The following is a 288358-nucleotide window of genomic DNA, read 5'->3' on the forward strand; positions in this document are numbered from 1 at the left end:
TTTATTAGGATGCTTGTTATACAGGTATGTTCCCTTTCTGAAAATTTGTAGACTGGACATTTATGATTTGTGTAATTTTTTGAATGCATGTTATACTTTGTGAATTCTACATTTAAAAAGGCTTGAATGGAAGTGCAGTTTAGTGTTCTTTACATTACAGGGATGATTTTTCTGCTAGACTGGAAAAGTTTTATACACCCACACACATGTTAATTTTATGATTTGTGGTATTACATAAAATAGTTGTTACTTAGGTAATAAGCCTAAGTATGCAATTATTAAGAGGTGGTGTATTTCATTTGAGTTAAACATACATATGTTCACTTAAAATATTGTCATTCTTAAAAAGGTAACTTGCTCTTTTGTTTACTCCTGAGTGTGTATCTACTGTGTTTGGTCTTGTATTTAAGGGCAATTGCTTATTACCTGTAGATGTCACCTTATAGACTCAATTTGCCCACAGGTGGAAAAAATTCTGTTAAGCGAATTATACAACTTGATTAGGTATTATTCTTTTTTAAAATTGAAGTGTAGTTGATTTACAATATTGTGTTAGTTTCAGGTATACAGCAAAGTGATTCAGTTGTACATATATGTATATATCTATATTCTTTTTTGATTTTATTCCATTATAGTTTATTACAAGATATAGTTCCCTGTGCTATACAGTTCCCTTGCTGTTTATTTTATATATGGTAGTATGCATCTGTTAATCCCCAATTTATCCCTTCCCCCCTTCCCCTTTGGTAACCATAAGTTAGTTTTCTGTGTCTGTGAGTCTATATCTGTGTTGTAGATAAGTTCATTTGTATCATTTTTCTAGATTCCACATTTAAGTGATATATTTGTCTTTGACTTACTTCACTTAGTATGATAATCTGTAGGTCCATCCATGTTGCTACAAATGGCATTATTTCATTCTTTCTTATGGCTAATGTTCCATTGTGTGTATGTATATTATGTATGTATGCGTGTGTGTGTGTGTGTATATACACACACACACACACACACACACATATATATATATATATATATATATATATATATATATATATATATATATATACACCACATCTTCTTTATCCATTCTTCTGCTGATGGATACTTAGGTTGATTCTATGTTTTGCTTATTATAAATACTACCACTATGAACATTGGGTGTATACATCTTTTCAAATGAGCTTTCATCTTCCAGATATATGCCCAGGAGTAGGATTGCTGGATCATGTGGTAATTCCATTTTCAGTTTCTTAAGAAACCTCCATACTGTTTTCCAGAGTGGCTGCATTAATTTACATTTCCACCAACATTGTAGGAGGGTTCCCTTTTCTCCACAACCCTCTCCAGCATTTATTACTTGTAGACTTTTTGATGATGGCCATTTTGACTGGTGTGCAGTGACACCTCATTGTAGTTTTGAGTTGCTTTTCTCTGATTAGGTATTATTCTGTTTAACATTTAAACTGCTTTTAGAGACATACAGGCCTTCTTATAGTGTTAATATAAATGAAGCATATTTTAACAATTTAAAAGAAGAATCTCTTATGTAGTTGAATGCAAAATCTTCAAAATATATTGTGAATTTTTAAAAAAGGCAACATAAACATTTGTATGTTATTCAATTATTTGAGTAAAAAATTATAGTGGGAAAGAAGACAGACTATATATTTTTTTCATATATGCTTAAAATATAGGTGAAAGAACACTTGAGACTAATATAAGTGACTTTTCTTGGTGGAATGAATGGAAACCAGGAAAATTGGGAAACTAATTGAAACAAGAAGACACTTTACAGTAAATATCTTTGATTTCAAGTTAATGAAAAAATATAGATTGCACACTGAAAATTAACCTATAAGCATACAATAACTGTCTTAAGATAGTAATTCTTTAGATTTTAGGGGTACTTATCCTCAAGACCCATATAAAATAAAGGGACACACACAGACAATACACTCCATCTGGAGGGATGATACGGTTAGCAAGAGGCTCTAGCACATCGGAAGAAAAGGCAGGAAGGGAAGAGATATGGGAACATATGTATATGTATAACTGATTCACTTTGTTATAAAGCAGAAACTAACACACCATTGTAAAGCAATTATACTTCAATAAAGATGTTTAAAAAAAAAAAAAGAAAAGGCAGGAAGAGAGGGGAGGGAGGAGGGATCTAAAAGAGATGTGGGACAGGAGCCAAAGGTAAACGCTGCTGCCTTGTAAGTATCTCTTTTAATGACTGTGAGGGCTGCCAACTTTGGGGAAAAACTGAGGTACATCATTTTCACAAGGGTTCTTCCCCTTCACACTTAGGAAATGAATTGCTTATTTCTCCCAGAGTTCCAAGGGATGGATTCATTATTTTAAGTTATAGATAAAATGAGTTGTGATTGAAAGAAAATATTTTGCATTTTCTGTCCTAGATAGAAGATACTCTTCCTGTCTCTTAGCAATACTCATTGAAGTGCTGCTATAATATCTTGCTTTTTATATAAATTGATTTTTTATTATACTCCTCTGGAACTTTTCATGTTTCCTGTCATTTATAATAAAATAAATATATAGATTCATATATTTAAAGTAGTTATTCAAAGTCTATTTTAAAGCAGTAAAAGTTGTTTTTAATTTTTTTTCTGGGGGCAGAGAGAGAGAGAGAAAAACAAATAATAGTTACATCCCAGAGAAAAGGTTCAGCCCTTGTAGCCTTAAAGCTTCTAAAATCTTAGGTTAGCCAATTTTAGTTTTCTGCATCTTCTAGCCAAACAGAATGTAAGGAAAATAATTGTCCTAAATAATATAAAAATTTCTAATGGTGGTAAGTGCCAAATAATTTTGCTATGAAATTAAGGTTCTTAATGTGAAAATTGTCAGGATTTCCCATGTCTATTTACATTTAAAAATATTGTTTAAAATTTTACAGCATACTTGTAGGTATGTAGTGGGTATTTAACTTTTGTCAATGCAATACTCATATGAAGAGGGAAAACATGTTAATTTAACTAGTAAATAGAAAACCCTGTTCACTTATTGGAGATTCAACTTGATTTGGATTTAGAAAATCTAGGTTCAAGTCTGAACTCTTCTAATTACCCGTTCTGTGATGGGGCAGGAGGACAGGGCCATGTCTCTCTCCCATGCTCATGAGTCTCATGGTTAAATGCAGATGATAGTAACTAACATACTGGGCGGTTAATGGAATCAAACAAACAAGCATACCTTGCTTTATTGTGCTTCACAGATACTGTGTTTTTAGAAATTGAGGGCTCATGGTAACACTGTTGAGCAAGTCTCTCAGCACCATATTTCCAACAGCATTTGCTCACTTCATGTCTCTGTGTCACATTTTGGTAGTTCTCACAATATTTCAAACTTTTTCATTATTGTGTTTGTTATGGTGATCTGTTGTCAGTGACCTTTGTTAATACTATGACTTGCTGAAAGCTCAGATGATGGTTAGCATTTTTTAATTTTAGCAACAAAGTATTTTCAAATTAGGGTATGTACATTGGTTTTTGAGACATAATGCTGTTGCACACTTAATAGACTACAGTGTAGTATAAATATAATTTTTATATGCACAGGGAAACCAAAAGATTAATGTGACTTGCTTTATTGTGATATTTGCTTTATTGTGGTGGTCTGGAAACAAACCTGCAATATCTCTGAGGTATGCCGGTAAAATTGTATAAAAACATTTTCTAAACCTTAATGATCCATAAAATGTTATTATTCACTTGCTTATAGCATAGATTAACTGGAAATTTACAAGTCTCCACAGTGCTTTTTTGGGTAGATACATTTGCAAAACAAAAGACAGTGAATGACAACATCTGAATTAAAATATTGCTTTCCAATAAAAAGTTCCAGCTTTCTAAAAAACCAAGACTTTCGTGTTGACGTCACTATTATGAGTATTACTACTATATAAGCACTCAGAATAATAAGTTGGCTATGGTTGGACTACTAATTTTTCAGTTTTGCGTCTTTTCATTTGATAGGAACAAACTTAGCCATTCTGTATGACAATGCCATTTGTTCACAATTTTTAAAAACTAGTAATATTAACCTGATTGACTTTTCTCAAGGCTTCTTACATCTTACATTTTATCTTCATAAATTAATTAATCTGACAGTTTACTGCAGCCAGTAGTTTAATTTTTCAACCTGCTATGGTCACATACATACTGTGTGGATGGTGCAACATAAGATAGTGCTGTAATAGACAGTTTCAAATTTAAGGATGTGTGTAGTCGTTAGGGCGTATCTACACACCAGAAACCTCCCCGTGTAAGTTGCTTTTCGTGCCATGTTTTTTTCTTAATGCTCATCTGTAGGGGCAAAATGATGGGTGAATAAACCAACAGATGGTTTTATCTCAATGGTTGAATCATGGAATGCATCATTAGTTTCATATCTGTGCTGCACAAGGAATGCTGGCTTTTCTGTGGGCATCTGGCTGGCAGTTCCTCGAGGGTTTGTCACACACATAATCTAAGCATCCCAGCTGTGTTTTCAGTTCCCTGGTGTCTACTTTGGCATGAGAAGGTGCTCATGAGCCAACCTAATCCTCTTGTTAATTCTGCGGGCAGCTAGAAGAGGACTCAAATCCTAAAACCCTAATATCTACCCTGGTGTACTTCTTTCGTTTGAATTGGCTGGTTTGTCAAAGATTTTTTTCTCTTTAGTTTTGATCAGTGAGATTTAGGATTATTATAAAACAGAAGATGCTTCATTTCAACTAAAAACATTGATATAATGAGATAAAACATGTGTAGGGTAGTAATTAATGAGGTTACCATTAGATGCGTCACAAAGGTTTTGTCGTGTTTTAGCCCACCAAATGAAAGTAGTGTCTAATGCAACACTTTCCTAATTTATCATAAAAAGACAAATCCTCTCAGATTAAGGGTCTATAAAGTTTATTTGGAGGAATGGCAAGGTTGACCTCATGAGCTTAACAATTTGTGAATCTCCTAAAGTCCCTTGGATGTTCTAGGGAAGTATGGGTTAAAACAACAAACACCTACAAAAGTGTGCTTTTGTATGACGATGAAACAGAACTACAAATAAAACTGTAAAAATTACACATATAAAATATATGAAAATTGGAGAAGGCAAGATCAGGTGAAATATCACTTTTGTTTTCTCATGTGTATAGATTACTGATCCATTATTGTGAAAGTGTATATTAGTCAGATTTTCTGTGATAATGTCACATAACACCAATACTTCCATGGTTTGTATCAAAAAACATTTATTCCTTGCTCATAGGTCTGCTAGATGGCTGAGGCATCTCTTCTCTAGGCTCCAGGCACATTTAGGTGTGTTCAATATATCTGTCATTCTGAGACGCAGGTTGAATAAACATTAGCTAACTAGGGCATATTCTTCTCATGGGAGAAAGGAAGAGATAAGAGGCCAAACCAAAACACATAAGCGCCTTTAAAGCCTCTGTCTGAGTAGGTTGTATGTCATATCCTATCATATTCCTTTGGTCAAGGCAAACTACGTAGTCAAGGCAAACATCAATAGCGTGGAAACACGTACTTCTTCAGCGATCGGGTAGGGAGAACAAATATTTGTGGTATAATTATTCAATCTACTCATAATTTGTTCTTTGGATGACAAATAATAACTTTCCTTTCTTCTAGCCACAAAAAATATTCACGCCTATGCCAGTAAAGACCCCTTCCTCCCCTCAAAGTTTTATGCTCTTATGGCATCAGACTTGAAGTTCAAAATCTTGTGATAATCTCTACAGCACAGCTGCCCCTACCCTGACCCCCCACCCAACATTCAGTGGTGGAACAGGACAGGATAATCTCTAAAAATGTGTAGTTTCCTGCCACCCACATCTGGCCCCAAAGCCAATGTCATTAATTTTGCGTTTTCCTTCAGGCATCCCGCTTCTGGTATCAATTTCTGTATTAGTTCGTTTTTGTTGTACTAATGGTACATAACAATGGATTGAAGCATGCCAGTAACTTACAACAACATACAATTAATTTCCAAAAATGGTCCTGTGGGTTCGCTGCGGAGGCTGCGCTCTAAGCTGTCACTGAGGATCGCCTTGGTGTCACATGTCCGTCATCCTGCAGCCCAGGCTGAAGGAGCAGTTGCCACCTGGGAGAGCTCTTTCCTTGTGGAAAGATCTAAAGTGCAAAAGAACAAGAGAAATCACCCATGCACATTTTAAGTGTTTGCTTGGATATGGCTTATGTCACATCCTTACGTTCTGTTGGCCAAAGTCAGTCACATGGCCAAAATCAATCAACTGAACAGGAATTTTACTCCTCCCGTAAAAGGTGTGAGTGGGGAGTAAATATTTGTGAAAGTAGTACAACCTATCTTAAATGATTAAGTGGGTTGTAGCCAAATAAAATATAGTTTTGGACTTTAGGGGGAAAAAGTTTCTAAACTTACCTTGAGAGGAAGCTATTACCTTTACAGTATCCTCCTTTGTTTCCTTGGGCAATTTTCTCAATGCCTTTCAGAGTCTTCACCGTTCTAGTTCCACACAAAACTCGCTTTGCTGGAACATTCCTTGTAGAGAAAAGAGCTGGGAAGAAGTAGAACCATACAAAAACAGCAAAACAAAAGTCACTCAAATTGTAGGCCACAGATGGTTTTTTCTTACCTTGGAAAGATTGTTTTCAATGAGGGAATCATGCATTTCAGGGTTACAAAATTGGCACTATTAGTTTCTTGTGAAATGTGACCTTTTAAATGAAATAGCTTTACATTGCTGTCATCACTAGAAAAGGAAAAGGGAAACAAAAACTAAATAGAATTTCAAGTATTTAGGCTTGAAATTACTTGAATTTCATTATCTCTAATGCTCATTGACTCCATATAATACGGCTTTATCATTTATTATAAAATATTAAAAGACAGACAAAGTGGGTTAAATACAAATGCAAAGTAATTAACATAATAGAAAGTTTATATCTGGTATCATTTTATAAATAAAATGTTTCATTAAAGAGGATTGTCTGGAGTTACAAGGTGGGTTAATATGCCTCTTAATAGCAGCATTATGCATTAAAATACCAATGAAAAAGGTAAAATAGGACTATGAATCATTGAGTAGCAAAGTTATAATTTTAGCATAATTTATGTCATAACTGACCAAAATTATTTTTATGATAATGACTTTCTCAAAAGATAGCTTTAAAAGAAGATAAATACAAACTGCTAGAGGTACAAATGCTTTTTTATTTTATGATTTTTCTTTCCCTTACACTTAGAGGAGCTTCATTTATTCCTGCACAGGTGTTTCAACTTTTATAATGTGTTGGATTCAATTCAACAAACCTTATGTCCCCAACCATGGGCATGACGCTGTGGGGATATAAAGACAAAAATGGCCCTTTAGTTGGTGATATTATAGTTCACTGGGGAGAATGTCTGTTGTAGTTTGTTTTTGCAGAAACAAATTTGCTCAGCTTTTAAAATTAAAAAAAAAGTACTAATCAATGTTACAATAAAGAAGCAGGACTTCTAATAAAGATTTCGATGAGGTAACTCTCAGCTCCTCTCCCTGCCAGTACACTGAAGTGCTCAGTATTTTTGGTTCCAATATCATGAAATGACACTGCTTGAAAAGTTCCACGCAGTTGCCTATTTATTTTATAACCTGTTTAGCAGAAATTGTTTCCATGGCTTCCGGCCATTGGGCGTATCCTAGCTCTGTGACTTGGCATAGCAGTGCTTCCTTCCATCTGACTTAATTTAAGCATCTTCTTCAGCTCTACCTTCCAGCCAGTACCCGAGCCTTTCCAAAAAGGGTGCTAGAAAGAGCACGGAACTGGCCATTTGAATATCCATGTTGTAGGTCTAGGTGCATGACCGTTTGTCTCTGCCTTACTTTAATTTTTAACCTATTAAAAAAAGAGGATTTGAAATATATCTTTTCAAGGTCTCTTTCAACTTCATTTCATCCTCTATGTATTCCTTCACTTCTTTGGTCTCTACTGCTCAGTACAGTAGAAGTCCTCCAGCTTCAGAATCAAAGAGCCTGGTGTACACTCTGCTTGCTTTGTGGGTTTTGGTGTCCTTATCTATAAAAGAGGGAAAACGATGTCTTCAGCTCAGTTATCTGGAAGAGTAAACTAGCTAGTCGGTACAGTGCTTAAGACACCACTCAGCACAGAGCAGGTGCTTTCCCTTTTTGGTCTCCCAAGTGTCACACAATTCCCTTTTCCTTTCCATCTCTTTTCATGTTTACCCTTGTTTGCTGCTTGGGCCTCTACAAAGGGCCTGGCTGGGTGTTCTGAGAATAAAAGAGACATGAGCCTTGCTGGGTTCTAAATAGGCTTCTCTTTGGAAAGACCAGAACTGAATAATGGGTATGACTGCCTTAGTGGCCCTGGGTGTTTGTGACAGGAGAAAGCTTCTAGTTGTATATAAGGAAATGGTGGCAGAGGAGACACAGCTACAATAATCCTGCCTGAGTTTAACTGAGATACTCCAGGACTGGTTTATCTGGAAATCGAGCTCTCAGAAAAAAGCACTGCTGAGGTTAATGGTCAGCAAATTTCCATTGGTCACATGCCATCTTCAATATTTCTGCCCCATTTGTCCTATTATTTGCTTAATATTTTTTCTTGAAAATGATCCAAATTAGTCACTCAGTCTAGTTCAAGCAGTAATATCTGTAAGATCATGTTTTTGATGTGCTAATTATGTTGATTTCTTAATACACATAAGAGTAAATATATAACTATTAACATTTTAAAAATATTTCACCTAAAACCCTCTAGATCACCTCTGGGAAACACTGACTTACTTTTGATTAGAATTGGCAAATGGCTGTGTGATGGTTGGAGGATTAGGTATGTGGAACGGGAAAAAGTCTGTCCTGGGAAACAGTGGCTAGTGGAGGCTCCAGTCTTTCCCTGTCTATTGCTCAGGAGGGCTTCCTCTTGAGAGGTGGTTTGATATTGTGTTAAGAGCACAGATTCTAGAGCCTGACTGCCTGGGTTCAAATCCCAACTATCATCTTTTAGCCATGTGTAGCCTTGGGCAAGTTACTTAGCGTCCTTGTGCTTCAGTTTATCTTTAGAAATGGGGATAACAGGAGTGTCATAAGAATTTTGTGAGGATGCAGTGGGTTAACATATGTAAATCTTTCAGAATAGTGCCTGTTCTGAATGTAACTATAAACTGATATTATTATTGCTATTCTTCTCCTAAGAAAGAAAGACTCATAGTCTCCAATAACATGATATGGTCTGAAGACCTGAATTTAGCTTTAACAGCCCAGCTAATATTTTACTAAAATACCAAACCAAATATTTTGGAATATACATATATATATTTTTTTTTTACTAAGATAATTTGGCCTTAGTTCATAATTGTTAGGCTACTTCTGGTAAGACTTTATGCATTCCCTTTTCTGCTCTTCTAAAGTGCCAATGAAAAGATTTCGTATTCAAAATTGTATTATTTATTAATTTACACTGTGACTTAAACTTTTAAACCTTGATAGATTATTTTAAGTCCATAAAATACTGTCTGTATTCTGACCACAACTTTCAAAAAACACATAATACAGAATGCATGATATTTTAATCCTTTAGTGATATATCAAGGAATGATATTCCAAATTGTATTATTCATACAATGAATCAATAAAGCTTAACTCTTAAAAATGCAAAGATAAAGAAATTTTCCATGCCCAAGGCTCTTGGTTAACTGTGCACATTAACATAAGTGTAAGAAAGCAAATCACATTTTATTATTTTTAACTTTGATGACAATAAATAAGCTACTTTGTGTGAAAACTAATATATCCTCTTTCAAATGCTCTACTTTTACTCTCTGATTGCTGTCAGAGTTGCCCTGTGAGTGGAAAGTGGGTGTTAGCCAGATGACTGTAGACTATTCTCCATGGGGGGATAGTTGCTTAGATGATCATGTTTCTGAAAGGATATCAGGTGACTTCCTTATGTGTGTAGGAAAAGGAAAGAAGAGTACAGAATATTTTATTTTTCCTGTCTTGTCATGAAACCTGGCTTAACTACCTGGCTGGTAGTTAAGCAGAAAAGAAACACCACTGTTTCTGATATTGTTTCCTAGCTCTTAACCTATTTTTACAGCTTTCCTTATGTATCGATACGTTTTGAGTGTATGCTAAGGTCCCCTTTGATAGGTAACTCATGAAGTAAGTGGTTGTTTGTAACAGTCATGCAATATCTGGGATAAAAGAAGATAATGCAATTAAAAGAAGAGAGAGGGAACAATACATCCCTTCACCTTTAATCCCCAACACTGTTCCCATATGTCTGATAATGTATGGGTGCAAAGTGAGTTATCAAAGTTCATCACCGGAAGGCAGGAAGGATCTGGAACACCACTTCTACTCTGAAGGCTCTTCTATTAAATAAAATAGACAACACTGTTGCTGGGTTGGAAAAAAGACACACCAAACATGATTTTGTTTCTGATCTAACTTACCTTCCATTTGAGAAGGTAAAATACATGCATGTAAGCAGCTAAGTAACTTGTGAAAATTGATAGTCCAAAACATTCTACAAGGTAGATTTTATTCAAGGACAAAATAAGTGTTCTATCCATTTGAGAAAGGTGAGTGATCTGACATGACTTTTTTTGAGAAAAGAGGAGCCAATGTTTATGATAGGCATAGTGAAAGAGACAGGCATGGAAAGGTGGGGAAAATTGTAGCAGTGTGCATCGTGGTGAGAAAACATGAAGAAAGACTGTCAGTCACCTGGTTGGTGGTGCTGGCTGATTTATGAAAGCAGGAAATGGAAATAAATCTAGAAAGGTAAAGAGGGTCAAATTTTGGAGGGCTTTGGATGCAGGACGAAGGAATTCAAATTTTAGTCTATCAGCCAGAATGCAATTGAAAGCTTTTGAGCAATAAAATACGTGAAAACCTTGTGTGTGTTTCAGTAGGAGCTTTTGGTGGTGGCATTATGCATAAATTTTCCTTCTAAAATATTTGTCTTATGTTTTCTACAAGTATATTTATGTTGACAGCAGGAGCAAATTAAGAAATTCAAATAATGAATATATGAGAAATCTGTATTTCAGGCAAACTACGTGTTGATGGTGTGTAGGATAATTGGATGTACTGGGGTTGGGGGAAGCTAAAACCTAAATCTCAGTCAACTCTTTGGAGTGACTACAGGTATGTATGCACTGAAGTTATTCCCATTATTGTCAATGAACTGTAAGAGTTATTTTATGTCATAAAAATTTAAGAAGCAGTAGTCATCAGGAATAATACGATCAAATAATTCTTTAAAAAAATTTAAAAATCTGTCATACATGCAACCGGATGAATATATTTCACTTATGCTAAATTAGGTGTGCTACACAGGTTTTCTACCAAAACTTGTTGAAAATAGCATTTTGTTGCTATGACAACCTAGAACAGCAATTGGAAACTAGAATATTAAAGGTGAGACAGAAAAGACAGACAAATAGTTCATATTTAGCTAAATGGTATTCCTTTTTGATTTTTATAAATCCAGGGAGAAATTTGAAATTCTCAAGTGTTCAAAAATGAATAGTTTCCCCCCTTAAAAGCGTATAGATTTAGAATGTCCAGTTATATTTGCATATTCTGCTGGTTATTAAATGACTCAACTATCCTTTATTTTTTTCTGAATCTCAAAAACATTTTTCATCTATTTGAGCTTTGATTGCTTTTGGTAGATTCTGAACATTTTGATCCTTAGCTCAGGATATGATAGCTATTTATTGATTGAAACTCTGGTTTTCAAAATGTGTTTTATGAATCCTAAGTGTTCCACAAAATATATCTAAGGTTTGTTTGGAAGGAAGCATGGTCATTATGGCCACTTGGTTTAGGTGCTTGCTGTTTCTTTTAGATTTTACCTCAGTGCCACACTAGGAATTGCAGTTGTGGGGCTCAGCAAAAGAGTAGGTAGTTTCATAATTCAAAATGTTTGCAGCAATCTGATAAAAATACAATATTTTGCATCCTAATAATTTTGGCATGAATTTCAGATAACCATTTGAACAATAAATGCACATTTTCTGTTTATAGTTATAAAATATCCTCAGTATCTTACATTCAGATAGCAAACATTATGTAAGAATACATACAGGTAGTGAAATTTTATATTAACGTTCAGATAGGTAAAACTTTATGTGTAATTTCTATTTGTAGGATTTTTTTTTTTAATGGGTTTATTTATTTATTTATTTATTTTTGGCTATGCTGGGTCTTCGTTTCTGTGCGAGGGCTTCCTCTAGTTGTGGCGAGCAGGGACCACTCTTCATCGCGGTGCGCGGGCCTCTCACTATCGTGGACTCTCTTGTTGCGGAGCACAGGCTCCAGACGCGCAGGCTCAGTAGTTGTGGCTCACGGGCCCAGTTGCTCCGCGGCATGTGGGATCTTCCCAGACCAGGGCTCGAACCCGTGTGCCCTGCATTGGCAGGCAGATTCTCAACCACTGCGTCACCAGGGAAGCCCCTATTTGTAGGATTTTGAAAACACTTAATTGAAGTCAACATTTATGAATTCCTAGGCACTGGGATACAGGATATTTATGACATGATATTATTTAATCTGCCCTAAAGGAAATTGATGTGTTTACATAAAGAGACATAATATACCTAACTATTGGAGAAGAAGTATAGTATACCATTTTAAAAAGAGCAGGAAAATATTTTTTTTCTGGAAATTAAAAAATAAGCTTCATATAGGAAGTAATAGTCCATCAAAAAGTTGCGGACAGGCATTGTTCTGCACAAAGTAGAACTTTGCCAGGCAAATCAGGATGTATGGTCACCATATTCATGGAAGACATTACTGATGCAAGTATGTAGCTTTGTGGAGATAGAAAAACAAGATTTAGAGTCTCTAACATTATCATCAAGGAATGCACATTGGAATCTTGGATTCATGTTCATTCTCTTTTACAAAAAATATCTTTAGCTAAAATGTGGGTGACTCTGCGATTTCTGCAGAATAGGAAGGAAAGGTTTAAACTAAGATTCTTGAATGCAAGTGATGTGAATTATTCTTGAAAACCTCTCCCTTTGCAAACTTAACATCTGTCAGTATCAGTAAAGAAAAGGAAGGTTTTGGAGGGTTCTTCAGACTTGTGGAAGCCTCCTTTCATCCCTGCCAGGGGATGGAGGAAATGTGGAGGAGAGGAGACTGCCCTTCCTGTGCTGAATGCTGTATCCAAGGTCCCTCCCACACACACACCCCCCCACCTCATTCCTGTAAGCAGAAAAGGAAAAGGGAGAAGTGCCAAAATCTGGCTTCAGGTGAAGGTGAAAAACTTAATTCAGAGACTCGTTCATTCTTACACTTATTTACTTGATAAATATTTATCAGGCACCTACTGGTGGAAAATAAAACCAGCTCAGAATTTATAATCTAAGGGGGAAAGACAAACGTTAAACAACCGAACAAGTACAATTTTAACAGAAAAAAAGTACAATATGTGCTCCTTCAATGTTTGTTGAATGAGTAACAGATGCAGTCATAGAAATAAACTGGGAGAGAGATAAGCAGGGGTGGACTTGGATTATGTGGTCAGGGAAGGTCTTTCTGCAGATCTAGGCAGAAAGAGAAGGACGGTGTCTTCATTTCCTTTATGAGCAATCGTAAAGTGAACTCTGAAGTTGGGTTAGAGAAATCAATGTACAGTCTGGGAGAAGACCCCAGCCTTCTAGTGGCCCTCAACATGTGAGAGTAAGCTGGGTGAAGTAATCTGTTTAGGAGGGGGTTGATGTAGATGGGTCGGGGAATGAGTTGGGGATGAAGATATCCAGGCCTACCTCTGTCCCACATTTTGTTCCCAATATGTATTATTTTTTCCAAAAATCATTAGGTTACATGCTAATGAGCCCCAGTGGAAATGAACCTGAAGCCACAATTATCATCCCAGTTTTGTATTAAGAACTTTATATCTTTTTGCAACTGTTGTATTATTAGACTTCACAAACATTTAAAAATCTAAACCATTCTTTTTGTTTAGCATCAGAGTAAATGACTCCTACCTGTTAGAAAAGATAGGAGGTACTTGGCTAATAGATTCATGATGATTTCTTGCCTCTCTGTTCTTGAAAGCTCTTGAAAATTAAGGCTGTCTTATGAATCTTATGTGTCCACTCTTTGGAGAGAAATATTATAGCATCAACTCCTTATGTAATATTGTCAGTTTATTTTTTCTGATATAAGAGATTTGACAATAGAAATGTACTAACTTTTGCTGTTTTTTTCCCCTTTGTGTTCAGGTTTATTTTAAAAGGGCTTCTTTACAATGCAGAATATTTAGACTTTATTACACATAAATGATAACTTGTATATTTTTTTTAAAAAGCATAGTCTAGAGGCTAGAGACTTGTATGGATGCCAGTAGCTACCAGTTACCTGACAGTTGTGTTCCTTGCTTTTTCTAAAATTTCCATTTTGCTGTGCTGCAGTGTACACACCCATTTGGCACATAAGCCTTTACCCTGAGAAATAGTGTATGAACAAATACTGAAGTGACAGATGTACCTCCAGAAGGATATTTAAATTGATTTTTTTGTCCTAAAACCTTTGTTTTTTTCCCCAAATTCTCTAACTTTAAATGTCATTCCACATAACCCATTTTATTGCTATTATGGCTGCTCTGACACCATTGTTTTCTAGTCACTTTGATATATTTGGAGAAACACTGAATATTTGTGCATACAACAAAGGCATATTTTATGTTTTCTAGGTCTTTAGCTATTCCTCTTCATATACAATTTCCTTCTGAATAAAATGGAGCACTTTTATAGGAGGAAATATGGGTTCATCAAATATTTATTTATAGGTTTATGGTCTCTTAGTTGTATTTTCTTTCACTCAACCTGGCACTCAGTTTTATTTTGCTTTGTTTGGATTTTACATTTATGTGGCATCTGCGATATATCGATCTGTTACTCAAAGGATGATAGGAAAATTTTCCAGGACGCCTATTTTCTGATTAACTTGGAAATCAAATAAGGGAGTGGACCCATTAGTTATAAATTGACACTGTCTGTTTTCAAAGGAAGAAGGAGAGAGAAGGAGGGAGGGAAGGAGAAAGAAAAGAAAAAAATGAAGGAAGGAAAAAAAGTGTTAGATTTTCCTAACTTTAGAGTGAGAGAATTATAAAGCTGAAAAGGACTTTAGAAATAATCTACTTTAGTGATTCCCTACCTCTTTGACTATGATGCTCTATTTTTAACAAACGTATTTTTCCATGACCCCACATAATAACGATTGTTCTTTCAGTAAATGTTGATAAAAAAATATGTGGAAAAAGTTTTATGAATTTATTGACATTTAAAAATTAAACTTGCATCTGTATACATCTGGAAAATTAGTGTATGTATTTATATTATATATACAATGACATCCTGGCTGGGGATGATTCTTAGTGCACATAAAGATTAAGATTTGAAAAATTTGTGAAATATTTCTGGGGCCGAATGCCATTCAGTCAGGAAGCACAGAACTTCTTCAACTCCTTCTTTTTTTATATTTTAAAAATGAAAATCAAAAGAAATGAAGAAACTTGCCCAAGATCATATTAACTAAAAATTTGGATTAATGATTCTGCTAGCCAAATAATTTTTCCATATTACAATACTCAATAAGTAATTTGTCAACTACATACCTAGGTAATTCAGGCCGGACACTTGAAGTAGGGATGACTTTAGCTTATAGTGTTTTTTTTTTGGTTTGATTGCCTCAATTTTGCTTGTTTGTATTAATGTATGTTAAGATCTGATTTAGTATTTCAGCCAAGATTAGAATAAAAAGTATTGGCCCATGGTAAATTGATAACAGTGGTACTGATTGCATTGCTTTCAGTTAATAAAGAAGCACTAAAAGGAAATTTTAATTTACTGATTTGATATTTAATTACACATTCACATAAATTCATATGATTCTTCAGATCCGATAACATACACTTCTAGTAATTGAGTTCCGCAAATATTTTTAACCCATCACCTGAATGGTCAAAACAGACTCAATAGTTCCTAAATTTAAACTTTTAAATGATAGGAAGGTAGGTTTTTGTAGTGTATATAATTCTTCATTAAATTTCAAACAGCATTATGAACAGTGACGCTCCCTAAGATAGCCCTATAAAGACTAAGGCTTCTCTTGGGATTATGAGGAAGAGTAGAACTGGCTCTTGAATGAGGCAGGTCATGTATTCCATAGCACAGACATGTTTTGAAAAGAACAAGTAAATCTGTGGGGAATTTGACCAACTGCTCATCCTTGCATTCAAGGCAGTCCCAGGACTGCACAAATGCCAAGGTGTCACCTCTGAAGAATTGGGAGGAGAAACCTTGGATTCAATGATCTCTTCCTGGAAGTGACAGCTAACCATTATTTAGAAAAAAAGAAACAGTTTTTGCCTACTGCTGAAGTGGTTATATGGTAATAGGTTTATTTTTCACTTTCAAATATTTATTATGTCTTGGCAGTGTTATTGATAGTGCTCAGGAGAATCATTTACCATCTTTAAAGTGTAATAGAATGAATAAACTACTTACTATTGGATTCCAATAACATTTCAAATATATTAATATAAAGTTGTAATAATTTTAAATATAACAAATACCCTTTGTAGCCCATTGCAATGGACTGAATGTTTGTATCCCCCTCCATACTCTCATGTCGAAATCCTACCGCCCAATGTGATAGCATTAGGAGGTGGGGCCTTTGGGCAGTAATTAGGTCATGAGAGTGGAGCTCTCATAAACGTGACTAGTGCCCTTATAAAAGAGACCCCAGAGAGCTCTTTAGCTGTCTTTCCTGCATGTGAAGACCTAACCAGAAGTTGGCAGTCTGAAACCCAGAAGAGTGCCCTCTTTAGAACCCAACCGTGCCAGTACCATGGCCTCCAATTTCCAGCCTCAAGAACTGTGAGAAACAAATTTCTGTTGTTTGTAGGCTACCCGTCTATGGTACTTTGTTACAGCAGCCCGAACTGAGTAAGACAACCACATTTGTCACTTTTTGCTCTGGAACACATATAAGTGAACCCAGCTGTGGCTGAGGCTGAAGACACTGTACAGAGTTGCCCAAGTGAGAAGCCCCTGAGTGCAAATCAGTACCTGTGATTCAGACTGTCTGTTCCTGAGGCTTATTAATGGACACACAAAACGGATGCTCACTGAGAATTGCAGACGTTTGAAAAGGAATAGGGAGAATGAAGGAGGAGGTTGTATATTTGGGGCATACAGATTCCATAGTGTTTTATTAAGGGCCCTGATGTCACTTTTCAAGACTTTGGATTCCAGATATTGTTGCCCAATTGATGTTTCAGAGATTCTGGAGATGCAGTGGTTGACTCTGCCTGAGATTTCTTTGGGATCACTCTTGTTGAGATCACCTTTCTATTCTGGGCCTTGAAGAGTAATGTTTTAGGTTGTTGAATCAATGTTGAACTCCTTATTAGCCTAATCAGTTTGAAGTTCTCATTTTAATTTTTTTTTTTTATTTTAAACTGGGCAAAGAATCTTGACTTGCAACAGACCTCTCTCCTGATTTGCCAGTCACCAGTCACATGGTCTTGTCGCACCTTGGTTTCATGGACTCTGAAAGCCCAGCTCTACACGTGCACAAACATTCTTCCAATAACTTCAGGTTCTCTTGGTTACTTCTGTGGGAGCCCTCATCTCCTGATTGATCCAAAAGCAGTTAAACTTCTGGGACTAAAATATGTTTGCTATGAGAAAGTCATTTGTCTCCTGTGATACCTTGTGCATATTCACAGGAAAAAACAAAGTCATTTGTTTAAAAATTAACATTTGTTGCTTTCCCCTAACTTTCCATAACTTTGTATTTTTGAAAAGGAATTTTGCTGACAATTTTAAGTTTGTCTCCTACTATATGCTATATTAAAAAAAAAATTAAGATAGACACCCTCTGCCCCATGCTCTTCAAAGAGAATAGCAAGTACCACTAATATTCTATATTTATGACTACCCAAAATGTGCTCTATGAATTTAATGATGATCCATCCAGATGTTTTGTAGTGATGGAGAGACAAATAAAGAACCTGGTCTTGTCAGCTGGTCTCCTTAAAAGCATCATATCTGAAAACAGCCTTTAATGATTTGTTGTTCCGATAAGTCATACAGCTACCAGAATAACTGCTGAGTAGCCCTAATTAAGGGGTGTGGCCACCCTGAACTGATAAATGAATCATAGCCTAAAGATAAGAAACTATACTAGGAAGCCTGTGCAACCATATTGAGGGTATAGTTATTAATATAATTTGGATTTTCTGAAGTATGAAAACCATGGGGCTCCCCCTTGCCAATAATGGCTTCAAGGACTTGCCGGCTTTTTAGGCATTAGAGACATTTGGGGGTTTATCCATATGTGGAAAATTACACCCAGTGCTTCTATTGTAATCCACTGGCATTCCTTCCCAAACAGGGACCTTTCCATGATAGCTCTGAGCCACATGATTATCTGGGAGTAGGATGGCATGAAAGGAGCTCCCATTCAGAACCCTACCTAGTTCTTCAGGCACCTGGAGCCGTCATTCAGGTCATCAGCCAATGAGGATCATCACACTCAACCTGAAGGTGGCTAGAGAATTCCTGCAAAAATCCCTAATTCCTCATTCCTCCAGGCTAACCACCATACTCATTCCCACTTCTTCCACTATGGCCTTTATACACACAGTCATTATTACATGTTCTTCCTCCACACTGGACTCTGAAGGCACCTGGAACAACTTTCTGACCAGTCATACCCAGTGACACTCTTTGACATGGTTTACAGGGCTGAGCTTACATATACCTCCAATTGCTTTGAGGACTTACGTTTTTCATTTACCATTCAAGATCCCAGCAATACCTGTTTCTTTTGGACCTTTAGCTAGTGGAGAAACTCACAAAATCCATATCCTGTACATGATTTACCAATTGCCCATGGCCCTGGAATAAATTACCTTTAATAGTTGTATAAGGAAAATAAAGTAATAGGCAATATTATAATTATTTTGGAATTCTGCTTTCTTGAGTAGGGTGGATTTAATAATCCTTAATATCTTTCCAAGTGTTAAAATTTCTTATTCTATATGACTTGTCTTTACTATAGAAAGATTGACTTTTTTTCCCTAAGAAAACAGTCCAACAAGTGTTGAGTGTACTTGTGGCTTATGAAAACAAAAGACAGGGAGGTGCTGTAAGAACCGAAGGATTTCAAAATCATTAAAACCAAAGGATTTCATTTAACAGATCCTGGTGCATTTAAAGCAACGTAATGGCAAAATACCAGTTCTACTGAAGCCCATTATGAGAGCATTCTCAGGGTTCCTATCATGGACTAGATATAGATAAAACTCTCAGGAACTGTTTTTCAATACTCCAGGAAAACGCAGCATCCTTGCGTGGACTGTTATTACAATAAAGACCAAGTCATGTTATGGAAAAGTGCCTTTGTAGGTTTTAGAATGGTTTACTTCTGATGTAGACCCCAGGTCACTGATAGATGATTACAAAGAAATACATACCTTTATGTCCAGGAAATGCCCAAGTATTCAGAAAATTTATTTTATGTTGATGGTTTTCCCTAGAGCTACAAAGACTGAGATTGAAATCAGTTGGGAAAACTGTTGCAAATATTCTCTTTAATTTACTCCTTGGCAACTTAGTCAAACAGCCTGTTGGAAGTAATCTACTTGCAGAACCTAGGTGGAGAAAAACCTGCCACACTGTATAATTCACGGAGCATGTTTTGGCTCCCACTCCACCAATCCATTTTAAATAGTGGCTAGTGCCCTGCATCTAGCAATACATATGAGCAAGCAATTTAGCACAGAAAAAAAAAAAAAAAGGCCCCACAACTTGGCATCCCCGTGGACATTAATCTTTGAGAAAATCAAATGGATCCAACTTTCGCCAGAGTTTAATAGCAAAGCTGTCACATTTTATACAAATGAGTATCCAGTCGGCTAGCGAATGGAAACAGGAAACCAGGACGAGCGGAGGACAGGAGGTGGGGCCGCTGACCGGACTGTTTGCAAAGTGGCTGCAGTTTTTAGGGGAGGGGCCAGGATGCTCAGCATGACAGGAGAGACGAAGTAGTTAAAAATTATTACTCGCGAGGGGCTGGAACCTTGGGATGTGGGTATATAAGACGGCGCCTCCAGCGCAGAGCTGCTGCTTTGCTGCTGCGGGAGCCGCGACCAGAGGGGCGCATGGGCCCAGCCCCTCACTTGCCAGAGGCCGAGGAGAGGAGCCAAGGGCGCGGTGGGGTCCAAATAGGGGCTCCTGCCTCACCTCTGGGATAGACACGGGACCCCCTAACTTCTGTTGCCTCTCCCGAGACGCGCACCCGCAGGGTCGTGCGCTCTAGCCCGGCACACTCGCGCGCGGCACCAGCGCGCCCGGCGCCAGGTCTGGCCAGAGGCGATGCGTGCAGGGGGCCGGGCAGCCGGGTTCGGGCGGCCGGAGTAGGGCCCCGCGGGGAGGCAGGGAGGCAGCGGGGTTAGAGCCCCGGCTGCGCGGCGGGCAGAGGTCCCTTCGCTCCACGCCACACCTGCCGCCGCCGCCGCCGCCGCGCCGCGATGAGCCGCGTGGTCTCGCTGTTGCTGGGCGCCGCACTGCTCTGCGGCCACGGCGCCTTCTGCCGCCGGGTGGTCAGCGGTGAGTCCGGGGCCGTCCGCCGAGCGCACGAGCCGGGAGAGGGGGCGGCGGGGCGCGAGGGCGGTGCGGGCCGGCCTGTCCTGGGGTGGAGGCTCTCCGAGGGGTTGGAAACCCGTGCGGGGTAGGTAGGGGGCCGGAGGAGGCAGGGGGAAATTGATTGTATTCTGCTTTCTCCCCAGCCTCCCTAAACACAGAGAAAAGTTTAATTGTTTTGGAAGCGCCAGGTTCAGTAGCTGCGAAGCGAGCCCCGCTTCATCCTGAGCAGTACAGCGTTGTCTAGGACTAATGTCGACTTTCTTTGTAAGAGAGTTGACCGCAGGGCAGGGCTGGTACCTGTAGAAGGGGTGGGGTACGGCGCAGGCAGAGGGAGCCCAGAGACAGAGGAACCGCTGCAGAAATGCCACCCCCTGTCGACCTGGCTCGACTTCAGTCCTCGCCCGCACGGGGTTCCCTCCGATGATTTCCGAGACCAGACCTGTTCGCTGTGTGGGGCTCACGGACCCAGGGGCATGCAGCCTTTGTTCTCAGGAGGGCTGACAAAGACCAGGGGACTGGTCGTTGTGTGAGGACGCCCTTACACACCTCATTCCAAGCTGGGGACTTCTCAGAACATGAAGTCTGCTCGAGTTGGGTTGAGGTGTACATGGTCATCGATGCAGGTTTGTGCACACAGTAGGTGCCCAATTAGGTCGGTCGAGTCAGTGCAAGGGAAATGGATCGGAATTGGCAAGCTTCCCGGAGTTGGCTTTGATCTTTCTTTTCCTTCCACTTTCATTGTCCTATTGTTGAGCAATTCATGTCGCATTCATTCTCCCTTACTTTTGGGGAAGGTCTCTTAAAAAACATAAAGATTCTCAAAAGCCTAGGATGAATGAATAGGGCCTTACAGGAAAATTGAGCATAGCTATCCTTATTGAAATCTCTTGTGATGCTAATTAAAGTGTTGCAATAAATATTTGTTGAATGTATGTGGGCATGTGTTTTAAGTGTGGGAAGTTTTTTAACGTAAAAAGCCCGAGTTCCTTTTCACATTCATGGCATCTGTGTAACAGGTGTCACTAGAGGTAGAGGTAGATGACAGTTAGCAGCAACTTAATCAGTTGTGAAACTAGACCTTTAGAAACTGGCATATTAAGCTTAATCGTTACTGATCTTCCCTCAGCAATGTGATGTTCTACTGAATATAATCCTTCAATGTCTGGTTATCAATCACTCTCCACTAACTTTTTGGCCCTCAGGAGACCCTGGAATTAAATACATTGTGAAATGTCACTTGGAAGTGCGTGTTGCTTACATTTTTTTCAGGCTGTTATTAATATTCACTTATAAAATGAAAATTTTACGGTATCAAACAAGGAGGTTACAAAAGCCATAGCATTAGATCCCATTCCCCCTATTTTAGCTTAAAAATAAGTTCCCCATAAAACTCATCTGAATGTGTAAATTACATATCTGACTGCCCTTGTCTCTGTCAGATTTATTCTTGCAAATGAATTAACAGCAGAGATCAGGCTTTGAGCATAAGGTGTTTCTTAAACACATAGAAACACTTCGTTGACTTAAATAGTATCCACTAGGTATATTCTTATTGTATGCCTTAAACTTTGCAAAGGGATAAAAAGAATACGTAAAGTTAAAAAAAAAAAGAACTTAAAAAAATTGTTGATGAAAAGTTTATTTTGTGTTCTATTATTGCATAAATTGCTGCAAACCTTTTGCTCTGTTTTCCTATTAAGTATTTGTAGGCATCTTGTAGGTGCCATCTGGAAAATTTCTAATTAACTGAACATGATCTATTTGATTTAACATAAATGATGATGTTTACTTGATATTAAAACAGTTATGTTTTTCTTACGAATAATTTAATTGTCTTTGGCCTTACAAACTCACATTGAAATCTAACCATTAGAGATTGATTTGTGATTTTATCCTTTGAAGACTAATTTTTTACAATATGTATTTCAGCCATAATGGCATGAGTACAGAGGAGTCTAAAGCCTGACATTTTGGAAAAAGTAGGTCTAATGTCTCCCTGATTGATGTTAAGCTTTGAGAAGTACATAAACTTTTTCATGCCGTTAGGGACCATTTACCAGAATTCTACTCAGCTGTCTGTCAAGTGAAAAGCTCTTTGTGGCCATTATTAGGAACATACTTACAATATATGGAATACATTTTCTAATTATTGAATATCAGCACAACCATTTATAATTTCTATTCCGTGTACCAAAATAATTACTGCAGAGAAAAAGACAGGAACTCACAAAATAATGCTTTATCGAAATTCTCATTTTAGTACTTTATTCAATAAGATACTTTCTGATACTTTTAAATACACCACCCTTTTAAAAGTCGAGAGCATTATTTATAAATGAAGTGAAAATATTTAAATGAGAAATAACATTTCAAAAATCATCATAATCTGCTCCATAAGATTTAATAGCAGCTAGCAGTAATAGAAAAGTGTTTGTGTAGATTACTGGCTATGCTTATTTTGATTCATGGATATGCAATAAAAATATAAACTATAAGGATAATGATCAAAGATTTTTTAGTGAATTTGCGATTCTAACTTGAGAACTACTTTTAAGGTCTTGGACCTGTACTGATTTGTTGTACACACAGATGTGTAGAGGATATCTCTGGGGTCTGCCATCATTTAAATCTGTGAAGTGACTGGTGGGTAATGACACCTTCTTTAGAACAAAGGTAAGAGGACTTTACTTTTGGGGATAAGGATACATATGAAAAAGAAGAGTTCAAAATTCAGGTCTCTGAGATGGGAGGATATGTTTGAAGAGCACATGCATATTCTTAAGCATTTGAAGTGTTTTGAAGTAATGTGTGCGTGTTTGTTTTTACTTTCTCTTTTTAGTGTACACAGCAGTGATCCATCAACCTGTTTATGCTGCAGAAAGCATTAAGTGTATTTCATGGTACCTCCGCATTTCTGCAGAACACTTTAATATGTATTAATTTGAACATATTTAAATTGGCAAACATTTTATTTAGAAGACTGGGAGATTTAGACACTTCCGTTTTGATCATGCAAATGCCACAGAATATTGCAAAATCATGGGTGGTGACGAGTAACCTATAGATCAATATAATAGCAAGGGAGATACAAAAACTTTTTAAAATTAAAAAGAAAAAACTGCTGAGCGTATCCCAGCCTATGGTACTGTTTTCCATGACATCATCAAAAGCATAAAGTGATGATAGTGCAGTTTTCAGAGATGCAATTACTTTAAGTATCTCTTGGGCAAGAAAGGAACAAATTAATCTTATTACCAGTCATGTAATAAACTACACATTCACCATAGCCATTAATCCTTAATGGCTGTTTTTCATCATTTTATGGTTTTGTTTTTGTAATTCTTTTTCTGGAAGATGGCAATATCTGTTACATTAACATTAGAAAGGTGTTGTATAAAGGTGTCCAAAGTGGAAATTCAGCTGATGGTCTCACTAGCAGTTTTACTTTCTCCAACCCTCTCTCTTCTGTTAAGTACTTTGCACACAGGTGGACGGATGGACGCAAGATTGTTTCTTTCACTGTTTTAACATATTACTGATAATGTAACACAGCCTGACAATTTGACTAAACTTACACTCCTTGTAATTGGGAAAAAGTTCAGTTTGGACCTTGTTTGTTTTACTTGGAAACTAGAAGGGCTAGATAAAAAAAATCATTAAGGACATAAAGGGTCTGAAAATCTGAGATAGATGTTCCAATATGGATCCTGTGTCTAAATGTTCAGTAAAAGAAAATCTACATTCTGCTTAGAAACAACCCTCAATGTTAGCGCTCCGGTATCAATAATGGACCAATGCTGAACATGGTAGCATAGGTCATAGTAATAATGTACATATTAATCAATCCCTTTATTCATGAAATTCTTCACCTTAGAAAAATATATCTGAGACCTCCACGGAGGCAGCATAGAAATCTGGGGACATGTATGAACTGTGGAGCCAGTCTGCCTGGTTCTAAACCCTTTACCATTTATGAGCCATGTGAGTTGGGCAAATTATTTAACTTTTCTATGCCTCCCTTGCCTCATTTTTAAAATGGGATGAAAGCACCTTCATCACAGAGTTGTTGCAGGGTTAAAGGGGTTCAAACACAGTAGTGCAGGTTGTTTCATGGACACAGCTGCCCGCCAAGAAGCTGTGAGAGGGCGCTCAACGCGGCAGTCCTCGTGCCTGCAGCTGAGGCAACCTGGAGGAGAGCATAACTTTTTCAAGCTGAGCAGCCTGTATCACCAGGAGAGATCATCTTTCCTAATTTCCCCAAAGGTGTGGATTGTGCTAGCAGTGAGGCCCTGCACACTAAACTATTGATAAATGGCAGGCTTTTTTTTTTTTTTTTTTGGCCGTGCCACATGGCATGTGGGACTTAGTTCCCTGACCAGGGATTGAACCCGTGCCCCCTGCAGTGGAAGCGCGGAGTCTTAACCACTGGACAGCCAGGGAAGTCCCCTGTCAGGCTATTATTATTGTCATTATTTCTTTAAAACTCCTAACCACTCTCACTTTTTAGATGAGAAAACTAAGGTCAGGAAAGTTTAAATAATGTCCCCAACGTCCCCACAGTTCCAGTACAGTTCTGGGATTCCAAGCCAGCTCTTAGTGATTGAATGCTTCAATTCTTCACTCACACAGTTTACAATTTATCTACTTCGTTTACAATTTATTATCTAGATCTTGATTTTAAATACTGGATTAAAAAAATAAATTTCATCCCCTTCTCAGAAAGTTTGTGATATTTCCCAGGTGGGGATGTAGGGCTTGCAGATGCCACCATCATGCAAACAATGACCAAGACTACAGTTTTGGTTGTTTATCAATATAGGAAAACGGATTCCAGCACAATCTTAATAGTGCACTATGCATTAATTGCATTATAAAAGCTCCTGCAAAAATAAAGTTTATTATAACAGAACATTTTTATAATGAAAAAGTCTTAAAAAGTAGGTGTAATATTGAACACTGAAAGCAGAATACTTATGATTGAGAGCATTCCCTTTTTTAGTTTGAAAGTTTTACTACTGGAGGTCATGTCACATTGTATGTTGTAGTTGCAGCATATTTATTCCTTTGATTTTGAGTAGAGTAAGAAAGAATTATGAAAAACAAATTATTCTGTGGGATTCTAGTAAAATGTCCAAAGTCTGGTCAGTCTGGTTTGGGGAAGATTTATCATGTAGGTCCTCTTTTGCACAACTTGTTTTTTTCTTTGCAACTAAAGGTAGATCATAACTGAACAACAGGAATTCATAATAAATCTTCCATGTTTTTACTGAAAAATATGATATAAATTCAATGCTTATTTAATGTTGACAATATTATGATTCTAGTGTGAGGTATAAGAAAAATGTTATTACTTTCATAACTAAGTGAAGACTCAACTTCCAGAAAATTGATAAATATAAGCAAAACAAAACCAAGTCATAGATCCTTTCTATTCAGGAAGAAAAAAGTAAACTGCCATGACTTTATGAGTTTGGCCCTGCTTTTACATTGTTGCTAAAAGCATTGAAAACTCTGCCAATATTTAGCTCTAAAGGAATTTTCATGACTAAGAAAAAGGACAGAATTATCTATGCGTGGAAATAGTAGCAGAATCTTAGCTGTGATAATGATAGGAATGTTTATTTTAGCAGGCGATACTGAAAATTATCTCTAAATTAAAGTGCATGTGTATGTATGTAGTTGTGCGTAAGTGTGCATGTGTGTGCATGTGTGTGTGTATGTATGAAACCAGGAGGTGTAGAATCCTGGGTGAAAGGTCTTTCTTGCACATAAGCCAACAATCAAGGGAGGTTTCCCACTACAGGTGTTAGGTAACATTTAGTAAATTATTGTTAGACAGTATCAAGGTAGCCTTAGTGTGATAAAAGCTACTCTACGGTTATCTGAATATTTATCTGAATATTTTATGGGTGCTAGAATAGTAGATGGAAGACTAGCTTCCTACTGGTCAGAATAGTCGATGGAGGATTTTATCTGAATATAATATTTAAAAGTAAGAGAAAAGGAAATTCTCCATGTGATCTCACAGAATGAGAAAGGAGCTAATTATAAGGGTTCCCTAAGAAGATTAGCCTTTACCGAAGTGGGAAAGTTGCTTCGAGAAGATCCGTATTAATGGGACTTTTCTGGGAATTAGGGCAACATTTGTTTCCCAGCTGTTGGGAGTTCCACTGCTATTACAGCCAAGTGTGATCAGCTGAAATGGTGGTGAGCCGTTCAGTAGCTGCTGCTTCTGCTGATTTTGCTGCAACTTGGACCAAATTTGCACAATAAGGTGGAAATCAGTAGTAAAAGAGAACTGGATATGAAGAAATTCCCAGTGTCAGCTTTAACTGATTTTATATATAGATACTATAAAAACTACAGTGTATCTATAATTTCCTTAAACCTGCTTTGCTAGATCTGAACTGCTAGTGACTTTTCAGTTTAAAATTTGTGGTCACAGCTGGTATTCAATGAATGCACTTTGGAGTTAATATCTGTCTGTAGCTGGTAATTGGCCGCTGTCCTGATCCTCTGAGATCCCCCCTGCTATGCAACCACCACAGTCTCCATCCCCTCATCTAAGACCCCTGGACCACTCCATCATCCACAGCCAAAGAGAAGATGCCCGGCATAGACAGTGCCAAGGCTGGCTATTATCCAGGGCTTGTGCAGTATTAGTTCTTAATTATTTTAAATATAATCCCTGTCTATAGATTTTTCTTTAATTATTATTGTTATTATTATTTCTCTACAGACTAACATTTATCTACAGATTGACATTCCTAGTACCGAATAGTGGTATTAGGAATTTCTACAAGACACTTAAAGCTCTCTTATGTATTTAATTAGAAGTGCTATTTTAATTTTATAAATAAGGTAATTTTCATCATCATTCTTGTATTCTCACCATAAATAGTAAATCTGTGCTGCGTTTGTTTTTTAGTACGTCAAAGATAATGAGAAGAGACTTTTAGCATATATGTCATACCTAGGCATTTTCTGAACTTGTGCTGGCTTTGTTACATAAATAATTTTTACTCATTAAAACTTCTGGCTAATCTGTTTTTGTTTTTTTTTTTAATTTGGCTTCTTTCTATTATCTTGCAAAACAGTCTCATTGGACAACTTAATATTTCACAAGTGCTGGAATCAAATTGAAGTCTGAGAGTTCTTGGAGTAAAAAACTGAACAAACTGAAAACTCAAGGGAATGTAGTCCAGATGTATTTTGAGACTTAGAAATATGAAAAAGATGTAGAAGATAAAAATGGAAACAGAGCTTGCTTTAAAAATACAGGCATAGAAATCACTAGGCTTAATGGCATTGCTAGAGTATTGCCAGGAACAACCATTTTAAACAATGAAGACATCACAAACCCTAATAATAAATTAGGAGAAATTAAAAAAAAAAAATAATTGTATTAGGATCAACCATTGGGACTTCCATGGTCATCTCTCCAGGATTATTTGTTTCAGGCTGATTTGTCCTCTTGACGTCTCTTTAATTCCAGTTTCCCCGTGGTCATTCATACAAGCCTGTTATTTTTCATTAACAATTAGTTGGGGCAGTCTCTTAATTTGTTCTTATTATTCAGTGTGTTGCTCCTGGGTCCAGATCACAGTTAATGAGACAAAGAGGACAACCGGCTGTCTTGCTTGCATTGCTGGAACTGCTATGTTATTAGTTGGCTGTTCTCAGCAGTGTCAACGTATTGAATGCCTATTACTCAAACACTGTTGTGAGGTTAACGGCCTTCCACTGGCTTCTGCTTCCTCCTGCCTCTAAGTGTCATCACAGGTCATTAATTGCTGATTCTGGGGGAGAATGGATGTGATACCGACGCTGGCTCAGCGTGATGTACTGTAATTAAGAGTACAAAGCTTGAATGCTTTACTTTTTTTGCCAATGTTTAAATATAATATACCCGCCAGCCCTCCACTACTGTCAAATTTTCTTGATCGGCTACAAAATTAAATACATAGTGAAAAAAGCCTTCAATCCCAACAAGAATTGTAAGCAGTGAACCTATGCCTTGATTTCTTAGCATGAATGAATTTGCCTTAATTTTACATAAAATACTAGATAGTCTATTTTCCAAGGTCAAACCTCAAGCTGAAATCAGAGAGGCTAAAAGGGTAGTGGAAGCTGTGGACAGCAGGCTGGGGTTAGTGACAGAGAGGGATCCATGGCAGGTTTTAAAGTTGACAGCAGAGATCAGAGGTGAACCAAGGAAGCTAATGAAAAACAAAACAAAACAGCGTGACTGTTCTGGAGATTGCGTCTATAATCTTGGCATACATATTTGGTGGTAAAAAGAGGCAGGTGTAAATGGTGGAACAATAGGAATTCCACTGCTAAATCCTGTACACTGTAATATCCCTGTTATATATATGGCTGTATTATGACCCAATATGATCATTCATATTTGTAGTTATGTCACTAAGTAATTAGGAATATTCATTGTGCTCAATTCCTAGAGGTATGTGAAATTCAATTTTAAGAGCTCTTTTAAGTCAAACTTTCATTGCCTATGTATTTAAGTCTTCACTGATGTAGACTGAGCAGAAGTATAGTGATGTCACAGCAATGAAGCTTGATAATAAAAGCTAATATTTCATTAAGAGGTCTCAAGAATTATTTTAAGCTTCACTTGTGGTTCCATTTAATATCTTGACACAAGTTTATATTCTCTATATAGTGACTTCTAAAATCATTAATAGATATCAGGATAGATGGTTAAACTGAGTCCTGTAACTTATAAAAACCTTTAAAATACCAGTGAAAATAAAAATTACATTTTCAATTTCACCTCCAAATTCTGAGTATTCTATAAGTACTCTAGAAGATTAACCTGTCACTTCTAATACAATATTATATTAATAAATTGGTTTTTAAAAATTTATTTATTTTTGGCTGTGTTGGGTCTTCGTTGCTGCGTGTGGGCTTTCTCTAGTTGCTGCGAGCGGGGACTACTTTTTGTTGCAGTGCACGGGCTTCTCATTGTGGTGGCTTCTCTTGTTGTGGAGCACGGGCTCTAGGCGTGTGGGCTTCAGTAGTTGTGGCACGTGGCCTCAGTAGTTGTGGCACACGGGCTTAGTTGCTCCACAGCACATGGGATCTTCCTGGACCAGGGCTCAAACCTGTGTCCCCAGCATTGACAGGCAGATTCTTAACTACTGCACCACCAGGGAAGTCCCCAATAAATTGTTTATTATTAACATTACCTTCATTCTGACTTCTATTAACTTTCAATTTTAATGTATTTGCTCTCAGATATATACAATAAAAACAAATATTTACACCTTAAATTTGCCACTTTATTTAAATTTCAATTATTTAAATGTATTCACTTCATGATACCTTATGTAAATTTGCTTTTTTTGCTTGTTTTTAATAATTCCTTTATGAATTATGATTCTTATTTCATAATTTTGACCTTTTAGCTTCCTTTACTGTGTATACCTGACATTTTTTTTTAGCTACTTTCACTCGCTATGGTGTCAGTTGACAAAATCTAAGCCAGGAGACTTATGACTTCTCTGTACAAAAATTTCCTTGATATACTGTGTTTAAAAGTTTATGTTACAAGTTTATTAGGGAATCAATTTGCTTTTGTAAATTGAAATAAGAATCTAGAAAATAAACTTTATGCAATGGTTCAGTGGAAGAAGCATTCTTGGCAGATTGTTTCTGTTTTGATTGGTTCTTTCATTTTAATTTGTAGTAAGTAGCATTATGAATATAGCTCAGATAATCAATACATGGGCATCTTTTTTGTTCAGGCCAAAAGGTATGTTTTGCTGATTTCAAACATCCCTGCTACAAGATGGCCTACTTCCACGAGCTATCCAGCCGAGTGAGCTTTCAGGAGGCACGCCTGGCTTGTGAGAGCGAAGGGGGAGTCCTTCTCAGCCTTGAGAATGAAGCAGAACAGAAGTTAATAGAAAGCATGTTGCAAAACCTGACAAAGCCAGGAACCGGGATTTCTGATGGTGATTTCTGGATAGGGCTTTGGAGAAATGGAGAGGGGCAAACATCTGGTGCCTGCCCAGATCTCTACCAGTGGTCCGATGGAAGCAGTTCCCAGTACCGGTGAGTAGGGCTCCTGAGGAGGCAAAGGGGGGTACTCAGAGGGCAAAGGACAAAGGGAGATTTCTGTTATCTGTAGAGGATATCAGAATGGAACAGGCGAAGTCACTGAGATGTGTTCCTGCTGCTCTGTGCTTGGCAGAAACTGGTATACTGATGAACCTTCCTGTGGAAGTGAAAAGTGTGTTGTGATGTATCATCAGCCAACAGCCAATCCTGGCCTTGGGGGTCCCTACCTTTACCAGTGGAATGACGACAGGTGCAACATGAAGCACAATTACATCTGCAAGTATGAACCAGGTAGGAAGCATTGTAAGTCCGTAGGAGCAGATTTTGTGCATATTTGCTTATATTAAGTGTTATCTTTAACCTTCACTACCTTTGGCTCATTTTGGTTTTCTGCTGTGAAACATGGAATTACTTTGCAGTTTGATGACAAAGTATTGAAGCACACTAGGCTATAAAGCAAACTGCCCTATGAGTTAAATAGAAGGGAGCAACTAGAAACATGCAGAGGGGTTTTTTAAGGGAAAATAATTATTTCTAATATTAAGGCCAAACTGTGTTTTTGTAAACAGATTTTATGAAGAATAAATATCTATTTAAAAATATTTCAAAATTTAGTATAGTGTGTGTGAAGTATATATAAGACAACAAAGCACCTGTAGGTTTACACATCTGATCAGTAGTTCTTTAGATTTTCTGGTGAATTTAAGGGAAGCAAGCAACATTCTCCTGGGGCATTAGCTTATCATTTCATGACGTGATACTCGGTTTGTGCTCCTCAGTGAAAGTCAGGAAGTCAGAGAACCGTGGCGCAGAAAAGTAGGGGCGTGTGTCGCGTTCTCCGCGTGATCCTAATTCTTTGGAACATGCCTCTGCAGTTCGCTTTTGTTTGAAGTCTCCAACTTCTTGCCTTATGGAGCACGTGGGAAGATCGCATTGACCTGAGCTACAGTAGTGTGGTTTCCTGCTGAAATAGTACATTTGAGTTACTTTGACTAGAACAACTCAACTGAATTGATATCTGACCAAAAGAGAGACTAATCAGGACGATGTAAACTCATCGTTTTGATCATCAAAGAAAGTCAAATTCGATATTTAGGCTATGAGGATTTTTTTTTTTTTTTTTTTTTTTGCTGTTTTCCTCTTCTCAGTGTTTGGAAGTTTCATTTGAACTCTTCCAAGGGCCGTCTGCTTGACCTCATAACATGTGTTCGTGGAAGGCAATTACAATCAAGTACTGCTATTTCCATTATTCTGTTGAAATTACGTGAGTCTTCTTTTTCTCGTGAGACTGTAAAGCACAAGGGATTATTTGGATTAGATTTACCCTTCTCTTATATTTATTCTGTTTTTGAGTGTATTAGCCTACTTTATTTATCCCTGGTGAGTTTAGTCTTTAAACCTCTTGGTTGCTAAATGCATCATTACCCTCCTAGAAGCTTTTGCAAAGCTATATCTGTTACACACTTAGGTTCTTTGCCTTAATTTTTTTCCTAGAAAAATATGAAGTTGAAATTCTTTGATATTTTAAATTTGTGACACTGTGTGCTTGAAACTATTAAATGAAACAAAGTATATTACAGCGTATTCTTAATACAATACTATCTTCATTCTTTGAGCTTTTAGGTGACCCTTTGTATTTTATTTTATTTTATATCATATTTACCACATTATTCAGGTCACTATTCCCCAGAATACTCTTGTTTTGTATTAGGTAGTCTAGGTTTATATTACTCATGGAAGAACATTTTAGACATAAAATTTTTAGTTTTTCATTTATCTTCTATAGTCTACCTAAATCTTCAAATACCTATAGTTTTTTAACAAGATTCTTTCATGTATTTTTTGTTTTTGAAGCACATGTACACTTCTACCGTGTAAAAGTACTTAGAATTATTAATATATAGAATTTTTCTACTTTGTTTTACTTTAAATATTTTCATTTTTATATATTTTCTATGTAGTTAACCTTCTTTCCTTGAGCTTAGTGTCTTATTTATGAAGGATGTTGGTTTGATTAAATTCCTTGCTTGTATAGTCAGTGCTTTTTTGATGGTAAGTAGTTAACTTTTTAGTGGTGAGGGGATTGGAGGATCAAGTAGTGAGACTAATTACAATTTACAAATTATAACACTGATTATTTTGAACTTTATTCTCCAACTATACCAACAGTACTATGTGAACTTAGTCTCCACCTTCTGTTCCTGCATACCGTCTAATAGCATGACTACTGATATCCAAAGTGGTAAAAAATTAACCTATCTATACAGAAACTGAATAATTCACTTCTGAGTTTTCTCACTTTCTTCTCCACCCTTTTTTTTTTTTTCGTTACTGTTCTGTGTGTTGAATATCTATTCTTTGGGTCTATCAATGTTATCCAAAGACATTTTAAGGGGATACTTCTGAATCTGATTTTTATATTTATTAAAGTTACATTAGGTACTCTTGCTCTTAGACATTAAAAATAGTATGTAGGAGATTATGTTTCTAAAAATTTTGTTACTTAATCAGCAGTTGCATTAAAGTTTGTTAAAATATTTTAAAGATAACCAGTTCTATGTTGATAAATTGCATAATATCTGTATTATTTGTTCAGCAAATACCAGTTGAGCACCTAGGGGCATAGAGTGCCTAAATTCTGTGTGGGATAGGACTGTGTCGGGCAAAGTATCAGGGTAATATACGTGTATAAGAATAACAAATATTATTATAGGATGGTGTATGATTACGCTTCTAATGAATAGAGACTATGTGGCCAAATTAGAGTAAACATGACATTAAAATGATTTAATATTCTAAAACTAATGTAAGATGCTGCATGTGTTTTTTTCTTTTCCATTAATTGACAAAAATGAACAGAGAATTATATTTTTGGAACAAATGAAAACAAATTTACAGGTTATTTTCTTAGTAATTCAATTTATTTTCTCTGAACTATTAATTTAATGAATAGTGCCCTAGGGGAAAAAAAATTAGGCAAGAGAGCAGTACCAGATCATTGTAAGAAATTTCAACAGTTTTCAAGTGTGTGGCAATTGAAGAAATCTTGCCTCATAAAACCAGGGAAAGAAACAAATTGCAAGCCTTAATTTATGATTATTTTTTAAAGAAGTAGACACTATTGGAAAGCAAATCTAAGGATGACATTGTTTGTAGGGGGCAGAAATGTGCTTTAGAACATTTTTACTTGAATCATCAATTCCAGGTGCAATCCATATGCAGTTATCTGCTGCTTATTATTGTGAGGAGAAATCTAAATTATACACCAGTAATAGTATAGAAATAATCCTGCTGGTCTTTGAATCGCAGTTAGTGTCTCATGTTATGGCCACCAATTCTTGCCTATCTTTTCCTACTTTTGTACCTCCTTTGTCATTATTACCTGTAGTAGGTTATCATCAGCATAGATGCTCTGGATTGCTAAATGCAGTTTGGGGTTACAGGGGTTCACCCAGTGGATCCAAGTTGCAGAGACTCACCAGATCTTTATTCAGAGATAATTAAATGTTGACTTTATAGTTAGATCATTTCATATAAATTTAAATTCAAAGTAGAATTAGCTGGAAGTTTTTCAGAAATCAATGTTTATTTTGTTTTATAATAAACTTCTATTTTCATCCGCATTTGCATTTGTCTTGTTTATCATTATGTATAACAACTGTACTTATTATTTACAGAGATTAATCCAACAGCTCCGGTAGAAAAGACTTATTTTACAAATCAACCTGGAGACACTCATGAAAACGTGGTTGTTACTGAGGCAGGTAATTAGTTCACATGTCTCTAACTCACCTATCAAGAGAAGAAAATATACTTTTACACTTTGCTTCGCGTTGGCCCCAACTTTTCTTGTTGCTTGGTGAAATAGTGCACTAAATATAGGCCTATGGAAATTTACTTTAGGACTAGGTTAGAACAAATGATGCTAAGCTAGTTTTGAATAGAAAAACCTATTTTGTTTTCTTTCTATTTTCACTTAAGTGGATGTCTCTAGTACTAAACTAAGTATATCCTACGCCAAAACCTGGATCCACAAGGATCTTCCCCAGTATGTAGGTGTTATGATGTAAATGGGTGTATTCAGTGGCCTGTAAACAGTTGGGTACTGTTAAATGTTTAGGGATTGGCTGGGGTAGGCTGGGCTTAAAAAAGCCTTATTTGTAGACTTTGAGTTTTCTGTGGTGTGGATACTCCCACCCTGGCCAGTTTCACACTACCAAGTGACATCACTGAAGAGCAGGTTGGGTAGTAGGCGTCCAATGAGCTTTCAACTCAGCGTCTCCAGCACACCACTGTCTGCAAAAGACACAAAATGCAATCCCAGTGCAAATCTCATGTTAGTCAAAAACTGCTCTTAGGATCCTTTAGGGTCTTGTTTTAGCACGGCCCTATGCCAGTTGGACAGGAATATTTATTTATACTAGTTACTTTGTAAAGATTGAGCCAAAGACCCAAAGTCTCAAAATCTTTCCACAGGTGATGCAAAATCCATGAAAGAGTAGGAAATACTTTCTTTTTTCTTTGCTCTTATATGTAAAGGATCATGATGGTCTTTTGAAAAGGAAAGGAAATGTGTCTTGAATCCTTAAAATGCTTGCAGTCACCTTGACAGGCTCAAGAGTGGATGAAAACATGGCAGATTATCCCCCAAATACTCCATCACTGGACCTCAGTTAATTTTTCTTCTCTTAACAAAGGAAATGATGTGCAGTTAAATGGAGAGTTTGATCTAAGTCCTGCCACTTTGACCAGAATTATTTAGATTAATTATGATGATGGCTTTCAATTTGCTGGCTCAATGCATAGTTTTCCAATTTGCTTTTCTTGTATGGACATGATATTAAACTTTAGCCCTTTTCACTTTCAGGTGTCTGATTTTAAAACCATTCAGAACATGTAAATCTAATTAAAGAGATCAGTAAATAATTACATTAGGAATATTTACCCTCCTATGACATTGAAAAATTGTTTAATAAAGTCATTTTAAGCTGTAGGGGACATCAGTGTGGCGCTTGTTTATTTTACCAAGAAAACCTAACATTATCAAATGTGATGGAACAGGATTAAAAGATGATTCATTTTAGAATTTAACGAAGATCAAGTGTTTATGCCTCTGTAGTCTTATGTCTCTAGGTTATGACTCTATCATCATTTAATATTTACATATTTTGGTTTAATCTCAGAGAGTCATGCATATCATCATGGCACTGGGCTTATTAGTTAGGATAATTACATATCCAATAAATCAACAATTATTTTAATCATGATTATTCTTTAATAATCAGTACTTGTTTCTCAAAGTAATAACTGAGAAGCATTAATGAAACGAGACAACTAAGATTATTAATATGTTGTGAAAACCAGTCCCTATCTTAATTGAAGATTTAATAATAGTTTTGGAAATATGGACATTTAAGTGGCGCATGGCAAACATGCAGTATATTTTGTTTTTAATTTCTAATAAAACATGAATATATTATTTCATTAGATTATTCAGTATTCTGGGAAGAATGTTACTTGGAATCTGATTGATAATAATTATACTTTGCCTTAACTTTTTGGAAAGTTTTTATACAACTCTAATGTCAGAATCCTGCCTCAACTATCTCTTTACGTTAAGACTGTTTTACTTTTGTAGGACTAATTCCCAATCTAATCTATGTTGTTATACCAACGATCCCATTGCTCTTACTGATACTGGTTGCTTTCGGAACCTGCTGTTTCCAGATGCTGCATAAAAGGTAAATAACTCATATATGCAGAGACAACTTGAAAAGCTTTAAATAGGTTTTCAGGACTCTTTAAAAATTTAGCATAAAATTGTATTTTTAAGTTGCCTTAAGAAAGTTCTGATTTTCATCTCTGTCAGTTCATATCCAGTATATATAATCTAATAAAATATACCTTGATTATAGGATTATGAATTGTCTCATTTAATCCTCACAAGCCATATGAAGTAGGTATCCTTCTGTTTCTGTTTTTCAGTTGAGAAGATGGTGGCTTAGATGAGTCTCACAGTTTGCCTTGGGTCTCATAGCTAATGTGTGTGATAGACCTGAAATATGAATGCTTATAAGCTCACAACATATGCAACTATATTACACTGTCTCTTTTTATTAACTATAAGCATTAATGCTAAACCTTTCAATCCTGACCTCAAGTTGTACGAAAGACTTGATTTTTGTAAGTGAACTTTGTAGTACCTTTTCAAAGTTTCAAGTCACAGCCTTCTGTTTTATTTCCAAAGGATCTTTTAAGTATAAGAACTATAGTATAATGGTAAAAATGGGTTACTTTTTAGTAGGCATCTTGAAATAAAGTGATATGTCTTAACAGCAAGATTCTTGAGAGTATTCTTTTATATCTGTTTACGCATACACTTGAGTTACAGGTGAAATTTTTTCATATGTGTCAGTTTGGCAATTAAACTAAAACATTAATGTATGAAATATAAATATGTATCAGAGGAAAAAGGAAAAGATGTGGATTTTAATTAGTGTGTGCTTGCTAGAATAAATTAGACATCTTTGTCAAAGTGTTTTAAATAAAAACTGGTTAAGAGAATGCTTCCTTCAGGGAAGGAACTGCAAATAAGTCATTTTTCTCTTTTGACTTTACTTCATCTTCTTCTTTTCCTGAAATGAACCCTAAAGAATTGCTAAGTAAAAAATCCCCAGAAAAAAGAATTAAATAGATATAAACTCTAAATGGTTCACATTAATTTTTTTTTTTCTTAAAATTTATTTATTTATTTTATTTATGGCTGTGTTGGGTCTTTGTTTCTGTGCGAGGGCTTTCTCTAGTTGCGGCAAGTGGGGGCCACTCTTCATCGCGGTGCGCGGGCCTCTCACTATCGCGGCCTCTCTTGTTGCGGAGCACAGGCTCCAGACGCGCAGGCTCAGTAATTGTGGTTCACGGGCCGAGTTGCTCCGCGGCATGTGGGATCTTCCCAGACCAGGGCTCGAACCCGTGTCCCCTGCATTGGCAGGCAGATTCTCAACCACTGCGCCACCAGGGAAGCCCCCACATAAATTTTTTAAAGAATCCAACCTGTTATTTACTGGCTGTTTAAAGAAGACATTTTGAATAATGATAAATAAAGCCTGGCAAATTAATATTACCTATTGTGACATATTTTGTCCTCTTGACTTTCATATATATGTATATATATATATATATATATCAAACACACTTAAAATTATTTTTCAATATTTTATGCAGAATAAAGACAATAGTAAATATCTAATTTCTACCCTTAATTCCTAAGACTATAGATGGAAAGAAAATTTATGATTATGAAAACAATGAAATAGAGCAAGGATTTGACATAAATCCCCCCATAACCCAGCCAAACTGTTACAGAAGAGCTGTAAATAACAAATCAGTGTGAAAAAAAGGATTTGAAAAAAATTATGTAGACCTTCTCATTTCTAAAATTAACATTACTGAAGTGCCAGTTTTTGGAGTTTTCTCTGAAGTTCGTTTTCCTTCTTCCAAATAGTGTGTTGTTGTGGAGATTCTGCTCATTCTCAAGTCTTCCAGGTTTTTATACTTTGAAGACCTGTGGAGTTTTCACTTGTTTGAAATTCTCAGAGTGAGAAAATAAATCAACATAGACTACCTCTGAAATTAAGCTGTTAGCGCTTAATTCATTCTCTCTTAGATCCTCCCCTTTTCCTTTCTTCCAGGAAAGCAAGGAGAAACTTCATCAAAGACTCAACTCCATTGTCATCTGAATGCCTTGCAGAAAGTTTAAATTCCAATCTGGTACACATGATGGCTTCTATCATTCCATGTCATGTTCAAAATAAGAAGTCTTGTTTCCTTAACTCATAATAACTCTTAAATAAAACAAATACTAATGCTACACAAAAGCCACATTAATAACTTAACCACCCTTTTGTTTTAACCATTTAGGAAACTTTCATGTTTTTCATAGACTTTGCTTGGCTTATTTTCCATTCATGTTAGATGACTTCATAGATAGAGATGTATTGATCTTACTTAACTGGGTACAAATCTCTAAAACATATCATTTAGATATAGTAATTTATTAGTAACAAATTCACAGTTAAATTGAAGTCAGTTAAGTAATATTATAAAATTGTATGGCTCAGGCTTGTTTAGGAAGACTTCATTTCTTTCTTTGAAGGAATTCTGCAATGTCTGATAGACAGACTGATTACCATCTTCACATACTGGATTAATCTAGAATTTTTTGTAGGAATGACAAAGTATGCTGGTGAGAGAAGAAAGACGCTTTCATAATAAGGGTCTGACATATCTCCAGTTGAACCAAGACATGCCTAGTTTGATAAGAAGTCTCAGACATTGAACTTATTACTTCTTCTGTTTTTCAGTAAAGGAAGAACAAAAACTAGCCCACACCAGTCCACACTGTGGATTTCAAAAAGCACCAGGAAAGAAAGTGGCATGGAAGTATAATAATTCATTGACTTGGCTCCAGAAAAGAAAATAGAGTTTTGTAATTCTGGATCTGTATAAGGAATGGCATCAGAACCTTAGCTTGGAATGGCTTGAAATCTCAAAGGATGTACAAAATGAACTGTAAGCTCCCCCTTGAGGCAAATATTAAAATAATTTTTATATGTTTATTATTTCATTTATAAAATAACGCTGTGCTAATAATGGAGTGAGACATGCTTATTTTGCTAAAGGATGCACTGAAACTTCAAGTAAATGGGATGGACCATGCAGATTAAATTGCTATGAACACATCAGAGAAGTATGTGCATTGGAAGCAGTTATTTTTGTCTCTTTACCTTTCATAAGTTGTAATCTAGTTAATGTAATGTAAATTGCATTGAAATTTACAGTGTGCAAAATATTTTTCCTTTACATAAGTGTTAGATAAAAATGGACTGTTCTTGTATTTATTTTTACAGTGTTTCATTTTTCAATACATGCTGTTTTGATTAAAGAAATGTATCACTCTTGTCAACTGAATTCACACACACATAAATATATTACCATAGAAAAAGTTCCTTTTCTAGAAATGGCTCATCTTCTTTTAGTTTCTCTGCTTTGGGTCAGAGTATGTTTAGGAAATCTCTTCAGAAATAAGAAGTTATTTCATTAACCATGGTATAAATCTAGTCAAATATTTTACTTGGAGGCAAGAATTGTCTAATTTCAGTTGTGCAAGACATGTGCCTTACAATTATTTTGCATTTAAAATTCAACAGGTTTTGTAATAACTTTGTTAATAGCTGTATAAACAGTAATATACTCAATCTAGAGCAACAAAAGTGGCATACACGATATAAATCATAGATCTTCACGTGTTGCCTATGTAACCACAAGTAGCTCTCTGAGGGTTCTGGAATCGATTTGGCCCCTACCTTGCCAACAAAGCAAAGATGGTTGTTTGGGGTCTGGGATTGACCCTGGAGGCCGATACCTACAGAGTTTGCCTAAGGTTTTTCCTAGCTCCGTTTAGCCTCTGTCAGCACATAAGGCGGTTTTACAGTTGGGACTAGTTGAGTGGTCACCACTAGTGTGCAGTTAAGCACAGCACACTGACATTTCCGCAAGGAAAGAAACTGAATTAGTATAAAAATGGGTTGGAGGGCATCAATGATCACGTGTTCATTGTCCATGTTTGGCTGAGAGAGTAAACTGGGGTGCCTCTGTCCTACCTTCTGGTTTCTTCAATGCTTGTGGCTCCTTCTTCTCTAGAGAGAGTTGTAACTATCTGGTCTTCAAATGTCTCTGTGCTCCTTTTAACCAAATAAAAAGTTCTTGTTTCTGAAGAATGATCATTGGTGTTGTCTCAATATCTTAAGTGAACAAAGTACAGATATGCTTGCAATAATATAGGGGAACAAATGACTGTTTAAGTGTGGTAAGAATGGAAGTTATGGTTGTAGACTGTTTTAAACCTCATCTTTTCAGTTAGATAATGAAGAGCTTTCACTAAGGCAATTCACAACTCCAGTTGGTTGGCAAAATAGAAATTAGTGGGCAGTGGTCCTTTTTCAGCTGCTCAGAGACTGAGGAAATAGGCAGCTGCGTTCTAAGCTTAGATCTGCCCACATTTAGCACTTCTTTTTCTTTTCTTGGCGACCCATCTTTCTGGGCAGAATAGGAGACCAGCTGCTGGGATCTACCTCTTCCCTCCAAGCTCCCACCATGCATTTCTTCCTCTAGTCAGGACTTGATGGAGGGAGACTAGGCTTTCCCCATCGTGTGTGCCACCCACAACTGCAACAGCTGCAGGGCAGGAGAGGCAAAGCAATGGGGAAGGGACTTGGTTTTGCCTTTTATCTTGATCCAGAGCTGGATTACTCTTCTGGTGTCAATTACTAAACGCCTAAGTTCCTAGAGTTGGGATAATGAACTTCTGTCTTATTGGAAGATGGTAGAGAGACGTGTCCTAAGGATTCCTTAAGCTGACCTTTGAAAAATAAAAAGGAATCGATGTTGTATTTGTATTTTCAGAGCATACTTCTAATAAGTGTTGTGAAAGGCAGGTGAATTGCAGAACAATATTCAGGAAATAAAACCAAACAGCACGCCCTACCCTTGCTGTTCCATCCTTCCTAACCACTCCATCCTTCCTATTAGGAACAGGTCATTGCAAAGGTTTTAAAAAGAATAGTGTGTTCAGGGACTCCCAATTTTTGTCCTAAGAATAAATCCCGTGATTGTTTACCAGGAATTTGTAGTCCTCAATCATCTGGCTACACCTTTTTTTTTTTTTTTTTTTAATTTTTACTGGAGTATAGTTGATGTACAATGTTGCATTAGTTTCAGGTGTACAGCAGAGTCAATCAGTTATACATATACATATATCCACTCTTTTTTAGATTCTTTTCCCATATAGATCATTACAGAGTATTGAGTAGAGTTCCCTGTGCTATACAGTAGGTCCTTGTTGGTTATCTGTTTTATATATAGCAGTGTGTACATGTCACCTTCTTTATATGGTATTGTTTTCCCTTTCTCTGACCATTGCCCAGAGAGAGAGAGTATTTTGCTAGGACAACTCATGATTATCTCCTGTCCCTTCTCCCTGAAATTTCAGGATCACTCCCACCTACACGGTGGTCCCCACTGCCTCTTCAGGACGTCAGTAACAACTATTCCTCTCAGATGTAGCCCAAGTCTCCTTTCTTCCATAAGGCCAATATAAACTGATTGATCCCTTCTTTCAACTGCTTGAAACCTTACTCTCTCTTCTATTACTTTGGACCATATAGACCCATGCAAGAATGTGTGTGTGTGTACATTTGTATTAATTTGCATGAATTTTGTCTTCCTGAATAAATCAGTAGATTTTGTGTGGTAAGCTAAATTGAAGTTTGCACTTACTCTGGAAATGATCCAAGAGATTAAAGCAGTGGAGCAAATTCATTTATCCCACATTTTTGGCCTTCCAGTGGGCAATTCAGCTGTGTCTAAATAAGTTTTGCACATGTTAGAAATATCCACTGTAACTCATCTATCAGAGAAAAACCACATTTGTAATAGTTGTATTTCTTTGATATGTCTGATCATTTTTGGAAACCTAAAAAACACTAGCTTGAAATAAATGGACCGTATGAATAATCCAGGTAAAAAATGATCCAATGAAAGTATGACAATATTAGTTAATTTAGCTTTAATTTTGATACAAGGGCGATATATGGACTTGTGCTATTTTGCTGTTTAATTAGCTTATTTGAGAGCATTGTGCAATCGATTTAGTTCAGGTCTGTGACATGAGCCTACAATAAATATTTTTGATAAGTGGGGAAAATATTAAGGATGTGCTCAAGTTGGATTGGAAATGCATTTGGATAGAAAAGCAGGAGAATGATTGAGATTCTTATAATAGTGATCTAAGCTGGAATTAGATAATTTACAACAGTCTATTTTAAACAATAACATACTTTGTGCAAATAGTTTATTTTGCTTCTCCTAATTTTGCTTAAACTTTAAGTGTATGCTTTAAAATCACATTCCTTTAAATAAGAGAATATGATAAAAATAATGATTAAGAACAAAGGAAATAATATCTGTGAAAGAATAACTGTTCACAATAAAATCAAAATTTATTATTTTAAAGTTACTTTGTATTGTAAAGATTAGTTTTTGTTTTTTCCCCCAGCATTTCGGTGGCTTAGGTAAAGAATCAAGGCTTTTAGAAACGACTTTTTCAAAACTCTCAATTTCCATGCTTCTTAAAGTGGAATGGGAAAACTGCCTGATTTTCATCTTAGCTTTAGGAAACACTCTAATGTAGAAAACTTTGTATCCATTCTGTGAACCTTGGGACCCGGGAGCACACCCCTGGGCGATTAGGCAGTGCACACTGGTATCCAAATGACGTCACACCAGCCAGGAACCATCTGTTGTTTTCTTGGCACATGAGTGGTCCTCCTGAATCCCCCTAAAGAGTAAATTGCAAAAGAAAATTGTAGATGTGTGATCAATTGATATAAATATATATAAAATATGGTTTAATTGCCATTGCAAGTCATCTGTAAATATTCTCACCATCACTCTAGGTCAAGAATTAGAAACTTTCGCTGCTCAGTAAGGGCACAGAGAAACTATGGCAACTAAAACAAAATTTATATGTAATTTTTTATGATTCACTCTTACAGCAAGCACGTCCTTGCTTTAAGTATGGCATTTTAATGGGTACCAAGAAATTTTCTAAGGCACAACTCGGAGAGCATCCCAACCAAAATATATGTTAAAAGCTAATCCTTTTATTAAAGGAGGTATGTCCTAAGTATTATGAGGGGCTTTGTGGAAAGACAATATTCCACATTATGTGCTTTAGGATAACTAATAACTCACACATAAAGTTGATGTTAGTTCTCTTGGGCAGCATTAATTTTTTGGCATTAGACAAGCACAGTCAGATTTGAAAAAAAACAATATTTCAACTGAAATAGGCACATTTATGATATAATTTCTAGTGATAGGCACACATTTTCATCTATCTTAATTGATGAAATGCTTTTAATTTTCATAAATGTTAATTATAGCAATTCCTAGTTGAGTTAATTACATAGATTTTATTTCCACAGGATTATTCCTGTGTAATGCAAATGAATATAATGCAAATGTATAGTACTGTTATTTAATGACAGAGAATTGACAAATATTTTCCCACATTAATTGTGAAAGCATTTTAAATTAATCCTTTCTTTTTTATATTTATGAAGGAACTTAAAGCCTTGTGTACTTTGGTAAATCACTGGTACAATAGAATATTTCAGCTAAGCTTATGTTAAAAAGTATCCTGAGAGATATTTTGCCTGATTCTTTATCACCTTTGGGACTTATATTTAAGGGAAAAAAATGTGGTCTAGAAAATCACCCTTTCTCTCCTGAGGAGAGGAGAATAAATCTCATTGGCAACCATGGGTTACTCCTTTTCTAGATGTAACAAATGTGTTCAAGCTGTTTGAAGGCGGGGATTGTGATTGTACTTCTGCATCCTAAGCCCTTAGTTCATAATATGGTTCAGAAATATTTATGGAACAGTGTCAATTCAAGGTAAGAATAAATACTTACTCAAAGTGATACGTGACTTAGAAGTTAGTAAAAATAAACCTCAAATGTTTGGGTATTTTAAAAAGGAGTCATTTGGTTTGCTTCATATTTTCAAAAATAATTTCATATTTTTTAAAAGACAGTAGAATCCAGACGTTGATTACTTGAACAAGGATTTTAAATTACCCAGCACATACTGGCTCAGTGGCTGTTATTCAAAGAATCCACCAGCAGGCCTGAGGCCAAACAGCTGAGTGGTCTGTCTGTTTGAGAGACCTACGTCTGGGTCTATCACTTCCCATCATCTAACTACACACACCATTTCAATTCTATTGTGTTACTTCTCTTCGCCTTCATTTTCTGATTTGTTCAATGAAGTTATTTCCTTGCATTATCTCAGAGATGTGTAAGTACTTCAAAAATATGAGTGAATGTCCAGACCATAAAGTATTAACCTAAAATTTGTTTCTACGGAGATGCTATATTTATAAAGAAAAACAAAAATCATTAACTTCTTTGACTGAACATCTGAGTATAAGGGTTGGAGACCATTTTTATTTAGGGTAGTGGTTCTTATTTATTTATTTATTTATTTATTTTTTGGCTGTGTTGGGTCTTCGGTTCGTGCGAGGGCTTTCTCTAGTTGCGGCAAGCGGGGGCCACTCTTCATCGCGGTGCGGGGACCGCTCTTCATCGCGGTGCGCGGGCCTTTCACTAGCGCGGCCCCTCCCGTTGCGGGGCACAGGCTGCAGATGCGCAGGCTCAGTAGTTGTGGCTCACGGGCCCAGCTGCTCCGTGGCATGTGGGATCTTCCCAGACCAGGGCTCGAACCCGTGTCCCCTGCATTAGCAGGCAGATTCTCAACCACTGCGCCACCAGGGAAGCCCAGGGTAGTGGTTCTTAAACCTTGGGTTGCATTAGAATCACCTGAGGGCTTGCTCACACAGACATTGCTGGGCCTCCACCTCTAGAGTTTCTGATTCAGTGACTCTCTGGCAGGGCCAAGAATTTGTGCCTGTAACAAGATTTCAGGTGATGCTGATCTCCTGGATTGGAGGCCACACTTTGAAAACCAGGAGTGTATAGAACAAGTCTGAGAATAGTCAGCAGAATGGGTTTGCTCTTTGTGTCATTCACTTAGTTTTATAAAGAGAGGACTTTCGACAGCCACTCATGGTGCCTTAAAATCCAAACAGCTGCCTAGCAAGCACAGGCCTTTGGGAAGCCAGAAGATACTCAAGAACATGTGAATGACTAATAAGGCAAATTCTTCACCACTATAGGGAAAAAATAATGCTTTGAAGAACTTATTCAAGTGATATGTCAATAGTAACATATGCATAATTTAAAATGATGTATCCTTATGTAACCAGTCCTCCTTTTTTTTTTTTTTTTTTTTAATGAGGATCTTGAATCAGATGCGTATGTTTGATTGATTGATTGATTGATTGATTTTGGCTGTGTTGGGTCTTCGTTTCTGTGCGAGGGCTTTCTCCAGTTGTGGCAAGCGGGGGCCACTCCTCATCGCGATGCGCGGGCCTCTCTCGTTGCGGAGCACAGGCTCCAGACGCGCAGGCTCAGCAGCCGTGGCTCACGGGCCCAGCCACTCTGCGGCATGTGGGATCCTCCCAGGCCAGGGCTCGAACCCGTGTCCCCTGCACCAGCAGGCAGACTCTCAACCACTGCGCCACCAGGGAAGCCCTTTAACACAATATTAAAGATGAACAAAGAAAATCATGTAAGTCTCTAGGCTATCAATTACTCAATCATGATAACATTATATTACACAAAGTATTGCCTTGTGTGGGAGCTTTCTTCTTTTTTTTTTTTTTTTTTTTAAAGGATTTTCTTATTTATTTATTTATTTATTTATTTATTTTTGGCTGTGTTGGGTCTTCGGTTCGTGCGAGGGCTTTCTCCAGTTGCGGCAAGCGGGGGCCACTCTTCATCGCGGTGCGGGGACCACTCTTCATCGCGGTGCGCGGGCCTTTCTCTATCGCGGCCCCTCCCGTCGCGGGGCACAGGCTCCAGACGCGCAGGCTCAGCAATTGTGGCTCACGGGCCCAGCTGCTCCGTGGCATGTGGGATCTTCCCAGACCAGGGCTCGAACCCGTGTCCCCTGCATTAGCAGGCAGATTCTCAACCACTGCGCCACCAGGGAAGCCCGGGAGCTTTCTTATTTGCTAATGAATAACATACTTAGACTCTCTAGAAATTGGAGCCAAATATGAGATTTCAGAGATCTGGCATGAGTTGCTGGCTTAATGTAACCCAAGCATCGATAACATCAGCAGTCATATTTTCTACCTAGTGCATGAGGTGTCTGCCACACAACCCCCATTAACTCTAATTGAAGTTGTACAGCTGATTTCCCTTCTGAGCAATAATTCTATAAATCTCCCTCTAAGTGGCAATATATCTTACCTTTAGTACACTTTTCATTTTAAAAGGAAAGTATAAGAGAAAAATTGTAAACAATAATGCTATCCTATTCGTCTTGAATATGCAAGTGTCATCAAAGCAGAATAAATGTAAAACTAAGCTGAACATTTAAGATGACATGAGACATTGGCTTCACTAGAGAACACATATTCGGATCCACCTGTTTAACTGTCTGTTAAAGTCTTGTATTCAGTCCAATTATTATGACATATGTATTAGTATGTGTTCATATAGATAACAAGTTGTTTACACTTTAACAAAGTGAAGCCATTTCCTCACAGTATAGATTGCTACATCTGCATTTGTAGATTATTCATTTGCTCAGTACTGCTATCAGTTTTAATCTAATCTAGTAGATGTTAGTGCGTTAATATTTTATTAATTTTCAAATATAGAAAATATGCTCCAAAATTTATTTACAAAATCTCATAATAAAAATTGTTAATATTTTTGTGCACGTACTTAATGCCTTACATGTGTTACCTCTTTTAAACCTCTCAATAATACCTAAGTGACTTGTGCAGACTCACTGGTAAGTGTTAAAGCAAGGGTCAAAAAAGTAGTTTGAGCACAGAATCCATGCTTTCATGGCTAGTCCATACTGCACCTAAAAATTAATTATAAATCTAAAATCTAGCAGAATTTACTTTTTATTTGTTGAATGTATATAGATTTCATGGAGCTGATAGATGGCTACATTATTTCTAGGTGGAAATAGAGACACAGATGTAGAGAACAAACGTATGGACACCAAGGGGGAAAGTGGCAGGGGTGGTGGTGGTGTGATGAATTGGGAGAGTGGGATTGACATATACACACTAATATGTATAAAATAGATAACTAATAAGAACCTGCTGTATAAAAAAATAAATAAGATTCAAAAATTCAAAAAAAAAAAAAAAGCAAAAGCAAAAAAAAAAAAAGATGTTTTTATCTTCCATGAGGGTTAGTGTGTGGGTAAGAGTTTTCTTCGAAAGTCACACAAGTCAAAAGAATGAGCAAAAAATCACACCTCTCTAAAAAGTTCCAGTTGAAAACCTCTTTAGGACACTGGATGCCAACTTATTAGTGCTTCTATTTACTTATTTTAATGTTATTCTCAAAGTATTTGTATTTTTAAATAAATCATTTTTTATTTTGTAAAAAAAAAAAAAAAAAAAAAAAAAGCTAGTGATACTTCAAACATATTGCAGGCTCTCCAGGTTGGTTTTCATCCAGAAATTATTCTGGGTCACTGGACACCTGGGCTAGACTCTAAATCAGGGTTGAGAATTAGAGGAGTTCAGGCCAATTTGGCCCACAGACCTGTTTTTGTTTGATTTGTTTGAATAGGGTTTTAAAGAATTTGAAATTTGAAAATAAATGATTCTAGCTAAGGTACATACTCTCCAGCTCACCCCCAGGCCCACTACTGCATATTTTTCCTGGCAGTCAGACACATCCACATGTTTTGCCTAGTCTCTAAAGACATCTGATTTGTAACCTTTGTTGATAAAAATTAGTTCTGTTTCTAATGCTCATGTCCACCCAGGGGTACTATGCAAATAAGCCACAAATAAAAGTGAAAAGTCACAGTTTTGTAAATGAGGAAATGAAATTAAGACCCTGATGATTTCTGCACTCCCTAATCATTGTTGAGTGATGAACTCATCATGTAGCAATGCTTTCTGGAAATACTGGGTGAGCGGTTTTACATATTTACCTGACAAGAATCTACACCTCCTTCTTCGTAGCCTGCACACACCATATTTTCTGTAATGTTATACTCTGGCATCTCTTGTTGGCATTTCTCATTCGATAGAAGGGGAACATCAGCTTCTTGCAGCACGTCTGCGGGAGGACCTGTGCAAAATGGATAATGCAGCCAGCCAGTCAGAAGTGATCAACATGCATCATTGAAGGAGCCGCCATCAGTCTTTTTTATTTCAACAGTTCACTCTCATTACCGAGTACTGTGTGTATACGTAATGGAACTAAATGCCAAAAGCACATAATAAAGCCCACCTGCAGATTTTGCCAAGTGGGTAACAGTAAAGCACTTCTTTAGTTCCCAAGGGCTAGCAGGGATGGTGGATTGGACTAGACGGTCTTTAGGTATTTTTAGTAATTTCAACTGGTTACAGCATTGCTTCTGGGGGGAAAAAAGCCCGCCAGCACAAAAAGTTTCATTCACGGAAATCAGCAAAGTCTCAGAAATCCAGCAGTGCTTTTCATTTGGCACCTGAAGAGGTGCTCCCTTATAATGGCATTCAGCTCCTTCGTGGGGCTGAATGAGCAAACAGGTGCGTACTGAACAGGAGACGAAGCTCAGAGGAACTGTGCCCCTGGTCTCAGGGCAATCAGCTTGTCATCCACGTGCAGGGGAAGAGAAAGGAGGCATTTAGTAGCAGAGTATACTTCCATGCTTTTCACAAAATGACTCATCTACTGGAAGCATGAATCTCTGTTTACCGAAATACTAATCCCAAGAGGGATGTGAAAAAAGCAGGTGTCTAGGGCGCCCAGAAAAGGTACATGATAAGCACTTTCTAATAATTAGCAATTCTATTTGCTTTCTCAAGGAAGGCAGAAAGTTGTAAATAACCTAGTACATCTGACAGCCAGTGTTGTTGCAAAAATGTATGTGCCCTCATTTCTAGCTAAGTTTCATCACCACACTAAAAAGACAAGAAACAAACGCGCACGTGCACATAGGTGCAAAGCAATGTATGTGTAATCAGCGGTGTGTTGGTAAATGTTTAATAACTGATTTTTCAAGAAATAAAAACAAAGCCCCACTGTGTATTGTCTGCCAATTTGCCTGTTGTAAACACTCCAAACGTGGTCAATTTCAAAGTACCAGTATGACAGCGAGCATGAAGTTGGGAGCTGATACCAACTGGTGCCAGTGACTTCAGAGGCTGGATGACTTTTAAAGTTTGACAATGAACTTTAATTTTAAAAAGTGATTTAGCGAGGTTAAGATGGGGGAGAACTTTCAGCATCTCACTGTCATTTGTTCTATGAAGATTGAGGATGGGCTGGTAGAATTAGTTTTATAATAAAAATCAAAGAAAATTTTGCTGCCTGTCAAGGAAGAAAAAATTGTTTGGATATATGATAAAACTTCTTGGTAGAAAAAAATTTGAGCAGTGTTCTTACATTTGATATTTGTCAACATGAGTTACCATGAGGATAATTGAAAATATACATATTCATACCAAAAAAACCACATAAAAATGTCAGTAAAGTTATTTAAGTTTACTAGTTGCCTTAATTTAATCAAATAATACTTCTTTCTCTCTTAGTAAGCAACATGTTCATGATCTTAAAAAATTAATTAGTGTAGGATACTCAAAGGGGAAAAACTGGGGTTTTAGAAGTAGTTGGAAACCCTAAGAAAAAGTTCATAAAATTTGTTAAAATTGCCACACCCAGGAAGTATTTAAAAGTGATCTGTTTATTCCTAAATGAAATTGATCTCAGATGCAGATTGTTTTCTTGGCTCCATACCACTCCTAGAGACTTTTCCTAAGTCAATTAAATGCATATCTTTAGTAACAATAAGCAAATGTGAGCAAGTTTACTCAACTCGTAAAAAAATAATAATTTCCTATGGAATAAAGAGTCTTAAATTTTGTTAGTAGATAATTTGCTTTTGAAGAGTACATTGTGGTCATAAATGTCTTTTAGCTTGAAGTCTGATAGAGAAAATATCTATCTAAGAATCATTTTTACTCTTTAGATTTCAAATTTAATAAGTCATGACATTTTTCAAGTGGAGGAAATACAATAATATACAGACTTTGACTTCAATATACTTTATGGGCAGCAGAAATGAAGCATTTCAACAACATAACGTAATTGCAGTGGAGAACCTTTGTCAGAATCATCAGGCAAGGGTTTGACTTAGATCTTATGCTCTCTTTTACAAGAAGTAAGAGGATGTTTTAGCTGTGAATCCTTTGCTTCTGGGACATGCACCTCTCCATAAGATTTTGTGCCTTTTCATCTTAAATGCAATTAGGATTTTTAAATATCATGGATATGACCTGTTGTAACTCTAGAGACCAGGTTTTTCCACCCAACAATAGTGCTTGTTCCTTTTTGCTTAACTATTAGTGAGTGGTCAAACTCTAGCCTAGATGGAGTAACTCCCATTAGGAATTTTGAAACCAATGAACCTTGCAGTTACGTTTAGAGGGTTTGAAGTACTAGAATGCTTTTTTAAAAAAAAAAAAAAGTTTGGTTATTTCTTTTCCATTGTAAGACATGCTTTATTTGCCATGAAGAAAGAAAGTAAATTTCCCTATTTAACTGTGGCATTTTTTTATTTTACATAGTTTAATGTGAAAAAATATATATCTTAGAGCTGATGAAATATTGCAAGGACATTGAAAAAAATTTTATCGAGGTATCATTGACATACAACATTATATTATTTTCAGGTGTACAACATAATTCGATATTCTTTGTTTGGAAAGCATGCTACGAAATAATGCTGGTGAGTCAATGGTTTATTAATTTATAGTCTTCAATGTAAGATTCATGCCATATCTGAGTCTTCTTGTCAGTAGGCAGAACTAGCATGTTGAAACTGATTCCCTTCTCATCTTAGGGAATGTGAGTGTGAAACATTTATATGATAAATACAAATAGTTTTATTGATTTGGAAAATGTAACAGTTAATAATTTGGCTTTTGATGAGACTTTATCCATATGCTTTATAAAAATACATTTTTGTAGCCTTTGGTTATATTCATTTCAATAGGTATATATTTTCATCAGAGAGTTTATAATACTAAAATTAGATATTGAGTTTAGGGAATGCTTGAATTTCCCTCTAATAAGAATTATAGTTTTATAATATGCTCCATGCAATTTGGAAAAAAATTTAACTATACAAATATACAACATATGAATATAAGCCAGACTGTTTTTAAGAGATATTGCAGAAAATTGTTATAGTATAAGAGTTTTTTTAAATGTTGAAAATATTCACAGGATAGAGTAATAGCATGCTTTTTACTAGTAGGTGTTTTCTATTGAGTCTGATAATTTACCTTGATATACAAGTGTCCCCCAGCCAGCAATAGAACAAATTCTTCCAGGAGGAAAAACTTGATTTTCTTCGGGTAAACAAATAGGTTGTATATAATCTGGAAACATGAAAGAAAACAAAAACAAGAACAGACACACATTCATTTCCAAAAGTTTTAAAAATCAATCATTTTCAATATTTCATCTAAAAAAACAACTTGTATTTTCATTTTATCCTGCCTGGACATTTTTTAGACATCAATCTTAGGGGAAAGAAGCATTTCAGAGAAGCACTTCTTTGACAGTGGATTAGGTACCACGGGTGGCCTTTTAGGATCCTCTCCATTGTCTCTATGACTCTATTATTACGTACACAACATCCTAGTTCTGGAATTAGTCATTTACATTTGATTTTTAAATAATCACAGTACTTAATAGAATGTGGTTCCAGTTCTATGAAAATCTTGGTAAGGCTGTTTTTTTCAGGGTCAGTTAAGAGAAACTTGGGCAAATGTTCTGAGGTTTTTTAAAAAATTTCCCCAATTATCTCCACATTCAAAAAGCTTTTAGGCAATTGTTTTATAGGGTACTTATGGAGGCATTAGCATTGGTGGCTGACTTTTTCAGCCTTTCTCCAACAGTTTGCAAGCCTCCTAACATTTATTCAACATCCATGACAAGTAAAACCCAAGGCAGACACAAAAGTGAATAAAAGGATAGGGCTAATACAACGAACTGCAGCAATCATCTGCCTTTGTTAAGTGCTCTCATGCATGCGGAGACAGAATGCCAGAGGAGCACAGAGATGCACTCTTTCCTGAGTGGGCACTGGGAAAGTCTTCAGAGTAAAGGCTGGAGCTGAGCAGAGCCCTTCAGGATAAAGTTCACTCCCTCAGGTGATTTCTTGCACCTTATTTAGGTATTTGGAGGAAGTCCTCCATCTGCCATTTTATTAATATTATTGAATCTCCTTTATGAATGACCATTCTTACTCACTTCGCTCTTTGAACATATGCTTGTCTCTCACTTTGTCCTACTCTGGCCTTTGTGGCAGATGGACCTATCTTTCTTTCCCATGAGAAACAGCGTGCAATAGAGCATGGCCTATTATCTCTGGGCTGCTCCTTGGAGTTTACTGATATAGACGGCTCTGAGAGTTGTATTTTACTGTTCAATTTTCTAGAAAGTTGGATTTAAGCACCGTGATGAAGGTAATTTAATGTGTTTCTCTACATTCCCCAATTCCATTTAAATTATAGTGATTTCTATAACAAATTATCCAACTTTTATGGACTATTAATGCACTGGTACTGATATTTCAAATCTAATTTTGAATTAATTTGGGCAGATAAGATGACTAAAACCGATTTCTCTTACCTGTGTAATTCACTTTCGATTCAAGATGCATCATGGCGATGTCACTGTCCTTTCTCCGTTTATTGTAGTGTGGATTTATGACAATTTGGTCTATCAACCGAGTTTCTATTTGAGGAGAAGTCAGATTCGATGTCATATGCAGGCCTAGGACTGCTTTCCACTTAGATGGCTCTAAATTTCTCCTAAAGTTTATGAAAAAGAAGACTAAGAAACTCTCCATCCACCACAGTTACTTTCTAGAGATCTTCACAGTAGGTATTTCAGAATTATGTGTTCCCATCCTCAAATATTCTTGAATTTCTTTGAAGAATTCTTCTTTAAAAATATTTCTTTAATTTCAATTTTTTCTGATTGGATCATAGAGGAAGCCTTAATTTGTGCTAATCTGTATAACTTCTCTTAAATCATCTCTTAATCTCTGGTTCTAGATTGTGGTTCTCAACTTCCGTTTCCCATTAGAATCACCTGGAATGCTTTTAAATAACACTGTTACCTGCTCCCCCTTCTCCATCTCTGGTTTAATGAGTCTGGGATGGAGAGGGGCATTTTAAAAATTCATTTTTCAGTTAAATCTCCATGTTGATGGTAATGCATAGCCAGGTTTGAGAAACGCTGCTTTAGATCATATTCCAGTGTGGAGGCTGCATCTTTGTCCAGGGTTTCCCTCAGCAACCACAGTAGCTATGGTAACAATGGAAGGAGGTTCAGCAGCATCTCCTGTTTAGGGGGTCACTGAATTCACACAGAGTTCACATAAGCAATAAAACCTATTATGATGTTTATAAGCTAATACATGAGCTTGAGTAATTTCCACACATAATGAACTCGAATAATTTTTCATACACAGTGTTGACCATTGATAATGTACTGGTAAAAGATAACATTTGTGTTATAGGCAGATTAAATTGGAGAGTATATTAGAATCTGAAAGTGTACAGGGACTCCTAAATGTGCTATTGTCCTGCAACATCTTCATGCCAAGAAATTACCAGTGAACAGCTGGAATTAAGCCAACTGAGCCATATTCACAATGAAGTCAAAATTCAATAACTGCAATTAGAGCAGAGCTAGTGATTTAATTCTCAGTAGTTGCAAATGCCTAGTTTAACATGGTATTTCAAATGTTAAAATACAAGTCACCTACAATATATAAATATATAAAGAGCATGAAGTTATTTCAAGTCCATCTGTTTATCTTTTTATCTATCTATTCATTACATTGTTATATTTCCTAAAGGATTATGTTTGATCAAGTAGCAGTCTTCAGTAAAGCCGACGAATGCCCAAGCATCCAGTAAGCATCCGCTGATAACCTCACTGCCTTAAAATCTGAGGAAACTTACTAAGTGCTTTATAGCAATAAAACAACTCCCATTTATGGAGAAGCTATTTTGTGCCAAGTGTAGTGCCAAACACTTTGCATCATCTCATTTCACCTTTAACACAGTTCTATGGATTTTACAATTAGAACAAACTGCATGTTAACAGTTTAAAATGGTAGGGTAGAGAGGATCGGTGCCGACCAGCACTCACCAGCCTGAGACGCTCGTCTGCTCACCCACTGGTGCGGGTACGGGCTGGGAGCTGAGGCTCAGGCTTTGGAGGTCAGACCCCAGGGAGAGGACTGGGGTTGGCTGTGTGAAGACAGCCTAAAAGGGGCTAGTGCACCACAGCTAGCCAGGAGGGAGCCTGGGAAAATGTCTGGACCTGCTGGAGAGGCAGGAGACGGTTGTTTCAGGGTGCACAAGGAGAGGGAATTTCTGTTCTGTGTGCCCACAGAAGGCAGAGCACCACCTAAGCAAGCTCCAGAGATGGGCGTGAGCTGCGGCTATCATCTTGGACCCCACAGACAGGCACAGACCACTAATGCTGCTGCTGCTGCCACCAAGAATCCTGTGTGCAAGCACAGGTCACTACCCCCACCACCCCGGGAGCCTGTGCAGCCCACCACTGCCAGCATCCCGTGATCCAGGGGCAACTTTCCCGGGACAACACATGGCACGCCTCAGGCTGGTGCAATGTCAGGACGGCCTCTGCCACCTCAGGCTCGCCCCGCATTCCAATTATGACTACTGTAACCCTCCCTCTCCCCGGCCTGAATGAGCAAGACCAACTATTCGGCTGCTGCTTTAACCCCCTCCTGTCTGGGCAGGGAACATAGGCCTGAGGGTGGCCTACATGCTGAGTTGGGGTCAAAACAAAAGCTGAACCCCAGGAGCTGTGTGAACAAAGAAGAGAAAGGGAAATTTCTCTGTGCAGCCTCAGGAGCAGCGGATTAAATCCCTGCAATCAACTTGATAAACTCTGTATCTGAGGAATACCTGAATAGACAACAAATGTTCCCAAAATTGAGGTGGTGGACTTTGGGAGCAACTGCAGACTTGGGGCTTGCTTTCTGCATCTGATTTGTTTTTGGTCTTATATTTACCTTAGTTTAGTTTTTAGTGCTTGTTATCATTGGTGGATTTGTTTATTGGTTTGGTTGCTCTCTTCCTTTATTTATTCTTTTTGTGAGTTTGTCTATGTTTCTTTGTGTGATTTTGTCTGTTTAGGTTTGCTTTTACCATTTGTCCTACCGTCCTGTCTGTTCGTATTTTTGTTTGTTTGTTTGTTTGTTTTTATCACTGCGTGTGTGTATGTTTCTTTGTGTGATTCTGTCTATTTAAGTTTGCTTTACCATTTGTCCTAGGGTTCTGTCTGTTTTTTTTGTTGTTGTTGTGTTTTATTTGTTTCTTTCTTTTTATGACTCTGTGTGTGTATGTTTCTTTGTGTGACTTCGTCTGTTTAGTTTTGCTTTTACCATTTGTTTTGCGGTTCTATCTGTTTGTTAGTTTTTTTGTTCTTCTTTTCCTTCTGAGCCATGCAGCTGGCAGGGTCTTGGTGCTCCGGCCTACTGTCAGGCCTGAGCCTCTGAGGTGGGAGAACCGAGGCCAGGATATTGGACCACAAGAGACCTCCCAGCCCCACATAATATTAATCAGTGAGAGCTCTCCCAGAGATCTCCATCTCAGCACTAAGACCCAGCTCCACACAACGGCCAGCAAGCTCCAGTGCTGGACGCCCTATGCCAAACAACTAGTAAGAGAGGAACACAACCCCACCCATTAGCAGAGAGGCTGCCTAAAGTCATACTAAGTCCATAGACACCCCAAAACACACCACCAGACACGGCCCTGCCCACCAGAAGGACAAAATCCAGACCCACCCCCCAGAACACAGGCACCAGTCCCTCCCCACCAGGAAGCCTACACAAGACACTGAACCAACCTCATCCACAGGGGGCAGACACCAAAAATAACAGGAACTACAAACCTGCAGCCTGTGAAAAGGAGATCCCAAACACAGTAAACAAAATGAGAAGACAGAGATATATGCAGCAGATGAAGGAGCAAGGTAAAAACCCTCCAGACGAAACAAGTGAAGAGGAAATAGACAGTCTACCTGATAAAGAATTCAGACTAGGGCTTCCCTGGTGGTGCAGTGGTTGGGAGTCTGCCTGCTAGTGCGGGGGACGCGGGTTCGGGCCCTGGTCTGGGAGGATCCCACATGCCGCGGAGCGGCTGGGCCCGTGAGCCACAACTGCTGAGCCTGCGCGTCTGGAGCCTGTGCCCCGCAACGGGAGGGGCCGCGATAGTGAAAGGCCCGCGCACCGCGATGAAGAGTGGCCCCCACTTGCCGCAACTAGAGAAAGCCCTCGCACGAACCGAAGACCCAACACAGCCAAAAATAAATAAATAAATAAATAAAGTAGCTATAAAATTAAAAAAAAAAAAAAGAGCCTAAAGCCTCCAACATTAGGAATTTGAGGCTATCAATATAAGGGCAGGAAATCTCTGGTTCATGACCCTTAGGCTAATTTCATCCAGCTCTGGACACTTAAAAAAAAAAAAAAAAAAAAAAGAATTCAGACTAATGATAGGAAAGATGATCCAAATCTTGGAAATAGAATGGAAAAAATACAAGAAACATTTAACAAGGACTTAGAAGAAATAAAGAGCAAACAAACAATGATGAACAACACAATAAATGAAATTAAAAATACTCTAGAAGGAATCAATAGCAGAATAACTGACGCAAAAGAACGGGTAAGTGACCTGGAAGATAGAATAGTGGAAATAACTGCCACAGAGCAGAATAAAGAAAAAAGAATGAAAAGAATTAAGGACAGTCTCAGAGACACACCAACTTTGAATTATAGGGGTCCCAGAAGGAGAAGAGAGAGAGAAAGGACCTGAGAAAATATTTGAAGAGATTATAGTTGAAAACTTCCCTAACATGGGAAATGAAATAGTCAATCAACTCTAGGGAGCACAGAAAGTCCCATACAGGATAAACCCAAGGAGAAACATGCCAAGACACATATTAATCAAACTATCAAAAATTAAATACAAAGAAAGAATATTAAAAGCAGCAAGGGAAAAGCAACAAATAACACGTAAGGGAATCCACATAAGGTTACCAGCTGATCTTTCAGCAGAAACTCTGCAAGCCAGAAGGGAGTGACAGGACATATTTAAAGTGATGAAAGAGAAAAACCTACAACTAAGATTACTCTACTCAGCAAGGATCTCATTCAGATTCGATGGAGAAACTAAAACCTTTATAGACAAGCAAAAGTTAAGAGAATTCAGCACCAAAAAACAGCTTTACAACAAATGCTAAAGGAACTTCTCTAGGCAGGAAAAACAAGAGAAGGAAACGACCCACAAAAACAAACCCAAAACAATTAAGAAAATGGTCATAGGAACATACATATAAATAATTAGCTTAAATGTGAATGGATTAAATGCTCCAAACAAAAGACACAGACTGGCTGAATGGATACAAAAACAAGACCCATATATATGCTGTCTACAAGAGACTCACTTCAGACCTAGGGACACATACAGGCTGAAAGTGAGGGGATGGAAAAAGATATTCCATGCAAATGGAAATCAAAAGAAAGCTGGAGTAACAATACTCATATCAGGCAAAATAAACTTTAAAATAAAGACTATTACAAGAGACAAAGAAGGACACTACATAATGATCAAGGGATCAATCCAAGAAGATAATAACAATTGTAAATATTTATGCACCCAACATAGGAGCCCCTAAATACATAAGGCAAATGCTAACAGCCATAAAAGGGGAAATCAACAGTAACACAATAACCACAGGGGACTTTAACACCCCACTTTCACCAATGGACAGATCATCCAAAATGAAAATAAATAAGGAAACACAAGCTTTAAATGATACATTAGACCAGACGGACTTAATTGATATTTATAGGACATTCTATCCAAAAACATCAGAATACACTTTCTTCTCAAGTGCTCATGGAACATTTTCTAGGATAGATCATATCTTGGGTCACAAATCAAGCCTCAGTAAATTTAAGACAACTGAAAATGTGTCAAGTGTCTTCTCTGACTACAACACAATGAGACTAGATATCAACTACAGGAAAAAAACTGTAAAAAATACAAACACATGGAGGCTAAACAATATGCAACTAAATAACTAAGAAATCACTGAAGAAATAAAAGAGGAAATCAAAAAATACCTAGAAACAAATGACAGTGAAAACACAACTACCCCAAACCTATGGGATGCAGCAAAAGCAGTTCTAAGAGGGAAGTTTATAGCAATACAATCTTACCTCAAGAAACAAGAAAAATCTCAATTAAAAAACTAACCTAACCCCTAAAGCAATTAGAGAAACAAAAAAAAAAAACCCCAAAGTTAGCAGAAGGGAAGAAATCATAAAGATCAGATCAGAAATAAATGAAAAAGAAATGAAGGAAACAATAGCAAACATCCATAAAACCAAAAGCTGGTTCTTTGAGAATATAAACAAAATTGATAAACCATTAGCCAGACAAGGGAGAAGACGCAAATCAACAGAATTAGAAATGAAAAAGGAGAAGTAACAACTGACACTGCAGAAATCCAAAGGATCATGAGATTACTACAAGCAACTATATGTCAATAAAATGGACAACCGAGAAGAAATGGACAAATTCTTAAGTACAGCCTTCCAAGACTGAACCAGGAAGAAATAGAAAATATAAGTAGACCATTCACAAGCACTGGGATTGAAACTGTGATTAAAAATCTTCCAACAAACAAAAGCCCAGGATCTGATGGCTTCACAGGCTAATTCTAACAAACATTTAGAGAAGAGCTAACACCTATCCTTCTCAAACTCTTCCAAAATATAGCAGAGGGAGGAACACTTCCAAACTCATTCTACGAGGCCACCAACACCCTGACACCAAAACCAGACAAAGATGTCACAAAAAAAGAAAACTACAGACTAATATCACCAATGAACATAGATGCAAAAATCCTCAACAAAATACTAGCAAACAGAATCCAACAGCACATTAAAAGGATCATACACCATGATCAAGTGGAGTTTATCCCAGGTATGCAAGGATTCTTCAATATATGCAAAGCCATATATGACAAACCCACAGCCAACATCGTTCTCAGTTGTGAAAAACTGAAACCATTTCCACTAAGATCAGGAACAAGACAAGGTTGCCCACTCTCACCACTATTATTCAACATAGTTTTGGAAGTTTTAGCCATGGCAATCATAGAAGAAAAAGAAATAAAAGGAATCCAAATCGGAAAAGAAGAAGTAAAGCTGTCATTGTTTGCAGATGACATGATACTATACATAGAGAATCCTAAAGATGCTACCAGAAAACTACTAGAGCTAATAAATGAATTTGGTAAAGTAACAGGATACAAAACTAATGCACAGAAATCTCTTGCATTCCTATACACTAACGATGAACAATCTGAAAGAGAAATTAAGGAAACACTCCCATTTACCACTGCAACAAAAAGAATAAAATACCTAGGAATAAACCTACCTAAGGAGACAAAAGACCTGTATTCAGAAAACTATAAGACACTGATGAAAGAAATTAAAGACAATACAAACAGATGGAGAAATATACCATGTTCTTGGATTGGAAGAATCAACATTGTGAAAATGACTATACTACCCAAAGCAATCTACAGATTCAATGCAATCCCTATCAAACTACCAATGGCAGTTTTCACAGAACTAGAACAAAAAATTTCACAATTTGCATGGAAACACAAAAGACCCTGAATAGCCAAAGCAATCTTGAGAAAGAAAAAAGGAGCTGGAGGAATCAGGCTCTCTGGCTTCAGAATATACTACAAAGCTACAGTAATCAAAACAGTATGGTACTGGCACAAAGACAGAAATATAGATCAATGGAACAGGATAGAAAGCCCAGAGATAAACTCACGCACATATGGTCACCTTATCTTTGATAAAGGAGGCAAGAATATACAATGGAGAAAAGACAGTCTCTTCAATAAGTGGTGCTGGGAAAACTGGACAGCTACACGTAAAAGAATGAAATTAGAACACTTTCTAACACCGTACACAAAAAAAAACTGAAAATGGATTAAAGAGCTAAATGTAAGTCCAGACACTATAAAACTCTTAGAAAAAAACATAGGCAGAACACTCTATGACATAAATCACAGCAAGATCCTTTTTGACCCACCCCCTAGAGAAACAGAGACAAAAACAAAAGTAAACAAATGGGACCTAATGAAACCTAAAAGTTTTTTCACAGCAAAGCAAACCATAAATAAGATGAAAAAACAACCCTCAGAATGGGAGAAAATATTTGCAAATGAAACAACTGACAAAGGATTAATCTCCAAGATTTACAAGCAGCTCATGCAGCTCAATAACAAAAAAACAAACAATCCAATCCAAAAATGGGCAGAAGACCTAAATAGACATTTCTCCAAAGAAGATATACAGATTGCCAACAAACATATGAAAGGATGCTCAACACCACTAATCATTAGAGAAATGCATATCAAAACCACAATGAGGTATCACATCACAACAGTCAGAATGGCCATCATCAAAAATTCTGCAAACAATAAATGCTGGAGAGGGTGTGGAGCAAAGGGAACCCTCTTGCATTGTTGGTGGGAATGTAAATTGATACAGCCACTATGGAGAACAGTATGGAGGTTCCTTCAAAAACTAAAAATAGAACTACCATATGACCCAGCAATCCCACTACTGGGCATATACCCTGAGAAAACCATAATTCAAAAAGAGACATGTACCACAGTGTTCATTGCAGCACTATTTACAATAGCCAGGACATGGAAGCAACCTAAATGTCTATTGACAGGTGAATGGATAAAGATGTGGCACATAAGTACAATGGAATACTACTCAGTCATAAAAAGAAACGACATTGAGTTATTTGTAGTGAGGTGGATCGACATAGAGTCTGTCATACAGAGTGAAGTAAGTCAGAAAGAGGAAAACAAATACTGTATGCTAACACATATATATGAAATCTAAAAAAAAAAAAAGGGGGTTCTGAAGAACCTAGAGGCAGGACAGAAATAAAGACACAGACGTAGAGAATGGACTTGAGGACACTGGGAGGGGGAAGGTAAGCTGGGATGAAGTGAGAGAGTGGCATGGACATATATACACTACCAAATGTAAAACTGATAGCTAGTGGGAAGCAGCTGCATAGCACAGGGAGATCAACTTGGTGCTTTGTGACCATGTAGAGGTGTGGGATAGAGAGGGTGGGAGGGACGTACAAGAGGGAGGGATATGGGGATATATGTATACATATAGCTGATACACTTTGTTATACAGCAGAAACTAACACAACATTGTAAAGCAATCATACTCCAGTAAAGATGTTTAAAAAAAAATAGAAGGAAAAGGAAAAACTATACAAAATCTTTTCCCCATCGATTATATTTATAAGGTTTCCTAAAATATAGTTTGTTTAGGAAAGCGAGAATAAACTTAATTCTTTCCCTTAATTTCCAACTTTCAAAGTAGAAATTTGGAGCACCAGCACTCCCAGTGGTGACAAATGAGTTGTGTGTATTTTATGGAGGGACAGAGAAAGCCTCTCTGTGTTTGAGCACGACTGATATTTGGTTAAGGTTATTCCATCAATTGTAGACATTTTCTTTAAATGCTCAGAGTGGCGTGTTTGGGGCCTGTAGGCTCTCTTCGGCCTGGGTCTGGGAGCTTCTGCCATACTCCACCAGTCTGGGAAAGCTTCCTCCCCTTCCAGGTGACAGAGCCCTGGGCCTTTGAATGGGGGATTGGAGATGGAAATCTGGCACTGGGGTGCTCACTCTTCCTGGGATGTCTTTGTATGTAAGCTTTATAGTCTATACTGGTACGAAATACACATTCAAAATAAAATAAAGTCATGATTCCAAAATAAATAAATAAATTAATTAAATAAAATGGTAAGGCAGAGACTTTATGTGGGACTGTCTGATTTTAGAGGCTTCCCTTGCACCAGGATACTGGGGAGCCTCACGTAGCTGTGGGCAGGTTCTGTGGGAGGGGCTGAGAACATGAGGGGCAGGTTGGGAGGCAGGAGAGGGAGACATTCCCGCTGCCGTCGGTTACCTGGGCTCAGGTAGGGGAGGATGTCTCAGCTCCTAGTGATTGGTGGCAGCTCCTTAACTCTCCAGGTGCTGGGCCAGGAGGGCATTATGTGCTGCAGAGGCCCTGTTTGATTATCAAAGGTCTTCTCACTTTCCCTTTTCCAGGTCAGAGGAATCAGTACTTTGGCCAAGTTGGACATAATGATAATTTCAGATGCTCTGGCAGCACCCACTTCCACTGTCCCTTGGGACTCCCCTGCCCACTTTGACCTGTTCAGGGAGAAGGGGTAGGGTGAAATCTCCTTCCCGGTGTCCTGTCTCTGAGCTTCTTTCTCTACCACATCTTTAAGTATGTTTCCTAATGCTCAGCTGGTCATGATTGTCACTTGATTAGCATACCTGTTAGGTAACAGTTACTCTTTTTTAAAGCATTGTATGTTTTTTACTCAGCATTTTATTTATATATTTACTTCATATTTACAAAAAATTAGTTTAAAATTGCCACACCATTTCTCCTACTTTGCATTTAATTATATTTATTTATACATATTATATTTTGATATTTTATATAACCAATGCATTATATTAGTATGTATATATTAAATTACAAATAATACTAACTATATTAATGGTATAACATTTAAATAATAACTATGAAAATGTGTTCAAAGGGAGTATGAATCCATTATATAGATTCTATTTTGAAGTTAATAGAGTACATTTATTTTAAAAAATGATAGGATTGTCTCCTTAAATCCTTTCTACATATTTTATTTTCAGAATAAATTACATAAAAGTTCAGACTGGTATATGCAGTTTATTTGCTATAGATTTAAATCAATGATAAAATAATGCAGTTCAGATATAATAATGCAGTTCAGTAGCTAAACTCCCAGATTATCTCTTGTGTAAGTATTGTACTCCATCTGAGAACTATAAAAATAATACTGATATGAGAAAGTTTGTAGGTAATGCAAAGTTTAATAATCACCATTTTCTCTCATTATTTTGGTGTTTTGAGTAGAAAATCAATACATGAACCACAAACTATGAAGATCAAACATGCATGTTTCAAGCTACTTGTCTAATGTGATTTACAGCAATGGTGTTCTGACACCTTCTTAATGATTTCTGAAATTGTTATTGTGCTATATGGAAAATAGCCTCTTTCCCATGTTTTTATTTTTCCTGCATCTGTAAGCAGCACTATGGAAAGGAAATATCTCTCCAACATGTGTCATTTGCACTTCTCTCCCAAGTCCTGCTCCACGTACCTTTCTGTGTCTATGTAATTCACTTTCCCACCACGAGCCCCACATTAGCACGAGCACCACTAGAATGACTACATCCTTCTCTCTGAGGACAAAGACTTGAGAGTACAGAAGTCATAGCCAATGGTACTTAAATTTTATGAATCAATTGAGAAATTTGCTAAAAATTCAGATTCCTAGTTTCTAGCTCTGGAGATTCTAATTTGGAAGGTTGGCATGGGACCCAAGAATCCATACTTTGTAATCGTTGTTGGAATACTGAGCAATATAAAATCCTTCTAGCTTTTCCATTCACCCAAAGCCAAGAAATGGGGTTAGAAAGCCTTCCGAGAAATCATTGCAGATGAAGAAAAGGGACTTAATTATATTTCAAAATATTCTTGTTTCAAAGCATCTACATTCCAAAAAAGCAAGGAGAAGCTATAAGACAGAAGACAGGTGGGGATAGGAACAGGACATAATCCCTTTGGATAGGCAGATCCCAATTCCACTGAGGCTAAAGATGGCAGAAATAGCTTACCTTTAGGTAGAGAAAATTGGCTGAATTTCTGCTACATTTCACCTTCGCCTGCTCTGTCCAGAGTGTTTTTCTCAGTAGCAAGGGAAAGAAAGGTACAGTTTGATAGGAAACAGAAAGACATGTTCCTGACTTCTGTAAGCTCAAAGCCTAGCATACTCCTTGGCACACAGTAGATGCTCCACAGATGTTGCACTGGATGGGATGAACTAGCGCTGCCCCGCTCTATGTTGCTCTGTGCTGGGTTGTAAATAACTTCACTACTCTGAGCATAAGACTGTCCATTTGTACATGGAATTTTCATTGTGGTGGGAAGTAAATGTGGTAAGATAATTATGATAGAGCAACATAATATGCTAAAAGTAAAAAAAAAGATCAATGGGACCCCATACTATAAATTGAAATTTGTTTATGTTCTACCATTACTAATGGTGGCATAAAGCAACCTTAGCAAGTTTGCTTACTGACAATCCCAATGTTTACCCACAGCACAGAGCTTTTGGTCTCTATTAATCATTCTCCAATGAATGGGAAAGGATTCCTGAGAGAATAGCCAACTCCTTTTTTTTAAAGGCAAGTAAAAATTAGAATGCCCCTGAAATGTGGTGGTATTGTCAGAGAGCAAGAAAATTTTCAAGAATATCAGAGGTAATTTTTACAGAATAAAGGAGCCACCTTAAATGGGATAACACTAGCTAGCTTTAACAATTTGGGCATCATATAATAATCATAATAATTATCCTAGTTAATAAAATACACTGTTAATGAAGGCCCATGAGTCCATAAAGAAACTCAAAAGAAAAACAGCATAGTGTGTAAAAGGCAGTTGTATTGTGAAAGGACGGTGGGCAGGGAGGATGTGTTCAATTATTAGTCTTTATTATGAGTCGGGACAAGATTGTCATACATGTGAGTATTTTTATTTCATTAAGTAGAAGCATGTTTTTAAAATAAAGGTATGGGGCTTCCCTGGTGACGCAGTGGTTAAGAATCCGCCTGCCAATGCAGGGGACACGGGTTCGAGCCCTGGTGCGGGAAGATCCCACATGCCGCGGAGCAACTAAGCCCGTGTGCCACAACTACAGAGCCTGCGCTCTAGAGCCTGAGAGCCACTACTACTGAGCCTGCGTGCCGCAACTACTGAAGCCTGCGTGCCTAGAGCCCGTGCTCCACAACAAGAGAAGCCACAGCAATGAGAAGCCCACACACCACAACGAAGAGTAGCCCCTGCTTGCCACAACTAAAGAAAGCCCGCGTGCAGCAACGAAAACCCAACGCGGCCAAAAATATAAAATAAATAAAATAATTTAAAAAAATACAATGTTAAAATAAAATAAAATAAAATAAAGGTATACATTTATTTGTTTAAGTGTAAAAAAAGAGAAGTAAGTACAGGGAACCAGGAGTAAGCCAAATAATCCTCATCATTATTTGACCTGGTGGATTATTTCTAGAAATTTAAGGAATCACCTCTGAGCTCCTTTCTTCACTTGACTCCCAGGACTATCCACGCCCTTGTGATTGTCCTTTCATTTCACTCTTTGCTTTTCTTCAGTTTTTCTTTCCCAGCTCTTTTCTTCTCAAAAATCGAAATATTGAGAATACTCTAGAATTCTGCCTTCCGCCTTCTTCTCTTCTTCATTAACAGTAATTCCATAGATGATCTCATCCAATGCCATGACTTTAAATACCAGAAATATGCTGAAAACTTCCAAATTTGTGTTTTAATTCTTGACTTCTCCTCTAAACTTTAGATTCACGTACCTATGTGCCAATTGGCCAAGTAAATACCACTTGGACTCTGGTAGGAAGTCTCAAGTTTAATATATAGAAATCAGAACTTTTATTCCCCTTCCAGTCCTGTTTCTTCCCATTTTCCTCATCTCAATAAATGATATCAACACTCATCCTGTTGCTCAAACCCAAATCCTTGGTTCTTCTCCTTATCTATCTGTGATCACTAGTAAGTTTAGGTAGCTCTAAGCATCTGAACTTACTAATGAGATCCAGACATTTGTCCAGCTTCCTCAGCCATAATCTTAGGGCCACCATTGTTTCTTTCTGACTGGTCCCCCCAATTTTATCCTTGCTCCTCTCAGCAGTCTAATCACCACACAGATGCCTAATTAGATAATGTCACTCTTCTGCCTTCCAAATTGTCTCACTTCCCTTGGCCAACTGAGTCCTCACCAGGGCTTAGGATCTGGTCTTGCCTACATCTCCAATCTTGTTCCTACCCCACTGCCAGTCACTTTCTGATCAACTGTGGTAGCTGGGCTTCTCAAAGTTTCTGTTTTTCTGCCCTAGCCTGTAATATAAGCATTATTAGGGCAAAGACTTTGTTCGTCCATAGAGCACTATTATCCCCAAAACTTAGAACAATGCTTGGCACAAGATAAGTGCTCAATGACTGAATAGATATATGAAAAACAAGAAGCAATCCAGGAGCCAGAAAGATTGAGCACAACCAGGGGTCACACATAACAGCCAGGTAAAGAGAGGGGAGTTGTAAATAAAGCCATAACAGCACAAGTGGTTACACAAAATAAATAAGGAAAAAGAGGGCACAGTAATGTGATCCAAGATGATGAATTAGTTCTCAAAGTAGAACTAGCTTCAGAGATCTGATACTGGAACATCTAGGAAATAAAACTTCTGGGTAGACTAATAATTATAATAAGATACCTGCTAATAAGAAATGTGTTATTAAAAATAGTGTTAACAGAATAATGTCAAGGAAATGGGTTATATAATATGGGCCGAGGGTGACTTGAAGAATGCATAATTTTAAGGAGATGACGCCAGGTTGGAAATTGGTAAAACCTATGAGAAAGGCAAAAATCTAAAAGGTTCTAGTGAAGCAGTAAGAAATTTTTAACTATCAAAAATATGAATAGCAACTCAAGCTTGAAATCCGTTAGAAAAGGAGTCAAGATCTATGCCATTACCAAAAACCCATAAGTCACTAATCTAATCTTGAAATCTCTACTCACCTAGGAAAATGTTCTTCCTTTTTTGATCTGTAAAAATTACTATAATCTTGAAAAAGTATTATAGTATTTCTGCAACCTGAAGAAGATAATTTATTATTAGCTGATCTACTAAAGCCGTAAAAATAGGTAGATAAATAGAGAAATTAACTAAACCTATGATGTTTATTTTTTAGAGGAGGTTTAAGTAGAAATGAAATAATTTTTAAAATATTATATTTGGGTAGATTCTGTATCCTAGACCTATTTAGTATGTTTGAGACATTAAAAAGAATCCATATTTTAAATTGTAATTGCACTATCAATTAATTAAGCGATGTTATTTTATAGTCAATACTGTTTAAAAAGTTGGCTTTCAGAGTTTTAGTAGTGCAGTTAAATTAATTTAGCACTAAATAAAGTATAAATAGTAGTCTGTATTTCTTGCCATACCCCAAAATACCTCATTATGAAATCATCTACTTCAGAAATGTTAACACCTATTTCAAGAAATCATTTTAATAAGAAATGAGGTAATCCATATAGTGCATTTGGTCTTCTCTGAAGAGCAAGTTAAAGAATGGAAGATTGGCAAGAAGCTTCTCTATGGGTAGTTTCATCACTGATATATGTCTATTCAATAGATGTGATCCAGACTGTAAATCTATAAATGACCAGCCCACCCACCATGGAGACTGAATAGTGGTCCCTTCTGGGGTCCACTTCAGGGATGGTGATGACTGGGAAGAGATATGAGAGGAATTTCCAGGTGATAGAAATGTTTTATGTCTTGATAGGAGTGTGGGTTATACAGGCTGATGCATTTTCAAAACTCATCAAATTATATCCTTAAGATTATGCATTTTGCTATATATCAGTGGGAAAAAATGAAAACAAATATTAAACTCCAGTTGGTAAGTTTGCTTTACACAGTAGTATGGGTTCACAATTTTCAAACTACTTTTCCATTCTAAGCTTGAGCAAATCCATAGATATTTTGTGGAGAGCACAAATAAGAGCTACAAATACGGAAAGAAAAAAGACTAGGATGTACCTTATGGTATATTATTTGAATTAGAGCTATCCTTATGAGTTCATATTTGTATGTACAGAACTATGTCCATTGAGAGGGTCTAGAAGCAGGACACACCAGCAGCTGCAAAGGGCATGGAATATCTTGTTTTTTAAAATGTAGAAGGAACTAAAATAGCTAAATGGATTTGGGGTTTCTTATAGAAAGCTTGATTTGAGGGCAAAGGCAGGGAAAGCACAAGATGAACCTGGAACATCTTATTTTGCCAGAAAGTTAAAAAGTTCTCAAAGAATGGGGATATATCAAGACCAACAAGGGAGAAAGCTTGAAGGGTTTCCCCAAATATAAGGACTTTCTATAAAATAACTTGCTTGTATTAAGAAAAATAACAAAGACAAGAAAGAAAGGCTGAGAAAGGCAAAGATAGTAAGGCTGATGGAAAGGCTATTCTAGATTAAAGATGAAAGAGGCATAGCAACTAAATGCAGTGCATTATCCTAAATTGGTTCTTGGGTGGAAAACATACAAACAAACTACAAATGTTATAAAGGGTATATTTGGGACAATTGACAAAAGTGAATACATACTGTATTAGATAATTAGACTAGATAATTGTATTGCCTTAATGTTAAATTTCCATGATTTTCTGTGATTATGTAGGAAAATATCCTTGTTCTTAGTAAAAAAAAAAAAAAAAAAAAAAAAAAAAAAAAAAACAGGGTAAAGAGGCACAATGTCTAACCTACTATCAAATGATTCAGAAAATAAATATTTCTCCAAATTGGAAGGAATTAAAGAATGATAAGAAAGTTTTCATAGCATAAAATGTAAACAACTGGTGAATCTCGGTGAAGGTACACAGGAGTTCTCTGTACTGTTATTTGCAACTTCTGTGCATGTTTGAAATTACATCAATATAAAAAGTTTAGAAAATAAATGTGCTGAATGTCTCGTGGGTAAGACTTAGAGTCTTCTTTCACAGACCTTTCCTGAGCAGGAAACAATAAAAATTTTATTGCACATTTCTATAATTCACAGTATGCAAAAGCACTGCAGCATCTTAATTTTGTCCTGACAATCACCCTAGGAGGTAGATATCCTGTGGACACCCTACAGATGAGGATCTTGAAACCCACAGATACTAAGTCACACAAAGTAAGTAGCATAAGTTGGATCAAAATATTCTCTGGTTTGAAGTCAACCTTGTCTTTAAATCACAGCAAATATCTCTTAAAACTTCACAAATATCTCTTTTAAGGTTGGAAAAGAAGACAAGTCAGTAGTAGAGAAACAGAACAGGCACAGGGAAGTTTAGTGACATCCAGGAATACTGAGGCTGAGGGGTGGGAAAGAGAGTGTGGACAATACAAATGCAGACAGAGAACTGTCCGATTAGACCATTTAACTACCCACAGGTGAAAACTCCTAGAGCAGATTTACATTGGGGTCAGGTCATTTGTGTAGTATGGTTTCAATAAGTTTCTTGATCTGGGTTCTTCTTTTTATTAGGAAATTAAGCTTTTTACTGTATAAGTAGAGTTTTAAAAAGACAAATAAGACTCAGTATTAGCATACAGGTAAGAATATTTTTTGGATAAAACTATTTGAAATAATATCAGAAACTTTCTTGGTGAGAGACATAAAGAAAAAAGCAAGAAAACTCCTGGTAACTGGAGAAATAAGAAATAATACCACTGAGTGGCTAAGGAGAGTAAAATGCAAGGTTGGTGAACAAAAGTTTTCATCACAATTCTATTACAGCTTATGTTTGTTTGCTTTTGTTCAAATTGAAACTGTGTGAAAAGACATTTTATGTCCTATATGACTGAACATGTGTTTATATTAGATGAAACTGCTTTTCTATTTCCCTCATATATTCACGGTTTGAAAAGATGTTATTGGTATAATTGACCTATAGTAAGTACATCTGTAAGGTAGCTATTTGAAAGATGTCACTAATATCACTGCAAGCGTGGTTGACATTTAGAAAGCATATGTTCTGCAAGAACGTCAAATGGACGAATTTACAAAATCTGAGGTTAATACAGGAGGTGGCTGTCTTACTAAGACCTACCTATGATGCAGCAGGAAACACTGAATTTCTAGCTAAAGATACCTTTTACTTGTAACACAGTTAGGATATATTACCCATCTGTGACATGCCTAAGGCATAGAGTATATATAGGTAAAGGTTGAAGTCATGTTTAACAGGGGGTGGGAAAGTTGGCTGCTATAGACATTTGTTATGATATGGCTGTAAACAGATTAAAATATAATTATCAAGAGGCAGCAAAGTTAAGAAGGTGTAGTTTAGATATGGAAGAGGCTATAGTTTAGTCACCCAGATATGGGGTGTAATGCACAGGCTCAGACAGCTTTAGATGTAGGTGGGCAGTGCCTTGGACAGTCCTTCTGGAGCGCAGGTAATTGGCCAAGCTGGGATGTAGCTGAGGGTCTTCATTTCCAGGTTCCCAGCCTTATGAGTTTGAGTTTACTCTCACTCTGGTATGGTGGGTATTTCTGCGTAGGCTCAATCCTTTAATACTCCTTCTCCCTGGCCCTCCGTATCTCCTGAATAATTTTGACAGCCTCCTGTAGCTGATAGTTTGTCTCCATCCATCCAAGAACTTTCAATGCCTGTGTTTGTACGTAGTGAGTCTTTTATCCTGATTAACTAAGGCTGCATCTTCCATTCTGAGCACACACACTTCTCTCAGAGATTCTGGATGCTAGAGGCTCATTCTAATCCTCACAGGTAAGGTCATTCCCTGGAGGCCTCTTGGGGCAGGAAATCACCCTTGTCAGGGCTTATGAATCTTTACTACGAGGAAGCTACGTTTTTTTCTAACTTAATTCAGAAGTGTTGGAGTACAATTACCTAAAGAGGTGCTGTCTTTCAGGCAGAAGAAGAAATTAACATTTCTTGGGCCCAGGAATATTGATGTTTATTTCCAGGCCCTTCCACCCACTCTCATTTCTCCTGTGGCACTGCTTTAAGAATGACTGCTCTAGAGGGAGAAGACAGATTCTAAAATTCAGCATGTATTTTGTCATATCAAAAAAAGAATTCGACAGGGTTGATGTTAGTTCTAAGTTTCAGTTACAGTTAACATCAAAACAGATCTGACTTGAGAACTAAGGAAACATTTTTACGCTAATTCAGAGCAAAGTGCTTACACATGAATTTCAAAGGGCACACTTTTTAATTTGTAACTTGAAGGCTATCTATACATGCTTTTTTTGACATTGACACTTTGCTGACAATAAATATTGTACTGCTGATAACCAGCACAATTTACATAGTGAAAACTAATTTTATACCTTAAAAAATGCTTACCTTGTAAATAGGTGGAAATTTCAATTTTTATGTGTGTATGAAACATAATACTTGATCCAAGGGTCTAATGAAGAATGAATTTTAATTATACTTTCTCTATTTTTATACATGATTTTAATGGGAAAATGACTGGAAAGTTTATAATGTTATAAACAGCAGGAACATTTCCCTGCTGGGAGGGTTTGGGGAGGCTACCTGAAATGGGATGCACAGTGTCTGCTGGGGTCACCTCGTTGGGGAAGGGCCAGCTGTGATGTCGCACTCACCCATACACGCAGTGGGCGGCCGACACCAGCCAGTCCCTGCTGACCAGAGAAGCCCCACAGAGCAGCTGGTCGTTATAATACACAGCAACGATCCAAGGCCAGGCTCCTTCTCGGGAATCGTTTCCTCCAACGATCCTTGGGTTAACATCTTGAGCCACCAGTTTTTTTCCACATGCTGTTAAGATAATTGAAGAAAGAGCTTCTAGTTAATTTTGGTGGATTTCCTCTGGTCGTGAAAATTGAGTGGATCACTGCAAAATAACTTTAGGTGACATAGTGACTCTAAACAGAATGATTGTGATGACTGAATAGGAAAAACTGATGCCATTGCTTCTGCCACCATCTTCAGTAAAACCAAAAGACAGTCTTCATAATGTATGGAGATTCCTCATTGATGTGTTGCAATAGACACTCCCTGTAGATCACAACAACAGGCTGAGAAGACTCAGGTTTCAAAGTGACCTACAGGGTGATATTGGAGAGAACTGTATCCAGGCATGTTGACTCTTTTCATTGTTGCCATTGGAGTAGATCTCAGGAGCTTGGATGATGGAGGTATTATTACACAGAGAGGCTCAGGATGGTGTAATTTCAAGCCTTCATTACAGTACTCCCATACGTATTAAGTGCACATTTTTAAAATTTTCACTTATCACAGGGAAATTTAAAATTGACTCATAAAAAAATCATCTTTTTCAAGATTTCAAAGGACATGGAAATTTGTGAAGTATAATATCTTACTTCTTAAATGCCTTTTTAAAATTCTGCCACCTCTGTCTGTGTTATCTACTATTAATGAAATTTTGTGCACATCCTTTTGGGTGTATTGATAAATTTAAAAAAAGAAACAAACAGACTTTTAAACTGAAGGCTTGAAGGAAAACAGGAGGAAATATTTACTTACATTTATGGTTACATTGTAACAGAATCAGTGAATCCTCTAAGCATTGTTTACTGTAATAGAAGAACAACTGTATTTCAAAAATGGTGCACACAACATTTTAAAGCAAAACATAGTGTAACTTGTCCTATTTTTTCTCTTTAGTAAAATGAACTTTTAAATGTGTCATACATAAAATGCACAGCAGAAAATCCTCAAAGTCAAATAAAGTTGAGTTCGTATCTTTAACTCTACCGTTTACTCTTCATGTGATTTTGGATAAGTTGCTCAATATCCCCAAGACTCAGTTTTAACATCCATAAAACAGGGGCAATAGTACTTTATTGGAGTTTTGTGAGAAGTAAAGAAATATTTGCAATGCAATTATTATTGTGCGTTATACACAATGAATACTTGATGAACGGTAGCTACTGTTAGTTTCTGTGAACCAACCTTGGATTTCACCGTTCTATAATACAGAATATGCCTCAGTATTGCTAACGAGACAACTATTCAGGGCCCAAAACTGTGTGTGAGGCTGTGTACTTTATTCAGGGAATTCAATGAATTGAATGAATGAATCCCTGCTTTCAAGGGAGGCAGACATGTAAATATAAAATAAAGTGTAGGCATAAATAATTAAAAACTCACTACCTGTTTAAATATTTGGATACCAACTTTTTTCAAAGCCAAGAATTCTAAAGAAAAATTAAAACAAAGAAAAAATTTTAAGTGTGTTATACTTACTAACCACTAGAGATCAGTACAACACAAGGAATTAAAGTACTTGCCCACACTTTTTCCTGATGGCAGCTACCGTAGCTATCGTTTGCATTAAACCACACACATACACACATATAATTTTAATGGTTTCTATTTACATATTTAACAACACCTATTGTGCATGCTTTTTAGGTGCTTGAAATTTTAGGGAAGAACAAGTGAAAAAACACAAAACATGACCCAAGATGCATATGAGATTGTAAGTACAATAAAACAATTCAGTGTGTCTGGAACATACATGATAAGGGTTACTTGAAATTACATGCATTCATGTTGTCTGACAAATCTCCGAGAGCAGACATAGCCAATTGAAATATAAGTAAATATACATTTTATTAATAAGCAACGTGCATGTAGGTATATGTATCTAGATACAGATATATCAATATGCATTCGTAATTCCCCAAAGAAGAAGCTTCAGTTAACGCTTCTTCTGTTATCCACCCATGGTTAGGAGAGAAGTCGTTTTTAGGATGTGCCCCAGCATACTGTCAAGTTTCATTCAAACTTTCTACATCTACAATATCCATCAATGAAAACTCATATTCAAAATGGTTCATCATTTTTAGGTGTTAAACAATGTTTAAGACTCTGCGGTCTGTAAAAAATGGATGAATTTCTTTTCAGCAAGCACAGAAAAGGTTTTGGTTAACTTAATGGTTACCAGAGAATTAAACTGGGCTTAACACCTCATTCTTCAAGTGTTTTGGTTAACCAAAATTTTCATACACAAACACACGTGTAGGGTCTCAGTATATAGCAGTAAGTTGCTTCACTTCTGGTCAGAGTGAGCAGTGAGTACATTTGTCCAGGTACATTATAGAGATTAGAGAAAAATAGAATAACTGTCCTGGCCTTCGGTCCTGGAGTCAGAATTAGGTCAGCCCTCTGTATGGGAAAAAAGTCAATGCCATGATCCTGTGTCTTGCTCTCAGCCCAGTGGGACAATATTGGGATACAAATGGATGAGTTTGTATCTACTGTGTCGACAAAATGAACTGATTTCTCTCCCTATATATGCCCAACAAGTGGCCTTTTTTCTTTCTTTTTCCTTTCCAGAACTGTTATTTAAAGTGATATGCTGCCTTGGAGAGTTCAGAGGTAGCACAGTAGAATGGAAAGTGGAGGGCTTTGAAGCCAGATAAACCTGGGTTAGAATCTCATGTTGCCTCCAGCTTTGTGAACGAGTCCAAGTCACTTATCAACACCAGGCTTTTCTCCTCATCCTTACAGTGGAGCCATGCTGCTTAAGTCAAAGAGCTTTTTCATGGACTAGAAATAACCTTTGTATCATTGCAATGTTTCTACCACAGCATCTGTCACAGGACAGGCATTCAATAAACTGTTGATAAGCACTCTATATCCTGTCCCTAGCACCATGCTTAGAACACATTGTCAATCAATATATACTAAGCCAAAATTTTTTTTGTTATCTAGGACTACTAGACAAAGAATTGGAAGAAAGGGAAACCCAATACTGGCAGCAGCATGAATTGTACATTTCCAGTTATATCAGGTCAGATTGCTGGTACCATGTTGAGTGGCCTTTTCTCAGTGGTGGGAAATAGTAGTCTAGTCATGCATATGCCTCATAATAGGAGAAAAAAATGGGGATCTAAGTCGATCTTCATAGTTGGAAGAATCATCTTCTTTGATATCCTCTTCTTTTCCTATTTTTTTTATTATGACCACTAGTGAAAGGGTGTTTTCAAAAACACCAGATTTCATGGGGCAATAAATGTATTTCTGCAATAAATAAATAAATAAATACATACATACATAAATACTAACTAAGTACATATATGTCTGATTTCCTGCCAACCCAGTATAAGGTGGCTAATTAAGGAAGAGATTAAGAACGTTCTGGATTATTGATGTGATGAAAGTTTCAAGTATCTTTGTGTGTAAATGGTGTCTCTTTCAAATAACATGAACATACATACAACAAAGACCTCAATGTATAATGATACTGGCATTTTGTTGATAAGCATGGAATAAACTAGTTCTTATTTTAAATATGCATATAATTAATATAAAATATTCTTTACTTTTTCCTTTTTTTCTAACTGATTCTTAAATGTCTATAAAATATAAATAAGAGACATTCTCAGCATACACACTGTTCAAGATCTATAATGGTAATGCAAATTTAGACATGCTTTATAGAAAGAAAATCTAGTAGGCCACTTTCTCACTTGCAGATGCTTTGCTTAACCCTTGATGAGACTAATAAAATCAGTCAAGGCCCTGCAAATATTCATATAAAATATTCAACTGCAAAGTACTTTGGTACTAAAAATGCTCCTTTAACAATCTGTTTTACTGGTTGAGCTCACAGAAATGGCAACTTTTCATGAATAGCTGAGTAATTATATAATTTCACTTTTCACCCTTAAGTGTATTAAACAAAGAACTTCAAGCTAATGCAACAGCAATGATATCCTAAATCCTTGTCTGTTGTTACAGCTTCTTCTTGAAGTTACTTTCTTCCCATCCAAGCTGGCCTTTAATGGAACTGTAAAATTCAGAAGCCAATTTCAACCGAAGTTTTCATTAATTCCCAAACAGCAGAAACGACATAATCTAAGCTAAAACAGATCTTTGAATACAGGAAGGATGCTGCTTTTTAAAACATCAGTAAAAGCTGTAAAAGTGAACCTAATTGTAAAGAGCAAAGGAGAAAATGCAGGCACAACTTGAAGTCTGTACTCTTTCACTTAATAACCATGTTCTATTTGCTAGGGAAAAGAATACCATGACTTTTGTGTCCCTTTCTTCTCTTTTGATGATAACTAATTGTGTCACTCTTTTTAGTCTTATCAACATTGGATGTATTTATTCCAACTCTCACAATTTCTTTCTATGGGGTTTACTTGTTTATAAATCCAAGAGTATGGATAAAAAGAATGTGGAAGTAAAACTTATTGAATCTCTATCAGTGTGCTCTCTAATTACACTATAATACTACATTTGACCCTCTTACCATATGTATATGAGGATTAGGCAATGTTATCTGATAGGATCGATTAGATACTGTTTGAGATTACCTGAATAACAAAAAAATTAAATAAGATTATGTGGCATATATGGTGGTATTAAAATCTGACTTCAAAATCCACCTTCCTTCCTGTCTATGTAAAACTAGTCAAAGAACACATTTTGGGACCCACCTTGGTGTTAGTATTAAGCTGCCATTAGGTGTTGTGTTTAGTTGTACAAACGGTCCATGTCCAGTAGAAAAGATTGGCATGGATGAGTTTCCACTCCTAGGGAAAAGCACGCGGACAAAACAAAAACACAAACAAAAAAGTCATAAACGAAACTTCTAGTTATTTAATGCTGTGGACATTGAAATAAATTATGAAATTCCAGGCAAAGAGATTAACATTTTAATATTAAGCTTCAAATGTTTTGATGTCTAAAAGATGGTACAACTCAGTAGAAGAGTTACTCATAATGACATAAAATGTAATTTTAATTTTTGCATAATACCTCTAGTTCTTGTTTGCCTGCTCATATATGTTATTTAACAGAGTTAAAATCAGTGCATATGTCATTTGAGTGCCTGATTTGTTTCATTCGACTTTTCTATGTTGTCCAACGATTTCTATAATGGTCAATTATAATGACAACTTCAAAGAATTGCCACAACATAATTTATTAATTATTTTTTCCTGTTGAGTGTAATTCATCTTTTAAAAAAATGCGTGTTGCCTAAGAACAACGTAGAAAAAGATCTTCAGTGTTTACCTTTGTTGCTTTGTTCTTGATATTTCATTCAATTCAAAGCCTAACTGCCCTAATTTAAAATCGGAAGCTATGTTTCTGCTCTAAAAGAGGGAGTATGCGCCTTGTACCTCCAAGTGTCAAATGGTGAGCCAGAATGGGATAAAAAGACACCTCCATGTGACAAAAGACATTAAGTTACTGGTCTTATTATCCCTGAAAACCTGTTATAGCCATGCTCTCAACTGTGAGCCTTCACTGAAGATTTCTTTTAATTATCCACTCTTCCCTAGGCTTAGCTGGAAACTTTTAGCTTCTCACTTTCTAATCTTTTTCTTGCCTTTTATTTATTCCAGATTTTAATCTTCATATAAAAATGTGCCTTTAGGCTGGAAACATCCTGATTCTTGCTATCTTCTCTGGGCTGGCAGGGAGATGATGTGGTTCTTATCTTTTGGAGTATCTTGAAGGACCCACCCACTCCCTCTTCAAAAGAAGGTCCAGTGTTTTTCCCAGGCTATAGTCAACGCTGACCCTTTTCTGTCTGTGTGCATAGAGGAAGTTTCCAAGGAACACTCATGGCTGTTATGATCAGTAAGAGGAAAAGAACGAAGTAGAGGTTGTTTCCTTTCTCTTTAAGGTAAGATAACACCTTAAAGAAACGGAAAGTGTCTGATACCTTTCATTCACTGAACAGAGAACTGGAACAATGGAGCTTGTATTTAATGTCCCAGAACTTATCATCTTGCACTTTCATTTTATAAACAGATAAATGTAACTCAAGCACACAAATCAATCACCATTCCTTTGACAAAATCTGGAATGGATTTACCAAAGGAAAAATGAGTGTTGCTACTATTATTGCTAAAGATAAAGATATTCCTTCCATGTGGGAAGAAGAATCATCTTATTTAAGGACTTATATAAAATATATTTTTTATAGCTCAGAAAACAAAACAAGCATAAAGACATCCAAAGAAAAGGAAAACACTAATTTGAAAAGATACATGCACCCCAAAGTTCATAGCAGCATTATTTACAATAGCCAAGATATGGAAGCAACCTATGTGCCCATCGACAGATGAATGGATAAATAAGATGTGGTACACACACACACACACACACACACACACACACAGAGGAATATTACTCAGCCATAAAAAAGAATGAAATCTTGTCATTTACGACAAAATGGATGGACCTGGAGGGTATTATGCTAAGCAAAATAAGTCAGACAGAGAAAGACAAATACTGGATGTTTTCTAAAAAACAAAACAAGTGAGCAAATATAACAAAGTAGAAACAGACTCACAGATACAAACAACAAACAGGGGTTTGTTCACAGATACAAAGAACAAACAGGGGTTGCCAGAGGGGAAATGGGTGGAAGGAGGGAAAAAGAGGTAGATTAAGAGGTAGAAACTTCCTATTAATCTGTCTCATGTCAATTTAATTCTTAGACCAGCCAGAAGAAGCTATAGAAGTGTAGAGGAACATTTCTTCCTCCCTGATAGTGTGTAATCTATAAAAATATCCGATATGTTGTACACCTGAAATTAATATAATATTGTAAGTTAACTATACTTCAGTTAAAAAAAAAAAGATCTCAAACGGCAGCAGAGGGTGTAGAAGGTCAGGAATGCTCTAGATCAGGAAGGACTTTACCACTGCAGGAATCTTTTAGTTAAGGACTCACACATTTAGGGAAGACAGGATGTGGATCCAAAGAGATTTTAGAGGACTGAATTTTACCATCGGTACATCTTCTGGTACAATTCATCAACACTAATCTTGACTTTTGAGAATATCAAGGACTGTCTATCCAATTTGAAGAGGCTCTAGTTGTGTTGACTTTGCATGAAGGCCCCAGAAACATCATTGGAATTGGTTGGTTAGTGTACCTCTTGATTGGGAGGGACAAGTTGGTGGATCCTAATTACTCTCCAATCTCCCTTTTAGATGTCTGTCTTCTTTAACTGTTTTTGGTTCATGTTCTCAGTATCCTTATTCTACTGAATGCCTATGTGTGTTGGATACTCTTCTAGGTAGTTTTCTATGTTCCCGACTCGCCATGATGAAAGATTTTCCACGTGTGTAATCCAGATAAGCAACATTAGCCTCACCAGGGGCTAGTTGCAAATCGCCCAGCTCTAGCCCAGATCCACCCACAATTTTGAAACTCTGGGGGTGAAGTGAAGAGTGAAGAGTCTTTTGACAAACCTTCCAGGTGATTCTGATGCTTCCTAGTTGCAAACCACTGTCATAGTCAAATAAAATATCTAATTCTTTACTTGTTAAGGGGTCTGCTTGTTGGCTTCCAAAGTGACTTCTAGTTACCTATAGTAATCTTGCTATAAGCAATCTGTTTAAGCCACTGATAAAGTTAATTCATATATCAGGACCCACAAAATGGTGGTCAACCAGGGGCCTGGCCCATGTCACAAATCTAAACCTAAGTCAGCCTACACTTACAGGAAGTGCTTCACTTCCTGAAATGTAGAAAGAAAATGTAACACCAGTCACAATCTTCCAACTCAGGTTTAGCTAGCTCACCTTACCCTAGAAAATAGGACCTGGTAGCCTATATGCCTGTAAGGAAATCCCTGACCTTCATTGTCTCTTCTAATGTTCCATAAAACTCGCTCTCGCCCCAAATCCTTCAAGAATAGTGCTCCCCTGCTTGTGAGGCACTGTACCCCCAATCCATGGGCTGTTTACTCTCGAATAAAGGACGCCAAACTCGTTATTAAATTGTTTTAGTTTTGTCATTTGACAGCACTCATGACTACGTGGGGGGACATCTAGAAGAGTAATTCATTAAAAATATACATCTAAGTTGTGGATTTAAGACTTCTATTATCTCTAGCTGTTTTTAGTCTATTGCTTAGCTGTCTTTTTAAAGACAGACCCTGAGGGGATGCATTAATTTCTCTGGAAACTCAATACAAAATTAAATTGAAAAAATATTGAAAAGTTATTTATAAATCAGTTTTTAATCTAGTATCTATTTATTACACACCTACCACTGGCATTGCACTGATGGGATTGGCAGTTAAAATTTTAACACACGCCTATTCTAGAAGAAAGACTAGAGGCAAAGCTTTAAGAATAGACTATTTAGTAAACACTAAATGTGCTACACTGGGATTCTGAAGTGCTGTTCCATAGCGATGTTTTCACTATCTGGCTGAGAAAAATAGAGATTATGTATACACGTGGAAAAAATGACACACATAAAGGTTGTATTCTAAGATCGTGCTCTATATATGCAGCCTCAAACTTTACATGAGAAAAGACTGCAGTTAATGGCGCAGGTATATTGTTTTGGGTTATTGAGAACAACTGGAAAAAACATCCTTTTGGAAAAAACTTCTAAAATACTCCCATAATTAAATTTTTTGTTGTAAATATTGGTATCAGCAACCTGAGAGTGGTGTATAGAGGCCATCAGGTCATACAAATATTTCCAGGTGTCAGTGCTGGATATTAAAAGTTGGAATTTAATTGGAGACAGAGTACCTGCATTTCAAATCCTTCCAAATCAAGTTCACCTTTTACAGACTGAACACAATTTATTCCAGTTTGTATTCATAGTAAACAGAATATAAGCAACAGAAGTCTACAACAAACTATTTCTTATTTTAAGAAATGATGGAGATGATAAAGATAAATGCAATATTTAAAATATTCTTTGCAAAATAAAAGGTTAACAACGATATGTTAAGTCACCATTTATTATTTAGAAACAAAATCTCAGAACTGAAAAATTGAACTGTTGAGAATATATTCAAGGGATGATAGTTTTCTCCTGTCCTTATCTGTTTCTATTTTAGAATATCGAAGCCTCCCTCCCCCTCCCCAAACAACAGGATTTAAGGGAATGGTGAAGATATTTTGGTTTGGGGAAAACCATAATATCTTGTTGTTTTTATGTAACAAACCTTAAGGGAAAAAAAAAAAGTCTTTGAGTAAAAAACAAAAACAAAACCCAAAACAAACAAATAAAATCCCCAACTCTGTTAACAAACTTTTATAGACTAAACAACTATGTTGCAGAAAATTTATTGGTACATGATTCACAACTGACCAAAAGAGATTTTCTTAACCTTTATGTGTATAATTATATTCTCAGTAATTTCCTTGTCACATAAATCTCTCTGGGTTACAAAATACCCATTTGAGTGTAAGTCAAAATAAAAGTTAAAGACAGAGATTTCTCCTTAAATTGTATTAATAAAAATAAGTGACATTTCACATAAAAGAGTACCTTAATTCCCAATAATATGTTTTCAAATACTTAGAGGGATAAATCAGGAATGAATTTTTTCCAAGCAAGCAATAATACCAACCTGTGTTTGTTGAAAACTTAGCCATGAATTTTTTTTTTTTAACCATTTTAATTATGTCCTACTCATAGTGGTCTTTTTAAACTCTCTAATTTTGTTTTGATATACTGGAGGAATCCCCTGGATGAAGTCAGAGATGACCCTCACGTAGGGTATTTAAACCTGGTTGCAGTAGGAAAAAAATGTTTGTGTGTTTGTTTTTACTTTGTTTTTAACACCAGATGAAATCAAACTGCCAAACTTTGGAGATGTTTTGTACAATTTCTATGTTTTCTACTGAAACAAGTACACAAAGTTCCATGGGTTCCTTTGAAGTGAGAGGACTACTTATCGGAATCACAGGGGCTTCTTTAAAGAACCAAGACCTCTGGGCCTCATTCTAGCCAAAATGCCAGCCTGGGTTCTATGGAGCCCCTAGTAGTTCATGGTAACATGTAGGGGGCTTATAGTTGGAGGAGAAATAATGACATCTTTATTTTTACTAACCTCTAATTGAAATATAGTCTTTTCTACTGATACAAATTCAGGTGACTAACCACAATATTATTCGAAACACCTATACTTTTGCCACCAAAACAAATTGCAGATATCTTCAGATCACACTGCAGTTACTGTATAACTGTAAAAATATCATTTATGCTCATTTTTGATAGTACATTAATCATTGGAATCACCAGTATATCTTATTTACAACGTTAATAAAGAAATATATAATACCACACTGTGTTTTTAATACTTTGATAACTTTTTTCAGTGTAATGAATTTTCTTTGTAATTATGTGTATTTTACTTTATGCAAAAATATGAACTTAAGAAGAGGTTGGCAAGTTTCACCAGACTGCCAAAAATGCCCATGACACACACAAAAGAAGGTTAAGGACATCTACCCTAGATAGTGGTTCTCAAGCTTCAGTGAACAGCAGAATCGCCTGAAGAACTATTCAAACACAGATTGCTGTGCCCTGCTCTAGACTTTCGGACGAGTGGGTCTGAGGTGGCGGTTCCAGAATATGAATCTGTATACATGCATCCCAGGTGTTGCAGATGCTGCTAATTTGCTTCTTTTTTTAAAAAAAATTCATTTTATTGAAGTATAGTTGATTTACAAAGTTGTGTTAATTTTTGCTGTTCAGCAAAGTGATTCAGTTACTAATTTGTTTCTAAAATCACACACTGGGAACCACTGACCTAGACCACCCTGAATCTGAATGTCTGGGACCATGACCGGGTGATGTAATGCATCACCAGGTCTGGGAGCTGCTGATCTAGCTTCTGGATTACAAATCAGTGGTACGGTGTTACGCTTGCTTTCATGCCCTTGCCCATAGTAGATGTAATTACCTAGCCACTGTGTTTTCCCCAGCCCTGTTAGATAATAAGCCTAAGATGAATCTTAGGAAGTTACACAATTACAGCAGTTTGCTATTATTTTCTCTTTACTTATTTTTAATTAATGCATTTCTAATTCTAAAACAGGAAAAAAAAAACCCATCAGAGTTATAAATTGTAATTCTGGCAAATGATGAGCTTTTTAGCTAGGTGAGTTAAACCAAGTAAAATAAAATTTCTTTTCGCCCCCCTCCCCCCAGCTCCCCCTACCCGACCAGCTCACTGCCTCACTCATCCCACCCTAGGGACATAGCTAAGACTAAAATTAAAATTTCCTTTGGTGTTGGACTTGTAAATTAAAATTTAAAAATAACAGAAAATATTATTTACTTATTTTTGTGTCAAGTTAGCAAATAAAAAGAAATCATTTAAAGTTGAATGTAGTAGTTATATTTTTTCTATTAATTTCTATACCTAATCTTTGTTGTTGTTTTATGTTAAGGCTTTTTCCCACATAGTTGAAAATTTGGGGACACTGACAGAAAATATAGTCAAGAAGAGGAGCATTATTTTTCTACCAATTTCTTAAACTAATAGGAAACACGGGTTCTATTTTCAGTTTTCCAGGAACCTATTTTTAGTGCTAAATTGTGAATACAAATTTGCTGTAGTGCTTACACAGGAAATTAAATTATCATGCTCTATTTATTTGGCAGGTTAATTAAAAAAAATTTACCCCTCACCACACCCCCCCCAAAAAAAATTTTTGAAACACCTCTGAAATGGAAGAACATTGAAGTAATTCTGTTTCTTATTTGCGGTTTCAGAATGAGAGGCTCAACTTAATGTTTTTGATATTTGAACTGAAGGTATCTAGCCAGGACTATTATGCAATTTAAAAATTAACTCCAGCTCCTCATAGGGCTGCCTCATGGGGATACATATAACTAACTCTATTTTTAAAACATTAGTATTTCCTGAATTTTGTAGAGCTGTACAGACCTGATGACTTCTCATTTTTAATCGCTTAGCAGGGCAAAACAACTGCATAGTTCATTTACTGGGTTAGTAACAGGGTAGTGTGCTTTCCTAGGAAATACCATTTTAAAAATCACTACTCTAAGTTTCCTTAACATTTATTCTTGCATCAGTGTAAAATGTTTTCTTTCATACTTTGATCAGAGACACGAAAATGTTATTCAAAGTACTTTTTACTTATGCAGCTATCAATGGCAGGGAATGAAAACGTTTCATTTAGAAAAGGAAAGGCTGATGAAATCTGCCTCATATGATTTACTAGAATCTGTGGGGAATTGTATTTTGTACCCTATCTGAATAAATAATCTTGAGGGACTACAGTGCCTTTTTAATAAATTGACTCCTAAATTACTTCCCACTGTACCAAACACATCATTTTCAACTCTCCAAGTTTTCTTTCATTACCGTGCACCACTCTAGACAAATTCTCATTAAGGCTCTAACTTTCTTTCAATTACTAGAGCACTATGGAGCCTATTTAATAAGTGCAGGGCCAAAGATTAAAGTCTTTGCAGAGATTACCTGACTCATTTCTGAAGAAAACAAGGCGCCTGACCTTTACGAAAAATATTGTATCCAAGAGTGGGATGTACTACTCGTTTTTCACACACTAAAAAAATCTAGTCCTCTGTCCCTGTCTCCATCTGGAAGGACCGTGAGTCATTAGAAATGAGGTCAGTGAACTAGAGAGTAAAATCTGGTTGGGGAAAAACATGTAAATAGATAGTTGTGTGGAATTGGCTGTCAGCCACACAGCTCAGGCCATTTCCTAGAAAGCCTTTCCTGACATGCCCAAATTGAGTATAGGTTCTCCTATAGCACATTGTATTTATCACATTATGTTGTAATTCTTTATTTTTTAACATCTTTATTGGAGTATAATTGCTTTACAATGGTGTGTTAGTTTCTGCTTTATAGCAAAGTGAATCAGCTTATTTATGTGTCTATCTCCACCACATAAGCATTTAAAGCAAAAACTATGTCTCATTCATCTGAAGACGAGGCACAATATCATTACCAATGCTTAGATTTCCGATCTGGGAGTAAATAAAAGAATATATTTATCTTAGCAACTATTAAAAAATAATAAAGATAAATATTTCCTTTCCAATATGTTCTCTCATGCAACTGAAGGAATCAGCATTATGTAATCACCCAACAAATTTTATTCAAATGCATTCAAAATATTTCTGCCAAAGAAGATATCAATCACTTTGATCTTTGTAAATGATTCATCTTAACCCCGGTCTATCCTCGAGGAAGTAATTCAGCTAAGATTCACAAACCACAGTGGAAAGAACACCTGTGTTTATAAGCATATAGTGATGCTTAGGTGAAGAATTGGAACTCAAGCTCCTGTGTAGTAAAAGCCCAATCATCCAGGGCATTAAGATTCATCAATTGTGGACACAAGGTCAAGTAATCCATCTCCTCAGCCTAAATTTTACTAAGTTTCTGAGTCTATATAATAGCTCCTCAGCATTATTGGCAAGTTTAGTAGTGGAAGCAAAGGACTTCCTAGGGCCTCACCTGCATGAACTTGCTATTGAACTAAAATCAACACTAAAGTAGGAACCTGGAGTCAGCGCCACATATCCAGTGCTTTACTTGAAGTGGGGATAAACAGTTGTCCGTTTCAGTGTTTTGTTGATTCTTCATCAAAAAACATTATTTCCCCTAACCTACCCTCCTCCAAGACTCTTTATGTCTCAAAGCTCCCCAGGTTAAAAGGGTTTTTGTCAGAACACAAACTATAATGTATAATAAAAGGGATAAATATATATTAATTGCAAGGTTTCCAAATAATACACATAAATCAAATTGATGATTATTTACATGATGGATGGTAAAACTCACTTCCTCCATTTGGATTTGATAGGAACTGCCTTCCTGATGAGGATGACATCACTTGCATGAGACTTGGAGCTGGGGAGTTCCCATTCTGAAGGAACAGCATTTCGGGAGGTAAAGGGAGCTGAAAGCTCTCAATCCAACTAGTAGTTATCCAACTTCTAGTATCCGAGAAGTTATAGAGCATTTCTGACACTCTGACTGAGACCTCAACACCTTTTCCTATTGTAAAATATCTCTATGTGGTGGTTAGGTGCTATTTTTGGCACTGGTAATCAATATAACTCTCCAAGTCTACTAGAAATTAAACACTGCACTAACGTAATTTCTAGTGGAAAATATGTTTTGGGTTAAAAAATAAACATTCTGAAATAAATTTCAAAAATCTGTGTATAGCATGATGACTCTATGAATTATTAATCAGAAAGAAGGGCCCCTTAAGAGGAAAGCAATCAATCACCTTTGATTTTGATGAACTAGAAATAGCTGAGATAACTGGTAAATGCTGGGAGTATATGTGGATGTGGACTTAAATTATTTTCCTTTGTAACTTTATGTAATCTTCTAAAATAAATTAGAAAACAATTCTCCAGTTCAAGGCAGAAAGGAAATTATAATGATTTATAACTGGCAAATGTGTATTTCTGGCATACATTTATTTAGCTAGAAATATTTATATTTATATTTACATATATACTTATATATAAAGAATAATTTATTGCTTCAACAAATATTTTTTAGCACCTGTATTTTGAAACAAGGATAAGTCTAGATATTAGCAATGCAATAATGGATAAAATAGACATGGGTCTTACATTTATAGACTTCTTAGTTTACAGGCCAACCCGGTAAATAATATAGTGCTATGAGTGATAAATAACCATATGTGACCCAATATGGTTAAATCTCTCAAATCTTGAATACCAAAGGATCAGAATGGTGAATTAGTGTTGACAGATTATACAGCTTAAATGAAGTAAATTATTACTACTTATCACCCACCATTTTCCACCTCATCACTTTTGAGACTGATGGGAAGGTAAAAAATGAATATGGTGAACTTATATATTTGATGTAATATATTATGATATTAAACTGGGATGTAAGGTAAATTTTTAGTGAATAATTAATATGGAATTGTCACTTGAATTAAGTCTTGTAATTTTGCATATTCTTTCTCACAATAATTATACTGATACAAATCTTCTAAAAGAACTATTATGAACATGTCGCAAAGATACAGCAAAAGCGTGTTCTCTGCGTTACCCTTGTGATTAGTTATATACATTACAATATAGCATAAAATGGAATATTTCCTTTTCTTAAAAATAATAATCTACAGAAAATATTTAATGACATGAGAAATGTTCATGTGTAAGTAGGCTACAAGACAGAGCATAATATGGTATTTTGTATGATTTTGTAATGTACTATTTCTATATACTTATATTTATGTAATATTTATACAAAGGTTATTAACCGTGGTTGTTGTTTGAGAATGGGGTTAGGCAAGTTTTTTATTTTCTTCCTTTTGATCATGTGTATTTTCTAAATTCATAACTTCCATAAATTTTAAATTTCTTAGTAAACCCAATTTAAAACCCATAAAAAAGCTTGAGAATAATTTAAGAGAGAGCTGGGTAGAATTACTTACCCTAGTCCCAGCAGCTGACAAACATCATTTGAAATCTGGGTCGTCCAGTTCTCAGCACAAGCTACATGCCATATGCTCTGGATTCTGAACTGCACCAAACCACGGTTTGTCGTGCCATTGAAGAGACGCACTAAAGAGATTAGATCATACATAGGGTCATTGTGACCTAAGTTGATAAAAGGAAATGATGGACTCTAAACTAAACATACAATGTTCTTAACATTTAGAGTTTAGAGGTTGATAGTATGTAATTTTTCGTAACAGTATGCTGGAAGTCTTAAGTTGAAAAAGATAAATTTGGTAGACTTAATTTTGCTCTTTCATATGACTATAAAAAGGGAAAGGGAAGAGATATACAAGTTCACTGCATACCAATACAGCAACTAAACAGAAAATAAAGCTTTTTGAAGAGACTATCTTACAAATGTGTTCTCTAAAAGAAGGAAAACTCAAGTTCAGGAATAACTGTAAGCATTTTTTTTTCCTACTTCTTTCTCCAGAAGCTATTTTCTTTGCCCTTATTCTTTTGCTGTTTGGTTTCCGTCATCTTCCCCTTCATCTTACAACCATTTTGGATAGAGTGTTAAGGCCATTAGTGGCTAAGTGGGGATTGGGTTAAGCTAAGCTAGTTTATCAAACAGATAAAATATCACCCATCATAGTTTTACCCACAGACACCATATTGTAATTCTGTAAGTGAATGTTATGTTTACATTTTTTCCCCTATTATAAAAAGAATAACAGCATGGACTTTAGAATTAGACAGACTTAGGCTGGAAACACAGCTCTAGCCCCTGCTAGGTGTGTGATCTTTGGCAGCCCCTTAACTCCTCCAAGCCTCAGCTTTCTCATGACTGAAACAGAGTTAATTCTAATTACGCTAAGATCGTTTTACAGCACTTAGTTACAATGCATGACACATCATAGATAGCATTAATATGTGCTCTGAAATAAAAGTAAGACAAAGTAAAAGCAGCCATGACTCCTAATGTGATAGAGATCTGGAGCGGGGCTGGGCAGAAGTCGCAGGCAGGTGGAGTAGTAGATGCTGAAGAATCAAGCATGTGAAGGAACAAGTCTAAGAAAGACAGTTATAGATGAGCATGAGGGTGCCTCTGTGTGTAGGCAAGGTACCGAGTATAACAGTTAATAAGAGTGACGCTAGGGCGCCTGGTGTGGGCTGTTGTCTCTCTGTGGTATTTTATGCCTTTTACCTGAAGATGAGTTGTCCTAGACTTAAAGTTATTAAATGTAGTCAAGTTTAAACAAACAAACAGAAACAAGAGTTTGCATGTTAGCTTTTGTTGTAACCAGAATGGTGACAGCGGTGCTGAAATCACCAGGAGATCATAACCTCAGAGTACCAAAATATGTCCTAATAAATATAGTCATAATGTTCCTTTCACATCTGTAGAATCCAAATGTAGAGGTTAAGCTGATAAAAAGTATTTTCCTAAAAGTAAAACGTACCACAATGTGCTTCATCTGAGCCATCCTTACAGTGTGGAACACTGTCACAGAGATTCACCAGCGGGACACACTGTCCATTCTTACACTGAAAATTGTCTTCCTTGCAGGGCTCTATGGGGAAAAAATATGTACTGTATAGGATAAAGAAATGACAAATAGACAGTTCTAGAGTACCCATCCCATTTCTGCCCCTTTAAACATCCTGTGATTTGCCACAGTGCATAGTTAAAGCTGGCTTTGATGTTGACTATGACTGCACACTTACTGCTCAGAATGTTTCTGCAATAGTTTTGTCAAAGCCAGAGGCATGGCTTAAGAAGAGCGTGTATAAAACCTTAAGTATCTCCTTTGCAGCAGAGGGCAGGGCAGTTCCAAGAGATGGCTGAGAGGTTTTGGACATACCTCTCCCGCACCATCTCTGTGAGTCTCAAATTCTTCCAACCCAAGTGAACACATTGGGCTGGCCAAAAAGTTCTTTCATAGGCTGTTATGGAAAAACCCGAACAAACTTTTTGGCCAGCCCAATACAAGTAACAACCACTGGCATGTTACACAAGCATACAGGGATCTCTTGGTTTTACCATCCAAATGATACCTCCAAACCTTTGTTATATAGAAATGTGGAAGGGGCCTTTTGGTGGGATCAAAGTTGGACCAGGCTGGAAGCAGTGAGCTTGATTGATGAGGGGCTTCCCTGGTGGCGCAGTGGTTGAGAGTCTGCCTGCCAATGCAGGGGACACGGGTTCGAGCCCTGGTCTGGGAAGATCCCACATGCCGCGGAGCAGCTGGGCCTGTGAGCCACAGCTACTGAGCCTGCGCGTCTGGAGCCTGTGCTCCACAACAAGAGAGGCCGCGATAGTGAGAGGCCCACGCACCGCGATGAAGAGTGGCCCCCACCCGCCGCAACTGGAGAAAGCCCTCGCAAAGAAACGAAGACCCAACACAGCCAAAAATAAATAAATAAATAATTAATTTTAAAAAACAAACAAAAAAACGTGATGAGATGGGAAAAAAGTCATCTAAAGAAATGGAACCTGCAATAGTAGTAATTTGAAGGGAGGTAGGAATGGAGATCTAAACAAGAAAAGCAGGGTTGGAGTCATGGGAATGTGCTTGGACATAAAGAAACAGAAGGAAAATGAAGAGGCTGGACAAGGAAGGAACTGAGTAGATCCGGTAGTTTTTTCCAGAATTTGAGTTGTGCAGAAAGATGTCTACTTGAAATACTCATTGTTTAAAAGGAGTGAGAACTATGTTTCCTGGAAATGTTTGTTTAAATCTTAAGGACTTTTGCCCTGGGAGAGCCTTTGTCTCACTGGAAATGAGGGGTTTGCTTTCCTCAAGTTGTTTTCTGATTATGACTTGAGAGGGGTAGCTACATCCTGATATTAGGATCTCTGTTGGGGCCACACGGGATTTGGACCCTCTGAGAAAGGAAATAGTAGTTGGGTATGGAGAAACTTGAAGTTTCTTCCCCTACGTGGTGCATGCACAATAAAAATGGGGAAGAAAAAGCACTTGAAAAAAAAAAAAGGAACAAGGAAACCTGTATTTTAAAAGCTATTAGTGAATATTAATCATTAACTACTATACTGTACTGCTTTCATAGATACACGATTCATGTTAAAATGGTTTCAAAAACAAATGGTACTGGTCTCCATAGAGACTTTCTCAATTTATGATGACCAAATGTAATGACACCTGAAAGGAATAAGTTCTGTTGCTTTAGAATCTAGGTGTAGCCCCAAATCTGTAAGCATTGATAAATACTGTTATATTCTAAAGAGAGGTACTAAATGTAGCCATACTAATACTTTAAAAATTACCAAAACTAGTCCAGCAACTATAAATTTCTAGCTATCACCTATTTCCAGCTATGAAAAAGAGGATTCGAGTTTTTTTCTAGAAAAAGACTAAATAAGGGTCTTAAGGAAGAGTGTTTTCATGTGCAAGATGGGAGGAAGTTGCCATCCAGAAAACCAAGTGAAGGGTGCCCCAAGAGAACCAATTCATACTGAGTTGCCTTAAAGAAGAGACGCCATCTCACTCCCCAGCTGAAAGTTTATTATGCTGCAGAGTCATAAGGGCTAGTGCTTACATGGGACTAGTGCAGGGACTTTCAGATACTTTTTTCAGCTGGGACCACAGTAAAAATACATATTTTAAATCATACTCTAGGGCACACCCCAATGTGTATATGTGTGTGTGTGAGTGTGTGTGCATGTAACTAAATTAAAATTTACTCTTACTTTGTTCTGTTATTTCTATTCCATTCCATTTCATCCCATCCCATCCCATCCCATCCCATCCCATCCCATCCCATCCCATCCCATCCCATCCCATCCCATCCCATCCCATCCCATTCTATTCTATTCTATTCTATTCTATTCTATTCTATTCTATTCTATTCTATTCTATTCTATTCTATTCCATCCTATTCCATCCCATTCCATCCATTTTGCTCCATAGCAAAGAATGCTGGCCAAAACTCAATAAATTGATTTCATGATACACTTTTTGAAAAATACCAGACTAAACTGAAGTATAGTGAAAAATTTCATGGGAGATGGTAACTTTAGTGTCCTAAATTTTGTGGGTAGATAGCTATATAAATAAAGATTAGTACTCACTTCCTGTGTAATGAATTTAGAAGCCAGACATTTGGCTAGAACTTTCCTTGATGATAGTTAGGTGTAAGAGAGAGGGTGGCAGTAGAAAAAACCTGCATTTTCTCCATGTGCAGGGCAGTGCATGAGTTTCCTTTTGGCCACATGGACACTGGGAAAGATAACTGAGTGACAGCTGCCTGTCAGGACAAGCTGGTTCCAGCACAAATAAGTGCGGGAATGAAGCCTGGCTGGTGGGGATTAGGAGCAAAGCAGGGTTATAAGAGATCACAAGTGTAAGTAGTGTACTACCCATGCCTACTGTGCAGTGGTCCTGGGGAGTGGGGAGAGGAACACGCCAAAGAACCCACAACTCTGTTCTACAAAAGAGTTAGCATTTGTCCAGGAGCTACTGTTAGCTGAAAGAAAACTACAGTGGTAGAAGCTTATCCTTTTCTGCCTCTCTTCCAACACTGGAGCTATGGGAAGATGGAAGGGAAAGAAAGTGAGAAGTAAGTTAAAGACAATATTTCCACCTTCTTCTACTTTAAGTTATTGGGCCAAGATTTGTGCCTGAGTTGGGAGATTAAAAAAAAAGAGCTGTGACTTAGATGATAATAAAGTTTTGATGTTGTATTTGACTGTACATTTTAATACCTAAAAGTGAGGTTTAATTACCCATTTAAGAAAATTGCATACCTAAAATAACTGGAAAAATGAAGAGATCTGCCTGAAATATCCCAGAATAAAAAGAGAGATTTGAAATAAAGGAAGTAGAGAAAAATAAAGTTTTATCTGTTTATATTCTCATCGAGTCTGTTCTTTAAATTGAATGTACAATGTACTATCTGTAATACCCTTATGCCTTGGTTCTTCATTTTATATGCTTAGGACTTGACAAAATGTCTGGAACAAAGTAGGAAATCAGTAGATATTTGTTAAATGTTAAGTGAATTAATTTATGTTAAATGAGTGATATGCCTCAAAAATCAGTATGAACCTTAGTAAAAGAGTTGATGCAATACAAAGAAATCTTTAAAAGTATGATTTCAACCAAAAACATTTAAAAATTAGGCAGTTGATTGGCTGATGGTAACTCTATTGATTTGAAAAATAAAAATTGATTCTATGAATTATGAAGATAAAATGTACTTATTTGAGTGGTGGTTAAAACATAAGCTCTGGAATCATATGACTGGTTTGATCTGCAGCTTAGCCGTTTCCTTTTTTTTTCTTTTAACATCTTTATTGGAGTATAATTGCTTTACAATGGTGTGTTAGTTCCTGCTTTATAACAAAGTGAATCAGCTATACATATAGATATATCCCCATATCTCTTCCCTCTTGCGTCTCCCTCCCTTCCACCCTCTCTATCCGACCCCTCTAGGTGGTCACAAAGCACGGAGCTGATCTCCGTGTGCTATGCGGCTGCTTCCCACTAGCTATCGGTTTTACATTTGGTAGTGTATATATGTCCATGCCACTCTCTCACTTTGTCCTAGCTTACCCTTCCCCCTCCCTGTGTCCTCAAGTCCATTCTCTAGTAGGTCTGCGTCTTTATTCCCATCCTATCCCTAGGTTCTTCATGACCTTTTTTTTTTTTAGATTCCATATATATGTGTTAGCATATAGTATTTGTTTTTCTCTTTTTGACTTATTTCACTATGTATGACAGACTCTAGGTCTATCCACCCCACTACAAATAACTCAATTTCGTTTCTTTTTATGGCTAATATTCCATTGTGTATATGTGCCACATCTTCTTTATCCATTCATCTGTTGATGGACACTTAGGTTGCTTCCATGTCCTGGCTATTGTAAATAGAGTTGCAATGAACATTATGGTACATGACTCTTTTTGAGTTATGGTTTTCCCAGGGTATATGCTCAGTAGTAGGATTGCTGGGTCGTATGGTAGTTCTATTTTTTGTTTTTTAAGGAACCTCCATACTGTTCTCCATAGTGGCTGTATCAATTTCCATTCCCACCAACAGTGCAAGAGGGTTCCCTTTTCTCCACACCCTCTCCAGCATTTATTGTTTGTAGATTTTTTGTTGATGGCCATTCTGACTGATGTGAGGTGATACCTCATTGTAGTTTTGATTTGCATTGCTCTAATGATTAATGATGTTGAGAATTCTTTCATGTGTTTGTTGGCAATCTGTATATCTTCTTTGGAGAAATGTCTATTTAGGTCTTCTGCCCATTTTTGGATTGGGTTGTTTGTTTTTTTGATATTGAGCTGCATGAGCTGCTTGTATATTTTGGAGATTAAATCTTTGTCAGTTGCTTCATTTGCAAATATCTTCTCCCATTCTGAGGGTTGTCTTTTTGTCTTGTTTATGGTTTCCTTTGCTGTGCAAAAGCTTTTGAGTTTCATTAGGTCCCATTTGTTTATTTTTGTTTTTATTTCCATTTCTCTAGGAGGTGGGTCAGAAAGGATCTTGCTGTGATTTATGTCATAGAGTGTTCTGCCTATGTTTTCCTCTAAGAGTTTTATAGTGTCTGGCCTTACATTTAGGTCTTTAATCCATTTTGAGTTTATTTTTGTGTATGGTGTTAGGGAGTGTTCTAATTTCATTCTTTTACATGTAGCTGTCCAGTTTTTCCAGCACCACTTATTGAAGAGGCTGTCTTTTCTCCATTGTATATTCTTGCCTCCTTTATCAAAAATAAGGTGACCATATGTACGTGGGTTTATCTCTGGGCTTTCTATCCTGTTCCATTGATCTATATTTCTGTTTTTGTGCCAGTACCATACTAGCCACTTCCTTTTTATTTATTTTTGACCCTGGGCAAATATATTAGTCTTTCAGAAACTCAGTTTCCTTTACTGTCAAATAGGATAAGTACCACTTATGTCTTAGGTATATCATGAGAGTAAATTTTTAAAAAATTAAATGCGTTTAGTATACCAACATGAATACATTGAATGAAGAATGAATTTTATCCTTAACAGCAAAGTATTGATAGTAACATTTAGAAATCGTCCTTTTCATTGATATTTTTAAGTTACTATTCTTACTTCTATGTTCTGGTTGTGTTTCTTTCCCCTCCAGATAATGCAAGAAATCACACATAATCCTTTCCTCTGGGTATCTCACAACAATAATTGGAGCTATTTGTATAGGTTATTTTAAACTTTGATGAAGTCTATATTTTTTCAATCCAAATTTAAGTTACTTTAATAAAAAGTACTTTAAGGAAGGCATGACTGGGCTGGTTGTTTCTACAAATCTTTATCCAATGTGAGTAGGTTACATATATCAAGTATAATACTATTAGGGAGGTTCTTGTAAATGTAATTATCAATTTATTTCATAAACACATATTTTTAAACCAGGTTAGTGAGATGATAAATTGGCAAAGACAGCTACTTACTCTACAGGCAAGCATTAATGTTTTAACTGAATTTATATTTTAATCTTTCTAGTGTTAATTTTCATTTAGCAAACAGGAATACTTAAAACTAGGTATATATGTTTTTGAATTTATATATTCTATTTTAAATCTGTACTTAATATATATTATATTTATTTTAAAACCTGATGGCCTAATTATGTACCCATAATAAAATATCATAATATACTTATAGAATGTTAGTCACAGCTAGTCATTTTTATATTATCCCATTACTTTGTTTTCATAGTTTGTTAAAGTCATTATGTAAAAATGAGTCTTCAATATCAATAATTTAATAATAGATAATTTATTAATAATTTTACTCTTTTACTAGTAAAAGAGTAAAAGAGTAGCTATTATTAGCTATTTTAATAGCCAGGCTATATTTAATTGGAAAACACATATCCATTGAATGAAAATTTAAATATCTGAATAAAAATATGAATGAAAACATGTATAAATATCTGAAAATTGTAATTCATTTTTGTGCTCTAGCCAAAGCTGTTAATACTGTATGAACATGGAAAAATTAACCTATTTCTATAAGATGAATACATTGGATGAAAAAATGCTGTATGGAGCAAAACAATCTACTGCTGCTGAACTGAAAAGAATGGCAAATTCTGAGGAGAAGTGTAAATAAACGCTTTCAAAATTTCCCTTTACGTGCATGAACTGAATTCTGATTCTTTGCAACATATAACAGTTCGGCTTCATTAAGAAGTCTTTAATCCAAAAGTTTAACTCTCTGTGGCCTCTGATGTCTTATTTCTGATAATTTTATGCTCATAGTGAGAGAGAGAAAAAAAATATTGCTACGAACTGAATTTTCCCATCTCCTTTTTATGAAGTCTCCAGTAGCCCTGCCTCATTTAGTCAACATATGCTTGGTTTTAATGGAACTGAATTGATCTCTAAGGCACATGCCACACAATCTGGGGAGGGCTCTAAACCCCTAAATGTAATCAGCTGCCACTTCCACAGTTGCCAGATAAGCACTATTGAATTCCAAATTAAGATTCTGATATTCAGAAAAGAGCAATGAAGGGACATTCAGAGGAGAGTGATCTTAATAAGCCTATATTTCATATACTCTAGTTTAATGTAAATAAAATGTGAAAACTAAGATAAAGAAAGGAGATACAAAAATATGTTATACGATTGTTTTACTCATCAATTGAATGCTTTGGAAGGTGGCCCTAAAATATCTCAGAGGATAAATGAAGCACATACATGCTGCAAATTTATGATATTCCTTTGATCCCTTTTTCCTAAAATGACCAGCAAAGCAGAGAACCAATATAAACAGATATGTGTGCCTAATCTCTCTTTCCGTTACCAGCATGATTATCTGCCACTGCCAATTCCCTGTTTCTGTAATTGCTTTTCAGCCTTTTGGTGTAAAAATCTCTCTGGGAGAAGACTGTGTTGATGATGACTCAATCCCTCCATTTTCTATTCTCCAACAGCATCTGTCCTGTGGCCAAGAGGGATGTGAAACCACATTCCCAGCATATTCAGCACACAGTGATGGTCATGGAAGACTCCATTTTAGCTTCAATTGAGGGAATTTTCTCTAAATGATTTATTACCTAAATAACATAATCATAGTAACTGAAATCTAGTGAAAGGGCAAACAAATATAAGCAACACCTATGCCATAAATCTCCAATCTATTTTTTGTTGGAAGCCATAGATTACATTCTTTTGGCTTTTATCTTGAAGGGAAATTTCTTGTACTATTTTTCAAAATCCTAATGTATTTATCTTATTATAAGACTCTAATAAAAGCTAGTAACTGTAATATTTTTAATAGAAGAGATGTTGCTGCCTTCCTTTTCCCAACCTATTCTCCTTCCACTTCTTTCCTCCCCTTTCCCTTACAATTTAAAATATGGCTTTAAAGACCTACTATTTCTCTAAAATTTCATTTCAAGATGCTTTCACTTTTGCAGATGGTGGAATGCTCAATAATTATTTCAGTTGTTTGGATTTGTAAATAAATTCACTCTCTTATTGGTTAGCGCTATTAGTTTTCTTATCTCATTAGTCCAGTTGGTTTTACTATTCATCTTCATTTCTTTAAAAATATAGTACTTCTCAGCCAAAGACCAATATCATATGATATCACTTATATGTGGAATCTAAAAAACTGATACATAAGTTTATTCTTTTTGGTGCGATGGTGAATGGGATTGTTTTCTTAACTTCTCTTTCTGATCTTTTGTTAATGTATAGGAATGCAAAGGATTTCTGTGTGTTAATTTTGTATCCTGCAACTTTACCAAATTCATCCATGAGCTCCAGTAGTTTTCTGGTAGCAACTTTAGGATTTTCTATGTAACTAACAGAACATTGTAAATCACCCTTACTCCAATAAAAATTTTAAAAAATTAAAAAATGATACAAATGAAATTATTTACAAAACAGAAAGAGACTCACAGACATAGAAAACAAACTTATGTTTACCAAAGGGGGAAGGGGGTTGTGGGGGAGGGATAAATTAGGAGGTTGGGATGAACATATACACACTACTATATGTAAAATATATAGATAACCAACAAGGACCTACTGTATAGCACAGGGAACTATACCCAATATTTTGTAATAACCTATAAGGAAAAATAATCTGAAAAGAAATAGAGATATATATATAGTATATATAACTGAATCGCTGTGCTGTACACCTGAAGCTAACACAGTATAATAAATCAACTATACTTCAATAAAAAAAGGAAAGTAAAAAAAAAAAAAAAGCTTATGTTTGCAGTTTATTTTAATTTGGTGAATAGATATGGAACAATATTAAACAGTTAATAATTAATTAGAGTTGCAGTTAATATAATGTGCTACAAGTTCTTAGTTTATTTTGTGTTTTTATACTTACTAGAAATAAATGTTGAAAAATAAATTTTATTGTAATAACAAATAAATAAATATAATTATAATAAATTTAAAAAATATATAGTATTTCTCAAAAGTTCCCTCCATGACATCCTTGGAAAAAAGTTGGGAAGCCCTCCCCTCTAAGAGAATAACTATTACATATTTGCTTGCTCTATTTTAAAATACTTTATAGAACTGAGCACTTAATTATATTGCATTCAAATACAAGTGATATTGATGTCTATACATTTTTTATTGCAGAAGTTTCTCCTCAAAAATTTAGAAATGTCACTCCGCTGTTTTTAAATATTCACCATAAAATGACTAAAATATAAAGCTGAACTGAGTTTTGACATCTTTGAAAAATGATTCTGTTTATTCTCCTTAAAAAAATTTGCTGAAAAATTTTCCTCTTGAAATTAAAAATTTTAAACAGGAAATGTTACAACACTGATTTCTGCTTATAAATTTTTTACAGTAAGCAATGAGACTTCATGATTTTTCAGTCACTTTAATCAGATCTAGAAAGTATATCGTTTTTTCCCATTACACCTTTCAGTGTTAGTTTCAACTGGTTCTATTATTTTCAGCTTGTGGGCTGGTCTTTTTCCCATATGCCCATCACAGACTCCCACATTTTTCCATCTCTTTACCTATTGTTTTTGCTTACTTGATCATGCTTTTGTGCTGCATTTTTGTGACAATGTGGTATTTTGGTGCCAGAGTTTATGAATAGGTGTGCAAAATAAACTGTGCAGTTCACACCATTAACAAAAACCTCTGATCAAGTCAGAAATAATAATCTGGTTGTGGTAGAGTTTCAACAAGAAATTCCTCTGCCCAAAGGTGGCCATAGGGATAGAATACTGACAATTCATAATGGTAGTCTCAAAATTGTCTTGATTAATATTTTCCAAGGCAGTGATTTACTTCTCCTCTAAGTTAATTTCTGATTTTTATACATTATATCTATCTCTATCTATCTCTATATATCTTATACATTATATTTATACATAATGTATAATATATAATTTATACATTATATATTTATACACATAACTATATTTTCATGTCAATATATTTTCTTTTTTGCTATTTTGAAAAATAATTATAAGTATAATTTAAAAATAAATAATCTCATTTATAAATTAAAATAATTATAAATCATATCACTTTCTATATTTTTCTCCTTTTCCATGTACTCTATTTTGAGATAAATTCTAATTTTCTGTTGATCTAAAAGTCTTTATTGCTTTCCTTTGGTGTTGTATGTTCTTTCATAGGCCTTAATATTTTTGTTTGTTTACTTCCCTAGTTGATTTTTTGTTTGTATACTTCATTAATTGATTTTTTTGTTTACTTCACTAATGGATTTTTTGATTGATTCATGTCAATGTTGCTTATAAATCATAAGTAGCTGCTTCTAAAACATCACAAAATTCTTCTGAAGAACAGGATAGCTGGCTGGGCTACCACTTACTCTCACCTAAGTAGCTTGGATAGTAACAATTGTTATGAGTTATTTTCAGGAACAGAGGGTATATAAGCTACAGGTCAATTTTCATATTTGTAGTAATGCTGAAAGCATACAACTTTCTAGGATGGAGTCTAGGGTTTAGGGCAGTTGTAAGTAGAGGAGCAGAGATTTGTACAGATGATTCTAGGATCAGATAATAGGCCAGATGATGAACAATGCTCCAACCCTACCTCTTTTCTAGACATTTTAATTAAAGACAAACTGACGACAATCTCTTATGGAAGGGAAGGATAGATGTAGGAAGGAATGTGTATTGTTTTCCTGACATATTTACATCTAGAGAGAACTACTAAGTTGTGGGACAGAAGTATTTAAAAAAATCATAGTACAAGAGGAGAAGCAAGCTATAAAAATTCTCTATAGACTGTTGAATGCAGAGTTGTATTATATCTTACATATATGAATGAAAATATTTATATCTATATCTATATCTATATCTACATCTACATATATATCTAGATATCTCCATGATGAGCAAGCTGGTCACGATTTTGGTTTTCCTGCTGACTATGTTATTGATGTAATAAAAAATATAGGGTAAGAAGGTTGTGCATCCCAGCAAGTATCAGCATCAAATTCCTTCTCCCTTCATGGCAGTGCATTTACACTGCTTGTCTCCAAGAAGTTAATGATGTTAATTTTTTAATTGGATGTTGTTGGCATTCAAACAGCTCATTTGCCTGTATCCCTGCTGTTCTCTAAAAGCGTTCTTGGCAAAGGGAACATGACAGACAATCCTCTTTCCTCACAGTGCCAATAACCCCCCTTTATAGTTTAAAACGGCTCTCTTCAGTGTACAAAATGCACAGCTCTTTTCACACCAGAGAAGTGCAAATAGGTTTGCTGAAAAACCAGTGTGGATTCCGGCTTTGAACAAAGTCAGCTAGTGGTTAATCAGGTGTTAAGGAAGGAAGAAAATTTCCTTTAAGATGAGGAAGAACGAATAAATGTACTAGAATGCAAACATTGAAATTAAGTCTTATATGTTTCTTTTTTTATATTTGAATTTTATTTTACTTTTTTATACAGCAGGTTCTTATTAGTTATCAATTTTATACATATTGTTGTATATATGTCAATTCCAATCTCCCAATTCATCCACCCCCACCACCACCCCTGCTTTCCCCCCTTGGTGTCCATACGTTTGTTCTCTACATCTGTGTCTCTATTTCTGCCTTGCAAACTGGTCATCAGTACAATTTTTCTAGATTCCACATATATGTGTTAGCATATGATATTTGTTTTTCTCTTTCTGACTTACTTCACTCTGTATGACAGTCTCTAGGTCTATCCACGTCTCTACAAAAGACCCAATTGCGTTCCTTTTTATGGCTGAGTAATATTCCATTGTACATATGTACCACAACTTCTTTACCCATTCACCTGTCAATGGACATTCAGGTTGCTTCCATGTCCTGGCTATTGTAAATAGTGCTGCAATGAACATTGTGTTACATGTGTGTTTTGAATTATGGTTTTCTCTGGGTATATGCCCAGTAGTGGGATTGCTGGATCATATGGTAGTTCTATTTTTAGTTTTTTAAGGAACCTCCATACTGTTCTCCATAGTGGCTGTACCAATTTACATTCCCACCAACAGTGCAAGAGGGTTCCCTTTTCTCCACACCCTCTCCAGCATTTGTTGTTTGTAGATTTTCTGATGATACCCATTCTAACCGGTGTGAGGTGATACCTTATTGTATTTTTGATTTGCATTTCTCTAATAATTAGTGATGTTGAGCAGCTTTTCATGTGCCCCTTGGCCATCTGTATGTCTTCTTTGGAGAAATGTCTATTTAGGTCTTCTGCCCATTTTTTGATTGGGTTGCTTGTTTTTTTAATATTGAGCTGCATGAGCTGTTTAGATATTTTGGAGATTAATCTTTGTCTATTGATTTGTTTGCAACTATTTTCTCCCATTCTGAGTGTTGTCTTTTCATCTTGTTTATGGTTTCCTTTGCTGTGCAAAAGCTTGTAAGTTTCATTAGGTCCATTTGTTTATTTTTGTTTTTATTTCCCTTACTCTAGGAGGTGGGTCAAAAAGGATCTTGCTGTGATTTATGTCATAGAGTGTTCTGCCTATGTTTTCCTCTAAGAGCTTTATAGTTTCTGGCATTACATTTAGGTCTTTAATCCATTTTGAGTTTATTTTTGTGTATGGTGTTAGGGAGTGTTCTAATTTCATTCTTTTACATGTAGCTGTCCAGTTTTCCTCGCACCACTTTTTTTTTTAATTTTAATTTTATATTTTTTAACATCTTTATTGGAATATAATTGCTTTACAATGGTGTGTTAGTTTCTGCTTTATAACAGAGTGAATCATCTATAGATATAGATATATCCCCATATCTCTTCCCTCTTGTGTTTCCCTCCCTCCCACCCTCCCTATTCCACCCCTCTAGGTGGTCACAAAGCACTGAGCTGATCTCCCTGTGCTATGCAGCTGCTTCCCACTAGCTATTGGTTTTACATTTGGTAGCCCAGCACCACTTATTGAAGAGACTGTCTTTTCCCCATTGTATATCCTTGACTCCTTTGTCATAGATTAGTTAACCATAGGTGTGTGGGTTTATCTCTGGGCTTTCTATCCTGTTCCATTGATCTATATTTCTGTTTTTGTGCCAGTACCATATTGTCTTGATTACTGTAGCTTTGTAGTATAGTCTGAAGTCAGGAAGTCTGATTCCTCCAGCTCCGTTTTTTTCCCTCAAGGTTGCTTTAGTTATTTGGGGTCTTTTTTATCTCCATACAAATTTTAAGATTTTTTGTGTAGTTGTGTGAAAAATGCCATTGGTAGTTTGATAGGGATTGCATTGAACCTGTAGATTGCTTTGAGTAGTACAGTCATTTTCACAATATTTATTCTTCCAATCCAAGAACATGGTATATCTCTCCATCTGTTTGTATCATCTTTGATTTCTTTTATCAGTGTCTTATAGTTTTCTGAGTACAGGTCTTTTACCTCTTTAGGTAGGTTTATTCTTAAATATTTTATTCTTTTTGTTGCAATGGTGAATGGGATTGTTTCCTTAATTTCTCTTTCTGATCTTTTGTTGTTAGTGTATAGGAATGCAAGAGAATTCTGTGCATTAGTTTTGTATCCTGCAACTTTACCAAATTCATTGATTAGCTCTAGTAGTTTTCTGGTGGCATTTTTAGGATTCTCTATGTATAGTATCATGTCATTTGTAAACAGTGACAGCTTTACTTCTTCTTTTCCAATTTGTATTCCTTTTATTTCTTTTTCTTCTCTGATTGCCGTGGCTAGGACTTCCAAACCTATGTTGAATAATAGTGGTGAGAGTGGACATCCTTGTCTCGTTCCTGATCTTAGAGGAAATGCTTTCAGTTTTTCACCATTGAGAATGATGTTTGCTGTGGGTTTGTCATATTTGGCCTTTATTATGTTGAGGTAGGTTCCCTCTATGCCCATTTTCTGGAGAGTTTTTAATCATAAATGGGTGTTGAATTTTGTCAAAAGCTTTTTCTGCATCTATTGATATGATCATGTGGTTTTTATCCTTCAGTTTGTTAATATGGTGTATCACATTGATTGATTTGCATATATTGAAGAATCCTTGCATCCCTGGGATAAATCCCACTTGATCACGGTGTATGATCCTTTTAATGTGTTGTTGGATTCTGTTTGCTAACATTTTGTTGAGGATTTTTGCATCTATATTCATCAGTGATATTGTTCTGTAATTTTCTTTTTTGTAGTATCTTTGTCTGATTTTGGTATCAGGGTGATGGTGGCCTCGTAGAATGAGTTTGGGAGTGTTCCTTCCTCTGCAATTTTTTGGGAGAGTTTGAGAAGGATGTGTGTTAGCTCTTCTCTAAATGTTTGATAGAATTCATTTGTGAAGCCATTTGGTCCTGGACTTTTGTTTGTTGGAAGACTTTTAATTACAGTTTCAATTTCATTACTTGTGATTGGTCTGTTCATAAATTCTATTTCGTCTTGGTTCAGTCTTGGAAGATTATACCTTTATAAGAATTTGTCTGTTTCTTCCGGGTTGTCCATTTTATTGGGCTAGAGTTGCCTGTAGTAGTCTCTTATGATGCTTTTTATTTCTGTGGTGTCCATTGTAACTTCTCCTTTTTCATTTCTAATTTTATTGATTTGAGTCATCTCCCTCTTTTTCTTGATGAGTCTGGCTAAAGTTTTATCAATTTTGTATATCTTCTCAAAGAACCAGCTTTTAGTTTTATTGATCTTTGCTATTGTTTTCTATGTTTCTCTTTCATTTATTTCTGCTCTGATCATTATAATTTCTTTCTTTCTACTAACTTTGGGTTTTGTTTGTTCTTCTTTCTCTAGTTCCTTTAGGTGTAAGTTTAGATTGTTTATTTGTGATTTTTTTTTTTGTTTCTTGGGGTAGGATTGTATTGCTGTAAACTTTCCTCTTAAAACTGCTTTTGCTGCATCCCGTAGGTTTTGGATCGTCGTGTCTTCATTGTCATTTGCCTCTAGGTATTTTTTTATTTCCTCTTTGACTTCTTCAGTGATCTCTTGGTTATTTAGTAACGTATTGTTTAGCCTCCATGTGTTTGTGTTTTTTTATGGTTTTTTCCCTGTAACTGATTTCTAATCTCATAGCATTGTGGTCCAAAAAGATGCTTGATATGATTTCAATTTTCTTTAATTTACTGAGGCTTGATGTGACCCAAGATGCTATCTACCCTGGAGAATGTTCTATGTGCACTTGAGAAGAAAGTTTATTGTGTTGTTTTTGGATGTAATGTCCTATAAATATCAGTTAAATCTATCTGGTCTGTTGTGTCATTTAAAGCTTGTGTTTCCTTATTAATTTTCTGTCTGGATGATCTGTCCATTGTTGTTAGTGAGGTGTTAAAATCCCCCACTATTATTGTGTTAATGTTGATTTCCTCTTTTATAGCTGTTAGCATTTACTTTATGTATTGAGGTGATCCTATGTTAGGTGCATAAATATTTATAATGTTTTATCTTCTTCTTGGATTGATCCCTTGTTCATTATGTAGTGTCTTTCCTTCTCTCTTGTAACATTCTTTATTTTAAAGTCTATTTTATCTGATATGAATATTGCTACTCCAGCTTTCTTTTTATTTCCATTTGTATGGAATATCTTTTTCCATCCCCCCACTTTCAGTCTGTATGTGTCCTTAGGTCTGAAGTGGCTCTCTTGTAGACAGCATATATACAGTCTTGTTTTTGTATCCATTCAGTGAGACTGTGTCTTTTGGTTGGGGCATTTAATCCATTCACATTTAAGGTAATTAATGATATGTATGTTCCTATTACCATTTTCTTAATTGTTTTGGGTTTGCTTTTGTAGGTCCTTTTCTTCTCTTGTGTTTCCCACTTAGAGAAGTTCCTTTAGCATTTGTTTTAGAGCTGGTTTTGTGGTGCTGAATTCTCTTAGCTTTCGCTTGTCTTTAACACTGTTGATTTCTCCATCGAATCTGAATGAGGTCCTTGCTGGGTAGAGTAATCTTGGTTGTAGTTTCTTCCTTTTCATCGTTTTAAATATATCATGCCACTCCCTTCTGGCTTGTAGTTTTTCTGCTGAGAAATCAGCTATTAACCTAATGGGAGTTCCCTTGTATGTTATTGGTCGTTCTTCCCTTGTTGCTTTTAATAATTTTTCTTTGTCTTTAATATTTGCCAATTTGATTACTATGTGTCTTGGTGTGTTCCTCCTTGGGTTTATCCTGCCTGGGACTCTCTGTGATTCCTGGACTTGGGTGGCTATTTCCTTTCCCTTGTTAGGGATGTTTTCAACTATAATCTCTTCAAATATTTTCTCAGGTCCTTTTTCTCTCTTTTCTCCTTCTGGGACCCCTGTAATGTGAATGTTGGTGCGTTTTATGTTGTCCCAGAGGTCTTTTAGGCTGTCTTTATATTTTTTCATTCTTTTTTCTTTATTTTGTTTCACGGCAGTGAATTCCACCATTCTGTCTTCCAGGTCACTTATCCGTTCTTCTACCTCAGTTATTCTGCTATTGATTCCTACTTGTGTATTTTTCATTTCAGTTATTGTAATGTTCATCTCTGTTTTTTTGTTCTTTAATTCTTCTACGTCTTTATTAAACGTTTCTTTCATCTTCTCGATTTTTGCCTCCATTCTTTTTCCAAGGTCCTGGATCATCTTTACTATCATTATTCTGAATTCTTTTTCTGGAAGGTTGCCTATTTCCACTTCATTTAATTGTTTTTCTCTGTTTTATCCTGTTCCTTCTTCTGGTACATAGTCTTCTGCCTTTTAATTTTGTCTATCTTTTTGTGAATGTGGTTTTTGTTCCACAGGCTGCAGGATTATAGTTCTTCTTGCTTCTATTGTCTGCCCACTGGTGGATGATGCTATCTAAGAGGCTTGTTCAAGCTTCCTGATGGGAGGGACTGGTGGTGTGTAGAGCTGGGTGTTGCTCTGGTGGGCAGAGCTCAGTAAAACTTTAATCTGCTTGTCTGTTGATGGGTGGGGCTGAGTTCCCTCCCTGTTGGTTGTTTGGTCTGAGGCAACCCAACACTGGAGGTTACAGGCCCATTAGTGGGGCTAATGGTTGACTCTGGGAGGGCTCACACCAAGGAGTACTTCCCAGAACTTCTGCTGCCAGGGTCCTTGTCCCCATGGTGGGCCACAGCCACACCCTGTCTCTTAGGACACCCTCCAACACTAGTAGATAGGTCTGGTCCAGTCTCTTATGGGGTCACTGCTCCTTCCCCTTGGGTCCTGATGCATACACTACTTTGTGTGTGCCCTCCAAGAGTGGAGTCTCTGTTTACCCCAGTCCTGTTGAAGTCCTGCAATCAAATTCTGCTAGCCTTCAAAGTCTGATTCTCTGAGAATTCCTCCTCCCATTGCCAGCCCCCCAGATTAGGAAGCCTGACATGGGCTCAGAGCCTTCACTCCAGTGGGTGGACTCCTGTGGTATAGTTGTTCTCCAGTTTGTGAGTCACCCACCCAGCAGTTATGGGATTTGATTTTGTGATTGCACCCCTCTTACTGTCTCATTGCGGCTTCTCCTTTGTCTTTGGATGTGGGGTATCGTTTTTAGTGAGTTTCAGTGTCTTCCTGTTAGTGACTGTTCAGCAGTTAATTGTGATTCTGGTGCTCTTGCAAGAGGGAGTGAGTGCACATCCTTCTACTCCACCATCTTGAACAAATCTCCCCTCCTGTGTGTTTCTACTGTTTTGCTCCAAAAGTTACAAGGCAGCATGTAATCCCGAGTGCACTTACCTGGAATCCCCAAGTGATAGCCAGTAGTGAAATTTGCTTGAAATCCCCCTTTTGCCAATGCATCATCAGTGATAAAAAGCACAGTCATTCTGTTGGTGGTTGAGAACACGTCCTTTACTGGACCAGGCCCTGTGTACACAGCTGCTCAAAAAAAAAAAAAAAAAAGAATAATCAGTGAGATGATCCTTTGACTCTAGAAGGAATATACCTTTTTTCTCAGTTCTGTCTCCCAGAGGTATGCAACATGCAGCCTGGCTTGCTCAGGAAGCAACACATGTAAGTAAATGCATACATTCTCTTACATTTTAGGCACTGCTTCTAGGAAAGCCAACTTCTCTACTGACCTTTTCCAGTATTACTTAAGGTTTCTGCAGCTCTATAATTTAATGATGAATTACTCATAATATTGTCTGGCTTTGCATCACTACTATTCAAAGCCCATGTTATCACAGAAAAATAATTATTTGCCTGCTTTTAAAGACACTTATGAAATAACAGAGCTTATAGTCTCCCTTAATAAATTTTTGTCTACATTTATTTGACTTTTTTATAAATTGAATCAGTAACCTAATCTGAAAGATGAATTAATTAGAGACAGATAATATAAACCTAAATGGTGGTTTTCGATTTTTTTCCCTCTAATCCCTGGGCTTTGAGGGTTTCATAAACAATAAAATACTCTTTATTAAAAACTAAAGGCTTCAGTTAATTTAAAAATACATTCATATTATTAAATATTTTATATATTGGAATCCTTAAAAGTGATTCTGTATCAAAAGAACTTCTCACCTACATATTTGAAAAGGATGATTCTGAGATCCTTTTTGGTGATTGATGGAAATACTAAGAGGTGAAATGATAAAAATTGATTTTTCTTAGATCATGAGAACACTGAAGTTTTTATTAGAAAGACAGAGTAAACTGAAAATGGAAAAACTACTCAAAATGTGTTTATAACTGTATTGAAAATCAAATTTGAAGTTCCTCAGTTCTTGCTAGCACAAGGCTCCTCACCCCACTGAAATTTTCATTGTTATTTGTTCTGTGTGTGGCTCTCAAAATCCTCTTCCAGGAAACTTGTACTTTAGAACTTTGTAGGATTTTTCTGAAGAGCCTACATAATGGTGATGGATTAGTATGGCTGGGGAACCCTCTCCACCACTCTGCTCCTTCATTGCTATAGCGCGTGCCCTCTGGAGTCTTCATCCACTGGTTGCAGTGTTCATGTGATTGCATAGCTATCTGGCCATATTTTATAGGAAATAATTAACACAGGTCTAAAGCACAGTTAGATAAAACACTTTTACTTGTAAAGTGTGCTGTTTCTGCATTCCAGTTGACCTTTCATGTATTTTCATAGTTCAGTGCATGACTTATCAAGAGACACTTCTTTCTTAAAAATTGGTAGTAATTGAGTAAGATATTAGCCATTATACTTGATAGATTTTTATTATATTAACATGTATTTTATGATCTAGGTATAATAATTTCCTCTAGAATAGAACACTTTTCCCCCATGTCTATTTAAAAAAATTAATGATCAACAGATGTTAGGGAAAAATCAACTTGCTCAACTTTTGACTCATTCTCAGATACTTATATAGAAGCAGCTAGTACTAGAGACACAGACAATCAAAGTAATAGTGGAACACAAAGTAAAAAGCATTTAAAAAATTTGCATAACAAACACAATTGTTCCTCTAGTTTGAAGTGAAATAAAACATAATATAATAGCTATCTTTGGAAATACGATGTACACATAATGCATAGAAAACTGCATAATGGATGTTATTAGCTTTTAGTCTCTAAAGTGTAATGCTTATTGTAGTAAATTAACATCAGCTGGTAGGAACTGCTGACTCAAAACTATGAATCCTCCTTTGCCAAGAATGCTTCAGAAAAATATCATTCTGTCATCATTGTAAACACTCCCCATATTGGAAGCGTGACATACAGTTTGGCATGTTACTCTACTGCTGTAATTTCACTTTGCTTGTTGTAAAAGAGTGACTACATTTATTGAGAAATGCTCTCTCCATCAGTCCAATGTCTTGAGCCATACAACCTTCACAATATTTAAATTGGAGACTTACCTAAGAGCAAGGAATCATCTCCTTCACCATCTCTGATTTCAACAACATCTGCAATATTTTCTAAGTCAAATACTTGAAAGTGAAGCTGAATATTTTTTCCCTTTTGTGCATTTAAATTCCAAACACCTTAAAAGTAATAAATAACAACATCGTTTAAACATACTTCTTTTGATTTCTCTTCAAAACTTCAATCTCTTGAGAATTTCAAATTACTTTCAAAGATGTTTTCATTTTATATAAACCAATATTCCAAGCTGTTTGTGTGTGTGAAGAAACATTTTATCTATTCCAGAATATTTGTAGTAAAATTTCAACTAAATATGAAATAATTTACTGTAATTGAATTTGCTTTATTTCATATAAAATGGAATACTTTAATCAAAGCTTGCCAATAGTGTTTCACTCCTACAATCTAAAATTTATGAATGTCAAAGATGTGAATATTCTATTTCCATTTATTTTATTTCCATGACTAAATGTAGAGGAAAATGAGGTGATTAAAATGCAATTTGTAGGGCAACTAAACTTTAGTATTTCTTTAAGTAATTGTTGCCATTATTTATATGTGTCATATGATGGTGGTTCCTTTTGGAACAAAACAAAACAAAATTACTAGCCTTAGTAACAATAAACACTCCTTGTTCTTTATTGATTCCTTAAAAGATTTAGTCTTTAGATTTTGTTCTAGGCTCTTTCCTCATTCTGCATGAGTGTTCTCATTCACTCTTAAGGAAATCATTTCATCAACATAGTAATGACATCTAAGTCTTTATTTTCTACACTTTTTTTTTGAGAAGTAGATCCATTTATTCAATTATTTACTGTGTACAGATGTACGTATCTCAAATTCAACGTGTAATACAGGGAACACACAATTATCTCTTTCCCCAACTCACTCCTTTTTCCATTCTTCCTATCTCAGTGAATAGCACCACTAATCATCTACTCATATTTGTCTATACCAGAAACCTCCGCATCTCCCTTGACCTCCTCTCTCCTACTGCGTCCAATCAATCACCAAGGCTGCCAATACTACCTCCTATATCCCTGGAATCCCATTTCCTTCTCAGTCTCCACTGCCACTATCTGAGTTCAAGTCACCTTTATTTTTCATCTTCTAATTGTTGATGCTGATGGCTCCTTTACCACCTGTCTCTGATTCTACAGCCCGACGGATCCATCGAAAATGCAAACATGATTTCATCACTATTTTCCTCTAAACAATTTAAAGTTTCCTCAGTGCTCTCAGCATAAAATCCAAACTGCTTAATGTGATGTGAAATACCTTCACACTTCAATTTCATTTGTTATTATTACTTAACTTTGCTTGAAGATTCAAGAAAAAAAAATCAAGGTCTTCTACCTCTGAACTTTTTGTATGTTAGGTACCTCTCATGTCCCTCCACAGTCTCCTGCCTTTTCACTTATTACAAACAGTACCTTAGACATTTTGTGATGCCTGACAATTTATCTGAATCCTTGTGTAGACTGAATTGTTTGTTTCTTCTTTACTTACTTCAGTGCCTAACAGATGAAGCATTCAATAAATATTTGTTGAATAAATCAATAAATTTAATAAATTTCTCCAAATTGTTCTTTCAATGTTCTGCTTATTTTCAGATATTTTAAAATCATTACTTTGTACAAATGACATGTTTAAAAGATATTTCCAATGTGAAGTAGAGATGATCATCTCTGGTTCCCCATACAAGTCAAATTAGATTAATGGCTGTTTATTTTTTGAATCAGATATCTCCCTATAATAGTGACTTTATTATCCTATCAAAATGATACTTATCTCTGGATCATTTGAAGGAAGAAATGACATTTTCTAATAACACATTTTTCACTGTCATTGGGGCATTTTTTTCACTGGTAGAATTTTCCATTTAGGTTGGTGGTATTATGGATGGCTATGGAAGGCAGGGGAAGAACATGTCTGTTTCCCAGAACTACTGGAGTGGAATCTTTGTAGGATGGGTCTGGGAATCTGCATCTTTAACACAAACAATCTCTAAGCAGCCTTATGAGCTTCTCTATTTAGGACTAATGACCTAGAGCAAGCTTTTTATGGTTTTAGCATTCTAGTCTATTCTCCTCTCTAGACTTAGAATATTTTAGTGATCCTCTTTATTAGTTCATCTTTTATATTGGGAACCTAATCACATTACTATAACTGCCTGCTTTATTGACCTTAGTCTATATTTATAAAGGGTGTGCATGTCACAACTGGCTCTTTGCTTTTTATACTTTCCACTGACCTTATTCTATGGAATTGCAACCTTGTTATACACACCATAAGCATTATATGCATAATCAAGGGGAGTGGTGTCTGGGGTAAGGCTGCCTCATTCACTTACTGGTTTTATTCAACTTTTAAATTTGAGAAATATAATAATATCAACTGTTTTAAAGAATTATTGTGAGAACTGTCTAAAATAAGGTATATAAAGCATTAGTGCAGTGACTGACATAAAATAAATGCTAAAAAGTTAGTAATTAATTATTGTTATTCTTGTTATCATTCTATTAAGCAATCTCACAGATGTGGTAGTTGTATTCAGATACAGCAAATTTATAATTACTTTGCTGTGTCGAGGGGAGAATCTAACTTTGATATATACATTTGTTTCTCATGGTCTGGAAAAGAAATGACTCACAGAAAGCCTGATTAGGGTAGTTGTTTGGAAAGTTCATAGACATGAATGTTGTATTTGGCTCCCACAGTTCAAAAGGTCCTCCACAGTCCGCTGAAAAGGAAAGCAATGAAAAATCATTAGTAACATATTATTTATTTCAGACATAACACTATATGCCCATAAATTTCCAATTATATTTCTTGGAATACTGGTTTTGACAGATACATTTTAGAGTTTGGGTAAGGGAAAAATATAGGTTAACAGGTCTCTTTACTGAAGAATTTCTCAAAACCTTAAATATTCTTATGTTCTTTGTGATTCTCCAAGAAGACATAATAGTATTCAGCATTTCCCAAAATTATTTAGTCAAGAAAACAATTTTGACAAGCATCTTTTATAAATAGGCTTCATGAAATAAGGTATCAATGCTCTGCTGTAGAAAAAAAGATGAATCTTCATAATAGAACAAATCTTACATCTGTCACTCTCTTATGAGAAGAGCTAGTAAATTACTAATCCTGCCATTTCTTGTTTTTTTCTTCTTTTTTCCTACTTTTTTTTTCAGTAGAGAAGAAGCTTCACCATCCTGAATATTGTATTGAGGCATTTGACTCTCAGGAAAGGGGGATAAAATCTCTACCTTCTAAATAATTGGCCTAGACTGTTCAGGAGTCAAGTTGGAAGTGAACTTAATGCAAATTTATTAGAAAAAAATAGAGCACAGATCTTCCAGTTAAGAGTATGATGCTTCAAGTGGGTAAACTAACTTTATGAAATTCTTAATCTACTTTATTTATCTTGTTTATTAGAAGAACATTCTAAAGTAATGTAAAACTTCATCAACCACTTTGAGTATCCCAGTTCTATCTTATTTTTTATTACCATGTTATATTTAAGATAAAAAGAATAAAAGTAATCTAATTAGAAGAATATATAAAACTGAGAAAAGTAGATATTTTTTCTATTATTAAAGGCAGACGATAATGGTATTACTTACTCCCAATAACACAGAAATCAAATTAGAGGAGGGAAAAATTAAGTGTCTCTACATCTACAGCAGTGCCTTCCATCAGACCCTCTTGTTTGATCCCTCTTTTACATGTCAACTGCCTCATTTATGTAGATCCTTTCAATTCATGCACACCTTTCAAGTTTGTATGTAATAATCTTCTTAGATTTGGGTTTTATGATACGTACAATGGGACAGAGAGAGACAGTTGCTGTGGCTCAAACTAGTATCATTGCCAACATATCCTGTTCTGTAAGGTTTGGTTCTGTAAGGGCTTGGTCTACCTTATATGCCCTCCTGGGACTGGCTTGTCCAGAACCAGCTGAACTTAGCAAGAATAATAAAATCTTTTTAAAAAACCTTACTGTTTGCAAAGTTTCCATGCACATTTTCTTATCTGGAGAGAGAAGGTGGTGTATAAAGGAAAGATGTGTTGGAGTTGGTGGATTAAAACTGTCGTTCTGAGTTAGTTACTTGTCTTTTTGAGACTGGATCTTCCCATATATAAACTAGATATATTAGAGATTTTCAAGGTTGTTGTAAAAATCAGACATAATTTATGAAAAGTGCCTACACATTACCTGGCACGCTCAGTCCTGGTTGTCAGTGCAGTCTTGTGAATTAGGTAATTACTATGACTATTTCAATTTTTTTTTAAAAACATCTTTATTAGAGTATAATTGCTTTACAATGGTGTGTTAGTTTCTGCTTTATAACAAAGTGAATCAGCTGTACATATACATATATCCCCATATCTCTTCCCTCTTGTGTCTCCCTCCCTCCCACCCTCCCTATCCCACCCCTCTAGGTGGTCACAAAGCACCGAGCTGATCACGGACAACTCGGGCATTGGAGGTGTTCTGTTACTTGCTAATGCCGAGCATAAACAGTGTCAAAGTCAAGGCTTCAACTCAGTTAACCTCAAACTCATCTCACAGTATGTTACTGTCTGTTATTGGGTTGATTAAACAGAATCATTTCAACCATCTGGTCTCAGCTATAGGCAGGGTTTAGGCTGAGTCTCAGTAAGTGGCACTTGGTGCGTATGTGACAAGGAGAAGGAGGACAGAAGGGAAAGTGGATGAGAGCACTAACAAGTAAGGTCAATGATGGACAGACCTAGAAGGAAGAAAGCAGTGTACACAGGGTGCTGAAGAAGACATTGGAACCAAAGAAAGAGTGATAATTCGGAACAAGGGCAGGTTCTCCACTGGGAAAGGCTGAGGGAACTGTGCGCTCCTACAGCAGCAGTTCCTCCAAGGCGAATCCTCTCCTTGATTGTGCGACTTATTGTCTTGACAAGATTTCTGAAGAAGCATCCACTACAACCCCTCAACTCCCACATACACGCAACTCACCTAATTTTAGTAACTCTAAAGTGCCATGAAACGCTTTCTTCAATCCTCAAGAAAACTAATGAGGAGGGGAGAGTGTAACTGCAGGGACAAAAATAACACTGCTGATTGGCGAGGGGGAAAGCCAGCTCTTCTTCTTAAATTTAGCCATGGCCAATGTGGCCAGTGGGAGTGCTGTTGTTTAAGCATCATTCTCATTTCTCTTCAAGGAAAAAAATTTCTAAATTGTATACTCTTCATATAGGAAATAGCCAACAATTTGGAGAATGTATTGAGTGTTCACTTCTCTGAACACTTGATGGTACATTATATTATATGCAGATGAGTAGGTAGGACTTAAGTAAACACACAACCAGAACTAAAATGTTGTCAAGTGTGATTGTTAAGTCTGTCAAGGCAGGCAGTTGACTTAGCATTTCTCCTCTGAATAGAAATCTTGGAAATTCAACACTTAAAATACTTTAAAAAATAATAAAATATTTAAGAAGTACTTTTTGAAATACATTTCAAATATAATTTTATGTCAAATAAATGATCAGTAAGTATCTCTGATCGTTGGACTTATAAGATTGATATCAGTTACTGTCTGTATAGAAACGACTGTAAGGAATTGGCAAAAGCACTTTCAGCCATTCTAAATATGATGACACAATTTATTTTAACGGTGGTGTTGCTATAGCAGAGATGTAGCATGTACTTCTTAGAGGAGCCAAAGACTCATGAAATGTAATTCTGGAGAGCACAGTCCTGCTGTGTCATCTAATAAACCATCTCCACCCAGAGAATGAGAGTTAAATAGTTTGTCTGATACAGGGAACTCTTCAATTACAGTTGTTAAATTCTACCATTTTTCTTTTTCTTAGAGCTGTTCTCTCAAAGATTTGTATTTTGATTAATTTCTTACTATGCCAGTAGGAATCTTCATGACATGCAATATGTAAATAACATGCAGTGTTTTGCAAAATGGTTGTCAGGGATAGATATTTTCCTTGAGGCATGTCATTTTTAATCCATGCTTAAACCTCTGACATAAATGATATATGTGTCAATGTGGAGGCATTTACTGTAGGGTGAAAAGAAGCAGAGTCCAGCTTTCACTTACAGTAAAAGGGTTCAAATTAAAGTTATTTATGACAAGATATTTAAAGCAAGAAATAAGGATGATAATAGTAGGTTTCTGATTGCTACTTTTTTTTTTAAGATTTTTTTTTTTAATGTGGACCAATTTTAAAGTCTTTATTGAGTCTTCCACACTCTCCTGCATTGGAAGGTGAAGTCTCAACCACTGGACCGCCAGGGAAGTCCCTGATTGCTACTCTTATGTAAGGGAAATAATAGGTGCAGTTTAAGAAGTACTACCGCACATTGATGTTTGAATATGTTAAAAGTGGCTAATTTTCAAAGTCAGCAGTTTTTTAAAAATAATCATAGTAATAGATAACGAGTCCTAAAGTATTACAGACACAACAATTTTAAAAGCTTAGGTGGTAATATAAAAAGAAATTTTGGGGTTCAGTTTGTCAAAATTTATATTTCCATTAACAGGTTATAGTGACCGGCCACAATACAAATGTCTTTATTAAATTTGTGGCAATAAAGTTCAAATTTATATTCCCTGTGGTTTACATTTTATTTATAATTACTAGCCATCTAGCCAATAATAGATCTAATAAATAGGCTGTTTTGAAGGTAAAAAGATGAAAACAAGGGTAGCCAAAAACATACTGATGTAGGAGCATATGAGGGCAGTTAATTTGGAATTTGCTAAGGGTATCAAATCATACTAATGATATAAAAGGCAAGCAGCTCTACATGACCATCAATTACATGAGAGTTAAATTGGTACTGATTCATTTTTACATGAATAACTAAAGATCATTTAGCTCTAAGTATAATATCAAGCCTATGAAACTTTCCAAATTAACTTTTATTTTGCTTTTGGACATGGAAAGTGGCCTAATAATGGCCAAATAGAGTGAAACTATAGAAATAGAGTGACTATTACAATAGTCAATCTAGCTTGTCCTTTTTTTTTTTGTCCTTAGCTAGTTTTAACAGCCCAGAAATAAGCCAGGTGCTGAAATGTTTATTTCTTTTTGTATATACCTATTCTATTTAGTAGGTACTTGTCATGAATCATTCCAATTGTGTTGCAAATTGGCATTATATTTGTGTAATGGAATGTTTACTTTTTAAAAATGTTCTCAATACAATCCCCACATTTAAATTATTTGTGCCAATGTCACAGGGCAAAAATCATAGAGCTGATGCAGCAGCAAGTGATTAAAATCACATGATGGAAAACTCCCTGCAGTTATGAAAACTGAACTTACATTTCCCCAAACAAGGCACAACCTGGATCCCTAGGAACAACAGAGAAAAATGGCCTTAGCTAGTCAGTTACTTGATTATTTTCTTCTTTAAATGCTCTATAAGAACCAAAGAAAAGACTATTAGCCAGTCAACCATGGTCTCCCTTTGTTTCTGCTTAAACAAATCAGTGATCTGGAACCAGAAAAGCTTTGCTCAGGTAAGAGTTTTGCTGAACCAATTGCAAAGGGCATTAGAATGAAATTGTTCAGAATGCACTTGATGGTAATTAGCATTTTCTGCTGTGCTAAATATTGCCCTGAAGTGAACCATTTGGAACCTGTAACAAATACACTCTGGGAAAATTCTAAAGTTTATATTTTAAAATCAGATGGGTTATTCTACCGTTATAATTTCCCTATTGTAAAAATATGCAGGCATATCATGCTTCCTTGACATTGAGGTATTATCTTTTTCTCTTTCTGATTGGAATAGATAAGAGGACTGTGTGGGTTAGACAGATACATTTCAACATGAAAAATCATATTTAAAGTTTTCTTTATATATGTATGACTTTACATATGAAAGTTATCTCAAATTTTCTATTTTATATAGTGATGAGATGTTGTTACTTTTAAGATATTGAGCCTATGAAACTATGTTACTTTCACCTGTAAAATTTTTTCTTCTTGACCACTTATTGATGAATAGAAGAACATGCTGGCAGAAAGGATTATGAAGACAATCTGTTTTATTAAATGACTGCAATATCAAAATAGCAAGATGTTGCTAATATTTGATATCTATAGCAATTATTTATCAAACTAGCAGTGATTTTAATGATTATAATATTGTTTTGCATGAAAATGTTTCATATAACAGACAGGAAGGGAGTGGGACACATAAAAAATGAAGTGAGACAATTATTTTTAAACAACACTGTGAAGCCCAAATTATTGTGCTCATGTGGTATTTTATCCATCCTTAGCCCCACCATTATTTCCAAGCTTTAGTTCTGGTATCAGAATTTTGTTTGGCAAAAATGTTTAGAGCACACAGCCAAAATAGAGAGAGAGAGAGAGAGAGAGAGAGAAAGAAAGAGAGAGAGGCCAAGTTTATACCTAATAGTATTTGTTGATGATGTATTTATGCAATGTTAAGAATCAGTCAGACACCAGTGAAGCAAAGGTGAATTAGATCCAGAGTCTGGTGTCAAGAAAACTTCTTGTCACAATTCTGTGGCCAATGCTATTACATGGGAATGCATGGTACTTTCCTGTTTTTGTTTCAATTTTGAGTGTCATTCTGTCTCTTAAACTGAATGCTTCCTTGAAGGTTTTTCCAGCTCACACTCTCTTCTCCAAAGTCTTCTATCACTTAATCTTCTCATTTACTACTTTTAGGGGCACATAGTTATATATTGCTTTTAATATTTATTAGTTTGTTAATTCATTAATATTATATATTGCTTCATGTATCACTGGTTATTGCTATATCTTACATTTCTTGTGCAGTGCTTTGTATGTAGCAGATATTTATAAAATTTGAATGAATGCTTGAAATATTGAGGAATATATGTATAACCCATACATGCATCTAAACATGTTAATACACATGGTGGTAAGTATAAATTAGCCTTTGGGTGGGATGTAAGTGCATATTCAATATGGTGGCATGGGACAAGTATGACAATGTCATGTTACTCTCCTCTTCTTAATGGCTGCTCATTTGTCATACATTCTCAAATGCCAGTCATTTGTCTTTAAAGCTTTTGAGTTGTTAAAGACAGTCATCTGAAAAGTCAGTTTTTGTTTAAGTTAAAGATTAGAAGCATAAAAATATATAATTTTCAAAGTAAAATCAAATTTGGATAGGTTGCCAACTGATTTGCTGATGTGAATATGGGCAGAATTTCAAGTGTGCTTGGCACAAAAGGGGATATGGAAAAAGTGCTGTGTTTCATGATAAAACAAAAACATCTATGAGGTTCAACACAAGCAAAGCTGTACAGCTGGATGAGCTTCCTACCACCATAATCCAAAAACAAAAGGGATGCTTTTGCATCGAAACTACAATGTAGTGAAAACATCCCAATAGAGGGACAATAGGTAATGGATGTTTCATATCATTTATCACTACACACATACACACACATTTTGTTTGTTTGTTTATTTTGGTCAGATCCCATAGTCTGAAAGTGGTATGAAGTTATTGCCTCCTTTGACATAATAGGGTGGTTGATAATGTACCTTTTGCTTCTGAAATGTCATGTTTCAAATTTGAGTTAAGAGCACAGGTAGATACAGGCTCCATTTTGTTCCTTTGAGATAAAAGATTCCATAGAACATTGGAAATCCCGGTCATTGCTCTTGCCAGGCCTTACAAAGGCACCATTTCAGGACAAAAATCTTTTGTGTGATCTAGGTATATTCAAAGTCCAGACCGAATCATTATTATTAAATTATTCTGGAAATAGGCTTGGTGGGTTTCAGGCTTAAGTAAACTCCTCTTGAGATCTTAACATCATTCTCATAAGAAGGCTATGAGAATCTTAAGGCTTCTTCCCAAAAGACTATAGGCCATGCTACATGGCTAATACAGCGTTAGTTTGTATTAAATTGAAAACAAAATAGAAATCAGCACTTTGATTATTATCAAAAATGAAAATTTAGTAAAATTATCATAAACATGATGCGTAACAAAGTAATTTCATTGTGAATTTTTATATAATATGTAATATTTTACTAGTTTCCATTTTACTTATATTTTAAAAGTTTTGATTTTCAGTGAAAAAAATAATACTAGGGCAAGATAATAAAAAAATAAGTCAGAGCGAGATCTACCTGAAAATAGTAATAACTTAATTAGGAAAAATACATGTTAAAGTTACTTACTAGGATGTTCTGGCAGAGGAGTTGGGACCAAAGTTGGTTCTGGATAAAGACTCACATTGCAAATCCCATATGTTAAGCTAATGTCATCCAATGCTATATCACTCAGGAATGGGTTTTTAAACGCATTAAAAGCAACCTGTAATTCATAGAGGCACATAAAACAATTCCGCTTTAATCTTTTCTGATTGATTCTTCTTGTGGCCCAGTATCCTCTGGAGAATCAATACTGCCATGCCCAAGTAAATGTGGACAAGTTATCGCAAAGTGAAATATTGCTTTTCAGTGTCCTTCAGCTGAGCCCAGCTTCCTAATATGTGCTCATACTAGTCTAAATTTTCACTAGTGTCTTCTTTCTTTGTTAGGCAACATTGTCACAGTTTCTGTCTCTAGCTCTTTCTTTCATGACATTGTCATACTTCATTGCACTCTGTCACATATACACATCATCTGGCAGGGGAGAGCAATCTTATTCTAGGTTCTTTCCTCAATAATATTAAAAATCCAGGTAGCTGTCTGCCTTCTTAGAGCATACAACCTTGAAGAGAAGACACACTGATTAGATCATTTAAATGAGAGAAGAAGGAAACAAGAGAAAATATGAGTATGATATAGTTGTTCAGGGCCAGCTGGTACTGGTCATAGTTTACCCAGGAAGCTGGTGTGGGATATATTGTGAGGGTGATACTCAGAGGACACCAACCCAGACTTGGGAGAGATGTCCAGTGCAGTGCAGTGTCCCTTGCATTGGCAGGCAGATTCTGAACCACTGCGCCACCAGGGAAACCCCTATCCTACATTTTACTTGCAAACACCCTTAGGAAAAGAACACGAGAAGCTGTTACATGAAAAATTAATTCACCCTAATGTGAAATAAATGATCAGAGACTTCCCAATGAGACGGCTCATAGAATTTGTTTCTAAAGGAAAGATATGCGATTAAGTCAGGGTGGGGCAGGGTGGATGGATTCTGGTGCGTGTGGATGTTTTAACAGGAAAAGATGATTCCTTAGAAAAGTGCAGGGCTGATCTAGGTGGTGTATGTGAAAAGTTGCAAGACCTAGTTAGGCAGAGGGCATAGGAAAACACGGTTGGCTTGTGCTAGAAAGTTGCTGAAGAAAGTTGAAATATCCTTCAAGGTTTCTATGACTTTTATGGCTCATTATAAGTAGTACTTTCATGTAGTAAATTGTTCCTCAGTAAATGGTTTTTAATAAGTCAATGAATAATTGAAAATAGAGGTGCTCAAAGGTAATAAAGGAGGAAGATTAGGAAAGTAAGGTGACTTGGCTATACCCAGAAAGTAAATTAATTTTTTCACCATATCACCATAAACTGTAATTGTACCACCATTTTTATAATACAAATACATGATTATAAAGCGTTTTGCCAACCTTAAATTCCATTGTTTCATTTAATGTTACTTGTCCATAGTTCCAATTTTCTCCATAATTTCCTTCCTTTTGGAAAATTGTCTTCTCAATGTTTTGGTCACTGCTGATACTAATGCTTAGGTTATAGACATTTTCACCATACATATAATACCTAGTTTGGAAGCAAGCAAAAATGAATGGATTCCTACAACATTAGAATATATATATTTTAGGGTTCTTCTAAACCCTTCTAAACTCAAATACCCCCCTTTATCTTGGGTGAGGGAGTTGCTAGAGAAAAGGAGGGAGTTTCCCAGTATTTTGCTACTTTATCAGCTGGAAAAGTAATGACTAATACATTAAAACTTGGGACAACACCTTAGTAAAATTTGAGCCTGGCAACGTTACTCATTAAATAAGATGTCACTTAACATGAGTCTATAACATACCAGAAACTAAGGCAGACTGGTTCCAAAGTGGGGTCTAAAAGGAGACTTAAAAGTCCTACTCTTTCTCGTCTCCCTCCTGGTCCAGTTGGGGTGGAAATGTAAAATCCTGTAAAAACAACAAAAATTGTTTACTGCACTTAACTATGAGCATTTTCGTTGTGGGAGCTATATCATTCATAAGCAGGAAAGCACAACTTTAAGATGAAAATATAAGGAAATGTATTTAGGTACAGTGGAAAGGACAATGGACTGGAGGCCAGAAAACAGCTTCCATAACCAATTGTTATTTAAGAAAATCACTTCTCAACTCTGGACTTCCCAATAGCCTTGAATTGGAAGGATATATCAAAGTCTGAGTTACCATGAGTCCACATGACTGTTTCATCATATTATTATGCCCAAATACCACTTTAATTCCAATTTATTAGATGTTTTGGTTAATTCACTCCTTTAGAGACAATCAATCCATTAAGATATTAAGTTATGCTGGTAGACTAACGCATGATATAGGCAAGTAGTTAAATACAAATTCTAAGGCAAAGTTAAGTGTTTCAAAGGTGGTCAGTTTTTTATTCCATTGCCTATACTGTGTTTCTCTAAATAAGAAGTGACCTGATTTTACAACAATCTTATCTTCCATATTCCTTTGAATGATAACTAGTCAGATCACAGAGGAGCAGGAAACATGCTAATCCACATAAAAGCTTTCTAAATAGCTCAAGCCACTGCATAAAGTGCTTTCTGGTCTGGAATTCATTCTTGCAGCCAATGATTTGAGTCATCTGAAGTGTGGGAAAAGTTGTTGGGATGAGACCTCTTGAACGTTTTCTTAGGCAGATTTAATTTTTTTATTTTTGGTCTGCAGCTCATGTATTATGACAGAAAGCAGGAATCATGAAACCAAATATGATGTAAAGCAAAAGAAATATTGGATAAATTTAATTTTTTTGGAATGTAATTTTTTATGAAATGCTGAAATTTAGTGTTTATTTGAAAGCAATCATCTTCTCTCTTGTACTTTCAAACAGAAGTGTTTTTTTTAGGACATTTTCATAATTCCAAGAAGAAACCCATGCCCAATTGCAGACACTCTCCATTCCTGTCACCCTTCTTCCAGCCTCTTGCAGCCACTAATCTACTTTAAAACTGTAGACTTGCCTATTCTGAATAGTTCGTGTAAATGAAACCATGCAACATATGGTCTTTTGTGAATGACTTCTTTTACTTAGTTAGTGTTTTCAAGGTTCCTCCAAGTTGTAATGTACTAGTGCTTCATTACCTTTTATGGCAGGATAATATTCCATTGTAGGCATATATCACATTTTAAAATTTATCCATTCACCAGGTGGAGGACATTTAAATTGTTTCTGCTTCTTTGGATATTTTGAGTAATGCTGCTATCAACTTGTTTTTATGAGGATGCTCATTTTCATTTCTCTTGAGTATGTACCGGGGAGTAGAATTGCAGGGTCATGTATTTAACTGTATTACTCATGTTAAACTCTATGTTTAACCTTTCAAGGAACGACCAGACTGTTTTCCAGAGTGACCACACCATTTTACATTCCCACCAGCAGTGTATGAATATAAGCTAACCTTTGTTATTGTCTGTCTTTTTGATCATAGCCATCTTAGTAGATGTGAAAAGTAACGAATTGTAGTTTTGATTTGTATGTACCTAATGACTAATTTAATGATGTTTAATTTAATGATGTTCAGAATCTTTTTATGTCATTGGCCATTCATATATCTTCTTTGGAGAAGTGTTCAAATCCTTTGGCCATTATTTGTCTCTATTATTGAGTTTTGAGAGTTCTTTCTATATTCTGGATAAAATTCCCTCACCAGGGAATATGATTTTCAAATATTTGATCAAAATATAAAATTTTCAAATATTTTATCCCATTCTGTGGGTTATTTTAAAAATTTTCTGATGGTATCCTTTGAACCACAAACGTTTTATATAGAAATTTTTATAGTCAATGCTATGTATAAAGTTCAGACCCATTTATTTATAGCATGCGGAATAAGGACAGGACACGAAGAAAAATGCTAGTAGAACTGCCAATAGATATATCAATGCATATTTAGATCAATGAGGCAAAAATTATTCAGAATGAGTATTTTATCAAGGTGAAATCACATCAAATATCTTACTAAATGTAATATATGCACATCACTGGATTTAGATTACAAAAGGTAAAATAGAAATGAATGTGAATTTAATATTTTATAGTATTAACATACTACTTATACTTTGTATAGTGCTGTGATATTTCATGAGTACTTATTTTAGCCATGTAGTTAGTGTTCAATTATTCAAACCAATAAAAAGTAGTATAGATACAGAAGACATATTACAGAATCGACTCTCTAAATGCCCAACTCCAAGTCCCTTTTGAGTTGCTTAGAGTATAGTTCTAGAGGAAATAATTAAAATGCCACTGAATGCCATGAATAAGTACTGAAATGGCTACCCAATTCAGAAATATTTCTAGTTAGCAGCAATTATATAACTTAAACACACATCATGCTCCTATTTATGTTTGGCCATGTTCACAATCAATTAGTTATAATTAGAAATATTTTGAATGTATTGTTTACCCATTAAACAGTAGTAAACTTGGGGTTTTCAGTCCAATTAAGGTATCATGATGTTATGAGCTTTGTATCATGGTTTAGATAAAAAATTAATTATGTTGACTGTAATATCTTATGAATTTTGCATAAATAAATTAAAAAAACACAATACACTAAATATCAGATAGAATTGTGTATTTTGGAATAAAGTAAAATGATATATTAAATTATTATTCCTATGAAATGAGCTAAATTATTTAGTTAACAGATTAGAAGAGGAAGGAAATTCTTCATAAAATTATGAATTTCAAAAGTAGAGAATTATAGTTGACATAAAAATTTACTTAGTCCAACTACCCACTGTCCTTAAATTTCATTCACAGCATTTTGCCTATGGGGGTCACTTGACCTCTGTTTAACATATATCAGATGCAGCAGGAATCATTGCATTTCAAGGCAGCCCATTCCATTTCAACATGATTAGAAAATTCATTTCTTTTTTAAGAATAAGTTATTGTGCACCTATTGTTTCTAATTTTGCCTCCTGGGCTCATTAGGATAAGATGAATTTATGGTAGCTCTACAAATATATAAAGGCCACTATTATGACTCTCTTGGTCTTCTCAAGATTATCGGTCCTTTTTCCCTTCAATGATTTTAATGTGGCTCAATTTCAGTTTGCTTCTTCATCTGATAAGTTCTCAATAGTTGTACATCCAGTTGGTTCTACTCAGAACCAACTCAGAGTATGGAAACTAGAAGTCCACACAATATTTCTGCTGGAGTATTTCACCAGGTGGAGGAGTAGGAACATCATAAAACTTGGGACTAAGACTTAAGTCATCCCATCATAGTCACTACCTATTTCCAAGTGTGTCTCGTAGTACTCTGACTCCCCGTGAGAATTCTTCATCACATACATCGTTGTTTAATAATGCTTCCTTCTGTACAATCTAATCTGTCCCTATTCAACATTATTCACCATCTCTTTGTTTCCTACTAAACCAACAAATTCACTGTGATGTTTGAGGCCTCTGTGCTATGACTTCCTTTTCTAGCCATAGTTCTTATAATTCATGTGTTAATATTGACATGCAGCACTTCTACAAAATTAGATTATTTTAACTTTTCCATCACCGAGAAATGTTATAACTCTTGGGGTCTTTTTTTCTGTTTTCCTGTCCTTCTAATTCTCCTTACAATTGTACCTGTCAGTATCCTACAGATTTTTTGAGGTCATTTAAATCAAATTAACATCTCCTTCAGAAAACCCTTCTTGGTCTTTCCAACTAGATATAACCCCTCCTTTTGAATTCTCAGTTGCACTTGTACTTCTCTGATGTCACTTAGTGTACTCCGTTGTGTATTGTATCTATGTTCACATGTGACTTTTAAAACTTGCTAGAAATTTGGAAAAAAGAAAGACAAGGTACATTTTTGAATTCTTTATATGGATTAGCTGAATACTGTTTAATTATTCTTGTTACACTAATTAGACTGGCAAATTTAATTTTTAAATTTATTAAAGGACTGCACAAAATAAATGATTAAATAGATATTTTCCGTAACCATATGGGGAATTATATGGTTAAATGATAATTTCTTTTAAAATCCGTCAACTTTCTTGAAATACCTTTGAGAGCTCTTGGAATTAATCGCAGAGTCAGCTTCAAACCCAGAACATTTTGTAATTTAAGCATTCAGTGAGCCTTTGCTGTGAGCCATAAGGTTTCTCTTACAGCTTCTACCTATCCCTTTTTCTGCTTATTTCTCCATGAACTGAACCTAACCTCTGCTTCCAACAGCCCAAATAAAAAGAAGTGCTGGACATGTGCTGATGCTGATGTAGAGAGAGCAGAAACTGCAGAGATGGCAGAACTTTCTGGAAACTTGGAGGTCCCTCTCAAGAAGAAAATAAACTTATATAAATCACTTTGAGTTTGTGGTTGCATATAAAGTTAATTGAATCTGGTAGATAAATATTGAAAGGTTTAGATTGGAGAATGGTGCAAATTCAGTCAGATTCTGTCACTATTAAAGAGTAATATTATTTTCTGAAATTCAACATCACAGGAAAGATAAGGAAATAAGGACAATTTTACTTTGAAACACTAAAATTCTACTTATTTTAGAATAAGTCTATAAGCTAAATAAAACGCAGATATCCAAAAGACTTAATATACTTTTGAAAATTGAACAGTAGTATTTAGAAAAATATCACAGCCTATTTGTTTCTGTTGAATACATCTGTGGCATGAAAAGAAAATAGTTATAATACCTAACATTTATAAAGCATTTTTCATATGTCAGGTATTTTCTGAAGTTTTTTTCCAACATAATAATTTAATGTTCATAACATGCCTCCAAAGTCAGGTTCTATTATCATCGACCCACTTTCCAGATGAAGGAACTGAGATAGTAGATAGATAACTTGTCTAAATGACAGAGCTCAGATTTAAACCTAGCTATGACTTCAGGGTCTCTATTTTAATGGTCTTTACTACTACACTATGCTAGCCCCCAGGTGTTAGAACAATTATGATTTCACTGAGAAAGGCCAACAAAAAATGCTTTCTTTGGCTCCTCTAGCTCTTTTGTGACTCCTCCATTTCTTAAGTTTTCACATGTTACTAACCTCATTTTCCCTGAATGTTCTGAAAAAATGGGCCACTGCTGAGCACCCCAAGATGCTGCCCTGTATCAGTGCCACCGTCTCCGCCAATTCCCTTTGTTTCTAAGAAGTACAGAGAAACTGAGCGTTGACAAAACAGAGACTCGGGAGCCGGTGCTCCACTGGGAGAAACTTCTTCAGAAGGACTCAGAAAGTTAAGGGACTTAGATGTTCTTCCCTAAAGCAATGTTAATTCAAAGTTTATCTGTTTCATATAGACTTTCCTGTCATTTAAAGTGAAAGTAAAAAACCAAAAAACCCTGCATGGGTAAGAGGAACAGCGGGAGAGATTTAATTCCCTTCCATCTCAGAGGCAGAATGTTCTGACACATAAAAAAGCAGTCTGGAAGAAAAATGCCCCTTGCGGGGGAATGACTCGTAGGTTATGAAATCACTGGTATGAGAGTTAGGAAGGACCTATTAAGGCCTCTCATCCGTTCTCATTACACTGCTGCCTCTGGTGGGCTCTGAACTGCTCTAACTCATCTCATTTTAAATAACTCCTGCTACACGACTTTCTCCTGAGACTCCATTTCCAACCCAACTATTTAAAACCTCCATCTGACATTCAACCTCTTTCACTTTGGTCAGTTTCATTTTATTTCTTTCGTTATTTAATCTGTTGGCAAGCTGAAACCATTTTTCTCCTGTAACGTACTTATAGTCTTCAAATATCAGTGGAATTATTTTTATCTCTTATTATGATGACATAAAAGGAGAAAATGATAATTTGAACATCAAAGATTTCAGCTACGTAAAAGCTATCTGTCATAGTCAGTAGATATAAATGCTTCCTGCACTTTCCTCTGACTACCCTTGTCCAAGTGTGGTAGAGACATTTTTTTTTATTACAGTTAAGGAAAAAAAATTGGTCAAATTATTTGACTGTTTTAGATCAGGATCCTTTAGAGGGTTGGGTGATTATCACTTGGGGTTAGTCTTCAGCTGTGGAGATTACAAATTTATCCATAGAGGATCAGGTTCTGGGAAATCACTTATTCAAAAGAGATAAATTATGTATGAGACGATGCATGTCATAATTTTCACTATTAAACATGTAGGTCTAATGAGATTGGCCATCTATGCAGTGCGCATTTTTTGTCTATAGGTCCACAGTGGTAAGTAGTTTAGCAGGATCCTGTTAACTTTACTTTCAGATTATATCCAGAATCTGACCTCTTCTCACCACAGCTGAGAGTCCCATGGCCTCTTTTCTGGATTAGGTGATAGCCTTTCACTGGTCTCTCTGACAACACCTTGCCCTGCCATAATATATTCTACCAGTCAGTGTGAATTCTCTCATTCCTACGCTTAAACTTCAATAGCTCCTAATTTCACTGGGGAAAAGCCAAAGCCATGGAAGACCTGTTATTATCTAGGCCCTACTGTCCTTATTGATTCCACTTCAGCCATGCTGGTTTCCTGGCCTTTCTTCAAGCAGGTCAGGCACGCTCCCTTTAGAGCCTTTACTCTGCTTGTTTCCTCTGTCTGGAATAATCTATATGGCTAATTCCTTCCATTCCTTGGAAGTTTTGATTCAAATGTCACTTATTGTTTCAATGAGACCTGAAACTAATGACTCTATTTTAATTTGCAAAAGCACCTGAACACCTGCCCTCCCCACTGACCTTACTAAGCTCTGTATTTTCCCAGAGTACTCATTCACATTAAACAGAACCCCAAGATGTAATGACTTGTCATGCATATTGCTTATTTTCTGTTTTTCTTTGCTAAAATATGTGTTCCACGAGAGCAGAAAATCTGTTTTATATTCACAGATACATTCTGAGGCCTTGCATAAGGCCTGGGTTCAAAAAATACTTCTTAAATAAAGGAGTGAATAAACACATTGAGAGGAACTTTCAATGATTTCATAGGGAAATAGATAAAAATTAGTCACATTTTATTAAGATATACTTTCAATTTGAAGTAGTATGATGAACTGTATTTTATTATTCTGGGGATGTATTTTCTAAGGAATCAGGATTACTCAGATACATTTCTACCATGAAAAAAATAACTTTTTAATGTACTCTTACTAGATGTCATTCACAGTTGACATTAACTCAAGCCATTTACTTTTCAGGTTATAAAAACAAGGATATTGATCTTTGTAATATAAGGGGCTATTAATAATAAATTACAATGCACATGTGCTCAGGCTATTATTATGTTATAAGCAATTTCATGTAGTCAATCACTTATTTAGAAATGACTTACTGAATAAAAGTTGTAGACATTCATTCATGTATTTAAAAATAATTTTACATGTTAGTTAGATTCAGGCACTGAGAATACACTAGCAATTCAAAGATGAAAAAGACAAGGTTCTTGTTCCTGAAGAGAACACTGTGTTGGAAAGAAACAAATAAGTAAGCAGATATAAGGCCACGTGATAGGAAAAACAAAAGAGGTGTTTTAATGTTTAACGGAAAGGAAGATTTTAACTTGGAGGTTCCAGAAAGACTTTGTAGAAATGGTGATGTGTGATCTGTGTCCTCAATGCCTAGAACCATACCTGGTTAGAGAGAGGTTTTAATATGTGTTCTTTGAATTGAATTGAATTCTCATTGGTAAAAAGAGATAATATAGGATAGATTTTGTCTAAGAAAATTATCTAAATGCATGAATTTCTATTCTGTCCTTTTCCTTACTTTGTAAGATCCATATTACTTCTAGATTTGTGATTAGATTGTATTTAGTATTATGAATACATGCTTCCAAGGTTTACATGGTTGGTCTTCTCACTATGAGTTCCTTATCTCCTGATAATTCCCAATAATTTCTGGTCTTCTCAGATTTTATTGTCTCAATGTTAATGTCTCCACCTGAAATCGAGTTCTAATATCCCACTCACATGAAAAATATACCTACAAAGCACTACCTTTCCCTTGGGACCATGTTTTAGCATCAGCTCTTCCATAGTTTTTCTGCTATGGACTGAATGGTTGTCCCCCACCCCCACCCCAATACGTTGAAATCCTAAACCCCAATGTGATGATATTGGAGATAGGTCCTTTGGGAGGTAATTAGGTCATGAATGTGGAGTCCTCATGATGGTGTCAATATAAATGATCTTATAAGAAGAGACAGGAGAGAGCTCTCTCTTATGTTCTCTCTCTCTGTTATGTGAGGATACAGTAAGGAGGCTCGTGTCCGTGAACCAAAGGAGGGCTCTCATCGGAACCATACCATGCTTGCACCCTGACCTCAGACTTCCAGTCTCCAGAACTGTGAAAAATAATTATTGATTGTTTAGGATAACCAGTCTGTGGTATTTAGTTATGGCAGCCCTGACAGACTAAGAAAGCTTATCAGAAGAAGTAAACCTGCCTTTTTATCTGTATTTCAAAATGGTATGATCTTGATCCATTGAAAATTCTAAAGAATTCTTAAAAAACTAATAGAGTTAATAAACAGTTTCAGCAAGGCTGCAGGGTACAAGATCAACATACAAAATCGATTGTATTTCTGTACACTAGCAATGAACAATCAGAAAATGGAAATTAAGGCAGAGTAGACCAAAGTTCAGAACAGTTATTTACCTCCCACAAGTCCCCTTAGTTAATAATAAGTGGCAAATCTAGGGTGACAACCCAAGTCTCTTTGTCTCTAATGGCCTCTGTGTACTTTTCAACATTTCATGAATATATAGGGTAAAAAATATATTTCTTGAAATACTCTTACTTGCCTACTTGATTACCATTTTCATTTAAATTCATTTATTAGTCCATGATCAAAAAAAAAGAAAGTCTGAAAAGACTGTCTTACATTTAATACTGCTCACTTTGAACTGCAGAACAGTGCATGACACTTTTCTTTTAGTTTATGAATTAAATATGAACTATACCTGAATCATTGCCAAAAGTGTGGTCAAAATTTGGACCAGTAGAGGGAGGAAAGGTGTTTCCCTGAATCCTTTCCCATTCATTGTCATCATTTAGATCCTGGATCCAGAAACAAAAGCCATCTTCAAAATTACAGTTGATTTTCTCATAATCTGTAAATTAAAAAAAATAATAAAATACTTCAAATGTAGTCAACAATATGACTAATCATAATAGATAGAATTGAAAATAACATAAACTCACACAGTTTATAATTAAGTGGCATGCACAAAATCATTTTTTTAAATTCATTTTAACTGTTTAATTCCATTTAGTTAAAAAACAAACACATCATTTTGTTGCCAACTGTGTTCTTATGTTTCTTATACCCCATTAGGCTTCAGTGAAGACAAGCATCTTGTTCTTATTGTTCTTTAATTTTTATATCTTACCTCTGTTGGCTTACCCACATAAACTTTGTCCCAAATTTTTTGCTCCCCCTATTTATTTACTAAATTTAATACTCTGATCAAAATTAGGTTGATGTGGAACATTCTCAGAATTAGTTTTATGCTAATTTTTTTTTTTTTAAAGGACTTGATCATTTTTTTTTTTAATTTATTTATTTATGGTTGTGTTGGGTCTTCGTTTCTGTGCGAGGGCTCTCTCTAGTTGTGGCAAGCGGGGGCCACTCTTCATAGCAGTGCGCGGGCCTCTCACTATCGCGGCCTCTCTTGCTGCGGAGCACAGGCTCCAGACGCGCAGGCTCAGTAATTATGGCTCACGGGCCCAGTTGCTCTGCGGCATGTGGGATCTTCCCAGACCAGGGCTTGAACCCGTGTACCCTGCATTGGCAGGCAGACTCTCAACCACTGCGCCACCAGGGAAGCCCTATGCTAATTTTTTAAGCTTTGAATACTTGCAGTATATAAAAGTTTAATTTTCCTATTGATTTATACTTTTTCTCAAATTGGTTATTTGATTGTTTTGAAGAATGTGAGCTATTTTCTAATTTCTCATTTCTTTGCAAGTATCAAATGGAGAAAGGTATACATAAGAGATACTCATTAAAGAACTTGCATAATGAAACAGATAATGACCCTGTTCTAAAATATTAGGTTCTGCTACTTTTAAAATTCCATTACAGTATTAAAGCACCTGAAGATTCAAAGGCTAAGGAATAAACAGTACTTACTATTAAGCACTTTGCTGTTAAATGCAGTGTATGTTGCATTAAAGCCAATATAATCATTTTCATCAGATTGTATAAGAAAAGTGGCAGTAACTTGATTGGAAAAAATCCTAATTGTGCCAGGATTCTGTGACCAGAGAGAAGCTAGAAAAGAAAATGAATGACTGTTATATGTACATATATATGTATTTACTTATCTGTTGATCTGTCCATCCATCCATTCATCAATCTATTGATCTATCAATTGATCTATCAACCTTTTTATCTGATACTACTGTTAACTAAAAGCATGAGTCCTATAGTTAATTTATTTTAAATAAATATCTCTTGTCCTATAATAATGTTTCAAATTAGTACATATGTTTGTGGTTTGATAAACTATATTTTCATTTTTAATTGTTAGTTACGTACACTGTAAACACATATAAAAAAAGATCCATTCTTTTACGGAAAAAATTCCTCTAAGAAACATACAAGTTAAACAGTTATAAAACAAAACATGAGTTTGATTCTATCAGGTATTTCCCATGCCACACTAACAGAGGCTAAACTCGATCACAATAGTAGAAATAAGGGTATTTCTTTGGCTTTCTATCCATATAACTGTAGGACCTCAAAATAATCCTAGACAATTTAAGGATTGTTTCTACAGATATTGATCTTAACTCTTTTCCATTTAAATTCTAGCTACAAAAGATATTATCTTTCTAGATTTTTTTATTTTCAAGGGTTAATATAGTGCTTGAGAAATAAGAAGTACTCACATGATGATTTACAAAAAAAGCATTGTTATATAAAATTTGCTTTTATAGAAATTTATTATTTAGCACATACATTCTCAAAGGGGGTGATATTGCCTCCTAGGTGGTAAAAATTTGTTTTCAGGGACAGAAAAATTCTTAGTTTTTAAATTTATAAAGCCCAAGATAGCTGTACAGTACATAAACAGGTATAGAGAATATCTGAAATATTAAAATTTCATGGGGAGCAATTAGGGAAGGAAAAGGTCTAAAAGTTTCTTAGTGGGAGTGATAATGAAAAAAAAAAAGGATAGGAAACAATGGCTTAGCATTTTAGTTTGACAGTTTGAACTGGGTATCAGATTCAATTTTATGAAAGGTATCACGCTTGCAGATTGAAGACAAAGCACCACTGTTAATTATTGAGTTCCGAAGAAAGATACTTTCATAAACTACTGAAAAATTCTGTGCTTATCATGTAGAAATTAGTGAAAAATGTGATTACATGCATGATAATTTCAGTAAAATCTAATGGAAAGAAAACCATGAATAAGCATTGATTTATATCTTACTCTTTTCCCCAGTAAAGCTGTATTTCATTCTTTCAGTATCTTCTCATGAAGAACCACATTGGTTATTTAGATTCCTTCTACAAGCATATGTAACTGTGTAACCCAAATGGTTGTCATATTTAAAATCTTTGTAGCCCATAAATGTCTAGTTGCTTAAAGCATGTGAATATTCTAGAAACTTTGCTTCAAACCTATCTGCCTCTCTTTCTTTCTTTCTTTTTTATAGCAATGGAGTTTTGGGGGGGCCATGGCTTCTGGTAGGATCTGAATGTGGCTACTGGTTCAATGGCACCCTTCATGGTTGTGATGTGTTGGATTCTCATGTTGTCTAATGTTATTGCACTAGTCTAGTTAGTCTGGGGTTTATGTCTTGAGATTCATTAATACGCTTCAGAGTTACACATAAATGTCTAGAAATGGTGTAGAACATTTGTATCTATTGAGGTTTTGTAAATCTTTTATCAGATTCTTAAAGTTGTGACTAGAAAGAGTCCCAGAGCCACAGACGCAGTGGAGAGAATATTATCTTATGCATCCACAAAGGTAGTAGAAGACAGTGGTTAAAAACAGAGGCTCCAGAGTCAGCATGAGATTCATTTCTGGTTCCATGTCTTACGAGGCTTCTCAGTGCTTCAGTTTCCTCTGTTGTGGTATAATACCTTCCATAAACATTTGTGATAAGGAGTAAATAAGTAATTTCCACATGATAGAGTGACTGGTATATAGTAAGTGCTCAGTGAATGCTAGCTATTATTCCTTGATGTGCTCAACTGGACTGTAAGCCCTGAAAACGCAGAGACTATACTTAACGCTTTCTGAGCCTCTGCCATTGTGTCAGAGCATGGGAAACTTTTAATCAATTTTTGGATGCATGAATTAAGATGTGAGTAAATATAGCAATAGAGTTTGCCTACATAAAAGAGTCATAAAAGAGTCAGGGCAGGAGTTGAAAGAAAAAAAACAATTTCCTAGTAATTTCTAAAGGCTGGATTTTTCTCTACCTGACACAAGAAACTTTTAGAAAATAATTCCTTAAGAAAATCCAGTGCCTTTTACTAAAAAACAATATTGCTATGGATATTAAAGTTGCCAAGCAGCCACACTTGTGTGAATTAACTCATTTGTCTTCTAACAATAAAGGCTCTGGTGAATAAGTTTTGCAAAAGAGGAAAGCTGGGAAGCATAATTAAAATTCAGGGGAATTTGGGATGAGGGCAATGGGCAAGGATAACAGACTTTCCACAGAGTATAATTCAACAGATCTAGCTCAAAACTATTTATTTTATCCTATTTATAACAGAAGAAATTCTGCAGTTAGATTAGCTTCTTTGTGTGTTATAAAAGATTTCTAATATAGTCAACACATTTTATTGAGTGCTCACTATGAATTTGGTATGGTGTTAAATGCTGGAGAAGAAATAACCAAGTTCCACTCTTAGTCTATTAGAAAAGTTCAGATTAATGAATTATAAAAAAATTACTTTGGAATTGATAGATATGGGAGAAATGCCATGGGAGTACTGAGGAAGTAGTTCTTAATTTTTCCAGGCACTATCACTGAGGAATCTTCAAGAGCCTCTGGAAAGTCCAACACCTTAAGCCAGTGCTTGTTAAACTTTTCCATATAACATAGCCCTATCAACAGAATTGAATGAATGGGTACTTCTAACACTACATGAAAGTGTTCTAATAAAAGCATAAATTTTAATAAAAATGCTTTACTGTGAAAAATGTTTGTATATATTATTTAATTCCATGTCCACAATATGATTATTTTTGTTGTAGGATAAGTTGACAATTCAGGAAGATCCACTACGTTTATTACATAACTTCAGCTATATCTATGCCCACTTTTGTGTGATTCAGTTTTTTTTTTTTGAAATTCACGTTCTTTTATTTATTTATTTATTTATTTATGACTGTGTTGAGTCTTCGTTTCTGTGCGAGGGCTTTCTCTAGTTGCGGCAAGTGGGGACCACTCTTCAGCGCGGTGCGCGAGCCTCTCACTATCGCGGCCTCTCTTGTTGCGGAGCACAGGCTCCAGACGCGCAGGCTCAGTAATTGTGGCTCACGGGCCCAGTTGCTCCGTGGCATGTGGGAATCTTCCCAGACCAGGGCTCGAACCCGTGTCCCCTGCATTGGCAGGCAGATTCTCAACCACTGCGCCACCAGGGAAGCCCTGTGTGATTCAGTTTTAAAAACATGTCCTTAAACTGCTAAGCTCCAATATTGGGGATATGCTATCAACAGCCCTTTGGGAATGGAAGAACAGCTAAGCACTTAGAATATAAAGAGTGGTGTAACAACTACACACACAGAAATGCATTTTCCTGGCTTGTCAACTTGAAATTGGTTTCAGCATGCTCATACAGGTTGTTTTTGTTGTCTTTCTTTGAGGATACATAAATATATCTATGTATTTTTTGAATAAAGTATTAATGGAGAATATTTATCATCTTCTACCACTTCCATACCCAGTACTGATAATTATTACCACCAATGAATTGAATATTTTACCTTCATCACTACAGTTTAAAGAAAACATTTTTGAACTACTATCCTGTTAATCTATTCTGATTTACCCTGATTTCCACACTTATTTGGAAAAGACTCTATTGCATTCTATATCATCTATCTATATGAAATGCTCACCTTCCTCTGAAACTTTTTACCAGTCAGAGAACTTTTACATCATGACTCTATATGAAAATGACTGAAAAATGCCTTTAAAATGTGTTCATACTAACTTACCCCTAATCAAGTATATAAGAACTATTTTATGGTACTGGATACTTTTATTTTCTTATAATTCCTTTACATAATCTTATTTTCCTTGATTTAATTAAAATATCTATATATTTTCCACTTGATAAAGATAATTATCTTTATTCTGAATTGTAATTTAATAAAAGTAATTGTGTACACATCTCTCACAATAAGAAACTTGCTAAAATATTTAGAAAAATAGATGGGATTTTGAATCAAGAGTGAAAGTATCAGCACTGTTACAAAACAAAATAACTTTAGAGTTATAAGTAATGCTATTGATCTCCATTAATTAACTACTATAATACCATGATATATAAACCTGCCAGTTTAAATTTAAATCAACAAATACTAAATTTTTACAATATATCAGGCATGTGCTAGATGCTGGAGGTAAGAAATTTTTACATATCTTTAAAAAAGGTATTATTTTAAAATTTAAAATGTAATTTTAACAGCTAATGCCATTTCTCGTATTTTTCAAGTTAAATTAAAATATTTAAAAAACTTTGAAATACATTTATATTTCAAAAAGACCTTAAAAATTAAACAACTACCTATTTGTTATAATTTAAATTCATTTTCTTAGATTTTTTCTATTTTCTATTTGTATATTTAGTTTCTTTATTGCATTTTTATGATAATTATTGTGCATTATTGACATCACTATATATAATGATTCTAAGATTTAGTTATGTATTTCTGATGATCTAAGCATGTGAAAATAAGTAAAAATAGCGTTCAGGCAAATGGTATCTGAACAGAAGGGAACATGAGGGTAATTTACACCTATCATTTTTGGGCAGTTAACCTCTATGAATTTAGTTTTTATCTGTAAAATAAAGATTGTAATAGCACCTGTGTAATATGGTTTAGGGGAGATTTTTTTTTTTTTTGAGTTAAATTGCTGAGAACACTACTTTGCATATTGCAAGTGATTATTAATATCACATTAGCCCTTGGAGAAATTTATATGAACTGGCTTATTTGTCCACCTAGGTAAATATTTATGTTGACATAATTTTAAGGAACTAGATTTATCAACTACAGAAATAAGTAGATTATGAAATGGCTGGTCCATTTATTTAAGCCAAATGTGACTTACCATGAGTTCATCTATTTCATGTATATCATGATTATATTTGTACTTGGGGCTTTTAAAGCACAATGAATAAATGCATTGTGTTTGAAGTCGGAGTGTCTGGGTCTGATTTCTATCTCCAACACTAACTAGCTTTGTGGACTTGTGGTCATTTAACTTCTTAGATCTCATTTTCCTCTCCTGTAATGCATACTTTGTAGATTTATTGAAAATATTAAATAAGGATATCCACATAGAGCACTCAGTATGATGTGTGTCATATTAAAAGCACCCCAAAAAAGTACTTATTATTATCATATGCTTAAATATTTCTCAAATCAATAAGTCAATCAAAACATTTATTCAATAAGATCTACTTTTCATTATTCACAAGTGCAATTTAAAATCCAAAATTATTAAAATAAATTCAGCTTTATACAAATGTTAATAAGAGATGTCACTTGTAACCTTATCTTAGCTCTGCTAAGATGACTATTGACTATTCCTCAAAAGTGTGAGGAAAACGAGTTATTCCCTGGACTCCATTGCCACATTCTTCTCTTCATCCTTAGTTTATTTCCTCCTGGAATTTCACTCCTACTTTTGTTGGCTACCATGAATAGGTCTATTCATTTGGGGACCAGATGGAATAAAGTGGGGTAGTCACACATGTATTATTAGAGTGTTCCATGCCCTTTCTCAGCTCCCATCGGTGTCTATGTCCATAATGACAAATGGCTGCATAATAATACCATCCACACCTTCCATTTAGTGAGACTACATCCTGATCTACTCATTGTTTTACCAACTTTATTAGTAATAGTCCTGCAGGAGACTGAGAAGCAGAGTGCATAATAAAAATAGAAAAAAAAGAGATTCACTGTTGAAGAAAAATAGTTGTTTTTAGGGTTTGTTTGAATTTTGCTTAATGGGGAGCTACACTTAGCATAGTAGAATTCCACATGATTTTTAAAACATCAATTAGAAGAGGATCATGTGAAACAGTACATCTTTTATTACTAAGAAGTTTGATTACACAGAGCACTAAATTATTAATTTTTATAATCAGGACCAGTTTTTCTTTTTCCTTTCAGTAACTTAAAGTACAAGCTCATATTCACTTCAAAATCAAAAAATGGGCGTAAGACCTAAATAGACATTTCTCCAAAGAAGACATACAGATGGTCAAGAGGCATATGGAAAGATGCTCAACATCACTAAACATTAGAGAAACGCAAATCAAAACTACAATGAAGTATCAACTCCCAGTGGTCAGAATGGCCATCATCAAAAAATCTACAAACAATAAATGCTGGAGAGGGTGTGGAGAAAAGGGAACCCTCTTACACTGTTTGTGGGAATGTAAATTGATACAGCCACTGTGGAGAATAGTATGGAGTTTCCTTAAAAAACTAAAAATAGAGCTACCATATGACCCAGCAATCCCACTACTGGGCATATACCTTGAGAAAACCATAATCCGAAAAGACACATGGACCCCAGTGTTCATTGCAGTACTATTTGCAATAGCCAGGTCATGGAAACAACCTAAATGTCCATTGACAGATGAATGGATAAAGAAGGTGTGGTACATATATACAATGGAATATTACTCAGCCGTATAAAGGAACAAAATTAGGTCATTTGCAGAGATGTGGATGGACTTACAGTCTGTCATACGGAGTGAAGTAAGTCAGAAAGAGAAAAACAAATATCATATATTAATGCATATATGTGGAATCTAAAAAAATAGTACAGATGAACTTATTTCCAGGACAGGAATAGAGACACAGATGTAGAGAACAGATGTGTGGACATGGGGGGGAAGGAGAGGGCAGGGTGAATTGGGAGATTAGGTTTGACATAAATACACTACCATGTGTAAAATAGATAGCTAGTGGGAACCTTCAGTATAGCACAGGGAGCTCAGCTCAGTGCTCTGTGATGACCTAGATGGGTGGGATGGTGGTGGATGGGAGGGAGGTCCAAGAAGGAGGGGATATATGCATACATATAGCTGATTCACTTCGTTGTACAGCATAAACTAACACAACATTGTAAAGCAATTACACTCCAATAGTAAAAAAAAAAATTCTTGCATCGATAAGAGAATGGGTTATTTCACAAATCATATTGCTACATATCTGGAAGAAAATAAAGCCAGACATACAACCTCAAAAAAAACAAAAAAAAAAAAAATCAAAGGGAAAGCACATCACTCCAAAAAGTTTTCCACATATTTTCATTTTGATAATGGACTGTATATTTGTTTTAACTTACCTCTTAAAATCTTGCTTGAACCCACACCTTCATAAATATTTAATACATCTGTATAATATGTATTAAAATAATCAAAGTTCAGTTGAATGGAAAGTCCTTGGTTTACACTAAATTAAAAGCAAAAAATAGACTATTACACTCTTAACAGTTGGCACAACTCAATGTATTCTAGAATTTGAATGTATTTTTCTAATTGTGATAAAGAATATGTAACATGGGATAGACTCTTAATTTTTTAAATGTATGGAACAGTATTTTTAACTATAAGCACAATATTGTACTGCAGCTCTCTTGAACTCTTTCAACTTGCATGACTGAAACTCTATACCCACTGAACAGTAACTCTCCATTTTTTCTCTCCCAGCCTCTGACAACCATTGTATTTATTTATTTATTCATTCATTTATTTATGGCTGTGTTGGGTCTTCGTTTCTGAGCGAGGGCTTTCTCTAGTTGCGGCAAGTGGGGGCCACTCTTCATCGTGGTGCGTGGGCCTCTCATTATTGTGGCCTCTCTTGTTGCGGAGCACAGGCTCCAGACGCGCAGGCTCAGTAGTTGTGGCTCACGGGCCTAGTTGCTCCGTGGCATGTGGGATCTTCCCAGACCAGGGCTCGAACCCTTGTCCCCTGCATTGGCAGGCAGATTCTCAACCACTGCGCCACCAGGGAAGCCCCCCATTGTACTTTTTGATTCTCTGAGTTTGAATACTTTAGATGCTTCATATAAGTGAAATCATGCAGGATTTGTCCTCCTGTGACTGGCTTATTTCACTTAGCATAATGTTCTCAAGGTGCAACCATGTTGTTGCCTATGATAGGATTTCCTTCTTTTAATGACTGAATAATATTCCACTGTATGTATAGACCACATTTTCTTTATCTATTCATCTGTCAATGAACATTTAGGTTGCTTCCACCTCTTAGCTATTGTAAATAATGCTGCAATGAACATAGGAGTGTGTATCTTTTAGAGATCTTGACTTCAATTCTTTGGGATAAACACCAAGAAATCGGATTGCTAGATCATATGGTAGTTTTATTTCTTATGCCTTTAGGGAGTCTTAATACTGTTTTCCATACTGACTACACCATTTTGCATTCCAACCAACATCACACAAGGGTTCCAATTTCCCCACATCCTCACCAACATTTATAATGTTCTGTTTTTTTGGTAATGGCCATTATGATTTCGATTTGCATCTCCCTGATGATTACTATGTTGAGCGATGCCCTTTAACGATTTGTATGCCTTTTTTTTTTTTTTTTTTGAGCAATATCTATTTGAGTCTTTTGCCCACTTTTTATTTGGTCTATTTTGCTATTGAGTTTTGTAGGAGATCCTTATATATTTTGGATATGAACCCCTTATTAGATATATGGTTTGCAAATATTTGCTTCCATTCCTTAGGTTGCCTTTTCATTCTGTTGTTTTCTGTTGTTTCCTTTGCTGTATAGAAGGTTTTTAATGAGATATACTGCCATTTGTTGATTTTTGCTTTTGTTGCCTGTGCTTTTGTTTTCAAATCCAGGAAATCATTGTGAAGACCAATGTTATGAAGCTTTCCTTTTATGTTTTCTTCTAGGAGTTTTATGATTTCAGGTCTTATGTTTAAGCCTTTAATTCATTTTGAGTTTATTTCTTGTGTATGGTGTAAGGTAAAGGTCCAATTTTGTTCTGCAACTGAATATCTAGTTTTACCAACACCATTTGTTGAAGAGACTATATTGTTTCCCCATTGTGTAGTTTTGACATCCTTGTCAAAGATAATTTGACCATATATGTGTGGGCTTATTTGTGACCTCTCTATTCTGTTTCATTGGTCTGTATGTCTATTTTTATGCTGGTACTATACTGGTACTGATTACTGTAGCTTTGTAATATATTTTGAAATCAGGAAGTATGAGGCTTTGTTCTCTTTCTCAAGATTGTTTTGGCTATTTGGGGTCCTTTGTGGTTCCATATGAATTTTAGGATTCTTTTTTCTTTTAAAATCATTGGGATTTTGATAGAGATTGTGATGAATCTATAGATCATTTTCAGTAGTATGGACGTTATTATATTACATTATTATATTTTAACAATATTAAGTCCTCCAATCCATGAACATGAGATGTCTTTCCATTTATTTGTCTTTAAATTCAGTCAGTAATATTTTATTATTTTCACTGTGTCTTTTACCTCCTTGATTAAGTTTATTCCTAAGTACTTTATTCTTTTTTTTTTTTTTTTTTTAATAAGGATTTTCTTTTTAATTAATTAATTTATTTATTTTTGTCTGTATTGGGTCTTCGGTTCGTGCGAGGGCTTTCTCCAGTTGCGGCAAGCGGGGGCCACTCTTCATCGCGGTGCGGGGACCGCTCTTCATCGCGGTGCGCGGGCCTTTCTCCATCGCGGCCCCTCCCGTTGCGGGGCACAGGCTCCAGACGCGCAGGCTCAGCAATTGTGGCTCACGGGCCCAGCTGCTCCGTGGCATGTGGGATCTTCCCAGACCAGGGCTCGAACCCGTGTCCCCTGCATTAGCAGGCAGATTCTCAACCACTGCGCCACCAGGGAAGCCCATATTCTTTTTATTGCTATTGTAAATGGGACTATTTTCTTAATTTCCTTTCTAGATGATTAGTGTATAGAAACACAAGTGATCTTTCTATGTGGATTTTGTATCCTGTAACTTTGTTGAATTATTTTATTATTTCCAACAGGTTTTTTTGTGGAATTTTATGGTTTTCTATATATAAGATCCACCTGTGAACAGATAATTTTAATTATCTGTGAACAGATAATTTTACTTCTTCCTTTTTTGTTTGGATACATTGTATTTTTTTTTCTTGCTTAATTGCTCTGGCTAGGACTTCCAGTACTAAGCTGAATAAGAGTGGTGAGAGGGGGCATCCTTGTTTTGTTCCTGATCTTAGAGGAAAAGGCTTTACTTTTTCATCATTGAGTATGATATTTACTCTGGACTTTTCTTGTATGACCTTTATTAGATTTAGGTAAGTTCCTTCTATTCCTATTTTGTTGAGTGTTTTTTTATCATGAAAGTGTGTTGAATTTTGTCAAAAGCTTTTTCTGAATCTGTTGAGAAGATCCTGTGATTTTTAGCCTTCATTCTGTTAATATGGTGTATCAAATTGATTAATTTTTATATATTGAAACATCCTTGCATCCCAGAGATGAATCTCACTTGGTGATAGTGTAGAATCCTTTTAATTTTCCATCGAATTTGGTTTGCTAGTATTTTGCTTAAGGATTTGTGCATTTATATTATCAGGAGTATATTATCAGGACTGCAGTTTTCTTTTCTTGTGGTGACTTTGTCTGGCTTTGGTATCAAAGTGAGTGTTCCTTCTTTTCTAATTTTTGGAAGAGTCTGAAAAAGATTAGTATTAATTCATCTTTAAATATTTGGTAGAATTCACCAGTAAAACCAGTGGGTCATGGTTTTTTTGTTGGGAGGTCTTTGGCTACTGATTCAATCTTCTTACTAGTAAATGGTCTGTTCAGATTTTGTATTTCTTTATGATTCAGTCTTAGTAGATTGTATGTTTCTAGGGATTTATCCTTTTCTTCTAGGTTATTCCACTTAGCACTTCTTTTTCTCTATCCCATAAGATTTGGTATGTTGCTGTTGTTGTTGTTTTTTTTTTATTTGCTTCAAGATATTTTCTAATTTCCTTTTTGATTTAGTATGAGATCCATTGACTGTTCAAGAGCAGTTAGAACCTTGCAAGTTTCTTTTTCAGTAGTGTCTAATTTTTTGCTCTCTCTGGTGTCTGTATGTGGCGCTGCACATTCTCTGGTCCTACCACAGCAAGTCACCCAACTATATCTTGTTCTCTGCAGCCACAGGCCATGCAAATTGTGCTGGCTCATCAGCTCCACATTCATGCAAGACATATCCTCGTTGCTAGGGAAGCTCTTGAAACAGTTAGAATGTTGGAAGCATGCTGCACTTCTTTCTTTCCATCCTTAGGGAGAAGCCTTGAATTGTGCACCTTCTCCCAATTGTATCAAGCCCTGCTGGCCATAGCAAGCTGTACCCACTTCTCTTTGTTCTCAGTATCTCTCAGGCATCCAGACAATACCAGTTCCATCACTTATCCATATGAGGTGAGACAGAAACTAGTCCCTCAGGCAGCTCTTGGAAAAGCTGGGACACTGGATGCATGTTTCGTCCTTCTTTTTCCTTCCAAGGAAGAAGTAGTGAGTCAAGACTTGTGCTGAGCTGTGCTGTGTTGGGGAAGGAGTTGATGGAGGGTAAAATGAACTTGATCTTCTTGTCCATTTCAGTGCAGCTGTCCTTGGCTTTGTGTTCACCTGGGGTATGCAACTTCTTAACTGAATTCTGGAATTCTCATAAATGTCTTTTGGTTCACATTTCACTGTTAAATTGACATATCTGTGGGGGAACAAAAGCTGAGGCTTCTTGGCTACAGAATAATTCCTATCTCATTATGCCAGCATCTGTATGAAAATCTCCTATGGTGTGATTTAGTCATGGCAGACTGAAAGCTGAGAACACCCTCTATATACATCCTTTGTGCTAAATCTTGAATAAAATTTGGATCAGTTGCTATGTATTTGACCTCCAAGCTCTCAATTTGGTTGACCAATCCAATCATTATGATGATCAAAATAATCAAATTGCCAATGGCTGATCTACCTTATGCTGAATGCTCTGTGGGGAAAAATGTTCAAATTTTAATTTTCAGTTCAGGGAAAAGGTGTCTAGGGCAATGCCTCTTTATAACTCTACTGTCTCACTGAAGTGTAGGATCAGAAATGTGAATAATTCTTTAGTGTTTTGGAGGTACAAGGTTCCCCCGAACTCTGCAAAAAGGAGGAAGGCCAAACAATTAAAGCAGAGCATGGATAATGTTGAAGCTGGCTGAATATTGAAAGGGTGGATAATAGGGAGAGATATAGTCTTCAAAGCCAAGAAGGAGACTGAGAAGATACTTGGCTTCAGAGGCTGGCTGTGGAGGCTGCTGATTGAGGCTGCTGATTGAGGCTGCCTCCTGCCCAGGGGCATGGCAAGTTTGGATTTTCAGTAAGTTATCAGTAGTACCTTGATCAGTTGGTAAACTGGGGACATTCATCACAAATGTAGTTAATTTTGAAACTCTAAGTTTCATGGTTGGGAAATGTCCATTTGGGGCAAGACCTGAAGTTTGGCAAATGTATTAGGTTCCTGATGAGGGGCTGGAGGCAGGGCTAAGGTTTAGTCTTCAAGGAGTGGGATTGACAACACTGCAATGGCAGCAACTAGCAGGAGAGGATTAAAAGACATGTAAGCAGTAACCCAGGTTTTTGGATCTGACCAATGTTTGCTGCCAGGAAGGTGAGGTTAGAACAATGGTGGGTTGTTTTTAAAAAATATTGACACAGGGACCTCAACCCTGGATATCAGATTCCATGGTTCTGGAATGGATTTGGGGATGTACATTTTTAAATACTCCAGGAGCGATTGTGATGTGCTCTCAGGTTTGAGGGTCACTGGAGGAAGATAGGCAGATGCAGAAGATGCCACGCTCATGGGCTACCCTCAGATGTATTTAATAACCACAGGAGGTTGACAGGGGTGGAAGGAGATCAACGTGAGGGAGCAGGAGATACTCCCAGCCCAGACTGAGAGGAGAGAAAAGCAGATGATGGCAGCTGTTTAAAAAAAATTCTACCTCCGTTAGGTCTCTTCAGCCATGCGGAAAGTGAGCCTGCTAGTGAGAACTTTAGGAAATCCAGCATCAAAACTGAAGAAGACAGAGGAAGAAGAAATAAGCTGCCTTCAGGGATGATTTCTGTTATTTTAATGAAAGTTTTGGTGTCTCCAGGCAAGAAAACAGTGAGGTTTTTTTGGTTGTTGTTGTTTGCTTGTTTATTTTGTTTGTTTGTTTGTTTAACAAGTGATGTTGTTTTCAAGAAACTAAAGGATGCAAGAGGAGCTTCCTAGGAAACTTTGTGTTCAGAAGCTGTTTACTTTTTCAAAATAGATAATTGAAGGTAGAGGAGAGAAATGAGTGCATACTGTTTTCTACTTTCTTCTGTTTCAGAAAAGCCAACTTATTTGCAATAAAACAAAGGCATTTATAAAGGTGAGATTAATTGGAGAATATCATATCTGATGTTTTTATAATATTAACCACAGTTACCTTCTGAAGTTTTGAAGGAAAGGATAATTTCCTAAATGTAATTTTTATATTTTACATTTTTGTATCAATAGCTACTCTTTTTAGAGCCCATTTTTACTGAGCATATAATAGAGTGCTAAGTGTTTTACATTCAATATTACTTTTCATAATGACTTTGACCCCTGTAGTTAGAGATACTGAACTCTATAGATGTAGAAATTTTGAGTCTAAGAGATTTAGTTATTTGTCTGAGATCACATACCTTGAATCTGAAGAAGCCAGATTTGAAGCCCATGCAGACAGTCTCCAGTGCTCACATTCTCCATCACTGACACTCTGTTACATGTGGTCTTAATATAATCCCAAAATATAGCTTAATTGCATCTTAACCATTTCTCCACTAGTTATTGGGTCTTCCAAGCTTGTAAGAAACATTATTGTCTTTACCCCACTTTGATCACCATTAGGAAAAACAAACCATCAGGTCTAATGCATCTCTAATGTAGTAATCAGTTTTGAGAAGAAAATACACTTAGATTATTTATATAATTTTAAATCATAATTTTATCATGAAGTACAGTATTTATTTATTTTAGATTCTATAGGTTTTAAAAATCATCCCTAGATTAATGGTGGATTTCTTAAAATAGTTTTAAAAATTAAGTGATGGAAAAGGAAGTAAAAAGAATAGAACCATACAAATCTTTAATCAACATAGTGTGATTATTACATAAATGATATTATGTATTATTATAGCAAAAGTTTATTGTGATCTGCTTTTAAGACCTCCCTGTAGTTTTGACCTAGCTCTACTAAGAAGTGGACTGAACAATTAAATTATCATTATTTAGTATTAATAAAATTCCAAAGATTACATGAAGAAATCACTGTGTAGTTAGGAATGTAAATCAGTTAGAATTCATTTTCTTTCCATTTTCAAAGGAAGTAATTTAAGATTTTTCTAAGTTTTTCTGCTGACATTTTAGGTAAAGTATTGAATATTTTTCATTTTTTTATGAACAATGTTAATAGCCATTTATAAATGCTTCTCTTTAAATATGATGTGATTATATTAGAAACGATGTCCTCTAAATTTTTAAGTTTTCACTTGACAAGAATTACCTAGAACTGCCATTTTAAATACAAAATCTTATCCTTGGCACACAAGTAACATGTTGTTTAGAGCATGAAAAAAAGGAAATTGTGCTCTTAGTTATATCACATGACTTACATGAGGCTGAACTCCAAAATAGAAATCATTTAAGCAGAACAATATGTTCTTGGTTCCCTGAATAATGCCAAGTAAATGTGTTTAGAACAATCTTCCCTTCATACCTCATCTCATCTCTGGAATATGTCTACTCAGGAAAACAACTCTTGTGAGTCTTTATGGGGCCATTTCCTATCATTTGTTTGGCAAGAACCCAAAGCTCTGTCTTTTAGCCTTCTTTAACCAGCTGTTATATTGATTCCCCATTTTCTAGTGAGTTATCACAATGATTAAAATAAATATATAGTAGGTCAGATTGGGAAACCATAATCCCATCCAGCTGTTAAGAGAAATGAATGAACTAGAATGCATTTCTCAAAGTGAATTCCACAGAACACTTGTGCTGAATGTTCTGTGGGGAAAATGTTCAGTGGCTTAATAGAAAATATATATACAGTTGACTCTTGAACAACACTGGCTTGAAGTGTGTGGTTCCACTTATATGTGGATATTTTCAATAAATGCATACGACACAAACCATGGGGAACCATAGAACAGAGGGCCAACTGTAATGTTATATGGGGATTTTGACTGCATGGGCTGTTGGCGCCCCTAAGCCTTCTGTGGTCAAGGGTCAACTGTATATTTTGGGGGAAATTTACTTGCATCTTAACTTATTTAAGGCTATGAGAAGTCTTATATTTTTAAAAAAATTATAATGAGTTTATTTCAGAGCTCCTTATATTTATTCTAGTACAAATGATCTTTACCTTGAAATATCTGAGAGAAACATTAGGTACTACTCCTCTGTGAAAAATGTTTAGGCAAATGTTAAGGTAGACCAGCTATCAGCAGTTTGATTATTTTGATCATCATAATGATTGGATTCATCAATTGAATTAAGACTTGGAGGTCAAATATATAGTAAGTGAACTAAGTGTTATTCAAGATACAACAAAAAGGATGAGTATAATGGTTTCCCATCTCTTGATCTGCCATGACCAAATCACACCATCGGAGATTTCACATGGATGCAAGCATAATGAGAAAGGAACTACTCTGTAGCTAAGATGCAGCTAAATGAAATACAGTTTCTTGTGATATACAGACATACAGGCATGCTGTTAATTTTGGCAGCATTTGATTTGTGCCAACCATATGGAAAAAAAACTATCTACAAAGCCCAATGAGATGGTCCCATTTATTGTTCATAGGGCAAAATTCCTTTTTAAAAGTTTAAGAATGAAAGAGAAATTTCTTGGACAGGATATCAGTTGGGAAGGCTTTGCTTCGTAGTTAATGAAAAAAATTGTCCAAAAAATAAATACATTACTAAAGATGGTAAGACTAACTGCATCCAAGAAAGACTTTATGACTTAAGAACATGGAATAGAAGATGGTATATTACCGTATAATCCACCGACAAACGACACTTGGATTAGAAGACTTTGGATAATGGGGAGCTTCAAAGGACCCAGAAGATCCAGTCAACAAAAATCTTCCATCACAAGCTGTGGCTGTGAAAAAATGGCAATTAATGTTAGACAAAACAATCTTGGAAGGATTTCTCAAATGAAATGAGATTCAAATTGCCTAACAAACCTTCACAGAATACTCGTGACTAAACCTATACCAGGTCATTTCACAAAACTAAAATGATCCAATGGAAATAGATCAGATTTCGTGTTTTAAATCTATTATCTATTTTCAAATACTCTTACACACCCCATTATAGACCCTTTAGAAAATCATTCTATTTTTAAATACCCATAGCTAAGTTGCATTTTTAGTATATTCTTTTATATTTGTAAGAAAACAAATATATCTGAATTGTAAACTTCCAATTTAAAGAAGCAACTATTTTTTATTTTATTTTCCCCATTAAATTGGAGCTAGGGTGAACCTCCTCTATGCACACTAAGTGATACGTCTTCCTGAAAATGATCAGAAAATGGCCAGGCAAATGATACATATGGTGCAAGGGGCCTGAAGAGATCCTTCCATTCAATCTACTGCACACAACTTTTAACCTTCATCACTTTTGCTCCTTTTGTATGGACTCACAATCTAGCTCAGTATTTTCATTCAATATTCCTGAGTGTGTTTTTCTTTCCCATGACAACTCATTTTCCTCTTTTAATTCTTGTAGCACATTTATTTCATGTACTTCTCTTACATCTCCTTAATGTCATGAATTACTAGTTGTCTTAATTTATAACTGAGTCATTTCCTACTAGATTAAAATCTTGAAATCATGAACCAGGAGTCATAATTTGTAGCTTTTTATTTTATACTTGCTACGTATAGTATGCATTAAAAATAAAACTGATTTGATTTTCACAATCTTTAGTTTTTCTTAGGTTATTTTCTATATTCTTACTACTGTTGACACCATAATTCTAGAATAATGACTCCTGGAATGTGTCCTTTTTCTTTTGGTATTTTGTTTATTCCTCGTATGTCAGAAGTGTTGATAGAGGGCAGGGAAATCAAGGAAATTTATCAAAATTAAATTGCTGCCCTTGGAATCTGAGTGCAGAATAAGCTAATCCTAAATTGATAAATGGAAAAGCCCACTGTAACATTACACAGTAATTCTGCCAAGTTATAAAACACAAGCTATTATATGACATCAAATATTTTATGTGAACAGAAGAAACAAATTGAAAAGCACATAGAAATCTTGGGAAAAATCCCACATTTTGGTTGGCTTTTTGCTACTTTTGGTGTATATTTTTAAAAGGCATATAAGGTAGAGGCATAAAAAAAGGTAAATAAATTTTAAGATTCAAAGTCCGTTTAAGAATAATGTCCTAGGAATTAATTGCATTGGATTATGCATTGGATTATTACAGCCCAATTCCCAAGAAAAAAAAGAACAAATTAAGAACAGAAAAGATAATAACCCAATATCATAGACTTCAGGAAATTAAAGAGAAAAAATTGTGACTTGTTGAGAGATTTGAATCACTTTATGTGTAATACTTGCTGGAGCAAAAAGGACAATTAAGGCTAATTTGTATGATTTGAAGATAAACAGTAAAATATATGTCTGTTCAATGCAGAGCTAAATCATCTTCTAGTTGTAAAAAAAAATCTCCTTCTTCACTCTTAACTCTCTGCGTATCACAAACCACGCCAAATAAATGAGACAATTAATCCCTTAGCTTCAATGACCATAAAAGTAAGAATAGTGTCTGCTTGTATTTTAAGTGATATATGGAGCCTTTTAATCACAGTTTGTCAAGAAACATGTGGGCTCCAAGAGTATAGGCAGTGCAAGAAAATCCACTACTATTATAAGTAGTTTATATTTAAACTATGACACTTAGGAACACAGTAAGGAAGAGCAATCAATCCTACCAGCCCTAAAATACAACTGTTAGCGTTGGTGGAATGTTTATTATGTGCCAGCATTGCTCTAAGGTCATTATATAAGTATTAATGTCCCCTTCACCACAAATTTATGAAGTTTTAGGTGGGGAAGCTGAGGTACAGAGCGGGTAAGTTAACTAACATAAGTTCTTCCAGCTTACAAGGGTTGATTCAAAACCAGGCAATACCTAATATTAGCCTAATACCTCAATATATAGAGCTATCAGGGTGACATCATTCAGTCGTTGAAAAGCAGGATGTGTGTGTGTGTGTGTGTGTGTGTGAGAGAGAGAGAGAGAGAAATTTTAAATGAAAAAAGAAACAGAAAATTAAAAGAATTTCGTCATGTCCAGTGTTTTTAAAATTAGAATATAGATCACGTTTGCAACAGCACTTCACAACAAACAGGAGGGAGCAAAAAAAGATAGAGTGAAAAAAAGGGAACAAAACAAGACCAGTTTTAGAATTTGTAAAACCTATTTGCAAAGCTGGTAACACTTTAGTAATTCTTCACATCCACTCACTACATATTTGGGGGGAAGATATCAACAGCTTTGGGCTGTACAATGCGGGTCATACATTTCCAAAAAGCTGAGTGATCACCCTGGTGGCAGAGATTGTTGTATGTTTGCCATACCCTTATTCAGTCCCTTTCTAGGTACATGCATATCCTAAAATGGGTCACGTGACAGAGTCTGGTTAATAAACTATAGTGAAAGTGATTTTGTTTATCTCCAGATATGATTTCTAAAAAGATCTTCTATAACATTTTTCTATTGTCTCTCAGCAGGTTGCAAAGGATCCAGGGGGAAACTTGGCCCAGAAGGGATGGTGGAGGAACCGGCATCCTGAATGCCTGCAGAGCACAGCCTCTTGCCATCTTTCTTGGACTATAACGTAAGTGATAAATAAACTGTAATTGTCTTACATTGCTAAGATTGTTTATCATAATATTTAGCTTGCCCTTAAGAATATGATCAGTTTGCCTGTTCAATTTTCTATGAAGTTGCTGAGTTTTAGTGCAAATGGATAATCTACAGGTCTAGTTCTGCTCTAAAAGGCCTCTGGGAATTCCTACACTTAAGTAAATATTAAGAAGAATATTCCTGAACACATTTAAAATAAAATTACAATAATATTGAACTACTTATAATAACAAAATTCAGAATGCCAAAATATTATCATTTCAAGATATAGGTTTGTGCTAGGGACTTTCTCGTACATTCTTTCATTTAATTTCAGGATATTTCTGGAGAACCTAATGTTACATGTCATGAAGCAGGACAGACTTTTGGCAAAACAGATATAACCCAGCCATGGCTGAGTAGGATTACTGGGTATTCAGGATTATAATTTTTGACTACGAAGTGCTTTTAAGTGTAGCATCAGAAAAAATTCTCAGTGAGAGATCAATGAGCCTGTCAAATAATATGAGCCATTCTCTTGCACTATCTGAAATTGCCTGTAATGGACTGGGATTCGTATGGGTGTGTTCTTAGGACCCACTGAGAGCGCCCTCTGCTGGCTCAATGTTTATTAGTTGTGTGTTTTCTCAGGGCTTTGAATTCTCCAGGAACGTAAATCAAACATGATCTCTGCCCATCTACTGTGCACATACCTATAAGGCATGCACATACATTGTGCATGCAAACAATCTATGGAGACACTTGCCAACTTCCAAACAGGCCTGAACATTAGCCTAAAGGCTGTGAGTCAGCATCTCTTCTTCTCATAGGTCAGCTAAAAAGTGAACTTTCCTGCTGGTGCAATTTTCATCAGAAGAAAAAAACAATTTAAAGAAATCTTGGTGCTGCTATAGTCAGCTATAAGTTGTGAAAACCTAAATAACTAAAGAATAAAAAAGAAGCTGTTTAGGAAGTCAACATTATTATGACTGTATTAATAACTCAAGCTAGAATTAGAGCTCACAGCTGGAGGAGAAAAAAGAGATAGAGCAAAGGTCAGTTTCACATAGAGAATTCTCTTAAAATAATCTTTCAGTGAACGTAGATTGATGGACAGGGCTTTCAGGTAGAAATTATGCTACTAGAAGTTCGAGGTGGTGCTGAGGTGAAGAACTCACAATCATTCATGACTAAATAATAAATGAAACAACTTATATAGGCTTGAAAATCCTAGATGGATAGAGTAATTGATTTGTCCACTTTGTTCCACAACAACTTTAAATTGTTTTTCAAAAATAGATATAATGCTAACTTTAAAACACAAATAAAGAGAATCAAGAAAAAATGGCAAACGAGGATTCAGAGGCTTGAGAAAGTTAGTAACGTGGATGGTGAATTGATACCGTTTAAATTAACATAAAACCTCCATGATATTGAAAAATAATAATGCAGTTTGTTTATGTCTTTCAGGCAAATTTAGAGAATTCAGTTCTAATAGTGAGGTTCATGTCATGAGTTTAGAATGACTAAGAAAAGTAATTCATGGCCTTATAACTTGTTTTAGGACAAGTTGCCACACATAGGATATTTCTATGGTTATTTTTTGATATGCATGGATACTAATTTATTATGAAAATTATAAACTCCATGACAGTAAAGAACACATAATAGGTGTGGTTCATTTTCTGATTATTCATCTTATATATTTTCCCCCATTTAAAGTTATCGATCATCATTACACAGGCTTAAAGGTATGTGTCTCACTTTGATACACATTATTTTTGAAATAAATCAGCATCACCTTTGTTACCTCATGATGGCACACTTGTATCACATTCTCTGTGAAAAGGTTTTGAAAACTGCCTGAAAACCATAGCAAAATAGGATGTTGCTTTCTTTTTCTTTGAGTAACTTAGTTATATAAAATAGATTAAAAAATATTCTGTAGCCTACACTTTCTTCCAATATGCTCTGAGTGCACTTCAAAGTATGTAGTTAAACTCTGAAGTTTGAATTTTATCCAAGAACATTTGAATTAGGATTGCTTAGTAGAAGACTCTTCAGTTAAGTTGCCAGTTTTTGAGTTGGTTCTGGGAAACAGAACAACCGCCTGTCTTTTCAAGTATATACTGAGGGGATAGGTAATTTTTTAAACTTCAGTTGGTAATGGAGCATTCATCTTCAATTAACATCAAGCAAGAAGAGCAAAGTGTAACAAATAATAGAAGAACAAAGTGTAGCAAATTATAACTAAAGCCTTTTCACATTTCAGGAACTAATGGTGCTCATGGTCAATTTTTAAACTGGTTGTAAACCACACCAAAAAATTGTTCAATTCCTGCTGTTTAATTTTTCAAGAACAAATTATAGGTTGGAATTGTTCGGATAGTTCCTCACATTCCTTACCAATCTGTATGTACGTTTATGTGCTAATCTTTCATGTGTATATTACCCAGTGATAAAATGAAGTAAGCCAAAGAAGAAATATGTTTATATCACTTAGAGCCATGTTTGGCATTTAGTAAGTGCTACTTAAGTGTTAAATAATAATAATAATAATAGTGATTTTTAAAATTATTAGCACTCAAAACAAATGCCAAAATTTACAAAAAAACCACAGATATTTTATTGATCAAACATAAAGATCTTATTTGTAGCTGATTTCCCTTATTCACAGAACTACAACTCAAGTACACTTTTTAATATATCTTTTGTTTCTTTGCCAAAAGGTGAATAAAGGCAACAATCAAAATTAAGGGGTGGTGATTACTGAGTTAGAAACTGTTAAAATGGCAAAAATAAAATGACCAATATTGTGATAAGATGGTGAAAAAATGTTCAAATTCATAATAGTTTGTAGTAGCTTAATAAGGGATGAAAAATAATGCCAGTCTCCTCCCCCAGACATTAACCACAGCATTCTTTCTACACTTGTCGAATGGAATTCTGTTTAATTAATATGCTTAATGTCATGTGATAAAGTTTAGGAAATATTAATATAATTATTTTTTAGATTTTTGTATTAAATTATAAACATGGCTATTGGGATATCTCATTCTCCAGTAGTTTTTGGTACTTGAAGGGTGTGTGTGTATGTGTGTGGTACATAGTGAGGGAGGATGGAAGAGAAGGGGGAAGAGGGAGGGAAGGTCATCACTTACCACAAATTTTATTGTCTTCATCAGAGCCATCTGGACAGTTTAATTCTCCATCACAAAATAAATCAATTGCTATACACTTTAGAGCATCAGCACACAGCCTTGAATCAGGTGGGCACTCTATTGAGGCATTTCCTTTTAAAAAAAGATTGGATTTATAAGTTTCCCGCATAGTAGATTTAATTTCCAACCAATGAGATATGTACAATGTCTGGATAGTTATTATATATTTTTTGTCATTTAGGTAAGTATATGCTTACTTATAAGCATGTATTTCAATTTCCAAAAGAAATATTTATTTCATTTAATGAATTGATCATTTGTAAAAACTTAGAGTTTTAAATTTTGAAGAAATGATACATATTTCTTCATAGATGTCAAATATGATGTTTATTTTGTTGATTTTTAAAGTCGACAAATGAATACTGCAGTTTGGACATTTAGTCACCAATATTTACACCTCCTAGGATTGGAATGTGTAATGTGGGGCAATTTATTGGAATATGTATCACATCATCTGCAGTATCTAGTAGCCACTTCATTTACTTATAAACTTATCATTTGAAAATATAGTGGCTGAAGTCAAGGTTTGCATCCAGCAGAGCAAAATTTGTCAAAGAAAGCTATTTTATAGTAAAATAAAACACTTAAAATTCCCAGCGCATTGAGCATGAGAAACCCAAAGGTTATTTCTGTTCAATATCTCCTTGCTTCTTGGATCAGAGGTTCTTAGGGGGAAAGGTGCAAACATGGCCTTGAAGGGCTCCATGCCATACTCTGGCCATGATCTGATCAATTTGCACCTCTCAGCCTGTCCTGTCCTTCTCCTTCTCCTCTTCCACATTTCTAGATATAGAGATGGACTGAGAAACACATTTTACTTCTAGAAATTGACTTGGAAATTTTAGGTGCAATTCTAAAAATATATTTGTATGCCCACTAGATAAACACATATGTTTTTATTTTTCTAAGCAATGTGAGAATTTGAATATTTTTTGTCTATGATTAGAATAACAATGACAGTTAAAAGTTTTTGGAAAATCTTTAAGCTCAATAACATTTTTTGTTATTGTTCTTAATCTTAAAACCAGCATTGCACTGCCATCTGCTGGGTTTTAAACATATATTTGATTCTGAAATTTCTCCTTACCCTCCAAGAAATTAATTGGAGAAAGAAAAGTGCTTCTGTCAATAAATCTGCTAAGGTAATACTTAATAATTAGAAACATTATGGACAGCGTTGCTGAGTATATATACAACTAAATTGGACTTTTGTAATTGTCTGTAATTAAAGTGGATATAAACCATTGGGAAATTCAAGGATCACCTAACATCTAAAATAAGAAAGGATAAAAACCAGAGCCATTCCAAAATGACAAAATACTCCCACTTAAGATAATAAAAAATGATAAAAATGGTATTGAATAAACACATATGCATATTATGAGATATATATGAGATACTCATCAAGAGAGTCCTTAATTGTTGAGTCCCTAATCCATGAAAGGCATAGTGTTGATAGTATTCCATAAATGCTTGATAAATAAATAAATGAGAAAAAGGGCATTATTCTAGAAATTCTATGTCTCATTTTAACAGTAGTTAATAGAATTCTAAGTGTTCAGCATCTATAAGAATAGATTTGGGGATATAACTAGGAAAATTATAATTTTGTCTGATCTAATGCTTCTCATGGGAACTTCACTTCCTGATGTTTCATATTTTGTCTGTTGCTTATTGAACTTTATAGATTGAACTTCAAAACCACACTGGCAAGTGACACCCCTTGGGATCTTTTGATCTCATTAATGATCATTCATTCACTCTACGAGTATTTATTTCTACTTATTTGTGTCATGGATTTTTAAGGGATAGAGATAAAAGGATGAGTAAGGCAGAGACTATTCTCATGGAGCTTGGAGTTTAGTTGGAGGCTGGTTCATTAACTAATAAATTTTTCAAATGATGCAGAAAAAAGTGATATGGGAAAAAAATCAAAGACTGGGCTACACCATGGATTATTTTCCTTCTGAGGCAGGGATTGAAAGCATCTTCACATAAACTAAATTTTGAAGGATGCTTAGAAATGCACAAGGAAGAGAGGTATGTGAAATGTATACATAGTGATATGGCAAGAGCATATTAATATATGCACAACAGAGGACTCTAACTTGTCTAGATGTTGGGATGTTTATTGAAGCTATGGCAGGAAGGGAGTTTAGTGCCAAATTCTGGGGGACTTTTAAAAAATCTTTTAACATATTAAAATATTTTTCTATAAGCAATGGCATTGAAAGTGTTTACATATATATGTGATATGACCAGTCCATGTTTCATAAAGGCAATTCCAGGACCAAGTGGAGAATCATGTGAAGAGAGCAGACCAATTGAGAAACTACTTCAATGGTCAAGGTGAAAGTTGATTAGGGTTGGAACTCAACTCTTGCACTCGCAGAAGAGATGGGGCATATTCCAATTGCTATTTTACAAGTAGAATTGATGAGCTTTAGTGACCAGATGTGTCCCTGACCAGAGAGTGGTGGCTAAGGGGATGCTAAGGATGGTAAGTACACTTTTGGAGTGGCCAGTTGAATTACCAACGGTCATTAATCATGTTAGTGATTATAAGAGAAACAGCTGGTGGGATTAGAAAATGACTCTAGTTTGAAATATTTTGATTTGAAGGTGGAAATATTATATTATGTCAAGACTGTACTCTGTATATCTCCAGATTCTGGTGTATAAACAATCTTCAGCTGTCTTGGTCCATGAATAAAGAGAATTTCCTCATATCAAAACCAATATGGGGGGGAGACCTTCAAGATGGCGGAGGAGTAGGACATGGAGATCACCTTCCTCCCCACAAACACATCAGAAATACATCTACATGTGGAACAACTCCTTCAGAACACCTACTGAATGCTGGCAGAAGACCTCAGACATCCCAAAAGGGAAGAAATTCCCCATGTACCTGGATAAGGCAAAAGAAAAAAGAAAAAACAGAGACAAAAGAATAGGGATGGGACCTGCACCAGTGGGAGGGAGCTGTGAAGGAGGAAAGGTCTCCACACACTAGGAGCCCCTTCGCGGGTGGAGACTGCAGGTGGCAGAGGGGGAAGCTTCAGAGCCACGGAGGAGAGCGCAGCAACAGGGGTGCGGAGGGCAAAGCGGAGAGATTCCCGCACAGAGGCTCGGCGCCGAGCAGCACTCACCAGCCCGAGAGGCTTGTCTGCTCACCCGCCGGGGCGGGCGGGGGCTGGGTGCTGAGGCTCGGGCTTCGGTCGGATCGCAGGGAGAGGACTGGGGTTGGCGGCATGAACACAGCCTGAAGGGGGCTAGTGCACCACAGCTGGCCAGGAGGGAGTCCTGGAAAAAGGTCTGGAGCTGCCAAACAGGCAGGAGACATTTTCTTGCCTCTTTGTTTCCTGGTGCGCGAGGAGAGGGGATTCAGAGTGCCACCTAAATGAGCTCCAGAGACGGGCGCGAGCCGCGGCTATCAGCGCGGACCCCAGAGACGGGCAGGAGACGCTAAGGCTGCTGCTGCCACCACCAAGAAGCCTGTGTGCGAGCACAGGTCACTATCCACACTGCCCCTCCCGGGAGCCGGTGCAGCCAGCCACTGCCAGGGTCCCGTGATCTGGAGACAACTTCCCCGGGAGAATGCACGGCTCACCTCGGACTGGTGCAATGTCACGCCGGCCTCTGCCGCCACAGGCTCGCCCCGCCTCCTCCGCACCGCTCCCTCCCCCTGGCCTGAGTGAGCCAGAGCCCCCGAAGCAGCTGCTCCTTTAACCCTGTCCTGTCTGGGCAGGAACAGACACCCTCAGGCGACCTACATGCAGAGGCGGGGCCAAATCCAAAGCTGAACCCCTGGAGCTGTGCAAACAAAGAAGAGAAAGGGAAATCTCTCCCAGCAGCCTCAGGAGCAGCGAATTAAATCTCCACAATCAACTTGATGTACCCTGAATCTATGGAATACCTCAATAGACAATGAATCATCCCAAAATTGAGGCGGTGAACTTTGGGAGCAACTGTAGACTTGGGGTTTGCTTTCTGCATCTAATTTGTTTCTGGTTTTATGTTTATCTTAGTTTAGTATTTACAGTTTATTATCATTGGTAGATTTGTTTATTGATTTGGTAGCTCTCTTTATATATATATATATATATATATATATATATATAATTTCCTTTTTCTCTTTTTGTGAGTGTGTATGCGTATGCTTCTTTGGGTGATTTTGTCTGTATAGCTTTGCTTGTACCATTTATCCATTTATCCTAGGGTTCTGTCTGTCCATATATTGTTTTTTTTTTAGTATAGTTTTTAATGCTTGTTATCATTAGTGGAGTTGTTTTTTGGTTTGATTGCTTTCTTCTTTCTTTCTTTCTTCTATTTTTATTACTTTTAATTTTTTTATTTTTAACAATTTTTTTATTTTAATAATTTTATTTTATTTTTTTCTTTCATTTTTTCATTTTTTCTCCCTTTTCTTCTGAGCCATGTGGCTGACAGGGTCTTGGTGCTCTGGCCGGGTGTCAGGCCTGTGACTCTGAGGTGGGAGAGCTGAGTTTAGGACACTGGCCCACCAGAGACCTCCTGGTTCCACATTATATAAAATGGTGAAAGCTCTCCCAGAGATCTCCTGCTCAATGTTAAGACTCAGCTCCACTCAATGACCAGAAAGCTACAGTGCTGGACACCCTATGCCAAACAACTAGCAGGACAGGAACACAAACACACCCATTAGCAGAGAGGCTGCCTAAAATCATAATAAGGTCACAGACACCCCAAAACACACAACCGGACATGGACCTTCCCACCATAAAGACAAGATCCAGCCTCATCCACCAGAACACAGGTGCCAGTCCCCTCCACCAGGAAACCTACCCAACCCATTGAATAAATCTTAGCCACTGGGTGCAGACACCAAAAACAACGGGAACTATGAACCTGCAGCCTGCTAAAAGGAGACCCCAAACACAGTAAGTTAAGCAAAATGAGAAGACAGAAAAACACACAGCAGATGAAGGGGCAAGGTAAAAACCCACCAGACCAAACAAATGAAGAGCAAATAGGCAGTCTACCTGAAAAAGACTTCAGAGTAATGATAGTAAAGATGATACAAAATCTTGGAAATAGAATGGAGAAAATACAAGAAATGTTTAACAATGACCTAGAAGAATTAAAGAGCAAACACACAGTGATGAACAATACAATAAATGAAATTAAAAATTCTCTAGAAGGAATCAATAGCAGAATAACTGAGGCACAAGAACGGATAAGTGATCTGGAAGATAAAAGACTGGAAATAATTACTGCAGAGCAGAATAAAGAAAAAAGAATGAAAAGAATTGAGGACAGTGTTAGAGACCTCTGGGACAATATTAAATGCAGCAACATTCAAATTATAGGGGTCCCAGAAGAGGAAGAAAAAAAGAAAGGGACTGAGAAAATATTTGAAGAGATTATAGTTGAAAACTTCCCTAGTTTGGGAAAGGATATAGTCAATCAAGTCCAGGAAGCACAGAGAGTCCTTTACAGGATAAATCCAAGGGGAAACATCCCAAAACACATATTAATCAAACTATCAAAAATTAAATACAAAGAAAAAATATTAAAAGCAGCAAGAGAAAGACAAGAAATAACATATAAGTGAATCCCCATAAGGTTAACAGCTGAACTTTCAGGAGAAACTCTGCAAGCCAGAAGGGAGTGGCAGGACATATTTAAAGTTATGAAAGAGAAAAACCTACAACCAAGATTACTCTACCCAGCAAGGATCTAATTCAGATTTGATGGAGAAATTAAAACCTTTACAGACAATCAAAAGCTAAGAGAATTCAGCACCACCAAACCAGCTTTACAGTAAATGCTAAAGGAACTTTTCTAGGCAGGAAACACAAGAGAAGGAAAAGACCTACAATAACAAACCCAAAACAATTAAGAAAATAGTAACAGGAACATACATATCAATAACTACCTTACAAGTAAATGGATTAAATGCTCCAACCAAAAGAAAAAGACTGGCTGAATGGATACAAAAACAAGACCTGTATATATGCTGTCTACAAGACACCCACTTCAGACCTAGGGACACATACAGACTGAAAGTGAGTGGATGGAAAAAGATATTCCATGCAAATGGAAATCAAAAAAAGCTGGCATATCAATTCTCATATCAGACAAAATAGACTTTAAAATAAAGACTATTACAAGAGACCAAGAAAGAAACTACATACTGATAAAGGGATCAATCCAAGAAGAAGATATAGCAATTATAAATATTATTTATGCACTCAACATAGGAGCACCTCAATACATAAGGAAAATACTAACAACCATAAAAGGGGAAATCAACAGTAACACAATAATCATAGGGGACATTAACACCCCACTTTCACAAATGGACATATCATCCAAAATGAAAATAAATAAGGAAACACAAGCTTTAAATGATAAATTAAACAAGATGGACTTAATTGATATTTATAGGATATTCCATCCAAAAACAACATTATACACTTTCTTCTCAAGTGCTCATGGAACATTCTCCAGGATAGATCATATCTTGGGTCACAAATCAAGCTTTGGTAGATATAAGAAAATTGAAATCATATCAAGTATCTTTTCCAACCACAACACTATGAGACAAGATATCAATTACTGGAAAATATCTGTAAAAAATACTAACACATGGAGGCTAAACAATACTAAATAAACAAGAGATCACTGAAGAAATCAAAGAGGAAATAAAAAAATACCTAGAAACAAATGAGAATGGAAACACGATGACCTAAAACCTACGGAATGCAGCAAAACATTTCTAAGAGGGAACTTTATAGCAATAAAATCCTACCTCAAGAAACAAGAAAAATCTCAAATAAAAAACCTAACCTTACACCTAAAGCAATTAGAGAAAGAAAAAAAAAACCCCAAAGTTAGCAGAAGGAAAGAAATCATAAAGATCAGATCAGAAATAAATGAAAAAGAAATGAAGGAAACAGTAACAAAGATCAATAAAACTGAAAGCTGGTTCTTTGAGAAGATAAACAAAATTGATAAACCATTAGCCAGACTCATCAAGAAAGACAGAGAGAAGACTCAAATCAATAGAATTAGAAATGAAAAAGGAGAAGTAACAACTGACACTGCAGAAATACAAAGGATCATGAGAGATTACTACAAGAAGCTATGTGCCAATAAAATGGACAACCTGGAAGAAATGGACAAATTCTTAGAAAAGCACAACCTTCTGAGACTGAACCAGGAAGAAAGAGAAAATATAAACAGACCAATCACAAGCACTGAAATTGAGACTGTGATTAAAAATCTTCCAACAAAAAAAAGCCCGGGACCAGGTGGCTTCACAGGCGAATTCTATCAAACATTTAGGGAAACGCTAACACCTATCGTTCTCAAACTCTTCCAAAATATAGCAGAGGGAGAAACACTCCCAAACTCATTCTACAAGGCCACCATCACTCTGATACCAAAACCAGATAAAGATGTCACAAAGAAAGAAAACTACAGGCCAATATCACTGATGAACATAGATGCAAAAATCCTCAACAAAATACTAGCAAACAGAATCCAACAGCATATTAAAAGGATCATACAGCATGATCAGGTGGGGTTTATCCCAGGAATGCAAGGATTCTTCATTATACGCAAATCAATCAATGTGATAAACCAGATTAATAAACGGAAGGAGAAAAACCATATGATCATCTCTACAGATGCAGAAAAAGCTTTCAACAAAATTCAACACCAATTTATGATAAAAACTCTCCAGAAAGTAGGCATAGAGGGAACTTACCTCAACATAATAAAGGCCATATATAACAAACCCACAGCCAACATCGTTTTCAATGGTGAAAAACTGAAAGCATTTCCTCTAAGATCAGGAACAAGACAAGCTTGCCCGCTCTCACCAATATTATTCAACATAGTTCTGGAAGTTTTAGCCACAGAAATCAGAGAAGAAAAAGAAATAAAAGGAATCCAAATCAGAAAAGAAGAAGTAAAACTGTCACTGTTTGCAGATGACATGATACTATACATAGAGAATCCTAAAGATGCTACCAGAAAACTACGAGAGCTAATCAATGAATTTGGTAAAGTAGCAGGATACAAAATGAACGCACAGAAATCTTTTGCATTCCTATACACTAATGGTGAAAAATCTGAAAGAGAAATTAAGGAAGCACTCCCATTTACCACTGCAACAAAAAGAATAAAATACCTAGAAATAAACCTACCTAAAGAGACAAAAGACCTGTATGCAGAAAAATACAAGACACTGATGAAAAAAAATTAAGATGATACAAACAGATGGAGAGATATACTATGTTCTTGGATTGGAAGAATCGACATTGTGAAAATAACTCTACTACCCAAAGCAATCTACAGATTCAATGCAATCCCTATCAAACTATGAATGCCATTTTCCACAGAACTAGAACAAAAAATTTCACAATTTGTATGGAAACACAAAAGACCCCGAATAGCCAAAGCAATCTTGAGAAAGGAAACCCACGCTGGAGGAATCAGGCTCCTGAACTTCAGACTATACTACAAAGCTACAGTAATCAAGACAATATGGTACTGGCACAAAAACAGAAATATAGATCAATGGAACAGGATAGAAAGCCCAGAGATAAACCCACACACGTATGGTCACCTTATTTTTGATAAAGGAGGCAAGAATATACAATATGGTCACCTTATTTTTGATAAAGGAGGCAAGAATATACAATAGAGAAAAGACAACCTCTTCAATAAGTGGTGCTGGGAAAACTGGACAGCTACACGTAAAAGAATGAAATTAGAACACTCCCTAACACCGTACACAAAAATAAACTCAAAATGGATTAAAGACCTAAATGTAAGGCCAGACACTATAAAACTCTTAGAGGAAATCATAGTCAGAACACTCTATGACATAAATCACAGGAAGAACCTTTTTGACCCACCTCCTAGAGAAATGGAAATAAAAACAAAAATAAACAAATGGGACCTAATGAAACTTCAAAGCTTTTGCACAGCAAAGGAAACCATAAACAAGATGAAAAGACAACCCTCAGAATGGGAGAAAATATTTGCAAATGAAGCAACTGACAGAGGATTAATCTCCAAAATTTACAAGCCGCTCATGCAGCTCAATATCAAAAAAACAAACAACCCAATCCAAAAATGGGCAGAAAACCTAAATAGACATTTCTCCAAAGAAGATATATAGATTGGCAGCAAGCATATGAAAGGATGCTCAACATCACTAATCATTAGACAAATGCAAATCAAAACTACAATGAGGTACCACCTCACACCAGTCAGAATGGCCATCATCAGAAAATCTACAAACAATAAATGCTGGAGAGGGTGTGGAGAAAAGGGAACCCTCTTGCACTGTTGGTGGGAATGTAAATTGTTACAGCCACTGTGGACAACAGCATGGAGGTTCCTTAAAAATCTAAAAATAAAACTACCATACGACCCAGCTATCTCACTCTTGGGCATATACCCTGAGAAAAACATAATTCAAAAATAGTCAAGTACCACAACGTTCATTGCAGCTCTATTTACAATAGCCAGGACATGGAAGCAACCTGAATGTCCATTGACAGATGAATGGATAAAGAAGATATGGCCCATATATACAATGGAATATTACTCAGCCATAAAAAGAAATGAAATTGAGTTCTTTGTAGTGAGGTGGATGGACTAAGAGTCTGTCATACAGAGTGAAGAAAGTCAGAAAGAGAAAACAAATACTGTATGCTAACGTATGTATATGGAATCTAAAAAAAAAAAAAAAAGGTTCTGAAGAACTTAGGGGCAGGACAGGAAATTAGACGTAGAGAATGGACTTGAGGACCCAGGGAGGGCGGAGGGTAATCTGGGATGAAGTGAGAGTGTGGCATGGATATATATACACTACCAAATGTAAAAAGATAGCTAGTGGGAAGCAGCCGCCTAGCACAGGGAGATCAGCTAGGTGTTTTGTGACCACCTAGAGGGGTGGGTTAGGGAAGGTGGGAGGGAGACACAAGAGGGAGGAGATATGGGGATATATGTATACATATAGCTGATTCACTTTGTTATACAGCAGAAACTAACACAACATTGTAAAGCAATTATACTCCAATAAAGATGTTAAAAAATAAAAACCAATATGGAAAATATGAATATAGTTTTGTTATATAAAGGAAGTGTGTTTTGGGATTTTATCAGATTTTATTTTTACCTAGTCTGCTGTCTCCGTCTCATCTCCTTATGTACACATATATGATTTCAATTCCCAACAAAACCATTGGTTAATACATTAACTATTACAGAAATTAGCCAGATGCCAGTTTTTTAAAATGACCTTCCATTCTTAAAACTAGAGTTCTTTGATTTGTGTACTACTTAGTTTGCCATTTCATTCCTTAATTTTTGCTCTAGTATTTCTTCTTTTCTAGGAAATATGTACTGTACTTCTCAAGAGGGAATTTTTAGCAAAGGAGTTAAGAAATTCTATTTAAGGAAATGTGCACAAAGAAAATAACAATTGGTTCTGTTTATTAAAAGCTGTTCAAATTGTCTGACTATTAGTTGCTGTTTTCTTAAGTGGGAAAAAGATTGGCATATTTTTATATCTATATGGTATTTTATCTTCTGGATATTAATTTTTTGGCAAATTATGAAAACTCACCAGTAAATTAGCATTATTTGGAATTCTGCAAATGGAAGGTTTTAAGTAACTGTTTATATTTGTATTATGAAGGAGTCAGTACACACTGAAATGTGATTACTTCAGAGTGATTCACAGTCATATCAATGTCCAGTGATTTGGCGTGAGGAATCTCTTGTGCCTACTTTGTGCAGACTCTGTGCTAAGCATGGTGGAGGACAAAAAGACTGAAATCCATTATTTGTTTTCTTCCAAACCAGTTATAAGAAGTGTTACACACAAGACAGTAATTTGAAAATCACATTTAGGAAATCTTTGATTTTTATTTTCTCTGTTACTTAAATACGGGTAATAATGCTTGGTGGCCAAAGATGAGACAAATTAAACCCAATTCCTAGTAATTGTCTCCTTTAATAGCTTACTTAGTAATGGAATCAGAACCTGAATCCATGAATGCCTGCCTTGAGAGACCAAGTTCATTTCACTGTACTGTATTAGAAAAAGAGATATCACCTTACAGAAATTCTCATCTACTTTAAAAGAACAAATTTCATCTATTTAGCAAGACTATGACTGGTCAATTCAAATGAAATTATAGTGGAAAGATACTTTAATTCTGTTATCATGTGCATAGCAATGTCATAAATTAGAGGAGAATGCTTAGCAATATATGTATATTTTTTTCTCAAATGCAGAGAAAAAAATACTTGTCAAAATACATTTGGTGTTTACAGTGCCTGTGTCTTCGCCCCGGGGCAATTATTTCATTTGAGGAGTATAATTCTGCCGTAGCTTCTCTTGACCCAATTTTATGTTCTTCACCAAATCAGCCAGTTCCTTTTCTTCAGTCCCCAAACCACTCCACATAGTGGAATTGTGGCAAATTGCATTTTGTTGGAGATTGAGAAAGCCCATGATAGTGAAACTTCTGTTTTTTCACAATCATTCCCTACACAGTAAGCAACAAAAGACTAGAACAAGGCATATTCTAGAAACCCTTCAAGCATATGAACAATTGCCCAAAAGAGCCCCTCTCAGGCACACTGTAGCAGCCAGAAATCAATCGGTATAAGGCAACCTTCGTTCCCATCTCTCCCTTTACTCTTCCAAATGGGTTAGTAAAACTTTACAATAATTGGCAACAAAGACAGTTGAGCAATAGAACATAATCCTCATGGACTTTGTACCAACTATCATATAAAAATTCTCTGTGGCAGAATTTATAATATTACTAACGCCCAGGTATATGATGCATGCATTTGCTGATTTTTCTCACACTCTGTCTTCCAGGCATATAAAAAATGAGAATAAAGTTAACATCCCTGAAAGGCATATTCATAATACATTATTGCTTGGAAACTGCGGTTTTCAAGTTTAATTGTCTCTTTCCCTTCTATAGATCTATAGTATCTTGACATATGAGAGGAATAAATGGGAAGGATGACTGGGGACTCATGGATCCAGTAAAAGAGGGAATGTGATATTTTGCCACCTACTTGCCTTATTATAATTTTTTGAGGATTGAGTAAAGTAATTCAATACAGTCTCCAATAACAGGAAAGCTTTGGATATGGAGTTTTTTGGTCAAATAATTGATCAGATTAAAATGAGCATTACTGAATACAGTAATCTTGTCTTAAACTTAGTTGTTTTTTATTTATTTATTTATTTTTAAAATTTTTATTTTGGCTGCGTTGGGTCTTTGTTGCTGTGTGCGGGCTTTCTCTGGTTGCAGTGAGCGGGGGCTACTCTTCATTGCAGTGCACAGGCTTCTCACTGCAGTGTCTTCTCTTGTTGAGGAGCACGGGCTCCAGGTGCGTGGGCTTCAGTAGTTGTGGCTCATGAGCTCTAGAGCGCAGGCTCAGTAGTTGTGGCACACGGGCTTAGTTGCTCTGCAGCATGTGGGATCTTCCCGGGCCAGGGCTCGAACCCGTGTCCCCTGCATTCGCAGGCGGATTCTTAACCACTGTGCCACCAGGGAAGCTCCTTAGTTTAGTTTTTGAAAAGTGTTTTTAAAAAAGTATCCAGCTGCTTTTTTTTTTTTGGTCTAAGTCTGAAGGGGGAAAGGAGAAAGGATCTAACATGTGTCCCTCTTTATGCCAGTCATTAATTTGTATTTGCATTATTTCTCTTCTTCACGACCACTCTAAGATATATATTTACATCTTTGTCTTTCAGATAATAAATACAAAGTTCAAGAAGACTAAGTAGCTTATCAAAACTGACGTGTACAGTAATTGGTGGAAATGGTTATGGTGGATTCACCCACACACTTTCAATGCTTGAAAAATGTATGTTACTTTTTGGTCTTCATTTTGATTATCAAATGCTTACATAAAGAGTGAAAGATAGGACTAAATATGTACTGATCCCATTCTTATCGTTTACATGTAGGAAAGGAGATTTCTATTCCACTCCCTAGGAGAGAAAAGTATGGGTTGAGTATTACACTCATGCTCTCTGTTCCCCATTCTCCATCTCCTTTGGCCAGAAGAAACTGGGCTGTTAGCCAACTTTTGATACTGGCCAATATGTCACAAGACCTTTGGCCTGTGAGATATTTTGGTCCATAAGACATTTGGTCCATTCCAAAAGGTCCTTAAAATTTGGTCCTATATAAAAAATGTCCATGAGCATATTTGGTCCATGCCAAATGATTTTGGACAGGACCAAATTATCAAGGACCTTTTTGGTGTAGACAAATGTCTTATGGACGTTTTGGACAAGACATAGTCCTGCAAGGAACTGGTCATATGGTTCAGCCACTTTTTATAATTTTGGTGGGTTTGTCTTTAGGAGAGTAAGGGGGAAAACTTAAGTCCAAGGATTTCTTGCTTTAACACTGTTTCCCCCCCACCCCCCAATTCCTTCCACATATTTCTCTTAGGGCATTTTAATACCTAAGAGGTCCTCAATAACTGTGGGTTGTATGAATCACTCAGTGAATCAGTAAACAGACAGATAAATGGAAAACAGAGCACTAATTTAGATATTTGTTGCTGACTTTTAAAGTTTTAGAAATAAATTTCTCAAAATATATTAAAATTATTTTTTCAGTTTATTTTTAGATTAAAGGAATTAGTCACTATAGATCCTAAAATCATTTTCTGAAAGTGTGTTGAAAGGTGATTTTAGAGGCTGTAAATAGTTTTCTACCTTGGATAAGGGACTATGGGCTGAAGAGCAGTTTTATTTTTCAATATGTTGTGCTACTATATGGATAATACAACCCCAGGCAGGCTTATCCTACCATAAAAGACCTCTATAGGTTTAGAGGTGGGATGATTTGTTTCATAAAGCATTTTGATTAATGATTCATATATCATTCTGCTTTTCAAACATCACACCAACCATTTTATCCAAGAATTATTGTGTTACTCAGAGATCATTTATAATTTCACAAATGTTCTCTCCTTGTACGTATGTAACATTTGATATAAATTCTAATAACATAAAAATGGCAGTATTATTTTTGGAGCTGACAATCCACACACTATTGCCTTTATGGAGTTTACCTAAAGAGATTAGGTTCACATCCAGACCACTTAACATGAAGATTAAGTTAGGACCAGAGAAGACATTATGGTTAACCAGCACATAGACAAAGGCACAGTAGACAATTACTAGGAATCCAGAAAAATTGTCACATTACAAATACATACCAGGAGTTGGCACAAGGTAGGCATTTAATGAAAAATTGCTGAATGAATGAATCCAAGGCAATTTTGGTACTGGTTTGGCAACCATACCGTGTTAAGAGGAGAGAGCAAGCATGTCTCCCTTGCATGCAGAGAGAATAATTAGAGAAAAAATTCCCTCACATCCTATGAAACCTACATCCTTTCTGGCAGACATTTTGATCCTATTGGTGGCATTCTTAGCAAAAGGTAATAACCATGGTTCTAATAGACGAAGGACTGAAGTGAGATCAGATAATCCAGGCCTTGATAGCCTCAAGTATATTGTTATTTTTTGGTAAACTATTAGGCTAAAAATATAAACTTTGATGCTCTAGTTTTCTTATCTATTAAATAAGGGTACTGTTAACTGCTGTGTTATCAGAGAATTCTCAGGAGTCAAAATGAAATATTAGTGAAAATTTCTTTTTAAATAAGAGAAATAATATTAAAACTGACCTGGAGTTGCCAGAGGACTGCTGGTAGTTAGCTTGTCTGTAAAAATAAATGACATAAAAATAACAATTACACTTTAAAACTGATTATTAGGAATTCCTTCTGTTTAATATTTTACTTGAGAGTTTTAAAAATTACTATGAATTATTAATATTTACTAACAAGAATATATCATTTGTATCTGGAGCTAAAAATAAATCTTTTATGTTTTTACTGATTTTTAGAGCTGTAGAGCAGAGGTTTTTAGATGTGCTACTTTTTAAATAATGAAGATGGTAGTTTTCAATTATCAATAACTAAACATAAGAATTTATTAATTTCATAATGACTGTAGACTAAAATGTTCTCGATTAATCTGCTGTTGTTTGAAGTAGGAGCTTGAGATATGCTTAGACCATGGGCTTTGGAGTCCAGAGGAATTCCTTTTAATTCCTGGCTTTGATAATTAATAGCTGTGTGACTCTGGGCACATTCTTTATTACTTATGTAATTTTAAGTGGAAAAAGTATTACTCTCTACAGAATCATTCTGAAAATTAAATGAGACAATGTTTGTAAAATATGGTACCTGGTCCAAGTAGATACTTCAAACAAATAGATTTTTCAAATATTATAAAAATGGTCATGATTATGGATAACACTAAAAGTAATATGGTTATAGTTTTATAACAACTTATACTTTAAAAATCATTTTTATATGAATTTGATACTTGTGATGACTTCTAAAATATTTAGAAAATTTTATTATTTACAATTTATGGGAAGCAGATTTTCAGAAGGTGAAATGCCCAGTGATTCTGGTAGCTGACAGACAGGATTAGTGTTCAAATCTTTTGACTTCAATTTGAATAATTTTTCTACAACAGAATGATTTTCCATTTTAACATAACTCAGGTTAGTTTTTAAATGATTGATAATTTCTCAAAGCAGTCTTTTGATAGTCGGTATGATCTTGATAAGACAAAGTGAAGAGGTAGTGACCAATTGTAGTTAGAAACATAGGGTGGAGAAAATGCTGGAATAGAGCAAAGTTAACATTAAACTTTAGATTGTCCTTTCCAAAGAGTACGATACATTTTGAAAGTTATCATTTCATTATATTTTAAACTCCTTTCCCTCATTCATAGTGACCTTACAGATGTCAGGGTTTCATTTCTCAGGCTGCATGATCAGAGCCATATTTTGAGATCACACACAGGCGCACACAAACACACTCTCACACATCATATATGCATACATACGTATATAGAATTTAAAATATGAAAGAAGCGTTGGAATCGGAAATGCATATCCTTGTATATATAACTAGGCAGTATGAACTTTGCAATATTATGAACTATGTTATTCCTAACCAAATGTATGCTTTATACATTTTGATATGAAGACTAAATATCTCATTTAGAAAGAGCCGCCAGAAAAAAAATTGAATCCTTGCCTAATGTCATAAAGTTTTATGGTCACCAAATTATACATTTTGAAATGCCATAAGTACTGACCTGAAGTTGTTGCAGGACTTATCGTAGAGAAATTCTCCAAAGATGCTGGAATAAAGTAAAGTTAGTTTGAAGTTAGGGCTTAGAGTATAAATATATTACAAAACATCGAGTGCAGTTTGAATATTCATTCAAAGGGCATCTGATGTACCAGAGTTTCCATTTCATCCTTTCTCATCCTGAATGTTCCTATTTATTTATTTAATTATAATTTGATTGTGGTACATTTGATGAATTTCCAGAATCTCTATGTATTCTCTCTATAAATTTACCTATGCAAAATATTTGCTTTATTTTACCCATTTAAGAAAGATATCTATGTATTCATCATAATTATATAGAATAATTTATATTTAAGAGAGACAATATAACACACTATATCTTGTCAGACCTAGAATCAATGGCTTTGCACTGAAACAAATGGATGCCAAAATAATCTTACACATGATAATATCTACAGGGAACTAAGTACTGTTTAAGTATAAAGTGCTTTTCACATAAAAGATAAAAACTAGCTATTTTCTTCACCCATTAACATGTTTAATATTTTTAAAGATATAATGACAACTATTTTTCTTTAAAAATAAAGAAAACCAAAGCATATCTTATAATCTAATTAATTTGTTTTCATTCAAAACAATACTTATGGTAAGTGGGTTAAGAGGTATGTCCTCTTCTACTAACTAGATTGTTTATTACATTATTTCTTCATTACTGCATTGTCTTCTTTCTAAAAGATCTGTAGCAGTTTCATAAATGATATATGGTAGATTATTGATGAAGAAGATAAAATAAGTTTTATAAGATATTATCATAAAGAAGATAATATTTTAATTTTCATTATATTTGGTTTGACAGTATACTGTATAAAAATCAAAGGTATCTGTGAAATTATTAACCAATTTAAAAATGTAATAAATTTGAAAATTCACATGATGCAAGTGAATATTAAACTTAAATACCTAAAATTAAGCTTCGTATTATGTTTACAAATGTGTTTTAATATAGTTCAACAAGTTAATTGTAACTTCAACTTCTGGATTATATTCTTGAGTTGATGTTGTGATATAGTTTTTGCATTTATGATCCTTATTCTAAGTTAATTCAAAGGATATGGTTTTATTGAATAAATAAAAATTTTAAAACCACAAACTCCCCTCTCCCAAATAGTCCCACCGTAGAGAGTCATGAAAATAAGTTTCAGCACACCTGTCAATTCATTTGCTTCAGCACACCTCCAGAAACTGATGCCTATTCAAATAAAGATAGCAAGATACCACCTTTCTAGAAGAAAATTGACTATTGAAAAATAATCAACATTGTTTAAAGACAAAACTATTACAAAGAAACTCTAATACAAGTGCTAAGAGCACAGATATTAGGCTAAGACCACGTGGGTCAGAATCCTCCATCCACCTCGAAATAGCTAAATTTTATGTATGTTAGTTGTCTCATCTGTAAAATGGGGGTAGTAAAGATACTGTGTAATAAGATTGGTATGAGGAGTAAATGTGTTAATAGAAAAACCACCTGTTGTAGCTAATAATAGTAGTAGTTTTCAGCTCATTTGAATCAGACAAAAATCCAAAACAGTCTCTGCTCCAGCAGCTGTGCCAGAGGGGACCAAACCATCAGTAGAAGGGGCACTTAACAACTTGAGCTGTCTTCTCACTGAACAGGCACGGCAGGATATAGTAGGGGGCTTAGTGAAAGAGTACTGTGCTTGATGAACCCATGCTGTAAAGAAAAGCAGCTAGAGGTCTGCAATTTTGTATCTACTATAACAAAATTTAAAAAATGGATGTTTTTTTATGTTTCCTTTAAGAGCAAATCTATACTGACATCTCATTCTGAAGCAAAACTATTTGAACTGGCAATAGGCTGTTTGCCTTTATTCCACTTGATGTGGATATTTATATATTGATGAGCTTTCCAACATCTAAAAATTTCTGAATTCTGAAACATATTTAGCCTGAAGATTTACAGATAAGAGATTGTGGATCTGGATGGGCCTGGCAACTTACTATTGTTTTCAACCAAAATAGGACACGGTATACATGTTTGTTGAATTAAATTGAATGGGAAATAACTAAAATGGAAAATTTAGAATAGCCTAACATTGATAGACATTATTGTCTTGCTATTATTTTTGATGCCCTATATCTCTTCCCCTTTGATTTATTTTTATCTTAAAATTATTTATCATTTTAAAGTAAAGTTTTATTTTTTATAAGTAACTGGGATGAATCAAACTCATAATCCCCTCTTTTTACCTTCTTTACCTTTCCTTCTTTTAAGTCCTCAATCAGAGACTGGACTTGCCACTTGACTATGTAATCTAATAATATCTATATGACTATCACAAAGTAATGTGTCACTTTCCAATGCAGGGTTCCTGGAAAGTCAGGGTGTGCTTGGCCAATGACAAAAGTGTGATCAGACCCACAAACATTTATGCATGCCAATATTTTCAGAACCTTTTTGATGTTTGATATTTTACAAACATTTTCTCACTGACATTTTTCTTCAAATACAGTTTCTCCATATTTTATTTGTCTTATGTAAATGTGTTACCTCAGGCAATAAGACAGCTTTCTAAAGTCCAGGGTGATCTCACTGCTCCCCTGGTACATAGCTAGAATTTTAATTTCATAGCTTAACAATTCAAAGAAATCAAATAATGTTCACAGATACCTGAAATATCAATGCTGTTCACATCAATATGGAAAGTGACCAGTTGGCTGGATTTATTTGCTTCAATGCCTTGAATCATTTCTTCTTTTACATTTTCATCTGACACCCACTGGGCAAAGAGAAGGTCAAATATGACTATAATGCTGCCATTTCTGCAAAGCAAAAAATGACATGAGAGAAAAAAGTTCGCCTTCTTCAAATGATTTGTGTTCAGTTTATGTAAGATGTCTTTGAAATTCTCCACAGTTATCTGCTTGTTAATCCTTATTACACCTATACAAAGTAGGTCATGTCAAATATTATCTTTATTTCACAGGTGGAAGAAAGAGAAATTAAAAGACAATGTTTCTCCAAGAACACAAAGATATATCCAGAATTAGAACCTGATTTTTCTGAGTTCCACATTAGCACGCTACTCCCTAGGCTAGACCACAGATACTTGTGTCAAATTAAACCAAATCACATGGTATCATGACATTTATTCTTATTTTACTGTTTGAAAAAATAAAGAATGTGAATTTGTAATTTTTCATGGATGACTTCTAAGTGGGAATAGGTCTAAAGTAGTTTCACTGATTTCAGAGAAAAATTTTCTATATAGTTTATGAAGGCTTGATAGCAAGCTTATAGCAACTAATTTATATCTACTTTTTCTTCTCCATTCTTAATATAAAATAAATGAAATATGCCCTGATTTAGAAGGGTAGAAAGAAGACAAGAATAAGTGGATTATTGGGAATTTGTGTGATATTCTGTCTCGTGGTCAAGGGTTGGGATTATCTTGCCTACTCGTCTCTGACCATAACATTAGAGTTCAATTACATGACCCAAGTCATCTTCTCTTTTACTTCATCTCCTTCTCTGAAACATGCATTTTCAAAGTTTTCTTCACTGGTGATTTGTTTGCAGTTTAAAGAATCATAAAAATGAATAAATTTTGGGCCCACTAGAAATACAGGAGTGATTTTTGCTCTTCTGTCTACATTTCTACTTTGCTACTGTGCTTTTAGGATACAACTGCTTGGGAAACAAACTCTAGCTCTGGTCTTCATTCTGTATCCCTCAGTAAGCTGGGGGTACTCAGGGTTTACTTGGACCCTTAAAAGGCAGACTAAGGAGAACCAAATTTTGCATGGTATGTTTGCTGGTTCTGAAATTTAGGCATTTACATTCATATCCTTGTGATATCTTTAAGTTAATGAGTTTCTTGAAGGACTTCATCAACTTCTGAAGAGTTCTTTATGTATCTGTATGTATATATGTCTTGATAAAACCTATAATAAATTTTTTTTTTCCTCCAAGACTATATACAGGATAAAAATGTTCCTGAAAGATCATAGCAGATCAGCATTTCCTCTCGGTAGGATATTCCTTTTTGGTTTCTGTGCTACTATTCAGGTTCATCGTTTAGCAGAAGTGATTCCTTTCTATGTAGCTAGCTTTTCATGATTGATGTGAACAGGATACTCTGATCAATAATTGCACATTTCACCTCTATTAAACATATTATTTAAAAATGTTAGAATGTTTAACTTTCCAATCATCTGATTAAATCAGAGTATCCAAATCTTGTAAATGGCAAGGCTCCTTAGTAACTATTTAGATCCGGGTTCCCCAAATTTACCCACACATGGAATCACTGCTGTCCTTGATAAAAATAGATTTCATCACAGACACTGTTTTTATCTATTCTTCCACACGTGTTAATTTTTCCATGCTGGCTGGTCTCTAATTTTGTTTGAGAATAACTCTCCATTTTCTCATGGCTTCTCCAACCATTCCTCATGTCAATGATAGTTTTATTCATGGGCATATGACTAGGCCCTGGTCAATGGAACATGAGGGGATGCTGATCGGCAACTTCTTGAAAACTTCTCTATATTTAATCAAATAAAGGTTCATAGCGGACTACTACTCTTCTTTGTTGAATGTTATTATGTCTACATATGATTGCTGGAAATGTCACATCTATCTTGGAACCATGAGGCAAGCTATGATTGACAAGCTAAAGATAGTACAATAAAACAATGAAAACACCTAAATTCTTGATTATGTCTCCGTCATTGTTCCACTGAATTAACCTCTGCTGAAACCTCCAGATTTCTTGTGATGTCAGATGGTAAATACTTGTTGTTTAAGGCACTTTTAGTCATGTGTTCTGTTAATTGCAATTTAAAAAATCTTAACTGGCATACAACTCTCAGGCCTCATCCATATTTATTTTAACAGATGCTCAAGAAAAGGGAGATGACTCTATTTTTGCATCTGATGTTGGCCAACATTGCAATTCTATAAATAGGGAGAATGAGACTCAGAGTAATATAGGTAATCTTGCCTAGAGTTATACAGCTTATTAATATCAGAGAGAGAGAGGAATAAAACCCAGAACCTCTGTTTCCCAGATGTGTTTTGATATAGTTCCCATCCCCCACCCCACATACCACTGCTATCAACACCATTATGAACTATTTATCAATAGGAAAGACAATACAACACATTTGCCTAGATGCAGATCTAGGTTTTTATTATCTTGCATTGTTACCGGAACTTTATATCTAAAAAGATGCAGAAAATAGCTAGCTGGAATTGGGGGGTGGGGAGGATGGATATTTTATTGCCGCCACACTTTGAGAGATAGAAGCTTCCCTCTTCCTGTCCCTTTCCCTTTCTCCCTCCTCCTCCCCCGCCACCTGTTCTTTTTCTTCTCCTTTTCCTTCATCCTCCATCTCTTCCTTCTCCTTTTCATTGTCTCCTTAACCAGCCTCACCCCCCAAAATTCTTAAATGGACAGAGTTAAATATGGTAAAAATAAAGTGAGAGTGAACAAAGTCCATTAGTTTCTCTGTCTTCAATTTCTAATCTTTACCTCCTTGGTTGCACAACACATAGCTTTAATTCTGATTAAATCAGATTTTTCTCTTTGTGTACCTTTCACATATTAAGTTTGACTGACCACTTGCTTTTATTTTATTTGAGTTAGGGAGTAAAAGAGGTAAGGTAATTTTGGTAGAGAGCATACAAATCTGGAATTTTCTTTCACTGAATTGAAAGTAACTGGATAAGTTCATCCTCAGGCATAAAACATCTTCATATGAAAGATGTGTTTTCTTAGTTGTGAATTATACACTGCATTTAATAATTTATACTTTGCAAGGACAGGAGTTACAGATCCTATATCCACATACAGTTGTATTCTTTAAAATTTGTTTCTTATTCAGAGTAAATGTTGAGATAAGAGACATATACAGTAGAAATCAGGAAAACCATAATAAACATTTGTGTTTCATGTAATAAGAAAGCTAAAGCTGTTATGTTAGTAGTTTAGTAATGATCTCTATCACTGCTGTGAAACTGAATTTATTTATTAAGGTAATGCGAATTCTTCCTTTAGGAAAAAAAAAAAGAAACAATGGCCATTTTCATTTCAAAGTACTGTTCCAGTGGAATATCTGAGCCTGTTTTTTTTTTTTAACAGATAAATCCTATCATTATACAGAGAGCCTGTGTGCAATAAATCAAATGTTTCTTATCTCTTATTTTCCTTAATGACACTGATAACCTCTAGGGTTGCTGAGTAAACAAAAGTCTTTCCTTTCCTAACTTGATGACTTATCTGTGCTCAAAGGGCAAAATAAGCTTCATATTGCCATAAAGTGTAAACAGCACTTTATTAGAAGAATCAACTCCTAAATTCTCTTTGAGTCAAAGCGCTTTCCAAAAAGCAGAATAGAAAGTGTTCCCAGATGAGGGTAAACCATTTGCTTGTCCTGTAGAGTGGCTCTGTACACACACACACACACACACACACACACACACAAACACACACACACACACAACTTAGCAGGGGGACCAAGATTTGACATTAAATAATATTTTTAAAAGGAAGAAGAGGTAGATTAATGACTAAGTTTAGTATTCTGAGTGCTATAACTTGACCATGTACACATGCATGGGGTGTGTATTTCAGTAAAATCAGTAACAAAAAAGGAAATAGGCATTTTAAAGGATTTTTAGATGTATTTTTCACAGTTGGTTTGGCTATTGTTAGTTGAGAAGTCAGTTATTTCTGTGTCTTGATTTTATCAACTGGAGTTTAAGGTGAAAATAATTTATAAAGGTAATTAGGAGTCTGTCAATTTTTTCTATAAGTGGAATATGTCATTTTAAATGTGATTATTTAAAGTAAACCTAAACGTTTGCTTGTTACTTTCTTTCCTGCTTCTGAATTTCTTTTCTCATCCTTTTCTTCTCAGTCTCCCAAAGTACCTACCTGTAATTTATCTTACAGACATTTTCATGAAATTCCTTTGCATTGCATCTTTTAAAAACTCACTTCTGATTTAAAAGTAATTCAGCTACAACGAGGTGAAAGCCTCTGTACACTGATGAAGTATATTACTTGAGAATTGTTATAAAATATGTATCAAGGTTTAAGCACTATATTAGTCTCCTAGGTAGTTTAAAGGAAGGGAAAGAAATAATTCCTTGGCTCAAATAATTTACAGTTTCACATATAATGATTTTACTATCTAGAGAAACATAAGTTTACTTAATAAATATCAAAGAAAATGCTCGGGTTTTGATAAACCACCAGACCTTATATAAAAGTCTATATTCAGCAAATTTTCCCAATCTAGTAAAAACAAAGTTATCCAGCATGTTGTAAGCAAGAGAAGACAAGAGTTCCATTAGCAAAACTATCCTAATAAACTCTGCACTAGATATCGTGCTTTGAGTGGATTTCACTGGTTAGAGCCTGAGGAAGGCGAGGAAGGACTGGGGTTACCTCTCCTTAAGCAAGGTTTTAGTTCTAAAACCTTTAAGAACTAAATTTGAGTTGTAGATTTAATGCAGATCTCCACATTCAATCCTCTCCAAAATTGGAAAAGAGAAATTGGTTCCACTCATTCCAGAGCAGAGAAATAAAGTGAAATAAAATCTCTCACGCATGGTTTTACCTTCACAGAATAAATACTGAATAAATATTTTAAAACAGCACTTCGAGGAAAACACACAAACAACAAAAAAATAATAATAACCTTTCCTGAGAGTCCACCTGTGTCCTTATAGCCCTGAAATTAGGCATGAAAGAGGCTATCAGATATCATAAGCCCTGGAAAACAGGAGTTGAAGCCTCTGTGTTGTGGATAGGAATGAAGACAGTAGATGGAGGTAGGGTTGACTGGCTACTGAGACTAAGATCTCATGAATATGCAGTGGGATAAAGAATAATAAATATAGATAGATAAGTAGGTGAGAAAGAAAGAAACAGAGTTCTAATTTTTTTTTTTTTTTGATATAAAATGAAGCTTTGTGCTTTTTTTCGTGATGGCTTCCACTAAGTGGATACGTTTTGTTCCAATAAGAAATGGCAAGGCCTAAAGTTTCCTTCTGCCCATTAACTAATTCTGTCATTGTTTTTCTAAACATAATCTCTTTTCCTTTGACTTGACCTCCCTACCTCTGTTTGGTCATTGAGAACTAAGGACTCTTTTACTAATGTCAGGACTTTTGTGAAGACCATATACCAAGCATCTTTGGTGCCAGGCTTTCAGGTTCAATTGTGTCTGATCTGAGACAGGAGATTAGTCTTTCTATAAAGTGAGGTTCTCTGCATTCTCCAATATCCTGGAGTACTCTATGGCTTCTGTTTGATATAAGTTAAATGTCAAGACTCCTAGGCATCTGCATACAGTCAACCTCAGCCTTCTCCATGTGTCTCTGAACGATTTTGCACTTAGGAGAGAGAAACATGTTAATATGAGATAAATTATCTAGCATTATTATTATTATTTGTTACAAATATAAAAGTTTATACTATGCCACTTTTCTCAATCCTCCTGGAAAATGTTGAAAATTTAAAATGTTCCATTTTCTCCTAAAAATAGTAACACTCTTTTACAAATATTAGCAAAAAGATCACTATTTTGTGATCCTGTGCTTTCTATCTATAGAAAAATTTTGAGCTATACTTACTCAAATTGTAAAACTCTTGAGTTTTTATATTCATTTTTCAGATTACTTGATTGAAAGATATCATCTATCTAAAAAAAGAAAAGGATAAGAAAAGGCATATTAAATTTAAGATTTTGTTTAAAATTTTAAACAAAGTAATCTTTATATTCTACGTAGAACTGTATTGGGGTGATTTCCTTCTCTGTGATGATGGGTCTCATACATTTAAGTATCCTGAGCATATTACATTTATTGACTAATTTTTTTCAAAGAGAACAAGATCTATGTATCTTTTGGCAAGTGGTTAGCGAAACTATGTTATGAAATTTTAAACTAGTTGAGGAGAGAAGGTCTCCTACCATTTGCTGAATGTCAAAAGCAAGAACTTTGAAATCCACTGAGAGTTTGTCTTGCAAATTAGGATTATATGTAACTCCGGATGTTATTGTCAATGTCCCTCTGGCTTCATGACTTTTTCCAAATGCTGCATCTAGATGAATTAATAAGAAACAAAACGCTGAAAATGTGAATGATGAATAAGAGAAAATATGCACATTCTGGTTAAGACATAGAAGTAAAGTTCTTGCTTAATGTGTTGGCCCTGGAGTTCTTGTTTTTTTTCTTTGCAGTCTTCGTGTTTCATCATCAGCTGTTTTTTATTTTTTAACTTATGTTTTTAGCTATCTAGTTGTTTTAAAAGATTGAAAATTAAACTTCTTCTCTATCCCATTATTTTTTTTCTTTTCTTTGAAGTCTAACCAACTCTCCAAGCTGCCAAGTTTTGCTTGGTTTTTGTTTGTTTGTCATTGAGATTCCTGTTGGAAGATACAGGGATGATCAACTTCCACCAATTATGGGAACTGATTCAGGGAAACATAGTGAGAAATGGACCATTAAAAGTTTTGTAGTTGCTTTCAGATACTTCTTGAACACCTAACGTCAAGGGACACTGCTCATTTTCTGCATGTGGATTGCTGTGAAGATTTCGGTGTGTGTATTAATTTGGAACATAGCTTTGAAACTACTTCTTTCATTCTAATAATTATAAAATTGGCATGTATGACCTTTTGCCATTAGATGGAGACTGTCATTATTGGAGAAGTTATTGAGAATGCTGCAGAAAATTTATTATCTCAATATGAAAAAATATAAGAAAAAAGCTAACAAACTGAATACAAACATGGGAAATAAAATGTGCCACTAAGGCCAGTACAATCCCATTATGAGATTATTTTCTTTGCATATATATTTATATTTAAAATGAATTGCTTCAGGTAAAACTCACACAATGATGAAATCATTAGTAAATGTAATAATAATGATGCATTGACCTGGTATGAGAAGATGTTATTTCTTCTTTTCCCAGATGGGGAAATTTGGGCTTAGATTCACTAAGAAAATTTCCCAATGTGATAAGAGTGACAGATCTGGAATTTAGACAAAGGATTGACTGACTTCAGAACTGAAGATCTGTCATATATTGACACAAATCTCCTAGTCCAGAAGGAACTTTAGAATTAACACTTTAAACAATAAACTTGCACTTTGTCTACACAGTTATCATTGCATAATTGATGTAACATATTATTAATACTATTTCATTTGTTTTTTAAACATTCAAAATAACATTTAGATTTGCATATCTAAAAGTGAAAGGCCAGGAAAGACTGAGGAACTGTCATGGATTGGAGGAAACTAAGGAAACATGATAACTAAACCCAGTGTTGGAATCTGCACTGGATCCTGAACAGGTAAAGACATTAGTGGAAAAACTGGTGAAAGTTGAATAAAGTGTTTGGTTCAGTTAATAACATTGTAACAATGTTAATTTCTTGGTTGTGACAACTGTACTATGTGTGTACTAGATATTGACATTAGGGGAAGCTGGATGAATGTCTACAATTTTTGCAACTTTTTAAAAGTCTACTATGGTTTCCAATAAAAAGTGTTAAAAGTATGTTAAAGTAAAAGTATGTACTGAAAGTAGTATGTCATATCCTCTAGCGTTCTATTATTGACTTATCTCAAATCCCTTCTTATATTCAGTTGTTCACAATTAAATCATATTAACATTTATAACTATTTATTTTTTATTTTTCTTGTAAAATAGCTAACTTTTGTATTTTTATTGAGCCTCAAGGCTTCCAATAGACTTCCAAATAATTACATATCCTTGAAGTTATTCACAGCATTTAAGTAAGACCAAAGCAGCCTCTTTTCTAAAAGTCTCAGTGAATTTCTATAATTTATTAAATCGTTCTTATAATTATATAAAATATCACAAGCCTTCTTTCTCTTTAAAATATATTCCTGTATGTAGCTATAGTAGTTAAATAAACCAGAAATTATATTGGAATTATTTTATAAAACTATAAATCATATTTATTACATTCTAATTTACTTATTTACTAAGGGAAAAGAACTAACTCAAAGGCTGAGCATTTTATTTTCTTGGTAAAACCAAAATCATTCACATATAAAAGGTTTTGCCCTGAGGGTTTTCAGAAGGAATTAATATGCCTATATATAATTCATCATTTTTTTAAAAATGTGAAAATGTTCTCAGAAAAAATAAATCCAATACTCAAGTTTCTGCTATGCTGCCATTTTTAAAAAATTATCTTAGAAATGAATAAATGGTAAAGAAGAACACAAGTTCTAAAGTTGGACTGTCTAGTTTGCACCACCTGGCAATGTTGCAAATTTAAGCAAGTTACCTAAATTCTCTGTCTCTGATTTTTCACCTATAAAATGAGGGTAACAATAACAACTAACTCATAGGTTTGTTGTAACAAGATAATACAATTGGAGATCTTTTAAAAGCAGTTGGTACAGGTAATTTAGCTCTAAATAAGAATTATCTTTTTTTTTTTTTTTTTTTTTTCTGTCAATCACAAATTGCTACTCAGGCAACTTGAGATCTTTATAAATCCACAATTACATTCAAGTTGCCTTATACTGTTGCAATTCAAATTGTTGTACTAATAAGAGAATAAAGGTATAATTCTCTAGAAATAAACAATATTTTTTCTTTAACTTGGTCTATTTATCCGCTTCTATGGTCAACAATGTTTGAATAGGTTTATGACTTAAATTCTATCAGAACAGACCCACAGGCTATGAACCTACTTTGTTATATGTTGGAACTGAGAACATCATCATTTTTTGTTTTAAAAACTTAGTCTCATGTTTGAATTCTGAATTAAAATCCAAATTATATACCATGTTAAAAAAAATTCTTTGAAGTAAACTACGGTGATGCATCTGGATGCAATATAAATACTTTGCCATGAAAGCACAGCAATGCATACAATATGCTGGCAGGATTCTGGAGATTGAAGTGTATACATTCACCTGAGAGCACTTTTCTGTAGCCAAGTCTATGTGACTTACCTCTTTCTGATCCCTTGATTGACAGCCAGGCCACTGCAATTAATCCAGCACAGAGCACCACCAATATGGCAAAGAGAGCTGCGAACATGACTTCATAGGTGCTGAGAGAATGGCGCCTTGAGGGTACACTTTGCTTTGAGCCCATCTTTGGTTTTTGAAGGTTTGCTACTCTAAGGGCTCTGAGAGAGCATAGAAGCTTGCACCAACTGAAGAGCACAAGCTCTCAAGTTTTCCAAGAAGGATTGTCAAACAAGTCTATACTAGTCTGACTAGTCAGTGTAAATGAGTTGTGTATGTCCCTTTGGCAACATTATGTCTCTATACATTAAGTAGCTTTAAAAGTGCAGTTAATGTTTAAGAAGATATTAGTGAGTACAGAGAAGCTTAGAGTTGTAAATGTTAATCACCTGAACAGGCCAATTGTCAGTGTGAATGATATTAACTGCATGTTGTAAACAAAAATGATACTTTATCATTTTGAGAACTGGTAGAAGAAATATGAAATTCATGGTAGTCAAATTAATCATTGGGCACATGCACATGATATTTGTAAAGAGTCCCTAACAGATCAACCTTCCACCCTCTGACTCAAGTCATTATTAAGACATTTTTTCCTGTTTTATGTAGGTGTAGACATTCTAAAGATAAATTTTAAGCACATATGTGTGTGTATGTGTATATATATATATATATATATATATATATATACATAAAGCCTAACATATATATTAATACTTACATCTCTCTTCCCACCCTCCCTCTATCCCACTTTCTCTCTCTTTTTCTGTATCTCTGTATACATATATATATATTTCTTATTAAAACAATCACAAATTTTGTAATCTTCATTATGTCACCCATGTGAAGTTGTGCAGTGTAAGGGAGTATTGATCTAACCTAAAGGAAAGTCCACTGAAACAAGGCTTCATATGCCCATTTTTTATGGCCTCATGTAGTTATCAGTGAACAGGAGTAGCAGCTGTGAGAGGAACTAAGCACTTTTTTGTCTATTTTAAGAAAGTATTCTGGGTGGGGAAGACATTACTCACTTGCCCAGGACTTAATCTTTTTAAACATGCCAATAATAACAAGAGGACATGAGAATTCCACACTCATAACTGTGGTTATGGGAAAACCAGGACTGTTCTCTGATAATTAAAGTACAGTTTATCATGGGGACTTCCACACTTTGAATAACAATGAGTTTAGAATTAAAAATTAATAAATAAAACCAAACCTGTTCTGAAGTAAACCAATTTACCTCTTGTTCTGGCAAGTAAAACTGGCCAGAGATAAGGAAGTACTAGGTCAGGGGTATTTCTTTGGAAGGTAATCCATGGAAAGTCCATGAAATGAGTTGGGAAGTGAAAAGTGGGGAAAATAAAGCCAATAAAAGTATGCAATCAAGCCGGAAACTACGATAGGCTTAGGAACATAATCCTGCTGGGGACTGTGTGAGACAGATAGAAAAGTCCTCAGGATTACCCCAATTAATGGGCAAGGAAGCAGGGATGTTTATTAACCAAATAGCCTTGCTCACTGGTACAGAGTAGCTTATGGGGCTTTAACTCTCCTACTTTCAGCTTACCCTGTGTGTGTGTAGAACATTCATGAAAAGCTGCCCTCAGCTTGCAGAGATGAAGAGAGCCTATGTGGGAAGTACCCTTATAGTTTACAATTGAAAAACATTTTCCATATTCATGGAGAATTTCTACTAATTAGCACATAAAAGACAAACAGCAGGCAATTAACAAAAACACAAACCCAAGGAAACAGTAAAGAAATAAAACACCATCACACAAATTTCTATAGGTTCTCACTTTTAGTAGATGGTCAACTTCAGTAGTAATTATGGAATTCCAATTAAAATAAAAAATGAAATATTACTGACCTCAAATATACTAGCAACAATTAACATCCTTAGCATTACTAAGCAGTGGCATTCATCGCTTGTGAGAAAGAAAATTCAAATAATCATATAGAAGAGCAATTTGATAATATCTATCAAAACTAAATATGCATATACAATTTGACCCCTGAATTAGTCTACTACTATACATCCTAGAGAAACTCTAACACTTGCAGGAAATGAGATGATATTCATTACAACATTATTTTATGCCCCACAAAATAGAGAGAAAACTTGTGTCCATCAATAGGAAAATGAATTGTACTTTTTAAATAATAAAATATTATACACAAGTTAAAAGTGTACGAACTGGAGCTCTATGTACCAGCTTGGAAATAATAAACAAACTTTTACACAAAGAAGCAAGCTATACCCCAGGATCTGGCCCTGCCCATCATCAGATAGTTGATAGATAGATAGATAGATAGATAGATAGAGCATTCTGTCCAAAAGCAGCAGAATACACATTCTTTTCAAGTGACATGGAACATTCCTCAGGATAGATCACATGCTAGACCACAAAACAAGTCTCATTAAATTTAAGAAGATTGAAATCATATCAAGCATCTTTTCTGACCACAGTACTATGAGACTGGAAATCAACTACTATGTTGTACACCTGAAGCGAACATAATATTGTAAGTCAATTATATTTCAATAAAAAACAAGAAACAAGTTGCAGAAGAATATATGCAGTGTTACACTATTTAAAGACAAAATAGAAAATAATTTGTTTAGTAATGCAGTTATATGTAATAAAAGTTCACATGGGAATGGTAAATAAAAGCTTCAGTATCATGATTACTTCTAGGTAGGGATGGGATTGGATAGTATGGGAGTGGAATACCAACCAAGAGGACTTCAATTGTATTTGAATTGTGTTAGTTCCCTTAAAATTTTTGAAATAAATTAGTGAACCATGTTAACTTGACAGGTTAGATGATTAAGACATATGGGTTAATAGTTTTCTGCATTCTTCTATTATATATATTTTTTCTTCACTTTATATATATATATACACATATAAAGTGAAAGGGAAAGCATGTGATTGATGTCTCTGTGATATTAGTTTCGTCTTTATTAAATAACAACTAAATTTTTAAAATCTTTATGCATAGAACTTTCTACTTTGAGAAATGTGGAAGTCACAGAACCACCGCCCTTAAGTCAGTCATTGAATATTTATAGGAGAGTAAAATATTTATTTTAAACACATATTTAAAAACTTAACCATATAAGTTAAAATGATCTAGATGAAGTAGAAACAAATAAGAACAAATATCTGGTATGCTCAATGAAGAGAATATGTAGCTCTGGATAGGTCAGCATCATTAATACTCTTAATGAAGCTTTCAGTGAGGAAATCAAAATCGTGGCCAGTTCAGTGATGGGAATGACACATTCCAGTTAAGTGAATAATGAAGTAGGAAGATACTTGAAGATAGTGAAAAATGGAGTAGGTAGAGCCAATATTGAACTTTTGGAGACTCCTAGGGGAGATTATAATTATTTTAGCCTATAATGAATGAAAGGATAAGAATTGGAAACTAAGAGTGTATAAGCTCTTGTTAATATTATTGAAGCATAAGGGCCAGAGGGTTAAGAATCATGGTGCATAACATAGTCCATTCATTTGCTCAGTGTGATTTTATACTCTGACTGCCCTATGTAGCTGTAGTAATTGCAAACAGTCTCTAAAGATTAAGGCCCTGAGCATTTATAAAATATTTCTTCCACTATTCAGCATAATGTGAGAAACTCCCAATAGCTTTCATCTTTAAATAAATTCCTGTGACTGGGTTGTTATTGGACATGTTTCTTGAATAAAGATTAAATTAAAAAAAAAACTAATATAAAACAAGAAAATCAATATTGCTCATCAATAATAGTTTTGGAGATTCTACAGATGATTTTTTTCTCTGAAAATGTGTCCAAATACTCCAGTGTAGTCAGTCAATTAACACTTAGATGACTCCTATGACTCCTGGTTCAAGGATGACAGAGCTGTATGAAATACACATCTGCTTGTCTCCAAGGCTGGTATGTTTTTCTTTGACTTTTCATATAATTTCGACACAGTATTCTAAAACCTAATTGATGTCTCTTTATATTTTAGGTGTTACAAGGGACAGTAATCTTTCTTTGTGAAATATCTGAGGACTTTGATAAATATCTTATGGGGTGAAAAAAAGAGTAGGTCTTTAAATATTGTTAGACATCTTTGTCAGTGAGGATCCTTAGATACTGTAATTCCAGATCACTAGGTATTATTTTTTATAGTTTTGACACTTGAGGAAAAATTTGATGGGATGTAAAATTGTGGTGCTATATCATCTTTCCCTCAGAAGCTTGTAGGTATCCCTCTGCTATTCTCTGACACCAGGTATTGAACTAGCCTTCTTTTATGACTTTCTTTTATCTTCTGATTGCATGTGCATCATCATTGTCAGCCAGTTTTTCTTTATGTGTGTGTGTGTTATTTTTAGGGCTGATGGATTCTATATATTCCTTGAGTTTATACATATGTGAGAAACCTTCCTCTTTCTTTTATACTTGAATGATACTTTTCTGGGGATTATATGCATGGGAAAATGACAAGTTTATTTTTTTTTCCTTGGAATTCTGAAGATATTTTTCTAATATTGTCTTTCTGACACAGAACATAATTGGGAAAAGGTCTAAAGCTAACTCTATATCTTACTTCTGTATGTGACATGTTTTATATCTGCTTGATTGCCTAGAGAATTCTTGTTTCATACATGAGGTTCAATAGAAAATAATTTGGCATTGATTATTCTGAATTGAGTTTTCTTGGAATGTTGTGTACCTTTTTCAGTTTCCACTTCATTTAAAAATTAACCTTCCTTTATTAAAATTTTGAAATTGTTTGTTGTTCAATTTACTAGATGTCTTACTGGGGGTTGGAGTCCAATTTTTTTAGGTTGGATTCTCTTAGTTATTTCTTTATATTATTTATACATTTCTCCTAATTGTTACCATATCTGTAACTCCCTCATACATTTTAATTATATACGATGTTCAACTCTGGGTTTTTTGTTCTCTGTTGTTTGTAATTTATTGTTAGTTTGTATAATACTGCTGATTCAGATTGCAATTGGTTTTTTAAATCATAATCTTTCTCTTTTAACCACTTCTGTGTTGTATTATCTTATTATTGTCTTGAACTTATTTTCTTATTAACTTATTTTATAATAAATAGTACTGTAGAAAACTTTCCTTTTGTTGAATTTGCTTCTAGAATCAAAGTTTTGGGCAACAATTTATAAACTAGTCTCTTCCCCTCTCCCTTCCCTCCGTCCTTCTTTCCTTCTGAGGTATATTTGCATGGCTACCTTGCTATTACTTTTTATTTGGTTCATGCTTTACTTAGTTCTCTTAGGCTCTTTCCCATGGTTTTCCCATAGAGTGGGTGAATTCTCCGTGCTTTTGTATGAACAACAGTTTGAGGAATGCATATGATCTGCTTTTTTACTTTTTGTAAACTGAGGGGTTGGGGGAAGGTGTTGAGAGAGGAGAAGGAACTCATAGGAGGCTATATACCCCCTTTGTATGATGGCTCATATTCCTTTCTCTCTTCTGCAATTTTACCAAACACCCTGTCAAAAGGTTCCTTTGTACTAATGTGGGATTTTTTCTGTTTGTGAATGTGTGTGATGTACAACTGTGCTGCACACTCTTTCCTAAAAATTGATGAATAGCGCTGAGAGATCACAAGGCCCTATGGTTTTCTGCCTGTCTCCACTTAGATGCCCTAGCGTCATTAGCTACTAGGGGTCGCTAGTCCTGAGATATTTTCTCTTTTCTCAGGCTGCTGACTCACCAATTTGACCTGCTTTTCTACAAATTGCAGGATATTAATGAAAATTAGAACTTTTTTGGAGTTCTTTTCAGCAATACTGGTGGAGAGGATAGGGTTTATAGATGACTGATAGAAAAAAGAGCCATGTTGAGCTTCATAATATTCTTGCTATTGGATATAGTTTTTGCCATGAACTTTGTTGTTTTTTCTTTTCTGTTTTGTTTTGTTTTTTTTTTTTTGCCCCTGCTGGTGAATTTTGGCTAGCTTATAACTAGTTTATAACTCATTCAATTAGATTCTTGAGAAGGGTGCTTTAAACTTCAGCTTCAATTCAGACTTTACCCAAAAGTCCATCCAATGTAATTTCTGACCTAAAGACTATTCCAATTTTATTCAACTAAACTATACCTAAAAATTAGTTTAGATGTCATACCAAAGCTTCCTAGCTCTGAAAAAATTTGAGTACACAATATTACTTATCATTTAGGGACAGTATTTTCAGGTGAATGCTAGTTTACTAACGGATACATGCATGAAAACTGAAAATGAAGAGAATAAAAATCCTTTCAATTTATAGTAATCTCTTGCATCGTTTAACAGTCCGATCAAACAGGAGTTGGATTCCTGTACTACTTTTAGGTTGACAGTAAAAAGAAATCCTTTAAAGTTGTTACACACTGAAATATTCTGTTTAAATTGCAAAACTGCATCTCTTGAATTAGTAAAAAATGTATCTGCCATTCAAAGAAGGTTGTGTGACGTGAAAAACGCACTAGTCCTGTAGACAGTACACCCACCTTTACATAGAGACATGGACCTTGCCTATGCAACCTGGGGCATTTCACTAAACCTCTTTTTGAGCTGCAGTTTTCTCATCTGGAGGACAAAGTTATTGATCTTAAAATCACTTTCATTTCTAAAATTTCCTGAGTTTATGATTTTTATGGTCCCTTCCAAAGGAAAGTATACAATTTATGTCTCTTCACCTTAAAAAGTCTTTGTTTCCCAGATTTCTTTCAGAGATTCACCTAAAAATCACCTGTGTGAGACAAGGTCTTTTCAAACATTTTCTTAAGATCTTTTCCTTCATCTCTCCCACCGACCTTTCAGTCTCATTGCAGCTTTTTTTACCCTTCTCTTGTCTGACTACAGTGAAATCATATTTACTTTCCCTTTGCTAATGCAAATTCTGCTTCCCCGTTCTTCATCCTTTTTTCCTGCTCCACACGTGGCTTCTTACCTTGCCATATGAAAGTCACTCTCACCAAGCATATCTCCCCAATCTACTTTTGTCTGTAAAGTGGATTATGAAACTTTTGAATCAAAGGTATTATACCTGGAAATGCTGAACTGCATAGCACTTAACTGTTCCCAAAGAGAACTCTATTCATGACAGTATTCAAAAATAGACCTGTATTTCAGGAAAGAAAAATGAGCTAGGCTGGGAGAGATTGGTTTTTTCTCGTAGGGGTTGCCACACTTTTTATAGCATCTTAGTTGGCTAGTAGGGAGCTTTGAAAAAAATATCAGTATGTTCTTCCCTGTCACCTGCTAGCTTAGGTCATTTTCAAAGAAACCCCCTATGTATCCAGAATCCTCACCAATTCACAACCCCATGATTTTATATTATTGTGGTGGCCACATCTGTAGCTCAGGCTGGATTTATCATCTCACCATGTTACTTTTGAACTTTAATCATCTTAGTGCCTGGAGGTCAAAAGAGTTTTTGATATTGAAAGGGAGTCAGCCTACTTGTCAAATTTTCTCAGTGCTTTTTTATCTAATTGCCCTGTTATCAGCACCAAAGTCTTTGGTCAAGCTGTACTTTTTCCACAGAACAAATTTTCCACATTAACTTGCTAAAGCAGTTTTCACTGTCATGTCATTAAAACAGTTCCAGAAAGCTCATCTTCTTTTCTTTTCTAACTGAAAGAATAAAGATAAGATCGAATTAAGAGACCATCTAGTTAAGGAAACTAAAGTTTCAAGCTTTGATCCAGATGTCAAAATTCCCACATAAAATTTTGCACTTCATTTTATGACTATGCCTTTTTAGATATCACCCACATAAACCCTTTTGGTAATATTGTTTACTAAGTAAATGCATAGCTTCTTTACATGAATTTTGTTTACTTGTCCTTTATTATTGAGTGTCAGTTCCTAGATGAAAGTGGCCAGGTATGTAGTGAGCTTTTGCTTAAATAATGTACTGTATCCAGAATTATGTGTTTAATGAATGTTTCTTGCTGCTACTGCTGAGTTGGGACTACTGACATTAAAAATAAAATAAAATAACTTGCTACTGCAAGTTGTTGTTAAGTCATTATCTTAGGGTGACAAAGTCAATGACAGAGGCATGAGTTTGGTGAAGTTGATTAGACATAAGGAATTAAGTAGGGTACATATACGTTAGTTGAGATTTCTTACACTAGGTCATTGGAGAGATTACGTGAAACTAAGAAAAAATTTATATAAACATAACTGTGGTGGAGATCACTCTTTCCCTCTTTTCGTTCTCCCTCATCCTTTTAGTGATGGAACTCCCTGAGTTTTACCTGTGAGCCGTGAGCAACAGCTTTCTTTCAGTTTAGATGTGGCCTTGTGATTAATTTCAGGAGCGTGGGGTATGAGAGAAAGTTATATGTGCAACTTCTGAATCATCTCTTTAAGGAGCCTTGCTATAATTTTCTTCTTTCTTCCTGAAGCCTATAAAATGGGGAAAAGTAGTGGTCTTGGAAGCTACTTGTGAATGGCAGAGCCAGACACATGCCCTGGCCCTTTATATCTGTGCTAATATGTGAGAGGAAAACAAACATCTGTGTTATTTAATCAACCTATTACTTCTTTACTTCATTTTTACAGTAAACTTTAACTATGGGTTTTGATGAGGAATTTAAATATAATTCATGATGCACTTTTAAAAGGTTTTAAAAAATATCTTTAGAAAGTGCTCACTTGTTTATTTGAAAGTAGAAATTCTTTTATTGCTATATTTTAATAACATTTTTCTTTTTGATGAGTAAGTGTTCCAGTGTAAGAATGTATTAGTTCTGAACTTAATAGACTGCCATTAGAATATTAATTATGATATGTCTATTTTTTCTTAGTTTCTTTAAATTTTTTTCTAATTCTTATGATTTTACAGTATTTATACTCCATTGTAACCTTCAATTTTCCAGGATATCCTAGATTAAAATTCAGATCATCCTAAACATCTTTTGGACAGTGGACATGTGTGGATGTACTGTTAATATAAGGCATTTGTTTTGAGAGCTCAGTTTGCCATCTCCCTGGTTTGCAATGGTGTCTAAAGGACATTAGATCCCTATGATTTATCTATACCATTAACAAAGTGGAGATGATATTCTTTAGTTTGTGAAGTTCTAATATTTAGCCAAAATGTGAAATCCTTTGATAAAGTCACAAACTATTTGCAGCATATTCTAAAGCATTTAAAAAATGTCTTCCTGGGGCTTCCCTGGTGGCGCAGTGGTTGAGAATCTGCCTGCTAATGCAGGGGACACGGGTTCGAGCCCTGGTCTGGGAAGATCCCACATGCCGCGGAGCGGCTGGGCCTGTGAGCCACAATTGCTGAGCCTGCGCGTCTGGAGCCTGTGCCCCGTGACGGGAGGGGCCGCGATGGAGAGGGGCCCGCGCACCGCGATGAAGAGCGGTCCCGTACCGCGATGAAGAGTGGCCCCCGCTTGCCGCAACTGGAGAAAGCCCTCGCACGAACCGAAGACCCAACACAGCCAAAAATAAATAAATAAATAAATAAAATCAAGTAAAAAAAAAAAAACTTAAAAAAAAAAAAAAAATGTCTTCTTGTTGGTTTTGACTTTAAAATATCCAGAGCTTTTGACTTTATCTCTTGCTATTGGACATGATAAGCTCATTCATTCAAGAATATACACATTTACATCCTGCTGATACCTTGAATGCACTTATCTACTGTGGACACATTTTCTGTGATCTTTATTTTGCTTTAATGAGGTTTTAAGATGTTAGTTCTGAAGACAAAGCCTGCTCATAGCAGGTTAATTTGAAATAAGCCATGCCAGTCAACTTTCTATCTCTTTGAAGATAATGGTAAAATGATCATATCATTTTATATTTTGATTAATTGTAAGATTAATGTTTTTGTGTGAGGTAGCAGTTTGAAGTGAGTGGATATAGAATAAACCGTAATCAAAAAATCATGTTGATTGTAACATTTCAGACAAATTTTACATAAAATGCCTTGAAAAATAGTTTCAAGATTTTGGACATGTAAACCTAATCACCATTTATTTGACACTTCTGCTTTAAATTTTTTTACCTCTTTTCACCAAAAATACGGTATTAAAAATTCAATCAAAAAGTCTCCACTTTGTGAAAATAAGAAGGGAAAAATAAACCATTCCAACACCTTACATAATCCTACTATTGTCTCCCTTATATAAAAATTCTGCCAGAGCAAATAAGCAAGTGCAATGACAGCTCGACGGAGGTCTCTGAAGATAAAGACTAAACAGAGATGTTACAGAGAGATTCCCAAACATAGTTATGTAGTTAAAATGTGCAATTAAAGCATGGAATGCAATTAAAATAGCTACCGCATTTCTTTTCAAGAGAAGACTACTAAAAAAAATGCTACTTTAGAAACATTTTAAGATTTCTACTACTAAGTTAGTATCTACGTTGAACAAGATTTGTTATGTTCACACTTCAATTAAATTCAAACTCAATAACCCTGTGATAAAAAAAGACCCCAACCCTCTCAGATGTCTGTATCCTCTAGATGTTTCTGATCTAGAAAATAAAATAAACTCTTCAGTGCAATGATCCGAATAGATTGTCAGGAACTAATCTTGCTCAATGTGAATTGATCCATATTATGAAAATAATGACAGCAACATGGATGGACCTAGAGACTGTCACACTGAGTGAAGTAAGTCAGACACAGAAAGACAAATTATCATATGATATCATTTATATGTGGAATCTAAAAAAATGGTACAAATGAATCTATTTACAAAACAGAAATAGAGTCACAGAGGTAGAAAACAAACTTATGGTTACCAGGGGATAAGGGGGAGGAAGGATAAATTGTGAGGTTGGGATTGACATATACACACTACTACATATAAAATAGATAACTAATAAGAACCTGCCATATAGCACAGGGAACTCTGCTCAATACTCTGTAATGGCCTATATGAGAAAAGAATCTAAAAAAAAAAAAAGAGTGGATATATGTATATGTATAACTGATTCACTTTGCTGTACACCTGAAACTAACACAGTATTGTAAATCAACTATACTCCAATGAAAATTAAAAAAAAAGAAAATAATGAGGAGAATGTTGTCATCATAAACAGCTTTATGTGTCAGTCAGAACTGCAGCCTACACACGTATAAACACATGTGCACACAGACTCACGTGACAGCACACACATAAGCACATACACACATGCACCTGCACACAATCATACACATACTCAGAATCGCATACACATTCATACAAAAACAAGCACACGTATATTCACACACACACAAACATAATTGGAATATAATTGCCAAAAATGCTGTATCCGTTTCACAAGGAACCTGTTAGAAAGAATTGAAGAGCCAACCTTCCCCTAGCAGAGCTGTTGGGAGAAGTTGAGCTTGCCTAGAGATTTAAGAAAAACAGTCACTTTGCATCCTGGTCTCTCTCTTCAGCTAAAAGGTAACTACACGTGTTATTCATTTGTTCTCCCAGTTATGACCAATTAACACAAAAGACATGATACCTTCTCTCCATCTCTCCCAAACACACCCTCCTCTCTGGTTTCATTTCATCCATTAATTTCTTTAATATTTGGTACCAGCAGGCAGACAATATCCAAAAGAGAGGGTCTAAAGGACACCCTGCTTCTGTGAATTATGCATGAGGGAGTTAAGTCGGTAATTCTGAAAAGTGTCCTCCTGTGCTTTTTCCTGCATCTCTTATTTTTATCTGCCGTGACCAGATGGAATGATGTCATTTTGCAGCCAGTGAGGTAGACTCAATGATTTTATAGTCACATAGGTAGCAATGACAGTGGTCACAACTTTGTGAGAGTGGAATTATCTGCCTGTATACATCAGATGGCTGGGCTATAACTTTAAGCTCGAGTCAACCTTCCTGTGCTTGGGGGTTGCCATACGTGTGACGTCTTGTTAATACAGAGAAAATGGCACCCTCTCAATAAGTATAAAAAATACATACAGCTGTATTCTTGTTCACAGGAGAGAATACTCTCATTTAAGTACTTCAGAATAAACCTGACCAATCTCTGCTAGAAAACATTGTTGAAATTGGAACCACCAGGGAAAGAAAATAGACTGACTACGGGCTGTTTATTGAGTATATACTATAAACACTGGATCTATGCCAAAGCAACAGAATTCGCACCATTTGTAATTGTAGAGGACTGTATCATTTAAAAAATATTACTTATACTACCCTAGTAGGAAAGTATCCTTCTCTGCTCCACTGACATCAAGATTGACCATGACCTTTGCTGCGTTCCTCCCTGCAGGTAGAAAATGCATGCTGTCATGTTATGATTTTTTGGACTAATGAAATGTGAGTAAAAACAAGTCATTATTTTTCCCCTGTGCAGTGAGAAAAGCAACTGCCCAGATAGGGCTGCTCTGTCAACCTCTGACCAACAATGGGCATGCAACGTGGGCAAGAAATGGATGTTTGCTGTGTGTCACTGAGACCTGAGAGTCATTTTCTTTTTTTTTTTTTTTTTTTTTTGAGAGTCATTTTCTAATGCAGCATAACTTAGCCTATACTGACTGATACAGTAATAGTGGAGGTATGTATATGCAAATAGGAGGCTTTTCTTTTCTAAACGCCAGACTAGAAGTCAAAATCTAAAGTTCCCTTCTTGATTTTGCTAATAACATTATCTTAAACAACTTAAGTAAGTGGTTTGAGTTTTAGCTTCTGCATTTATACAATGAATGGTTTAGATGAGACAATGTTAGCCCGCTTTAGCATCACTGAGTCTATGGTAAGAGTAACCTTAAACAGCATTGCTAAAATCACCATTTGTCTTATTTCAGGCTGCTACAACAGAATACCATAGACTGGGTGGCTTATAAACAATAGAAATTTATTTCTGACAGTTCTGGAGTCTGAAGTCTGAGATCAGGGTGTCAGCATGATCAGGTTATGGTGAGGACACCCTTCTGTTTGCAGATGGCCATTTTCTCATTGTATCCTCATGTGGCAGAAGAGGCAAGAGAGCAATCTGGGGTCTCTTTTTTAAGTGCACTAATCCCATTCATGAGAGTTTCACCTCATGACCTAATCATCCCCCACACCCTAATAATGTCACATTGGGAGCTAGGATTTCAACATATGAATTTTGGAGGAACACAAACATTTAGGCCTTAACACCATTATCTATCTTTGCTGTAATCTCTTTCTTTTCTTTATTTTTTTATTAGGTAATTGGAAGGCAGTTTGTGGTTGCATAGAATACTAACTCAATCACCATCAGTAGCTTGCACATATTAAAACTCATATATCACCTAAAACAATTAGTAATTTGATTTAGTGATATTGTTATCCTTTATGACACCATACTGGATTAAACTGTGTAATATATAACAAGCACACTTGATCTTGCTGCTGTATGAAACCAGCTTTTGATCTCTGATTTCCTGTTAAGTACAAATAGCATGGCCAGGCTTGGGCAGTGAGAAAGATACTGCCAGTGGGATGCACCATGTAGATGTCACTCTGGGTCTTAGTTACATTAGAGAGATCACTGCAGTGAGTCCCAGCAATATATAATCAAAGAGTTTCCTGGTGTGTGGGTTTTCTTTCTCCCCCAAGAGGTATATAGAGAGGATGTGAAGAGGTTATATCTTTACCATTCAAAGTTTAGTCTCTGAACAATATCTGGAAGCTTGTTAGAAATGCAGAATCTCACCAGAATAATTTACCAAGAATCTCTATTTTAACAAGATGCCCAGATGCACATTGAAGTTCTAAAAGCACAGACTTTTCAAAGGATAAGCTTAGTGAGAAACTCAGAAATTCTCTTTTTAACTGTTATTTTAAATGTCTGACTTGGGACCACTATACCATTGAATACCATACCACTAATATTGGGAAATGCTACATACTAATAGTTGTGAACATTGAGAATATTAATACTAATAAATACAAATTTGGGGAAACAGCACTAATGTAGGATTAATGTGACCTGCAATGATATAAAAATGTGCAGTATATTAAACGTTTCAAATCAGCTTTTGGTCTTTGCATAGAAGAATCTGGAATTTTATGTTCCAAGACCTTGGTCACAGTTTTCATTGCTCCATCCTGATTGTGAAGGGAAGGCATTGCTTTGTAAAAAACATTGACTTTTGAGTCCTCCTTCTTTAGTTCAAATCTTGGCTTCTTGTTACTAACTGTAAAACTGTGGATAGTTTCTACTTAATTTCCCTGTCAGTTTCCTCACCAATATAATGGGTATAATAATTGTCTAACTATTAAGAGAAAACTTCAGAAAAAGTTCTCCTTTGAGACCAGATATTCTTATGCCTGGTCAGATAACAATTTTCCCTTTCTTAGGGTTCTAATCAAATTCTAGCTAGTGTTTTAATTTAGGGATGCCAGAGGTCAGCACGTTTCTTGTAAGATAACTACACAATTTCATTAAAGAAAAATAGATAACATATGCAATTTCCATACTTTGTTTGGGGATTGTGCTCTCACTCTATTGAATGTATTTCTACTTAATCTATTTATGGAATAGTTTGCTCCTTTGTTTAAGGTCTGAATAGCATTTTTCTGATATCAAATTTTGCCCAGAAAGATAATGGATTAAGCCTCATGGAGACTGTAAGTACATTTCATCATATGTTTTAAGTTCAACCTTCACTGCCCTAAGAAAAATTATTGTTGACACATCCCTTCGGTTATGTCCACTGAAAATTACAATGCCAGCTTTGTGCAAAAGACTTCTCACACTATTGGTGTTTCTGCCTTCAGGCAGAGTGCTGAAAGCAACGTATTACCCTTAATAGACAATAAAGGGAAGATGAAACACTTGGAGTCTTGATATTTTGTTGTACTATGATTTTTAAAAATCACAGTATGGTCTAACTCAGAGAAGAAACATGTCATTTGGGAACAGATCTTTATTTCATGTGATTATTTTTTAAATAGAGTAAAATGAGATAAAACACATAAAGATAATTTCTTACATTTAATGATCATTTACTACACTATGTGTCATTCTAGGAACTTTACATGTATATTTTATTTAATTCTTATAATAACACTATGGGTTAGGTGCTACTATTATTCCCACTTGAGAGATGTGGAAACTGAGGCACAGAACATTTGAGTAACTAGCCTAAGGTATTAAAGCCAATAAACACCAGATTCAGGAAATAGATTCAAGTAGTCTAGGTCTAAACAGTAAACTCAGTGGTTTCACATGTGTCAATTTAGGTAAGTTAACTTGATTTTTCAAATGCCCTTCTCTGTAGGGTTCTAGGCCAGGCTGGTCCCCAAAGAAATGAGTGCGATTTGGAAGGTGGACATGAAAGAGTAACTAGTAAGCTGGGAGGTGGGTGCCATGGTTCCAGGCATCACTGTGGGTTTCACATCGTTGCTGATTGGCTAGCTCGTCTCAGCCTGGGGCTGCAGCCAGCACAGAGTTCCTTCTGGTTCTTTAAGCTGTGGGCCAAGCTCTTCTGCAGTGCCAAGGTGAAGGCCCCCTGCTTCTTCTGCAGGTCGCTTAAGGCTACATGTTGCATTAGAAACAGTAAGAAAAGCAATGAATGACAGGTATGGGTTTTAGTTTATCCTCGTGGGTTTTGGTTTGTCCTCATGGTTTCTTATTTATTTTTCATTTTTCTCATTTTAGATGCAGATTTTATTCAAAATTACTTATCCTGCTGATCTATAGCCTGTCCCCTCCCGAATGCAGAGGCAACAGTCTTCTATAGCTTTCACTAACTCTGGTCTGTGATTCCTTGTTAGTGACTTTTCTCTGATCCTCTGACCATACCTTTCCTAATCTTTCCTTCTGTGCATTCTTTCATAATTGTGGAGAATCTAATCTCCAAAATGAATTTCTTACTCCATATTTCTCAATGGTTCTCCTTCCCTAATAGAACCATCACTGGTACATATCTCTATAAAACAAAAATACTGATTATCTATAAAAGAAAGCCTTTCCTGATAGTAACCGATTATGGCTCAATGTGTTTAGCATAATGCCAGAGACATTATGATCACTTAGTGATGTTCCATATCATCCTCATCTTCATCTTCATCCTCTTCCTCCTTAAAAATTCATGGAAGCACTACCACAAACCTAATCAAAAAGGGGAGATTCAAGTGTGCTTCAGTTAAAGAAGAAATCGTTTCAACCAGGCACCAAGAGTTTGCTTAAATATTTTTTAAAAACATCTTTATTGGAGTATGATTGCTTTACAATGGTGTGTTAGTTTCTGCTGTATAACAAAGTGAATCAGCTATACATATACATACATCCCCATGTCTCCTCCCTCTTGTATCTCCCTCCCACCCCTCTAGGTGGTCACAAAGCACTGATCTCCCTGTGCTATGCGGCTGCTTCCCACTAGCTATCTATTTTACATTTGGTAGTGTATATATGTCCATGCCACTCTCTCATTTCATCCCAGCTTACCCTTCCCCCTCCCCGTGTCCTCAAGTCCACTCTCTACGTCTGCGTCTTTATTCCTGTCCTGCCCCTAGGTTCTTCAGACCTTTTTTTTTTTTTTTTTTAGATTCCATATATATGTGTTAGCATATGGTATTTGTTTTTCTCTTTCTGACTTACTTCATTCTGTATGACAGACTCTAGCTCCATCCACCTCACTACAAATAACTCAATTTCGTTTCTTTTTATGGCTGAGTAATATTCCATTGTATATATGTGCCACATCTTCTTTATCCATTCATCTTTCGATGGACACTTAGGCTGCTTCCATGTCCTGGCTATTGTAAATAGAGCTGCAATGAACATTGTGGTACATGACTCTTTTTGAACTATGGTTTTCTCAGGGTTTATGCCCAGTAGTGGGATTGCTGGGTCATATGGTAGTTCTATTTTTAGTTTTTTAAGGAACCTCCATACTGTTCTCCATAGTGGCTGTATCAGTATACATTCCCACCAACAGTGCAAGAGGGTTTCCTTTTCTCCACACCCTCTCCAGAATTTATTGTTTGTACATTTTTTGATGATGGACATTCAGACCAGTGTGAGATGATACCTCATTGTAGTTTTGATTTGCATTTTTCTAATGGTTAGTGATGTTGAGCATCCTTTCATGTGTTTTTTGGCAATCTGTATATCTTCTTTGGAGAAATGCCTAAATATTTTAATGGAAAGCGTGTTCCTTCACAAGTTCTCAAATGGAAAGCCATTATATTTTCCACCTCTAAAGCAAGTATTTTAAATGTTCTTCACCAATAGACTCATAGTGTTGTCTGAGGCGTGTTTATTCTTTAGGCTTCCTTTTAGCTCAGCAATAATTTCCAAACCTCGTAACTTCTGCTAACTTGAGAGAAGATTCTATTTTCCAGCCCTTTCATACTCCTTTTCACCCCCTTCACATCCTGAATATCTTAACCTCTAGTGCCCAGACTTCTCCCAATTGTCTAACAAAGCTCTAAACCCAGCCAAACACTATGGAGAAACTATACAGCCATTCCTTTACTCTACACTCCTGTTTTGACATCTCAGTGAGTCTAATTACATGTAGTAATTTCCCAGTGCCAGTTAAAGTCAGAAAAGTGCTTCACTGAGGCATTCTTGCAAAATATGACAGATGGGCTCATTAGTCCTTTGATTCATAAAACCCATGGTGCTGTTTTGCTTAAAATAAGAAGCACAAAATAAGCAAGTCCCTGATAGGTTTAATTCAGAGTCAGACCTAAGTAATGCCAACTCTGCAGATTCATGCAAAGGACTGTGCACATGAGTGCATTATGCTTTGTGAAAAGTTATAAGCCCATAAGCTGTAAGCCCATTAGGAAAGGGCTGGGGATAACAACAGCTAGACAAAAGATGTACAGAAAAGCAAGAGTGACTTACTAAGTTGCATGCTGTTTATGTTTTCTTGATGTAAATACAGCATTAGAAAGGATGAAGAAATTAAACAATGAGCCATAATAGAATGTCAAAAAAGTAAGATGCCAGAGATTTTAAAGGCAAAGAAATCTCTAGCAATGCATGACTAATACAATAGGAATAGTATCTGTTCACAAAGAAGCCAAAATAGAGGAAGACATCTTTGGAATGTCGACACTAAAATGTCTTCAAGAAAACGAGTAAAGTAGCTGCATACCAGCAGAAAAGTATTCTTATTAAAATTTTCATTCATATTGATTTGGTCCTCTATGTTTTGTTGTAATCAGCAAATCTGCCTGGTAGGACTCCACAGTCAAATCTGAATTTAAAATTATGGCTAGTAGGTTTTCAAAACTTATCTGCTGTCTTTCCTTTGAATGCAGCTTCAAGGAAATCTGCATAGATTGTAATATTTCTTACACTTTTTAAAAATAATTAAAAAATCAAGAGATAGTAAGAAAGGAAGTCCCATAATGTAAATCTTTATTGAGCAAAAGGCTTCCACCACTAACCTAAAACATCTCTGTTGTTGGAGAAGCTATGGTCCTTTCAGTTTCTCCTGGGATGTGTCTGTTTCCGTCATTGTCTTCCATGGTATGTGAATCATAAGATATATCTTAATCTTTAGCAACTACTTATGTAGTTACATAGGTAAATCATTTAAGAAATTTAAATATATATGCAGATAAGAACTTCTCAAAGTTTCAAATGTTGTGATAATATTATCTTACTGGAAAACTGTTTTGCCTTATACCACATTCAGGAAAAAAAAGCTTAAAAATATCTTCCAAATTTACTTGTACACAATTCTCTTACATATTTTGATGATTCAGATACATCAGTATTCTGATCTTCAAGCAGGCTTTGTGTCAAAAGCCTTTACTAACCTGAATGAAACATAACAATGAAACATAATATTTTTGGGTGGGAAAAGAGAAAGACAGTAACATTGATTTTTGGCTCTGCACCAGACTCAATGCTATGAATGTGACAAATGTTAACAAAATATCTCTTTTCATTCGTATATTTATTCCCTCCCTAAATATTTGCAGGAAACCTTTTTTAACTCTGCATACCTTTTTCTGTAATGGTCTTTGTTTTCCTTTCTAGCTTCAAGGACACACAATTGCTTTATTTTACAAACTCTTGTTTAGCTACTATGTATACAGATAACCTAAGTACTTGTACTTCACAGATACAATCTCATTTAATCTTCATATATATTCTATAAGGTAGGAATTAACATAATTCCCTTTATACGGAGGGAGATAACAAGGAATAGAGAAGTTAATTCACTCTTCCATTGTTGCTTAGCAAGTAAGCGGCCGATTCAGAATTCAGATGATCTGGCCACAGAGAGGTGCTCGAATGTGCAGTGTTGTGATGTGTAACAAGAAGCTCCATGAGGAGCTGCATTCAATGACTTCCGCTCTCTGATTAGAAGACTTTCTATTTCTTGGTTTTATTAAAACATCCTTTCTGATAAATTGGCCATCTCAATAAAATGTGTTCCATTATTAAGGTCTGTTGAACTCAGCTTACATTATTTCCTTCTTACCAAAGATTTCTATCATTATAACACTGTACATTTTCATTGATAAAATTTGAAAAATAGGGAATTCCCTGGCTGTCCAGTGGTTAGGACTCTGTGCTTTCACTGCTGTAGGCCCAGATTCAATCCCTGGAGGGAGAACTAAGGGTGCGGCCAAAAAAAAAAAAAAAAAATTTGAAAAATAAAGAGATGGGAAAACGTGTTGCCAAATGGTTTACCAATTATACTAATAGTATAATGATAATATATTTCAGTTCTTCCTAGCTTACCCACTTGTCATAATATGAGTTCTTTTTACCACAGGAATTAAAAGAACAACAAACAAACTGTTTACTTAAATGTTATGAAATTAAAAATTTTTAAAAAAGTCTCTCCTCCCCATTCCCATCCTCCACCACACCTGGTTTAGAGTAAATTAATCCTATCTGGAGTTTTTGATAAAATAAGATGCCATTGGAACCGCTTTCATTGTAACTTAGTTTTGCTGGTTGGTTAGTTGGTTCTTACAGAGAGTGATTGGCTCTAAGCATCAAGTTAGCAGGTAAGGTGTATCTAGCAGCAGTCCTCTGAGAATGGATTCAGCTCGCCGCCTGCCACTTGCTCATTTGCGTGTGTCTGTGGCAGACAGTGTTAGATGCATAACCAAAATTCTGCTTCCCTTCTTCTTTGCTAACAGAACCCCGATTTTGATGAGGGTGTCAATGTGTGCAGCCCTCGACAAAGCATCGCGATTAGTCTAACCTTCAACCTACCTATTTTCCCCAACTCACTTGCTGTTATATTTAAGAAAATAAAGTCAATATGCTAAAGATTCAAAAGAAAATTCTTACCTTTTTATATCATTAAGCAGTTGTTTTGATGCAGGCAGACCCTCCTTTTGGATGATGCTATGTGAATAAAAACTATTTGTTTTAGTCACAGCTGGTAGAGGACTTTAGTTACAGTCATGTCATTTATTACTAGTTCACTACCAGAAGCAGAGCTACTCAGTGGTGCTCTATTTCCCCAAAGGCTGTCCCATCACATTTCCATTCACTAGTTTATTTTCCCTCAAGAAAATGTCATAGATGCGAGGTTCTAATTGTTCTTGATTTAATCCCTTTGTCTTATCCAGTAGCAGATTTTGGCAACATTCAAGACCAAAGCACTGTTCCCTGCACATGTGCTTCTTCCATGGCTACTCTGTTACGTCCTCTCCTCCCAGATCTTTAAAATACAAAAAGTTTCACCAAAATGTGTCTGGGGATTTACATTTTATCATGAAATGGGTCTAATAAACGTGTTTGCTCAAATCGTTCTTCAAATCAGGAAATTGTTCGTCTATTAATTTAATTATTCCCTTTTCTTCATCCATGTAATTCTTTTTAGAATTCCCAGTTCACATATAGGAAAACTTCTGGCTTTAGTATCCATGCCTCTTAAATTTTAAGTTATTTTCATATGTATAATGTTTAGTACTTAATAGATATTCATATGTAAGCACACACACAGGCTTTTTCTTCTGGTGTCCCAATTTCTTCAGTTGGTCTTTTATGTCCTTGATTTATATGACTTCAGTATTCAATACACTTCTTTGAACTTTTCAATTTGGACCTGATGTTCCTCAGCTGAAACCAGTGTTTAATTGTCTCAAAATTTTCTTGCATTTAATCCAATTGAACATCATGATGCAATATTTCTCCGGAAAGAAAGAATTACTCTTTGATCTGTGACATTTCCTCTGGTGAAATGCCTCTTGCAACACTTACTTAAGGAACGTTCACAGGATCAAAATGAACTGTGGAAAAAATTGCAGAATATAATCTGTGCCAATTCAGGGCCTGTCTTGTGTCACCAAAATTCTTACTGAGAACTCTGTAAGCGCTGAGTAACTAGTAACAGATGAGATGCAGCCACAATGGAGAATGGCACTAGACAGCCCAAGGAAGCTATGTGATGAGGAAGGTGTAAAGATGGAAGGCATTCCAGAGCTGACAACCTACCTGTGCTGAGGTGGTACCCAGTCAGCCTTTTCTCTTATTAGCACAAGCATGTCCCAAATGCAGAGTGATTTAGAAATGTTGCAACCTGCGCCTGGGAGTCACATGACTTCCACACTACATGTTGTGTGACCTGTCCTGGATCCTTTCTTAAAGGTAAGTCAACTTGATACTGGGTGACATTTACTGTGTCTCATGAGTCTTTTCAACACCACTGTTACTGGTCAAGGAGAGGGGGGATTTCATTCTTATCTTCTACTTAAAATATTTTCTCTTGTATCTTGTAGTGGGAGATTTGTATTGATTCTTCAGGTGTAACAATTCTTTGTCTTGTTTTTAAATGACTGGTGTGCCCCCTGTTGAGGTCCTGCTTAAATGAACCAAGTTTCAAATCTAGTTTTGGTAAGTTGGGATCACTTGCATTGTACTAGCAGCTTCACAGTTTCGTTCCTAAAACCATCCAACATGCTTTACTATCATTGAACCTCTTGATATCTCTCACATTCATTAAGAATTTTAAAGACAGATTTTTTTGCACAAATCATTTCTTTTAAAAAAAATTTTTATTTCTTTTATTTATTTATATTTTAACATCTTTATTGGAGTGTAATTGCTTCACAATGGTGTGTTAGTTTCTGCTTTATAACAAAGTGAATCAGCTATACCTATACATACATCCCCATATCTCCTCCCTCTTGAGTCTCCCTCCCACCCACCCTCCCTATCCCACCCCTCTATGTGGTCACAAAGCACCGAGCTGATCTCCCTGTGCTATGCGGCTGCTTCCCACTAGCTATCTATTTTACGTTTGGTAGTGTATATATGTCCATGCCACTCTCACTTTGTCACAGCTTAACCTTCCCTCTCCCCATATCCCCAAGTCCATTCTCTGGTAGGTCTGCGTCTTTATTCCCGTCTTGCCCCTAGGTTCTTCATGACCATTTTTTTTTTTTTTTGATTCCATATATATGTGTTAGCATACGGTATTTGTTTTTCTCTTTCTGACTTACTTCACTCTGTATGACAGTCTCTAGGTCCATCCACCTCTCTACAAATAACTCAGTTTCGTTTCTTTTTATGGCTGAGTAATATTCCATTGTATATATGTGCCACATCTTCTTTATCCATTCATCTGTCGATGGACACTTAGGTTGCTTCCATGTCCTGGCTATTGTAAATAGAGCTGCAATGAACATTGTGGTACTTGACTCTTTTTGAATTATGGTTTTCTCAGGGTATATGCCCACTGGTGGGATTGCTGGGTCATATGGCAACCTCCATACTGTTCTCCATAGTGGTTGTATCAATTTACATTCCTACCAACAGTGCAAGAGGGTTCCCTTTTCTCCACACCCTCTCCAGCATGTATTGTTTGTAGATTTTTTGATGATGGCCATTCTGACCGGTGTGAGGTGACACCTCATTGTAGTTTTGATCTGCATTTCTCCAATGATTAGTGATGTTGACCATCCTTTCATGTGTTTGTGGGCGATCTGTATATCTTCTTTGGAGAAATGTCTATTTAGGTCTTCTGCCCATTTTTAGATTGGGTTGTTTCTTTTTTGATATTGAGCAGCATGAGCTGCTTGTATATTTTGGAGATTAATCCTTTGTCCGTTGTTTCATTTGCATATATATGTTCCCATTCTGAGGATTGTCTTTTTGTCTTGTTTATGGTTTCCTTTGCTGTGCCAAAAAGCTTTTAAGTTTCATTAGGTCCAATTTGTTTATTTTTGTTTTTATTACCATTTCTCAAGGAGGTGGGTCAAAAAGGATCTTGCTGTGATTTATGTCATAGAGTGTTCTGCCTATGATTTCTTCTAAGAGTTTATAGTGTCTGGCCTTACATTTAGGTTTTTAATCCATTTTGAGTTTATTTTTGTGTATGGTGTTAAGGAGTGTTCTAATTTCATTCTTTTAGGTGTAGCTGTCCAGTTTTCCCAGCACCACTTATTGAAGAGGCTGTCTTTTCTCCATTGTATATTCTTGCCTCCTTTATCAAAAATAAGGTGACCATATGTACGTGGGTTTATCTCTGGGCTTTCTATCCTGTTCCATTGATCTATGTTTCTGTTTTAGTGCCAGTACCATACTGTCTTGATTACTGTAGATTTGTATTATAGTCTGAAGTCCAGGAGCCTGATTCCCCCAGCTCCATTTTTCTTTCTCAAGATTGCTTTGGCTATTCAGGGTCTTTTGTGTTTCCGTACAAATTGTGAAATTTTTTGTTCTGTTTCTGTGAAAAATGCCAGTGGTAGTTTGATAGGGATTGCATTGAATCTGTAGATTGCTTTGGGTAGTATAGTCATTTTCACAATGTTCATTCTTCCAATTCAAGAACATGTTATATTTCTCCATCTGTTTGTATCATCTTTAATATCTTTCATCAGTATCTTATAGTTTTCTGCATAAAGGTCTTTTGTCTCCTTAGGTAGGTTTATTCCTAGGTATTTTATCATTTTGTTGCAATGGTAAATAGGAGTGTTTCCATAATTTCTCTTTCAGATTTTTCATCCTTAGTGTACAGAAATGCAAGAGATTTCTGTGCATTAATTTGGCATCCTGCTACTTTACCAGATTCACTGATTAGCTCTAGTAGTTTTCTGGTAGCATCTTTAGGATTCTCTATGTATAGTATCATGTCATCTGCAAACAGTGACAACTTTACTTCTTCTTTTCTGATTTGGATTTCTTTTATTTCTTTTTCTTCTCTGACTGCTGTGGCTAAAACTTCCAAAACTATGTTGAATAATAGTGGTGAGAGTGGACAACCTTGTCTTGTTCCTGATCTTAAAGGAAATGCTTTCAGTTTTACACAATTTCAAACGATGTTGGCTGTGGATTTGTCATATATGGCCTTTATTATGTTGAGGTAAGTTCCCTCTATGCCTATTTTCTGGAGGGTTTTTATCATAAATGGGTGTTGAATTTTGTCGAAAGGTTTTTCTGCATCAATTGAGATGATCATATGGTTTTTCTGCTTCAATTTTTTACTCTGGTTTATCACATTGATTGATTTGCATATATTGAAGAATCCTTGTATTCCTGAGATAACCCCACTTGATCATGGTATATGATCCTATTAATATGCTGTTTGATTCTGTTTGCTAGTATTCTGTTGAGGATTTTTTCATCTATGTTCATCAGTGATATTGGCCTGTAGTTTTCTTTTTTTGTGACATCTTTGTCTGGTTTTGATATCAGGGTGATGGTGGCCTTGTAGATTGAGTTTGGGAGTGTTCCTCCCTCTGCTATATTTTGGAAGAGTTTGAGAAGGATAGGTGTTAGCTCTTCTATAAATGCTTAATAGAATTTGCCTGTGAAGCCATCTGGTCCTGGGCTTTTGTTTGTTGGAAGATTTTTAAGCACAGTCTCAATTTCAGTGCTTGTGATTGGTCTGTTTATACTTTCTATTTCTTCCTGGTTCAGTCTCAGAAGGTTGTGCTTTTCTAAGAATTTGTCCATTTCTTCTCGGTTGTCCATTTTATTGGCATAGATTTGCTTGTAGTAATCTCTCGTGATCCTTTGTATTTCTGCAGTGTCAGTTGTTACTTCTTTTTCATTTCTAATTCTACTGATTTGAGTCTTCTCTCTTTTTTTCTTCATGAGTCTGGCTAATGGTTTATCAATTTTGTTTATCTTCTCAAAGAACCAGCTTCTAGTTTTATTGATCTTTGCTATGTTTTCTTTGTTTCTATTTCATTTATTTCTGCTCTGATCTTTATGATTTCTTTCCTTCTGCTAACTATGGGGATTTTTTTGTTCTTCTTTCTCTAATTGCTTTAGGTGTAAGCTTAGGTTGGTTATTTGAGATGTTTCTTGTTTCTTAAGGTAGGATTGTATTGCTATAAACTTCCCTCTTAGAACTACTTTTGCTGCATCCCATAGGTTTTGGGTCACCGTGTTTTCATTGTCATTTGTTTCTAGGAATTTTTTGATTTCCTCTTTGATTTCTTCAGTGTTCTCTTGGTTATTAAGTAGTGTATTTTTTTGCCTCCATGTGTTTATATTTTTTACAGATGTTTTTCCCTGTAATTGATATCTAGTCTCATAGTGTTGTGGTCGGAAAAGATACTTGATAAGATTTCAATTTTCTTAAATTTACCAAGGCTTGATTTGTGACCCAAGATATGATCTATCCTGGAGAACGTTCCATGAGCACTTGAGAAGAAAGTGTATAATGTTGTTTTTGGATGGAATGTCCTATAAATATCAATTAAGTCCATCTTGTGTAATGTATCATTTACAGCTGTGTTTCCTTATTTAATTTCATTGTGGATGATCTGTCCATTGGTGAGAGTGGGGTGTTAACGTCCCCTACTATGATTGTGTTACTGTCGATTTCCCCTTTTATGGCTGTTAGCACTTGCCTCATGCATTGAGGTGCCCCTATGTTGGGTGTATAAATATTTACAGTTGTTATATCTTCTTCTTGGATTGATCCCTTGATGATTACGTAGAGTCCTTCTTGGTCTCTTGTAATAGTCTTTATTTTAAAGTCCATTTTGTCTGATATGAGAATTGTTATGCCAGCTTTCTTTTGATTTCCATTTGTGTGGAATATCTTTTTTCCATCCCCTCACTTTCAGTCTGTATGTGTCCCTAGGTCCGAAGTGGGTCTCTTGTAGAAAGCATATATACGGGTCTTGTTTTTGTATCCATTCAGCCAGTCTATTACTTTTGGTTGGAGCATTTAATCCATTTAGATTTAAGGTAATTATTGATATGTATTTTCCTGTTACCATTTTATTAATTGTTTTGGGTTTGTTATTGTAAGTCTTTTCCTTCTCTTGTGTTTCCTGCCTAGAGAAGTTCCTTTAACATTTGTTGTAAAGCTGGTTTGGTGGTGTTGAATTCTCTTAGCTTTTGCTTGTTTGTTAAGGTTTTAATTTCTCTGTCGAATCTGAATGAGATCCTTCGTGGGTACAGTAATCTTCGTTGTAGGTTTTTCCCTTTCATCACTTTAAATATGTCCTGCCACTCCATTCTGCCTTGCAGTTTCTGCTGAAAGATCAGCTGTTAACCTTATGGTGATTCCCTTGTATGTTATTTGCTGTTTTTCCCTTGCTGCTTTTAATATTTTTTCTTTGTATTTAATTTTTGATAGTTTGATTAATATGTGTCTTGGCGTATTTCTCCTTGGATTTATCCTGTATGGGACTCTCTGTGCTTCCTGGACTTGATTGACTATTTCCTTTCCCATATTACAGAAGTTTTCACTTCAAATATTTTCTCAGTCCCTTTCTTTTTCTCCTCTTCTTCTGGGACCCCTATAATTCGAATGTTGGTGCGTTTAATGTTGTCCCAGAGGTCTCTAACAGTGTCCTCAATTCTTTTCATTCTTTTTTCTTTATTCTGCTCTGCAGTAGTTATTTCCAGTCTTTTATCTTCTAGATCACTTGTCTGTTCTTGTGCCTCAGTTATTCTGCTATTGATTCCTTCTAGAGAATTTTTAATTTCATTTATTGTGCTGTTCATCATTGTTTGTTTGCTCTTTAGTTCTTCTAGGTCCTTGTTAAATGTTTCTTGTATTTTCTCCATTGTATTTCCAAGATTTTGTATCATCTTTACTATTGTTACTCTGAATTCTTTTTCAGGTAGACTGCCTATTTGCTCTTCATTTGTTTTGTCTGGTGGGTTTTTACCTTGTTCCTTCATCTGCTATGTGTTTCTCTGTCTTCTCATTTTGCTTAACTTACTGTGTTTGGGGTCTCCTTTTTGCAGGCTGCCAGTTTGTAGTTCCCGTTGTTTTTGGTGTCTGCCCCCAGTGGCTAAGGTTGATTCAGTGGGTTGTGTAGGCTTCCTGATGGAGGGGACTAGTGCCTGTGTTCTGGTGGATGAGGCTGGATCTTGTCTTTCTAGTGGGCAGGACCGCATCTGTTTTGGGGTTCCTGTGACCTTATTATGATTTTAGGCAGCCTCTCTGCTGATGGGTAGGGTTGTGTTCCTGTCTTACTAGTTGTTTGGCATAGGGTGTTCAGCACTGTAGCTTGCTGGTCATTGAGTGGAGCTGGGTGTTAGCGTTGAGATGGAGATCTCTGGGAGGGCTTACGCCTTTTGATATCACAGGGAGCCGGGAGGTCTCTGGTGGACCAATGTCCTGAATTCAGCTCTCCCACCTCAGAGGCTCAGGCCTGACACCCAGCCAGAGCACCAAGACCCTGTCAGCCACACATCTTCAGCATCTTTTTCATGTCCCCTCCTTTCAGCTTCCTTCTCTCTCAAATCATTTCTTGATTTAGATACAGTTTTAGCTCACCAGAGGATGACGCCAAGTAATTAAAAATATGTATGTGTGCATGTATGTGTTTTCAGCTCATGAATCATCCTGTTACGTTTATCGTCACTGACTGATATGCCTTAGCCCCCATCAACTTTACACAGCATTAGTGTCAGCTGTAGTTATAAAAGCCTCAGTTCTTAGTAAATTTTTTTAAAAAGGAGGCAATAAAATTTGGGGTTCTGTGTTAAGCCACTTATTAGATGTGTATCCATGCTAGTGAGTAATATCATATGCCATAATTAGTGAATTTTTTTCCTTAAAGGAGGTTCCACATTATTCTGATATTGATATTTGAAATAGTTTTTCTCAGAGGAGGTATGAGTCTCTGTTCAAAACATTTAGTTCCAGTTAAAACAGAAAAGGAAATTATTTTTTCCTTTGGGTAATTTTATGTTACTTGATTATAGGTTTGGTTATGATTTGGGGAGAGGAAATATACTGGTGATGACCTAGATGGAAGACTCAATTCTAAGTGGATTGGTCCATTCTTCATCTCTGCTGTAGTACCTCAAATACACCTGGGCATTTTTCGACTTGTCCAACTGGTGTCTTAATTAGGTGCCACCTCTGGCAGTATTCTTACTTCACTTATGCCATACATTTCAAATGAAAGATGATCACGATTGTCACAATCTGCTGCTCTATGTGCTGGTGAGATAACACCCTATTGGACTGTCAAAATCAGCCTCACACACATTTAGCATCTTACCTAGTTTCAAGGTTTCTTAATAATTTCAAGGATACAAGTAATCATGAGGCACAAGCAAAGCAGGGAGAGGTCCTGGGTCACCAGTGCAGCTCCTGTAGGGCTTTCTTGCTGTATCAGAAGAATTGATCCACATTAGTATATGAAATCTCTAATAATGTATGCAGTTACATTACTTACACAAAAGAGAGTTCTTTTGATCTTGAAACATCTCCATTTGATTCTCATAAGCTGTATAACTTATGTGACATTTTCCAAGCAATGCTTCATATGTCCATAGACACCAGATTTGCTTACCATACACAGTCCTACCACAGATCAATCCATCTCAAAGTAGTCTATAGGATGGGACTCTCCAGTAGCAAGGCCATTCTTTGATTTTTTATTAATGTGTTTAGAAGAAAATTGTCCAGGTGGCTTCCTTTCTTTGTTGAGTAGATGACCAGTAAAGAGAGATAAATGGTTGTATACCTGTTGCATCAATTTATGGAATAGAAATGTGTGCTCCATCTGGGCTGCAAGTGCCCCAAGAGCTGGCCTAGACTAGGATCTTATTGCTTTATCCTGGCCTGACTCAGATTATGATAAAGATCCTGTGTACTTCCAACCCAGACAGACTTTTCCTGCACATGCTGAATTTCAGTCAGTTTGACATGTTCCTCAATATAGTCTTATATTGACAATATCATGTAAAATGTTTTTATGGTTCTCTCACTTGATTACATCCTTTTCAAGTAAAGGTTTCAGAATTTTCCACCCGTTTCTTTATTTTTTTGTCCTTTTAAAGACAATATTCAAGGAGAGTAAACAGGCCGATTCAAACCACCATCCTGAATGGCAATTACAATTTTGTTTTTAATTATTGTGTACATCTTTCCTTCTTTTTTTTAATAAGAACATTTTCCCAAATATATTTAAGTGTTCATCCTATGAGGCAACCTCAGCCATTGTTGGATAACTTGAATAATTTATTTTAAAAAGTTTCATATATATAATATTACTTACTGCAATTTCCATATAATTTTGTAAGTTCTTCCTCTTTAGAAAGCATAGGCTTTATCTACATAATTAGCAATACCTACTAGATGCCTACAATATTTCCAGAGTATATTTTCTAAATATTTGATAAACATGCTTTCCAGTTAACCCTTGGCACTTCTACAAGATTGGATTTTTACAACACAAAGATAACCTATATTTCCACTATTTGAAGTGTGTTAATGACTTTCCTTTGCTTTTAGAAATATAAGTTGAAAAATTTGGAATATGATGCAAAGAATTTTAATAAGTGTTCCTATGTTTATCTTAAGCTTCAGCTCCTGCCACTTATCTGAAATTTAAACTCTGAATAGTTTGTAGTTTCATGAATATATTTTGCTTTTTCACGACATCGCTCCTTAGTATAAAGTATTCTCTTAGTCTAGAGCTATCCTCTCCTCCACTCTGTGGCACTCCAAGGACAATGGTGCTTCAAGAACAAAGGACAACCCTGCCTGAAAAAGTTTCAGCGTTACACACCGTACCGGACTCTCATCGCCCTCCCCACCATGTTGCAATGGGTACAAAATACCTGAGCCCACCTGGGCAACAGGACCTGTTCCTCTCTCGTCCCAAATAAGGAAAAGCATCTGCCCTGTACCACTCCCAGCCTATAGAAGGAAGGTATACGTGCCTCGACCAATCAGTAAACGAAATTTTCACCTCAGACCATTCCTTTGTTTTCTCTGGTTATAAAAACTGACTAATAGCATATGTTCGGGGTCGGCTCTCCCAGACTACTAGGAAGTCAGCCTGCTGTCCTGGCAGCGACCATTCCCTCTAATAAATTCTATCCTCTTTGCATTCTACCTTGTGTCTGGAAATTCTTTTCCGAGTTTGGACCATGACACACCCCTCTTTCCTAACTAGAGCCCTCCTTGTATTCTTTAAGACATATTTCAATAATTTTCTCCTCTGATAAGACTTCTCTGAACTCTTTTATTAGTTGGAGACATTATGTCTTCATCAATCTTCTGATCTAATTATCTAATATTTAATAACCTTATAAAAATGATGTAAGCTTAGTTTTGTGTTATGTTTTGGACTGAATTGTCTCACCTCTAAAAAGATATGAAATCTTAACCTCCAATACCAAATAAGAATATGATCTTATTTGTAAATAAGGTCATCGCAGATGTAAATAGCAAAGTTATGATGAGATCATACTGGAGGGGGCGGGCCCCTAATCCAATATGACTGGTGTCTTTATAAGAAAGATGGACATACGAAGACACTGAGACAGGGAAGATGTGATGTGAAGACAGAGAAAAAGATTGGAGTTATGCTGCCACAAGCCAAGTAATGCCTGAGGCTATCAGAAGCTGGAAAAAGCAAGGAGGGATCCTCCCCTCAGAGGTTTTGGAGACAGCACAGCCTAGCTGTCACTTTGATTTTGGACTTCTAGCCTTCAGAAGAAGAGAATAAATTTCTGTTTTTTTAAGTCACCTACTTTGTGGTACTTTGTTATGGCAGCTCCAGGAAACTGATACATCTGGATATCTTAGGTATTACGGAAATAGATTCTTTTATTGTTTTATACCCATCAATTATCACAAAATTTTTTCTCTTAGAAAAAAGTTGGGAGGAATTATTTATGGTTTTATTTTTATCAAGTAAGTCACACAAAAATTTCTGTGTACTTTTCTTAGGAAGACAAAATTCTTATTTGGAAAGAAATTGAAGATGTGAAACTTAAAATAACCTGGTGAAAACCTCAATTCATAAAGGATACAAATTTACTCTTTAAAATGTTAATATTAAATAATAAGGAGTGTCTTGCCCACTAGACCTGCCTTCAGTGGGGCAATGGAGATATTGTCTGACCTTACCACTGCCAGGAATATCTGTCCTTTTAATTTTAGAGCCGTCCAATACCCCAACTCATGGGGATGAGTGGTCTGATCCACCCCAACTGATAAAACAAGAAGAGATTTCAGGAACAGTGGAATGAAGTCAGTTTGTTGCTATCCACATGCTGCACACTCTCTTGTTGAAAATAAAGGAGCAAGACAAACTCTTTGATTAATGTTCTGGAATTTCTGCTACATCATTTCTCTTAAAAGTAACAAAGATTTAGCCTATCTTCCCCAAAAGATAGTTACCTCTGATTTTGATAAGGGCCAAATACATTCAGATGTACCTTCTAGTCACTGACATTAACTTTATACATTTTCATAAAACCTTGTGATTTAATAATTTGTTCTGGAGTCTTGCAGAAATTTTGTAATTAACTATTCTCTCCTTTTGAACAGTTGAAAACATCTGTCCCTCATTTTATTACACTTTCCTCAAATAAAATCCAAAAATTACAGTTATTCAAGGAAAGGTGAACATAATTGCTAATTCCTCTTCAGATTATCCCTTATACCAGCACATGGTAAGCTATAGGATACAAAAGTGGTTATGCAACAACCATAAACATTTCTTTACATTTGTATGGTGCTTTATGCTATTTTTTTCAAGGACCTTCATATCACTGAATACTAAAAATTACTGCCAACACTATAAACATGGTTTTGAGTCACAGTAGGGACTTTAACAGAAACAACAATAATAACAAATCACACTCTAATTATATGCAAAATATATGTGCGTGCATGTATGCTTTTTTTTTTTTTTGTAGAAATTTTGTTGGGTGGTGTGGTATTGAAAATTGACACACTGTGAGCATTGGCCTAGAAAATAAATCTAAAGCAGAAAACCTCTGTGTCAGGCATGGATGCACATCAACTTATGTTTCTTTTTTCAGCCACCATTTAAAGGAAGTTGAAATTTCACTAGGAGAACACTGAACTAGATTTAATTAACAACTTCAAATCATCACGAAAGAATGCTTTAATGAAGAATGTTGTAGATCATTCATTTGTTCTTTCTTAGAGTCATGAAGCCCTTACATCCATATGGTTTTCTCTGAAATCTTTTAATTAATCTGCTCTGCATTCTTTCTCATAAATCTTTTTTCTTATGGTTAGACAATGTTGAAAGCAATCTGCTCTAAAAAGTCAATTCTCCCTTTATATCCAATTCCAGATAAAATTTATCATATGCTCCTCAGGAATTACTGCTGGCCATTTGAGGTTTACACATATTCATCTCTGAATTTGCTTTTACAAATTTACTCATGGCAAATGGTCTTTTTTGTTATAATGCTTTGCATTTAAATAGTTCATTACATTTAGAAATTAATGTAATTCTGCCAATATCTCCAAAAGGAAACAATGATTTCTGTGATCATATTATTGATGGAGAAACTGTAGTTTGGAGGGTTTAAAAGAGGCACCAAGAGATAGTCAGCAAGGGAATAGTTTAGTTGATGATAACAAGGCAGGAACACGTATTTTTCAGCAGTCTTCATTCTTTCTTTGAAGCAGTATTTTTTTCAGTATGTTCAATAAAGTTCTGAAAGAATTTTGGACAAAAATAGTGAATGCATTTTTTATTTTAATAAAAAACTTTAAAGTATTAGAGTTATCAGAGTATAAAATATATAGCTGAGAATTTTCACACCTACTGCATTATTTTTTCCAATTCAAATAGCATTCATCACCTTTTCTTAGAGAAATAGGGTTTTGAAAGGAGGTGAGTTATAAAAGCATCATGATCAAAGTAGCAACAATCAATAACGGGAAGGCAGGTTAAGGAGAAGTATATATTAAGTAGGATTTATAGGTGGACAAGAACAGATTAGTTAGGTTTAAAGGCAGAAAATTATAGCATGGGGAGAAACGATATCATCTTTAAATCTCCTATTAGAGTGTAAAATATTCTGAGTGGATAGCAGTGCAACCCGGTTCAGAGATGTTTATCCAAAGCCAGAAATCACTTAAGAACTGAGAGTTGAGGTCTGAGAAAATGACTTAAATGGCGCAGAATATTTTCATGTAGGATAGTTGTGAAGGGGGCAGGGAGTTATCATGAAGTCCTGTAATTAAAGAGCATGGTGTTGCTGGGTTCCCAGGGAAAGTGCTTAGGGAAAGTTATAGACAAATCTTACCTATGTGGATTTACTTAGACAAAACTGTGGTGATACATCTTTCTATGGGGGTCAATACAAAGAATTTGTATAACCTGATAGGAGAAAGAATTGAAATTATGAGCACTTGGAACCTGCATTTCCTTGCCAACTTCACAGATCTGGTGTATATCAGAATCCTGGACGTATGTTTTTTAAATTCTAAAATTTTTAAATTTGAAATTAAGTAATAAAAACACTTCAGTTTTTTAAACAATTAGCCAATATTCATGCATTTTGAATAATTGTGTATTTTAAAATGTCAAATAATGCTTTGTTAAATTCTTGTCATGACCTATTCATATGAATGTTAGCTAGGCATTCATTGTAATATCTTTTCTTCCATTCTTTAAAGACCTGATTAGAAGGGAAATCAGTGTAATATAATGATTGATAATAATATGGTTTTTTTCTGCTTAAAAGGTAACTATTTCTATGTTGCAAAATGATCAAGGCACTGCCCAAAAGCAAGAATTAAGATGAACTATTTGAACAATTGAACATTCAGGAGACTCTTGCAGAAAAGTGAGATTATAAAAGTTGTCAGCTTTAGGACACCTTGATTTTACTAAATTCCCTCCTCCAGTGAGCAAATTCTTCCTTAGTTTAACCTATTCATTTTATCCTCTTCTTCCTGTATTCTTACTTCACTACAATTGTCTTTTCTGTTATTAAAATTCCTACCTCTCCAATGATAACAACTTAAATTTTAATATCAATGAGCGTTCTTTCTTAGTTATCTTGAGTGTTTTTTCATTAATTTCATTTAAAAAATTATTCCCACATCTTCTCTGCTCTCTCTGATCCTGGGTGGCCTCAGCCTGCGGCGCCTTCAAGAGGGGTTTCAGTTCCTGGCCAGTGATTGAGGTTGGGTCAAGGCGGTGAGAGCACTGAGTCCTGGCCACTAGACCAGTGGTCAGGGACAAGGCCCTGGCCCTATGGCTTTGCAGAAAAAGAATTCCCACAAAGACGGAAAGTAGTGAAACAAGTAAAGTATTTATTAGGAAAAAAGAAGTATAGTACGTGTGGATAGACACACGGGCGAACTCAGAGAGAGTCGCGCCCTCGTGGCAGTTTGAATCACTTTTATGGGGCATTTCTTCCGTGTTTCCTTTGACCAATCATTTTGGTTTGCCTGGTTCAGAGTCCATATTTGGTGTATCTCAGGATTTTCCCACGTGTGCGCATGCAACGCTTAGCCAGGATGGATTCTACCCAAGAGGCCTGAGTAGAGAGTATCAGATGACATCACTCCCCTCCAAGGAGTCTTTCTGCACATGTGTAGTTGGGGAGGTCTTCTGACTTCGAGCATATGTGGTCACTTTTCTTCTATCCGGGCAGGGCTCAGCTTCCTCTCTCAACTGTCCTGTTATTCTCCTCTCGGAGTTTCGGTCCACGGGGAACGAACTTAAACCGTTTGCCCTGAGGGCCCATCTGTCTCCTGCCTCATCTCCATCAAATACGGCTCTTTCCCAGAATTATATTTATCCTACTTTGCCTGTCGTCAGCTCTTGGCATGGACACACTTGATGTGTTTGCTAGCAGATTATCTGCTATAAGTAATAAAACATCCTGGCACCACATGACTGTTTATCTGTACAAACAAATGTTTTCTGTGCTTTTTTCTCCTCGTATGTATTTTTCATTCACTCTTTCAAACTGTTATTCCAAATGGAAATGAAGCTATAAAATAGTTAAATTTTTAAAGAAACTATTCAAGTTCATCAGTACTAGGTTTTCTTTAATGACACAATTTCTCTAGGCATCGTTGGGAGAGGAAACTCACCTCCATCACACAAGGCCAAAGCACCACAACCCTGAAAATAATATTTCTTATTAGAGTGAGTTTGGGACAACTTATGAAGCTCTCTAGTTATTCAACTAGCTGAGCAAGAATACAAAATATTACTGTTTATTTTCCTATCCAGGTAGTCAATGGTAATTCCTCCTAAGCTAAAATCAAAGTGTTTATCAAAAAGTTTATTGTGACTATTTCATTCTGGGGTTCACAAAGACAGCGTTCTGAGTGAATAAAATAAGTGCAAAAGTAGAATATATTTTACCATGTTTCTAATTTATAAATTCTATTTAGCCTAAAAAAATCAACTTTGGAGATGATAAATGTAGTTAGTCACCACAAGATATTATGAAAGAAGTTATTGAACAGGTTAGGAGAAACAGGTGACTCTGTATGTTGGTACGAATTAAGTTCAAATATGCCGGCCTTGTGTATCCCCGACCATTACCCCAAGACTATCCATGAACATTTTGTTTGTGTATATTTACAATTAAGAATAAATCATCAAGCTAACTCTAATTAAATAAGTGTAGAAAAATAAGAAATGAGGAAACATAACAGGAGAAGAGACAAAAGGAAGATCTAAAGCTAGAGGGGAAAAAACATACAAGACTGCTGTCTTTCTAAAATAAAGTTCCAAAGCTTCTATTGGAAATGGGGGAAGATTCTCAATTTGTCCCACGAGTCCCCTTCTCCCTTGGCTAATTTCCTCTGAATATTAATTGCTGCTCTTACCATCAAACCTGGCCTCAAGGGGAGCAGCTCTTTAACACTGTATTTCACAACTTAAGTCTAGAACTTGTAAATAACAGTTAATAGCCACTAACAGCAGCTTGACACAAAATTTCCAAAGAGAATTATCTGGTTTAAATAACTTACTGCTATAGACTGAATACTTGTGTCCACGCAAAATTTGTATGTTGAGACCTATTCCCTAACATGATAGTATTTGGAGGTGGGGACTTTGGAAAGTGATTAGGTCATAAGGGTAGAGCCCTTATGAATAGGATGAGCGCCCTTGTAAAAGGGACCACAGAGAGCTCCCCCATCCCTTCTGCCATGTGAGGACACAGGGAGAAGACAGCCACCCCTGAACCAGGAAGGGGTTCTCACCAGACACAGTCTGCACGTGCCTTGATCTTGAACTTTCCAGCCTGCAGACTGTGAGAAATAAATTTCTGTTGTTTATAAGCCCACCCAGACTATGGTCTTTTACTATTTGTAGCACCCTGAACAGTCTAAGGCAACTATTTTAAACTTACAGTTCAAGAAAGGAAAATCTTCATGCCCAGGTAAGCAGAGGCTGTCATTAATCAATACCATCTGGGCACAAGCAGTATCATCTTTGATATTCAAACCCATTATCTAGGGAAACAGTTTTTCCATGGTTGGCATTTCAAATTTGTATTTCCTTGTCTTCACACAACATCTAACATATGATTAACTCAATCACTTTCAGGGAAAACTACAGATAAACATAGACATGTGGCCTTCAATATAGCATAATAAACATCCATATAAAACAGACATAAATATCTAATGGGAAAGGGAACTGTTCTTTTATCACAGAAGCCTAGAGCTACCACCTAGGGTCATGTGACATTTTTGTATTGGGATTCTTAGTTGTATATGTAAATGCAACTTTGGGAATTATTGGAGAAATGAAAAGAAAATGAGGAACACAGTTGCTTGAGAAAGTTGGCAGTGAAAATTAGAGTATTTTTATCTTTAAAAATGAGAATATTTATATTTTCCCTCTCTATGTCTAATTCTAAAAAACACTAAGTTTGGTGCTTTGGACATATATAACCTCCACAGGAGATTTCTCTTTTGTTTTTCAAAGCAGTTACCAACACTTAAGAAAATTCCAAAGTCTTTCACATTTATATTTCATCAACCCTAGAAGGGTGTGCAGGAGTGATTGTCATAGTGGTGTAACAGGTGAAGCAAAATGAGAGAAGAAAGAAACCAAGAAGGCTGGTTTGAACGTATATGCATGGAGTGTCTGCTATGGCAAATATGTTTGCTTTTATTTATTATTGATTTGTGCAGAAAAGGATTTCTTGATACACATTTATTCTTTTATAATTTATTTTATTTAACATATTTATTGAGCTTGCCTACTGTGTCTGTTTTAGGGGCTGAGAACACAGACTGTATCCTATTTAAAAAGCACATAGTTTTCTTCAAATTTCATAGATTTGAGAATCATTGGGGGATTTTGTTAAAGTTAGGTTAAAAAAAATATTTCTAGACCCATCACCAAGGATTCTGATTTCATTGGCCCTGGGCGATCCAAGAAGATGCTTTATAACACAGTCTCCCAACATGGTCCACAGTCTTTTGGTTTTCTTAGTATACTTTGAGAATACTGGTCCATGCATCAGCAAAAAGGATTATGACATTGTGTCTAACTGATCTTAGATCTTAATACACTTTACTACAGGAGGGTCACTAAGAATGCTGAGTCTGGAACCAGATTTCCTCATTGCACAGCCCAGTTTATTTGACACAAGCTCTGGGAACTTGGGGGATTAGGTAAACTTCCTGCCACATTTCCACCATCTTCACCATGGAGGTAATAATAGCACCTTCTGCATAAGGCTGTTTGCTGTTTGAATAAGACAATAGATGCAACACACTAAGAAGATACGTGATGCATTTTGAGGAATCAGTAAAGTTTGGTTCTTTTTGTTTGGTTGGTTTTTGAAAAAATATAAAAATTCTAAGCATAGAATATGATAAAACTTAAATTTATTAGTATATGCCTTATAATGACAACATGATATATTTATATAATTTTAAATATCATGTTGTAATGTTGTCCCATTATGATATTCAGAGTCCCAGAATCCATTATATTTGCATTTGTTTTACAATTTTTATTTATAAATGTCAAAAACTATTGTTTAGATAAGATATTCTTTACAGTTTCTGCTGTTAGGTTTAGTAACCAAAAAAAAAAAAATTAACTACCATATATTAACATAAATAAAAGATTTCTATCAATGATTTGAAAGTTGCCTGATATTTTACAATATATGGAGCATGTCTTATTCTTTTTTTTTGAAACAAAACTGACTCAAAATATATTTGATAATTATGCTGTTTGTATAGGTGAGTTATATGAGCCTATTTGGTAAATGAAGAATAGATGTTTGAGTAATTAAAATATATAAACATAATTTGCTTTTCTGACCTAAAGGCCACACTGAGATGAGTTGCTGCTCTTTTTGTTCCTTCATTTGGGAAAAGGAAGGGAAGAGGCTAATATTTATCAAATGAATTATGACCTTATTCCAAGAGCTTTTGAAAATGTACTTTTATACGAAAAATAGAATTTCTAAATAAAATACAAAATTTAACAGTTCACAAAAAAACAACCTTTCATGTATTTGATTCTATTTCATGCAGGTAGTAATGCTGTGAGATGGAGACTGCTAATCCATTTTGTTAATGAACCAAAACTTGGGTCCTCTCACCCCCGTGCAGTAAAACCAATCTACTGATACCAGGTTGTTGTGAAGGAGAGTGTAGCATTTATGGTAAGGCACCAAGCAAGGAGTGTGGGCAGGACAGCTAATGCTCTAAAAACTTGAACTCCCGAATGGGTTTCAGCAAAGCATTCTTAGAGGCAAGGTGAGATAGGAGAGTCCCAGGGTGTGTGATCAGCTCCTGCACAATTCTCTGATTGGTTGATGGTGAGGTACCAGAGTGGTGTCACAGGGGTTAACATTATCAATCCTTAGGCGTCAGTAGGTCTGGGTTGGGGGGGGCTCTATGTGCTCTTGGTCATCAAGTAGTTAATTTCTTCCATTTGGTGGTGGTTTTAGCATCTGTAAAACAGCTCAGGAAATGTGCGTCAGATACTGTTATCTAGGTACTTCAGAGGGAAGCTAAACAGAAGATATGGGGGAGGGGTCTGTCTCTGAGTTGGGGTGACTTGTCAAAGTACTACATGCATGTGTGTCTTCTTACTTCAGGATCACTCTACAAGTTCTACCAATATCCTTTTCCCTTGTGTAAACAAGAATTAACATCCTTGAGTTCAATTCCTGATATTACCACTTACTGACTGTGTGACTTTGGTCAAATTATTGAACTTTTATGTACTTCAGTTTCCTCCTGAATAAGATGAGGATACTCATTGAACTTCCTTCCATAGGTCTTTGTGACTGTAATTGAGTCAATTTATGTAAAGTGTTTAGAAAAGTCCCTGGCACATGACTAGCACTCAATGCCTGCCATTTATTATTGTCATTTCAGTTTTTAAACCAAATTTTCAAATTACGAGTATCTTAGCAATGAGAAATGTCCAGACCTTCACTGAACTCTTTGAACGACTCTCAGATTTTTTTACACAGACTTCAGTGGGAAATATCTTACTCTGTGGTGACCCAGGAAACTCACCAATCTTCTCTTCACAAAGACAAATCCACGCAAAATGGAATGATAAACCTTAGAAAATACAAAATATGATATATATCATTTATAAGAGTCCACCCAATTTTTTCTTAAAACACGTACTTTTCAGGTTTCCATCACTTACATTTTGCTTAAGTCTTTCATTTACAACTTGTGGCAGAAATTGGTTGAATGGAAACTCCACGGGAATATACAGCCACAGAACATAGTTCACTATATACACTTTTTGCATTCTTTTATATACAATGCATATTTGTTTTCAAGTTAATGAAAATAACCTTGTTTTTTTATTGCTTGTATGAATTATTTCAAATTAAATAAAATGCATATTCCATTATTTCACATGTTTCTCTAACATTCTATTCCATCTGGGGTTGAGGAATGCAAGGATCTATTTTCTTCTGAAATCTTTTGTCATAGTTTGAAAGGATCAATGACTATTCCGTGATTCAGTTTCACAAGGCTATTTCCTATGAGCCCTTAAAACTGAGACTCTCAATGCATTTTTGTCTGCTTAAGAATTTTAAATCTTCTTACTTCATTCTGTGATTACACCATCCCTTGACAATGGTTTCACTAAAAGATTTTCAAAAGCTGAGTCCTGGGAGTAGAGACAGGTTTCAACTTTGAATGCTATTTTCTGATCAATTGGACCTCTTTAATCCTCTTCCTTTACTTTACTGTGCTCTGGTAAATAGCTGTCAGCCAGGGAGGAAGTTCAATACCTTTGGGCCATGACCCACTTAAATGCTCCTTCTGCTGGGAAAAAAAAAATCCATGCAGCCTTGAATGTCAGTATTCCCCTGGTACCCTCTGGCATCAGCCTCAGGGGTTCGATCGCCATGTGTATATATAAATTCCAGCCTTTTCAAATAAAATACTGGAAGTTATTACATCTGTCAGGTGAAATAGAAGTAAATACAGACCTGGATTATAAATATTTTGTCCATGTATACACGGTAAACAATAACAAAGCCAGGGAGACATTCTAATATTTGAACCTGTATAATAAATTCTATAGTCATGTGTGATATTCATTACAAATTGGTTGATTATTTCTACCCTACTCATTTCAAGATAATCCACAATTAATCACTGGCACAACATTACAATGCAATGCTCTATCAAATTTATGCAGATGATTGACCTACTTTTTAAAAAACACTGAATGCTTCTTTTTCATTTCTGATGCAGTGATTTTGTTAGGAATTTTATTATAATACAGTTCTTCAGTTTCCTGGGAGTTTGGACCTATGTAAAAGGACATTTCTTAATGAAAGGTCCATGATGAAAATGAAAAAGGTAAGATGAAATAATGTGCCAAACACCACTATCAGGTTACCAATAGTTATGAAGTTATTTTAACTGCAAGCAGTTCACCAAAAATCCTACTGAATTAAATGTCCATTTTTAATCTTAGTGGATTGGTCATGGATTTCTCTGCCACATCACTTTTATAAGATGTTAAGTCATGATATTGTACAAAACTGCAAAGGTATAATCTTGTTTAAATGTAAACTCCTCAAAATGAAAACCAATATTCTAATTAGGATGGATAAATCTTGGTTTCCCAATATGCCACACTGAGGTCTTCAAGCTAACTTGGGACTCCAGTGTAGAAGAGTCCAAAATCTACAAATAGTAAATGCTGGAGAGGGTGCGGAGAAAAAGGAACCCTCTTACACTGTTGGTGAGAATGTAAATTGATACAGCCACTATGGAGAACAGTATGGAGGTTCCTTAAAAAAAGTAAAAATGGAACTACCATATGACCCAGCAATCCCACTCCTGGGCATATACCTGGAGAAAACCATAATTTGAAAAGATACATGCACCCCAATGTTCATTGCAGCACTGTTTGCAATAGTCAGGACATGGAAGGAACCTAAATGTCCATCAACAGAGGACTGGATAAAGAAGATGTGGTACATATATACAATGGAATGTTATTTAGCCATAAAAAAGAACAAAAGAATGCCATTTGCAGCAACATGGATGGACCTAGAGATTTTGTCATACTGAGTGAAGTAAGTCAGACACAGAAAGACAAATATATGATATCTCTTATATGTGGAATCTAAAAAAAAGGGGACAAATGAACTTATTAACAAAGCAGAAGTAGAGTCACAGATGTAGAAACCAAACTTATTGTTACCAGGGGATAAGGGGTGGAGATAGGGATAAATTGGGAGATTGGGACTGACATATACAACACTGTTATATGTAAAATACATAACTAATAAGAACATGCTGTATAGCACAGGGAACTCTACTCAGTACTCTGTAATGGCCTATATGGGAAAAGAATCTTAAAAAAAAGAGTGAATATGTATACGTATAACTGATAAACTTTGTTGTACAGCAGAAAATAATACAATATTGTAAATCAACTATACTCCAATGAAAATGTTTTTTAAAAAGCTCCTAAACAAACAAACAGACAAACAAAAAAGAGTCCTATATACTTACCTAGGCTCTGGTTTGTCTTCCTTACAACAGTTTTCTGCAATTACAAAAAAATCTTTACAGCAGAGCTTGTGCTTTTCTAGACACTAACATATTTTACTTGTTATTAAATTTACTTTTGTTTTTTATTTCCCCTCTGTTTTGTATACTCCCCTGGAGGAAAAGGTTCAGTTTTCATATGGCAGTTCAAGATAAAAACAGAATAACAGGCTATAAGTTTTGGCTCAGGTGAATCTAGAGGCAATCATTACTGTCAATCCAATGTCAAGTTTCACACACACAGCATGCACAAAGCAATTACTCTCCTAGTTGTGATTTTATTCTTTCATTGTGATTTTTGCTTCCAACTGAGGCAATTGAATTAAAAAAAACATTTGTTATGATTTTTACTTGAGACAAAAAATTCTCTCTGGACTTCTGGAAACCAGAGCAGGATGGAAAAACTATCTCCTACTTTGTGGCTCTTGGAGAGAGATCAGCTGGCAATAAATGAGTTAATATTAATGTGATGGCAGCTCCAAATACATAGAGACTGAATGAGTTAGCAACTTAGTTAAGCCTTACCCCATACATCGGGATTCTTTGTTTTGGGTTTACAATTTCCTAAGCATGGTTTGTTGAAATTAGCACACATAGGTATGAGGAGTAGCAATAACTTGTTTAGGTTATTCTCTGCTTACAACTCAAACACACACACACACACACACACACACACACACACACAGAGAAGGTGCATATTATGCAACATTAAGATTCAGTAGGATATTTTGAGTGCTGTATTATTGAATAGGAATACAGATAAATGTGAACTAATTGATAGCAATTTCAATACAGAGTTGATACTCTTAAGCCAGCAGAAAGCATTTTCAAACTTATCCTTTGTTCCTTGAGACCTAGTTATCAAAGGTAGAAATGTGAGTATTGGAAATTTAATATTGGAATATCTGAAGTCTTTTATTCTATAATGGAGACAATGTCATATAAAGGACTCAATTTGCAAAGTTTCAAAGAGGATACTCGTAATTATGAAATAAACTCTAATTTGAAATTTGGGCATTCTGAAAATCATTTTCTAGAAAAACTGGTTAGATGTTGAATGCATCATTTTTTCCCCCTTGTTGATGTAATACCATTTTATACTGATGGGATTTTTTCCTTCAATTGGAGTTATAAGTGATTAAATTCTTCAATTAGGGTAGAATATTCTCTTTTGCCCCCAAAGCCATTTTAATATGAAAATACGTGGCTCTTCTTAGGAGCATGTGAGATTAATTTTAATGTTTTGATAAGGCTTCATTATTGCCAATGGAATCGTGTAATTGTAGTCCTTCATGGAAAGCTGTTTAGATACGTTCTAGATATTTCCTCATCAAAATTTGAGTTACTTAAAAAATATATCTGCTGTTAGGAAATAATTGATCTGGTGAAGTCATGACCTCTACTTGCCAGAAATATCAGAACTTCAGTTTCTAAATACCTATTAAACTTCCCATACCTTGAAATTATTCATTTATCAAAATTCACTTTTGAACATTTTCTCATTGCAAGGGAATGGCTGCTCATCCTTTAGTCCTGTGCTCAGGGAGAGAAGACTTCCTTAAATTCCTCAGCAAGAGACTCTGGCTTTATGTGCGATATTAACAGTAAAAATCAGTGAGTTTTGGGGAAAGAAGTATAGTTATTTAACTCAATAAAATATTTTAGGAGACAAGAGATAACAAATAATTGTTACTAATTTTAGTAATTGAGAGGATGAAATCAGGACCAAAGGGGAGTAAAAGTAAAATGTCTCCTCTTGTATAGTTTTGAATAACAATCTAGACACAATTTGATTTGGTTTCCTCAGAAGCATTAAGTTCTGGCTACTTGTAGATCACTAAAATGAATAAAACAATCCTTTTGCAAATTATTTAAAGTAAAATGAACTTCTTGAATACAATCAAATGAATATAATTAACATGGGAAATAAATCCTTTAATTAGAAAAGTCAATTATTTTTCTTCAAAGAAATAAAATTACTGCAATTATTTTTTGAACAGATACTACAAAATTATTTAATAGATAACTTTAAAGAGCCCACAGAAGGAAATTTAACTAGTCAGTAAAATATGTACAGGGCATTCAGGGATTAACTCTCTCCTCCAGGAGATTCCTTAGAACTTCAGCATTTATTTCCAAATCTTAAAATAGAATGATTGTGCAAACTCACAGTTTCATTGAGCAACTATTTAGGCAAATTTATTTTTATCTTAGAAATTATTAGTCAAATAGGGTTTAAAAAGTTAACAATTAAAATTATGTCATTTAGAGTTCAGTTTAATAAAACATATACAACACATAAAGTCCACTTATTCTGCCAGTTACGTCTCTCAGTGTTTAGGACATTTAAACTGAACAGCTTCATATTTTAGGAGAAATTTAGTAATGGAGCTGAAGAGAGCTGTATAGTTTTCTAAATTCCAGTATGATACTCAAATCACTAAATTAAGATAATCTTTGTTTAAAATAGCATGGGGAAACAGTACAAATATTTAGCAAGATTCTCACTGCAGAGCTGTTTAGAATTGTTAATTAGAGCTGGATATTGTTCATGAATTTAAATCATAAATGAATAATTTAATACGTAAGTAGTGCTACTGCTGCTTATAAGAGTCAGCAAAGTTTATACTTGGAATAAACATATTATCCTTGATACACACACTTCAAAATTAAAAGAGATTTCCCCAGAGATTTGTATTTTCTCTTTAAAAAAGGTGTGAGCAGTTATTTCAAAAGATAAGTAACATTCTTTAGTGTAAGATATATTGCTCCTCACAATAAGATGTTTAAGTAGCCTGAATTAGGCAATAAAATTTTCTATATTTTAGCCCATCACTTTTAGGAAATATCATGTTGTGATTAAGAAAGTGGGCTCTGCAATCAGATAGATTTGCACATGAATTTGTTCTGTGTTCCTTACTGTGTGACCTTTTCAGTAAAGCACCTGACTCATTTAAGCCTCAGTTTCCTCACTGTGAATTATAGAGAGTAATTGTAACTATTTCATAGGATTGTTGAAAGATTGGGAAAATTGCATTAACTTGCTGAGCACTGCTCTTATACCAAGTGCCTCAATCTGTGTGGTCGACTATCACAATGATTTTTTGTACAGGCTTACACATGAAGAAGGAAAGTTAGCATGTGGATGGTGTCAGCTTTAGAATATTTGAGTGTTTTCTCCTTAACTAGGCCACTATTGGAGACACATATGTTTCTCTCTTACCCCAACTCCCTTGGGAGAAATAAAGTTCTGTCTCAGAACATGCACACATAAGCAACTTTTTATGCCTCTACTTAATTTGGAATGGGTGCTGATTAAGAACCTTAGGTGGTATAGTATCTTCTATGCACAGGAGATTGCTTCACTTTCTCTGTGTGATTATCTTGCCCTGGAGGTTTAGGAGTAGAAAACAGTGCTTAGCATTGTTTTATTTTTTGAAAGTAACAATCTTATACTAGTCATTAATAATGCAAGAGTTTAAAATCCTGAAGTACAAAACTTAGTTTCAGCAAAGAAGGTAAAACATTTGGGCTAAAAGAAGTAGGCTCTCACTTCTAATGTGAAGAACTTGATAGTAAGCAGGCAACAAGGTTATGCTTTCCATTTCTAGTGATGATAGATATTAAAGAAGCAGGTGACAACTTTTAAGAATCCTTATCAATGGATGGGGCCATAATTGATATAGCCATTTTTTTGTTTAACATTTTGTAGCCTGAACACTTGGATAAACTTTGAACAACCAAATTAGTTTGGGAGCCCCGAAATTATAATGTTTGATTCTAGAAAAGTGGCCACTTACATTGTTAGTATGTCCTTATATTGTCAGTAATATCCTTTGTTAAAAATGATTTAATCCAGACTGGGAGAGGATACTGCTTTGAGACCAAGGCCAGGAGTTTAATGGAAGTATAGCTGGTGCAGCTACCTCTTTCTTTGTTCACTAATCAGAAACAAATAAACCTATTTTTAATAGCCTTATATTATTAAAGTAGTTCAATTAGAATGACAGGATAAGGAGGATTGAGATTAAGCTATTTCCCCACTCTTACTTTGTCATTTAGCTAATTCAGACACTATTTGGAAATGGCTATTGGAATCTTTGCATGAGGAAAAAAAAAAAAAGAATTAGGGATATTGAAGTGCTCGGGCATTCCCCAGCAAAAATTGAGAGTGGTACCATCTGGAAGGCATGACAAAGTCTACTTTTGGCATCCATGTTCAGGTTGGGAAATTTTAGACATTTGACTCAGGAATATTGAATGCACACTGAGCCAGAGCTGTTAGAACTTTGAGATTTCAAAATAAAAATCTCAAGCACTTACTAAATAGATGAAGTTGAATAATGGTAGCTGGATATCTTTTAATAAATGTCAGAGTAACGCTCAGAACAGTTGGGGCTGTTTTTAGAAAGTGGTTGGACAAAATATTTCCATTCAGGAAATTTCTGACATGTGGCAGCAGATAAACTAGTGAGAAGTGAACCTGTCTCTAAGAATAGGAAGCCTCAAAATTAACATCCTACTGCAAAAGCTATGCATTTCATAGCCAAAGGATGGATTAAGGGTGATCTCTGAATGTCATCTCTGTAATATCTATAAAAGAGACTCAATCCTACCAGACCATGACTTTTTTCTCAAAATAAAATTCTTAGCTGAGAAATATGAAAACCGAAACAGGTGCCAAAAATACCATGAGCAGTATTCCTATTGATCATGCAAGCTTTCTGAAGTGGAAAACATATCTTATAATGGAAAATTGTACCATTTAAAATTTCACAAAATCAAATTCATCATTTTTTTCTTTTGTTGTTGAATTTTTGTCTTATTTCTTTGTCTAACTCAGATGGTGACGATGGTGTCCTTTGTTTTTTTCTAGTACCTTTACAGTTTATCATTTATGTTTATGTCAATAATATGTCTTTTTTAAAAATGTGTGTATGGTGTGAAGTACATAGCATGTATAAAGTCAGGTTTGCTTTTTTCTACATGGATATACATTTTTCAGTATGATTTGTTGAAATGCAATTTTTCCTGATGGATTTGGTACATTATCAAAAATTGTTTCCAATTGTATCTTATAAGTATCCATCTATTTCTGGACATTCCAATCTGTTCTAGTTATTTATATGTCTATCCTTAAGCTAATATCTCATCTCTGGATTACTATAGCTTTAAAGTAAATATTTATCAAATAGTGTAAATCCTGCCAATGTATTGCTCTGTTTTCAATATTTTTGGTCTTTTTAATTTCTATGTAAATTTTACAATCAGCTTTCCTATTTCTATTTAAAAATTGCTGGAATTCTGGTGAGACTATATCAATCAACCAGGGGAGAATTAACAGCTAAACATATTGACTTTTCTAGTCTATAAATATGGTGCATCTCTCCATCTATTTAGTTTCTCATAAATTAGCTCAGAGATGTTTTGTAATCTTTAGTTTGGAGGTCTTACACATAATAAGTTAAATTGATTTCTAAGAATTTTGTTTGATGCTATTTATATGTGGATTTTTAAAAGTTACATTATTGATAGCATAAAGAAATATAATTGATTTTTAATCAATTAAAATTAAAACCAATGTTCATTGCAGCACTATTTACAATAGCCAGGTCATGGAAGCAACCTAAATGCCCATCGACAGACGAATGGATAAAGAAATTGTGGTACATATATACAATGGAATATTACTCAGCCATAAAAAGGAACGAAATTGAGTCATTTGTTGAGACGTGGATGGATCTAGAGACTGTCATACACAGTGAAGTAAGTCAGAAAGAGAAAAACGAATATCGTATATTAACACATGTATGTGGAACCTAGAAAAATGGTACAGATGAACCGGTTTGCAGGGCAGAAGTTGAGACACAGATGTAGAGAACAAACGTATGGACACCAAGGGGGGGGAAACTGTGGTGGGGTGAAGATGGTGGTGTGCTGAATTGGGCAGTTGGGATTGACATGTATACACTGATGTGTATAAAATTGATGACTGATTAAAAAAAACACAACTAATTTATTCTCTTAGAGTTTTGGAAGTCAGAAGTCTAAAATCAAGGAATTGGTAGCACTGTGCTCTTTCTAGAGGCTTTAGAGGAGAATCGATTTCCACTTTATGGTGGTCACCTGTAGAGGTAACCCTGAATTTGATTAACTTCCCCCCAAAAGTTGTTTTAAATTGGAGGTCACTGGTACCTTGAGTTGACAGGTGTAATTTCCCCATACCAAGGGGAAGTGTGGGCTCAGAAGCTAGGTTAAAATATAGATAAGTGAAAAATGTTACAGTATTACACACCTGACTTCCCACATTGTTGTGACTTTTACAGTATCTGCTACATGAACACTTCCAAACTGCCCTCCAGAAAGATTGTACTAATTGGTGCTTTCTGGAGTTATAAGTGCCTATTTCTTTTGGACCCTTGCCAACAGTAATCACTATTATTATTTTTTCTTTATTTTTGGGAATTTAATAGGGGAAAATTACACGTCATTGTTTTATAATTAGCATTTATTGAATTATGAGTAAAGTTCAATATTTCTTTCATAGATATTTGAGGTTTTTGAGTATGGTAGGTATTTCCTAGTTTCTCTTTTCTGTTTCTAGAAAGCTTGGTAGATGTCTTTGTTATTGTCAGAGATGGCTAGTTTTTTTCCAGATTCTGCTTTCTCCCTCTTCCTTGGCAATAGGACTGTAACACAGCACAGTGCCCTGCATTTCCCAGATTCTTTATGGGTAGGTATGGACATGTGATTAAATTCTCTCCAATGGATGTGCATGGAAGTGATGTGAGCCACTTCTGGTTCTGGCCCACGAACCCTCTCATGATGGCAACCAGAGTGTCATGCTGGCCATGAATTGGAGATGGTGAACTCTCTTGTCAGTATAGTGGAGGACCATCTGTCATGGACTATTTCATGAGCAAGATTTACCTTCTATTTTGTTTGAGCCATTGCAGTTTACTTTACACAGTTCTAACACATTTAAATCTTTATTTTTAATCAAGTTCTTCTCCCTCATTGAACTGTAAACAGAGTCCTTGCTTAGTCATCTCTGTCACCTATGACATAGAGTAGGTTTTTGATAGCATAAAGAAATATAATTGATTTTTAAATTTGACATTTTCTTCTGTGACTCTTAAAAATTTATTTATTATTGCTGTAGTTTCTTGATAGATTTCTTTTTTTTTATTATGTGTTCTGGGACAGAGATAGTTTTATGACTTTTTTTTTTTCAAGTGCACTTTTTTTTTTTTTTAATGACCACATATTACATCACCAAAGAGAGTTTAACAACTTCAAAGAACAGCTAATGTATAAAACATGTTCTCTGTCCAGGATAAAAAAGATTAGAATTCAAGAATAAAATGTTTGGAAAGAAAAAAAAAAGTACTCCTAAATAACTCTATGGATCATAGAGAAAATCATAATAGAAATCAAAACACTTGTAGAACTGAATGGCTATGAATGCCCTACACAAAAGGAGTTTTACTACTTTTTGATATTTATGTTTTATATTTCTTTTTCTTGCCTCATTGCATTGGATTGGATCACCAACACAATGTTGAAAAATATATTGTAAGAAATGATATCCTTGCTTTGTTCTCAGTCATAACAAGGATGAGTTCAATACTTCACCAGTAAATATGGTATAACAGTAGGCTTCTCATAGATACCATTTATCAAATTAAATTCACTAAAATTTTTTATAATAAATTGTTGAATTTTGCTACATATTTTTTTCCTCTATCTATTGACAGGAATGTATGATTTTTGTTTTTTATTCTATTTAGATGATGAATTCAATGGTTCTTTGAATAAGCCCCTGTAATAGCATTATAACATTTTACTTAAATTATTAAACTATTTATTTACACTATGTGTTAATCATCTTCTCCAGAAAAATGGAACCAATAGAAAGTGTGTCTGTGTCTGTGTGTGTACATATATATATATATATATATATATATAGAGAGAGAGAGAGAGAGAGAGAGAGAGAGAGAGATTGAGAGATTTATTTTAAGGAATATGTTCACATAATTATGGAGACTGGCAAGTCCCAAACCTGCAAGGTGAGATACCAGGTTGGAAACTCAAAAGAGAGTCTATGTTGCAGTTCAAGTCTGAAGGCTGTGTACTACAGAATTCCTTCTTGCTTAACAGAGGTTTTCAATTTGATAACAAACTCACAGCATCAGTTATTAATAAATATGCACCTAACATTGGGGATCTAATATATATATAAAGCAATTATTAACAGATCAAACAGGAGAAATTGACAGCAGCACAATAATAGTAGGGGGCTTTAACATCCCACTTACATCAATCAATAGATCATCTGGACAGGAAGTCAGCAAGGAAGCAGCAACCTTAAATGAAACATTAGGACAGATGTACTTGATAGATTTACTCAGACCATTCCATCCAAATGCAGCAAAATACGTATTCTTCTCAACTGTACATGGAATAGTCTCAAGGATAGACCATATGTTGGGACACAAAACAAGTCTCATTAAATTTAAGAAGATTGAAATCATATCAAGCATTTTTCTGATCACAATGATATGAGACTAGAATTCAACTACAAGAAGAAAGCTGGAAAAATCACAAATATGTGGAGAATGAACAACATGGTACTAAACAATTATTGGGTCAACAAAGAAATCAAAGGAGAAAGCAAAAATTCTCTGAAGACAAATGAAAATGAAAATATCACATTCCAAATTCTGTGGGATGCATCAAAAGTGATACTAAGAGAGAAGTTTATAGCAATACAGGTATATATCAAGATACAAGAAAAATCTCAAATAAACAATCTGACCTTACACCTAAAGAAACTAGAGAAGAACAAATGAAGCTCAAAATCAGTAGAAGAAAAGAAGTAATAAAGAGCAGAGTGGAAATAAATGGAAACTAAAAGGACAAAAGAAAATGTCAATGAAACCAAGAGCTAGTTCTTTTAAAGGATAAAAACAATTGACAAGACTTTAGCTAGACTCACTAACAGATAAAGAGAGAAGGCTTTGATAAATAAAATCAGAAAGAAAGAGGAGAAATAACAAGGAGTATCGGGAAATACAAAGGATTATCAGATAATATTATGAACAATCATATGCCAACAAATGGGACAATCTAGAAGAAATGGGCAAATGCTTAGGATCATACAAACTTCCAAGACTGGATCATAGAAAGCTTGAATAGATTAATCACTAGGAAGGATATTGAAACAGTGATTAAAAACTGTCCCAAAACAAAAGTCCAGGACCAGATGACTTCACAGGTGAAGTTCTACCAAACATTCAAAAAACAAAAAAAGATTTAATACCTATCCTTCTCAAACTCTTCCAAAAAATTGAAAAGGAGAGAATGCTTCCAAAGTCATTTTACAAGGCCAACATTATCCTGATACAAAAACCAGACAAGGGCAGCACAAAAAAAGAATATTATTGATCAATATCTCTGATGAACATAGACACAAAAATCCTCAATGAAATATTAGCAAACCAAATACAACAATACACTAAAAGGATCATATGCCATGATAAATTAGGATTTATTCTAGGGATACCAGGATGGTTCAACATCTGCAAATCAACCAATGTGGTACACCACATTAACAAAATGAAGGATAAAAAATATCACATGATTACCTCAATAGATGCAGAAAAAGCATTTGACAAGATTCAACACCCATTTATTATAAAAAAACTCTCAATAAAATATGTATAGAATGAACATACCTCAGCATAATAAAGGTCATATATGACAAACCCACAGCTAACATCATATCCAATGGTGAAAAACTGAAAACTGTCCCTCTAAGATCAGGAGCAAGACAAAGATGCCCACTCTTGCCACTTCTATTCAAAATTGTATTGGAAGTTTTAGCCAGAGCAATTAAGCAAGAAGAAGAAATAAAAGGCATTCAAATTGGAAAGGAAGGAGTAAAACTGTCACTATTTGCTGATCACATAATTTTATATATAGAAAATCCTAAAGACTCCACCAAAATACTTTTGGAAATAATAAATGAGTACAGTTAAGTTGCAGGGTAAAAGTCAATATACAAAAATCTGTTGCATTTCTATAAACTAACAATGAACTAGCAGAAAAATAAATCAGGAAAACAATTCCATTTATAATAGCAACACAAATAATAAAATACCTAGGAATAAATTTAACCAAGGAGGTGAAAGATCTGTACACTGAAAACAATAGATATTGTTGAAAGAAATTGAAGAAGACATGAAGAAATGGAAAGCTATTCCATGCTCATGAATTGGAAGCATTAACATTGTTAAAATGTCTATATTACCTAAAGCAATGTACAGATTCAATACAATCCCTGTCAAAATCCCAATAACATTTTTCACAGGAATAGAACAAAAAATCCTAAAATTTATATAGAGCCACAAAAGACCTGAATAGCCAAAGCAATCTTGAGAAAAAAAGAACGAAGCAGGAGGTATCACACACCCTTATTTCAAACTATATTACAAAGCTATAGTAATCATGGTATTGGCAGAAGAATAGAAACATCGATTAATGGGAGAGAATTGAGAGCCCAGAAATAAACCCACTCATATACGGACAATTACTTTATGACAAAGGAGCAAAGAACATACAATGAAGAAAGGGTCTCTTCAGTAAGTGGTGCTGGGAGAACTGGAGAGCCACATACAGAAGAATGAAACTAGACTGCTATATCACATCATACACAAAAAACAACTCAGAATAGCTGCACCGCTATGGAAAACAGTATGGCGATTTCTCAAAAAATTAAGAATAGAACTACCATATGATCTGTTTATTCCACCTCTGAGCATTAATCTGAAGAATACAGAAACATTAATTCAAAAAGATATATGCACCCATATGTTCATTGCAGCATTATTTATACTAGCCAAGATATGGAAGCAACCTAAGTGTTCATCAATAGATGAATCAATAAAGAGGATGTGGTATATATATATATATATATATATATATATATATATATATATATACATACAGTGGAATACTATTCAGCCATTAAAAGATGAAATCTTGCCATTTGCAACATGGATGATCCTAAGTGAAATAAGTCAGAGGGAGAAAGGCAGATACTGTATTATTACACTCATATGTGAAATATAAACAAACAAACAAAAACCCAAGGTAAATGAACAAATCAAACCAAACAAAACCAAGCTAGAGTAGTGGTTACCAGGGGGAAGGAGGGTGGGGGGAAGGTGAAGTAGGTAAAGGAGGGTCAACTGTATGGTGTTGGATGGAAACTAAACTTTCAGTAGTGGGCATGCTGTAGTGTATACACATGAAACTTAGATAATGTTATAAATGTTACCTCAATTAAGAAAAAAGAATATTAATATACCTTATGTAGCTTGTATCATTAATAATAGCTAGACATCATGAAAAACTAAAATCTCCAACATTTCCCTTTTAATAGAAAGGAAAATTCAACATTTGATTAATGCTGTTTCCACTCTCAGAAATAATACATGTTTTCTGTTTCAAGCAAAATTTTATGAAATAGCTTATGAAATAAAATTTGTCTCATAAGTTTTAGTTTCTTCTTTTACAGTAATGTTTCATTCAGACATCCCTCCCCTCCTTTTAACTATTTACTATGGAATGTTGGTCATAACTTAAAATGAATTATTTTCAGTGCCCTTTTAAAATTATCAGTTATCTTTGGCTACTGGGGTTGTCTGGAATTTACTTCCATGTGTTATAAAATAGGCATAAACTTCCTTTCTGGGAAGAGGAATTTCTTTCTATATCTTTGTTTATTAAAATTATTTGCAAAATTTTATAAACTTTCTATGCAAAATTGCCTTGGTCAAATATGTTAAGTTTTTGTGAGAGTCATGATATTTTGTTCTGTTTTTGTTTATAATTCTGATATGACTTGGATTTATTCTTCCCAATGCAATTGTACACATTCAAGTGATAGGGAAAGAGTCACAACTAATGTTGTTGTTACAGTGTTGATAACACAAAGAAAATACATTTCCATCCTAAAAAGAGCCAAAATTGCTAGCACTCAAGGTCATAGAATGCTGAAGTTAATTGGGTTTTTGAGAAATGAGGTCTTAAAAGATTAAAAGTTGCATTAAAATATTATTCATGATTATGTACAATAGCAGTATAAAACACAATGTGGTGAATTACAATTCTAATAGTTTGTTTCTACAAACCTTTGCTCTATGAGAGTGTGATATAGTCTCACAATTTCTGCTTGGAATTGCTGTTTTATCCATGACGTCTCTAATGCAGGTCTCTCACCTGAGGGGGTATGTTATACCTAGAAAGGAATCCATTTTGTGAGGAAAATCACTGTTAGACCCAATCAAGTAACTATTGTATTTGTAAATGGTCACATATGAGGAAAGAACAGAAAGAACACCATAGTCTTTGCTTGCTGTCTCACACATTATTAAAATAAAATAAAAATTTTGAAACACTTAGGTAGAATATACTTAAAAATTACCTTTTAAGATGTTGAGAACTTGAACTTGGTCTAAGGAAAATAAAAATGAGAGGTGACAGCAAGAAAAAAAAAATTGATTGTAGAAATAGCTTTCAGTTAAAGAGAAATGCTTGCCTAAATATCACAGCTTAAAATCTCAGATTAAAGAAAAACAAATTCCTACTTTCCTATCATGGAGCTAAAATGTGAGAACAATAAACCTTGATGAATCCAATTTGAGATGCAAATATGACACAGAGTAATTTACCTTTAATTACTTTAATACAAAATAATTAATGTACCAGGGTTTGAAAAAAGTCTTTTTTTTTCTTGGAAAATGTTTTAGAATAGAGTTGAAAAGAGGAGGAACAGAGTAGAGTTCTTGAACCTGAGACATACAGGTTTAATCATGAGGGAGAAGTCCTGGGTCTGTATGAAGAGGAGGGTGGGGGTCAATCAGGACCAGGAGACCATGATGTAAGATTTATGTTTCAAGGATGAGAATATGATGAAGATATTATTTCATAATATTGCCCTGTGGATGCTACCAATAAATGAAATTAAAAAGATAAGGGAGTAAACAGAAAAGGAAGATTATGGTTGGATAATCCCAGAAAAAAGGAAAATATTTCAGAATCCAGAGTTTCTCTAATCTTAGTTTTCTTAAGACAGAAGAGAAAGAGATGAGAGAGAGAGAGAGAGAGAGAGAGAGAGAGAGAGAGAGATGATGGGGAAGGAGAAAAAGAGAAAAAGAACTGGTGAGAGTTTCACTGGAAAGTTCAGACCAATTGTGTGAATTACAATGAGATCATATTTACATAATAATAACAAAATTATAGAATATACACTTGATTAATTCAAACAAATTCTACAGATTTCTATTTTCAGAGTGGTTACAACATTGAGATTTTGTTTTCATTTTTAGCTCTTTAGAGATTTAGAAAGCTTATATGGGTAATTGACATTCTCTTTTCAAACCCATTCATTTACAAACAATGAAAAAAGAGAATCCCTTCAGTGGGTGATTTAGCCTTAGTGCTATAGCTTTTTTCCTCTATGCTCTTTCCAAGCTATCACACTCACTGGCAAAATACACAGTTACTTTATCCATTCATGTACCCATACTTAGGTTGTTTCCATATCTTGACTACTATGAATGATGCTGCAATGAACGTGGGAGTGCAGATCGCTCTTCGTCACATGGATTTCATTTTCTTTGGATATACACCTAGAAGTGGGATTGCTGGATTACATAGTATTTATACTTTTAATTTCTTGAGGAACCTCCATATTGTTTTCCATAATGGCTATACCAATGTACATTCCCTCTTCTCCACACCCTTGCCAACATTTGTTACCCCTTGTCTTGCTGACACTAGGCATATTTACAGGTGTGAAGTGATATCTCATTGTAGTTTTGGTTTGTATTTCCCTGATGATTAGTGATGTTGAGCACCTTACCATATACCCATTGGCCATTTTGTGGTATATATACACACAATTGAATATTATTCAAACACAAAAAGAAGGAAATCCTGCCATTTGCAGCAACATGGATGAACCTGGAGGACATGATGCTAAGTGAAACAAGCCATAGAAAGAAAGACAAATATTCTCATACATCATTTCCATATAGAAGGTAAAAAAGTGAAACTCAGAATCAGAGATTAGAATGGTGGTTGTGAGGGGCTGGGTGGTGGGAGAGATTAGGAGATGTTGGTCAAAGCGTACAAATTTTCAGTTATAAGATGAATAAGTTCTAGGGATATAATGTTCAGCATGGTGATTATAGTTAATCATACTGTATTGCATACTTGAAATTTGTTAGGAGAGTAAATCTCAATTATTCTCACCACACACACACATACACACACATACACTACATAAGTTAACTATGTGAGTTAATGGATGTGTTAACTTGATTGTGGTAATCATTTCACAATGGAAAGGTATATGAGATCATCACATTATACACTAACAAAAACCCAAAACATCATGTTATACAGCCTAAATATATATGATTTTCATTTGCCAATCATACATCAATGAATCTGTAAACAATAAACAATTGCTTTATTTTCATTATGGGAATATGCCAGCCAATTCAGATTGATATATAATTGCTATGTAATTGCTGGTTAATGAAGGAGATATTTCTCTTGTTCACTGGTTGCAATGTCTCTTACTGGCTTCCTTTCCAAAGCTCTCTGGAACCTTTAATTTTGGTGCATATATAGAACAGAACAAACCAGGGAAACATATAGTCCTTCTAACAAAAAGGTAATCAATGAGAGTTTTGCATACTTTTTATCTGCTTCATCAATTATTTCTAAGAACTTTTTCATTATATACTTTTATAAGTCATATTTAAGTTTCACATTGAGAAGTGAGGCAAAGCTTGAAAAATATAAGACCTGCTTCATAAGTGGGTAATTGTTTCCTTTACCCACAGCCAGTGTTTCATTTTATTTCATTTACCATAAATGAGTAATTGTATTTCATATGCTTTGTATGTATACTTAGTTCCCTGCCTTTTAATTTACCCTCTCAAGACCTCCAGGTGGTACCATATATAATTCTACCTTTCACAGAGCAAGCTGCACTCTGTTAGGTTCAATAAATGTGTTCTAGTAATAACTTTCATTTTGGAAAAGCAAAACAAAATACGGAGTATTTAGGCATGTCTTAAGTTATGAATTCCTCTGAATGGAAAAGAAATCATTCTGGTGCTAATAACATTTGCATGTATATAAAGTAGAAAATCACATGCTTTAACATAAATGTCAGAGGAAAAAGCAATTGCAGCTGGCTGTTGAAAGCCTTGGCTCTCGGGTCCACCTGACTAATGAACACACCTTCACTACAGTTGCATTTCCAGCAATTTCCTTTTATTTGTCGACTACAGTTTGGAGGCAGGAGGAGGACATGGGTGATTGTAGAATTCCTTTGGATGTAAATAAGTGTTTGTAATAAAAGAAGGAGGTCACTTCCTTCTTAAGTGTTTGAATGCCTAAATATAGCCTTCATATATTGAGAGGTTATTGTTTATAATTTCTTATCTCAATTTAACTACATGATTTGATACCTTAAGTTCTGGAATTTCCCTGGAATTCAGTTTGCCTTCCTGGGCCTTGAAGCAGCATTTTTACCATAAAAAAAGAATCACTTGGATAAATTATTAATATTTGTTATTTGTCAGGAGATACAAAAATTAAATTTTATACTTAGCATTTTAAAAATTTTGTGAAAATCTTGGATCCTGTGTAGTAAATCACCATGTAATTCCATCTGGGTCTTTGTGTTTTTGTTCCTCATAAATTATTATTATAATATTCTTTATAATAATTAAAACCTTGATATAAGGAAGGGAGGAAGTATATAGTGCAAGAGCCACATATTGTAACAGATTTTGGTGGGAATTTAATGTTATTAATGGGCAGAATTAATTTGGAGAGTCTCCTATAAACTCTGTTCTGTAATCCTGTGGGAATGGCAACACAAGTATGCCGTAAAATTTTAAATAATCAGTCTTATTTCTTCTGGTCACAGGACTAACTCAGACTCAGTACTGTATACTATCTCTGCAAATGCAGTATAGTCCTGTATCTTTATTAAAGTTAGAGATAACTTTGGTTTTTTTCATGTTACAGTAAGTAAAATGATTCTGAATTTTCTCAATTACCGTGAAAACTAAAATTGAACTAGAAACATTGTTAGCTTTTAGTAAATTTGGTAAATTGTCCTAAATATATTTTATTTTGTTATTTATTTGGGTCTGAAACAAAGGAAGAGTAGCTGAGTGTTTTAGTAAAGTTTCAGGTGAACAAATCTACTAGAGTCATAGTTCTACTTTGTGGAACAAGTGAGGATTAGTTGGGGAATATCCTTTGTCCTCTCGCAGAGAAAGTGACAGTAAAGCACCCATATTACTCACTCTCCATTTCTTTCATTTCCCTGCAACTTTTCTTTGTGACTCCAAGTCATCCTTAGCTATGATTTTCTTACATACAATTCCAGATCCCAATACTTGGTCTCATATATTCCCTTCCCATATACAAAACAAAAATGAGAATGCTTTTTTAAGAGCTTCCTTGTTCTTGTAAAATTTTAAGAATATTGTAGAAAGTGGCTAAGAATTACACATTTCAATATTACCATGTGGTGCTTCTAGGCCTAGACTACACTGACCTATATCTCTTTGTGATGAATGTGTATAAAACATGCAGAAAAAGAAGAGCTTAAAGTCTTGAAATTCATTTATAATGCAAATTTATATTGATAAGGTCTGTTCATTGATTTCACATACCTCTCACTTGAGTTGCACAGATTCTTTCTTTTCTTTTTCTTTTTTTTTTTTTTGAAGCAGTTACCGATAGTGATAAACTTTATTGTATTAATATGTGGGCTTTTGGAAGAGAGGAAAAGAAATATGAAAGAATGGGGGAAACAAAGGGTAAATAATCTTATCTCAAGTACTTACCATTGTAAAAAACAAAGCCAAAGAGGCTTTATTTCCTCTGTTTCAAAAACTTGAAATGTACTGGTATAAGATAAGGCTTTTCCACTAATAGATATTTTAGTGCTAAATACCCATAGAATGCTTTTCTGGGAAACCAATCTTTGTATCTTTAAAGAGATTAGTCTGGAAGTAGAGAAGTCACAAAGTTTGTAAAAGTTAGCATCATTGTTTTTAAGACTTCTTAAATCTCTCTTTCCAGGGATGATTGATATACAAAAGAAAGTACCCGGACACCATTGTCTATAGTGGAACACACTACAGAGTGAACTAGAAGAGATGCAACTCAGTTTTTCTCACTGTCAAGGGCAGAAATGTTGGGTTTCAGTAGTCCGAAGTTCAATAGAACTGTATCAAGTTTACACATTGTCTCCTAAAAGAAGTTAGTCTGTTTTGATATTAAAAAAAAAAAAAGAACTTAGTATTCTATTTGTGGTTTTGTAATCCCGTGTCTATGAATTAACTATACCTTTTTTTCTATCTGTAGTATCTATGCTGCTTTTTCAGCTCGGGTAGATTTTTGAGGTCTCGCTCTGCAAGGCAGAAACCAAGGAGGTTTTTCCACGTGACAGACAGGAGAATTAAATACATCCAGTAACATTATGGGGGTCAACAAGACAACACAATCACTGTGGTTGGCCTGCTGGGGTGAGAGCAAAGGGCAGGCAATACGGGCAGTTGTCCTTTGTGTAACCGTGGCTGAAACAAACTGATAAAATGGGAAGTAAAATAAAACTCCTAGGGAGAGACAGCACAATTCATCTTTTTCTGAAGATATTGTTGCTTCAGTCAGAAGTTGCTTTGGAAGTGGGTATCACTCAATAGAGAAATAACTATCAAGATAGAAAATTTAGATTAAATATTAAGAAATAATTGTTGCATGAGTGACGCTTCCCTTTGTGTGATTGCCTGCAATTTTATTTTCATATCACTAAACAAACATTTTCTCTCAGTGAAAAGAAATCTGGAAGTAGAAGTAATGAATAAGTCTCACAGTTTATATATCATATTCTAACAGAAACTAGCCTGAAAATAAATAAATGGGTTATGTTCTAGAGGTGAACTTATTTCTTTTCATATGTGGAACTCAACTCAGTCAATTATTTGCGTGATATTTCTCATAGCATAGAAAACAGGGTAATGCGAAAAATTTAAAGCTAAATGAGTGATACATATCTAATCATCTAATTGGCTAGGTTTCTATTAGCTTCATGATAGTAAAGTAGCTCAAAATTATGTCACAAAGCACCAAAATAAAGTATTAAATGAATTTAAATGAATGGCACAAGCACACACACACACAAAACAACCAAGAAATGAAACCAATAATAAAGCAGCTCATGACAAGAAGTAGGAGTTAGGAAGAGGAAATATGCCCAGAGATGCAATAGGAATAATACACAAAATTTTACATACAGTAATTCCGTGGGGAAAGAAAAAGAAATTGCATAAATGTTTAGATCAATAAATGGGAATGTGTGAGGTTGGGGCAATAAGAAAAACTACACTAGAAGTACTTTAGAAAATGAATGACCTCACTGAAAATGTGAATTCTAGAGGCAGTTCAATAAGAGGGCACAATAACATATAAGTTTGGTAAGAATATTTTAATAAAGCATGTGATTATAGTAATAAGTACTATGAGATGGATGTTGCTTGTATCCAAATAAAATTCTATCGAAATCACTTTTAAGGGCTAGGTACAGAATCTGTCCAAGTTGTAGTTCTAGCCTAATTTTTCAAGTCCCAAGGGAGAGAGGTAATAAATGAGTTAAATGGAAATAAAACACTCTTATCTAAAGCTGAGTTTTTGGTGCAGCATAAAAATCAGAAGCTCTTTAAGAATGAGCAGTTTTGGGCTTCCCTGGTGGCGCAGTGGTTGAGAATCTGCCTGCCAATGCAGGAGACACGGGTTTGAGCCCTGGTCTGGGAAGATCCCACATGCCGCGGAGCAACTAGGCCCGTGAGACACAACTACTGAGCCTGCACGTCTGGAGCCTGTGCTCCGCAATAGTGAGAGGCCCGCGCACCACGATGAAGAGTGGCCCCCACTTGCTGCAACTAGAGAAAGCCCTCGCACAGAAACGAAGACCCAACACAGCCAAAAATAAATAAATTAATAAATTAATTAAAAAAAAAAAAAAGAATGAGCAGTTTTATCAAAGCACACGTTTCTCTCTGCCTTTGAGTAGTTACTTTGTGTAAAAGACAAGAGAGGTCATTGACCACGGAAGGAATATTATGCTTTATTTGAAAATTCAGGTCAGGTTGGTTAGCAGAATGTTATTTTATAAAATGTGCATTTTGTGATTATGATCCTTAAATTTGCCCTTGCGTTAATTGATAAAGTCTGCAGGCTGTATCCATACAGGCACAACTATGACTTTTTTTTTTTACAACAATCTTGTATTCTTTTCACTATCTTTTTTTTCTTCATATCTGTTATAAATGGATATGTGTGTGTGTGTTTTAATCCCTTTTTAGTTATCTGTTCTTCACATAAATATTTTGAATAAATCAATCTTTATCTAGGAAAGATTCTTATAGCAGCTGCAGGGAATTGGACAAGACAACTACTCTTTCTAATAAAGAAAATTGGTTATACAACTGATTATACCACCCATTTCACACCCTGAGAATATCCATTCCTAATTTTTCTCTTCCATCTTATTGACTGCATATTATAATTAATTATTGAGTAAGGCAATTTTTTGTAAATGACAACCTTCTTGTTAATGTACTTTTTTCATTAATGAACAGGAAAGTTGATTTTATTGATATAATTTACTATCTACTTTTTCTAGACTATTCCAGCTAGGTTGCTATCAAGAATTTGTGCTATCTTGGTCAAAGCCTCATTGGCATGTGATTGAGTCTTTTGGTACAGATAGATGGTATTAAACAGAGGTCATAAGCCAGTGACCATTAAGTTATTCAATGTGATCAGGGACATTTTACTTTTAAAGGGGCAGCTCTTAAGTCCACTGTAACCCTATGTGTATTATGAATATATAAAATGTCATATATATCAATATATATCATATATACAGAGATATAAAGATATCCATATGTCACCTATCATCTATCACCTATCTATCATCTAGCCATCTATCCATATATCAACAGAGGTACATGGATAAGTAGGTAGGCAACAATATAAAGAAAGATATACAATTTTGCTATGGATATGACATATGATATGTGAACTGGCTATTGTGATCAACAAAAAGGAATTTTGCAGAGAAGCTAGGAAGAGCTAATTAGCCAAGCTCTAGAAAGGTCAGGGATGAGGGAATTTCCAGAGGTACCAAAAACAACTTTTCACAGACTCTTCATAGTGTCAACGAAAGATGTTATTAGGTTTTAGCACTATCAGGGTCCATGATTCTCCATTCCAATTGTCTATTTCATGGGATGGAGTGGGGAGAAGAAGATTAGCCTAATCTAAGACACAAATGTACCTTCATCTTCCGTGGTAGAGGAGCAAAGGTCATGGAGCTCAAATACAGGCTCAAGTATGCACTGTCACAGAATCGAAATCATGATGAATTCGGCAGCCTCCCCAGAGATACCTGCGTCATGTGAGTAGGATGAGACCATACAGTTACCTGGACTAGAAAGATGTGAGACAATGGTGTAGAGTGTCTCCATGTGGGCATCCCACTCATAATGACCCTTATAATAGCAACATTATTTCTAAGGGAGCTGAAACCTAAATGTACTGCTTTGCTTTATTTTCCAATAGAGGTTGTAAATTATTATGGACTCATGTAATAGCCCAGTAGAAAACTTAGTCATTTTTTAATTTGATTTGAACCATGTATAAATGCCAATTCCAAATTATTATTTTTATTCACACAAATGTTAAAAAAATTCCAAACTGGAAGCTAAAATATAAGTCTGTCTTTAGAATGTTTGCTATTATTAAACAAAAAGAGGTAAAAACAGTGAATTAGTATCAATTTGTTTTGTACTTAAAATATAATTTTTCTCCCAATCACTTCAAAATGAAGGGAAAAGGGGAGAGGTTTAATTTTGAAAATGCTGATTTTTCTTCTGATTTTGAATAAATGATAATAAATAAATTATCAATTATTTTGAATAATGATAGCAGTGCTATTAGGTTGAAAACTGCTAACTTTATCAGTCACTACCAGCAAGTGCTATAACTTTTAAGATAAAGCACATGTACTACAAACAAGGGAGCAATTGCTTTGGCTTATAGCTTGTAATAGTTTGAACTTCTGGCTTTTTTTTAAAACAAGATCACGTTTGGACTTTGTACAGATTTTATTTGCTCACATAAAATTATGATCCTTACCTACATCTATTAAATATACGATTTAATTTTATTGACAGAATTCTAGAAATGCTACATTAATTATAAAAGTCTTGGTGATGCAGATTATAGTAAGTTAAGTATTAATGAGAATTGTATCTTACTCTGTTGCAAAGAAGCCAAAAAAGTGTTTGATGTAACATGTCTAAGTCTGAATTATAGGAACATTCACACACATTAAGAAATTATGTATGAAAAAAGAATTATATACCATAAAACTATTTTATCTGAATCATATTTCTTAGTATTCTTCTCCATTAAATAGCTGACTTAGGGCCTTAGAACATCCTGAGAAATGATGTCCTTGTAGGTGGCATTTATAAATATTCCATGACAAGAAAAGATACATATACTCCACATTTTTAGCATGCATTATTTTATGACTTCAAACTGCAACCCCAGATTCTTCCCCATATTAAACTATTTTTAGATATGTGGTATGAAAATGTATTTCAAATCTTTGTGGGAGAGAAATACTCTCAAAAGGGAGAATGAACTACAATATCAGAAACAGATAAATGATTTTTGCAATGTTTGTGTAACTAATGGGAGGGATAGAAAAAAAAAATTACATAAAAAATTTTCATGCTTAAAACCTCAAACTATTTTAGACTGAAACCAAGCTATTGCTGTCATTTATCATTAAATTGGCAAATATTTATTGAGCTTCTATTGTGTTCAAGAAATTGTGCTCTGCAGTGAGGAGAGAAGCAGGGCCTGCTGGGTTTCCTTAAAGCCTTACAATATTAACTGGCTTTTCAAACCATGTACATGCATTACTTTAACAAAAAAATGAAAATAAAAAAAGAAATTGTGTTGTGGGTTTATAGAATCTAAAGCAAAACATTGCTGCACTAAAATAACTTACAACCAGAAGAATGCCTTCTTTTTAAAAATTTATGTGACTCAAATGGGATTTAAATTCATGACTCTGCTTCATTAACACTAAACACAAAGCAAGTGAACAAGATAAAGAATATTAACTCTTACCTCATTTTCACGTGCTCTTGTTATATTACTAAGGGTTGGTGGAGGTTACCTATCCAGTCATTATTCCTAAAATGACTGACTCTTATCAACAAGATAGCATAATGAAAGAACAAAAGGAAACATGACTAATTCTAATTAACATTATGAGTCATCAATAGTCCCATTAATAGAATTTAATCAGGTCTGAATATTATAGTCTTGGAATCAAAAATTTAAAAAAATTTTATTTTATATTGGAGTATAGTTGATTAACAAGGTTGTGTTAGTTTCAGGTGTACAGCAGAATGATTTAGTTATACATATGCATGTATCTATTCTTTTTCAAATTCTTTTCCCACTTAGGTTATTACAGAGTATTGAGCAGTTTCCTGTGCTATACATCAGGTCTTTGTTCGTTATCTATTTTATTTTATTTTTTAAAAATTTTTATTGGAGTATAGTTGATTTACAATGTTGTGTTAGGTTCAGGTGTACAGCAAAGTGAATCTGTTATACATATATCCACTCTTTTTTAGATTTTTTCCCCATATACGCCATTACAGAGTATTGAATAGAGTTCGCTTTGCTAAGCAGTAGGTCCTTATTAGTTATCTGTTTTATATATAGTAGTGTGTATATGTCAATCCCAATCTTCCAATTTATCCCTCTCCCTGCCTCTTACCCCCTGGTAACTGTAAGTTTATTTTCAACATCTGTAACTCTATCTCTGTTTTGTAGATAAGTTCATTTGTACCCTTTTTTTGATTCCACATATAAGCAATATCATACGATATTTCTCTTTCTCTGTCTGACTTACTTCACTCAGTATGACAATCTCTAGGACCATTCATGTTGCTGCAAATGGCATTATTTCATTCTTTTTTTATGGCTGAGTAATATTCCATTGTGTATATGTACCACATATTCTTTAACCATTCCTCTGTTGATGGACATTTAGGTTGCTTCCATGTCCTGCTTATTGTAAATAGTGCTGCAATGAACATTGGGGTGTACGTATCTGTACAGCAGTGTGTACATGTCAATCCCAAGAGAACTATAATGGGAAGAAGCACAGAGTAACAACTGATATACAGTTGTCCCTGGGTATCCACTGGGGATTGGTTCCAGGACACTCCTCAGATACCAAAATCCACAGATACTCAAGCCTTATGGTTGGCCTTTTGTATCCTTGGATTCAGCCAACACAGAATCTAAACATGGTACATCATCTGTGGTTGGTTGAATCCAAGGATGCAGAATCTGCAGATACTGAGGGCCAACTGTAGTGAATTCTGGGGTCAACTTACATATCAGGATTTGAATCCTGGCTCTACCATTTAATAACTGTAGCCTTTGGAAGGTTACTTCACCTTTCTGAGACTCTGCTTTTTTATGTATAAAGTAGTATTGTTAACAGTTCCTCTCTTGTTTGATCATCAGTCAGATGACTTCAGTATGTTTTCTTGACTCTTCTGAGCTTCCTTTTGCTCATTTATGAAATACTGGCTTTGATAGCATCAATTTATATTTGTGAGGATAAAATAAAATAAAGTATATAAAGTCCCTAATCGAACTCACTAGGTTATACAGATGTTATGTATAATCTGTTTTATCCTAATAAATCAAAGAAGAAAGATCTGGTTTATTAAGTTACACATAATTTTCATTTGTAGGATAATCTATGTTGATCCTTGATGTTTTCTTTTGCTGATTCCTGCTTGACGTCAAAGGTGAGGGGTGTTGTCTCATGAACTTTGCACTCAAATTATCAACCTGTCAAAAGCAAAACTAAGGAAGATAGATCAGAAAATAAATATTTTTATCTTGAGATAAAATAAAAAGTCAAGCCTTAATCATTGACATTTTTCCAGCCCTATATACAGTTCTGTCTTTATAATCTCTTAATTATTTTTTATTCTTTTTTCCTATTTTAACTTAAAACAACCATCCCTGAACTTTGTATGGTAACAACAGGCAGACAAAACAATACAAATATCATTTAATCAAGGGCCTATTTCAAGGCTTTATAACCACGAGGCAGATCTGGTTTCAGTAGGAATTAATCTTAATATATCTAATCAAATGCAGTGGGGGAAAAAGAGAAATCATGAAAGCGAACTCTGAGAAAATACTTGTTTCATAAGTTAAACACGTTTTTCTTCAGGTATAATTGAATACTAATAATTTTTGTGTAATACAATTAATTATTATTTTATTTTGCTTTGGAAATTATATTAATGTTGTAATTTTATCTATGATAGCTATGATTTCAATAATTTTATATATAAACACTTGTGAATGTATTTAAACTAAAATGATATTATTTCAATTTATTTTATTCACTTTTTATTATTAATATTAATGAATTTGAATCATAATGTAAATAATTGATAAACTGAGTTTAACAATTTTCCAGTTTGAACACTGATTTTGATGACACCCTTATAAATTTGATTTCAGAAAGTAAGTATTTAAATCAATATTTTCACACTTCTAAGAACAGTGTATCTCAAAGTGTTTTCAAATAAGCATATATTCTTAAAAACATAAGTTTTCTCCTAATTTTATTTATTGAGGTAACATTGGTTTATAACATTGTATAAGTTTCACATGTACAATATTACGTTTTGACCTCTGTATATACTACAGCATGCTCACCACCAAAAGTTTAGTTTCCGTCCATCACCATACAGTTGACCCCTTTACTCATTTGACCCTTCCCCCACCCTTCCCCTCTAGTAACCACTGCTCTGTTCCCTGTATCTACGTGTTTGTTTTTATTTGGTTTCATTTGTTAATTTATTTCTTTTTCTTTCTTTTTCTTTCTTCTCTTCTGCAAATGAATGAAATCACATGGTATTTGTCTTTTTCCACCTGACTTATTTCACTTAGCATAATACCGTCAGGTTCTGTCTGTATTGTCCCAAATGGCAAGATTTCATCTTTTCTTATGTCTAAGTAGTATTCCATTGTGTGTGTATGTGTGTATATATATATATATATATATATATATACACACATACACACACACATATGTGAGATATATATATATCACATCTGTTTTTTATCCATTCATCTGTCCATGGGCACTTAGGTTGTTTCCATATCTTGGCTATTGTAAATAATGCTGTGATCAACATAGGGGTGCATATATCTTTTTGAATCGGTGTTTTTGTAATCTTAAGATAAATATCCAGAAGTGTAATAGCAGGATCATGTGGTAGTTCTATTCCTAATTTTTTGAGGAATCTCCATATTGCTTTCCATAGAGGCTTCACCAATTTACATTCCCACCAATAGTATATAATGGTTTCCTTTTCTCCACATCTTCCCCAACACTTCATATTTCTTGCCTTTTTGATAATAGCCATTCTAACCCTATGCTTTGGCAAAATGTCTATTAGGCTCCTCTCTCCATTTTTTAATTGGGTTCTTTGCTTTTTTGTTGTAGAGTTGTATGAGTTCTTTATATATTTTGGATATTAACCCCTTATCAGATATATGATTTGCAAATAACAAAGAATATACAATGAAGAAAGGATAGTCTCTTCAATAAATGGTACTGGGAAACTGGGCAGCCACAAGCAAAAGAATGAAACGAGACCACTATCTCACACCATACACAAAAATCAACTCAAAATGGATTAAAGACTTGAACGTTAAGACCTGAAACCATAAAACTCCTAGAAGAAAACATAGGCAGTATGCTCTTTGACGTGGGTCTTAGCAATGTCTTTCTGGATATGTCCCTTCAGACAAGGGAAACAAAAGCAAAAATAAACAAATGGGACTACATCAAACAAAAAAGTTTCCGCACTGAAAAAAAACCCCAAAACAAAACATCAGCAAAACAAATAGATAAACTACCTAATGAGAGAATATATATGTAAATCAGATCTCCTAATTTTATTCAATTTTATATTTTTTCCTTCTTTTCTGGTAATTGCAATTTTGGTTGGAATGTGTATAAGACAAAGGATATAATTTTAAACTCCGAGGAAAATATTTTATGTGATTTTTTTAAAAGGTCTAGAATGAAGATTGTTTAAAGTTTTGTGCCTCATTGTATTTCTTTCTCATTTCTCTTACTATCCCTCTGAAGTCCAAATGCTAAATAAATAAATAAACTAGGCAAGCATTTCCAAACCCATTTAAATATTAAAAAATATTTGATATCTGGCCTGGAATTTTATGAATTATATTTATTTTCTTTCAAGAATACTTACCCCTTTATTCCAATTTGACATCTCAATATACAATATTTTTCTATAAGGAGTAATTCTTTCCTAAATTCAACTTAAATATTTTCTCATTAATAATTTATTTTATCCTAATGTGCTTCTATCTCTTTTTTTTTTTTCTCCATACTTTCTCTTTTTTTTTTTCTCCATACTTTTAGATTATCTCTAAAGTCTTGGGCCTTAAATAGCAAAAAGTTCATTCTTTCCAAACAGCCATGGTTAGTACTATTAGCATCTATAGTACCAGATAGGCTTTAATCATAGAAATTCCTGATTTACCTCATTAGAGTTGTTACCATAAAATTTCTACATTCCCTTCCAAATTTATTAGTATTCTATTTGTAACATTTAATTTCCTTTGTAATTCTTAAAAATAATTTTGCTCAAAGCACACTAGAGTTCAGATGAAATGTGATTTTCAAGTAGGGGAACGCATAGGTAGTCTTTACTTGTCACTGCTATTTATTACTTTTCCAAAGTTAGCAGTTAGGTTCTCTGTACCTTGGGCTATTTCTCAACTAAAATAGATTGTACTCTGATGTTTAGCAACTGCTTGTGATTCAGTCCTTTGGTTCTAATGTCAGAGTTTTGGTTTTAACATTTGCTACATCATGGTATTTTTGAAACCCTGGGCAAGTCTTTTAAGGTGTTCTATGTAACTTTTTCCCTTTTAGTAGTGTTTATATAGCACAATATTTTTTATTAGCAAGCCTATCAAAATTATTAGAAAGTTGCATATACAAATTTTCTTTGAAGATTTGTGAATTTGTATAGTAGGTGTGTGTTATTCATATTTATTCATTATTAAAATGGTAGGACAAGACCAGGCTGATATTATTTCAGCCTGTTTTCTTAAAGCAATTGTGTGATTATTGACAACCTACCTCACTTTTCCTAGATCTTGTTTTTTTTAAGTCTTTTTTTTTTTTTTTAAATTGGAGCATGACATTTATACCCCCCAAATGCACAAATCATCACGTATACCTTGATGGATTTTCACAAGGTGACCACACCCAAGTAACCAGAATCCGAAAGAGAAACTGCTACCAGCATGCCAGAAACTTCTCCTGTGTCCACATCCAGTAGCTAATCCTCAATTATAAACAATATTCTGACATCTAACCCCAAAGATTAATCTTCTTAACTAATCCTTGATTTAGAATTTTATATAATTGGATTCATAGTATATATGACTTTTTGCCTTTTCTTTTTTTCCTAAGAAAGTTATCTTTGTAATATTTATCTACATTGTTGCTTATGGTTGTAGGTTCTTCATTCGCATTCTGTGTAGTATACCATTGTGTGACTATACATAGCGTATTTATCTATTCTTAGAAGGGATTTGCTATCTGGTGAACTAAGAAATCTTTACCTACGATAAAGGTCAAATTATCATATCAGATGCAATATAATTTTTTGAAAATCTTACCCAGTACCAAATTACTAATGATTCAGAGGATACAGGCAGTAGCAAAAGACATGACTAGGCTTTGGGGAGGTCCAAAATTGTCAATGCTACTCCCCAAAGGCTCTTCATCTCTTGCATTCAGACATGCTCTGGTTTGGATTTAACATGAGATGTTTATGCAATGACTTTACAAGTACATCTGTTTAATGGCATAATTGCAAGGGGATTTGATCAGACTATTTCTTCATTTCTCAAGTGTCCCAGTAAAGCGAGAAAATAGGTTACAAACCTGCTTTTAATTTTAACCCTATCTTTCTCACACAGAAAAATGTTTATATTTGTCTATTTATTTCTTCATTCGTTCATTCATAAGGTTTATATATTTAGATATGCAAACCATCTGGTATATTTTTATGCATTATATGATATATATAGAGATCAAGATATAATATTTTTCCAATTGGATTTCCAATTGACTCAGCACTATTTATTAAAAAGAATTACCTTTCCCCACTATACTGCAGGTCATTGACATAAGTAAGGTGATCATACATGTGTTGGTCTGTTTCCATATTCTGTATTCTGTTTTTATTATCTATCTCTATAATAATTATCTAGCACCCTCATTATGCAGTCTTAATTACTACTAGTTTGTAAAATATATGCAAATGTGCATGTTTCTGTTTTTGTTCTTATTCTTCAAGATTATCTTGCCTATTTTCAGCATTTTCATTAACTTATAAATTTTAGAATCAACTGTCATTTTCCTCATAAATGAGAGATTTTTAATTGGGTTTGCCTATCGGATTAGGAAGAATTGACACCTTTATAATATTGAGTGTTCCAATATATCGAGTTACTTAAGTCATCTTTTTCTTCCTTCCTTCCTCCCTTCCTTCCTCCCTTCCTTCCTTCCTCTCTTTCTTTCTTTCTTTTTCTTTCTTTCTTTCTTTTTCTTTCTTTCTTTCTTTCTTTCTTTCTTTCTTTCTTTCTTTCTTTCTTTCTTTCTTCCTTCCTTCCTTCCTTCCTTCCTTCCTTCCTTCCTTCCTTCCTTCCCCTCTCTCTTTCCCTCTCTCTATCTCTTTCTGTCTTTCTTTCTGTTTTAATATAGAGTTCTTACACATTTCATTAAAATTGTGTATAATTTGTTTGGTATATTGTTGCTATTATAAATGGTATCTTTTACAATTTCAGTTTCCATGTGTTTGTAGCTAGTAAACAAAATCAATACTATTGTTTTTTTCATGTTGACTTGTATCCCATACATTTGCTAAATTACTGGATTTTCTATGCACAGAATCAGTTCATTTCTAAACAATGACAGTTTTATTTTCTATTTATTTGAATCTTTATGTATTTTTTCCTTCCGTATTATAACTCACTAAAACCTTCACTATAATGAAGAATAAATAGGGATGATAGCAGGCATTCTATTTTTTATTCTTGAAGTCAATGGGAAAAGTCATCAAGTATAATCTTAGCTATAGGTCTTTTGTAGGTACCACTTCTCATATCAAAGAAATTCCACACTATTCTTACGTGCTAAGTTATTTTGTTTGTTTTATTTGTTTTTAATTGTGAATGAGTACAGAATTTTGTCAAATCATTTTTCAGCACCTATTAAAATAATTAATTTTTCTCCTTTATTCTATTAACATGGTGAATAATATTAATTGGTTTGTGAATTTTAACTTTCCTTGAATTCCTGAAATAAACCATACTTTGTTATAATTTATCATCTTTTGTGTATATTGTTGTGCTATATTTGATAATATTTTGTTTATGAGCTAAATCTGTAGTTCCCTTTCTTGTCACATATTTTCAGATATTGATATTAAGATGATGCTAGCCTCATAACTTTTTTTTTTAATTTTTATTTATTTTATTTTATGGCTGTGTTGGGTCTTCATTTCTGTGCGAGGGCTTTCTCTAGTTGTGGCAAGTGGGGGCCACTCTCCATCGCGATGCGCGGGCCTCTCACTATTGCGGCCTCTCTTGTTGCGGAGCACAAGCTCCAGACGCGCAGGCTCAGCAATTGTGGCTCACGGGCCTAGTCGCTCCGTGGCATGTGGGATCTTCCCAGACCAGGGCTCGAACCCGTGTCCCCTGCATTGGCAGGCAGATTCTCAACCACTGCGCCAGCAGGGAAGCCCCTCATAACTTTTTAGAACTCTGGAAGTTCTTGCAAAAACACTTGGAGAGTTTGTACATTTGTATTTTTTCCTCTTTAAATATCTTATAGAAGTCTCCAGGGAATCCTTCTGATTCTAGGGTTGGACCAGAGTTTTTAAACTACTACTTGTAGTAAATGTTACAGGGTAACATAGTGAGGTCTTATTTTGTTGCAGGAAAACCACTAAGATGGATTATCTTATTTCATCTATATAGAAACTCTGTGAGGTATTAGCAATATTTTAAAAACCAGGGAATTGTAGTTTAAGGAGGACAAACAACTAGCCCAAAGTTACACAGGTAGTTAGTAAAAGATCACATTTTTATAGACACTGTCTCTTTATCTGTCAAATGAAAAAGTTGAGTAGGTTGTAAATGTTCCCATCACAAGAAGAAAAAAAAAATGTAACTATGTGTGTGGTTAACTAGATTTATTGTGGTGATCATTCCACAATAGACACATATATAGACTCGTTATGCTTTAAAACTGAAACTAATGTTATATGTCAATTATATCTCAATAAATAAAGTGATAAAATGACAAAATGAAGTATTGACAGAGATAAAGGGGTATTAATCAAGGTAAAGAGGTATATATTTAATATGATAAAAAGGACTTTTCCACAGCATTTTGTATAAATTGTTGAAAAATGATTAAAGACTATTTATATAATACAAACGTTATTGTTGAACCTCATGAAGCAGACAGTCTCCATTCACAGAATTGCAAAATGGGGCAGAAGGCAGGAAGCTTTTACCGGATGAAGAATAAAGGACCAGGAAGAGACAAATACAAAGTATCTTATTGGCTGGAGACACATCGTCACCTTGTTTGGGCTATGTTGCTTTAACCTTGGCTCTTACACTTCCTATCTCAAATTTCAACATCCTGCTCTCTGAATACAACCTCCCCCCTTTGCAGCTATCATTGCTCTCCATCCAGTGCAGATTTCTTTTGACAGCAGTGTAGCCTTCAGTGGCAAGGCCACATCAACCATTTTCACTAGAGCATCTGTATCCTTTGATCTCCACAACATGAGGAAAGCAAAGTCCTGAGTCTTCGTCACTACTGATTGTCTGTCTTTTCTACAACTACACAGGAAGTGTTGCTTTCATACAGAAAAATATCGAAGAGCCTTTTGAACTGCAGACACTCTATATTCATCTTCCACCCTCTCAGTGCTTCTTAAAGGGATCTGCTCGCTGGGAAATTTCTTTCCTGTTTTCTCACTGGCTATTTTAATTTTTCACAGGCTCTTCAAGGGTTGTATTCCATGATGTTTCAACTCTCACTTTTAGCTAATATTCTTGTCCGACCACTTCATTTGAAATAAAACAATATTAGGTTACAAAAATCTACCAACTTTTTATATTAAAATATGAAGACCCCCATCTGTAGCCACATTACCCTTATATAAATTCATTCTTCTGTTATTATTGGTAAAAATGTCTTTCCACTTATGTATCTGAGAGTATTTCCTCCTTTACTTCTTTAAAGGATTTTTTTCCATGAAGTATCCCATTCCTTTACTATTTATTCAGCATAATACTGTGTATTAATACTACACCAAATATTTTGGATATGTTCACAAACAAAGTAGATACAGGAAACTGTTCTCTTAGTGAATCCATTATAATGGGAGGAAGGGACAAATAATAATAAATAAGTAGAGTTGATAAGATATTGGAAACTTGTAAGTCAAAAAAGAAAAGTAGATAGACGTCAAGGAGATCAGGGATGTTGAGGGAGAGATGAGCAGGTTACAGTATTAAATAGACTACTATGATTGGCTCTAATTTCCCCTAGTACCCAGGTAAAGTATTTCAGTTTCTTCATTAATGAATTGATGTAGCTGTGTGAATCCAGATTTTCTTCGGCCTTTAAAATTCAGTGAGTCCATATAAGTCATAAGTAATCATAGTAATAAACATGTATAAAAGTGTTATTTTTTATTTCTAGGACTATTATTCAAATCTTAGCAACACCATAGTGGTGATCAGTCATGGCATTTCTTGTTTACAAATAATTTCTGGTAGCAGGAATACAAGTTTAACAAGAGATTTCTAAGAGAAAAAGTAATCTTCTAAGAATAAACTCAGGGGAGTCACAAGTAAGGACTCAAAATAATTAGTCTGGTTCTCCAGTGTTGTACACCTTTCAGTCTGATTGTCCAGTCTCACTCTGAAAATTTAACTAACCCTAAATGCATTGGTCATTCCAGAAATCATTCTTAAACTCTGTCTAGCAATATCTTAACTATCAATTCATCTTGTAAAGTAAAGGTGCCTTGGGCTTCCCTGGTGGCGCAGTGGTTGAGAATCTGCCTGCCAATGCAGGGGACATGGGTTCGAGCCCTGGTCTGGGAAGATCCCACATGCCGCTGAGCAACTAGGCCCGTGAGCCACAACTACTGAGCCTGCGCGTCTGGAGCCTGTGCTCCGCAACAAGAGAGGCCGCGGTAGTGAGAGGCCTGCGCACCGCGATGAAGAGTGGCCCCCGCTTGCTGCAACTAGAGAAAGCCCTCGCACAGAAACGAAGACTCAACACAGCCAAAAATAAATAAATAAATAAATAAATTTTAAAAAAAGTGCAATTGATTAAAAAAAAAAAAGTAGAGGTGCCTTTTATTTTTCTCTTCTACTCGTATCTCAGCATCTTAATTGCACTAACTCATGAGCTGGGTCTGTTTTATTTATTTTATATACTTTTTTTGTCTGCTCGCAGTAGTGCTGATGTGTCACAGGACAGTGACTATAGCTGCTACTATAATTGATGGGAACAAATTCTTCTGGGATGTATTAATACAGCTGCAGACAGCAAGGCAAGCAGTGAATGGAGAGTAAATGGGTTCAGGAGCTCTAGCAACGCTGATGTTGCTGGGGGCAAGGTGGTAGGCAGCCACTAATAATTACAGCTAAACAATGGGAACAGAGCGTGCGCTAGGTTTATTTCACTCATCATTGTATATCGTATGCATTTGGCGGTTATGATCAAATGTTGTTTTCCCAAACCAATTAGCCTTCACTGTGTTGCTACGTAATGCGTATGTAGCTACTAGTTTTAATGATCACTAGGCCTTTGATTTTAAGCACCCATGTTAAGGATATAGATTTTCTCTGGGGTTTTAAAGACAAAGTATTTTTTCTCAATCTTGAATACTTTTTCCAAAGACCAAGATTCTACTGTGTTTGAAATTCTAAGACTACTCCTTTACATTTTTAATTGTGGTGCTCAAAACTTGGGCCCGCAGATTTTTAGTTCTGGTTAAAACAATTTATTTAGCTGAATAAGAGCTTGCTCTAGAGAAAATGAGTTACTTGCCCAAGGTGCAAAAATTGCTTATGGACAGCATTCGGATAAAAGCAAATTCTAAAGTTCATCATGGTCAGGTTTACTAGCAATTCAGCAAAATGTATTGAGTGTTCATTGTGTTAGGCATCATGCTAAGGGACAAAGACACACTTAGAAATATATAAGCACAAATTATTTCAGGGTATATAATTATCTGCTAGTGACTTAAAGAAAGTGGGAGCAAAAAGAAGGAAGTTGTTAACTTTGATTAGAGAGTTGGAGGACAGTGATATATCTACAACCAGTAGCAGGCATTATTGGGAAGAAAAACAGGAAGCTTGCAGGGCATGGTGCAACAATGTAGAAGTCACTAACCCAGATGTGCCTATTCTCTTACAACTTTTGCGAACTGTGTTTACACCCTGAGTTTCACAATTAAGGTAAAGCTGCAACTTTCCTACCTGCAATTTGCATTGTACAGTGAAGAAAAGCCAGATACACTTAGCTTTGATGTGGAATCTTTAGATATTCAGCACATCTCATTGTATACATCCAGAAATAAGTATCTTCTGTACATTCGTCATTGCAAAGTTTACTTTACGAAATAATAGAGAAAAAGAGAGACATCCTGTTTGATTCATGTCTTCCATGCCCTTGACTTTTCAATGCATCAGTGACTTCCATGGCTGTCCACATAGTCTTGGTTTTGATACTAAAGATGGCATCTATCAGTATTACTACATAGATGACTGCATTCTAAGATCCTTGGATTTCGAATCTTTAGTAGTAATTCCTTAAACGGACATATTTCTTTGTAAATAAAGAATGAAATTAACTCACATGTCTAGTTGCAAAGAATTTAATGACTCCATCAACATGTGGCGTCCTCCTAGTGAGCCACGAGTCACACTAAGCATGAAAAGTTACTGCACCAAGTGCCTGATGTGGATTGCAACCTCCTGTGGAAATACTCAGGGAGTATTCAACGTTTGCGTGGTTTTCAGCAGGCATTTTGATGAATATGAATGTAATAGAAATGCCTGAATCTGTGTGTGAATCAAATATAAACCAAAAAGGAAATTCTTTGATTTCTTTTGACTTTTTTCTTTTTGCCTGGTCATTTCTTGAAGCATCAGGCATAAAACTGGCTTAAAGCTGGAATCTCATTCTCCTGGAGAGGAAGGAAATGTTTAGGGGACACATATAAATAAAATAAACATGAAAATATCTTAAACCTGTTACTTTTTGGAATGACTCCATGAAGTTTACTATCTTCAAAAGAAGTTTTAAATTGATAAAAGATGGTTTTATTTGAAGGGTTGTATAATAATTACACTGTCAGGTAGTCATGAAGCAATACTAACCATTCCTCAAAAACTGCCAAATCTATTCTTTTCAAAATAATTGTAATGTAAAAGACTATGTCTGATTGAAATGTGAAAGAATCATCAAATCTAATGTAAAATAAACATCTCAGAGATTAGAGAATAATGTTCTCTTTACACTCCATTGGAAAACAAAGGGAAGTAAGTTGGGCATAATACTATAGAGAAAGAGGAAGCAGAGATAAGAATGCTTTAGAGTTATCATTTTTCTGTCATGAACATTGTAGGGCCAGACTTCTATGAACTGCTAATTGATGCACAATGGGTTCATTAAATGCTATGATCAGGTTTTAAAACAATCTTTCTTAACCACATGATATTCGAAAACCTGATAGGACTCCTTTAGACCATGAGTCCTTAGAGAGAAATGATTTCTCGTTTTCTTTCAAAAGAATAAAAATATGAAAACTACCTAAGGACACATTTTCTGACCATAATTGACCAAGTACAGCTTTAAGAGCTCAATTTTGGTCTGTGTGTTTCTATATGTCTCTTAAGATAATATCAATTTTTATATAGAGAGAATAATTATGACTATCCTCTTTTTCCCAATTGACAAAAAAAAAAAGTGTAAGTTAGCTAATATGAAAGAGTTAATGTGTGGTGTGGAATTTGAGTATAAAACCCATGCCAAGATTTAAATGCTTTATGAATAAAGATTTGATTTTCTCATGTGTATAATAAATTATTACATTAAATCATCTTCTCGACTTAATTCTTATTATTTTATGAATCATAATATAGATTCTTAAGAAGCACTATTCTCTTATTTTTTGAAAAGGCTGTGTCTTAGAAATAGTAGGCATAAAAACACCCTGTGAATGAGTCAACAGGATGCTCCTCTTAAATAACTATGGTTCCTTATATAGTTGTTAAAACGTGCTAAATGGTATTATATTCTATTTATAAAAATTCTTTTAGTTAACACTTTTCTATGCTCAAGTATTCTTGTGCCTTATTTTGAGTTAAGAAAGTCAAGGATGCACACTGTAGCATACTTCTATATTAATTCTATGGGATCCTATGCTTTCTAACAATGATACTTCTCTATTATTCTTCTCAAGAGAGATCCTACACTGAATAAAAGACATCAGATAAGAAGACATTAAGTTCCTTTTCAGATTTTTTTCTACCTGTAGTAAGTTGAGTGGTGGTCCTCCAAAAGAAATTTTACCTGGAGCCTCTAAAGGTGACCTTTCTTAGGAAAAAAGGTCTTTGCAGATGTAATTAATTCAAGAATCTTGAAATGAGAATATCCTGGATGATTAAGGGTGGGCTCTCAATACAATAACAAGTGTGCTTAGAAGAGAAGGGAACGGAAGACATAGAGGGGAGGGTTGTGTGAAAACAGGCAGAGACTGGAGTCATGAACACTGAGGAACCCCTGGAGCCAATAGAAGCTGGAAGAGGTGAGGGCAGATTTTCTCCTAGAGCCCCCAGAGGGGGTAAAACCCTTTTGACATCTTGATTTCAGACTTCTGGTCGCCAAAACTATTCTAGGAAATGACTGCTATCATTGCCATTAACTTAAAAAAACAAACAAACAAACAAAAGAAAAACCCCAAACGGGACTAATACATAAGGGTAAATCAATTAGGAACCATATGATTCTAATAGGGTATTCGAGAAAATATAACAAAATGACTCCTTATAAAGGTGTGATCAGGGTGTAGGAAAGTTTGCGGGTATTTGTTTGCTAGGGCTGCCATAACAAAATACCACAGACTGCGGGGGCTTAAACAAGAGAAATTAATTTTCTTACAGTTCTGGAGGATGGGAGTCCACGCTCTAAGTGCCGGCAGGGTTGGTTTTTCCTGAGGGTCTCTCCTTGGCTTGCAGGTGGCTGCTTTTTCGCTGTGTCTTCAGAAGGCCTTTCCTAGTTGCCCGTGCATTCCTGGTGCCTCTTTTGTCTGTGCTAATTTCCTCTTCGTAGAAGGTCTCCAGGCAGATTGGATTAGGGCCCACCCTAACAGCTGGATTTTAATTTAATCACCTCTTTAATGACCATTGCTCCAAATATCTTCTAAGGTGCTGGGGGTTAGGACTTCAACATATGAGTTTGGGGAGCACAATTCAGTCCATAACAGTGCTCTTGGCAAGGCGAGGCCTGAAGAAACGAGGAGAAGCAGCAGTTATACGAACCCAGAGACAGAGAAGACTTTGCAGAGAGATACCTGACGGGAACTGAGTGTTGGTGAGAGAAAAAGCAAAGCCCCAGAGGAAAGGAGGCTGGGGAGTGAATTCTTCTTTCGCTTTGACTCCTGGGAGCCACAGGAAGGCCAGAAGACCACTTCTGCAGCGCATGCACAGCAGCCTGCCAGCACTCAGAGCAAGGCTGAGAAGGGTCAAGAGAGGATGTGAAAACTCAAATGAAAGATATCCAGCGAAAGTGAAATTTCAACATTATTTCATGGAAATCACTTGTAGCCACTTCTGCGGTTTGAAGGCATCAGCAAACTAGGTCCAGCATAATAAAATCTTTAACAACTCCTTTTTTCATAACTGAGGAGGTAATGAGAACAACATAAGTTTTGTACAACATATTCTCAACATTATAGACCTGCCCTGGAAGCTTTAAAAATCTTGCTTCTTATGGAACTATTCACATTTTTGATTAAAGTGTATGTCTACTTGTGTTTATAAATACTATATATTTTAAAACATCACACAAGTTGACAGGTATTCTAAGATTTAAATGCTGAATGCCTACCAGGGTTCTGCTCCTGCTTTCAAAATGCACTTGGACACATTCTGAACTTTCTACAATCTAGTGGTTTTACTGGTTCGGCGGGAAGGTTATTGCTATCCAAGAACCGAATGAAATTACTACAGGATATTATTTTAATAAAACAGGTGCTGGAGAAATGCTGTTTGTGACTGAAGCACATTTATTAGTGTATCTTCACCACCCAGTGTTGATATAAATATTTATTTAACTGAATTAAACAGCAATATTAGACATTAGACATTAGACATCTGCTCATTTCCCTAGGTATATAAGCCACTGGAAGAGAATTATTATTTGAACATCTTTATGTATTCTGAGCAACTTAGTAATGGGGGAGGAGTATATATTTGAACTTATTATCAGGCTGTTCCTTTTCCTCATGGCCCCCTTAGCCATTTTACATTAAAATTTGCCATAGATAAAATATATGAAAAATATTTTTTCAAACTGCCTCAAAGTTTCGCAGGTATATTGAATTTCTAGTCATATTTGGCAAGAAGTTGAAACTGGTTTGGGTGGAAAATTGTCAGAAATGTTCTAGAGATTTGACTTCCATGTTAAAAAAAAGTTAAATATCTGAAAATCATTAAATTAATGGTTGTATATGTTTTGATATATTTTCGGAAGGATAGATAATTTGAAAAAATGTGTATCCAATTATAATTTGTGACACATTTCACTAGAAGACATTTATGAAAAGTCAGTCAAAAGTGGTTAAAATTATGTAAGGAAAAAAACCATGCTGCTTCCTAAATGAAAGTAGCCACTAGAGGGCACTGCTGCTCTATATCAAACCAGAGTGTAACCGCAATAAATACTGAAGATTTTAAAAGGTAGGGGTTCAAGGTGGCAAGTTTGGATTGTAATATGAAATGCTCTAAAAGAAGAAAAATAAATTTGTTATAGTTAATATTATTTATCAGACAATTTGAAAACTCTGAGCACTTAAATTGGCGCTTCCATCAAACTAATTTTACTAGACTTTGTGATGTACATTTAGAAAAAATATGTATATAAAGAAAAAGATATTTATGGAACTCCACAGTAGTTTTGCTTAGATAAGCCCTGTTATCTTTTTATTGTAAAGATTTCTATTCTTCATAATGTCAGATAATAATGGTAATGATAATTTAGCTGCTTTCCTCAGAAGGGCTATGATGTATTTATACATATACAGTATATACTCATAACACAGTATATATATTCATGTTTACACGCCAAAGTGAGGCAGTAAAGACAGGTAGTATAATCACCAACTTAAAAGGAAAGAAATTGAGGTACAGAATGTCATTGCTTGTCTAAATCTCAGAGAAATTAGAGAGTGAATATGTGTGATGTGTATGTGCACATACAGGGGCAAAAATGGAGATAAAGAAATACTTTTCCAATAAAATTGAAAGAAAGAAATATCCACAATTAAATAATGAATTACATACATATATATAACATACACATATTGGAGAGAGAAAAGGAAGTTAATTATTATGTTTCACTAATAAATATTATGTTCTTTCATTTAAAAAGCAATGAAAAGTTCACTGTCCTTACTATGAACTAAAAAATGAGTGGCTAATATAGAAATATGAGACACATTCTTTGAAGTAAATAATTGAAATAGAGTTGCAGAGACAATGCACATGTCAAAATAGACTATACTGCATAATTTTGTGTGAGAAATATGCTGGGTGTTGTATGTACAGACTTTAGGAGATCATCATGGGTTGGAATAAATTAAAGTGTTCTATGGAGAGGGGATAGGAATTTGAACTTGGTCTTGAAATTTGGGACAACATCAGATAGGTGATGAAGATGTTAAAACATGGGAAGACTGAGAGATCTGGATGGTCCAGACATGTACCGATGCCAGTCAGTATCTAAAGCTATCTGTTTTGGTGAGTAGGGGTGGGGAGGGGGGTAGTTGGAGGAATCTAGAAAGCTACATTAGGGATATATTGTATGTAATTTTGAATTCCAGGTTGAGATGCTTTGATTTGATCCAAAGCATTGGAATCAGATGTGTGGCATGATCAAAGCAGTGTTTAGAAAGATTAATCTGCTTGCCAGATAGATTCATACGAGGAGAAACTTGAGTGAGAGAAGACCTTTTAGGAATCTGTTTCATAGAACAAACTTGAGATGCTATAAGCCTTAATTAGGACAGTGGCTACGGACATAAAAAAGAAAGGACTAAAAGAGAAGTGAGATAGAAATAGGAGACGGTATGGATTTGGGTTGATTAAATGTGGAGGTCTCAGAAGGGAGAGGGGATGAGAAGCAATTATGAGAATTTACACCCAGAGGACATGAAACAAAAGGAAGAGGAAGTGGGTTTGTACTGAGGATAAAAGACAGAAAAATCTGTTCAGTTTTAGATATGTTAACATGTCTTTCATTGATTAAATATAATGATTCTCCTCAGAGATGCAGGGCAGAGCTGCAGAGAGGAGTTAGATTGTCAGTATAGATTTATAGTTGTATTTACAAATGCTAACTTAATCAGAAGGAGGTGATACATTTTTGAGTGAAAGGAAAAAAAAGTGAAATAGGGGACTAAAAGCTAAAATACAGGTTAATCTGAATTTAATAGTTAGAGAAAGAATAACCAATACTGAAATATTCAAAACGATTGTCTTAGATGTGCATAGGAGACAAGAGATCAATTAACCAGAAGCACAGAATGAGGGATTCCCTGAAGTCAAACTTTAAAAATAGGTCAAGAGGGCTGGGGAAAATATCATGGAGTTAAGTAATTAATAACAGGTCAATGCCATATTGGAAAGTGTCCTTTCATCAAAGTGACAGAGATAGGAGAAAGATGTTGGCTGGTTAGAATAGAGAAAAGGGGAAATAGATACTAGGGTAAATCATTGTTTGAGAATACAGGCAGTGAAATTATTAGGAAACTAGGATCAAGGGATTACCATTAGGTTCAAACATCATGTTATAAGATTAGGAAATATTGCATTACAATATTTAGGAAATATTGTGTTGTAATATTTAGTCAAGTAGATTGCATGCTTGCAGACAAAAGGGAAAAAGAGAATGAGAAATGAAGGATCCAAAATAAAGAGAGAATAATTGAAGGACAAAAGGAGTTAAAAAGAGGGGACCGAGGACCCTGGCTGAAGCAATATCCTTTGAAAGCTGTGATAATACATCTTTTGATGAGCCTGAATAGATATGTTATACTGTGGGTTTACATCAGGATATTCTTAGCTATCTCAAATCTATTTTGAAATTATATATGGGACAAGTCAATCAATAAAACCCAGAATCGCTACAGTCATCTTTATGCTGTAGGAGATGAGATGACACTAAAAAAAGGGGGGGGGGCACAAAAGGTAATTTTGCCTGCCTCACAATCTTCCTGATGTTCATTGCTGAGTAAAAATCTGGGCTCTAATGTGTGAATCACAATTTGCATGAAGACTGTTCTGTCGATGTGCCTATTTAAATCAAATAACACATGAAAAGCAAATTGAGCCTTTTTGTAATCCTGAAGAGTCGCAATAGTAGAGCCTGTTGACCAATGTTCTAAACCTATCTGTTTTCATCATTTAGCTTTATGGGCTTTTATTTTTTCCATCTTGAAAAGCCAGACATTAAAAGTCTGAAATATTCTGTAATTTACAAACAGCAGAGCAGCAAGTCTGCTGGTTATATTTGATCCCGACTGGTACAGAACTGCTGGTCAGATGTCCTGCCTGTCAAATTCCTCATTCTTGTGCTGATCTGGTTGCAGACCCTCTGACCTTGCTCTGCTCTTTGCTTCCTTTGAATTTTCTGATTCCTGACTACCTGCTCAGCCGTTCACTCACCCAGCATCTTTTCTAGGAACTCCCTACCTGTGTACTTTTGATCCCCCAGCTGCCTGTCTAGCTGATTGACTACCATGCTCTGACCTCCTGTACCTAGATTGTTGTTGATCAAATATTGCTTACTTGAGTCCTAAATTGCCTCTTCCAACTTGGTGTAGGATATGTCGATATGTGTAGGCTGCCTGCCTGAACTCCTGTACCCTAACTTCATCAAGCCTTGCTTGGCCTTTCCTAATCCTGACTCATCTCCTTCAGAAAAGCATTTTCCCACAAGTCCTAACGGAACAGCAATTAAAGAGGATGCCAAGGTTTATTAATCCTGGGTGATGGGGATTAAATGGATAGGAAAGAATGAAGGAGATAATGAACTTGGTTGTGGATTTATTTTATGTAGGATTATAATAGATGTCTTATATTGGATGTTCACAAGATCTAAGGTATATTTGCTACTATTTCTCCATCAGGGAGAAAAATCATCAACTAATCTCATTATAATGTATTAGCTCTTATCCAGGTCTAGATAGACTGGTGTTCTATTTAATATTTTTTAAGGTCCCAATTGTGGACTATTATAATGAATTGTTTCTAGGAGTTAAAACTATGTAACTCTCTTAAGACAGAACCACTTTAGACTTAATTATGGTTGAAAAAAATCTTAATTGATTCTTTTATGCACATGTATATCTTACCCATATGAATTCAATAACAGAGAAAGTACCACCAATGTTTCTTTTGCTTCTTTTCTGAAAGATTTATTATGGCATGATGTTTAGGAGAGGGGTAATTATTATTTGTGTATAAATTCTTCATGTAGTTTCTTCCTACCTTTCCCATACCACACGATTCTTAGGAAATGAAAATATGTTAACATGCATCTGAAGAAATGTAGCAGGCTTCTCAAGGTTTGTGGGGATGTGTTGAGGGGTTCGTCTATCCCAAGCCATAGTAACCATTGTGAGAGCTTAGGGGATCATAAAGCCTGCTAAATTTCAACCAGTTACCATACTGGGTTGGAAATTCTGCTTGGGAGTCATCATCTACCCAGTCAATCAACCTGGAAATGTGAGGATTATCCTTCAACTGTCTTTCCCTCTTATTCTCATCCTTCACCAAAACATCTAGAAACATTTTGAATCACTTCCTTCCTTTCCATACCTCTATGTCTTGTCCTAGTTCAGGCAACATCATATTTTCCTAGAATGCTTGCTATACTTTCCTGAATTGACCTTCTTTATTCTAGGATTTTTTCCCTTCTTTGACATTGGTCCCATTGCCCCTCTGCATGGAATGCCCTTTCAACAACTATTAGCAGGACTAAAGATTCCGATTTTTGAAACTCAGCTCTAGGGTCACCTTGAGATGACTTTCCTGATACTACACATCTCCACATTAACTTGTTGCTACAAATAGGCTGAGTGCTTCTTCTTTTTCTATAAAACCCTGTACATACATATTTCTGCTTCTGCATGTACAACATAGTGTCACTGTGCTTCTGGGTCTACTTCCCCCATTAAACTTAGATTTGATATTAAAAAACATATTTTATTGTTTCTCCAGAAATCAGTTTAATGCTGAATATATAGTAGGCACTCCATAAATGCTTGTTAAATAAATGAACGAATATATAGATCTGTCTTTATACTCTATTTTCCATGGGCAAGAGCTCTTATTTTTATGTTACATTTGGCATTGTAACAAATATGTAACAGATGCTTAACAAGTATTTTTTCAATGACTGTCTCGATAAACTGCAATCATTTCCCCCTTCAAGATCTTATGCAAGAAGAGCTCATATCATATATCTCTTTCCAATAATTTGATTGTACTTTGTGACATTCTTAGATTTTACTGTAAAAAAAGATGGTGGAAAGTTTAATAAAATTTTCTTGTAGATGCCTTGGAGAATTCTACACATTTCCAAGGTCTGGATAAGAAGAGCTCATTTTAGCTGAAATAGGATTACAATGAGAACTATGCAGGGCATCAATTGTCTCCCCAAATACTAATGATATGATATGATATAATATGATATGATATGATATGCATAACATAATATGATTAATATAATACATTGAAAACCTCTCTGGGTGAGGAGATATCTATGAAGGGCTTGGTTTAGGGTGATGAAGAGGTTAATTGATTGCCTCTGGACCTCATACTATCATTTGCTATTCTGAGAATTCAGGACTAAAAATAATTGAGGAGGTGGGCAGACAGGATTACTTCAACTCAATTTAACATTTGACACATATTCTTTGCTCGTTGCTACAATTGCATTTTTCAATTGTTTCGTAATGCTTCATGTGCCTGCCACCTTGCTAGAACTGTGAATTCCTGTTCTCCAATTCTGTGTCTTATTCACATTTATAGCATAGTTTATAAGTCAGAGTAGGAGTTCAACATACGCTTTTTAAGTGGTTGAATGAATACATTTTTGACCAACAATGTACAAATCACTGTTAAAATGAATACTGCCAGGCATGCATGCATAAGGCACATTTCCTTTACTCAGTCAAATAAAGGAGGGGACAAAAGGGGATGGGTAGGAATGTTTTATACAAAGAAAAATTTGATAAAAGTCATGGAAAAAATACTTAAATAGTACAATGGCCATATTTGTACAAATGGCCATATTTGCAGCTTAATTTAGACCTCTTATTCATACTGACAGGAAAAGCCCTAAAATTAATGTAGAATGGGTTTCTGTCAGGAGGCCACGGCACTCTGGACCCTAGATTTTGGATTCATCATCAAGTTCCAAAAATATTTTAACATGTTGGAATCTATAAGGTGAATCTAATAAGGCATCATATAATAGTGACAAATGGAAAACCCTATTCAGCCAAGTGCAAAATCAAAGAATAGGTAAAAAAGCTTTAGATTTTTAAAAAACTCTGAGTCTGATACAAATCAACAGTGAGTTGGTTTCTAAAATGTTATAAGTATCAAACTTCATTGATAGCCTGGCACCTACCAAAGGACGGATAATTGGTTCTCTGTGAATGTTGGAATTCGCCTAATGCATTAACATTTTATTGATCATTATTTGCTTAATTTATATTCTGCCTAATTTCTAAAATAATTTGAGACAACTACCTTGGCTGTCTTTTTGTGTAAGAATTTCAGACAAAGTGGAGTATGGAAAAATTAGAGAAGATACAGAACGATGACTAGAGTCAAAGTTGTGCAACATTAGCAATAATTAAGGAACTAGCAATATATTTATTCGCTAAAAAGAATTCATTAAGCAAATGTTTGTTGAATACCTACTATGTACCCAGTACTCTATTAAGTCTCAGGGATTCAACAGTGAAGGGAGAAACAAACAAGGAAAAATCCTGCTGCATATTTATGAAGCTTAGGAGTCAGATGAAGAGACACAATCAATGATTTTAGAAACGAATGTATAATTGCAACCATGCTAAATCCTGAGAAGGGCAAGCATGTTGTGCCATGAAGGTATAACTAATGGGAAGTATTAGTTGTGGTACATGTGGTCAGTGTAAGCTCCCCTGAGAAAGTGAAATCTGAGTTGAGATCTTATTGATAAATAAAATATTAGTAAATACGTATTCCTTATTCTATTGTTGATAGATGTGGAAATCAACGTAATACTTTAAGAAGGTAATTTAGTAGTAACTATCAAAATGTAAAATATGAATACCTTTTGACCCAGTGTTTTGGACTTCATGCTTGTGTCTCCCCCAAAATTCATATGTTGAAATCCTTAACACCAAATGCCATTGCAATGGTATTGGGAGATGGGGCCTTTGGGAAGTAATTAGGTCATGAAAGTGGGCCCTCATGATGGGATTAGTGCCCTAATAAGAGACCTGAGAGAGTTTGCTTCCTTTTTCTCTCATGAAACCATGTGAGGACAGTGAGAAAGCAGAGAGCCAGGAACGAGACAGCAGAACTGTCCCCCATAATTGCACTAATTTTCTATTGCTATTTTGACTTTCTAGAAGTCTTTTGCTCTGCAAGAAGTAAACATTATAGAAATGTGCATTTGTGGAAACATTTGATCTTTTTAACATTTAAAGATATGTATTTTCAGCAATTTAAAGCAATGCATTTATTTTATCATTCTCTGAGAAATGTACATTTTAAAAAAGTAGCTTGTAACACAGAACTAAAGCAAACTTCAAAAACCTTTTTCAGTTTTCAATGATTGATTTATTTTCTCCAACCCTAATTTAACTACTTTCCTTTAATCCCCATGTTTTCATCTCAGTTATTTTATATATTAGAAATGTTTTCTCAAAGTACAAACCCAAAAAAATTCTATCATATCACTCTTATAGTATAGTTGCTTATCCAGTAACATTTTTATGTGCTTTCCCAAATACATATGAAGCTTAACTTAGATCTTTAGAGAACTAAAGCAAATTTTCAGTGATAAAATAATGGGTGCAATAGCTCAGATACATACCATTTTTAAAAAGTGAAAATTATTTATCTACAGACTTGAGAAAAAAGAGGATCAGGACCTTTAAGGGCCCAAAACTGAAATGTCTTAAGAAGCCATTCAGGTGACTCAAATTGCTGAACAAGGACAGGTACTGGACAACAGGTAGCAATGGGGATTTTGCTGAATTAATGAGTAAAGTTTTGGCGTCAAGAGGTCCTCATCTCCAGACAGATTCAGTGTTGCTATACCTTCTTGGATTATTTAAAAAGTAACTGGAAATTGAGCTTTTATAGGGAGTTTCTCAATTTTTCAAACTTTTGTCTGCTGAATCAAAGGGCACAGGAATGAGTCTGCAGGTTAGATTTAGCTCTCCGGGTCCCCACTTAGAAAGGGTTGAGGTAATGGAAGTGGGACAGCCTTGAGCTGGAGAACAGAGAGAAAGGAACCAGGTCACTGGGGATCCAGTAAACTCTAGAGGGAAGAGAAACCATCCAGTCACATCCATGACTATGCTAACCAGCTTGAGAGACTGCAAGCAAGGCTTTCACAACTACTGGCAATTTTTGATCATTGAGGATATTTTTGCCACAGTGCAGTGAAATTTGTTGCTTGACTCCTCAGGAAGATGAGAGAATATCAAAAAGCTAGAGCAGGTTTCCCTGGTGGTGCAGTGGTTGAGAATCCGCCTGCCAATGAAGGGGACACGGGTTCGAGCCCTGGTCTGGGAAGATCCTACATGCCGCGGAGCAGCTGGGCCCGTGAGCCACAACTACTGAGCCTGCACGTCTGGAACCTGTGCTCCACAACAAGAGAGGCCGCAATAGTGAGAGGCCCGCACACCGCGATGAAGAGTGGCCCCCGCTTGCCGCAACTAGAGAAAGCCCTCGCACAGAAACGAAGACCCAACACAGCCAAAAATAAATTAATTAATTAATTAAAAAAAAAAAAAAAAAGAAAAGCTAGAGCAGCTCCTAGTTCTTGTAAACCTAGCTGCCTTTGAATATAGGCATTTTCAGAACACAAATGAACGAACAAACAAACACAAAAGGGTAATATCTTTAGATAGAGCTATTTATGTTGTTATTCTTAATGCCATATTACTCTTGATTTTCTTTCTTTTTAGATCTCATTATCAAGCTTTCCTTTGGCTCTTATTTCTTTGGATATTAACAATGGATCAAAGGTTATCATTGACATGTTTATCTTTACTTAAGTTTCAGTGTAGAAACAAACATTATATATATATATATATATACATTATATATATATATACATTTTATATCTATAAATATATATATATATATCTATTACAGTAGGGGTAGTTTACTCTGAAACAAACTCCCTAAGCACGTGTTTCTGGACTAATACACTCAGAAGAACCTCTCTTCAGGGAATTAGCCTTAATTCTTTTAGGAGCCATCAGTGATTCTGCCATCTTTGTCAGATCCTCAGTCGTGTGCCTCATTGGATTTCTTTATATCTTCTTTTAAGGAGAACCTGTAATTTCTTCTCTCAATGCTACGTTGGTATTTGGAAAAAAACTCAGATTTTGGAAGGGAGAAAAGTAAAACATGGCACTCGTTGGAACACGTTTTTTCTCCCTTCACAGACGGCTTTCTTGTTTTCCATCCATACAATCGCTTTTGTTAGTTTATAGGGATTCTTATTCCGTTCACCTTTCAACCTGACTTTCAGATGCATCCCCATGGCTGCTTCCAGCCCCTAGCTATGCTGTCATAAGGATTACACTCAGTTATATAGAAAACAAACATACTTTTCTCAGTATAATTTTACTATAACGGCTTTCTGAACCTAAAGATTCTGTATGCAAGTGTGTATGCACACATACACACACACTCACATAGTCACACAAATAACTCCCCCCTTATTTCCCACGTACACCCTTTATGATCTTATATCACATTAATGTACTCTGCTGTCTCCTTCAAGGTTCCCAGAAGAAATGAATTATTTCTGGAAGCCTAAATGATCTAAATCTCACCATCATTTTCTCCTAATAGTCCAAGGTCTAGCTACCTAGATTATGTGTTGTTGTATAAGAGGCAATAAGTCCAGCTAGAGGAGTTGTAGCTGATGTGTAAATGAGGGTCCAATTCAAGGGATACCAATTGTTTCACCTTCTGTAAATTTAGTCGGTGGTCGTAATTTTATCAATTTCCTCTCTCACAATGCTTCCTCTATTCTAGTGTCTTTAGTAAGAATCCTATTGTCCTTTACTTACATTATTTTGAAGTAAACCTCCCAATGGAATATAACAGTCCCCAAAATATGCAACCAGAAGCATGCTATCACTCATGAATTTGCTCCAGTCTCAGCAGAATTTATCTAATTATCCCTCAGAATCAGGCCTTCGTAGCCTAACTTAACCGTGTCTCTGCTTCACAGTGATGGCCCTGACGTGGGACCCAGTGTACAGAGGATCTTTGCCATTAATATTCTCATTGCAGTGCCCCATTAATAAATATTACCAGATCAAAAAAATTTTTCAACTAGTGATCTCAAACATGTTTTTATGTTTTCAGTAGTTTCTGTTAAAATTCCTTGTCATCAGTTGCAGGTTAGGAGCATGGGAACAAAATCCGCAATTAGGAACAAGCACACACAGCTGACAAAACGAAGAGTCACGGGCACATGCAGAGAGCGTGGCAGGGTGAAGCCGCCCCTGGAAAAGTTAGGAAGAAAACACTTAGCTGACATTGCAGTATCAGCAAATGTACATGGAGTTTTTTTCCCCCCATTCTTTGTTGTAACTATCAAATTAGCCAGTGTGTTCGAGAGAGTGCCATGCTCCTGGGAAAGGGCAATCACTTCTTCTCCTCTCACTCATATTCCTAGTTGACAGTTCCCTAGGGGGACAGCAGAAATAAATTCAGGCTGTCCTGATGAAGGCGAGTCAGCTCATTAGCAGCTGCCATCACAGCACTTTACCTTGAGCTCACAGATGGAGACAAGGGGTCTTTGAAGGCGATTCTAAGGCAGCTTCGCATGGAGCAGCATAAGTCGGGGTCCTGTAAAGTATTGTCTCCCTGGAAACCAAGTGCAACAAATACCCTGTTGTCATCAGTTCAGGATGTGTATAGTTCACACATAAATGCCGGGTTTGTGGAGACATTTGCACAGTGGATGCCTGTGTTATGGATACACGTAAGCAAGAGATCTTTAGGACTGTCGGTCAGATCCTTTATGAAGTCATGGACCGCCTTTGAAAGAGTAACATGTTAAAGGTCTGAAATAAATGACTCCTGTATGGTGTATGTGTGATACTGAATCCCTGTGTGAAATACAGTGCTCCCTTATGCAATTCAGAAAGAGCTGTCAATTTTAATTGAATTAGATCTTGCTTTAACATAGACGCTTATCTTGTTCATTTAATACCCAGATTCTTATTTGTGGGAACACCAGTAGTGGAGTTTTATCTTATTTCTCAAGTAACAATATCATCCCAATTTCATTCATACTCATTCGATTTGAAATACAATTAAAAAAGGAGGCATTATTTTCTACAATGCTTTATATTTAAGCCCATGAAGATAAAAAAAAAAAAAAAAAACCTACCAATTTTTAAGAGGAGTCTGACTTTAAATTGTGTGTGATTTAACCTTCTGAATATTAACTTTAGGCTATAATGAGTAAAACGTAAGTTTAAAGAGTTAATAGTTTATAATCCTGGATTCCAGCTATCTCATCAGAAAATAAATGCCATCAAATTAAGATACCAGGAGAGAAGTTCCTCAGACAGGAATTCAAAGAATGATTAGTCAAGTAGAAAAGTTTATAAAAATAAGTTGCCTGCACATAATATAGATAAGAGACATTTTTAACAGTAGCAATTGTAAAGGATCTCTAAACGCCTCTACAGCCTAAACACTAAACTAGAAACTGGCCTTATTGGTCAGCTTAGCTCTTAATTGCATAACATGTGTTTTTAACTAATAATTCAATGTTGATATGTTTATATTTTGGTGTTTATGGAAAATGTTAGTGACACCAAAGATAAGCAGTCTTTACACTGTTTGTACATTTATTATTTATCTTTTCCATATTCCCCATTTGAACCTTCATTCATTTTGAGTGGAATTCCTTATCAAAAATATCCTAAGACTATCAGGTCCAGGTAGGGATTATCCTGGTATTACACAAAGAGAAATGGGTGGTACCAAGAACCTGTCATTTATCTGTGTTCACATTAATGGAGCCAGGTCCTCGGATTTTCCTTCTTATCATTTAATCACCAGTTTGCGATAGGCTACAATTCAATTCTACTTAATTAGACGGTATAACCATAATGATTGATTAGTTAATACAGACACATGTACTTACTTTAACTGCCATTTGATCTTGAAATATGGTTTTGCACTGTCTAGACTGTCAGCAGAATGAAACTCTTCCTTTTTTATCTCTTGTATATTAAATCTCCCCTTGGCATTACTGCATCATGTCAGTGTCTTGTCTATGGTTTCTATACGCAAGTAAGCTCAAGTTTTCATTCTTTAGCTGTTAGTCACATAGTTCTAAATGTATTACAAATAATGCTGATGTTGAATGTTTTTTACTCCACTGTGTGTTTCTAATGGGATTTTACCAAAGAGCGTAACCTCTAACCGTATTAATAGTTAATCAAGCAATAAACATGCTTTGCTGCAAGCTCAAGCCAACAGACTTCTCTCTGATGATGAATTTTCTATTAAATTGACAAGGATTTCTTTTGCTTTATCTCATTATTGTAAAACTGGGGTAAATGTCTGAGTGTTCAATTCCCAGTAAGTGCCCTAAAGGGCTTCTTCCTAACTCTTTGACCTAAATAAATGAAGTGTCCCAAACTGCACATTAATATATTATCACAAAGCTTTGCTTCTTTAGGCATAACCTCAAAAAACATGGATCTATTAGATAAAGTGTTTTGAAACAGGAAGACAAAGTAAAGGTAGTCATTTATTAAATTTAAGAGCTTGCATTATGAAATATTGAGAAATTAAAAAAATACGAGTGTGCTAAGGAAAACTACGATGATTTATATAATACTAGGAAAATTGGCCCAAAGTGAAAGCAATGTGCTTAGATTGTACTTAGGTATTTATCCTATAGAGGAAAGTGAGACAGAGACAAGGTTACACAGTCACCATACTGTTTCCTCCTCCTGCAGACACAGAAAAACGTTTACTAGATCATCATGCTTCCTACACCTGCCTGCAGTCAGAATGGGGTGTTACTGGCTGAGTTTTGGTCAGTAGTTTATGGGCAGAGGTGATGTAAGCCACCTCCAGTTCTTGTTCTTTCTTTTTTTAATAAATTTATTTATTGACTTTTGGCTGCGTTGGGTCTTTGTTGCTGCGCATGGACTTTCTCTAGTTGCAGAGAGTGGGGGCTACTCTTCGTTGTGGTGCATGGGCTTCTCATTGTGGTGGCTTCTCTTGTTGAGGAGCACAGGGTCTAGGCACATGGGGTTCAGTAGTTGTGGCACGTGGGCTCAGTAGTTGTGGTGCATGGGCTTAGCTGCTCGTGGCATGTGGGATCTTCGCACACCAGGGCTCAAACCCGTGTCCCCTGCATTGGCAGGCAGATTCTTAACCACTGCACCACCAGGGAAGTCCCACCAGTTCTTGGTCTTAAAAATTACCCTACAATGTCCCCCAGGCTCCTCTTTCCCATATGCAGTAACCTTGAAAGCCTCTTCTTCTAGATGGCGGAGCTACAAGACAGAAGAAGCCTGGGCCCCTGTAGCTTATAAATGTGCTGTCTTCCATTAAAAATACTTATGGGACACAGCTAACCTCCTCAGATCTCTTAGAATTAATTTATAGATTGATTCTGGAAGTCATGAAATCAACTAAAACACATAATTCTTAAGTTATCTTTTTGAAGATGTTCTAAATTGTATACTAGTCATGGCAGAGCTCAGTTCACGGGTCAGCCTTCTTATTTTTGTCTTTGTCCTTCTTATAAATAGAAAATTAAATTTATGGCTAATAAATTATCTTCAATATCAAGCAAATTAGTGTGTGTGTGTGTTGTGTCTTACCAAAGTGGGAGTATATTGCTCATCTCACTCCAGGCCTTTGTGTGGCATTTGTGGCTTCAGCTGTGAAAGGAGCAGCTCTGGTCAAGGACTCAGGGACCAACCTGAGACTGGAGGAGCCTCGGCATTGCTGGTCTTCAGGCTTGGTCAGACCAGGGGCTATGCTGGGAAGAGTGGAGTTGTACTGGTCTGTCTAATGTTAAACTTGTCATGTCAGCCCAGCACTTGCGTTGCTAACAAGCCTTCCATTCTTTTCATATTTTGGGGAATATGGTTGTTATTGCTCAGCATCTATTCCTAAAATGACAATGCAGTCTCAGTGGTTCTTTTGAGAGGGCCATTTTGATCACAATGTTGAGTTCTCTTTGTTCTGGTTTGCCTGATGTTTCTCTCAGTTTACTTTCTCCAGGACTGACTCTAAGGAACTGCCAGAGCAATAATTACTTGTTCAAAAGGAATTGCTCTCTAATGTGGGCCTTGTATATTCCTTCTATTTATTCGATCAATGTACAATGATTTGTTTCTATGCATATCAAACTATTAGTCTGCAAAATGAGTGAATTTGAGTGTAGTTGGACCTTTGCTCTCCCTTGGTTAAATTCTATCAAACAATATTCCCTTGAAAGAGTCAGGAGGTTTTTCTATTTGTTGACGAATCTAAGCAGGGGCCTTGGAATGAATGGTCTAAAAAAATATAAATGCTGCAGTAGATTTATTAAGTGGTATTTCCAAACAAATGCCGTGGAGTACAAGAGTAATTGCCAACATTTGTGCTCTTAACTCAGTCTCCTACAGAAGGAACAGCTGAAAAAAAAAAAAAAAACTATGAAAAATCCATTACCTGTTGTTTAAGAAGCAAAATAGCATTTTCAGAAGCTCCTTGTCAAGCAATTGGATGCAGCAGGATGATGTACAGTGAGAGTGAGGGTTAGGCTGGCATTGACATTTTGCTTCGTAACTTAAGTGATTAAACCTTTGCTAAATTAGATCAAGGAATTTAATTTCTTTTCAAGCCTTTATGAATTTTCTCTAATACAGAAATGATCCGAGACAGAATGCTCAAGAAAGTTAAACAGACACAACACTAAAAAAAAAAGAAAAGTCTGCATTGCACTCTGTGGAGGGCACTCATGGACCATGAAACACACAGAGTTTCTTGGACAATTTTCTCAATACAATTTTCAAGGCAAATTCAAATGTGTTTGCTGTGTATTCACAATGTATTCATGAGTCAAGACTTGAATGGTAGAGCTAAGCCTAAATTGGAAGCATCCACTCTTTCTTAAGGTCGTGTAAGCTACCTTTATATACTTGAAATCTAGTTGCGGTGTTAGTTACTAGGTAAATTCAGTATATATAATAATTTTTATCTATATCTGACATGGGCAGAATGAAATCCACAAGGTGGAAATCAATACCAAAACTGCCACATATTAACGTGGGTTATATTGCATATGACGGAGAGCGGAGGGACATAACGTAATGCAGTTATCTTTCACGGCAGCCACAGACGCGCTGTCCCTCAAGTAAGCAAGGTCAGAAAGCTGCCAGGTCTTTCCCTTTGAGGCCAGGGCAGAAAGAGCATCTCCTGCTCATGAAAGAAGAGTAAATGGGGCTCACAGGTCAGCGTGATCACTGCTAGCCCAGAGTCTGCACTGTTTTATGATCTAAATAATAGAGATGCCAAGGGCAGCTTCTAGGGAGGTTTTAGATTTCCCCTCTAAAGAAAAATAAGTCTCCATTAGCTTTAAAGTCAGACACTCTGTTCATTGTCTGAATGTTGTTTTAAATTATTTAAATAAATGTACAATCTAAATGAAAAAATCCAGGTGCATGCTAATTACAGCAATTTGAAGACACTCAACCAATTGAGTCCTTCTAAGCTTGACCCCATTCCAAAGAAATTGCCCACATTTAAACCCCTTCTCAAGGCATGCTCCACACCTTAGCCATAATAGGATCAGGGAAAAGAAGACATATATTTTCTTCAGGAAAGAAAAAAAAAAAAAAACAAAAATAGAGCAGACCAAGAGTCTTGTCCCTTTAGGCCATCCCTCTGTAGACAAAGGAAAACACATCACTGGGGTATAGTGTATGAGCACGTACACACATATACATACATGTACAAATTTAAGGAGGATTTTTATCTGCGAGGATGAAGAGGGAGTTGGTGTATTGGGGCAGAGAGGGGTTGTAAAGGAAGGGAAGTAGCATATATAAAAGTATTTTTAATATTATATGGAAAATTAGTGAAAATAGCATGTTCATTCACTGAAATGCCACCTAACTGATAAAGAAAAAGAAAACTAAGAGCCTCCAATGCCTAGAATATTCTGTGCAAAACCTTGAAAACTTCAGTAGTCAATAGGTTCTCTTCAGCTTGACTCATAGATGCCATTGTAATTTGCTGAGGGTTTTAACTTAAAATATTAAGGAGGTGGCTTTTGTCATTTCCTTTTCTGCATTCTCCTACTGCTTCAAATTAATCAACAATTTAGTATTTTTAAAAACTTGTTAAAGAAAAGCATATTTAGGGATTCGATCAAACCAGTGGAATCTAAAGCTAATTGCCATGACAAATGGAACCGCTTCGAGTGAAATAAATGGCCATTCCTTCGTAGCTATTTGTTATATCTGAGTGATATGCTCTAATATCCCAAACATAGATAGTATATAAGGAACATGCAAATCAATAAAATAATAGACAGCCTACATTGTTATTTATTTCATAAAAAATATCATGGTAATGGGAATTGAAAAATGAATGGTAAAACCTCATCATTCTCAGAACTGACACTGAAGAATTTGATAATTAAGACTTCAAGGTCAAGTGGTAAGTAATTGATGAAGCCTCGCTTTTCATAATATTTTTAGTGAGAGGATTAAACTGAAGTGCCCTAAATTTCTTGGCTGCATAAATTGAGTCATGATTAAAATAGCCAAAATAAGGTTTCATTATAATTTGTTTTGACTCCGTGAGACTGCTGAGTGGGATATTGTGTTAAGCTTTTATATTCAGGTGTTAGCGTCTCTGCTCAAGAAAAGCTACGAAGGTGATAAGCAAAGCCAACGATTTTCTAAGAGACACACTGTTGCACTTTTGTCCACATTACAAAATGCCTGAAGTGCTTGCCAGAGATGTCAGACTCTACTTATTGGCATGCTGGAATCTGAATTGAAGCAGGAAAATGAAATGAAAAATGAATGGCTATATCATTTTGCTTTTTTGCAGTTCCAAACGTGAACTCAGTGCAGAAAGGCAAAGCATTCTCTAGAGCCTCGGAATCCTCTAAATCATGATATAGGTCTCTGTACCAGCCACCGATAAACTGTGCCTAGTTCTTCTGATGAAAGAAACAGACATGATTCCCAAAGCACCAAGACTGATGGAATCAGACAGGAGAGCCGCTTCTCCTGATTCCAACACTTACACTGGAGAGGGAGGTGCGTCCGGGGGGCTGCTATTTCCCGCTTTTCACCAAGTGAGGGTGTGTGCAAAGCATCCAGTTTCAAACAGTCCTAAGGACTCATAGTCATTTTACATTTCCAACTATTTTTCAGGGAAAGATATTTGGCAGTATCCTGCAAGAACATGAGTGTTTATTTCAGCAGCTTTTACTATGATTTCGCTTAGCTCTGCTTGCGCTTTAGTTAAGGGACATTTTTCCGTGAACTTTAATTAAATCCATTGTCTTCAGGGACTGATTTGCATTGGTGCTCCTTTCCTCAAGGTCCCCAACTCATATCAGGCCTCCTGGAAATATCCTAAGTTAATGATACCTGTTAAGGGGATATTTTCTCACCACTGAAAATTTCAATTCATTCAATATATCATCTTAGGCACACAGCTGAATCTTCTGCTATGATGTTGTCCTTGCCATTTTTTTAATATAATAAGCCTTCTCCTAGTTTCTGGATCCTGATGATAATTGGAAAAATCTTCTATTTTTAAATATAGTTTATTTGGTTATCCTTCAAAATAATTTAGTGACTGATTTGGTCATTACTTTATAAATTATGTAATTAATTTTAAGAATATTATCACAACATTTAAAATGCTTTTGAAGTTTCTCAAAATAATAGGGTTAAATGGCTAACAGGTCAATGCAAAAGTTTGAAATTTTTTTACCTAAAAATTAAGGAGAGATAGGAAGATGAAATACAATACGTATTTATTTGCAGCAAAGCAAATAAAATCTATTAATAGTCACAAAATTTCCATAACAAGCGTATTTCCACATTTTAGTGCCAGTGAAATTTAATGTGTATGTTACCTAGATTAGTTAAATGCTATATCACTTGTTGTTCTTTAAAAACACATTTCAAATCATTGTATGTCTATTAAAATATAAGTTGATCTATGTTCATTGTGGAATACATTTTCATATTTTTTTTATCAATTATAATGTTTCCAGTCACAAGTAATAGAAATTCTAACTCAAATTAAACTGTAAGGTAAATTTATTAGCCTAAGCATCTGTGAAGTCTGGAGGTAGAGAAGCTTCTGGGTTGTTTGGTTTAAGCAATAGGATAATATTATCAGTAACTTAGTATTATTATTATTCCCACTGCTTGCCCTTCCTCCCTCTCTCCCTTCCTTTCTTCCTTCTTTCCTTCCTCTCTTTCTCTCTCTCATATTTCTTTTCTTTCTCTTTCTCTCTCCTTCCTCCCTCCATCCCTCCCTCATTCACTCTTTTCTCTCTCTCTCTCTTTCTTTCTTTCTCCCTCCCTTTTACAGTAGTTTTATCCAAAGGCTGGACTCCATTATGTTGGGAAATTTGCAACAGTCATTCCAGATTTCATGTCTGTCTATCATATATTCAGTAGATTTTTCTTCCCCAGAAGCCTTCAGTATCAGTCTTGTTCAGACTGATGTGCTGAATTGGATCCTATACTTACCAGTATCTGTGGCTCTGATGATGAATTTCAGCAAATTGTCTTAGGCTTCAGCCACATCAGCCACATGCCCCAATCCTTGAACCATAAGGATATCAGTTTCTTTAAAATGTATGGGTTCAATGGGGAAAGTCTGAATATTTAACTGAAAAGAAAATAGATATTGGCAAACAGCTAAAAACCCATTAAAATAGTCCAATGAGACTCACCACACCCTTCTCTCTCTGTGTCTCTCTATCTGTCTCTCCAGGTTTCATCTCTCTCTGTTTTGTGTGTGTGAGTGTGTCTAGAAACTTTGTTCTTATAAAAACCAAAAAGCCTATAGACATGGTAACATGTTTCTCCCAGTCTCCCAATTGCTTAAGCATTTCCATCCTCACTGTTTTTTTTTTTTTTTTTTGTAATTCACTTTAATACTTTTAGATTTATGGAGAAGTTGTGAAAATAGTACAGATTTCCATATACCACCACATCCAGTTTCCCCTATTATTTATATGTTAACATTACTATGGCACGTTTGTCACAGTTAACCAACATAATTAATTAATTAATTATGGAGACATTGCTATTAATTAAAATCCACATTTTATTCAGATTTCCTTAGTTTTTATCAAATGTCCTTTTGGTGCTCTAGAATCTTACTCATGATTCCACATGTACATTTAGCCTTCATTTCTCCTTAAGTTCATCTTAGCTATTAACAGTTTCTTAGACTTTCCTTGTTTTGGATGACAACTTGACCTTGACAACTTTGAGCATTCAATGAGTTTTTAGAACGTCCTCATTTGGAATTTGTCCTATTTTTTTCTTATGATTAGAGTGGGGTTATGGGTTTTTGAGAGGAAGATGTGGAGTAAAGTGACTTTTTCACTACATTATATCAAGTATACATACTGTCAACATGACATCATGCTGACATAATGTTAACATTGATCATTTGACAGATAGTGTTTGACAGGTTTTTCCACTGTAAAGTTCCTCTTTTTCACACTTTCCTCTTTGGAAGCAAGTCACTATGTACAGCCCACACTTAAGGATGGGGGGTTATACTCTATCTCCTCAAGAGGTGATTATCTATATAAATTATTTGGAATTCTACACAGATTTGTCTATTTTCCTTCAATTATTTACTTATACAATTATTTCATATCAGTATGAACTCATCAGTATTTTATACTTTGGGTTATCATCCAAGACTACTTTATTTTTGTTGCTTAAATTATTCTACCTTTGGCCAGTGGGAACTGTTTCAGGTGGCTCCTATTTCACTTTGAAATACTCTCTTCTCCACTGTTTTCTTTTTCAATTTCTATCCTACATGCAGTTTGAATCATTACTCTAGAGTAATGGCTCTCAAAGGTTGTTGCCTGACCAAGAGCATCACGGACGTCTGAGAACTTGTTGAAATAGAGATCCATCCTGGATATACTAAATCAGAATCTCTGGGTGTGGAACCAGTAATCAGTCTTTTAAGTCCTCTAGGTGATTCTGATGCACAGGAAAATTGAGAACCAATGACTTAAAGATTCATAAGAAAGGAGGAGGCAAGTATTTACTCCATCCCACAACAGATAACTGAAGAATAAAACAAGTAAATGATTCATTCCGGCACTCACCAAATATCACATTCTGTATGAAATGTGCTGATTTTTAGTCTGAAGACAGTTTTTGCATAATAATTTGGATTCTTCTCTTGAAATGACTGTCTCTTTCTGTTTTAAGTTAATCATTTAGCAACTTTTGTGAAAATAGAGTTTAAAATCCATTTCTGTTTATTCTAGATTCTCTCAACTTCATATCGTTTCAAATATTCTTTTTTTTTATTGGGGTATAGTTGCTTTACAATGTTGTGTTAGTTTCTGCTGTACAGCAAAGTGAATCAGTCATACATATACATATATTCCCTCTTTTTTGGGTTTCCTACCCATTTAGGTCAGCACAGAGCACTGAGTAGAGTTCCCTGTGCTATACAGTAGGTTCTCATTATAGTAGTGTATATATGTCAATCTGAATCTCCCAATTCATCCCACCCCACCCTTCCCCCCTTGGTATCCATACGTTTGTTCTCTACGTCTGTGTCTCTATTTCTGCTTTCAAATAAGATCATCTATACCATTTTTCTAGTTTCCACATATATGCTTTAATATACGATATTGTGGGATCTTAGTTCCCTGAGCAGGGATCAAACCCACACCCCCTGCATTGGAAACACGGAGTCTTAACCACTGGACTGCCAGGAAAGTCCTCAAATATATTTTATCATGGGATGTAATTTCTCTTTCATACAATTATTTGTGAGGACAAAGTCAGCAAAATGCATCTAAAACCCCTATGAAGAAATTAAGTACACATATCCTCTGGAAGTGAATATTAAACTATTGTTCTTACTAATCCAAATATCTTTTTGTCTATGTGTGTGTGTGTGTGTGTGTGTGTGTGTGTGTGTGTGTAGTTGGTTTCTCACCAAAGCCAACTAATATCACAAGACAAATATTGAGGTGTACTTGATTTTGGAATAAGTGTTGAAGAAGAATGCCAACTTTTAGTAAAAACTCTCCATTCTGACTTAGGTGAAACCCACAGTCAATACATTCTTAGATTACATTTTCTGACATCTTAATTGTTTATCATATTTTATTTGGAATCAATAATTATTTTGAGTTTAAAAGATTTTGTTACTGGGATCTTTATAAACTCCTCTCAGATCTTAAAAAAATTAATAATAAATACATGCATAACACAAATATAATTGTGTGTATAATTGTAATATATTAATACAAATTAATATAAATACATGCATAACACAAATAATTTATAATGATATTTACTTTAAATGAAAAAACTTAGTATTATTCCCCATCTCTGAGAAGAGTTTCAAATATCTATCTTCTGTCCCACATGCAAAGGCCATTGTTAATTTGCCACAGAACCCCAAGGAAGATTAAAATATATATGACAAACTGTGATTTCCTACGACACTGAACTTATCCTTTAATGTGTCATTTTTATGTTATTTTTTTTCACAATTACCATGTTGAGTTGTAAAGCAAAACATAATGGTTTTATAAAGGTTTTGTATTTCTAGAAAGGAAACAGTTAGTGGTATTAGGTTAAGTCTTTTCTGTTACCTGTCTATTCTTTGCCAAGTTTTTATATACATATTTTTAAATGAGTTGGATAATAATACACAATTCAAAAGTATTTCTTTGAGTTGAGTTTTATTCTATGAAGTCTGAAAGTCTTATGTCATAAAGAAAAGGATTCTAACATTGAGGAGGTCTGTTTCTTATTGTCTCACTCACACCTCCCAGCTTCACAGTATTCTATATAGAAACACAGCTGTCACTGCCAAGGACTTCAGTGCTTCCACTTTCAAGCTGGATGATATCTGACTGACAAAGTGACACATCAGTCATTACACATGATGATTCACACCATCCGTGTCTTGGCAGGAATATACATATTGCTAACACTAACATTTCTCTGGAAAGCCTGAAGCATTAATGCATTCCTATTTTTATTCTAACCAAAAGCTCCAAATCATAGGAACATTGTAAACTTCTCTTACAACCGTACAATTAATCTGGGAAGTTTTAAACTGTAACTAGAGGGTGCATTTTATTCTTTAATGACATTCTTATAATTTGTTCTTAAACACTTAAAATTATTGCCAAATTATAATTATACTTATGGTGTGCTTGTATTTGGATCTTCTTTGGTGTCTATTTGTGATTCAAAATACATTGGTTTCATTATTAGGTTAATAATTTTAATTAAGAAAATATTAAAATAAATGAAAAGAAAGCTTTCATATGAATAGTAAGTCTGACACTCAGAAATCAGAAGATTTAAAATATTAAAATTTTTTGTTCACCTAATATCTTCTTTCTTTTCTAACTAGCAAAATTTTACAATCAAGTTAAGACTAAAAGCAGAGCTTAGTATATAAAACATTTTTCTATTTCAAAGAAAAATATATTTGATCTGCTCTTTACCTTTAGTTTCTTTATGGTGTGACTCATTTTTAAGTGCACAATAGTGGTAATTTAAAATTAATTGCAAACCATAAAAATGTATAACTTTATACTGAATATAATAGGTATATTATGTGCCATGTTTCAAATACTGTATCATTTTTAAGATACATAATGTTTAAATGATCTCTGTGGTAGTTTAAAGTGATTTTTAATGTAAAATGAGAATTAAAGATTTTAGATTATTAATTATTCATCAAAAGACATATAATGGTTCAATTCAGCTGGTATAAATTGACATGACAGTCAATAATGAGCTGAAATTATTAAGGAAATAATGTCAGTTAATGTTAATATGAAACAAGTAACGGCATTTCTTTCTTAGGAATAACTGCCTTATCTATTGGGTAGTATTTCAAGAAGTGAAATGAAATGAACAAACTCTTGTTGTAACACAAACCTACTGATCATCTTCCCAGGTTTTATTTTAGTTCCAAAGTAGCGGACAATCCCAGGAATCTACTTGGGTGCAATCAACCTGATTTAATATGATTACCTGATTTAGAGGTGGTGTGTAAATCTTGGGGCCTAGAATATGCCATTTCCAAAGTTTAATCACTTAGCACATTTCAGGTGACCTTCTCACGTGATGCTTCCCCTACTATCATTTTATAAATTATTTTTCTTAACTTTTATTATATTCAGTATTTAAACAGTGCTTATGTTCTTCTCTAGGAGAGAGAATCAACAGTCAATAGTTGTCAGATCATAAATTCGTATTTAGAATTCCATGTGATTGGCATAATCACCTGGTGTTTTTTGAGTGATAACCAAGATGAAATATTTATTAGAAGTATTCTTAGGTTAAAATTAAGTGTATAAAAGTACAGCGAGACACCCTACAGAAGGTGTTCAGCAATCATAGCAGCTTACAAATATGTACATTTTGAAAAACTTCAAGAAACCTTCCTCATATCTGCATAATCCTTCATTATTATATTCTTACATTTTTCTTATTTTCCAGGTTCTTGTCTGAACTGACTTACCTGTAAATGCAGTGTCCTATTCTGACGCGGTAGGATTATAATCACTATGTTTCTAGAGTTTTAGATGTTGTGTTCTGAATGGTAGATGTAACAGAGGCATCTTTGAAGGAATAGCACATCATAGGAGAAAAAGCAGGTGGAATATATTAGTACATATCCACACAACATATATTTCATATATAATAGAAAGCACTCTGGATTGTTACATGCCAAAGCCATAGAGATTCACATATCTGTGGGGCATGATATAAAAATTATGTGTTGTCCTGCTGGACAAAAGCAAGTTTTCAATGTGTTTTGTAGAATTAATGCATTATGACTAAATACAAAGGATAGGTTATTGTACAACTGAAGGAGTGAGTTGAATTTCTTAGAAAAAAACACTTTGCTGGGTACTGGTTAAGCAAGGACAGGAATAACATGATTCAAATGACATATTCTGCCTCCAAAAATATACCAAAACATATTCATAACTGTCTATGTTTTTGAGACACCTGTTACTTAACTTTATGTATTTATGTGCTTGCTTATTTATTTATTTTTACAATGTTATTGACTATATTTCTCAGGCTGTACATATCAGTCCCATGACTCATTGACTTTGTAACTGGAAATTTGTACCCCTTAATCTCCCTCATCTATTTCACTCATTCCACCACCTCCAAACCCTCTGGGAACTACCTGTTTGTTTTCTGTATCTATGTGTCCATTTCTGTTTTGTTCTGTTTGTTCCATTTGTTGTTGTTGTTGTTTTTTATTTTTTAGATTTCACATATATGTGAAATCATATGGTATTTGTCTTTCTCTGTCTGGCTTATTTCACTCTAGGTCCATCCATGTTGTCTTAAATGGTAAGACATCATTCTTTTTATGGCAAAGTAATATTCCATTGTATATATATACATACCACTCCTCCTTATCCATTCACCTATTCATGACACATAAGTTGCTTCCATATCTTGGTTATCCTAAGTAATGCTGTAATGAACATAGGGACACATATATGTTTTTCAATTCATGTTTTGTTTTCTTCAGGTAACTACCCAGAAGTGGAATTGCTGGATCATATGGTAGTGCTATTTTTAATGTTTTGAGGAACTTCCATACTATTTAACATAGTAATACTGCACCAATTTACAACCCCACCAACAGTGTACGAAGGTTCCTTTTTCTCCACATCCTCGCCCATACTATTTATTTCTTGTCTTTTTGTTAACGGCCGTTCTGACAAGTGTGAGATGATATCTCATTGTGGTTTTGATTTGGATTCATTTAAGCCTTATGTTTTGAACTCCAATGAAATAATCAAGCTCTTGATTGCTCTTTGAACCCTATACTAATGCAAACTAAAGTTCTGTTTGACAGTGCATTCTACTGGTTCGTATTTAATTTAACACTACTACTTTTCTTATTTTTCTGACTCTGATAATTTATCCTTGAAAAGCAGCTAGTACTTTTCAAGCTGGACACAGGTCAGTACTGATGATGCATTTAAGTGGGGACTGTCAAATCATCTTTATTTCATATATATGTCAAATATATATATATAACACATATGTTATATTCATATATAATGGAATAATGATATTCCCCTTAAAGTTTTTTTTCACATTGTTAACTCTCTTTTCAAATATGTTTTCCTTTGCAAATCACGTTTCACCTAGACTCCTTTTATAGTCTCTAATACCACTTAGACTCCTTTTGTAGCCATAAGGCAAAGTCCACAGAATATCTTAGTAACTGGTAGCAATTACCATGATTTTTATTGAAGTCACTCTCCTTGCTATTTTTCAACTTGTTACAAATAACAATCTTCTTTTTATCAGGTTACTGCTCTATCTTAGTCTGTTCAGGCTGCTATAATACAATGTCACAGACTGCGTAGCTTATAAACAACATAACTTTATTTCTCAAAGTTTTGGAGGTTGGAAGTCTGAGATCAGGTTGACAGCACAGTTGTGTTGGGGCTCTTCTCTGGGTTACAGACTTCTCATTGGGTCCTTACATAGTGGAAGGAGCAAGGGATCTTTCTGGAGCCTCCTTTTTAAGGACATTAATTCCATTCATGAGGACTCCACCCTCATGACCTCACCACCTCTTAAAGACCCCACCTCCTAATACCATCACCTTGGATATTAGATTTTCAACATATAAATTTTGGAAAGACACAAACATTCAGAACATAGCACCTTCTTATTTCCCAATCTGTTCTAATCTGCAATATTTTTGTACCAGTTTACTGCTCAATAACATTTACATTTCCCTTGCTTATAGGGACAATTTTATATACCTCAGAATGACATTCAAAGTCTCTTCACTTAATTGTTCTTCTATCCTAGCTAAACATTACTATTTTTCAAATATGTTCACTCCTATTGACCTCAAACACATACTATTTAGGTTTACTATAAAACAACCCAAACAAATTGGTCTTCTTTCTTTGAACATGTAAAATCCTGATCATTTTACATTTAATTGGAAATTTTAAATTATATGTTATGATAACTTGTTATCTCAATTTTTATATATTTTCTTCCTCAACTACATTATAAGTTATTAAACAGAAAGCATTATGACTTATACTTGTCTTGCATATTTTATGTACCTAGCACAATGCTTATGACAACTCTAGCCACTTGACACATCTGCCCAAGAGAATGAATGAATGTAATTCATTACCATGTAAACTGGCTAAGTAATTACTAATCTTCTTTATCATTGTTAAGGGCACAGAGCTATACTACATTTCCCAACCATCCTTGTAGTTAGGTGTGGCCATGTAGTTGAACTGGAATCAATGGAGAGAGAGTGGAAGTACCATATGTCATTTCATACTAAGGTCCATCAAAACCTTCTATGAATGACCTTCCAAGTTTTTTCT

General features: G+C 35.4%; 2 protein-coding genes across 5 annotated transcripts; one reads left to right on the forward strand and one right to left on the reverse strand.

Annotated features, from left to right (window-relative positions):
* Positions 1 to 20179: 20179 nt before the first annotated feature.
* CHODL (chondrolectin) lies at positions 20180 to 40542 on the forward strand. 4 transcript variants are annotated; one of them, XM_057545653.1, is made up of 7 exons: positions 20180 to 20643; positions 30447 to 30756; positions 30833 to 31053; positions 34440 to 34526; positions 36401 to 36503; positions 38451 to 38529; positions 39123 to 39227. In XM_057545653.1, exons 1-7 carry the CDS (start codon positions 20565 to 20567, stop codon positions 39123 to 39125), a joined length of 882 nt encoding a protein of 293 aa, XP_057401636.1. In that variant the 5' UTR covers positions 20180 to 20564; the 3' UTR covers positions 39126 to 39227. The 4 variants fall into 4 exon arrangements, with proteins under 4 accessions (XP_057401636.1, XP_057401635.1, XP_057401637.1 ...); XM_057545652.1 differs by lacking the exon at positions 38451 to 38529 and having other exon boundaries at positions 39123 to 40542; XM_057545654.1 differs by lacking the exon at positions 38451 to 38529 and having other exon boundaries at positions 30896 to 31053; positions 39123 to 40542.
* Positions 40543 to 43000: 2458 nt separating this feature from the next.
* On the reverse strand, positions 43001 to 181753 carry TMPRSS15 (transmembrane serine protease 15). Its single transcript, XM_007164132.2, has 25 exons — positions 181609 to 181753; positions 178575 to 178705; positions 178237 to 178304; positions 172261 to 172412; positions 168078 to 168113; positions 153273 to 153404; positions 147240 to 147348; positions 138497 to 138603; positions 131061 to 131201; positions 129889 to 130038; positions 120788 to 120893; positions 120360 to 120510; positions 118969 to 119104; positions 111422 to 111511; positions 108762 to 108887; positions 106669 to 106809; positions 89018 to 89128; positions 87548 to 87677; positions 76774 to 76869; positions 72845 to 72894; positions 71941 to 72115; positions 53113 to 53294; positions 51759 to 51854; positions 48419 to 48558; positions 43001 to 43156 (listed from the first exon to the last, which is right to left on the reverse strand). Exons 1-25 carry the CDS (start codon positions 181751 to 181753, stop codon positions 43001 to 43003), a joined length of 3057 nt encoding a protein of 1018 aa, XP_007164194.2.
* Between the last annotated feature and the right edge of the window lie 106605 nt (positions 181754 to 288358).

The sequence above is a fragment of the Balaenoptera acutorostrata genome, chromosome 4, assembly GCF_949987535.1.
Source record: "Balaenoptera acutorostrata chromosome 4, mBalAcu1.1, whole genome shotgun sequence".
NCBI lineage: Eukaryota > Metazoa > Chordata > Mammalia > Artiodactyla > Balaenopteridae > Balaenoptera > Balaenoptera acutorostrata.

Excerpts from the sequence above, each read along its gene's own strand:
- TMPRSS15 (XM_007164132.2), bottom strand. The coding sequence starts at position 181,753 with ATGGGCTCAAAGCAAAGTGTACCCTCAAGGCGCCATTCTCTCAGCACC. Across the intron at positions 153,405-168,077 it reads CAGTCCTCTGGCAACTCCAG|GAAATGCCTCAATAGAGTGC; the intron begins GTCAGTTTTAAT and ends TTTTTTTAAAAG. Across the intron at positions 111,512-118,968 it reads TCCTCTGCCAGAACATCCTA|CGGACTGTGGAGGACCTTTT; the intron begins GTAAGTAACTTT and ends TTTCCTTTTCAG.
- CHODL (XM_057545652.1), top strand. The coding sequence starts at position 20,565 with ATGAGCCGCGTGGTCTCGCTGTTGCTGGGCGCCGCACTGCTCTGCGGC. Across the intron at positions 20,644-30,446 it reads CTGCCGCCGGGTGGTCAGCG|GCCAAAAGGTATGTTTTGCT; the intron begins GTGAGTCCGGGG and ends TTTTTTGTTCAG. Across the intron at positions 36,504-39,122 it reads TTCCAGATGCTGCATAAAAG|TAAAGGAAGAACAAAAACTA; the intron begins GTAAATAACTCA and ends TCTGTTTTTCAG.